Raw genomic sequence first — 283,881 nt, 5'->3', positions numbered from 1 at the left:
ATTTGAAAGAAAAATATAATTTAAAAGTTTAAAACCGCGTAATAGAATAATTTAATTAGTGAAATTACCTTAATAAAAAGTTAAAAATGGAACAAATAATGGAAGAGCTCAAAAAATTAAATGGAGCCATCAATGCTCAAATTGAACAAAGCAAACGGTTTGAAATTCGCCTAGCAAAACTAGAGGCTCAGTTCAATACACCACAACCGCAGGTAACAAATTTGGCAGCACCGAAAAGTGAAGACGACCTGAAACAAATATCGAGACTTCCGGACTGTGTCAAAGATTTACAAACCTTTGATGGCGATGCAGTGCAGTATGTATCATGGGTGCACAGCGTAGAATCAATTCTACGAGATTACGAAGTTGTCAGAAACAAACCCATATACAGAGCAATATTACAAGCTATTAGAGGAAAAATTAGAGGTAGAGCAGATGCAGCTCTAATATCGTACAACCTGTTCGACGAAGAATGGGCCGCAATCAAGCAGTGTTTGTCCCTGCATTATGCCGACAAACGGGACATACGCACATTGGAGCACCAAATGAGCACACTGACACAGGGAAGATCAACCATAGATGAATTCTACGCCAGAGTCAACCATCAATTCTCCCTCATAATCAATAAGATCAAGACCGAGAATTATACAAAAGAAACTATAGACGTACTGATAGAATCACAAAGAAACAGAGCACTGGACGTATTTATCCGAGGGCTCAATGGGGAATTGTCCAGGTACTTGATGCTTCAGAAACCGTCAACTCTGCCAGAAGCATATTCAACGTGTCTAGAGCTCCAGAACTATAGTTGCCGAAACTTCGCTATACACAACAGGAATGATAACAACAGAATCACTGTACCATTCAACAAAATGTCCATGAAACGACAACAACCAAGTGCTGGGAACCCAAGGTCGTATCAACCAGAACAGCCATTAACAGTGGAACAACGGAACTTGGCTTACAACATTCAACATCAGAGAGAATCGCAACCTCCACCTAGACCGCCAAAACCGTTAGAGAAGATGGACGTTGACCGATCCATACAAACACGTCAGGTTAATTATATGAACCGGCCAGACAACTACAGGGGAATATACAAGAGGCCACCATCAGTAGGCAACATGCCTAGCAATAAGCACCAAAGGCTATTCAATATGGAAACACTTGAAGACGACGTAGATGACCACCCAGAAGAATGCAGCGAATATGACGAAGAACCAGCATATGCAGATGATGAGGTTCAAGAAGTAAATTTTATGACGGACGCCTTTCAAGCGTTCCTTACTTAGAATTCAAGACAAAAAACAACCAGCTCCTAAAATTTCTAGTCGACACAGGAGCTAATAAAAATTTTGTAAGAGAAGAGATCGCGACAAATGCCAAACCAACAACAAAACCATTCAAGATACGTTCAGCTGGAGGAGATATAACAATCACCAAGAAGATCGGAGGAAGATTTTTTCAGAGTCTGGGAAACAACACCTTCATTGAATTTTTTGTTTTGCCAGGATTGAAGACCTTTGATGGTATAATTGGAGACGACACGCTTAAGAAGCTCGAAGCCATTATAGACAGAAAGAACAACACCTTAAGGATCAAGCCAGATATAAAAATTCCGTTAAAGGCAAAGGCATCAGCTCAAGTCAACACCATCGAAATCGGGGCAGACCATTTACCGAAGGCAATCCAAGAAAAAATTATGGGAATAATAAGGAAATACGAGAAAATATTTGGCCCAATAAACGACAGGGAAATAATAGACACACAAGTGAAAGCAGAAATTAAAACTACTACTGATGACCCCATATACACCAAGTCATATCCATACCCAGCCAATATGAGGAAGGAAGTAGAGGAACAAATCAAAAAGCTGCTAGAGGATGGAATTATCCGCCCTTCGAAAAGCCCTTACAACTCACCGATCTGGGTAGTAGCCAAGAAACCCGACTCATCAGGTGTGAAGAAGTATAGAATGGTTATCGACTTTAAACGACTTAACGCAGTAACGGTACCAGACACATATCCTATACCGGATATTACAAGCACACTAGCAAGCCTAGGCCAGGCCAAATTCTTTACAACATTAGATCTGACATCCGGATTCCACCAAATCATGATGCACAAAAAGGACATTCCCAAGACGGCTTTTTCAACAATGAATGGAAAGTACGAATTCCTAAGACTACCATTCGGGCTGAGGAATGCGCCTTCAATATTCCAACGCATGATAGATGATGTTCTAAAGGATCAGATAGGCAAAAGCTGCTACGTATACATCGACGACGTTATCATATATGGAAAAACGGAGGAGGAACATTTAAGGAACATTGAAACGATTTTTAGCATATTGGAAAAAGCTAACCTGAAGGTCAACCTGGAAAAAACAAAATTCTTCAACACCGAGACAGAATTTCTTGGATATATAGTCACAAGCGAAGGAATCAAACCCGATCCCAGAAAAGTGGCGGCCATTCAGAACATCATGCCACCGACAAATTTGAGGGACCTAAAATCATTCTTGGGACTCACATCATATTATCGCAGATTTATTCAAGATTTTGCAAAAGTGGCGAAACCACTAACGAGCTTAACAAGAGGCGAAAACGCACAAATAAAGGCCAATCAATCTAAGAAAGTTGGAATCAAATTGAATGCAGAAGAGTTAAAGGCATTTAACAGGCTGAAAGAATTACTTATATCTTCAGAAGTCCTAATATTTCCAAATTTCGAGAAGCCGTTCATCCTAACAACCGATGCTTCCGACACAGCTATTGGAGCGGTGTTATCACAAGGTTTCTTTTTAGACTAGCAGTCACTAGAATTACAGCATTTCCGAAAATCTTCGAATTCAAAGGCGCAATAGCAACCATTAAACAAGGACAAGGTCAAATCTTGGAAGGAAATTTCAATTTGGTGCACATCATTGATTTAAAGAGCTATGACGAGGTTATACAACAAATCATTCCTTTGGTTGATGGAATCAACTCGACCAGCATAATGAAACCACAGTTAGAACACCAACTGGCTCAAATAATGGAATTTCTGACTAAATTGAGAAGCAGCAAATCAAGAGTTCAACGGTCAATAAATTGGATTGGTACAGCATGGAAATGGCTGGCAGGAACACCAGACGCCACAGACTGGGACAACATCGTTACAAGCCAAGACAAGCTGATACAAAATAATAATCAACAGTACAAAATAAATCGTGAAGTTATGAGGATAACAAACCAAGTAGTAGAAAGATTTAACCACATTTTGGAACATGTAGGGAACTTAGATCATCGATCCGAACAAATAATATTTAACAAACTTGGAATCATAAAAGAAGCCTTGGGAGAAATCGTGTTAGCGACAGAATTAGCAAAAAATGGAATTGTCAACACAAATCTTCTTAGCAGGATTGAAATCCAAAAAATACTGAAGGAGATCGATACACTACCCTACGTCAACGAAATTGAGGCAATAGAATACGCAAAACCACAGGTAGTAACCAATGGACGAGAAATTCTCTACATATTATCAATACCGAAGACAGGCAACCAGTACTATGACCACATTATAGCGAGATCAACAATCCGAAACTCCCAACAAGTCTACCTCGAATATCAGGAACTTCTCGTGAAAGATGACGTATATGGCATATCGACAAAATGCGAGAATTTAAGAAACATCACCATATGCGAAAGAAGTAAAATTCGAAAACTGGACGAAGGACACTGTATGTATCAACTGCTAAAGGGAATAAACGCCGGTTGCAGCCTTCAATACAATAAGGAAGAAATCATAGAAACCATAAGTGAAAATATCATCTTTCTCAATAATTTCAATGGGGAGCTAACAAGTGGCAACACGAGCAAACACTTAACTGGAAGCTTTATGATACAGCATACCAACGAAACCGTTCACATAAAAGGTCAGAAATTTACAAGCGAATCTGCCACCACGTCGCAAGTTTTAACACCTGTTCTTCAAGAAAATATTAAAGAAGGAGATATCAAGCTAAGCCTCGACTACATTCACGATCTTCATATCAGCAACACAAAACAACTTCAGAAGCTAATACCAAGGAGCCAACTCTCTATAGCATCCGATATTACTATAGGACTCGTCATCATTGCAGTCATCATCATTTGGGTCATCAAGAAAAACATCAGCAAGGTTGTGAGAAAACGCACTCCAACAGTGGTTCCTACTATAGAGATTCCGCAAATTTCAGTCATAGAAGCACCAAAATTCCAGCTTGATCTACGGGACGCAGATCTTTGAAGGGGGAGGAGTTATCACCGTCTTTAGTTACATATTCAAGTGGTATCAAATTACATCTTCAGTACGATACTAATTTCTGTTCACATGAAAATTGCTGACACAGCGTCTGCAATCGAACATGTTTAAACATGAAGAAATTACGAAATTATCGTTCCCATCAAAAATGCTGACGAAACGTCTATAATTTTGCACGAGGCCGGAAATGAACTTAATTTTAATTACTATAAATACTGTTAGATTTTAAGATATGATTTAGTCTAAAATTGGTGTTAATAAGAATAGAATATTATAATTAAACTATCAATTCGAATTTAAGTAATTGTAAAATTTAATTTTTAAGTAATAGTTGTGACATTGTGTGAAATAAAATTATTTTTTTATAATCGAATCAAGATAGTTTAATAACTTGTATATAAAATATGGCATACATATAGTAGCTATAGATAAATATTTTTAAGTACAGTATTTTAATTTTTTGTAATTTTTCATCTGTTTTTCTTTAATTGGTACTTCTGAAAACATTTTATTTTTACTATGTAAATTTGTAGTGTTACTCAATACTTTGATCTCAATAATTGGAAATTATGATTGTTATTTTTATTTATAGAGCAATTAATGTTTGATCTGCATTATAGTAGTATGAGTTGCAAATAAGTGTCACTCTACTTCTGGGGGGCGTGCTTTAATTTAGTTTTGCTGATATTTATACAATATTAATTATCCAATCTTTTTATATTTTACTTTATTAATTTTAAAACTTTGTAAAATATCGAATTATATTTTTTATTCTATTATATTTTTTATTTAGCGTCTTATAGATTAATATTAATATATAGATATCGTTGTTGTTCGTGTTTGTGCGAAGTTACTTACAAATTACACGATAAATAATTGCATATATATAAAAACACTCTCATTCTTTTCTAATCGCCTAAAATTTAAAATGAATTCATCTTGTCTCCATCAAATACATGTATATGCAAATCAGACCCATGAAAGGCTGTAACTGACTTCTATGAAATGGTTAATAGTACTACTTATTATAATATTATTATTTATTCTTTTACATAACATTAAATTCAAATAGAATAACTACATAAAATGGCGTTCCTATACTAGAATCAAGGAATATACAACACTTTGAACCTATTTTTGTTATAATGGTGATAATTTTTGTCATAATATTATTATCTGTTGCCATTTATCGTATACTTAAATTGTCAAGATACATATTTAAAAAATATATATTATACTTATAGCTGAGTAATAATAAAGTGAGGAGAAAATAAGACGAAAACTCAAAGAGTAAATAAAGATTAAATTAATTTTAATGGTTCAATATTTAATAAAAATTTAATTAAGTTTAATAATTAATAATATTTAATATACATTAATAATGCAAATTTAACATTTCTCTTAATTTTTTGGTTATCTCTGCTCTCCTTCTTATTAATATTCTTATTAATAAAAATTTTAGAAATTTTGCATATTTTTAGGATTCATAAAGTTACGTGCACGTAACTTTTGAAGCTTTGCTTTATTGTTTTCCTGGTATTTAAATATTTAAAAGAGCTGCGTTTTGTAACGCAATTAAAAACAAAAAAAAAAACAATTATTTAATTTTACATTGAATTAAAAACGAAAGAGAATTTCTTTCATTTTATTTTTTTTTTAAATTGTTTTCCATAGAAAAAAAAATTTCTTTTCATTATATTGGTCGGCCGTTTTTTTTTTTAGGAATTGTGCTTTACAATAATATTCTTTTATATAATGCTGCTTCTTTTAACTATGTTAATTATCTATATATTATTCTTTGAAAATTTTACTACACCATATTCTTTGTTTACCATAACTTTGTACGTATGTCTGTGTGCATATAAAGACATTAAATATATATTGTAATAATATCTGAATATATATGTATGTATATAAAGGTAATGCATGTAAATATATATATATATATATATATATATATATATATGTTTTTAAATAGATTTTTATTTTAAAAGGATATTCTCTATATAATATGTGGAACGGGAATTTGATTTTCCAATTTTCTCTTCATTAACGTGATTTTTTATTTTCTTTTTCTCTTTTTTAATTGTTGTTGCTGTTGTTGTTGTTACTTATTCCGCTTCTCTTCAATTATATATTTTTATATAGGTTAGCGCTTTTGATTTTCAGTGTTTTTTTTTGGTTTATTTTTGAAAAAAAAAAATAAAAAACAAAAAAAAATTTATTTCATTTTCGAAAATGAAAAATTTTCCACAAAAAAATCAAAAAAAAAAAACGAAAAAACAAAAATAAAAAAAAAGATATAAGAACAACATCAACTTTCAAGCGATTTTTCCCATCAGAATACTTTAAGCATTGATACGAGTAACTCACTTTTATATTTAGTTCGTGCGTATCGTGAAAATTTAACACTAGACTAGACTATATTTTTATTTTAAAATCAAAAAAAAAAACAGAATACAATAATAAAAATTTATATATATACATATATATATATATATAAATATACATATATATATATAGTAATATATAAAACTTATAAAAGAAATTTACACTACTTTTGTTTTGTTTTTTTTTCTTTTGGTTCTTTTTTTTTGTTTGTTAATTTTTAAAGGATATTTTCTGGTCCTCTTTACTTTTTCTATTGGTTTTAAAAATATCTACTATATTCGTACTATAATTTTCCATATGGTTAAAATGTGCGTGTGTGTGTGCGTCATTTAATGTGTATAAATATTTTTAAAAACAAAAATTTATTTACATATATGTGTACATATTACGTGGAAATGAAATAAAAGTAAAAAAATATTTTTAAAATGCTTTTAAAACAAAATCAAATATTAAAATATAAGAATTTAGAGTTGTTGATAGTGTTGTAGTAATTTTGATTATATTTTTTTTTTTTGTAAAAATTTTATAAGTACATTAATAAAATTGATAAAGTTAAAAAAAACTCTCAAGCTTGCACATTTTAAGGTGCGGTGCAGTTCGCCTTTAAATTAAAAATTTCTTTTTTGTTATCTCATACAAGTAGAACTTTTGTCTTTAGAATACAATTTTTAATTTTTCTCAGTTGTTTTTGATCCTTCGATATTATATGTATGCAGATAAAAAAGCAAAAGGATAATGAAAAAATAAAAAATCAAAATGAAAAAAGTTCAAAAGTTCCACTTGAGTATAAAAATATTTATATAATCTACATTACATACAAAATACATATATCCATATAAAAGTATATGTGTATAAAATTAAGGGTATACAATAATGTATTTAATATTTGATGTATTAAAATAACGGTGCAAAAATTTTCTTTATAATTTATGTTGTGAATGATTGCAGTACCTGACTGCTTTATATAAGGAGACAAATTTATTTTAAAAATAATTGGATACAGAAAAGTAGAAGGTGAAAAAATAAAAAAAAAACAAAAACAAAATAAAAAACTGGAAAGAAAAAACGCGGAAAAATTACCGGATTTTATTTATTTTATTTTTACTTTAATCGTTCACTTATTCTCTTAGCATAAGTATATAGCGCCTATTTTTATGATCTTATATATACACGTAAAAATCAGAAAATCATTTAATTTTTTTTTCTTTTTACATTAGACTATATAAAAAGAACATGTCGTCCATTAGTCTATAAAATTTCAATTTATTTACATTTTATATGTGTGTTTTAATATTTCAAATGTTAAATTACGTTTGTCATACATATATAACCAGTGTGTGAGGGGTGATGTGTTTATTTAAATATTCAATTGAATTTTAAAAACAAATTAGTTTAAATCGAAAAAAAAAATAAAACAAAATGATTATAAAAAATTTATAGTATAGATGATTGGGAAATTAAGAAATTAATTACCTAATTAATTAGAAATAAATATAAAATAAAGAATTAAAGAATAAATAAAAAAAAAAAAATTTGCAAAAAATTAAATAAAATTAATTAATTTATGCATTATATATAAATAAAATTAAATATATTCTTATATAATTAAAATAAATATATACTTAAAAATAAATTATATAATATTAAACATAAAAATTTTATAATTATAATTAAAATTAGAAATATTTTCTCAAAATCTTATCATAAAAAATATATTAAGTGATTTTCTCTCTTTCATTTAATTATAAAAGTTTTAAGCGCGCATTTATAATAAAATTTTAAAATTAAAGTGCTTTTTTCTTGCCCAAAATTTTTATTCTTAACAACTTAAATAATATTAAAAAAAAAAATTTAGAGAAATATAAAAGAAAATATTATGAAAAATTATCTATAAAATAACAGAATTTTCAAATAAAAATTATAGAAATTAAATTATTAAATAACAAATTATGAATCCAACTTTCTCATATTTAATAATATCCTATAATATATAAAAAAAAAATATTTTTCAATTAAATTAAATTAAATAAAATTAAAAAATATTTCCATATTAAAAATCAACATAAATATTAATAAAATATTGTTTAATTCAAATATTAAACTGCAAGTAGTTGGAATTTTTAGAAGAGGTTGGTAAATTTATGCATAATTATATACTTTTTATATACACTATCAAATTACAATAACAAATATTATGAGGCTCATATAACACTTCTTTTTATAGTATTTTATTTGTTTACATTCAAAATAGCTGCGTTCCTTATATGGGAATAAAAACACTCTAAACAATAAAACGCCAAAATAAAACACTTTAAACTCAAATGCAATAGCCAGCTATCTGTATACATAGCAGTATATAGTTGGAACTTATTCCGGTAGACGATTTTATATCATTAATGTATCATACATATAAAAGCAATGTAAATTCAAAATTAATATTTAAATTTATAAGTTGATTTCAAAAAGTCCAGTGTTTCGTAGACGTTCTATTCCAAAAATTTTTATCTAATTTTTGGAATTAAAATTAAAAAGTTAAAATTAAGGGTTAGAATATCAGTTTCAAAATAACGAGTAAGTAACGTTTTCATTTTAATATTTCGAGTTTTAAGAGAGTCTCTGATTTAAGAGAGGCTACGTCAAGTTGGCAGTTATATACAGTGTGAATCAGAAACTATACAACTACATATACTATTAGTTAGAAGATCGAAAATGGGAAAAATTTTTGTTCCGGACTGGGTGCTGGATCTCAAGGGTTTCCGAGTTCCAGGGGTTTTAACGAATTTTAACAAAATTTTTACTTATTCAAGTTTTTTGGATTATAACTTTCATTTTGAAACTTCCAACAATAGTGTCTAAAAAGCCTAGTAAAGGACTCAAAATAAACATGCTGCTTGATTCTCTATTTTATGTATCTTCAGAATACCAAGCATTCGAACTTTAGGGAAAATCAAATTTTTCGAGTTTGATATTTTTCGAGTTATTAGAAAAAATGTGAGAATTTCAAAAATGTGAAAAAAGCAAAAATTCGCTTATTGTATTCGGTTTCGTATAAAATATATGGACATCTTGTATATTTAAGTATGTATATGCAAAACAAATGAATGACTAAGCAAAATACAGTTTTTATATTTTTCAAATTATACCTAATTTTTGAAAAATTAAAAATTTGCATTTATATGATTTCATAATTTTGGTAAAATAAATAGTCGCTGTCTGACATTGAAATCTACGAAATTTAAAGAAATTGTCCATAAATTGAAAGAATTCATGTATTTCGTTACAAAGGACGAGAGAAAATAAGGACGAAAATGAATACGTGTACTGTGTACACATATAAAAATAATTTTTATATTGACTCCATGTACAAAGTTGTATGTATACATTAATAAACATATATACAAAGTTAAAAATTGATTTAGTTTTTTATTTATTTTTAAATTTCACTATGCAAATATTTATATAGCCTGAACAAAAGTAAGGTGTGGCTCAGAAAGATTTTGTTTATTGATTTCTTTGAAAATATGCGAAACGATATCCTATGAGATCACATAAAGTTGTATAAATTGTTGTTTCTGAATATTTAAAGTATTTATGACAACATATTGACTAAAAATAGTTTTTTGAGTGAGTTCAAAAATTCACTTTATTTATTTCCAATGATGGAGAATAATACCCAGAATAACATTCGAATTAATTAAAGCAACTTGGAAAACCTTGTACCTTAAATGGTTTGAAGTCAAATTCCCTCAAATATCATTTGAATCGGACTCTGATGTTTGATTGTATTACGAGTATAAAGTCTTTCAAAAATTAAAAATTGTATTTGTTTCAGTTATATAAAAATATATTTAACAAAAAATTATAAAACATTTCAGTATAACTACGATATGAACTTCGAATATTAAAGGAACAATATAATTTAAATATAAATAAAAGTATTTAATAATAAATTTGTAGATTTATTAATATTAATATTGAGAAAATTAACATTAATTGGCCAACAGTGGTTAATCTAAATAATTTTGATATACAAACACATATACTAAATAACGCATAGGCGAATACTTGTTCTTAATACATGCGATTATATTGAAAAACAAAAATCTAATGCAGAGGGCGAAAAGTAAATGAATACGAAACATTTTTATTATAGTGATTTTTTTTTAAAGAAGGTTGAAAAAAGCCTTTTATAGTATATTCTTGTGTACCTAAATATTATGTATAATATATATATGTAAACTATAGTATGCTGTATAACATATGCTGTATACAATTATACAAAATTTATGTAAATGATCACGACCATTAACAGCTATATTATTTTTTTTTCTATATATGTTATATATTTTTATTTATATTATGTAGTTGGGAATAGATAAAAGTGTTATATGAAATATTGTTTCAATATATGGAAGTGTTATATAAAATACTGTATTGTTGGAAATTAAAGAAATGCTTTTAAATTTTCTGTTTAGAACTTTCACGTTAGTATGCAAACTAGAAATAGATAATGTATTACAGTCCCTGGTGCCCTAATTCTAATATTCTTGCTTAATTGAAATCAAATTGATAAAAATTTGTCTCATAAATTAAAAGATCTCCCGTCTTCTTAAAGTGTGTTGTTCACACACTGAGTAATGAGTTAGAGTTCCTTTTACCGGTGCCAGACGGTTATTTATATATTTATAAATTAATCTCTCAATATTCTTTAGTTATTAATTTTTAATTTTATTATTCTCGTGTTAATCTTTTGTTGTATAATATGCAACAAGCTTTTGTTGCATATTAATTTTTTCCTGATATCTAGATTAATTGGAAAGTTGTGGTCTTCTATTTTTTTAGGAAATGTTAAATAAAACTACCGCAGGGTACAATTTTTATGCTTTTGGTTCATAATATAATTTTTTACGCCGGCTTTTTAGGTGAATACGAGTACATATAGGAAAGCAATATTTATAAAATTATTCTACTCTTGATTGTTATGAAATTGTCAATGATTTCCAAGTATTTTGTAATCACAATGATTACTCATTCACATTATACATGTGTATATTTAAAATTTAGCAATTAGTTTTAATGCTCGATATTTTCGGATATTTAATTTTTGACCTAATTATAAAATATGTATAATGTAATTTTTAATTAACAAAGTATGAATGTTAATCAGAAAATATTTGGTATTTTCATTTTTGAAATTTGCGAGCTCGAACTATTTTTTGTTATTTGGTTATATAACAAAGAAAGATTGAATTTCTCAGTATAACTAAAATGTTTTCAAATTGTTAAAAAATTTCTTTGATTTTAAAAAGATTTACAATAAACTTAAAAATGTTCTATACAATTTATAACTTTGTTCATTGTTCAATTTTTCATTTAGGACTGTTTCATTCTCTTTTATGTTTTTTTTTGTTAAAAATATTTTAATAGAAGATGAACTTTTATTATACGAGATGAAAACATTTTCCTTATCTATGTTCTTATCTATGTATAGCAAAAAAATTGTAGCGTTTTGAAAATATTTCTTCTCCTTCTTCTATGGAAAATGTATTTTTCCAGTTTATTTTGGAAATTTATAGAAACAAAAACAATATTTTCCAAGAAAAATTTCCCTTTATTTACTTTTTATTTGTTCATCTTTAATAAAATGATGTGTTGTATATATTAGTACATGCTCAGAAAGAGACTAAGGATATTATGAAAAACAAACAAACATCAATATATAAAGAGTATGTTATATGAATTGTGCTGATTAATTATTATTTTATAAAATTTATTTATTATTATTACATATAAGGTAATACAATAAAATTAGAATTTAAATATTATAAATTTCAATTTATTATACGAAAAAGAAAGATTAAGTTTATTTTATTATAACAATTTGTTTTATACTCTTACATAATTTTTTCGATTTTTGGTTTTTGCGTGAATTTGGTTTGTTAAAATTGCTTGTTTTTCAAATGATTTCATAATCATATATATTAAATTAAATAAATATATTAGTATGTTTAACTTTCTTCCATAACTTTTTTTATAAATTCTGTACATAATATGCTTATGCATGTATCAATTTTCAAAGGTTTTTTATTTTGTTTGTCTCCTTGAACTTTTATTAAGAAGTGAAATTCATTCCATAAAATTGTCTTTTAACAGCGTAATAAAACCAATTTTGAATACGTGGACCAAGTGTATATATGCGGAGAGTATAAATGACTTTTATTCTTACTAATGTGTTTATATACTTATATCCGGTATATTTTTGCAAGGATATTTAGATTTTAGATGTTTTGATTCAATTCGTTTATTTGTTGATTAAGTAAATATTATAGAAATAAATTATATTATTTGAACTGTAGTTGATTTTTTGGTTTTTTAGTTTTTTATGATTTTATTTTTGACACTTCACGAGTTATTCGTTATGCAAGAGTAAATATCAAACAGAACCGCTTTGGATCATATTTCATCATGGAGAGACTGATACTTAAATAATGAATTCAAAATATTAAAAATTCGTATGACGCGATGACCACAAAAATCGAATTTTAAAAAAATTACAAACAAAAATGAAAACGTAATCGATTTTAAATGGTGCATTCTTTTTTGCCAATTTGAGTTCAAAACTAGCCCTTATACAGGTTTAAGTTTAAACAATGAAAACGAGGTTTTGTCGAAAAAAAAATATTTGCATACTTTTAGGACGAATCTATAATTATTAAATTTTGAAAATAGTTGACAAAATCATAATAATACTAGATTGCTGACCAATTTGCTGAAAAGAAAGAATATTTTGCATTACTTAAAAAATATTCTGTTTTTTTTTTGTGTATTAGCCATTATACAGGATGTTTCGTATAAGATAGGAAATAATTTCAGAAATGATTCAATAGTAAAAAATGCTATTGTTCTTCAATAGTGAAAAAGATGTTGTGAATAGTGATGAGCAATTGTTGCTGATTTCAGTTAAATGGATTTGACTAGAATATTATAACTGATATACAATGACATGTTGAGTCACATATCGCTAGTTATTCGTTTATTTGTAATACGAAATCAGGTCTGTATAGCTTGTTTGTTTTACATATTATTTGTAAATTTTCGTCACGTTTATTAAGTTGAAGGAAAGTTGAATATGATTAAGCTCTTAAAAACATTAATTTTGAAAACATGATTGTTTTGTATGGACCGTATGATAAGCCATGTCGGAATAATATTTATTGAATATAATTTAAATAACAGTTATGTGGTTAAAATAACAAATTTCGATTATTAATGAAAATTCCAAGTTTAGTGCGAGGTTTATTATTTTAATTTTTTTTTCATTTTGTTTTCTTCTTTGTCATTATGCAATTCTTTGTCTAATTCGAATAATTTTTTTCTTTAAAACTTTTATGCATTCATTTTAATTTAAAATGAATCTTCATGGAAAGAAATTGCTTTGGCTTTTTTTCATTCTTTGTATTAAGATGCTGTTAACAATATTTTAAAAAAACACGAGAAGGAGATCTAAGAACTGAAGAATTTCATTGTTGACATTGCTTTGAAAAATAATTACTGTTTTTTAAATAAGCCCATTAAAATTCATACACGTATGTACTTGAAGTCCATAGCGAATGAGAGGTGCATTAATGCATGCACATCATATCGATTTTTTTTTTAAACACACAAACAATAGGTGCTTGCATACATATGAAATATAGAAATTTTTTTAAGAAAACGCTATAATTTTTCTTGAGAATTTAAATATTTTCATGTATATACATTTACACCTATGTTAACTGTTATGACCATGTAGATAAATTTCTCAAATAACCATATTTAAAATTTTAGAAGAAAGTGGGGATGAACTGTAAGGATTATTATGTATATAGGAGAATGTTAAATAGCCATTCTTGGCTATATCATCTAAATTAAAATAATGATATTCCATATTTTATGAAAATAACAGATATATACCAAACAAAATCGGAGTCTATGTCCATAAAAAAAAACACAAGTCAACGGATTTAAAATACGATAATAACGGATGAAAGAGAAACGAAATTGTTGACGGTTTGCAATGAATAAGGCAGTTTTTGTTCCGTACTTTCTCTTCTGCGGAACCGAGCTTTGAATTATGAAATACGAAAGGGTATCGCAATGCAAAAATTTTTCGTTTATTATAAATGAAGAAGTTCTTCTCGGGGTTGTCGGGAATGGATATAGAATAAGATTCGCACTCTATTAGTCTCGATGAAAATTAGGATTAATTGTTTTATATTGCTGTTGTATTACTCTTTTTTCTTTTTGCATATACAATGTATTACATTATTGTTCGAATTTCAAAAGCTTCGAAGTCTTCACTAATATTTGTCAGATAAATTTTTTTTTCAATCTGATATTTCTCAACTTTTTGAAACTACTGTTAAATGTCCGAGTTTCCCCTTACCTCCTTTTCATATGAATAATCTTTTTCCTAAAAAACTCTAATGAATAAGTTGCCACGAGCTTTAACACCAGTTCTGAATCATCCAGTATTTCAGTTTCTTGTACAGATATGCTTTAAAAAGCATATACATACATGTATAAGTAGTTGTTATAATTCCATCACTTCTTAAGGTCAAATGATGTTTTGTCATAAATTTATAAGAATATCAAAATGCTATTGAAAAATATTTACTTTCATAAAATTTTCAAATTCCAAATATATGAGTTTATAAGACGTCATGAATATTTTTAATAATAATAAAATATTTGTTTTCATCAAAGTTTCAAGAGATTTATGACTTAATATGAGTCATTCCAGAATAGTGACATACATGTATCTACGTATACATATTTATATCTATAAATTTTCATAAGTTTTCTGCACAAATCAGCATATTTCGCATGTCAGCGCAATATAAATTTTGAAATTTGTATTTCATTATTTTATTGCTATATATTTTGCAATAAACTTAAGAAAATTGCTTAAATTCCTAATATACACCCCCATACAAAAAAAAAATACGAAATGTATAGATGTTAATATGAGAGTATGTGTAAAATGAAGACAGTTATTTAGTTTGAGATATGAAGAGTTCTGATCTGAAATTCTTTAAATTTTTAGTAAAATACATTCATATTGACATTTTCGTCTTGTTAAAATTTCCTAATTCTTGTTTTTCCAATAATATTCATAATAACTAATTTAGTTCCAGAAATAATAAAGAAGATGAATAGTTTTGTTATAATTTTGAAATTGCCACTCAGATCGAAAGGATAAAGTATTAACGTTTTACTTTAATTTTCTGAACTGAACATTTTGTCCTTTTCAGTTCCTTACTATTTAATTCCTGTTCAAAATATTGTCATTTAAAATCGACAAATTCATAAAAAAATTATTTTTAGCGTTGTTTTCACGCAACAAAGTAATATGAATACTTTATGAATATAATTATAAATTTATATTTGGATAGGTTTAATGATTTAGGACCTCATATACATGTAAGGTAGACAATAGTGATTTTAATCCGGACAATAAAAATCTGGACAATAGTGATTTTACACAATCGAGAAATTTAAAGAGAAAGGAATGACGGTTTCTACCAAGTCCGAAGGCCTATATAATTTTTTTTTATTAAACGAAAACTGTTGGTAGAAATGAATCAAATATGAATGTGTGTGTTTTCGATTCAACCCTTCTACAACTTTCTAGTCATTTCGGTTTTGTATAACATTCGAATGTTTTCGGTAAATAAACATTCTTGATTGGTTGATACTTTTGTATCAACCAATCTTACTAAATCTACTTAGAGAAAATTTTAAAAATTCATGGGTGATGTTAAAGTGACAAGAAGGATTTTCAAAGTTAAAATATTGAATTATTTTTAATCAGATTACTATACTGTACTATAGAGTTAATCCAAATCATAACTACGGTACTATTTTCAATACTTTGCAAATTATAAATGAAATTCGAACCATAAATTTAAGTTTGTTTCGACCTTAATGATATAAACGTCGATTATTAGTTTAAATTGATAATAAATTTTGATGCTTCTTGTGCAGTGCTTTCAGGGTACTTTCATTAATACAACAAAAGTTTCTTAAGCGTTCATAGAGGTCATATTGAAAAATTGAACTGCTCGAAAAGATTTTTGTTCCCGTAAAAAAACATTAATTATTTTTTATTCATTTTGGAGAAATTTCATTATGACCAATTACACATACAAACCAGAGAAAATTAATTTTTTTTGTATATGTACACCTTGTAAATTATGTATTCTCACGGTCATTAATTAATGATTAGAAGAAAAGCCTTGTAATAACTAAAATATTTTTTTTAATGTCTATAGGAGGCCAATTAAAAATAAACATCGAAAATTTAAATGATTGAAAACAATAATTTGATGATTTCGTGAGAATTATATAAAAATAATATAGTTATGTTATTGTGTTAACAGTTTAATATTAGACCCAGGTATCGGGTCTGATTTAAATTTAGCCATTTTAAAATGCCAAATTAAATTAAATTCAATTCAACATAAGGATAATGCAAAGAAAATTTTCTAATTCAGGGTATCATCATTATGTATATAGTTTGTAGTGTTATACAGAATAAAGTTTTTGTAATTACAAAACAAGCTACATTTTGAGAGGTGCTAGTAAGTATTAATGTCCCTAATTTAAAACAGAACCCACCCAAAAAAATCAGTGCTGTTGTGTAATTACAAAAAGTTATCTTCTGTATATCACAATGGTATTATTGAAATTTTCGTTTTTGAATATTTTTTTAATTTTTCTTTAGAAAAATTTTCGACGAGTCATTTGAATTCCCAAATTCAACACATTAATTAAACATTTTGTAAATTTTTGTTTCATCCAAAAAAAAAATCCAAAACTTTTAGTAATTAAAATGAAAACTGGAAGCATATTTTTCAAATTTTCATTTTGATGCGCATATTGTATAGATGACACTCTATTGTATAAATGATAGGGTGAATTTGTGTAAATAAGGCACACATTTCTATATTTACATACATATGTATATATACTTATGTATACTTATATATAATTGACAATATTTATGCAGATACATTAAAGTGTAAGTGTATGTGTAATTACACTATAATTTTTAACTGTGAATAATATGTATGAATTCATCACAATAAAATGTAAACATTGTATTTATAAAACCAGTGAGTGATACGCCAAAAAAGAAAAAAAAATAAGAAGAAAAATTATACAAAGAATAAAAAAAAAAGAATGACAATAATTGAAGAGGCAATGAATGGTATATATATATGTATGTGTGTATAAAGGAGAAAAAGGAAAAATTAAAAGAATAAGAAGTGGTTAAAGGATAAAGACGAAACAAAAGTGCTATTTCTTTTTGGTGGCGCTTAAATACTTGTGTATATAAAAGTAAAAATAAGAATGAAAGGAATTTTATTGTTTCTATCCTTGTATATGATAATTCGGTACACGCTTTACTGAATTTAAAAATTGTCTTTTTAAGCTGTAAACTTTGTTTGAACATTGTATTTAAAGATATAAAATCATAAGTATATAATTTTGTATTTTGCATATATAGAAATAGAATTTTATTACATAATCATGTGTACACACATATATGTATGTATATTAATTTTACACTGAATAAAATGAGTTTTGTATATTTGCGTATTCCAATTATACTTATTATAACTTTAAGTTTTATAATGTAAAAAACAAAAAAAAATCTGTATAACAAATTATGATAATGTTGACAGAAAATTTCCATATTTTTTTAAAGTGTTCAAGATTTTTATGCATAATAAGTAGATTTTAGTTTGAAGTACATTTTTTAAGACTTAAGTTAATTCTATAGTATGTGGATTTAAAAAAAAAATAATTTTATATTTAGAAATATCATGCGTAATAATGATTGCTTGAAGTGTTATATGAATGGCCAATTAAACAATGAATACAGATGTTTCCTGTAATAATGTCGCATGCAATAACTCGTAGTTTGCAACTTCCAAAATATTCAAAATACAGTGAATTCTGTTTAATCAAATATTGATGAAAAAAACCAAAACCATAGTTCAATTCATTTTAGTTTGCTTTTATAATATAAAGAAAAGAATTTAATACTTTAATACTTTCTATGGCATATGTGGAATTTAAGCGCTGTTTTACAGCTTTCTTTTATTTTTTATATATATACAGAGTTATGGCGTACTAGTGTGGTATTTTTAAAAGAAAAATAATTTAATATCCGATATTTCATCAATGTTGTACTATGTTTGTAACAGTGGCTACAGCAATTTTTTGATGTAAAAATATTGTTTCTGTCTCACAGATTTTGTATAACAAAATTTGAATTTTGATAAATGTTCTATAGATATATGGTATTGCATTGATATATGGTATTGCGCGAAGCATTATATTAATAAAAAAAATCTGAGAGATAAGCTGTGTATATATTTCATCAAGTTATATATCATGTATATATCAGAAATTGGGTTAATTTTTATTAGAACTTGAATTTATTTAAACATTTTAATTGTTAAATTTTATTAGCGAAAATTATATTTTATTAATCACGTACTTCAATTGTAAATAAAATATATAGTCATGATGTCATTAATTGGCATCATTTTGTTATTTTTACTTAGAAAAGAAATTTTTATTTAAAATAATTTTTACATCAAATCATAATAATAATTTAATTTACATCAAAAGTAAGTTTTACTTCAAATTGCAAAAGGAAAAGACATACATGCTAGAGCTAGACCAATGGCAAATTTTGCAAGTTTATTATAAAAATATTAATTCAAAACATTTGAACGATGAAGAATATTATTTCTAACATTGGTAATATAGAAAACAATCACATTTGTTTTGAAGACAACCTGTAATAAATAAGGGTTAATGAAGCGTCTTGCTAAAATTCACTTCAAAGTTATGAAAACGTGCGTTCTTCGTGTTTTTTAATTGATATAGATATTGAAAAAAGTACGATAAGCCCTTTGTGTTCTACGTCCTTATGAAAAGTGAAAAATTCTTTTATTTAGCGCATTTTAATAAAATTGAAAAGCTTGCCATCTTTATAGTTAAAATTGCAACTTTTTACAACTCCCAAATGAATTTGAAAAAAATATTTAATGAAATAAAGCATTAAAAAATATTGTTTATGTAAAAAAATATGAACAATTTCTTCTGCTAGAATTTTTTTCACCTAGCTATATTCTATTATTTAATTCATATATTTTGGTTACTCTCCTTGTGTCTCTTGTTTGCCTTATTTAAAAGTATGCAATTTTCAACATTTTTTGCGTAGGTTTCATGCAATTACGAAAAATCCCCAAATTATTCAATTTAAAAATATATATAAAATTGCATATTTCGGGGTGCCAGAATTAACACAAGTTCTACTTTAAATACTACATTTCACACCTACTTGTTGTAGATTAAGACGTTAGTGATGGAAAAATATTTTAATAGCAATGAAATACAAATTATATTATTAAATATTTTGAGTTTTTGTTTTATAATTTAAGTAACATTGAATGTAAACGTAACAATTATTGTAATCTTTATTTTATGTTAGTCAACTTACGATTTTTCCACATTTCATTATTTTATAATCGTAAAATAAACAATGTATTATTGTATATGTTTATGTGATTATTTCAATTTGTAATAATTTAATATAACCTTGTGGTGTTATTTTCTTATTAATTATTAGTTAATCCCTATTCGAAAGTTCAGATTAAAATATGCTTGTTTCTTTCATTATTTTGAAGGGATGTTTTATCTATACATACTAGTAAATATACCGTACTAGAACTACAGATCAGTGGATTTAGTGTACAGTACGTCAGTTTGTAATTACTTTCAAGTAATTTTATTGAACCAATGTACTTTTGTTAAACACAACTCATTTGAACCAAAATATTTGTAACTAAATTCAAAACAACAGTTTAAGGGATGAGAATTAGAAATCGCGGAATACAAAATAAAAGAAATCGCGGTCTTAATATTCAATATTTTGGTTCTAGCATATTAAAACTAAAAATAATAAGTTGTTTTTTACAAAATGATTTCTATGGAAAATAAATTTTGTATATACCCACATTTGTTGTAGTTGAATTATACCTTAAGTGTCTGTTTTCATATTATAGTTATAAAAATTTAAAAGTAATTCAGGAAAGGCTCATAATTTAAGTGCTGTTAATAAAATTTTACATTATGAAATTAAAAATCGATTTTATAATATTGTTGAAAGTTGAAAAAATTTTTTTTTTTATTTCGTAATAGTTTTTCTTTGTTCACATTTAAACTTGTTTTTTTGTTTTGTTCTCTATAAAATATCAACAAAACTTTAAATAAAAAAAAAACACAAGGGTAATAATTACAAAAAGAATTAAATAAAACAAAACAAAAATAAAAAAAAAAAAAACTTTAAAAAACTAAAAGTGAAAAATAATTTTTTCTTGTATGAAAAATAAATTATTAAAAAAGAAAGTTTTTTTAAATTAAAAATTGGTACATACAATGAAAACTACTGCTATTGAATGACGTCATTTGTGTCCTAAATTTGATTTCTATACAAAATCTCAATTGTATAAGTATATATTTTCTATGTGTGTTTGTTTGTGTATATTGCAAAATATTTACGCTTTATAATAACACTTTTTATAAAGAGGGGTGACATGTGAAATGAAACAAGCATTAGCAATAATATATTTCAATACATATATATATATATACATGCATATAACACATAAATACATATGTTTGAATGATTGTGTGAAAATATAAAAGTATCTATAACTATGATTATTCAATGCTTACAGCTTTTGTTTCAAATAAACAGAAAGTATTCAGTGAAAAAATTCAACTAAAAAAAAAAAATTGCATTTCTGTTATATAAAAACGTACATATGTGTGTAAATTATATTTTTTTACATTCTATTCTATATGTACATATATATATATAGTATTTGCAAACAGCAATTATGACCTCCATTTTATGTGTTTCACATGAATTGACTTAGGTTAAAGCGATCAAATTGTATTAAGTAAAATTAAAATAAATACAAAAAAAAAATACGTTTAGTGTAAACGTGTACCTACATACTTATATATACTATATATTTAATTATATGCGTACTAGCATACATACATATCATATTTTATTTAATGTATGTGCGAATTAACATATGTTTTTATTTTGCTTCAGGAAAAACTAAATGCAAAGTATTTTTTATTTTAAATTCAAATTTAAAATTCCTGGGTTAAATAAAATGTAGTTTAAAAATAAGAAGAAGATTTTCTTTTAATTATTATTAAAGTGAAAACTATTGAATAAAGTAGAGAACACATAAACGGATTGGAAGCTTTCTAAAGTGGAATACTAATATTAAATTGGAGATTTTTACGAAAATAAAAGGAAAATTTTATGAACAACTACAGTTTTAACAGTTGCAATTTTTTTTTAAATAAAGCGATTGAATTTATAAATTGTTGGTCTTGTTTATCTGACGTTGTTTAATTTAAGGAAATTGTTAGATATTTTGGGACTTGTTGAATTCCTTGGTAAGAGGAATGAACCAGTGTTGAAAATGTTAATTATGTTATGTTCTTTAAATTTTGATACTTCGTATTTTATTGTTAGGCTTACTAGAAATATGAGCATACCGTGAATTTATTTGTATCGTTTTACTAAATCCCTCTCAACCCAACTAATCTTAAATGTAACTATTAGAAGGTTATTACTTCTAGAAATATAGAAACTTATTGGATTCACTTAGTTTAATTACTTATTGCTTTCATTTAGCCCTCCTACTCTTTTATTTATGAGTGTACACAATAAAATATTAAACCAAATTATGTTCGAGAAAAATTCACAATTCAAAAAGTAATGTAGTCAATTTATTGTGGCAAAGTGTAAGCGCTTGATTTAAGAATAACTCATCAAATTAACTTTTATTTCGGTTCAGTTTCTTTCACATGTTTGTTTAATAATATTTTTCTTATACGAATCTTAAATTTTATTTGTTTTTAAAAAATGTTAAATATGTAATTCATTCCATTAAAATTCAATATGCTCAAAATCCCCTTTTTTTGCAAATTTTTTTCCATGTAGTACTTTTGTGACAACAAAATATTATATTTTGAGACGTCAGTTACTTGCAACACAGGGCTCGTTAAACTTTTTCTTAACAAACTATTTCAATTTAATATCACAGTCATTTTTCAACTGTTATACAGGTAGATCTTATTGTTTTGTTTCCCTAGAGATATGCAAGCGGAAAATATAAAAGACTAATTTTATTATTAATTGATGAAAAGAATGTGCACTTTTAAATAATTTTGTTTCGAATTTAGTTTTGAAAATAGAAGAAGAATAGAAGTCTTGTATAAATAGTGTCTTTAAGGTAAAAGTATAAAAGTAAACTAAACTTGTATTCCAGAATCGAAGTAACGAAAACGTTTTTAAATTAAAAACAAAGAAAATTTGAAAAAAAAGTGAATTTATGCAATTTAGAGTTAAAATTTAAAGAATTGAAAGTTTAATTTGATTAAAAAAGTATTAACTGAGCCTCATTACATCTACAACTTTTAACTTATTTTTAATAATTGATTAATTTGGCTATTAATTTTATTTGTTTATGAATTTTAAAATAGTGTTCACATTTATTTAGCATAATTTAATTTTTTTAATCAAATTATCAAAAGTTTTGTATGCTTAAAGAAACTTTAAAATATTGTTCTTAAATCTGTGGGGTAATGCAGGAATAACCGAGATGATTTTAAAATTTTCACTCTAAATAACGTCATAGTCTATTTTATGATATTGTAGAAATTTTTATTCTAAGTCTAATCGTAATTATTGCTATTAAGACCCTAAAAAGACTTTATTTAAAATTAGTTTTTGCAATACAATTTTGCAGTTTCGTTTGTTTGTCCCCTTTATATGGGGACGATATTTAACGTTCTATAAGCACTAGCTCAAAGACTGCGAAAACATAACTTAAATATGTATTCTTGGTTTTCTCTTTTTATAAAGAATGCAATTAACTTTTTCTATTGTATTGATATAGGCATAAAGATAGATGTCAATTTGAGATTTTGTCAATAGTTACTGATAACGTTGAAATTGTTTAAAACTTCATTTTTAGTACTTTTCCGAAAAAAAAGTATCTTCTCTTTCAAGTAATCACCTCTCGATATTAGTAAACTTCGGTATTTCCATTCGTTTTACCCAAAATTTGTACAAGATCTTTTTGTAATTTTTTAGTTAGTCAATTAGTTTTTATTGTTTAATCAAATACAAAAATTACAGGATATGTCCCAGACAACATACCGTTAAAAAATATAATTTTTTGCCAAAAATCATCGGGACTTCCTAGTTTATGTGATTTTTAAATTGATTTTATTTTTTTTTTCAATTTTTCATTAAAATTTAAATTGAGTGACAAGACTAAGGCCAAAAGTACAATATGATGAGTCTAAAGATATCGAAGAAAATTATACAATGTAAAAGAAAGTTGTATAATAAACGGTGACTGCTTCTTAAATGATGAAGATTCAAGAAAAGTTTATATTAAAAATCATATACATATTAGCTCTATTACTCTACATATACTGACTTTTATATTTATATTGGTAAGCATAAAATTGTAGTTCCATAAAAGTATTTTTTATATTTTATATATATTTGCTAACTTTGAATAAATTCATGGACATAAATGTTTCCTTCATATGAACGAGACGTACAAGGGTATAAAGAATCAACTCGTTTTTTTTTTTTCATATGTGCTTCTTAAAATTTAATGGTTATTGCATTTGAGTTGATGGTTTAGCAATGGATGGAAATGATAATAAAAACACAAGTATATATATATATATATGTAAAAGAAAAAAAAATGAAATTGAATGCATACATATACATACTTTGTAATGTAATGCATGTGATTTGGATATGCTGTGAGGGGAATTTTTTTTATAATAAAAAGATCGAATGATTACAAAACTCATGAAATTACTTTGTTTATTTGAGCATCGTCAAAGAAAAAAACAAAAATTGTAATCAGTTTATGAAACTGTTGATGATAAAAAAAAAGCAAAGTGTTAATGGTCAATAATAATTTACCATTGCATAAATTGGAATTTTAAAATTTTTAAGTTAAATGAAATATTAAATTGGATTTTGTAGTCTTTTAGTTATTATCGTTGAGTAAATCATTGAAAATTTCCATGAGTAAAGCATTACAGTATTACGAAAATTTTTTAGTTTTTAGTAATTTAAGAGTTGAGAATACTATGAAGCAAATATCTTGAAAAAAAAAAATGTTTTAATGGAGCCGATTGAATAATACAGAAATTCATGGTGTTCTTTTATTTTTTGACCGAATTAGTACAGCAGAGGGCTAACGGACTAACAGGTGGGCAGGACTAACGGACTAACAGTTAAAATTTCCACACTAAAGTTAATATACCCTTTACTATGGTGCAGTGAATGGATATCAACCACGGTGTAGGGCTGGCGAAGTCCTTAATTTAATCAAGGATCAACAAGGCTATACTATGACGTCATGTTATGGTTTTCTGAAAGAAAGTATTGAAAATTTTACTGGCGAATATTGAAACCAGAATATTAACGATTAATGCAATTTGGCTAGCGATTGAAGCTCACAAAAATTTTCTTTCTACATGTGACTAAATTTTTGAAGAAATAATAATAGTTGTATATTAGAGGAAATATTTATGCGCGACAGAGTTTTCTTTTTTAGATAGGGCATTGGATTGTTCAAAATACTTACTCCAGTTAGTTTAATTTTATTTTAATTTTAAATATCTCGTTGATCGAAATATCACGGTCGAAAAAATTTTCAGTCGAATTTTAATATTTCCAAATTTTATTCAAGGCATGTGAAAATATAAATATGTATTCAGTTTTTCATACTTTTTTATGTTATACAAATATATAAAAATTTTTAAAACTAAAATTATTTGGAATTTAAATGCACAATTTAAAATTCACTGTAGAAGTTCGAAAAAATTCAATATTTTTATTTTTAATGCAAATCTTAACAATAAAAGAAGTAACCAGAATATCTGAAAATTCATATTTTATAGGAAAAAAAAAACCTAAAAGAATCCTTTGTTGTCACAATTTTCTTTTATGTATTGACGGTATTGAATTAGAAAAACTTTATTCTCTTCGATTATAAAATAATTCAATAGATCTTTTAAGTGTCTATATTTCTATAATTTTTTCTTCTTCTATATCCTTTAATATAACAGAATATTTTATTTTATTAGCTTCTTTGTTTACTGGTATAGTCTTTTCAAATCTACCAGATTTTAAGAGAATGCATTTTATTTATAGATTTAAAGAATTCTCTATAAAATATTTATTGATCAAGACTAATGGAGAAATTCATGTGCATGTACCAGTATTAAAGTTAAGAATTCAATTTTAAGTTATTTTACTTTCTTTTCATTTTTGTGAAGATATAAGGTAAATGTTGTATACCTGTTGTTATATCTTAAGGTATATATTTGATATATTTAAATGAATGAAAAAAAAATTTAAATGAACTGAAGAATAGAAGTGATTGCTATTGTGGGATTGGATTCAATTTTTTAAATAGTTTTTCATTAAATTAAAGTGAAATAATAAAAATAAAATACAGATTTGGATTGAAATTATCTAAATCATTTCAAATTGAAAAGTTTATGTAGACCAAATATTGAAAATATAATAATTAGAATAAATAGACTTACCATTCAATATATGTAGTAGAAACACCATTTGAAATAAATTTGAATTAAACGAATGCTGTTCCTTGAATAAGTGGAAATATTGCTTTCAAAAACAATTACTTTCAAAAACAATATTTCGTAAATATGTATACCAAAATATTTCAAAATATTGCATACATTTGAGATGAGAAAAAAAATATATAAGAAGTGTTCGCTATGTTCGAATTCGACGTTTAAGTAAGTGAGTCAAAATAAATAATTATATTTTTTGTTATTTGCTTTCAAAGAAATTTAGAAAGGCTTGTTGTTTTCGAAACCAAAGGCGCGTAGAAAATTGAAAAATTATGAATTTCGAAAGATGATAATTTGGAAAGGATGGAGTTGAAAATAATGTTCTTCTAACGAAAGCGGACATTTAATAGACTATGAAAGAAGTTAAAATTTCAGGATATCAAAAATTAACCAAGATATTAAATATAAATTATTAAAAGGATTTTTTGGTTTAAATACAATAAACATTTCCATTTGTGTATAAAATTTAACTTTCTACTTTAAAGCTCTCTTTAAGTATTTTTCCATCTTTTTTTTGGAATGCTTTAAGATGAGTATATTAATTGTTATTAAAAAATGTAAAAAAATGTAAACAAAAAATACAATATACAAACAATCCAATAACTTTTATTCTGAAAAAGATAGGAACTTCAAACAAACATTTTCTGAAAGGCCTAGTGATGGATTTAAAATAGACATGCTGCTTGATTCTGTATTTTATGTACCTTCAGAATACTAAGCATTTAAACTTTAAAGAAAATAAAACTTTTTCCTTGATTTTTTCAGTCTTTTCTAACTAGATGATTTCGTGAGAAAGTTTTTAAAATCTTGAAATTTTTTTTATAAAATTTTTCCCAGCTGTTTAAACATTGATTTAAGTCCTCAAGCATTAAACACGTATTTATGTTACAGAAGATAATCCATTAAAATCAAACCAGATATAGATAAAACTAAAATTAAGTTAAACAATTTTTAAAATTTCTCAAAACGAACACGAAATTCTTCTATGAAATTCACCTAGTTTGGCAAAAAATTATTTTTTTTTTCAAACATATTTCTATTCAATCGCATATTATAAATTAATTGCTTTACTGGAGTACATCTTTAGGTGCATCAACCGTATACCAATTTTAGTTTTTGAAAAATTTACTGAAAATTTATTAATTCCTTTAAATTATTTATTAATTATTTATTAGCTTCATAATATTAATGCACTTTCATTTACAAACTCCATTTTGTGTAAAAAAATTAAATTTTCCTATTAAAAAAAAATTTTTTTCACTTAAAATAAATGTCAAAATTTGTATGGCATGTTTTTAAAAATTCGCTCCAGCTTGATAATTTTAATACCTTTAGATGCCAAATGGTGTCTGGATTTAGAAAAATTTTTTTCAAATTTTTAAATTGCACCCAATCTGAGAAAAATGCATTTAAAAATTTCAAACCATATAGGTACCATTTCTTATAAAAATTGGCAAAAATTAAAAACCTATCAATTTTCTTTACCAAGAAAAGTTTCGAAAAAATTTTTTTGATTACTAGATTTTTTTTTGTTTTTCCTAATACAAAATTCTAGTTTTTCTTTTCAAAAATTTAAAATTTTTCAATTTTTGTTTTTCTATTAAAAAGTTTGTATAAAATTTCGTTTTAATTTTGTTATTGTTGGTTTCAATAAAAACATTAAAATTCAGATTTTTTATCAAAATAACGGCTCTTAAAAATGTCAACTGTTTTTTCGAGTGACTATTGTCACCAAAATTTAATGATAGTTGATAATTATAAAGCTTAAAATCCTTGCCTTTAAAATCTTGACATGGAAATGGTTTTTGTGCTACATCTTCTGTAACATAAAAAAATGCTTTGATGTTTGAGGACTTAAATTTAAGCGTAAGCAGCTAGGCAAAATTCTTTAAAAAAATTTTAAGGTTTTAAAAAATTTCTTACGAAATTATCTAGTTAGAAAAAACTGAAAAAATCAAGGGAAAAATTTAATTTTCTTTAAAGTTCGAATACTTAGTATTTCGACAGAATGAAGCAGCATTTCTATTCTAAGCCCTTTGCTAGGCCTTTCAGAAACTGTTTGTTTGAAGTTCCTATCTTTTTCAGCACCAAAGTTATAATCAAAAAGACCTGAATAAATAAATATTTCGTGAAAATTCGTTAAAATCCGTGGAACTCGGAAACGCTTGAGATTTGGCACCCAGTCCGGAACAAAAGTTTTACAAATTTTTGATCTACTAACAAATTGTATATGTTATAGTATTACTTTCAGAATCACCATCAGGCCTCCAAGCTGAAAATATTTTCTGAAATTTTGAATTGGAAGAAAAGACAAAAACAATTCTTAATGTTTTCGAAATATGCCGCTTGAAATATTTTTTTATTTTTTTCTGTGAAATATTTGAGTATTCTTTATGTAGAATCAGTAGAGCCAAAAATATTGATCAATTTCCTTCACACAAATAAATTCCGCTACACCTTCCATTTAAACTCCATATAAATTTGGAATTTATTTTTGATTTGCTCTCCAAGCTTGATATTCAGATAGACATTTACACCATTATTTTGGCATTATTTACACCATCTGATTAGCTCTCTTAAAAAAAAATTTCTACTTTAAAAAAATTTCCGTTTGTAAAGGTGCTTTAATTTGAATTTGATAAACAAATTTTTGGAATATGTATGAAAATTTTGTCAATACTTTAAAACTATAAATTCATCTTCTTCTTACGACTTTCATGAGAAATTAGAGCTCTCTTAAGACTCTCACGAGATTCTTTTACCACTTTCCAAGAGCATTTACACACACACGAACAATTTTGTTACGAAATTAAAAATGAAAAGAGATTTTAAACTTCATATTGAAACTGACATTCGTTTTCATTTCGTTTCGTTTTGAGCACAGTACACGAGATATAAAAGAGAAATAATATGTAAAACATAAAAAAAGAGAAATATTTAAATTTAGTATTTTTATAATGGAAAAGTTTACCAGATAGCTGTCTTAAATTTTATTTCAGTTAAAACTTTTTTTTTTTATTTTAAATTCAAAAAAATTTATTTTGTTTTTTTTTGTTTTAAAATTCTGCTTGTAAAAATGAATTGAATTTACTGTGTTATACAAAGAAACAATTCAGTAGACTACAAGTTCTCTTAACTTAATCTGTATACGAGTATGTAACGCATTTGTATAGTAAAAACCATTTTACTTTCGAAAGAGAAGTAGAACAAAAAACTAGGAAAAAAAGGACTTTGTAATAAATTTTTGTAATTTCCTGTTCATGCACCTGATCATTTTTATTCTTTTTTGCAATGAGGTGTAATCAATTTTAGAATAAATTGCAAGATAAAATTTTTTTTTCCATTGTTTTTGTGTTTGAATATAGAAAGTGTTCAGTTTTTATTTGTGTTCTATAGAAAAAACAAAGAGGCAAAATGTTTTTGTAATGTTTTTTTAATAGAGCACAAAAAAAAACATTAAAATGATGCCTTAAAACAGTAAACTCTTCATTTCCGATCGAATCAGAATTAAGATTTTTTTTTTCGTTGGAAAACAAGAACACAGAGAAACTTCAAACATAAATTTGTTTAGACAAAAAGGAAACGATAACAGAATTAATTTCTTCTTTGTACATGTGAATGCGCTATACACAAAGTATTTTTAATTTAAGCAATTTCACATTATGATTTAATTTATTTCGATTAAATAATCAAAACTAACTTTTTTATAATTAAAAAGAAGAAGTAAAGGTAGAAGGGAGGACCATATATTTGTTGAGACAACTTTAATTTAAATTTAAAATTACTTATGAACTAATGTTAGATTTAATATTTTAATTATCAAGTTTAAAACAAAATTTCTTACCATAAATTAAGTTCTAAACAAGTAAAAACGTTTCAGTCGGTATAAACCGACCGAATTATACTCTGTACGTTAGAAATTCGAGTTTAAAATTTGTTCTTGAAATATCTAGAATCATTAAAATTTGCTTATGGGGTTGTATGGCATGGCAGCTACCCGAATCTGTCAGGTCATTCCAACAAAACTTCAAGAATATATGTGACCAATAATTGGACAACTGCCAAATTTCATTAATTCAGAATCCAGATTATTTCTTTAAATATTTAAAATTAGCTTTTGGAGTTATATGGCAGCTACCTGAACCAGTGTACCCATTCCGTCAAAACTTTCAAAATATATGTAGTGTATAATATTGGACACATCTTTGTAAAATTTAATATTGTTATATTAATTAGTTTTTGAAATATTTAAAAAAACGTCTTTGAGTTGTATGGTATAGCCAAACACGCTGTCCAAATTGGCTCAATTACAATAATAGCCGTCGTTTGCGCAAAAGAAACAACTTGTGAAAGTTTGGTGCCGATTGCTTTATTCGTTTTTGAGTTATCGTGCGATCGGACGGACGAACCGACGGACATTTCTAAATCAACGCACAATTTTACGCTGAGCAAGAATATATATATATGTCCATATCACAGATCACTCCTTCAAATAGTTACAAACTCCATACCCTTCACGAAGTGCAGGGTATAAATATAGCTAGTTGATTAATTCCATGTTTACCTTATCTAAACGCTACCTAGTTATGTTTAAAATTATCTTTTAAGTGAATCAATTATTAAAGCCCTTAATTTAATTTTGACTTATAAATCATTAAATATAAAAAGCTAATAAAAATGTCCCAATGAAATAATTCTTTTATTACCAAATAAGTTTGCATAAATTTAGGGGAATTCTTATAATGAAAAAATAATGTTCTCATTGGTAAATAACTGAGTAAAATATTCAATTTATCTATTTTGAACGTTGAGGTTAAAGAAGCTCAATAAAAAGACAATCCGTCTTTTTATCAATCCGTGTTACAGGTAGAGTAAAACTACAAAGTTCATTTTTATACCCTGCACTTCGTGAAGGGTATATTAACTTTGGTATGGAGTTTGTAACTACTTGAAGGAGTCATCTGGGGTATGGACATATATATATATTCTTGCTCAGCGTAAAATTCTGCGTTGATTTAGACATGTCCGTCCGTCCGTCCGTCCGTCCGTCCGTCCGTCCGTCCGTCCGTCCGTCCGTCCGTCCGTCCGTCCGTCCGTCCGTCCGTCCGTCCGTCCGTCCGTCCGATCGCACGATAACTCAAAAACGAATAATGCAATCGACACCAAACTTTCACAAGTTGCTTCTTTTGTGCCAAGGACGAACCCTATTGTTATTTGACCAATTCGGACAACGGGTTCGGGTAGCTGCCATACAACTCAAAGAGTTTATTTTAATTATTTCAAAAACTAATAAAGGTACAAATATAAAATTTTGTATACATGTGTCCAATTATATTCTACATATGCTCTAAAAATTTTAATGAGATAGCTGCACCGGTTCGGGTGGCTGCCATACAACTCCAAAAGCAAATTTTTTATATTCGGCAAAATAATAAAGTCAGATTCATGAAACTTGGCAGTCGTGTGTCCAATTATAGGTCAAATATATTTCTGAAGTTTTGATGGAATTGCTTGACAGGTTCGGGTACCTGCCATACAACTCCAGAAGCTAATTTTAAATATTCGGCAAAATAATAAAATCAGATTCATGAAACTTGGCAGTCGTGTGTCCAATTATAGGTCAAATATATTTCTGAAGTTTTGATGGAATTGCTTGACAGGTTCGAGTAGCTCCCATACAAGTCTAAAAGCTTATTTTAAATATTTGGAAGAATAATAAAGTCAGATTAATGAAACTTGGCAGTTGTGTGTCCAATTATAGGTCAAAGATATTTCTGAAGTTTTGGTGGAATTGTTTGACAGGTTCGAGTGGCTCCCATACAAGTCCAAAAGCTTATTTTAAATATTTGGAAAAGTAATAAAGACAGATTCATGAAACTTGGCAGTTGTGTGTCCAATTATAGGTCAAAAATATTTCTGAAGTTTTGGTGGAATTGCTTGACAGGTTCGAGTGGCTCCCATACAAATCCAAAAGCTTATTTTAAATATTTGGAAAAGTAATAAAGACAGATTCATGAAACTTGGCAGTTGTGTGTCCAATTATAGGTCAAAGATATTTCTGAAGTTTTGGTGGAATTGCTTGACAGGTTCGAGTGGCTCCCATACAAGTCCAAAAGCTTATTTTAAATATTTGGAAAAGTAATAAAGTTAGATTCATGAAACTTGGCAGTTGTGTGTCCAATTATAGATCAGATATATTAGCGAAGTTTTAGTGGAATTGCTTGGCAGGTTCGGGTACCTGCCGTACAACTCCAAAAGCTAATTTTAAATATTTGGAAAAATAATAAAGTCAGATTCACGAAACTTGGTAGTTGTGTGTTCAGTTATAGATCAGACATATCCGTGAAGTTTCTATAGAATAGTTTCACAGGTTTGAGTAATTGCTATACAACAATGAAAGGTGCAGGGTATAATTCAATCGGTTCATACCGACTGAAACGTTTTTACTTGTTTAAAAAATCTGTATGGAAATCTGCAAGAAAAACAAACAAAAATTCATTGAATTTTTGTTAAAATTTGAAATAAAAAGTTAGGAAATAGTTGCGTTATTTCAGTTTATTAGTCTAATCTTTTGATCTCTTTGTTTTAAGAGACTTTAAAAACAAAGAAACAAACCAGAAAACAAAACAAATTTGGCAAAAGTTTTTCTTCTTCATATTGGAATTGAATTAGTAATCTGTTGTTTTCTCTACCGGCTGCACTAAAAGTAAAAAGCATTTATTAAAATATTTTAAGTAAAAAGGAACCCCAGAATCAAAATGTACTAGTTAATAATAATTAATAAGAAATAAAGTTCATTACATAAATGCAAGCGAAGTGACATAGGTAAACTACGTTCAGGTAATATTTTTAATTAATTACTAATTTTATTTTAAATTTTGCATGAGGTCAAATAGAAATTTTTCAATTTTTTTATAAATTTAAAGCAATTGAATTGTAGATTTTGCATATATTGGCATTTTCCATAGAATTTTCTCAAATATTTATCACTTATAAATATTTTGTACTTGATAACAACACCAGAGTTAGCCTTAAAATAAATGTTTTTTGTATGTCCTTGAAAATGACTTTATATGAAAAGAAAATGAATTAAAAAGTAAGCGGAATGAAAAACCAAAAGAATAACCAAATTTTGAATTTTTTTTTCGCCAAAAAAATAACAATTTCTTAACAATTAAAAAAAAATATTTTTCATTTTGGTTAAAAACTTTTATAAATTTTAAAGAAAACTGTGAATATTAATGCGGAGAAAAGAGCCTTGAACAGAAAATTTTTTAAATATACAAAGCGTTAGAGTTAGAGAATGAAAACCGACAAAGAAATAATAAATGGAAACAAAGCAGGATAAAATAATAATTTGACTTGGTTTAGTTTGGGCAAATTTTTTAAATGATTTTAAATAGACGTCATAAGGTGAAAGTAGTGATCATAATATTAAACTGCTTTTTGTGTATTTGAAGTATTTTAATGGCTATTTAGTTTCTGTTTTGTTTTACGCGCATTTTCTCTTTTGTTATATTTCATTTATGCATGCATGGCGATTTAAAATCATAATCGTATCCTTGAAAACATAAGAAACAGAAATGTTATAATAATAGTAGTAAAATATTATTATATCTGTCAAGTTTGTAAATCAAGAGAGCTCCCAAATAGGAATAGGAAAAACGACTTATATGTTTAACAGAATAAAACACAAGTTGTGTACATTTTTTTAACAAAAATGTTATAATTTTCGACATTTTTTTCTGTATAAATATAAAAGGTTTTACGATTTAGGTGTTCTACTCTTATGTTTTTTAGCTTTTACGTTAAGCTTTTACAAAATGAAAAAACAAATTCATTTCCTACTAACTATCTTTCACTTAATAAATGAAGAGGATTTCTTTATTCGTATTTATAGAAAAGAATGTTCTGTGTGGGATAAGTTTTAATGATGTTTTAGTAACTTTTTACGAACTTTGGAGATTGAAATGTTAGTGAGTTAGTTATTTGTTGGCAACAAATGAGACCAATTAAAAATACTGCGGTACTAACTTTTGCAAGTCTCAAAATCCGAAAACTTAGAACGTTATTGTTTTTATATGCATAGGAAGTTATACAGAGTTAGATCTTGTACTCTGATTTTTTTTCAGTTAGAAAAAATAAATAAACACTTCTAAAAATTATATTTAAGAAAAAGAGAAAGACTAGAGAAATAGGATGAAAAATTTTTTAAATATATGAAGTATATCTGCACAATTCAACACTTATTTTAATACAATAAGAGTTCCTTTTAATAAGAATGAGATTTCCTTAATTTACAAGGGTTCATTGCATGTTAATATTTTCTACTACAAAGTTAATGTAAAATCAATAAAGTTGGGACATATTCGTAATGAAACTCATATTAATTCAATCAATATTATGTTCAAGTATTTTGAATTCTCCAACAAACTCTGCCACAAATCCCTAAAATTTATAAGACATAATAATTTTTTCAAAGTGATTTTTCATTGGTTTTAACTTTGTTTTATTTTGCTTAATTTAAATTTAAATGTGTATATCTTGTTGTTCTTCCTTAACATTATTATAGCTAAATTTTGTTGTGGGGGACACAATATAAACACAGAAGAATAGAAACATTTTTGCGCTTGTAACATAATCTGTAAGTGTAATAGAACTTTTTTGTTAAAATAATACATTTTTTTTTGTATGGAAAAAAAGCTTTATTAACCGTGGACATTATAGTTATCCTGATTGTTATTATATATATATATATAAGTGTGTATATGTCTATCTATGTTATAATGTAATAAAATGGGGATTTGTAAAATGAAATTCCAAAAAGATTGAAATCACAAAAGAAATTCAGTATTATGGTTTAAATCCAATTTATGAAATAAAAATAAATAAATTTGGGTTTTAACCAATGGTTTTTAAAATAGCACATTTCCTTTTATCAAGCTAAGACAATTGCATACTTTTAAGGGATGATAGAGAAGGAGTTGTGAAAAGCATTAACATAATAGGGGGGTTTCGGCTATTTACTAGGTCAATTATGTCAAATAATTACATTCTTTTATAATAAGACATTCACTGTTTTCTTTTTTGTTTACCAAAATTACCAAAAAATACTAAAAATTTTATTAAAAATAAAGTAATTGTTCTATTCTCCACTTCCTATCCTATTCTCCACTTGGAGTAGAGAATCCTATTTCTCCACTTGGAGTAGAGAAATAGGATTGTCGCAAGAATCCGTTTGTTTTCTGTCTTTAAGAATTTGGTGTTGTATAGTTAATAAAATCTTGACCGACGGATAGAACGGAACTAATAAGAACATTTTTTTCCAAATTTGTTGGAAATGTTCTAAATAGTAGACATTTATAGCAAAATAAAATAAAAAAAAACAAAAAAATTATTTTGTAGGTTCACGAAAAAATTATATTTTCCTATATAAAAGGTTACCTAACGATACAAAATTCAATTTTCTCTCTGCCTAAAATTGTGGAAATAAATATCAAGATTGCTGCTCTTTCTTAAATTACTCTAAAATTTATTAAATTACTCCTTTCCATTTGATTACATAGTGTAACAAATATACTTTTATTTAAAATGAAAGAAGCCTATGTCTAACACAAATAAAATCAAATAGATTTTACGGAAAATGAAGAAGCAGAACAAATTTTTTGTTTTAATTTCAACCGTTTCATGACAATGTCATTTACGAAAACCGTGTTAATTTAAAATAACCATTCATAAAATTCTATCTACTAACAGTCTATTTCAAAACCGCGCAAAATAGTTCTTGAAAGAATTTATTAATGAAAAAAAAATATATGATTATTATTGGAATTATGTTGTTCTCCGCATTATTAAGTGATAACTTAATCGAAATAACATAAAATATGAAGAATATAAAAAATAAAGGAAATGATTAAATTTTGAGAGTGCAGTTGGCAATCTTAATATCGAACGTAAACATATTATTCTATTAGATAATTTAATATTGTAAAAATATATACATTTACACATAAATTAATAATATGTTTTGACCACAAAAAAGAAAATTGTGAATAGCTATGCAGAATTTCGTAAATGTAACAAGATGAAGCAGTAGGACTTTAACAATATTAAGAATGATTAAAGTAGTTTTTAATTTTGGCTAACTAAGTTTAATAGTTATAATTATAATTTCATTTTTTTTTTTTAATAATTCCACTTCATTATTTTACTATTAGGACTGTGTAGCGGTTGCTATTGTTATACAAGGTGTACTTCTAATATATTTTTTGGTTTTGTTCGCTTTGTATGAGAATTTGTTGTTTTATTTGAAGACAAGGAACATTTTTAAGATTTTAAGTACATCTTTAAGACATTTTGTATAAAATTTTGTTTAGATTCAATAGCAAAAATTCCTAGTAATGTATCTTTATTCACAACTAATAAGAAAGTTACATTGGTAATGAAGATAATGGACATAAGAAAATTGAAATTTTGAAAATTCTCAAAATAAAAACCAAATTTTGTTAAGCAAATTTTGTTAACCTTCACTTGACTATGATTGATGAAAAAGAGAACTCATGATTGGATAAGTTTTAATAGCCCTTAATAATTCAAAAGTTTATCATGAAATAATTTTAACTATAGTTGTTTAATGTGTAAATTTTTATCCTCCATTTTATTATTTTGTTTATTTTATAACTTATTCTAAATTTCTGTTCTATGAATTAAAGAATTTTGTATTAGTTAAGAATTTAGATGGAAAACTATTTTTAGAGTAGGTTTTTTTTCAAAATGCTTTATACAAGTTCATAAAAGTGTTAGGTGTGACAAATGTAAGACAGACTGATATTAAAATTGATTCGAAAATTTAATTCAAAAATTCTGTTACTATAAAATTAAACTTAAAAAATTTAGTAGAACTTGTATATGATTAAAAATGCTATTTCTTAAAGAAGGTTCAATAAATTTGTTTCAACTTGAGACAAAAATATACAAAACAGCACAACAATTATTATGGTTTTGAAAGAATCAAATTCGACCATTGTCATTTATTCGACCACATCCTTAATATTTTATCGATTTCCAAATCTGAACATTTCCAGGTTTTAATAGTTAATCCAAATCTTTTATAAGCTTTTTTAGGCTTACGTTCAAAGATTTATATAAAGGCCAGCATGTATCTGACTTAAATAGTTAAAAGGAGAATTAGAGCTTTCCATATGCAGATTGTAAAATTATTATTCTATTCGATGTTCAATTTTATGAAATATTCGCGTTATGAAACTCATTAAATTTAATTGCCTTTTAATAAAATATAACAAAAACTAAGGCAAAAACAGTTCTGTTTTACAATTGCAAGAAAAGTTTTTTAAGCATCTCTCTCCAAATTACAATAAATTTTTTTAAATGTGTTAGTATTTCCATATTGACATTGAGGATACAAATTTGCATTCTGAACAATTTCGGCATATAAACAAAGGTTATTTGCTAGAAAGGTTAAAATGCTATATAAGAAATATTTCTTTTCAGAAAAAATTTTCAAAATAGTTGCAGGATATTTAGATTGACAAAGTTAAACTGGCATTTTTCAAAATAAAAGTTAGTTTTTTGAATGAAAAACGTGATCAGCGTAAAAGTAATCAATCATAAAACTTATTCTACCTGCATTCTGTGTTCACTATTAAGTTTCTGAGTTGACATTTTGTGCTTCAATACCGCATAATAAATAATGAATAAATAATTATTTAAAATAAATTTTACATTTTCATAAGTAATTGGTACATCACTCTGTCAATGGATTACAAAAAAATATTTTTAAATTAATATTATAAAATGAATATAAGAAATAATAAAGAAATACAAACCCGAATTTTGGATATAGGTTATGTTTTGTTATTTTTGCTGTCATAAGTTCTAAAGATACAAATCCTTATATAATATACACTTAGGTTCATTTTCATTTCTTTTCTTTTTCAAAATTTCCATATATGTACATGCCTAAAAATATATACCTATATATTTTGTTGTATACGTTATGCCAATTGTATATTTAAATTATTGTTATTTATATTAAAATTAGAAAGTATAAATTTGTAACTTATATCTATACATTTTTTTGCAAAACAGAAAAAAAAGAAATTATATAATGCACACATTTATAAATATTTTTATTTTTTTTTTCTCATTTCCAGATAAAGAAAAGAAAAAAAACACGAAAGGAGCAAAAAATCCTGAAAAGAAACAGAAATAAGTTTTTGTTTTCTTCTTTATTGCGAAAAAAAAATTTTTCTGAATAAATTTATTGAAATAAAGAAAACAAAAATATTTTTTTTAAATAAAATTCAGTTTTGGAACAGCCATCAAGACAACCACAATAATATTCTCTTACATATCAAAAGGACAAACGTATAGTAGAACCCAAGAAAGAAAGAAAGGAAACGAGAAAATTTACTCTAATACCAAAAAATAAAACAAAAATAAAAATTAACACAAGGAAATATAAAAATGTTTCGTCGTTTAATAAAGTTCCAAGCATAAAATTCATAAAATTCATAAAATGATGTTGTTTAGATAAAAAAAAAAATATTTTCCTTTTTTAAATTATTTTTCAATAATAAAAGTTTTAAAATTAAAATCATAATTATAATAATAAAAAAAATAATTATAATTAAAAGAAAAAAAACGCAAAAATATTAAAAATTTTATTCATTCAAAATTACAAAAAAAAAAAAAAACAAAATTCTATTAAAATTATAAAACCTTAATAATCCTTCAAATTTCTATAATATAAAATCGCATTATATAATACACTAATAAACACTATATACACACACACACGTTGTTAATATGTTATTATAAATATTAAAAATATACAACTATACTACTACTTTTTATTTATAAAATAAAAATCAAATAAAAATCAAATAAAAATCAAGGAATTTCTCGAAAAAAAAAAATTATATAAAAAAAATTTTTTTCTAAATAAAATTTAAAATCTAAATGTTAAATTTCGGTTCTGACTCGATTTCTCGGTATACTTTTCTTAAAATAATAAAATAGTATAAAATAAAATAAAAAAAACGCAAAAGAAAAAAATAATTATTAATTTCCTGAACGTTGGAATAAACAGATAACATCAGGATTCTTCCAAACCGGAGAAGTTCATCTTAGCATTGTAAGTTTTATTGACGTTATTTGTTTTTTTTTTTGTGTTATTTAGGTTATAACAAAAAGGATATTTAGCTTTAGGATTTTAGCTCTTTATTTTCTTTTTTGTTGTTATCTTTGATTAAAAAAGTTTAAGGACTATGTTTTTCTTATAAACCGCACAAAAAAAATAAAAGAGAACCTTCTTTTGTGCGAAGATCCATTGTGAATGCAAATATGACGTTGTAAATAATTGGTGAGAAATATGGTGAAAAATATTTTCTGCTTTTCCTTTGTTTGTTTTAATAACACACTGTGGTGTGTCTAGTTGGTGTTTCTTTTTATTACGATTGAAATTATTAAATAAACAAAAATTGTTAAATGAACAGTTTATTGGAGGGAATTCCACTTTAATGTCTTATTTGTAATATAAAACGTTGATAGGGAATTGTGCGATGAAAAGCTGGCCAAACTTCATATATGAGGGTCTTAAGTCTGTAAAGTAAAAACAAAAGAAAAGTGAAGGCTTTAAGTCTGTATTTTGTATGTATAGTTTTTAACAAAAGCGAGAACAATAAATAAAAGTGTAAGAATTAACATTTTTGAATAATTAAAATTTTTATTTGAATTAAGACTTTTTTATATTAGAATAATTTACATATCTTGTCAAAGCATATTTTATCGATGACATATTTATGCAGTTTAAGAATTACAACTTGATTAAATTAAGTTCTGTTTAAACATATTTCGAATTCATGCCGTTTTTATATGGTTTCATTGAAATATCGTAGTCAGCCTAATATTTCACCAAGGCACCTCTCTTTCAATCGCCTTCAATCTTTGATAGCACTAATATCTTCAAATAATTGGATATGTAAAAGCACAGATTATTGTAGATCTGGTTCAATCTTTAACTAAATTCTGTACTTCTATTATTCATCTTCTCCTTAGTTCCTGTTTCAGTCTCTTCTTATATTTAGACTAATTTTATAAACCGTACTAAAATCGGCATTCCTACCAGCTCAGGGAATTAAAAATAATAAGCATGCTATTCGAAAGGGATACCTTATCGGGCTCAAAGAAAATTATTGCTTTTGTGTATCGTCACTTATTATAAATGAGGTATTTTTGTTTACTATTGTTTTCCCTAATCAAACTAATTTCTTAATATTGTGTTAAATAAAAACAAACCTTACTTATTTACTAAATTTTTTTAGAGAAAATAAAACTTACTTCCAAGTCGTTAGATCAGGTATTATTCATTTTATGAAAAATTTTTGGGTTAATTATAGTCTTGTCAAAAGAAATGTTAAAACAGTTACATTTATTTTAAAATAAAGAATTTGTAGACGAAAAATGTAAAAACTTTTATTAAATTTTTTATTTCTTCAAAAACTCTATCTATTTCTTGAACCCTGTTGAACTTGGATTTTTTTTTCTAAAAATTTTTAAGACGGCAATTTAAAAAATGTCGTAATATGTATGAATGTACGAGTATATCAGTTATCACATTTTTAAAATTCCCAAGGGTGAATTTCGTTCCATTAAAATTTATTAAATATGACATCAATAAAAATTTTCGTAATAAATAAGTAATTTCTGGTCTGATTGATTGTCAATCGAAAATTTATTTTATAGCCAAAAATAATCAGTGCTATCTTATTTATTTTAGTACGATTGGCTCTTACTATGAGTATAACAAACATACTTAAATAGCTTTTACTTTATGGATGGTTTAGTTGAAAAAGTTTTTTATAAGATTTGCAGTAAGTGTAAAAATATGTAAAAAATATGTAGCAAATAATTAATAAATAAAATCAAAAGACAATTTTGAGAAACAGCAACTTGATTTGCCTTTATTAGCAAGACTTTAGTGAAATTTTTGTGTGATCTGAACGGCATAAGATTAAATAGTTTGCTTATATTGTTTACCTAGTCAAATAAGTGTATTAAATTTAGTTTGTATGATGCGAAGAGGGATATTTGATTGGATAAATCCAGTTTCTTAGCTTTCAGGCAAATATGCAATATTTAGTTTTGCAATTGCTTGATTGCCTGTTTGTATTCCATTTTGTTTAATAATTGTAATTTTCATAATTGTAATTTTTTTACAAACTCATTGTAATTTTTAGTTAACAGACGCGATTTGAATTAACACAATAGTTTAGTTGCTTAGATGCACGCGCAACAATTTTACAATCAACTAGTTATTGCAAATTTTAAAATTGCATGCATGAGTTCTTAAATGACAGTCAGCAAACTATGCAATTTAAATAGAAGCAAATTAACTTGATTTTCGTTTAAAAGTTTATAAAATCTTGCATATGAGTTTTATTTATTGGTTAGAAAAATAGTTTAAATAAACTTTTGAGAAAATTTATAACCCAAATCAATTTTGAAAATCAATTTAAAAAAATATAATCTATAGATTCTAGGCATTTTATACATACATACTTTATAAAAGAAAATTCAAAATTTTAAAATTGAGAAGCTTTAATTTCGTTTTTTGTCGTTTCTATGTATTTTTCGCTTATAAATTTATTTTTATATATTCTTGATGTAAGGCATTTAATATATTTTGGTTAGGATAATATGTAACTCGTTTTAATTCCCTTAGGGTATTCATAATGCTGGTGATTCGCTTAAGTTGCAAAAGAAAATGCTTATAAAATCATGTTTCATGGAGTTTCAAATTGCAAATATGAAAATATATAGAGTTTATCACTTGATCTCATCAACTACTTTGGAAGTTAACATGCTTAAAAAATTAATGAGAGCTATAAAAGGAATTGGTATCATACCATTTGGTTTAACTTTTATATTTAGAAATTTATTTTGAATCGTTCTTTCGACTTAAAATCGCTTAAAACCCAAAGCAATTTTATATGACTGCTGACAGAGGCGAATGTTTAAAGATTCAAATGACATACAATATCACCCGGCTCTATGTGCCTAATTATATTACTTAATTACCCAATAGACATTATTTTTGTGGGATCCATTTCAAAATTATCGAATAATGACCACGAAAATGAGACGATAGAGCGATATTTATAGACCAAATTGAGACGATATAGACGATATTTAACATAGTTGAACTTAATTAAAATTCATTATGATGAAAATATCCAAAATTGAAAGTTTATTGGTTAAAAATATGTTTTTATATAAATATGACTGGCTTAATTTGCATTTAAGACAACAACCTGAACCGAAAAGGTGAAGGCTTTTAAATATAAAACGTGTCATTTAAAATGTCAACTACATACAATAATCATAATTTTTCAAATTTTCTAATTAAGATTTCCATCTGTGACTCACAAATGAATTTGTATGTTCTATGGGTAAAATGCGTTTTCAGAAGCATAAATTTTCAGTTCGTTTTGATTAATTACTGTAATTTTACACTAGATATCGATCTGCGAATTTAAATTCTTGAAATTATTTAAAAAATTATATTTGCTCCCCCATCAGTTCCTTAGATAATGTTAGATCCTTCTTCAAACTTTAATATCAATATTGAAAACAAATACAAAAAATAAAAATAAAATAAGTTCCGAAACCAATAAAAAAAAACTCAAAGAAAAACAAAAAAGAAAATTATGAAAAATAACTGAATAACCGACCGTAATTACTTATTCATTTGAAAGAGGAATCCTCCAACATTCCCTGTTGGATTAAAAACAAAATATTCTTTCATTTTATTTTAAATTCTTTTCAATTTTTGTTCCAGAGAATCATTTTATTTTAAACTATGTAAACATTTATAATGAATTTTATATTTGGAAGAATATACATATATGTATACGTGCGTATTATATAATTGGGTATAGTTATATTATATAGTTGGGTAAATAATAGTGTAGCCAGAGTATAAAAAATTTAACAACAATACCATTAAAAATTTGAATATTCAAATTGTTGCAAATTTGTACAATTTGAGTTTATTTTTCGAACAATACAAGTGAAGTTGCTGAATGTAGATCGTAGATTATTTGGTAGAACAGCTAAAATAACACGGTCAGGATACGATAAAAAGAAATCGATTACTCACGAACCATGCAGTTAGCTTATGATTCTCTTTTAATTCGTCAGAGTTAACAATTTTCACGAATTTCTACATAAAGCCAGTTTATTCTCGTTTGAAGGGACAGACATGATTAAACTAGAGGAAAATTGGATGGAAATAAAGAGGTTGTTGGAAATGACGGATTCCTAAAAAATGGTGACCCTGATGCCTTGACTTAATTCTGAAATACAGTGATGAATGGTTAACGATCCAGATAGTGATAGAAAATCGTCACAATGGTGCTAATCGAAACGTCGGTTTGCAAATTGTAACGGTAACTTTAACCAAGCATAATCGTATAACGTGAACATGAAATGATGCACGTGACACTTGAGAATTTTTCTATTATGGTTTGTTTGTTGTTTTGTATTTGTCTGCGTATTTTACTCTTCATTGCTTTTATTTTTTGCTTACATTGCAAGACCGTTCCGAAAAGATTTTCTCATTTATCATGTTGGTTAAAAATTCTTTTTCATTTCTCTTTTTCTCCATTTTGTTTAATTTTTTCAAAGATTTTCTTTATTTTTTTTTTTTGGTTTTTTGTATATTGTGCTTTTTTTTTTTTTTGAATGATTTTAACAATTTTTAGTTGTTGTTTTGAGTTTTCATTGTATAAATTTGTTCTTTAACCTATGCTTCATTTTTCGTAACCAGAACTTTTTATTTACATTATTTTTGCTTTCTTATTTTTTTTTCTTGTTATTTTATTGTGATAAAATATTTTCATTGTTTATTTTCGTATGTGTACATGTGTGTATGCATTGGTAAGAAGGGATTTTTTTGTAACTAAGAATTTAGGAGTTGAGTAGGTTATATGATCCTTACATATATGGTACATGGTATGTATGCGTATAGGTGCTCTTTCTACAGAAAAAGTTTTACTAAAATAATAAAAAAAATAAAAATCATGAAGGTGAAAATTTTTTCTTTTATTTTTTCCAAAAACAATATTTTTTTTTCTAAAATGAAAATGTACGAATTAAACCATTTGTCTTAAATAGGCTTTGTATGTCTTGTCTTATTTGGTTATGTTTAAATATTTATGTACATACATGTGTGTGTTCTTTATACATATACTGTTGAAAATATCTTTTCTTTAGCTATTATGTTAATCTGATCTAAAATAGGCTTGACCGAAATGACTTATAGATTATATATATAGATATCTTGATGAAAAATCCAATAAGATTTTTTGAATTCTATTAAGTCTGTTTCTTTATCAACATGAACTTGATTGTTACTCTTTTTATTAGTTTTATTCCTGTGTGGATAACAGTTTAACTATGAAATGAAAATTTGTAAATTGTTATGGATCGATGATTTTCTATGTATGAAGCTAGTTGTTTTATAATTCTATGAATTATATGATAGCTCAATACTTGAATAAATATGCTATTATATTAGTTTTTTGACCGAAACAAGGAAATTTAGGACGGTATGAAAATTTATACTGGCATTTGTCAATGCTACCTATATAAATTTGAAAGAAATCTAAATATGTACATATTTCTTAATGACAAAGTAGCTATTTTGAAGTCATGTTGCATAAGTCAAGGAGTAAGAATACGTCTTCTGATTATAATGAACAATAATTTTTAAAGCGTTTTTACAAAATTAGTTTGTTAGAACAACTTTTTAAAATTTGAAATGTAAGCATTTATAAAAATAACAAAATTTTTGATTTGATAAATAAAAACTGCGAAATAAATCTTGGTTTTAATTTCTAAAAAAAAAAAATTAAAAAGTTGTCTTAAATTACTCAATTTCTCTGAAACATTAATAGCAACAATCGGATTTGCGTTTTGTACCAAAATTACCTTCGTTTTACAGTAGCCATTGGATCAAAATATTGATTATATTGTAAGACCGTGATTCTAAGGCACGAATATATTTCATTAGAAAAAAAACCCATCTGGTTTTTCATTTAAATTACAATAACTGGTATGCATACGTATTTGGTCAAGTCATCATCTATATTTATGGCATTAAAAACTCAATTAATATTTAAATTTCAAATTAAATATTTCCTTTCTGTTAATCACATTTCTTCAGAACAACAAAAGATTTATGATCAAAATAAAAATTTCCATTTTTAGAGATTATTAAAGAATTGGTGGCGTAACTTTTCTTAATTTTAAAAAAGTTTTTGCCTTATCGAATTCTTTAATTTTGAATATTTTCTTTTATTTTATTTTGTCCCTTTTAAATCGATTCCAGATGTGCAAAAATAAACAAAAACACATTAAATACAGAAAAAAAATAAAAGATCTTAGATTAAGTTACGGATTATAAATTTACTGGATTTTAAATGAAAAAAAAAGAAATGTTAAAATAAAGCAGGTGTTTAATGAGTTTTTTTAATGTGAAAAATCTTGCCTTGTTGTCTCCTTTGTTATATAGGTATACGATCTATAGGTTATTTTATTTTGTATATATAAGGTTTCTCTATTTCGCTACTACATTTCTAACTATATGTAGAAAAAATAATTAAAAAGAAATTTAACAAATTGAAAAAACTTTAAGAAACATTTTACACATTGGGCACTAAAAAGTCGCTATGTGTTACATGACAGATTTTTTGCTTTAAGTCCAGTGTACCACTATATCATGTTTGAATAAAATCAGCATTCGAGACCAGAAGAAAGAAATTATTGTGTCGTAGGTGACTCATTGGCTTACTTCAAGAAAAATTTTCCAATTTCCCTTGTGATCCACTAATATTCAATATGTTAAAAAAAATTAGAACATTATTGCAACAAATGAGATTAAGCTGGCAAAATAACCAAAACTCTTCTTTCTCAAAGAGATTAATTTAACTAATAAAACTAATTGATAAATTAATTGACTGACCAGCATTGTGTGACTAAGTTTTAAGTTCAAATAAGATGAATTTTGTCAAAACGAGGCGAAAATATTGAAAATTACAAAAATAAATGTAATAAGAGAATTTTATGGAAATATTTTTGCAGAATGGTACGTTTTTTATTTATTTTGGATAAAATTAAAAGAAACATTTTAAAAAATTTTCTATTACGGAACAAGCTCTCTTATACAGCTCTCTTCTCTTAAAGTTATATACAGGCTAATTACAAAATTTGTAAGTAGCTATGATTTTTACCTTGGAATGAATACTAAGGACATTCTGAATTAATTTCCAAACTACAATAAGAAAATCTAATAAATGTTCGGAAACTTAATAATTATCTGATTTTTTTTTTTGAAAATGAACTAACTTAGTATTTGAAAATTCCACAGCCATCGAAGAAATTGTGGCATCGTCAGTATTTGCAACCTGTACATATATGAAACTTAAGTATAGGCATACCTGAATTTATAATGGGTACATTAGTAATTTATTTAATTGGTCATCTCTTTTCTAAATTTTCCTCTTTTAAATGCTTTTATGTTGGAATATTAACAAAAAGAACATTTAAAAAAGATAATGTTAAAACTTAAAATACAAAATGACTTAAAAATTTACAACGATTATTTCCCACTTTTAATGTATATATTTTGTATAGGGTCAATATAGTTGTATATATACTTACATACTAGTGTTATATGAATAATAATATTACATGATCATCATTTTAATAGGGCACCTATACAAAAGAGAATAGTAAACCTTTTTTGTGCTTTTTGTTAGAAAATAGGAATGATATTTAAAGGTTAAATGGAAATTTAGGCAAATTAATTTAGAAGATGAATCGCAAATTTTTGTGAAGAATTTTCTCATTTAATGGAATTTTAAAGGATATTTTTCAGTTTTTCTAAAATAATTATTATATCATTAATACATACATACATACATAAATATAATTAGAAACATTAATTATTGTTTTAATTCTATATGTTATGTGGTGGAGCAAAATCATAAAAGGTTCTTACCCAATCAACAAATTTAGCTATAAATTATTTTTAGAAAAGATTTCTATATTATTCATACTAGAAGATCCGAATACGTCTGTGTACTGGAATTTAATAGAATATACTAATAAATATTTTGTTTAACATTCACTAACGAAACTACTTTATAAATCATTTTCTGTATTCAAAGCTTTCCACGAGAAATTTAAAGTTTTTCCCGAAGTCGATCACTATTATTTTTCCAGTTGAGAAAACACCTGTAACATCGGGCCGCTGTAAAATTCTGTAAAACCACAAAAATTTCAAAAAAAAAAAAATACAAGAGAATTAATTTAATATTCAAAGCACCTTTGTGTTTGTTTTCTCAATGCTCCTGAAATATTGAGTCTTTATAAAAATACAATAAGTTCGCGAATATTAAGTTCTATATCGCTGTTCGCAATTTAGTTTTATATAATTATTAAAATTCCTTTTTGATTTTTTATATACTTTTATTGTTTCTCATTTTCTACATAAAATAAATTTTCTTTCTCTTGCTAAATATATATATATATATTGGGTACTTATACCTAGCATATTTTTCAGATATAAACACGTGACAAAGATAAAAATTCTTTAGTAATAAAGAGATTTTAAAGGATTTTAAGGATAACAATGAAAAAAAAAAAAAGAAAAATATTTTATTATATTTTTTATACTAATTCCTTAAAGTGAAATTCATAAAATTTGATAGCTTCATTATGTTTTTTAATTTTTGAAATGGAAAATTAAAATATTTTACATGGTTATTTTACATTTTCTTTTCGAGTAATTATTAATATTAATAAAGATGACTTATTTTGTGTTTTATATTATAAAAGAAGAGATATAGGTTTTAGGGGTTTTATAAAATTTTAATATTGAAGTTAATATTTACCTACTTTATTTCCAAAAGGAATATTTTACTTTATCTAGAGTTAAACGAATGGTTTGAATAATCCTTTGAACACAGTAATTTTTCCTTTTCTGGGTTATATATGTTTTCTCATACAAGCAATACAGAAGATAATGCAGAAGGGAAGAATATAATTTGGGCATCATTATAGTGTTCTAAAAGATTAAAAAACAAAGTAAAAATAATATTTTTGTGCGGTCTTATGATATTTTCGTAGGAAGAAACAAAATAATTTCACATTATATTAATGGCTTGTAAATCAGCACATTTCGCTTGAGCAAGTGAATCTTTTTGAATTAATATATTAAAAATATATTAATTAATATTTGTATATAAGATATCGAAAATTGAAATTTAATTTTGAGAGGCGATAATTTGGAAGAGGAGACAAAATGAACTATTAAAGGTGAATTGATTTCCTGAAACTATTTTGAAAATGTTAGAGTTCGTGAAACTGTTTTAATTTTGTAGAAAACTCAATAAGGGTTAATTTCAACAATGAAGAAGTTATTTCATCTAATGTTGCATATTTAACAGTTAAAAAAGAGGGTCATTTTTCGTTTAGCATTATTGGAATTAATGAAATCTATAATTGAGGTGTTCAACACATTCAGTGACCTATACAACATTTTTTTAAAAATGTGTTATTATGTTCAATAGAGCTGTATTGGCCTAAAGAATTGTTCTGTATTTTCAAAATACTTAGTTTATTCCTCTTTTTACTCTATTTTAAAATAACTCCGTTTTTGCCTTATAAAAATTTCCTTAAAAATTTAATATTTAAATATTCCAATCGCAATAGACCATTAATATGCTGAGCGCCTCAATTATGTATGAGTACATCTTTCACTGTTTACAAAATTTAAGTCTTATATTAAATTCCGGAAAAAGGACGAACAAATTGCTGGAATGAGACAATTAAGCATATTATATTCCAATTTTATTGGAATTGTGTTAAAAAGAGGAGATTTAGTTTCTGCTATTTAACTTTACGCAAAATTTTTTTTTTAATTTTTCAATACAGAAAAGTCTATCGTTTAATGTTTTATGTATATGTAAAAAAAATTAATATATTAATTATTATTATTATAAAAGTTAGAAGGGTTTTTCTTTTTTCTTTTTTTTTAGATTATAAGTGATTAGGGTTTTAAATTATATTCTGATTATTCTGTCGCTATCAGTTTGATTAAAAAGGTTTTTTAAAAGTATATGGATTTCAAAGCTTAAAGAATAGGGGGAAAAATTACATCAAATTTGCGTAGCTTTTTTTGTCTATTATACATTTTGCAATAAATTTACCCTTAATGACTTGCTTAAACTACTATATGTATTCTTTGGTATACAAAAAATTTTTGTTGTATTTTGTATTTTTTAAGTTTATTAAGGGAAGTTGTTTTTAATGAAAACATTAAAGGTATGCAGATATGTGCGTGTATCTTGAAATTTTATAAATATGTAATCATGTTTATTTAAAATCCAATATCTATGCTATGTACGCGCCATAAATGAATGAATTGTAATTCCTTAAACAAATTTAGGTGAAGTATTCAATTTTACTTATTTGGTATATTTTTAGAAAAAAAAGGAAAATAATGTGCGTATTAGTTTCACTTTGTCGGCCCTCCTCTTCTATGTATAGAACTACTACAATGATCAAGATAGAAAAGTAATTTATTGTATATCCAAAAAGTTCTTGCAGTACAAGAATTATTTTTGTTTAATGAAAATTTTCTCTATCTTCTTCAAGTTATGGCTCTTTAAAGTCGTAAAAATGCAAATTCTTAGAACCAACTCGACTGCATCTCAAATACTGTATATAGTTATCAGATATTAATAAATATTTTATTTTAGAACAAGATTTTCTTATGATTCCTCCCGAATTATCCCGGAATATACCCTAACACCTTAAACAAATAAATAGACAATGCAAATTCTGCTTCATCTATATATTTGCCGAAAATTTTTTACCTACTCAAAGATTAACCTAAATTTATGCAAAATTACATACATATGTGGTAACAGAAAATTATTTTTTACAACTTAAGTTTTACAACTACAAGTCCTAAATTTAAATTAGTTTGTTAAACTATTTTTATTGTTTTTAGTTAAACTATATTTTTAAAAAGATGTTTATGCATATTGTCGTGCAATTGTGTATTAATTTTGGTTGAATCAATTTTGATGAAAATTTATATTTGATTCTATGTGCAGCAGTATGATGAGCCAGTTTTACTTTAACAAAACTAATCAGCAGAAATTTTATAAAGTTACAATACTTCGAGTCATGTAAAGGAATTAGAGATAACTGCAATTTTTCAAAATGCAATAAATTTGGATCATTGCTCACATATACACGAATAGGAAAATAATCAATCATTTCAACGTAATTTAATATTTAAATTGTGTTTCGTAATAGTAATTTTCATAATACCCGAATACCTGATTTTCTCTAGGGGCTGATTTTACATTTTTATGGAATTGCTAAACGGAATTCTTTGAAATTTATCTAATATTTGTTTGCGAGTTTGTCAGAAATAGCAGTGCACAAAAATTAAATATTTCCCAAATGAGTCTAATTTACAACTTTTCAAGTTAGATAGAACTGAAAGGTTAAATATGTCTTCTTTAAATTTGAAATAAATATTTGAAGAGGATTTTCATAATCTTGTAAAACATTTTAGTGAAACTAATAAGAATTATTAGTTTAAATTTAATTTTATTAGTTAAAATTTCTAAATATTATTTATGAGATATATGCACCTAGTTGGCGACTGTGTGCTGTTAACTTTAGCTTTTGTTTAAATTACGGCCGTGAAATTGACTACAATTTAGAACGGTAAAACGAAAGATCTGAAACGTCGTTTTTACAGAAAAAATAATTGTTCCATATTGCAGCCTAAAGAGTTTCATGGTAAAATTTAACTTAAGTTCAAATTTTAAATATAATTTCTGGTAAAACTGTAATTTTGGGCAGACAATTAAAGCAAAAATGCAACTCTAAGAGAAAAAAGTATATTAAGTGTAAGATGATTGAAAAATAAGAGCCCAAAATTAAAAAAAAAAAAAATTGAAAAGCTACATAACATTTCCTTTTATATTTGTAATTTCACCTCCTTTTTCCTCCTTTCTCGATTTTGTTGTTCATATTTCCTCCTTTGAAAAATTTTGTAATAACCCTAAAGAAAAACAAAATTATGTAGTTCATTTGTAAAGAATGAACACAAAAACTTGTTGTTTTGCCATATTGATTGTAAGTTTATGTTTTCATTTCCTGGAAATTAAATTTCCTTTTCTTTTTGTTTTTTATGAAACAACACGCAATTCGGATAAGACATTGCCGATTAAAAGAACTCAAAAATATTGTAACTTTATTGTTCAGGAATTTTTATTTTTATCTGCTGTTTCTTATTTATTTTAATATGCTTCAATTAATTTTTATGTAGTGTATTTGTTTAAACAACAAAAAAAAATTCTTATACGTTATAAGATTTAGACACCTAATGTATGTGTGTAAGTCTACAACGTTTGAGAACTTGTGTGTGTTATTCATAAGAAAATTAACGTGAAATTATACAATTATGTGTACTTATATTAATTAAAAAAGATTATTTGATGAAAGTCTGTGTTATCATATAAAGATTAAGTTAAATTTAAAATGTTTCTTGAAATTATTACTCACGTTTCTTTCCATAAAGTATGTATATATATGCAAGTGCGAATTTTATTTATATGTATAAGGGTATAATCTTTTTACTGAAAAATTAAAAATAAAATGTGAACATAATTTTAAATTGTAGTTTTTTTTTTAGTTTGTTCAAATTTACGCCTTCTTGTTGTCTAAAAAAATGGGGGACTGTTCTGCGTATTAAAATATAATCTTTACCATTATTTACGAGACAAAAATGTTTAAATTTAAGACTAAATCGAGTTCCAATGAGAGAAACTTAATTTAATAAGGTTGGGTCACAGCAACGGTTTGTAAAGTAGCACTTTTTCTTTCAACAAATGAAAATACTGCTTTTAAAAAACGATTTGCAATCTTAAAATTACTTTCATTCTTATACCAACATATTGCAAGATTGCATACGTTTGGGATGAAGCAAAAAAAAAACGAAAGAAGTGTTAACATAATGCTTGAATTTACGGGTTAATTCATGGCATAGCACATACCGTTAGCTTTCTGCACTTATAGAAATTAGGAAAAACTTGCAGTTTTGGAAAAACATGTTGTCCAAAATTCGAACTATATAAATTTCTAAAGGCAATTACTTGACAGGGGGTGGAGGTGGAAAAAAATTTTCTTCGAATGAAATATATTTTTTTTTATATCTGAAAGGTGCCTTAAATTTCAGGCTTTTACAAATTATTGGAAAGAAGAAAAACTATACAAAATATATGAAATTGGGTTTAAAATAAGAATTAATTTAATCAGCCATTTTGTCTCCTTAATATTCATTTATGCTGTGCCTCAGTAGAAGAGGCCAGTCGTAACTTTTTTGCGTTTGCAAAATTTAAAAAATATTTACGGCTTCTTTAAGATAGTTAAAAAATGGCATTTTTAGGTTTTCGAAGGCCTATAAGGGTAAGAATTTAATAAGGCTTTTTAAGGGTAAGAATTTTTTTCTACAGAAATAAGTTTCTAGAAAAGATTTATTTATATATGATATTATAGGTTTTTATCTTCAAGGACGTATAAGTTTTGTAAACATGCTCAAGTATGGGCAGACTCTTAGTTGCCTCTTAGTATATCATAAGACTTTTAAGTAATAATAATTTATAACAATAAATGTGAACTAATTATAGGGTCTAAAGCTAAAATTTCGATAAATTTTTTTAATGAAAGTCTTTTGCTTTCTGCGTTTTATTATTTAAATTAAATTTTTATGTCGCAACTTGAAACTATAGGTTTATCGTCGTCTGGATCTTATATAAAAATTTGGAAAAGTGCACAAATTCGGAAAAATAATGACCCTAAAATTTAGATTTTGGTAATTTTGTAAGACGATACAAACTGTCACAAACTTTTTTCGGCTCTAACTTCTACGATTTTAATTTTCAAATAGACAAATTACAAAAATGTTTCTTTTTGGGCTTTGAATTCGTTATCATCATTTTTGGAGGAATTACTATATGTAAAATTGATTTCTAAAGAAATAATAAAGCACAAATCGATGTGTGAATAAAATTTTAGCTGTATATAATGAAGAATGTGTGAAAGAAAAAGGATCGGATGAACTAAAAATAGCTACTATGATTGTTTAGTGGAAAAAAAATGCTGTGATAATAAAATGAGTTAAAAATGTAAATTGAAATTAGAGGTTCTTACTCAAAGTTACGACATGCTTTCTGTATGATCAAATGAAATGTAACCTTATTTTTAATTTATTCTTTTTCGAAGAAGTACAACAAATTTGTAAAATTAATGAACAATAATCATTTTCATTTAATAATTAATTTCATTTTCTTTTTTCATTTGTTTGAGAAGATAAGAATCTTGGGAGTTTTCCATATAATTTTTGTTTTTGTACAATTGAAATTCAAATCCCATGAAAAGAATTTTAATTTCTACTTGCTTATTTTTATGAATTTTTATTTCTACTTATTAATTTAATCCTTGTTGGTAAGCCAGTCGGTCGTCATGGGTAATAGAAAAGGTTTTTTTTTTTAATTTTTTACTTTTTTTTCGAATAATAATTTATTCATAAGTGAAAAATTCCATTAAACTTTTTTCTTTTCCATTTTTTTTTTCATTAATCGGAAAAAAATTGAATTTAAATTGAAAAATATTATATTTGTATAAAAAGAACAAGCAGAGAAAAAAATATATAATTATGTAATATGGAAATTAAAAGAAAAACTGCAGAAAATAATCTCAGATTGAATTTTATGTCTATTGGGGAAAATGAAAAATCAAGAGTCAAAAGAAAAATTTTGAAATCAAAGTCGAAAACTATAGTTGATTAAACAATTTGTTAAGATAATTCTTTTTTTTGCTATATGGAAATTGATTTAGGCATCGTATTTTTTTCGAAATGCATTTACCGAATAAAAAACGGAACAAACTGTTTTCTATGAGGGTCTAATAAAATCGAATCTTAGTGAAATTGCCATAAATTGAAAAATTCAAACTTGGTTCATGGTTTCACTTTTGCTCATATATAATTCTTTCAAACCCGATCGGAAAAATAGTTACAAGAAAATTATTCATCACTCTGAACTGTAGAATGTATCAGAATTTATTCGAGACGTAGGGCATATAGAGTATATGATGAAATGGCAATCGGAGTATTGGATCAACTGAAGTAGGTATCATATTTAAGTTCATATGTTAAGTGTTGAAAATAGTTGTGCATAAATTTAAAAAGTTTTTTATTAATATTTTTTAAACAATTAAATTGAATGTATAATGGTTGCTACTCTTGAAGCAATAGCTTCTTGTAAAAATTTGAAAACACCTCGTTATTCTAGATTTGAGTAAGGTTTTTCTTTGTAACAATTTTTGTGTAAAAAATTTCGAATATAATTAGTTTCGAATTTTTGAAATAGCAAATATATTCTCCATGCATTTAATCTTTTACAGATCAATTTGTAGACTTCCAATTTAATTCATACGGAAAGTTTTATAATTTGGTCTTCGCTTTCCATTGCAATATTTAAATAAAAACAAAAAGTGAAAATGAGTTGAAAATTAAATGTGTTCACCAATTCGTAATAAAATCTTCACCGTACTTACAATGAAAAATTAAAAACGTGCATGGGCATTGTTTTATATTGGATAAAGAAGGCATAAAATGTCAAGATTCATATTTTATGTTTCACATTTTCCTCACTACCTACTCTTAACCCTCTTTTAAAAAATGCGCATAAAACCATTCATAGTTTGCCGTTTTTTTGTGTAAATTATTTGAACGAGCCTCACTATTTTGAATTCTATAGTCCTAACAACTATTCAGAATTTTGCCCACGTATTCTTTTTCGAACAAAATAATAACTAATTATCTAAATTGAATGTTTTGAGTGAAAATGCTCCTGTTTGATATTATATTTATCTGTGTGTTACTATACATTCTAAAAATATTAATAATTATACTAAAGACACACACAACTTCATCTTTTCCTTTCTTTGATTTTTTGCTTTGAAAATAACTCTTTGACCCATAAAAGTCATCTATAGTCAATAGGATTAATTTTTAATGTTATGAAAATTCAAAATAAAATTTAAACAGTTATTTAAGTAACTGTTAAAATACTCTTTTATTTAATAGTCTGTTATTAAGCTGTAATGGCATTCTGTGTTAAAATGATAGTGGCATTTTTAGATGGTTTTCCTCCCAAAAAATCAATATTTTTCCAATACATTAAATTTTCCCTTCATTTATTTTCCTTTTATTTTATTTTTTTGAATGTTTGTGTTAGATAAAAGAAATTCAAAACAAAAAATTTTTTGACTTTGGTGTGGAATTTATTAATATTTTTTTCTTTTTTCTAAAAAAAAAGTGTGTGTGAAAGCAACTTGAGACTTGATTTATTTGCTTTAGGAGTGTAGTAATATAAATCGTTTCTTATGCACTTTTACATTTTATTTTCTTTGTGTTGTGTAGAAAATATCATTTATCAAGGCTTGATGGTAATTTTTTTTTTAGCTTGAAGATATTTTCAAAAATGCGTGTTTGGCGAATTTAAATTTAATACATAAAATTTTGAGGAATTCTTATGTTTAGTAAACGCTAATGTCCAAACTTAAATTTCTATAAAGAAAATCTCAAATATAATATGTACAAAGATTTGCCTTTTAATTGCTAATAATAATTGCTGCTACATCAACTCAAAATTGTTACATCAAAGCGAAATGTACGTACATATATCTAGTGTGAAATTTCATATTTGAATTTTTCAACACTGTTAACTTTATGGCTAGATTTTTACGTTTAACTATAACAAGTACAAATGGTGTACAAAATTGTGAATAAAAAAATTTAGAAGATTATTTTTACTATTTACAAAAATGTTTATACTATACTACACAAAATGGTAAAAGGTAATGTTAGAAAAGGGAAAAGAATTCATAATAAAAGCAATATCCTGTGGTATTTAAGAAATGTGTCTGCCTACCTTTTCTAGAAACCAACACAAATTTGATATCAAATGAAATTTTTATAAAATTCTAGATAATTTTTTTCTTTAAGTGAAATACCTGCTCAAGGATATATTTCAATCTCTTAGGATATTTTAATTTTAGTAGTTGCTATACATTTTATCATCAACATCATTATCATTCCTGATTCCTTAAGTGATTAAGTATGAGAAAAAATAAAAAATGAATGATAAATTAAAATGAATTTTCTGCTTTTTTCTTTTTTTGGAAAAATTGTTATTAACAGAGTTGGAATTTTAAAAAGTATTAAGATTATTCAGTCTGCTGATCTTCCTATTTATCTGTTGTATCAATGCATTCGACCGCAATACATCATCTTTTTCAATGCTACATTTAGGTAGATTGACTTGATTGAAAAACTATTGAGTGATAACGTTTGTAAATGTGCCGTATAAAAAAGTTATGTAACTGGTTCATATTACCAATTTTCGTGTCAAAATTTAACACTAAATATTTTTTGTCTGTAGGTAAAAATTTTTATAACAAAAGAATTGAAAAAAATTATACGTTTAAAATTTATTGCATTTTAAATAAATGCCTGTTATCGGAAATTAAGCAGATACTTTATAAAAATTTAACAAATAATTCTTAAAATGGGCGGTAGTACCTGATTTACATGTTCAACAATCAAACTGATAAATCATCAGATCTGTATTTTTGATTTTTGTTTAATGTAAATTTCAATTGATAAGTTTTACATAACTTCCGACAATATTAATTTGCATCTGTTGACAAGACCAACTCTTCGTATTCTCGATTTTGAAATTAATAATAAATGTGTTTAGACCGAAAGTAGAAAGACCAGAAATAATCTTCTTCCATCAAAGGAAATTGTAGACATAATGCTAAGGTGTCGAAGTGAATATTTAATTGTTACCCGGAATCAATTTTAAAATATAAAAATTACTAATTTTTAAAATAACACGTCAATACGGATTAATTTCAAATTCAATAATTTGTCGGTGACGATAAATATTTTACTTTACTGGAACAAAATTCCGTTTGATGTTTCCTAAAAGTATGCAAAATGTAAATTTTTCGTTTCCTATTCTTTCGAAGCTGAAAGCTTTATCGTACCCTTATAAAAGCAAGAACGAAAAATTACCGTTCTCTTACCAAATAGTGGAGAAAATCGTTTTTGTTATTTATACCTAAAGTTATATAAATAAAAGCTGAACATGTGGCCATTTTACAAACCTGGGGTTTGATTAATCACATTTTACATTATTTTGTCGGTGGAGTCTTTTTAAATAGATCTTACAATTTAAAGGGAAGATCAAGGTGAAATTTTCGTAGGAAAATAATTTTATAATTAATCTAATTAATTCTGCAATATTATTCTAATCATAATACGTTACAATAAATAGTAATTAGTCTAATAATTATTTTAATTATAAAATTATTTATAATTTAATTAAAATTTATTTCGGATTACAATTTAGTTTCAGATATTATTGTTTTTCTTAACATAATGGAATAACTTCCACATACATACTCTTAAACATATTGTTTATAAAAATTGAATAATAATAAATTTTAATTTTAAAATATTTTAAACATATTTTAGCATATTTTATTAAATGTACATTATAGTTAAATATAATTTGATTGTTATTGTATAAATATATGCCCATATACATATATTTATGTACAGTAATGTAATTATGTAAATATGTATAAATGATTTTATGGGGTATTTTTCTTTTTGTTGTCAATATAATTTTGTTTAAGCCCTTTTATTACTTTTCTATTTTGTTTTGTCTTAGGAAGAGTACGACAAAGAAAAAATTAAATGGCATTTTTCCAACATATTTTCTTTTAATATAATATATACATATATATATATATATTAATAGCTTATATTGAAATGATGAGAAAAACTTCACATTATAATGAAATTTTTATAATGATCATAAAATATTTATTAGTTTTTATATAAATCATAAAAAGGCACAAGTATCGTATAAAATGATGTTTTCTCGAAATCCCAAAAGAAAAACTCTGATCTCTTAAAGTCTTTCTAACTTCATTTTATAAATAAAAAATTATAAGTACATACGTACATTATATAATTATATTAAAATGCTAGAAAGAGATAATTTTTTAAATGGTGAACATTTTGGGATGGTATTCAAACAATTAGAAGTTTATCTGATAGACCTAATATAAAACTATTACCAATTCAAACAGAATCAGTTTAAGACTACACAGTAATCTAGAATTTAAAGAAGGTGTAAGATAAACTCGTGTAAATAAGTAAGTTGTAAAGTTCAGAGTTTGTCCTGATTTTGTTAAAATAAAGGATTAATAAAAAGAACCTGTGCATCGCCAAATTAGGGTATTAAAATAATCATGATATTCCTTTAAAAATAAAAAATTGCCATATAAATTTTATTGAAGGCAAATATTAATCACTAGTTTTATATGAAATACTAGTATGAACAAAAATAACAACACTGCAATCTTTCGAATCACATTCTCTTTCTCACCTTTTAATTGACTTCGGGTAAGAATAAAATAAATTTCTAATCATTTAATTGTCACAGGATCAATTTTGTTTTTATTATGTACCTCGCTTTTTCAAAAATTTTAAGTAATTAAAAATAAGAATGAGCTAATTTTTTTTTTGAAAAATCATATTGTTCGGTCCTTATTTTAAAACAGAGAAGATAAATAACGAAAATTAAATAAGTGATAAACTGAGAGAAAATAAAGAAACAACGCGATAGAGATAAATTGAGAGAGTTTATACCTCTCTTAGAAAGACTTGACAACAGCGTTCCCACTTGGATACAATTGTATCCATTTGGATACATTTTTGCTTTAAATTTGAGCTTGAATACAAAGATACTCAAATCTGCTAAAATGCCGAAATTGGCTACATTTTAAAATTTTGCTGGAATATGGATACATTTTTTTTCAAACACTAAATAAATATTACAAAACAGTGAAAATGCTGCTAATATTAAATCGCGAAGTTGCTTTATCATCAATAAATGTTATTTGCTGGCTATTCTAAGCAGGTTTCCGAATTTTTTACAAGAAAGTAAAAAAGATACTTTATTAACTGCCTCTTTCTGTATTCAAATTTAGAAAATTCATACAAGAACGTACCAAAAATATTTTAGTGTTAGCTAGATGTAATAGAAAATGCATTGGATGTACATATTTTTTAAAATTTGTCCGTTTTCATGGTCAATCGTCTTTACCGCATAGTTCAACAACTACAGAAGGCATATATGCATATGTTTTTTCTGACCTTAACTTTCACATTTAAAATATAATAGAAGTTGTATGTGATTTCTTAAAGAATTTAGTATAAATAACAAAACTCATATTGTGGAATAAAGCAAATTAATATTAATTATGGGTTAATTTGTACAAAATAAGACGACTTATTATAATAATGCTATTTTACGAGGTTGGATACATTTTGGATACATTTCTTTCTCGAAATTGGATACATTTTGTTTTTTCTGAGTGGGAACACTGCTTGACAAACTGAAATAACAAATTCAACTAAAAATTTAGTTTAAAAAAATTAACATTTAAATTGACTGAAGATGTGAGATAGAGAAATGAGTCAAAGCAAAAGTGAGATAAAAATTTGAATTACTCATAATTTCTTAATAGCCACTATCTGTGTACATCTAAATTGTTTTAGTTAACATTGCGCAATCATTGCCATCACTATTGGAAGTTAGCCGTCCCTGATAAAATTAAAAGAGTAATTTTTAATATTATTTTTAACTCATTTTTTTTTTCTCAGAGTGAATAGCATAAAAATTAAATTGATAATCCTATGTATATAAAAAGAGCGTCATTTTAAATTTTTGTTTTTATTTCATGCTTCTGTTATTGTGTTTGCTTGGCTTGATGAAAATGTTATAAAAATGTAAATAACTTTAATGTTAGTCGTTAAATGTGTTAATTGAAGTCAATATAGGGTATAATTTTGAAATCATAAAAGTCTGGAAAATTATTAACAGCAGTGTTTAATAGAGTTTTTAAATTAATAAAAATGTAGAAAAGTTATGATTTTTATTGAAGTAATTTTTTATTAAAGGGCTGTCACACATTGTATTAAAACGTCATAGCACAATAATATTTTAAGATTATGGTTATTATAACCGCTTAAAAGATAATTTAAAATTTTCAATGTAAATGTGTGTAGTAAAATTCCAGATTTTTCTAATTCATGTATTATGCATTAACTTGAATTAAATTAAATTTTTTTCAAGAAAAATTTTAAATATGTAGTATCAATTAACATAATACATACATATATATGATTACTGAATTATTATGCAACATTTTTTTTGTTGAAAGTTTTGAAGTTTACCACGAAATTAAGGCGAATTTTAAGAAAGTAGAATTATATTGTCATACCTTATGTCATTTAAGTTTCATCTAAGATGTTAAAAAACTTAGTTTAAGCAATTTTTTGAAAAGTAAATTGATTTTAATAGAACAAGTAAGTTTATATTGTCTTACATTATTTTGGAGATGTAATTATGGAAAATATTATGTTCTTTTAAAAACAAATAGTGTAGTACTTTATGAAATGTGGCTAGATAATAAATTAAATTCAAAATGTATCCAATTATTGCATACATTTTGGATAGGAAAAATAAAAAACTGAACTGAAAAACTGAATACAAATATGGCTGGAGATGGAGATGGAAAAAATATTCTCCGAGTTCTGGAAAAAAACGATTTTTAGGTGATGGTAAATTTCAAAAGTTATTTTGTTACTGTAATATTTGACTTGGCTGTGTCATACAAATAACCATTCGCTACTTTTTTGCGTTTTTGGAATAAGAAAAATGTTTGAGCTTCCAATACAATAAGAGCCTAAAAATGGCATTTTTCGGGCTTTGAGAGCATATAACATTAAAAAAATGGAAGATAGGTAAAATATTTTTCTTTTACAGATATAAGTTTAAAATAAAAATCTACTTTATAAGTATTTTAGCTTTCCGAAGCGTGTTAAAGTTTTGTAAACAGACATACGGCAAGAGTTAAAATAATAAGGATTTTTTTACAATTTATTTTAGGAAAGTTTTAAAAATTAGTTAGAAGAGATTTTTTTTCAATTAATGCGTTATACACTGCAATTGCAGTGTAAAAAATTTTGTTTGTACAGTTTTAACTTACATTTTAAATGTTAGGCATTTAAACCGGTTTATTTAGAACTTGAGCTAGTTCGCGTGATGGCGTGTATATGGAGATCCAACGAAATTACAACGAGGCTAATTTGGCTAAGTGTACCTTTGGATGGCCGCGTCAATCTAAATCTAAACCTAAAATTACATTTTATTTTTTCTCTACGATTTTCCCACTGCCATTTTAAAAAATATTTTGTTAGTAAATTACAGCAAATATAAAAAAATAAAAAATTTTATCTTATTTTTTTTTGTTATCAATTTGTCTTTCGGCGTTTTCGTTTAATCATATTTTACATATTTTAAATATTCCGAACGAGTCAAAATTTAGAATATTATTTTCTAACATTGTTTCTTGTATTGTTTTTATTCATGTTATTAAATATTTCAAGTGCATTCTTTTAATTCTATCTCAAGGATAGAATATTCAAATTGTATCGGGATATCAATTGCGGATTAAAATATCAAATCGTTTTTTTTAATTTTAAAAGAATTAAGATTTTTTTTTCCAATTAAATAACAGAAATAACAGAATCCAAAAATGGTACACACAAAATTCACAAATTAGTGCAAATTTGCTGTTCTTTTTATTTCTTATTATATTCGTGTGTTTCACTCCGTTCTGCCGACTTCATTAATCTGCCATTGAATATTTTCTTCTATTCTTTTATTTTTGGAATAAATAAACGAAATCGGTCTTAGAATTTGTTTTTTTTAGTTAAATCACATTACGTCTATAAATATTTTTGAGCGAGTATAAATTTTTAGACTTGAATTTCCTCCATATCTCATGTGCTTCAACTTTACTACCTTTTTTAGGGAAAAGTTTAAAATTTTATTCGCAAATCATGTCTAAGTCTGCGTCTGTGTCAGGTACATGCATGATTATATGATGTTATATACTATAGCTTTCAGTTTTATAGTTTGTATGTCAGTTGTCTATTACCTATTTCGGCTCCGAATAATAAGAGGGAAATTTACTTAGATAACTTTAAAAAACCAAATACTGTAAAAGGAGTGGAATTGTTGGCACGAAGTTGTAGATTGTTTTTGTTTTTTTTTGGTGGGCACGTTATATCAGTTCAGTCGAAAAAACCCTAGCAAAGGTCGTCAAAATTAAAAATTTAACCTTCGTTTTTCATTTTATTGAAATATTTATGATTTTTAAGAATATTAAAATGCTGAAAACAAAACACATTTATTTTTTTTAATTATGTTAAAAATAAAATTTTTCATTTTTTTTTCAGGTAAGTTTTTGCACAGCCTTGAAAGTTTATTGCACAAGGTAGAGTATAAAGGTATAATAATATTAAATTGATGCTTTTTTTTCATTTTAAGTAAGCTAGAGTCATAGAAATAAGGGAAGGGTATTTTTCTTTACAAAAAAATTCTTTTAATATTATAAAATTCTTGTTTATTTTAAAAACAAACTACTGTTTTTCTTTTTATGGTTGAATAGATTTTTAGTTTTTACTTTGAGTTATTGTGCAAAAAGCAAAAAAGAAGAAAAACGTGAAATCAAGTTCGTATTTGAAAAATGTTCAGATTCGTTAGGTTTCCTTGTTTTTTTTACGTTTTTTTCGCATTTGAACTTCTTTGACGTAACTCTTTTTTATTAACGTAACAAATCCTTCTGATTTTAACATCCATTTCGAGGATAACTAATGACTTTATGAATGCCAGTTGCAGATGCTTTGTAAATTTTTTTTATCTATTTTGCATAATTTCTTATACCTTACTTAATAGAGCTAATAAATATTTTTATTCGTTTGGTAAAAAGATCTGAGTTACATTCAAATAATATGCATAAAATGCCAATCCATGCATAAATGTACATTTTATTTGCATATTTTATTAAAAAGCTCAAAAAAGTTGATTAACGACCTACTCTTTGTGAGATTTCACTTTATTTTAAGTAATTTTCTATGAAAATTAGATTGCTTGGTACATGATAATTAGATAGACAATAATTAGGTTAGATTTGATTAGATTAGGTGTGCAATTAGACTTCTTAATTTATAATGCGAAATGAAACGTTTAAACGGGTTTTACTTAAAAGGAAGAGTTCTTTTTGAAGCCGGTGAAAAGTCGGGAATGTTTCTTTGATATGTCTTTTTAATGTTTGTTCACTAATTTATCTTTTTTTTTTTATTTCATTGATTCAAAAATTTGTTGAGACAATAATTGCTAGATAATAGAAAACTGGAAAAGTTTTGTTTGGGATATGGCCCTTTTATTGTATTTGTCATATGGTTGGAGGAATTTCAGTGAAGTATGAAATATGTAACATATGGGGAATGGGAAAATCCATCTACATGCTAGTGATGCGGCCACACCCAGGTGGTGAACTAATAAAACACTTAGAAAGGGGGAATTTTTGAAAACAAAATAAAATCAGTGTTCAATCTTAAATTTTTCAAATCTTAACACATTATTTAAAAAAAAAAGTTCAACATATTGTTTACGGATTTGTTCAAGATTGAGATTTTATATGACTCCACTAAATTTGGCGAATTAAATTTTTGTTGAAATACACTTCCCGACTGTTCTACGTATTTCAGCGTCGACTTATACCATTTGTATTAAAATTTATAGTTGTAACAGTGCATGTAATTAATTCTAACAGCTTTGGGAAATATTAGAACTCAGAACGCTTTCATTTTAATAAGATTACTTTAACATTTTTTGTTTAGCTGAAAAATGAATGAATGTTGTAAAAAATTTTAAAGGTTTCATTCCAAATTCATAATTCATTTGTTGAAAATTTTGTAGAATTTTGTATAATTCAGGGTTTTTTAAGTTATTTTAACATTTTCCAAGATTTTTATATGTAGACACTGCAATTTACTTTATTAAAATATTTTATATGAAACTGTTATTATTTTTCAATTGTCAGTTGCATTAATTATGTGTCGTTGTACTGCATCGCATTACAAATAATAAGTCGTTTTACTGTACGGCATACAAAAGGAGAGGTGATGTAATGGGACTAAATTTTGCATGTCGAGTTTTCGGTTGAAATGGATGGTAGCATATTTTTATGGTAGCAAAGCGTAAATAGGCTATTTTTAAAAAAAACTTCCAATGAAATTGGGTAACAGTAATTGATCTCTTTATCAAATGAACCAAATTTAATTCTTAGAGCTATGGAATACTTTGAAGGTTACTAGTATTACTTAATTTGAAATAAGTATTTAAAATGATTTTCAAAAATCTTGTGAAACGCGTACTGGAAATCGATAAGAACGAATCAATATGAATTTTTTGATATTATTCAGAAAATACACATTAGCAATCGGTTATTTGGCGTACATTCGATTTTTTTAGTTCAGTTCCGCTGTTGCAATTGAAAATATTCTTATTTTAAATCTGAGTATTTTACTTCCAATGTAACAGACGGGTATTTAAAATAAATACAATTTTATATTCTTAAAATTCTATTCTAAGAGCATCACATACTTAGTTTAAGTGTTTGAGACACTAGTACATGCTACATTGCAAGAATGGTCAAGTTAAAAACAATTTTAAGAAAAGAAGGCACTTAACATCGATTAATGCTAACCCATTTTGAAATTTTTTATTTCAGTACATAATCATATTATATACAAAGTATTATGTAATATAAATATCATCTTTTAATTCATTCTTATTGTGTCATCATTGTGTGTTAAAAAGGACAGCGATGATATAAATTGCGAACCTCTTTCACTGATTTTCTTTTAAGATATTTTTTTTTGTTTTGTTAAAAGAAAAGGAAAATTGCTTACTTGGCAAAATCATTTTTATGGTTTATCATTTTTGTTATATTCTTCTCTTGCTGCTTGACTATTTATTAAATCAACGAAGTCAAAACGTATACTGCCATATCATTTTTCTATAAACAACAAGAAGAAGAAGAACATTCCTTTGTAATAATGTATGAATGTACGTACGAATAAGAAGAAAATTTTCTCAGACTTTTCTTTTCATTTTCATTGGAATCCCCAATAGAAATGTGAAATCTTTTGCAGATCTTATTTCTTTATTTAATTTTTTTTTTCAGTATTTTAATACAAAATAATTTTTTTAAGGGAGAAAAAATGAAAATGATAAAGTTCTTATATAACAAGAATATAAAAAAAAAGGATATTGTGTAACTTTTCATCCTCACAAATACAAGTAGAGCACTTTATCATGAATTGCGGGAATATAATCTTATTTTTTTTTATTATTTTATATATTTAAGATAACTTGATATACACACGTATTTTATTGAAATTGACTTGAAAAAAATTGTGTCTTTGTATAGTTTTTAAGATAAAAATTTTAATTTAAAACTGGTTTTTCATTTTCCTTTTTTTTAAACTTCCATTCCAATGACAATCAACATTGTATCCCAACATAGTAGCTTTTTAGTCAAATTTTTTTTCCTTTTCTCCAATAAATAGGTCATTAACATGTTATAGCTCTATATGATGTATAAGTCACTGTTCAGTTGCTTGTTCACATTATTTATTTTAGAAAATCTCTAAAAATCCGGGTGAATCAAATTTTGACAATTTTATATTTATAATTTTATTTTCAGGCCTATATAGGAAAATATTACCTGAATCTACCTGAATATGCATAAGAATAAAGTCAGGGGCGGATAAAATATAAAAAATACTTATTTTTAGGTACCATAACATTTTGAAAATGAAATAAAATATGAATCACTAGGCCATGTGATAGCAGGCCATGTCAGGCTTTTCATGACAAAATTTTTCAAAAAAACTTTCCAAAATTTTTTCATCTGTTTCTGGAATAAATTGAGATGAAATAGATTTATGCTTCTTTTACTGTAAAACTAGCGTAGGCAAAAATTATTATGAAAAAATTCCACTTTAAATGAATACCTATTTTGAATCAATTTCTGTCTTAAATTCTGACAGCTGATGGCTATTAATAAATGATTTATTTATATAGTTATCACATCCGAAAATAATCAATATTTAAAATTTTTCAAAACAAATTCCTCTTAATTCTTCTTCCAATTTTCAGCAAATATAAAATAAACATGCATGTGGGCGGATATATGAATTCCGTGTATCATTTCGGTAACGGGTTAAAAATTAATAACTAGAGAAATGAAATTTTATGATAAAAGTCTCTTTATTGCAATACATACTTAGAATCAATCAACAATTTGAACCCAAATTTTTAGAATATTACTTAACAATAAATTATTTTTAGAAAATTTTTGGAAAACTACCACTAAATTATTTTGATCCTGTAAAAATTCATACCCCGTGTTTATTTCATACAAACAATTAGTCAAATATTTGTTATCCTTTTAAAAAACGTTCTGTTTTTCAATTTTTGAATTAAAATTCAATGGAATTTTATTTCTATTTAGAATTTTTTATTCATTGTGCTCCCTAATGCGGTAGTGTTATCTTAAAATTTAATTAAAACTCATACGTCAAAGCAAAAGCAAACTTAAAGTTCGCGTTATTATTATTTGTTTTAAAAAACCTGTGATAAATCGAAATTATTAAGCTCGCATACAAATGAATGCTCCAAAGATAATGAAAACTTACCTTCCCTTTTTTAATGCTAAGAAAAAGTTGTCCAAGATATAGACATTGTATAGTTTCAAGAATTCTGTCCATGCATCGGTCGTAGTAGCTCAAAAACACGAGAGTTAGGTTAACTAAATATCCATAAATTGCTTATTAAAAATATGTTAAGAATTCTATTCAATTTGAGTTCGATCGAAGTACCTGTTTAAATAGGTATGATAGCTATTACAAAAATAAGTACAAAAATAATTTAGTCATAACATAAAAAACGGAAAGTATATAGAGCTACTAAATTTTACATAAACAGTTTTGATAGCCAGGGTCAATAATTCGGCAAAATTTTGTTGTAGTTGTTTAAGTTTTTACAATAATGGGTTGTACCGGGTATAAGTTGTTACAATAGCTCATATACAACTTTGAAATAATTTTGATAATTTTGAAAACTACTGACAAATTTCGAATTTTTGACAAATGAGTTTAAAGGCTAAATTTTAAAGTCTACAACAAGTTTAATAACAGTACAAATATTCTACTAAAATGTTAATAGAAATCAAAGAAATCTTTTCTACGGGTATAACAGACTTGATACGATCCACTTTCTCTTCTCTCATTTTAAAATTAAATTAATAACCTATAGGAATGGTTTGAATTTATTAGATTTAATATCCTTTTATAAATGTATTCTAAATTTTCTATTAAAAAACATTTCTTAACCAACATTTTCAATTTAATTTTTTGTGTTTTTTGAATAAATTTAATTTTAATAAGATGCTAAAAAGATGTTCAGATATGAAAAAAATTAAATTAAACTTTACTAATTATTATTATTTACATATGCACATAATATACGCAAGTATATGTGTAGATTATATACGAAAAATTCGATATTTTCATAAACCGGCGTTTGCAAATAATTTATTTAAACATATAAATATATATATTTATGCATGTATATACAAATGAAAAAGTAGGAGAAATTTTAAATTAAAATGAATAAAATGTGCCTTAAAAACCTTGGCAAATATTTTTCCTTTTTATTTTTTCGAAAAGTAAATTGTTTTTCACGTTTCAAGGAACATAAACAATTACATATATGTGATGTATATATGTGTTTAGGTATTTCATTATAAAGAGGAGAATAAAATATGCTTTCAAAGAATAAATTCAGAGAAATATCAGAAATATCTTTGTTTTTATTCTCATACAATACTGGAAACCCATTTATATATATATAAACACAAATATTATTTATTTGTTTGTTATGTTTGTTTTTGTTTTTTTTTCGTACAAATTAAATTTGTAAAGGGATCATGAATACTTTAATTCTTTTTATCAAAACAAAAATTTTGTGATCTTAAAAGTGATTTAAGAGTTTTACGGGGCAAACTTTATTTACTCTTTATAAAATATATGGGAAGAAAATCGAATTAATATGTTACCATCACATATGTACATATGTATATGTACGTATGAATGTATGTTTCAAACTTTAATAAGAAAATACAAGAGAAATAAAGTTGGGTCAAACCAATGGTTTGTATTGTAGCACTTTTCCCTTCAACAAGTGAAAATTCTGCTTTTAAATACAGTCTATGTATAGCTATCACACTATTAAAATTATTTTCATTCAAATACAAACTATTTCTAGGATTGCATATATTTAGGATGACGCATATATGCAGTCTTTGAAATAAAGCAAAAATTAATATAAAAAGGGGTTAACATAATGCTCGATTTTAAGGGTTAATTGTGTGAGTTAAGAAAAATAATTATATTTTTTAATTTCATGGAATTTACCGTTAGCTTTTTGCGTTTATAAAAATTTGGAAAAGCTTGCGGTTTCGGAAATATAAGGTGTCAAAAATTCAAATTTTACGAATTTCAAGAGGTGATAACTTGAGAGGGGGTGGAGATGGAAAAAAATTTTCTTCTAACAAAATGAACTATTTATTAATATCTAAAAGCTCCTAAAATTTCAAGCTTCTAGAGTCTGGGGTGTAGAAGAAAACCGACATCAAAAATTTGGAAAAAAAAGACTTTAAATAACGGTAAATTTGAACGGCCATTTTGTTTTTTTTAAGTTGAACTATAGTATACCGCGCAAGGGGAAGCAAGCCATTGCCTTTCTGCGTTTGAAAAATTTCAAAAATGCTTATGGTTTCATTGCAACAAATATTTAAAAAAGGTCATTTTTAGGGTTTTGGGGGGGTATATCTTCTAGAGGGGGGGAGATAGGTAAAAATTTTGTTCTACGGAAATAAGTTTCTAGTGAAGATCTATGTACGTATTAAATTTCAGCTTTCTATCTTCAAAGATGTAGAAGTTTTGTAAACAGACACACGGACGGACGGACGGACGGACGGACGGACTGACGGACGGACGGACGGACGGACGGACAGAGTGAAACTAATAAGCACTTTTTTCAAAAATTTTTTTGGAAAAGTGCTAAAAAATAACAACAGCAAATATTATAAGATTAACAAACTTTAGACATTTACAGCTGTCATTTTTGACAATTTTGTTATTATGTTTTGACATTAAGTTTTGAGTATACATATGTATATGTAAGTATTTAGATTCTTTATAATCTTGTATTTTTCTTATTTTTGATGCGTGCAACTGATACGAGTACAAGAGGTTTAAGAATTTTTTTGTTTATTATAAAGTTTTGACTTGATAAGGGTGTTTTTGGGTAAATCAATTAAAAATATGAATTTATTAACATTAATTTCTCAATTTTGACAATATGTTATGCTTAGGTTTGTAAATTAAATTTATAGGTAAAATTTTTAAAAATTCAAAGTTTATTTTCTTATTAAGCCAAAGAACGTATACAAAGAAAAAGGATAAAACGAAAAAAAGACTCCATTTTGAAAATTTTAAAATTAACTTTTGTAATTTAAGAGAATCAGAACAAAAAGAAATAATATTTTTGAGTAATTTCTGGTTGCTGCAGAAACCAGTATGACACCACTTTCATTTTTACAAAAAGTTGGGCATTTAAAACAAATCTTAAAGATTTAGGCAAATGACACAAAAAAAATATTTTTTAAAATTTCAATGCAGAATCGCATATTTTTTAATAATTTTCTTTCTTTTAAAAAAAAACTCAGATTACCTTAATGCATACGAACCCTTTTTTTGTGACACAAATTTTCTGTTAACAAAAACTAGTTAAACATTTTCATATAAAATAAACAAGGAAATTAAAAGATCAGGTTCTTTAAATGTAATTTTGAAGGTCTTAAAAAGCATTATATTAAGTCAGCGATTGAAGATTGCCGTAATGGTAATTGTTATAGCATGTCTGTAAGTAGTTGTTTGTCTTTTATTTAATTTGAGTTCGAAAATTAATATCAGCAGTATTTTGAAAAAAAAATAAAGTCGGATGAACCCAATGGTTTGTAAAATAGCATGTTCCCCTCAACAAGTGAAAATACTAATTTTAAAAACAATCTGCATTATCAAAACTACTTTCATTCATATACTAATATTTCATACTAATATTTCAAAGTTTGCATACTTTTAGGGCGAGGAAAAAAAATTGAAAAAGGGGTTAACATAATGCTCTAATTCAAAAGACAATTACATGAGTCAGGAAAAAAAATAGTTTTTTTTTTATGGTGTGCACTTACCGTTGGCTTTTTCCAATTACAGAAATTTGGAAAACTTACACTTTCGGAAATATAATATGCGAAAAATTCAAATTTTACAAATTTCGAGAGGCGATAACTCACGAGAAGGTAGAGGTGGAAAAAATTTTCTTCTAACGGAATGAACTATTCATTACTGTATAAAAGATACTAAAATTTAGGCTCCTAAAATCTGCGGTCTGGAAGAAAAATTTTGAAACTTTGGCCATTTTGTTTCTTAAAAGTCCAAATATGGTAGCCGCTTTAAAAAAAATCAGGCATTACACTTTTCTTTAAAATAAATAATAAGAGCAATGCCAAGTTTTAGTGAGTTTTGTGTTGAAAATGGTTATTCTCTCGAACTGATAATGCCATTTTATTTGAAAATTTTTAGACAAAAAGAAACCAGTTACATTTATTTCAAGATGTGGATTGTTCTACGGTTTCTTCAAATTCTACAAAAATAAAAGTATGTACGACAAAATTTTGTTTTTATTTTATGAAATTCTCCTTCTTTGCGTTGCAAAAAAATCATGTCATTTAAATTCAAATGTTTCGAATCGTAAATTTTTAGCCATTTAATTCACGTGGCTTTCCAAAAGAAAATGAAGCAACGAAAAATGAAAAATTGTTTTTCTTTTAATTCAAGAAAACTACACATTATACATACAGTAGTTACTATTATTTATTTGTTTTATATATTCAGACTTACGCATTCCTAAATAAAGGAAAGAGAAAAACGGTTCTAAATTCAATTTATTTTTAATTAAAATATTGTAGTTTCATTAAATTTATTTATTTTAAATAACAAAATTTTAATTAAGTTTCACATTTTATTAGAATAATAAAACGTTTTTGTTTGCAAATAAAATACTAGAAAGCTTTGTTAAGTTGACTATAGCTCAATAGCTATTGAAAACCATTTTAGGAACTGTATTATATATTATGTTGAGATATGTATGTATTTAGTGTCATATCAAGTGATTTAATATAATATAATAAATTATATAGGACCAAACAAGGAAAGGAAATGTTTTGCATGTGTTTTTCAAAACATACGTTTATGACGAGTAAATTTAGCGAATGAATTTTTTTACATATTGTAAAAATTTCACAGCAGGCATTATCAATTTGCTTGAACAACAATTTTCTTAACATTCTTGCAGCAATAAATTTCCCTTGTATCACATGCAAATGACAATAGAAAGATATAAAACTGCTAAAAAAGCAGATATTGTTGATTCCTTAAATAGGTATAATAAAGAGGCAATTAGGCCATTAGGCTTCTTAAAGTGAAAAAATTTATTATTATAGCATACATTTTTTAAATTAGAATGTTTGATGGCAAGAGTGATTTATGATCTTGTTATTTATTTGTGTTACATGTGAGGAATAAGAGAAAAAGTAATTTATTTTCCAATATAATAGGCGTATAAGAGCGTCATTACAAGAATAGAGACTAAAATCATATGATTTTTGCTTTTCTTATAACATGCTTTAGTAATTATATGCAGCCAAATTTGGCGTAACAGTAAGCATAATTATTTTATTAAATATAATAAAGATATTGTTAAATTGAAGAAATAAGATTAATTATCGTTTAATAGTTTTCGTAAAGTATTTGTTATGATGATGAAAGAGTATGAGAGCGCAAAATGAAGTTTTACAATAACTTAATTAAAGCATGTACTTTCACGATTTTGAAGAGCTATAACATGACGGAGGGGATGGTATATTTAATAATGCGTAATTGAAGATTTGAACAGTGAATGTTTTACAATTTTTGATATATCAGAAAATCATTTTTCTTGCACAACGCTGCTTACGTGCTCGAAAATTCTGTATATATAAATAATGCATAAACGCACACACCATACATGAATATGTATAAAGGAGAGATGATGAATTAAAGGGTACGATACGATGTTATGAATAACTTACTTAATTCAACGTGATTAATGATATGCGAGTGAGTTTTTTTTGTTTTATTTTTTTAAATAGAAATCTGATAAGAACAACACATAAACGATGAAATTTTCTCTTTTATTTTCTTAAAAAATAAGAGCACAATTTAATTACGGCCTCATATTATGGAATTTTACTTTTTTACTCACCAGATGAGGAAAAAGTGAATGACTCTCAAAATATTATTCGTATACGATAAAATTTCTAGTTTCGATGTATTGGTTGAAGGTGATACGTTCGATTGATAATATTCAATAGAAATTCAGTAGAAAAAATGAAAATTCTTGTTTTTCTAAAAGAGGTGACTGAAAAACTAAGATCGGGGCAAGAATTTTAAACGAGTTCAAAATCATAAAAAAACTAAGAAAAGGCAAAGGAAATTGTATGCGATTGTAGAAAAACCTAAAAAACCTAAGACAATATTCATATTTAATAATGTCTGTGAGAGAAGCCTTCATTTTAATAAATTATAAGTGAATTTTTCTAAGTCAAAATTTCCAAAATCGTTTTCGCGTTGAACCTAGTTCTCTAATTAAAATTCAGTTTTATTTTTATCTCGTTTTAATATTTTGGTTGTCTAAATTTAGGGGCTTAGGCGATATTTCGAAAGACTGCAAAAGGACGAATGAATAAATTATGAATTAAAGTTCTGCAAAGGAAATTAATAAAATGGAACAAAGTATATAAATGGATATACAACTACAATATGTTATATTAGATTTATATAGAACGTGTATTTACAGAAGACTCTGATACACGTATAAAAAAACATTATGTATGTATGTACGTAAAATGAATGAATAAGAATTTTATTTTTGGAATTTTATTATCAAAAATGTAGTCCTTTTTTCCCTAAAATTATTTAAGTGTCAAAAAGGCAGTGAATTATGAGTTTTCTCTTTTATAAGAGTAAAGTGATTTTTCTTTTATTTGTTGTCTTAATATCCATATATAAGAACTTATATTCGACGGGTATTATAAATTTATCACTCCGTTTATAACTATGAGAAATGTAGACATCTGACATATAGAAATAATGATCTTAATCAGTGTTCGATTCTGGGTTGATTAAGCTACGGGTATTAATATGTTGCGGCGATTAATCAAAGACATTTTAAGATAGACTAATTAAATTTTTACAATCGTTTATAGTAGTAATTTTGATGCTAATCGAATTTAATTGAAGCAGCGGTCGTTAGTTTGTTAGTCGAATGTTAGCCATACAGTTTTCAAAACAATTAAGTCATATCTTAAAAGCTATATAAAAGCTATAGTTCTTAAGGTTTTTATAAAATAGTTTAGTTAATAGAGGCTGTATAAGTGCTTCTGTCAGGAGTTACTTTAATAAATATTCGTACGGGTATCACACAGTTGATAAAGTTAACTCTATCTTTTCTTCTCTTTCTTGTAATATTAATAAATAATTTTTTTGCTTTGTGTTTTTCTATACAATAAAAGATATCAATTTCAATGGGAAATTATAATGAGAATCACTGATGATGGTTTTATCTATAATTTGTATTAAATTTAAATGTATGTTGCTTTGATAAAAAATTTGTTGTCTTTAGAAATTTCTAAGAAGGGAGAGATGTAAAAAATTTTATTGTGAGAAAATTTTCTTTTAGGGAATATGTGAAAATTTTCTTTTTTTGTTTCTTTGATTTTAGAAATCAATTGCTGAAAGCCTGAAGTAGAATAGATAAAAGAAATTTTTATTTAACAAAAAATTTGTTTTCTTTCCTTTTTTATTGTGTAAATTTATATTTTGTATTAAATATAGATAAATTATATAGATAACATTGATATTTAAGTAAATAAAAAAGAAAATTTTATTGATAATATGAGCTTAAGAGTGATATAATGAGTGGCGTATGTTTTTAAGTGTGGAGAACAAAGGTATATACATATGGTTTGCTTAACCGAATTCTGTATCCGATAAATTTTCATTGTATTTATGAGCATTATCGTTGTAATTGAATTAATACTAGCCAAACTTTCAAAAATGGTTAATCAACTTTAAAATTGCTCTTCCTAGTTCTTACAATTTCATTGTTTCGCAATTACAGAGCTTCAAGCTCACTTAAAGCTAAAGATTTTTTTGATTTCTATATTTTTTAAAAATTTTCCATGTCAAATTCGAAATGAAAATGCTGGGGGGTTTTTGTTATTTTTGAAGTTGCACGATTTAAAGCGTTAATGTAAATTTAAGCTTTGATGCTATTACTAACAACAAGTGAAATTATTTAGTAAGCTTGTCATTTTTTTCTATAATTTATGAAGTAAATTAACATACCAAATTTTGTCAATAATTCAAGTTAGAATTTTCAAAACAGAAAAGTTTAAAACAGAATACCAAATAAGTTTAAAACCCAATATTCGGGGTTAAAAATTTTTGAATTAATAAGGGATTAAAAACACGTGATATTTGAACGTATATGTTTTTAATAAAGAATTCATTTTGCCACGTTTTGTCAACGAATAAAAAATAAATTGTGTAAACAAAGATTTTTCGTTAATTATTCCATGATTTGAATATCAAAATATTATTGGCAATAAACAATAAAAATTATAAAAAATTCAATTCCCAAAATAGAATATTTTTAATTTAAAATTCTATGAGAATTTGAAAAATTTATCGTTTTATTTATTAATCAAAGTTAATAATTTATTCATATGGTGATCTAATTTCCTGCCAATATTACAAAATCATCACAATTTTCCTAATATCAAATCGATTAAATAAAAAGAAACGACGAAACTAAAGAGAAAGCATTCCTGGAATATTTTGTAGCATCAACAAAACCTTTTAGAATAAAAAAAAAATTATTATTGATTAATTGCTGGAACATGAAAGAATATGAAAATTTTCACAACTGTTAAAAAAGAAATATTTATTCTACTGATAATTTTGAATTTCACGGAAAAGTTAGGAAAAAATTTGACTTTTCATAATAAAATTAAAAAATTCGTGATAGAAGCACGTAAACTTTTTTCGAATTGAATTTTTAAATCTTTTGAAAGAGAATGAATTGAAGTGAAAGTTTTAATGGTGAAATTTTTTTCCTGAAAAGATTCTTGCTTATTTTATTGGTTTCGATCAATATTTTTCATTGGCGATTCATGAAAATATTAAGTTCATTAAAAACATTATGAAATTCATGGATATTTTTGATTACTTACCAGCTTATTTGTAAAATATTTATTATATTTTGTACATAAATTTTGTCAATGTTACCACATCCAACAACATGGAGAACTAAACAGCAACACACTATTTGAAATATGAGAGCTTCCATTTTAATTTATGTAATCTTGTCTACTGTTATTCAAACTAATGATATTAATGATTAAATTTGATTAAAATGGCGACTACATTACTAGATTGCTTTGTGTAAGTTACATGATAGCTTCCCAAAGTTGTGCGGTTGTGAAAATTTGTTGAATTCATTTTAATTAGGATTTTACGTACCTCGGGGAGGACGGACAGACATGTGTTTCTAAATTTCACTTAAGACTCAAAATTCCACATTGAGTAGTAATCTATACATGTAGATAATGTACCTAAGACCATTATTTTTCATCAATAGACACGGAGTGACAAATATGTGTAACGTTATTAAAGAATTAAAAAAACAAATTTTTTCTTTATTTTTTCTAATTATCATTTTCGAGAAAAGATTTTTCTGAGCACTCACTAGTCACTAGATTACAAAAATTTACATAATTTTCATATTATGATCCCCTAACCACTACAATAACAAATTATTTATTTTGCAAAATTTGGAATGAGGAATAACTTTAATGTTAAATGGTACGCTTTCAACAACAGCAACTTAGGTTATAATAATTACGTGCATAATTTATAAATAATGATGATTAAAATATATTTTTTTTATAAATTCCTAGGCTAATTTTAAAATATGTATAAGAAAAAAAAATACAATTAATTAATCGCTTCAGAGTTGGTTACATTAATTTTTTTTTTTTAAAGTCCTTGAAGAAATTAAAAAACAGAAAACAATTTTACACTTTTTTTTATTTTTATTTTTTCGCAGAGAATTCTATGAAGCACACACTTCACTGAGTCTTTTTGATTTTACTTGAATATTCATATGTACACACATATTATTATAATTTATTATTATTTATATATATGTATATTTATATATATATATAAGGATGATATGATGGGTAGACCATAAGTTACTGGGTATTTTATGTAATTTTTTTTATTTTAGATTCACTGTACATCAAAACATATTCTGGATTTGCATTATATAAAATTAAAATAACATTCGATAGTTGTATTCAATTAGCCTTCTGGCGAACCTCTGATTCTTTTGTGCAATATTACGTGTTTGTGTTGATCTTGTGTACAATGTTTAATTGTGTATCCCCGGTGATTTAAATGTTTCCTTAAAATAAGTTCTCTAAATTGTCTTTGCGTTAAAATATTTAAATTTTGACTTAATTTTGATTTAATTTATTCTGATAACTGATTGCGAAAAGTGAACTTATACAGTGAAGTGTAACCCACCCTGCGTATTACTCAAAATTTACTCATACATGTGTTTTTTATTCAATTATATATATTAAAAACAAAAAGAGCACTGAATATGTGCTCATGTATGTATGTATATCAAAGAATTAATAAAAATAGAAAAAATACTTGATTGCTTTCATTTTGGTTTTTCACTTCTTCACTTTCATCGTTATTGTAAACTGATGTTCAAAAGCGTTTTCAATTGAGTGCGCATTATTGTTTTTTTTTTGTTTTTGCTGTATTTCTATAAAAAGGAGTTTGAAAAATAATTTTGTTTTTCCTAATAAACCGGAGATTCCTTGAAACTTTAATGATTTTTGTCTTTAGTTGACAAAGATTGATTGAATATTATACTGACAAAGTGCATGATTCTTAAATAATCAACAAAAAAAAAATAATAAGAAACAGATAGAAAAATAATTACATAAATTTTCTATAAAAAAAAAATAGACGGAAAAGGAAAGAACTAAATTATTTTAGCATTGGTACGGAATGAAAACAAAATAGGAATGAAGCCTCTATCTAACTCCACAAAATATTTTCCACCCACACATAATATTTCCTTTATACCAACAAAATTTTATTCTACTATTTTACTTTATTTCATTTTGTGCACACTGTATGCGAATTAGTATTCAACTGTATAAAATTATACAATGTCAGCGATGAATATGATGCTGGATACATGGTAATTAATGAGACATTTTCGGAATTATAGATCTATTAAAAGCTACTAATTTTTTAAGGGTTTGATTAGAAACCTTCAAAACTATAACCTGGACAAATATTGAAACTATCAAAATATTTGTCTACTTTCTTCAAAGGCTTTTAATTTGTTGAAACCACAATTTGAAATTCTGCGAATCACGTTAATTAAGTGTTACATACGCCGGTTACTTACCATTCTTCGAAAATAACATAACTTTTGTGTAATCTTCAAAAAATATAAAATGTCTTGTCGGAAGTGAATAATAGTGTAAATAAGGAAAACTGCTTACAGATACAGTGACTTAACACGAAAACAAAATATTATAAATGTCAAGTCTTTTGTATTTCAATCTATAATCCAGTAAAGTTACAATAACATTCGATTCAATTTTGATAATATTAAGGTGATTAAATCGAAATGAAAAAAAAAAACCTTTAAAAATGTCATAAAATTATTAGGATAAAATTAATGTGCATGTTAAAAAAAATACTAGCAGAATTTGACAAAATCCGGAGCTTACATGTTAAGCGAGCAAAAACTCAAATTTAAAATAAAAATGAAGCAATTATTTCTTTTTGAACATTTTTGTTAGTAAAATTAAAACAAAATTAACTAAATTAAAAAATTATCGATTGCCTGTTCTACTACCGAGACGTCGCTGCCAAATCCGTTGCATATGTTAACATCCTTTGAAGAAGTGTTTAAAAAATTCAGTGAAAAATTTTGTATCAAAATTATTTTTAATTTAATAATAATGAAAGTAATTTTCTTAATGATTTAAATAATCTAATATAATACAGGTCTTTGGATTTAGAGTGTAAAAAGTAGTTTAAATTAAATTTATTTGCTTTCTCACGTTCCTACCTTTAACGAAGTCTTTGCTAAATAGTTTTAGCATTTATCAAATTGACGGTAAAATTTAGAATTTGTTTTTTTTTTTATTAATTTTTAGAATTATGTGACAATTTCACTGATATTCTTGTATGTATTTATAATTTACCACTTATTTCAAACATTTTGAAATAAACACTAAGTTGGTAAGTCTGTGGTCATTAACAATTTCTAAACTTTGCTATTTAGTAATTATAATAAAAACTTATTTGTTTTGCAATACTATTTCAAAGTTTGTTTCTTGCAATATTAAATTATGAATTTTAACTTCTAGTTTATTTACATTTTCGCTAAAATCTAAGCTTTTTAATATAACTTTAAAATACTTAATTAAAAAATGTTTTGACTAAAAGAAAAAGTTTTTAATTATTCAGAAACATTTTAATGCTCCCACAAAGAGTAAAAACCTCAAAAGCAATTTCAACTTCTTAAAAATCCTGAAATTTTTTCAAATAAAAAATAAAAATCTGATGTGGTCAGCACAAAACCGATCACAATGTATGTTGTTTAGTTTAGTAAAAGCGTTACAGAAGATTATGAAAATGCGTTTTAAACACTTCGTTATAAACTTTAAAGAAATTAATAAGTTTTTAATTGAAACACCTAGAAAAAAGTGAATTTGGCTCTTAGTAGAGATTCGGTTTTTGTCATCCGAATTCCGCAGAAAGCGCACCAAGTTTGTTTCGGTTATAAATAAAGGTTAAATAAAGTTTCAGTTCCCGAGTTCTGACACATGGAGAAGTGCGTTCCCACTGAAAATTCGACATTCGAAATTTGATGCCAACACTTAACCTCCCTTATTTTATGAAATACGGTCGTTAAAAATGAATGAAATTTTTATAATATAAGCACCGAACAGAATTACATTTTTTTTTCTAAAATTACTTGCACAAAAAATTTCAAGTAGTAAAGCATTTTAAGAATCAAACTTAAGATGGGTTGGAATCAAAGACCTACTTTAGAAAACGTTATTGAAATTCAATAAATGTTTTTGTATACTGAATAATGTGGAATCAAAATGGAATTCATTTTTCTGTTTTGGTTTTAAAAAAAGCGGTACAAGAAATCTTTATCTTGGAACAACAAAGTTCAAGGAGAATCGATGCTTTACAATCAAATTTACGAAAAACTATTGGTTTGTAAAATTGCAAATTTCCAAATGAAATTGTTATTAATTAAAAACCGATAATTTATTCATGTATCACTATAGCTCCACTAAATTCATGTATCACTATTGCTCTCTGAATCGAAGACTTACTTCAGTATTATTTTCATAAAAGTATGGAATTAATTGGGTTTATTAAAGCAATTTTCTGATGGGGATGTCGAAAATTTAATAAATTAAATATGCATATTGAATTTTTGCTACACGCTGTATGTATTTGACATTCTAAAATTTTCAAGAGAGCTACAGTTATTATAGATTGTGCTACTTAAATTTTTCTGGCAAGGCTTCATCTATTCGCACTTGAATTCGAAAAATGCGGATTTATTTCGGTCTATTATCACAGTATCTCTGTTGTAAAGCTAAATGTGTAACAACAATGCTTCCGAGATATAATGAACGGTAGTTATTTCAATTTTACACGACTTACATTTATCTAACCATAAAGAACTGACTTTTTTTCTTAAGAATGACTTATTTTATAAGTCATTCTTATGATCAAATTAAATGGAAAAATGCTTAATGGAAAAATGGTTCAAAATATATTTTTACATATGGAAAGCTCAAAAATCATAATTTGAAAAGTGAAATATCAAGAGAATATCCGGCGTTAATTAGCCAGTTTTATGCAATTCAGTTACATTTAAGTTATTATTTTAACAAACAATCAGAATGTGTGCGTGAAAATGTTTGCAAAAATATCAAATTAGATATTACGGACCTTAGAACATGTTAAATTAATTCAATTTTATTTTTTCTTCTTTATCAATAAATTACTAATTCGCGTTTATAATTTGATTACTCATTCCAAGAACAAGAAGGAATGGTTGGTAAGAGTGGAAACAAAATTATCAATAATGAAATCATAAATTCTGTATATTTATAAAAAAATAACTACGATTCATTTTTTTAATTTCTATCCTTGTTCTTGAGAGTAAGCTCATAACAATATTTATTTTCGCAAAATTGTAGAATTGTGTGGGTGAAGAGACAAAATGATTTGTAAAATAAGCGAATGTATTGAGAAAAATCATAAAATTTTAATAATATTTTGTTCTTTAGTTCCATAAACTTTGAAGTTTTTCTTTGAAAAGTAATCTTTCTTAAAATTTGATTTAAAGTTATTTTTGTATTTAAAGTACATTATTTAAATAGGTACCAGTTTTTAAATTAATAATTGCATTCAAATGTTACAAAGTGCGTCATCTGCAAAAATTCTATTAGAAAAGTAATTAACGTAATTTATGATATAACACTTATACAGTACCACTTATACGAGTTTTTAGGGGGTCTTCTGTACATTGAAGAACCAGCAGATATTTTCTCAGTACGAGACCTAGCGTGTTATTTTTAGTAATTATTATTTATCCAAACCCTGCATCTACACAGTTGACTCACTTTACCAATAATGTTATTGGGCTTAGAACTCAAATTTTAAAGCATCAAGACGCATCTCTGTGAAGCATGTCACATATACATATTTAATGCTAATGATTTTCGTTTTAATGTACTTAATATTATTATTTGTGAAAACTGGAAGAGGGAAGGAACTTTCAAATAATTATTTCAATGAGTTGTGGACTATAATTGAAACTAAGATTATTTGGTAAGATTTCTTTTTAATTGATTCTAAGATATTCCCACATTTTAGTTAACACATGTGTAGCTGTCTTCTATAAGATCCAGGTTCTTATTAGCTTTCAAAAATTGTGAATAATGTACAATTAATAATTCATATAAAGTTAAGATCGTCGATTATTGATTCAGAAATCAAAATCCGAGGCAGAATAAAGATATAAATATTATGCCTGCATCTCTGTCAAATACTTGTTACCGTTACAAACGGATTCCTTCAGACGTTTTATAAATTTATAAAATCTTATTCGTCTAGATCGTGATAACCTAAAATTTTCATTTTGGTGAAAAAATATTTTTAATAATAATTTGCAGATGTGATGATTTTTAGCAAATTGTTGGATTAAAGAACTCTTAACACTAGAATCATAAGTATTATAGCGAGTATCTGTAACTTATACCTGCAAAGTACCAATTAAATACAGCTATTAAATAGAAGAACAAAAGAAAAATTCTGTCAAAACTTAATTATTAAGCCCAAAACGGTAGGAAATTATAAGGAATGAGGATAATGTGAAAAAAACTTTCCATCACCCTTTTTCCATTTATATTTTTATATCGTGTAAAAGGTTACATTTAGTTTAAATTTTAGAAACATTCAATTTTACAAAGGTAAAATTTCGTAATAAAATTTTTTTTACAGGATGTGCAAAGCTTGGTGGTAGTAGATTGATTAGGGTTAACCTAGATAGACAAAAAACAATGCGGCTTCTTATTAAGAGACAATTCTTTTTTGAGTTGTTGGATTTCAGATTTTTGAACTTTGATCCTTTCTGAAAAGAGTCCTTTACTTTTTCTGAACTTTTTGAATAGCGTAAGCTATAGCTATTTGGTTTATTTTTTTAAACATTTTATTTAAAGGCTAAATTTTAGTCAAAGGTTAGAATAATAGTTTTTACTCCTTATAGAGAACGGATAAGTCAATAACAATTAAAGAAAAAATTATTGGAAAATAATTTTCTATGTGTTATTTTCTTTTTTCGTAAACTAAAAAAATTGAATTTCGCTTAGGACAAAAAGAAGATGTGTAACATTTTGTGTTCGTCAGGATTTGCTTTATAACCATACTTCGGAAGCACGATTGATTCGCGGACACTCTGTGAATTTGTATGTATGTATATAAATATTGTGTAAATAATGTGCGTACAGATATATTGAAAAGGTTGAAGAAAAACTAAAAATTTTTGACCTCTCTTTATTTTCACTTTTCTCCAATATTTTAAAATGTAACCTTTTTTCTTTTGGCACAATTTTAAGGTAAGAAAAGAGAAATAAATGTTTACTAACTCTTCTACCATGGGATGTCGATTTTGTATAGAATGAATGACATGGGTGCATGACATAAATATAACGGTGAAAAGAATTGTAGTCACGTATGTATTAAGCGTTTAAAGCCAATATTCTATTGTAAATTTGACAATTTGACTTTAACAAAAAAAAGGTTAAGGAAAGTTTTTATTTATTGTTACGAAATTTCGTTATTTAAAAAAATTAGAAAAGTTTTTGAAAATTTGGAAAATGACTGAAATTTTTAAATTAAAGGTTTATAAACATTTTTAATTTGAAATTTCAAAAGTTTTTGTTTGCAGGAAGTTTTTTTGGAGTTTTTTTTAGGAAATTTGTAAAATAAACTGGGGAAAAATTATAAACAAGAAGTTTTTCATTTAAAACTTTCTAAAATGTTGAAACTAATAAATATGTGAGAACTTTTGTAAACCACACGAATCTTCGAACGGCAATAATGTGATTTAAGAATTTGTTTTTTTTTTATTATGTTTTGCAATATCAACACCAAAGTCACCAATTTAATCATTATTCTATTTAAATGACATCAACCGTAATTGATATTATTGAAAATCCTAAAATTATGTTATTCTCAATTATTAAAATAACAATTACTATAAGGGCTCTATTATAAATTTAGAAAATCATGAGACTGGAAAGTTTTTGATTGAGGTCATCTTACTAATTTAATTATCGAAATCTTGAGAAATAATTTTGAAATTTTCAGGAGTAGGAGCAAAAATTTTAAAATGAAAAAGGATGATTTACCAGCATTTTTTTAAAAGTCTAGTATAAAATAATAAAGTGAAGGTAAATTGAAAATATTTTTCTTGTTATTCTTACGAATGTCAAAAGTTTAGCTCATTTCATTTTTAGAAAAGTAGACAAAGAAAAACAAAATATAGTATAAATGTAGATGTAAAAGATTTGACACTTTTTTGAATAAGGTTTTTAGCAATTTTCTAAGAAAATTGCACATAAAATTTGATTGCTTATTTGTTTTAATTTTTTCGTTCGTTCGCCCGTACTGTTTACCAAACTCTAAAAGCCCTTAATTTAGAAAATTAGACTAAAATTTAATGTAGAGAAAATCAACAGATTACTAGAAACTTATTTTTTCAGAAAAAATTTTTATTCACTTCCCTCTCTTAAAGTTGTAGTCCCTGAAAATTATTGCACAAACACAAGCATCGAAATCCCAAACATTTTTCAAAACTCCACAAATGAAGAAAAGTAGTGACTTGTTCTACAGCGAAAAAGAAGTTTTATATTCTAATAGCCTCTAGGAATTTATAAATAATTTTTTTGTTTGAAGAAAATTGTTTTCATCGCCCTCCCACTTCAAGATAAAAAAAATTTAAGTTTTCGATTGATTGTCTTTCCGAAACAGCAAACTGTTTAAATTGTTCCAAATTACTATATATAAAAACTAACAGTAAATGCCTTTTCATCAAACACTCTAATTATTTATTTTAATTCACTTAATTAATCAATGAGTTTTCGACCATTATGTTAACACTTCTTTTGATTTTTGCCCATTCCCCTAAAACTATGCAATTTTTTTTATTGAACAATATATTATGGCGAATGTCAAGAGTTCAAGTGGAAGATTGCTTTATAAGAAAAGTATTTTTGTTTAATCATGGGAAAAGTGCTCTTTACACACTACTCGTTTGATCCGAATTTATTAATTTAAATTTTATATTAAATATTTTTCTTGCAAATTTAAACATTAAAGTTTTACCAGTATAGCAGAAAAAAAATGTGCGTCTTTATTAAAGGAGAGGACTTTTCATTTTTAATATTCATGTAAAATTTTATCAAATGTCTTATAAATAATTTAATAACCATGCTGGAGAACAGAATTGCTGCATACATTGTTTTTAATTTGGTGCTGAGATCAATGATTGAATGCAGATTTGGCGTCTGTAAAATATTCTTAAGGTAATGGGGTAAATGGAAATATACGAAAAAACTGCAACTAAGACTGTTTAAATTATGAACTTGTCTACTTAAAACCTGGCTTAATCGACAAATATTTTATGTCAATAGGAAGATTTATGTTTATGGTATAAATTTTCCTTATTCTTAATTATTTTCTACTCTCAATAATTTTATGAATATTGCTATCAAATTATTTATAAACTTAACAATTGTAGATGAAGTTGTTCTCCTATCAAGTTTTTCCTTTTAACTGGATATTTGTTTGAATAAAATCGAAAACCCCATTACCTACTTTGATCCCAGATTCCCAGGTACTTTATTCCATTTTTTTTTAAAAATATAATATTGAACTTCTTAGAAAAATTAATTTAAAAAGAAAATAAATCTCAAATTCTTAGCGCATGGCATCTTTTTTAGTCTTTCAAATGGATGTAATTCCAAATTATAGAGAAAAAGTTTTTTATTTAATCTTATATCCATATTTCTGTGACTTTTGATCCGAATTCAACCATACCCAGATATTTTTTCAGAAATAAAATGAAAATTCATTACAATCAGTATGTGACTGAATTTGAAATTCATAGAGCTAAGTAGTAAGCATACAACTAAGCATGATTATAAGCATAACTATTAACTTTATTTAAGGGTATAGAGCGCTAAAAAATCTGTATGCTGAACTACCGTAAGAATTATACGAAATTCTTCTTTGAATATTTATGAAAGATAAGTTATTCATTTTAATGCTCCTATTTTTGATTTTACTTAAAAAATTGGAACTTCATGACATGCATAAGTGTTTATTTCCACACATTGTACTGACTTAAAGTAATTGAAGAAATTTTCAAGGATATCTGGAAATACAACAGCTGTTAGTAATAAAAAAAAGACTAATATTCTCTAGCAGTATTTTTAGTTTCCTCTTTATATTATTACTGGTTTTAAATAATTTAAAAAAAAATGAAAACTTTGAAATTTTTATTCAATTACTGGGCTTTATGCCAATTTCAATAAAAAATGTGTGGATATTAAAAATAAGTTGTAATAGTTGAAATTTAGATTTACATATTGGCCACATTGTGTTGGCACGAGTTTCAGAAAAGAATTTGAAATTCTGGCATCTTATTAGGGTTTGCATTTATATTGGAAAATTAATTTTTATGTAATTTTGAAATGTTATGCATGTGCTGTTTATATTTAGGTGTTATTCATGCCAAATTATATATTTTGAAATACGAAATTAAATTTTATTGAAGATCATTTAAAATTTTTCATACTTTGATTTTATAATATAATAAATTTCAATAAAATAATTGTACATTCAAAAAAATGATTTCCAACAGGTGATGATTTTTAAGGATAATTTAATTTGAATAAAATTTTAAATGTGATAACTAGATTCATACCGGCTTTATATATGTATTATAATTAGCCAAATTCAATACGTCAAATTCAACTTGAATAGCTCTTAACAATAATATTGTTAAATTTTAATTTGGAAACTTTTAAAGATTATTCTTCGGGTTCTTATGATAAGATTAAAGGAAGGTATATATTGCAAAAAGTTTCGGAGAGTCTTCCATAAAATTTAGCCCTACTAAAAAAATGTAAGATAACTTTGTAAGAATATTATATATTGAACTACTACAAATAATTTTCAAAGAAATCTGCACTTTACAAGGTTATGTAGATAGGTAAATTCGGATTAAATTATACAACATAAAAAAATTTCAATACCCACTATAATTTTCCACCAAAAAAATGACGATATTTTTTGCTTTTTAGCAAATCACAAAAGATTGATGCGGATATGACGAAAATTTGTATATATAGACTTCTATTGCCTTTTTAAAACTAGGAAGTCATCTACAAAGTCACACATTATAAGTGTCAATGATTGTTTTGATGATTATCGTAAACTAAATTCAATAAAAATATAATATTATTCGCTAGTCTTTGGAAAGGTTTCAAAATTCTTAAGTGCTCGTATACTCGCATATGTTTTTTCTTCTGTGTATCTACGCAAATGCGAAGTAGACAATTTAAATTGTAGACTTTAATTCATAATTAATAGTCTAAATATCATAAATGATAGAGATTTCTCCTTAAAAGTTTGACTACCTTTGAACGTCAGCATTTTCAAAATAAAAAATTTATTTATTTTAATATGTAGTATATTTAGATCTAGAATATTTTTTTTTAGCATTTTTATTTCTACAGTAGGAGCAATTTAATTTGAGCTCCAGAAATATTCGAAATACACAATTATTGCTCAATTAAATGAACTAAACGTACTGAAAATTAGTAACGTAAGCGACTCGCAAAGGCGGGGTTTGATTACTTTAGATCATCTATTTCACCCTACTTCTCATTTCGTATAACAAAAAAAAAAAGCTACAGTACTAATTAGGGTGTTTAGAAGGCGTATATATAAATATACGCCTATTTTAAAATTTATCCAAAAATTAAAAGAAATAAATCCATTTTAGAAATAAGCCTATTTTTCATAAAATTACCATTCTTATCTTAAGAATGGTATTTAAAATACCATAAACATAAAAACAATATCAAAGGATATTTACTTTTAAAGGAAATTTTCATTTTTATTCAAGCACGCAAAACGTATCTAAAAAAAATAAAATTTCAAAAGCAAAAATCTTTTAAGGGTTTACGAAGAAAAGTTAAACGATTATCAATGAACCAAAATTTGAATATTCTTTTTTTTTGTAATGGTCCCAAATTATTTACAACTAAAGCATCATTATTTAAAATTAAAAATTTACCTTAAAAAATTTTCTAAAAAATTTATTCAAAGTTTTTGTATATAGGTTCGTTCTTTCCCAATTTTTCTTTTTATCATGATAAGTGAATAAAATAAAAAAAGGGAAATTTTAAACTTTTAAGTCATTATGATGGTCATTTCCTAAGAAATATATTTTTTCTCAAATGAATCCATTCATTGTGAAAAAGGTAAAAATGTATATCTTAACACCTGTTCCTTTTACTCTTCTTAAATTTAAATGCTTTGATATCAACCTATTACTATACGTTTTATATATTTAGATTGCATATACATAAATGTATAACATTATGTATGCATTGGTTAAAAGATTATACTCGTAAAAAATTTTAAATAAATAATATTTAACAATATATAATTTTAGTTTAACCATGTAGTTACATACTCATGAAAAATTAAATTTTATATTTTTAATCGTGCTTTAGAATACAAGTAAAACGTCAGAGTTAATTTAAACACTCCTGGCAGTGATAATCAAGTTTAACTGAATGAACAAGCATTCAGATTTATCCAAATTAAAGCATTTTTAATGAAACAGTATTAGAACAAATATTCTCTGAACACAATACTCCGAGAGCCAATTTAACTTCCTAGTGGTGTAGGGTTAAATTGGCCTACAATTATCTATATAAAATATCTACTGATCCGAAATTTCGGGATATTTTTTAGTGTTTTTTTTCACATCTATAAAATTTACTCTTCCTCAGCGACAAGTTTTGAGTCTATTTAGATTTTTTGTTCATTCATTCGTTTATCTCTTTCAGTGCTAACTTTTAAATGCGTTGATCTGTTCTAACAAAAAGTACTATATTAATATGCTACTGTAAAAAGTATTAAATTTATGATTAACTAATATTATAATAATTAAAATATAATGTAATAATCTTACTATAATCTAATAATAGCACTAATTAAAGAGTTACTGCAATAAATCTTTTTAGTTTGAAGTCAATTAAAACAACGGTTTGAATATAGTTGCGATACAGTAATATAAATCATGCAGTAGTAAAATTTATTCAAATAAGATTTGGTTTTTGTTGTATACTTTCAACAATACGATCTTTACAATTCGACAAATTTTTCAAAAACTATAAATGTCATGGCTATACAAATAAATTACATTAACAATCTTGATAACAAGGCTATCACTTGTCGATTGCAAAATGTTAGTATAGATTCTACATATTAATTTGTCATGTAAATTCTAGAAATCTTTCGTGCAAGTGTCAAAAAATTGAAATAGTCAATTTTGTCTTTTCTCATTAAAATTTGAAAATAGAATCGATTAGTTTTGCTCTCGGATTCTCGCAACACATAAGTGTTGTAGTATTTTTGTTGCAATTTTATTTTACTTATTAAGAAATTCATATATCTCAAAGTTATGCGGATTAATCATACATATCTATTTTCTTCTCAATGTTATTCGACCCTCATTTTATCGGGTCACCTTATCTTTATTACACTCTTTGAAATTTATTCTTTTTTCTAATATTTTAAAGGGCTAAATTAGTTTTTTTTTGTTATGCCTTTAAAATTTTCGGTTGTAAGATTTACTTTAGAATAAATATGACATGAATAAAATATATGGTTATAATACTTGTGCCAACACTTTATTTTTCGTAAAAGTTGATATATTATACACAATATTACTTTGATAGCCTTGTTACAAATATACATTTATATAGCAGCTACTATATATAAAAAATTATACGGAAGTAATGAAAAATATACAATTGATATTAGAAAATTATTGATTTTAGAAAGTTTTGACACGATGAGAAATTTGAAAGTTTTTATAATAAATTGCCAACCCTTATATATTGGATTACAAAGGTTTTTTTTTTTAAAATGCGTAAACTCTTAAATTCAAATAATTAAGTTCAAAGCTTTCAACTATGGGATACGTTACTGTCGAATTTAAAATTTTGACACAAAATTTAGTTTTCGAGGATTTTTTTTTATAACATTATATCACAGAAGAATAAGTTTACAACAACAAGAAATTTAGAAAAATATGACAGAGGTGACATGAAATATGCACATATCTAGCTTAGTTTGAGTTAGAAGGGGTAAAATTTTTGAAATTTCGTTAATAAAATTGTTTGTCCCACATTCCTCAATAATTTTAAAATTCATCTCATTTCGTATATGCCAAGTAATTTTTTAAGCAGATTTGTCTGAACTATAAATATTTTATTGTACATAATTCCTTTTTGGACAGTTTCACGACCTTCGAAACTATACGTTTCTGATACAAGATTCAGTCCATATGGAACATATAAAAAGCAATAACTTGTTTCAATAGGAAAAATTTTACAGAAATTTATCGAGCAGTTTCATCTTTATTCAATTAAATTTTGAGCTTTAAAGTTTTTTGTAAAGAAAAATTGGTTTTTGTAGCTTAACAAGCTTTTAATAAATGGCATTTCATGAAAATTCGTATTTGATTTTCATTCGGTTATGCCATAGTTTTATAAACTTTTAAGGCATGTCAGATTTCGGAAATTAGATTTTTACTATAGAAATATGGACCAGATTTTCTTGAGATTTCATATACAAGCATTGTCTGATAGTACGAGAAGGAACCAGATGTCGACAATAGGACTTTTAATACGGGTCAAGTTTACATTTTTGCACATATAAAGAGAAATAATCATTAAATTTCCGGAAATTTAAAGTTTACATACAGGGGGTTAACACCATGAACTTATAAATTTTTTTGGGAAGGAAAGTAAAATTTAATCATAATCCGTTTTGTCTTTGGTACATATAATTGGTAACTTACTCTATATATTGAATTGTAGGTCTTAAAAATAATTTGAATTCATATATTAAATTGAGCTTCATTTTCAGAATACCCCGCTTCTAATCTTTGTTCTCTATTAGGATAAAGATTTATATTTTAGTTTAATTTCATTGTGATGCACGCCATTATCATTATTTCCTATATACGATAAATAAATAAATATATGCGCATAAATATAAAAAAGGGATCATCCTTTGAATATTGTTATTTGATTAATGTCCTATTTTAGTACATTTTCAATAAAATTGAAAGCAAAAAATGCTTATTAGTTTCGCTCTGTCAGTCAAATTTTCCCAAAACGTTTAAATGATGGTAATTTGTTTTTTACGATAAATAATTTTATATATTAATTGAATTAGTTTAGTTTTTCCGCCTAAAAATATGCAATAAGAAAATATTTCACGACATTTTTTAAAAGACAATATTTCTTGGCGAAAATGTGCTATTTAAAAATCATTGCTTTGATCCGAATTTGTTTTTGTATATAAATTGGAATTTCTAACTACTTACTGTTTGAAAACAAGTTGCAAAAACTTTTCAAATTAAATCGCGGAAAAATGATTATGTTTGTGAACAGCGATTGAAGATGAAATTTTCATGGGGCAACAATTTGCATTTCACGGGTCAATTGGTTTAGCTTTTAGGTTGAGATATGCAGAATAATAACTGATTCGATTACTTTTAATAATCTTTTTCTTAAGTGAGTATCTAATTCTGTTAGAATTTAGGAAAAGTACAACTTGCATATTATTGTGTTCAAATATTTCAAATTTTCATCCTAACACCATTATTATCTATTTGAACTAAAAATTTAAGATTAAAACAGTGATTCACGTAGTCCAACTTATTTTATTAAAAAAAAAAATGCCAAGATTCTGAAGGTTTTCCTCCATTTTTGATATAAGTTTTTTTTATCACCATACACACAAAACGGTTGAGATATAGCATCTCTTGATTTTAACGATTCTGCTATTTACTAGTTACTATGTTTTGTTTTTTTACTTACGTATATTGTTAGCTAGCCGCGTGAGGTGGTGAATCACATTCTTATTCAAGGATAAAATCATATTTGTCTTGTTAAATGTCTGTATACGAGTAGTTGAGAAAATCAATTTCATATGTTGTTTTTTTTCCTCTTTTGATTTCTTTAATTTAATTTTAAGGGCAAATTGCTAGAAACATAAAATAAAATCTTATATTCACTTAAAATTGATGTGAGTTTGAAAAAAGAATAATAACATTTTGCAGTTTATTTCTTTTTATGTTAAAAATAGATATCCGAACAGTATATGGTACTGTGATTTGCAACCTTTTCTAGATTACACCATTTCGTGTCATTTCTAGCATAATTTCTTCCATGATATAAGGTTTTCAAATATAAAAGATGCTTAAGAAAGCATTGTTTTTCAGCCGGTGAATTGTATAAATTCTCACTAAGTTACAATTCGGCTTATAAATTGCATATCAACGATGTGCGAACCGAGATTTTTGAATTTTTTAAAAACTCATCTTAAATGATTACAAACTAATAACATAAAATTTGTTTCTTCTGCCAATTATATACCTAATTTTGGTTCAGAATATTCCAGTTCAATTGTTGTGAGATTTTCATAATTTTATCCGAAAACTTAACGCGGATTCTATTAATGTTCCTACAAAAGAATCATTGTGTTAAATTTAAGCAAAATACGCGCCAACACCAAGAGTAATTTTGTGATTAAAATAAATGAAATGGGAAAATTAAATATGCGCCAAAACTTAAATGCACGGTCGCACGTAGATATTTGATACGCTCACAGAACCCTGGAAGAGAAAAATCATAGTATGAGTATTACGTACCGAGAACTCTCTGCCGTATTTGCTATTGGAATAAATTTTCTTCCAATACCATTAAATTGTTTTTGTATTTGATAGTCTTGTTCTTATACAATTTCGTTTGTTGTTGCCTTTTGATTTTGGTTTTCTTCGATTATTTTCTTATTATGTGCTTATTTTGTATAACATTTTGATTTTAATAAACAAAAATATTTAATTTTTATATGAACATCTAAGCTAAATATAATTTACAAGAACAGATTTTCTTTTTGTAGAAAAACAAGAGGAAATTTGATGAAAATTAAAATTTAATACTTAGTTTTAGAATTTAGACACACCTACATACTCGCGTACATAAGTACATATTAAAACAAAATTAAAATATTGTAAATTTTTTTTGAGGGTTTTTCTTGTATTTTTAGAAATTTCATAAAATTTGTAAGTATTTGTGTAAGAATTTTTTATAAAAATATTAATCAAAATTGAGCCTTTGAAATTTCAATTTGGAAAAATTTTTAGCTGCTCATTTATTTTTGTGTTTCTCTTTGATTACCTTCTAATGTAAAGAAAAAGTTGAATGTGTGGTCTGGCAGGTAATTATTTTAATTCTTTTTGTTATTACGCAAGTGATTGAATAAATTGTTAATTTATTTATTAGTTATTAATAATTAATAATTAGCTAAACTCCAAAATAATACAAGTAAAATAAATATTTTGCCGGTTCTCTGTGATAAAATTTTAATTATTTATAATTAAGGCTAAAAATTAAATCAAAAAGAAAATCATAGCTGTGGTTTTAAGGGAAACAATTTAATATGAACAAAATGTATTTCGAGTAATTAAAATTCAAAGATGAGAGTAAAAGATGAAGAGAAAGCAAAGATGAAAAGAAAATTTTTTATGCGTTTTAAGAAAGAATTAAGAAATAATTTTTTTTCGCCAAAAACATCTTATCAAAGAAAATTAACTATGAAAATTTATAGTTTTTCAAAAGAAGAGTTAATTTTTATAATTAATGTTTCAGGTATGAGTTGAGTGATAGTTACTTAGTTAAAAGGGGTTGTTTTACTACAACATTTAGTCAACAAAACATAGTTGCGTCAAACTAATAGTTTGTAATGTAGCACTTTTTCTTTCAACAAGTAAAAACACTGCTTTCATTCATATACGAATATATTTCAAAGATTGCATATCTTTAGGGTGCGCAATGTAAGCATCTTTGAAATGAAACAAAAAAAATTGAGAGAGGTGTTAACATAATGCTCGAATTTAAGGGTTAATTGTGTGAGTTAAGAAAATAATTAGATTTTTTTATGGTATTGTAAAAATTTTCTTGTAACAAAAGAAGCAATTTACTAATTATATATTAGCAGCCATTTTGCTTTTTTAATATTTAATTACGTTATGTCGCGGTAAAAAGAGTCCGGCACTACTGTTCTACGTTAACAAAATAAGTAAACTTCCTTAAAATAGGTAGTCAAAAAATTGCATTTTTAGGTCTTTGAGGGGCTCTAACTTCTTTAAAGACTGATTTTTCCAGAGAAATGTCTTTGTATAGTTCAAAAGTAACATTCTTAACAAACGGCGTGTCATTAAAGAAATTCATCCTTTTTTGTTTATGAAAAGTATGAAAATTTTTTTAGATACCCCCCGGTTAAAACCACTGCTAAGAGAAATGAATGCAAGCGAGATTCAGGCCTAATTTTTACATAAGAAATTTACTTTTAGGTACTTAATAAAAAAAATTGCTTTTAGCCGGGTTTATTTGACTTAAAATGGTGAAAAATTATTAAAAATTTTATAGACTTTCGATTTTTTTTTGGATATCGAGATGAATTTATGCTAGGGATTACTGTATAAGATTTATTAATTTCACCCTATTCGTCTCTGCTTGAATTTTTTAATTAGGTGTGTTGTTTGCTTTACTTTTCAGAAAAATTCATTTGAGACTCTAAAAAAAGAAACATTCACATTATTCATCATGTTTTATTAAGTTCTTTGTACTGCCTCAATTTCTTACTTAATTTGGATTGTTTTAACAACTTGTAGAAATTAAAACTTTGTAGAAATTAAACCAGAAGCAGTGAAAAATTGCAATGAGAACATGTACATCCTGTTTTCCTAATTAATTTAAAATGGTAAAAAATATTACCTTTATCGTATGAAAAAAAGAAAAAGGAAATTGTGATTTTCATTGCTTTTTATTAATTATAAAATTTTTTGAATGTATTTAGGTATAAGATCAAAATATTTATTATTATTAGGATTTATATATAAGATTTTAAAACTATTCTCCTTATCGTAGAACAATTTTGTTCTTATTATTCTGTAATGGTTTTAGAAATTAGATTTGCGTTAATTTTCAAAGTATACAAATGTATAAATGTTTTCATAAGACATCTTATAGTCTCAAGGAATAGTTGTGAACAATCACATACTTCATCTGAAATTCAGTAATTATTAGGATTTTTAATATTAAGTAAAATTTTATACTTAAGTGTCTTCCCACCCATTTAGAGTGGGTTTTTAGAATAGAGCATTTTGTTAGAGCATTAAGTTTCTTACCACATTAAAATCTAACATATTCACCTGGTTTGCTTTTTAAGTCTTTTTGCTATAAAATAATCGATATTTACTCGCTCCTTGCCAGGATGAAAGCAGTTGTCATGTGATAATTTAAAAGTAATCTGCATTCTCAGCCATGCAATATTGTTCAAAACAGTTAATTTTCTACTTGGCAAGCTGTACTGAGCTCAAATTCTATAAAAGCTAGATGTACATCTATGTACATCTAAATAATATGTAATTCGGTTAAAATTGAAAGATTTTTTATAACCCCAAGTTATTCATTCGGTTTTATTTCACCCTATTTTTTCTTTGAAATAAAACAAAATAAAATTTTACATGTTCAATAATTAATTAATTATACACACCTGTGAAGAATTTTTCATTTTTTATAATGAAAATGTCTATATTAATTTATTTTTCAAAGTATGTTAATTAACGTGTTTTTCACTTTTAGCAGCACTTTGCATTGAGTTCAGTTTTACGCATATTCTTCCGATATTATTAATCGATGCTTTCAATTGAAATCTCTACCTATTCAATTTATTTTCCCTTTAAAATAAAATAAAACTAAAGTAGGTAGAGTTGAGCTTGCCAACTCTGTGATATTCAGGAGAATGATCGGAAATAAGGGTTGTTTGATAATTACAACACAGCTTAACCATATAGTTCGTGCAAGCTTTATGATTAACAACCTAAAAGACGAAAATAATGGCCACGTTATTACAATTAATGTTCGGGCGAAAATTCAATATTGTGGTTTAAGTAAAGTTTCTCAGATCTGGCTAAACAATATTCTAAATTTTATGGCAACTATCAAAATCACTGTCTTGATTAGTTTGGGATTTTTTTAAAATTCTGTGAGATTAACTCAACTAGTTTTTAAATTATCTTTAGGGCGAACGGACAAGCAGACCGATAGACATAAATGGTTAAATCAACTCGACGATGAGTATAAATGTATACATGCGTTTATAATTTAGTAAATCTTTACTTTACAGTTTTACAAGCAGAATGGTAAATTTATGATACTCTTCCAAAATACTTTCCTACGACTATAAACATTAGTTAAATTAAAATATTTTAATATAAGTATTAAATTTCAATCACTTTTTTTTCAAAAGGAAATCATTTCTTTTAAAGTGATTGAGGAGAAAATCTTTTTCAAAGGAATTTCAGTATTGAATCAGCAGAAAATCTTGCGTCTACCTTTTAATTTATTTTTATAATCTTTGATGTTAGGTACCTTTGGCTTTCTGATTGTAAAATAAAAGAAAAAAGAAAATCTAAGAAAACGAAAAATCTAACAATTGAAAAAAATAAATTTGAAAAGAGATTTTTTTCGTAATAAAAATTACATTTTACATTTATCAAAGAATTTTAATAACTGGAATGAGTTTAAGGCTTTAAGGCTTCATAATGAATTTTCAAATGTTATTGCATTTCCTGCTTTATATTTCGTTCATCTGTGCTGAGAACCAGCACTTTATGTTATTAAGAGACGAAAATAATATTAACATGGAAAGTAAAGTAAATAATTTTCGTAAAAAAATTTGATACACTGTCATATTAATCTGCTTCATGTGATGTGAAATGGTAGATGAATTCCAATAATCCAACACTACCGTTTACATGGTAGCGATATCAAACATCTTGACAATATCAAACGTCTACATGGCAAGTCTCTTCTGCAAATAATCTTATCGACATTTGTCTTCCAAAATTAGATTGTGAGATGTTTTCCCTCTCCGTGGCAAGAATATAACGCCCCAAAAAATAGATTACAAGCGCTTTGCATCAAGTACTGTCCTTACGTATTTTAACTTTGCCATTCTGTCTATGTCTTCTCCATGTCTGGGTATCACTGGGTATGCTCATATTTCTCTTTGACGGGAAATTCTACTTCATGTTTTATTAATAAGAAGAAAACGTCTTACATTTTAATAAAATTTGCAGAAATTACGATTTAAAAATGTTAAATTATCTGACCGAAACCAAGTATTTTGAAATCTTGGGAGTGCTAGCTTAAGTTTTGGAAAAAGAATAATTTTGGTCAATGTTCAACGTCTTTCTTAATTGTCAAAATAATTTTTTATCTGAGTCAGTTTAGAAATTTTCAAGTAACGTTCGAAAAAAAGCGCTTTGAAAATTTATAAAGTTTATAAGAAATGGTGGTATTGTTAAAATGCATGCATAAGGTTTTTGTTGGAATTTTCGTAACTTATAGTATGACCAAATTTTTGCTAATTTAAAAATCAAATAAAATTAATTTTACCACAAGAACTAAGAATTAATCGTTAAGAGCTGAACTGTTCATAAAGCATAAATATTAAAAATGCATAATTCGCCTAAAATTGCCTTTAAGCTTCTTATTTTACGCACATACTTGCTTTAAATCTGCATTTATTAAATTTTCCAAACAAAAAGCTTAGTTTTAATTTAGAAAACATTTCAAAAGCATGGAGTCGCGGTAACGTTTTTGTTTTATTATAGCCAAAGAAGCTTATCAGTTTTTATCATTCCTTACTTAAATAACAAACATTTATTTTCTCTTACCTTTATTGAATTCAATTAGGTATTATCTTTTTAAAATTTAAAAACGATATTGAAGATTTAATTTTTTTTGCAGTTTTACTAATAATATGTTCTCACAGTGTTGCAAAATGTAATTGATGAACGCGTATCACAACTCTTTAAAATTCAAAATTCGTTGGAAGAATACTGTTACTCCAGCTTCTATAATTAATTGCATTACAATTGCATCTCGTGCGTAAAATATTAACAAGCTTCGCATTAAGAAAGATCTGATCGTGAAAACAATTTATTTAAAAAATAATTTTCATTAAACATACGATACTTTTATGCAATAAAAATTGCATACATAGGGGGGGGGGGGGGGGGGGAATTAAAAGCATGGCTAGTTATTAATTGAACGAAAAATGAATTGATCAAATTCTACGAATAATTAGGTGGAATACAATTTTATTTTTGTTTATGACAAATGTTTTAGATTTTTACTTTTATTACCAGAGAAGCTTACAGTTTCGAAAAATTGAGAATTCATAATTTTGAAAATTTGTTTCCACAAAATGAACTATAGAAACTATTGAAATCTTAAAAACTTACGGAACTTATCATCAAGAAAAAAGTAACGTAAATTCTTTAAAAAAAAAACACTTTTATTAGAGCTGCTAACACATAGGACGTTTTAATGCTTAACGTACATATGCTGTTTTGCTGTAAAATAAGGAAGCCGCTATTGACGGGAACAATAAAATGTTTGTGATTTTTATTTAAAAGAGACTGTCTGTTAAGAAAATTTTTTGGAATTTTAAATATGATAATTTTTGGGGAGTTAGGGAAAGGGATTGCAGATTTTATGCAAAAATCCATTTGTATGAAAAATTTCAGTATTTCGTTCTCATGTTATAGAAATTTTTTAAAGATTTTTTTCCAAAGTTTTATTGGAAATGCTCTATAAACACCTCATAATCAGAGATCTATTTCGGTTTTTTGTTTGTAGAATGTTTTGACCAAATTTTGATATTTGTGTGATTGTATTTTCATGTAATGTCAAAAACATAGAAGAAAATTAATGTGTTAGATAATAGTTGTTGTTATTTTGACGTTTGATATGTATGGGTGTCATTTTGACATTAAATAATTAATTGCTCGTTCATAATAATTTTTTTTTTCATTGTTTATATCAGCGTTTTGCAACATTGTAAACATACCGGTATTGGAACTTTTGTATTTGAGAAAATTTAAAAAAATAAATAAATTTTAAAATTAAGGAAGTTATTTTAAGAAAATTACTCTGAAAAATAACATTGACGTTACAAAAATAAGTGTTGAACTTGTGAGTTTTGCAAACATTTATATTTTTTTTTTGTATAACGTATTTAATATTCATTTTTCATCAGAGTAGGTTTACGAAATTTTTTCATGTAATAGTAGTAAAAACCGAATAATGTTCAAGTAATTTTTCGTGGTTAAATATCATTAAAAGCATTAAAATAATTTGTAAGAAAAAACATTTTTCAGTGTAATTTTTTTATTTTGAAAATATTTTTTTAATTGTATTTACATAATTGCATTATTTCCAGTTATTAATTTGTAAATGAACCGTTTTTAAGTTAATGTCAAATTTAGTGAAATGTCAAAATATTACCGTACGACTCATAATTATGTATCTGAAATTTCAATAAAAATTCATTTGAATGAAGAAGAAAAAAAAATGCATATTATTTCATTTAAAATTAATAACATGGGGAGAATCAATTTAAAATATATACATAAATAATTATATATATATACATATATATGTTGATAAGCATATGTATGTGTACATATATTATCATTACATAAACATTTAAATACATTTATGCAATTGGTAATCAAAAAAAAATATTTTTTTTTTTTTTTATTTAATCAACTTTTATTTTTTTTTTGTTCCTTTTTGTTTTGGTTTTTGGTTTTTATCGTTACATTTACAGAAAGCCCTGTAGGGCATTCCAAACTGGCCCATCAATTTTGGTTTTCATTTCCGCCACCAGGCTCTGGTGGAGGCTCATCAAGTAAGTACTATTAAGCCATCTAACTTAATAATAAAAAAAACAAATAAGAAAAATTCAATATAAAAATTAAATTTTACTTTATTGTCACTCTGAGTTTATCAGTGTTGTAAATCTATTTAGAATTTGCATTATATACTAACAAATTATTGATATACTTACTATATAATTATTAAGTAGATAATCGCGCTTAATATTCTCATGTTTTGGCAATTGAATGTCCACATAACTTTTTTCTTTTTGCATTTTATCAAATTTTGTTTTTTTTTAATGGTTTTAGTTTTTATTTATTTATTTTTTATTAATCTCTCTTAATAATATTGAAACATCATTAATTCATTAAACAATACATAACACTAAATAACACATAATTTGTATAAATTAAATGGTTTTGTATATAGAAATTACAATTAAAATCATGCCAATTATTGTCTGTTAAGTATTTGTTTTGAAAAAGCGACAAAGACCGCCAGGAGAAGAACTTGTGAAAAACTGTGCTCTGTAGATTTCGAGGAAATTTTGCACGAAAAATATATCTTTAAATATTTAAAAAAATGGAGTTTTACGAATTCATTTGATCGAAATAAAATTATTATAAAATATTTAAATATTCGGACGAATTCCCGTTAAATTGTCTGAAACGGCATGTGGAGTCATACGGCGAAATAAAAAATATGGCGCTTGTCCGAAGCGAGCCCTAACATGATGTTATAAAATTGGTCAATAAAACTATGTACCATTTTTGACTTGACATTTTAACCTGACAGTGCAATTTTTATTTTTACAATCTCACTTTGACGAGAAATAGTTTTCTCTGCAATCTTATTGACACAGTGCAATCGGAAAGGCATACATAAATTTTGTTGGTGTGGTGCAGATTTCAAGTAATATTAATGTTACCTTATATTTTGTGAAACAAATTAACACTTTTGTCCAAGAAAAGGAATTTTCTTTACTATTTTTTTATATTTTTTATTGCTGTTTTTTATTATTCATATTTTTTTGTATATTTAAAACATTATTTTAATGCTTTTTTAAAAACAGCTTGCACAATTACAGAACTCGCTTTGATAAATTTTCGCAATCAAATATTGGCTAAACTTATTGTTGCATGAACAGCTTTATTGTAAAATATTTAACTTAAAATTAATTAAAATGCTTATGGATTATTAAACTGGAAAATGCAAAGCATGAAAATAATTATAAAATTTAAATTGTGAATTTTTTTAATAAAATAAAAAAAAATTTAATATGTTTTTGTGACCACTAATATGATTGATATTTGTAATTAGATAATTTTCGATGTTCGAATAAATTTTGATTGAGGAATGTTTCTCTCTTGTATCTTCAATAGTATTCGGTTCGAACTATTTATCTTTATTTGGTTTTGTGTGCAAACTCTTCTTACACGTTCAGAATTTTTATTTTAAAATAATATTAAAATGTTGCCAGTTGTTGTTTTTCTATGGTATGTGTTCTACTTCATTTAATAAGATCAGGAATAAAATAAATCACAGCGAACAGCCTTCCACTATGATAATACATAATTTATTAAATTTTAATTGTTCATTGTTTTGTTTATTTAAGAATGTATGTATGTATATTGCACTTTATTATTAAAATGTTACTGAAATACTTACGCTCTAAGTTTCTTTGTCTATTGTACGAAATGCCTTCAATCAATTACAAGAAATGACAGCTATCCCCTTTTAATGGTCTACTATAGTTCCTTTACGACATGCGACATTATGACAATAACTTTGCTCGTTGTGTTGATTTTGTGAAAAACTTGTGTTCTCTGCTCCTCCTTTAGCATTTTGGCTCCGATTTTATTTTTTCCCTCAGTCAGACCCAAAAACAATATTGATAATAAATTATTCTTGAACAAATTTTTCAGTTAAAATATATAATTTGTAAATAAAAAAAAAATTTTTTTTGCAATATTTAAAAATTTGTTGACAAAGCCTTGGCTAACAAAGTTATGCACATATACCTTTTTCTGCTTATTCAAAAGCCGCCACCTATCTTTTTGTAGTCAAGTTAATCAATTAGTCAGTTAAAGTGTGAAATAACTAAACTTAGCAAATTCGTTGACGTCAGCAGATGAAATTTGTTTGTATAAAATTTTTTTAATAGACGATAATATTGATTTTTGACATTTTAACTGAAATCGATCGAGTTTGTTGTTGAAAACATGAAAAATTTATTCAAAGCTCCCTTAGTTAAGAGCATTGTGCGGCACCTGCGATGGTGTTTTCTTCTGTTAATTTGATTAAAACTAAATTGAGAAGTTCCTTTTGTGTTGAAATGGTAAGCAGCGTTTTAAATTCAAAAGAATTATTTGAAAATTTTGATGCGAAAAGCTAGGAACCAAGTTGTGATCTTATTTAAACTTACAGGTAGAAAATTTGAAGTATTGTAAATTATGTTTTTATGAAATATAGGAATTGGCTAACCTTTTCTGAAAATTGCTCCCCTTTTTGAATATTTCTGCTCCCCATCCAAAAAAATCAAATGACAGCCGTGGTTAGTTTGTCATCTTAAAAAACAAATTAAGTAAATTGTAACTCAATTTACGGATACTTAACATCAAAAAATTCTTTTCAAGTTGCATTACACGAATATACGCAATACTTTCATTTTCATTGGAGATACGCGATCAGGTTATAAATAAAGCATAAAGTTATTATTTGTCAAAAATGTCAAAATTTTTAAATGTTATCAAAAATATGTAAATCAAACACATAAAAACTGTTCTTTTTTTATTATGATCAGATTGTTAAATTGTAACGGAAATAATTCAAATATACATGAGAATTGGCTTAAATTTTGGAAATTTAAACATCATTAATGGAATTGTATTTTATGCGAAAATATTATTTTGTATTGAAATTTATTGCTTTCATTTCCATAAAACAGTTTCCACATTGTAAAATTTAATAAAATATTCAAACATCGTTTTAAAATAAAAATTTTAATAAAATTTATTTCAATCTATTAAACAGTTACATTCAGACGCAAAACGTGTGTGCAATAAGGGTATAGAGATTTCGTTTGCATATTCTATTTGGAGGAACACACATAATAAACATGTAATAAAAATTTTGTTAGGACATTTTTGTTTTGCAAAAGAAGAAAATATTTTTTTTATAAAAAATTGTTTTTGCTTATGTTTGAAAAGGAATATTGCCCTTTTCCACTTTGCCAAACTATAGTGTTTAATGCCACCTATTGAAAAATTCTTTTATGACGAATTGCTCAAAACAAATTTTAGAAAGATTCCGAGATTTTGGAAATTGTTTGGGTTTACAATTACCATAATTTCAGAAAAGATCTTCATTGTCGAAATAAGAAAAGGAAAGTGTATGATTTCGAGTTTGGGAATTGAGGCGGTATTTGAAAAACGGTGCACTTTAGCCGATATTGAGGCTATTCCTGATGAAATCATAAGGGCTTAACATAATTTAAATGAGTAGAATGTCTGCAGCATTCTTATATAATAATACGAAAAATTAAAGCAAACAAAATTATAGAATTATTGTTAGAAAGCCGTAGTTGATTAGAATGCGGGTTTCGAAATTTAGCTTCTTAATATGGTAGAATTTTGATACATAAATGTGCATCGAATAATAAAATGCGCGGACACGAAAGTCCTATATTTAATTTTTATACTAAAAATATATACATACATACATGTATGCATATACATACATGTATGCATATGTATGCATGTATGTATATAAAGCTGTGGCCAATTGTAAGCAGTGATTGAACGTTTTCAGTAACTACGTAGTTCTGTAAATTTTTATAACATTTTCATAAATGACATAAAAATTTTTTCATTTTTACTTGGTTGCTTTGCCTTTTAAACTGACGTTGAGTAACACATCATATATGTATGTACATACGTACACACTTATATATGAATGTGAATACTTATTTGGACTACCATATTATATAGTTTTTGGTTTTTCGGTTTTAAGTTTTTACGATTTCCTTGATATTTTAAACTACAGGGTGTTACACAAAGGTTGAAAAGATTTTTACTATTGGTTTTTTGGATAACATTTAGTAATCAATTATGTGGAGAGGGTACATGTCATTATTTTTAGGCTTTGTTACTTTTATTCTTGGCTTCGATTTTCTATAAAAAGCTCGTTAAAATGAAAACTTTTGTTTTTAATTTTTTAAAAAAAAACATAAAATTTCCCCAAAAATTTTCGCTACATATGCAATAATTTCGTTAGTTCCGCAAATAGTTATCAAACCCTGTTAAATTTATTGGCAACTCTCAAATTTTATCTTATAAATAAAAACCACCTAATCAGATAAGGTCTGAATTTGAATAGTTTTATTGCGATGTGCAGTTTTTTAATTTGTAATTGGAAAATCATATTTATTTGTTATTGTTGGATGCAAATATTCTCGAAATGTTTTTGTACGCTTTTATAAACGTTATGCCTCAGACAATATTGTGCTAAATTTCTTCTGTAAATTCGGCACTGTTTGTAATGCTAATTTGCATTTATTTCCATTGATAAAATTAATGAAAGAACCATATCTAAAATTAAATGGAACTTTAAACGAAGCACCCTGTATTATATATATGTTAAACATGTAGACGATATTGTTTAAAATATATAAATATTTGGTTAATTCACCGTTCACATATTTATAAAAACGTGCACGGTATACTTATACATATTTTTATATACTAAAAAACTTATAGGGATATTATTATACCTTACGTTTTAAAGAATTTTTAAATGTACAGCTCCAATATAGTGTTATTTTCATTGTGATGTGACACGCAATTTTCACCAGCTGGTGAACTTGTTTCCTAACCAAAATAAATGATATAGATTTTTTTTAAATTGCTTTTATACTATAATTTCAGCTTTGTTTTTCTGGTTAATATTGTGTAGTTATATAGTAGGAAATGGAAAGAAATGGTGATAAAAGCATTAACAGTTAGTGACGTGCAACGAACTATATTTATTCAAGAACTGAAAGGTTTCGATTTTTGTCAACCGTATTTTTTTAATATTCCGTTATGTAGGTATTCGTTTTGTTAAATTTTTTTTTCTCTTTCTTTCTGAATAAATTATTCTTTGCTTTAGAAGAGAGTTATGGGACTATAAATACCTATACGCGCTGATGATAATTTTATTGATTTGAAATAAAAAAAATCTGATGTGGTCAGCACATAACCGACCGCATTGTGTATTGTCTAGTTAAATGGAAGTGTTACAAAATATTATAAAAATGTCTGTTAAATAGTTCTTTCCAATTTTTAGGACATTAGTAAGCTTATAGTTAACATTCCTAGAAAAATGTAAATTTGGCTCTTAGTAGAGTTTCGGTTTGTGCTACCCGAATTCCCTGAAATGTCAGTTAGTTTTGGTAACAACCAGAACCCAAATATCAAATTTCAAGAAATTCCATCAATTCGTTCCGTAGATATGGTGAAAAATGTAAAATCGGCCCGCAAATCAGTTTTCGAGCCCTGATCTTTCCAAAAAATTTACACGTTCATTGTTTTAATACGAGGAATTCAAATATTAAATTTCAATGAAATCGGTCGATTATTTTTCTTTATATACACAAAAATGTATATTTGGCCCGTAGTAAACGTCCAGTTGCTGATGCCTGATTTGTTCCAAAAGTTAGGAATTTTTGCGGACGGTCTAACAAAGCTCATATATGAAATTTCAAGTAAATCGGTTGAATGTTTTCTCCAAAATAGTGAAAAATGTAAAATCGGCCCGCAAATCAGTTTTCGAGCCCTGGTCTTTCCAAAAAATTTATATGTTCATTGTTTTAATACGAGGAATTTATATATCAAATTTCAATGAAATCGGTTGATTATTTCTCTTTATATACACGAAAATGTATATTTGGCCCGTAGTAAACGTCTAGTTGCCGATGCCTGATTTCCTCCAAAACATAGGAATTTTCGCAGACGGTCGAGCTGAGCTTATATATAAAATTTCAAGTAAATCGGTTGAATATTTTCTTCAAAATGTTCAAAAATGTAAAACAGGCCAGCTAAAAAGTGCAGTTCCCGAGGCCTGATATATTCCAAAAGTTGATCAATCCGCGCCATGATGGAAATAAATTTACATATAAAATTTCATCAAAATCGGTTCAGCCGAACTTGAGATACACGCGTGCACAGACTGACCGACAGACCGACAGGTTGCTAAAAATAGTTTATTTACACTTCCCTACTATGGAGAAGTACGTTCCCACCGAAAACTCGATATGCAAAATTTGTTGCCATCACATAACCTACCGTACGGTAATACGGTCGGTAAAAAGAAGAACAACAACAAAGCAAAAAAAAATTAAAAAAATAAACTGAATATTATTTTTGAGGATATTTTGTATTTATGGTCTTTAAATTGTTGCAAGAGCTTTTAAAATAGAATTTTCAATGTAGGAAAAACATATAAAATGCTCATTTTTGTATAGCGGAAAAATTAAAAAAAAAAAACAGGCAATAAAATAGCAATCAGTCATTATGTAAAATTGTCCAAATGAGTATTTAATATAAAGCTATTATAATAGGGAAAGATAATCGAGTTTTTATGGCACTTATTACAAGAGAATTTAATTTAGAGAATTTTTAAATAGCTTATTTCATGTAAAAATAGAAAAGATAAAGAAACCTAAATATATAAAATAAGACTGCATACATATATGTATATGTACACAAAATTAAAAATTAATAAATAAAAAATTTCGAAGATATTCAAGAGTATCATTTACATTTTCTCTTTGATGATACCAAATGATGAAATAATCATGTATAAATGTATGTGTTTCAATTTTTAAATAATCCTAGAAAATAATTTTTCGCGAGGAAAATTTGCCCAAATCGAATTCAGCGATTCGTAATTTCTTTAAAAATTCAAATCGGTTTGTTCCTGAAGCTTAATTTAGTGCCATTGTTAGAGACACAAGAGCAACAACCCGTAATTAGAATTTGTAAAACATTCTTAGCTAGGGTTAAGGAAAATTAAAATCGGTGTTATCGTAATTAATTTGGTTCTACTCCTCTTGATCATTCATATCACCTAAATTCTTTGAAATGATACTTCTTCCTATTTCTCTTTATATATATCTATTTTTACTTATATTTAATTTATATATTATAACTTTAGAGCGATATTCGGCGCTATCCTCCTCTCTTGGGCTATAGAATACTCCGACTTATTTTAAATTTTTGATATTTTAGCGATATTGTATGAGATTCACTTGGATGTGCGTTTACATCATTGTTCATTAAGTAAATTTATGTATATAATGTAATTTGCTAAGCCAATTTTTGGTGTGAATACATAAATACGTATACCAAATACCAAATACATATAGGTTAATATAGAAAATACATAGAACTGAATTAAATTGAATTGAACAACCTACAATTTTTTTTAATATTAAATCTATGTATATTTTCAATTTATTTGGAGAATAAGTTTAAATGCTTTCTAAAGTATTAAATTTTGCGCTTATTTTTCCTGGTGTAGCAATGCTTTTCCAAATTTTTCGAAAAACCATACGCACAATATTCTGGTTAATATTGAATATATTTCAATATTATGCACATTTTTCCCCATTTTATGTTGAGAAAATTATTAACATGACCTTATAATGTAATCACTTTTACCTATTTATTGTTTAACATACTTTCTATTGATTATTGATTTTATAGCTGATTCTTTGATGAAAAGAGTGTGTCATATATAAAATTTGCAATTTCTTTTCTTCACCCTTAAGTATATTATTTATATATACATATGTATGTATATATAAAATATTTATTTTCTGCTAATATGTTCTTTATAAAGAATCAATCGCATTTGTTTAAAAAAAAAAATATTTTTGAAAGAAAATTAGCATAAGAAGATTGTAAAAATAGCTACTTAAGTTTAAATCTTTTAACAAAATACCTAAAGACCTGCTAACCTTATTATGTTAATGGGTAAATAGAATGTTTTCCTTTGATAATTTGTTTGTTTTCAAAAATGTTTTATAAAATGTTTTAGTACGGTGTTAATACCGTCCTGCTATCGTTTTAAAGTATGATAAAGCCTTTGCTACGTTTTTGAACATAATCTTTAAACTACAAGGTATTTCTGAAAATGCTGACCTTAAGGTTGAAACAGCACATTTTTAAAAGCTCCATGTGCAAATTTTATGTAATGCAAACATTACATTTATTAAAAATTGTTAATAATTAATAATTAACAGTTAGCATTTTAATGCTAGAAATTATATACCATATTTATTAATTGTTTATTCTTAGTTACGTTTACATATGAGGCGCGTTCAGTACATTACTTGAAAAAATGACATTTCAGGTAAATTTCGATTGAAATGTTAAATATTTAATTTTTAGAAAAATTTTTAAAAAAGATGGATTTCGAGCAATTGCATTTTTAAAAATGAACATCCTTTAGCGTCAAGCGGACTAATTTTGAAATTACTTAAGCAACTGATTTTAGATTTTACTATTGAACAACTCAAATTGACGTTATACCTATGTACTCGTATACGTAAAAGTAAAATTACCTTACGGAAGTTGTTAAATTCAATTGAAAAAATGTTAGTAAACTTTGACTCAGAAATTTTTTTTTTAGTGGGGCATTATTATTCCGTAGGTGAAATTTGTAGAATATGAAAAACTTTTCACTTAAATATTTTTTAAGTAAATAAAAATTTTAAAGTTTAAGTTCAAGAATTGAAGAGTTTGTGTAAATAAAAACTTATAAAAGTTTTTATAAGAAAAATTCAAGTATAAGTGTATGTATGTAAAATAGAGTAATGTAAATAAAGTTAATTTCAATTTAAGTCGTTTTAAATCGTCACATAGTTATTCATGCTATTATAATTTCTGCAATATTTTCTTTTCAACATTAGCTCAGTTGAAAAATATGAAGGTTTTGAATGGAAATTTTTGTTTTTTTTCACTTTTTATATAAACATAATCTATACATCAGTTCTGAAAATTGAATTCTTTTATAATTTATTCATGCTTAAAATACAGGAAAATTCTCAAATTAAATAATTTAGAAAATCACAACTTGCTTCTAGCAAAAAAATTATTAGCCAGATTGTCAGTGTATCGACTTTATCTTGATACAATTAAGCTACTTTTTTTTGTTTCCCAAATTTATGGCGGTAGGTTTTTGTTCGCACGCATGTTCCCTTTTGGCTATTATATAGTATTCAGTTACTAATTACATAATCAATGTATATTAGCTCTTGTGTCAAATATAGTCAGGGCAAATAAATTCACTCTAAGTAAATTTAGTCAAACAGAAATTTCTATTTTTTTTTTCATTAACTATAAACATTATTTGCATTACAGTACTATTATTACGTATGAATTATTAATATTTCTTGCTATTATGTGCAAACAAGAAAATCATGCAACAAAATTGTAGAAAGTGATTTATTTAAAATTATTTAAAAACGCTTACTATTCGGGCCTACTAAAATATTTTTTAATTTTACCCGTACGAATTTATTATCCTATGTGTGAATAATATGCAAAATTTCATTACTGTGTTTTCAGTATGTTCTAAGATATGGCCAAATTACGATTCAAGTTGTATGGCAGCTACCAGAAAGAGCAAAGCAATTTTAACGAATTTTATCAAACACATTGGCCATACTAATATATTCGCTTCTGTGAAATTTAAATATCACAGCTTTTATAGTTCCTGAGTTAATGCCAAATAACTTTAGGAGTTGTATGGCAGCTACCAAAAGAAACCAAGAAATTTCAACAATTGTTATTAAACATATCGGCCCTACTAATATATTCACTTGTGTACAATTTCAACATTATAGCTTTTATATGTAGTTTCTGAAATATACTCAAACAAATTTTGAAGTTGTATAGCAGCTACCCGAACCAGTGCCCCGATCATGCCCAATTTAAATAGGATTCTGGCATATACTATAATAAATCATTTGTGTAAATTTGGTGAACTCAGCTCAATTAGTTTTTAAATTGTCATTGGGACGGACGGACACACGGGCAGACAAAGCTAGATCGACACAGAATGCGACGCTGATCAAAAACACACACTTGAGTCAATATCTCAGACCAATATTTCTTAACGTTGAAAACGGTAACGCAATTTAGTATACCCTTCGAACATACGTTCGTACGGGTATAATAATCCGCATACAATGTAGTTTCATAAATAAATATATTTAGAACGCCTTTTTTAGTTTTTAACCTATTGTGCTCCAGCCTGATCAGTCTTGTGATAATCTAAAAATTTCAGTACTTCATTCACTGCAAATATACATTTATAAAAAACAAAAATATGTGTACAAAAAAATACATGTACTTGCAATATTTAATTTGCAACTCTATTATGCAAAATATTTTCAGATCTATGCACATAATACAATAAACTCTCTCGGCAATTTATAAAGAGTGCTTCAGTTGAAAATTGTACAATGGCAGCGTTGTAGCAGCGTCAGTGGTTTTAATTGGTGCAATATATGCGACAACAGACTGCTAACGGTTAATAAATTTATGTAAAATATCGATTGAATATAATATTTAACGCATAATGCGAAAATGAATTACATACATATTTAGTTGCTTTCAACTTGTTTTACAGTTACAATTTTTATTTTACAAGGAATTAACGAAAAATTGTTGTTGCGTTTAAAAAAAAGAATCTAAAAATAAATTGCTTACAGGGTGAACTTTATTTAATGAAGAAAAAAAATTTAAAGCTGTATTAAAAATTTTAATTAATTCTTATTTCATAAAATAAAAATGACAATTTTATGACTCTCAGAATTTCTTTAACAATTTACATTGTGAAATATTTTCTAAATAAACAATTTCAAAAAATAATGCACAAATTTTAATGAAGATTTTGTAATTTAATAATCATTATGCAATTGAGAATTAATGGGTTAATATTGGATAGATTTTAAAGTAAAAACAAAAAGGTGTAGAAGAAATTTAGTGTCTTGCTGTGTGTGATACTTTTAGAACTTTTGAAAGTAAAACGTACGAACGAGTTTTTGTTATAAATTTTGTTGTACTGATATTGAACAGATTTCATGTTTTTGTTATACGCCCATACGTATGAATATTACAGGAAGTTATTTGTTCATATTATTTGCATACCACATATCACTATGTGCGTGTATACGTATAATAGTTTTATATTACATAATAAAGAAAATTATTAAAATTCTTCTACTCCAATTGTACACATTCGGGTGCTTTTCGTTATTAAAATTACATCGACTATAATTTCACTTAAATTTTTATTCAACTTATATCAAATTTTTGTTGCCACAGTCATTCATACCTAATTATGTTTGTATGATTATAATGTCGTAGAAATTCTTTTTAAATCTATTTTCAATAAAACGATAATTTCATACTTAAATGCAATTGTTATTTTTTGTCACTTATGTTTTATATATGGAATTGTGATTACTAAAAAGTTTCAATGAAAGCTCAAGCACGCAAGACCATTTTATCAATATGTTCTCATATTACACGCAAAAAGGATTTGGGTGTAGGAGAAATTATAAGTACCATCGGCATAGAAAATTTCTTTTACGAATTGAACTTGTTATCAATTAAGTAGTTATTATAGAAATGTATAGAACTAAATTTTCGAAAAAATCGGCCTTAAATGACAAAATATTTGAAACTTAGGCCTTCTGTCACCAATAATATTTTTTGCGAATTTATGAGTACATTACAATACAAATTTAAAGTAATTGATATTTGGCAAAAAAAATTTACTCAAAGTTAATAAGGATTAAAAGCTAATCTGTGTAATCGTTATAAGTACTAACAAGAAATGCTCACCACAAAATACAAATTGACGTATGGAACCAAAAATGAACATTATTTTTTTTTGTGCTATATTTAGATTGCAATATACATGCATATGTACATATTATAAAAATATTATGTAAACAGAGTGTTTCCCTTATGAGTACCCTTTGCATGAACCATCTTTGCGAAGTTTTTGTGATACTGAGAGTCTGAGAACATGTTGGAATTATAACAATTTCTTTCTTTTGATGATTTAAAAATATTCACTAAAAGTTAAACTACTGAAAAGCTGAAATTTTTAAAAATTGCATGTATTGAAGACTATTGCGCTCTTAATTGATAGGGTTATATAGCTTAGATTCAGAAGAAGAACAATTTTTTATTAAATTCTTATGTAATTTTTTTTATAACTCGTAGAGTATAGATGTTTCGCGTACCGAATTCAAGCTCAGTTTACAGAAATTTACAGAATTCTGAGCAAGCCGTTGTGCTGCATTACTTGATGTATGCTTTTACTTAATTTATTAAAAAATTACTAAAAAAGTTTAAAAAGTAGTTTTATAATGATGTGATCCCGAAGTTTATTCGGTGTCGAACAGATTATAACGTTGAGATTATGACACTGAGATTATTAACGTTGAGGTGTTCACGGAAAAATTGCTCGTGCAAGGGTAACACACTGTTTATATTATATTTTTTACCCAAATCACTTTATGTATAATATCTATTGTTATACACTCATGTCTTATTTTACACTCTAAATAAACTCTAGGAATGGTGCCAGAAAATTAAATATTAAAAATTTAATTTAATGCAAAGATATTTCAGCGTATTTAGTACGCTTGAACATATATTTTTTTCATTTTGGAAATCCTCAAATAAAAAACGAATGAAAATTGCTACATTAATAAGTTTAAATTAAAAAGTAAATTTTATTGCAAATTGAATTAATATATATTTTAGAAATTTACCTCTCTTTACCAGTCTGCTAAGGAACTAGAAATTATAGCAATCATTAGGCTTTGTTCCCTTCGCTTTTTTTAAATATTTAAAGATTAATAATTTGTAGAAGTCTTTAGATTGCAATAATAACATATCAAAATTTCTCCTAATCCATTGTAACTTACAGACAGTATAAAAAAATTGACAAAAACTGAAATTAAGCGATAATTGTGAAAGCCATTGAACAAAACTTTCATTCTTGTTTACTTCACACTCATGATAACTTATTGACTTATGACTTACTTATTGCTTGCCTCGCAAGCTTCGAAAAGCACTAGGGTGAATCATTTGCAAATACATATTTTTAATATTTTATTTTTCTTATTCCGCAAAACTTTGTTATTTTTTGCCGCATAACAAGATGTAGGTGTATTAGAAATAAAATGCACAAGTAAATTTATATGTTAAAAATAAATAATATAAGAAAAACGTGTTCATTATTTACCTAATTTTATTAAAGTAAAACTAGAAATTTGCATATTTTTGTTATAATTTTAGATTTGACATTAAAAGAAGTATAACACGATTGTCAATCAAACATAAAATTGTGAAGTTGTCATAAAAAAATTATATCAAACAAATGTTTGAAACGCCAAAGATTTTAACGTTTGATTTGCAGAAAGTTTAGTCTCTGAATACAATCGCGTTATTAAACACTCATGATTTACTTGTATTAAATCTTTGTTTCCGGTGCCTTTTACTATTTATAACAAACGAGCTAAAAGTAAAATTTCAAAATACAGTGTTTTGTCATGTACCCAATATGAGTTTTAAAGAATAATAAAAAAATTTCAATAAGAAACAATATTTTAAAGTAATTTCTGTCAAATTAATTTTTTTTCATATTTAAAAAAATTCAAATAAAATCATTCATAATTTTTTATTAAATTGGATTTCGTCAAATGAATGTATACCAAATTAAATTTATGGAAATGGAAATTAAATTCATTAAAAAAATTTTATGGAATTTTAAAGAATAATTCAGAATTAAAGATCCAGTTTAACGCAAAAATTGGGAATACTGCATATGGTGGAAGTAATTAATAATTGAAATTTTCCTATAAATGCGTGTACATACATACATTTAATACATAAATATTTATCTATGAACGTACATACAAGCTTATGTACATATCCGGTAGAATGGAAGTGTACAACATTAAAAATTAGTTTTCACACAAAATATAATTGTTTTTGCGGGTCGAATGTAAAATAATAATATTTCAAAAATGCCAGCACGAAATCTTCAAAAATATTTATTTACCGTTAAACCTATGAAAAAGAAGCAGCCTCAGCCTGGAGCGAAATGTAAGTAAAATTGTTGAAAAGTTTTATTTTGAAAAGTGATTGAAATGAATTGTACAAGTATAAACTTTTGGTATCGCCTCTTAAGAAAAAATATTTAACAAATTATTCTTTCGATCAAGCATTTTCGCTCTAAATGTTGTTCATACATCCACACGCCGTTTCTTGACGAGTCGGTCTCAGATTTTTTCTTTGATATGGAGGCACTAACACAATCTACCAAAATGAAAGACTATCAACTACATTTTTTAAATTTTATTGGAAATGTGATAAAAATATGGCACTTACGCTTATTTCGTTGTTCCCATTTGACTCACAAACTTTCAACTCGTTTATTGAAGTAAAGTATATTTACATAAATTTTCCGAAATTTTCCATGCTAGTGGTAGCATTTTTTTAATTAACTTCTTAAATACCGGATTGTACAGGGTCTTTAATGTTAGTTAATGTTTGATTTACAAACAAACACACATTAATGATTAAAATACAAAAAAAATAGAATAAAATAAAAAAGGTGTAGTAAATTTCAAGGCACTTAAAGATTTCATGGTTTTAAATATATACATACATCGTAACATGATACATAAAGTTTATAGGTTTACTTTTCACCAATATTGCGAAAATAATTTCAATAAAACAACAGTATAAAAATCATAATGAAGTAGTCAGGTAGATAAATAAAATAAAATACAATGGTTATACTCGTATTATACAAAAAAAGTGAATTACTTCCCGCCTCCCTGTGAAAAGAAACAACGCGGAATATTGTGTGACTTTTATCGGAAAAAATATTTTATTTAGTGCACGTAACATCCATTTGTTTTTGTTTGAGTTCTTTTTTAAACCCCTTACTTAATTTCTTTCTATAAATAATATTACTAACGTACTATTAAATTAGAGCTCTTCATTTGAGGTGGTTTAATATAGATTACAACAAAAATTTTGTATAGAATTATTAGGTTCTTAAGAGTAGGCAATAAAATGTTTCTTGTCATAATATTTTTCTTGTGTCAATTTTCTTTATTTTTTCAATGAATGCCTATAATATGTGAGATAAAAATATAATAAATATATTGGAAAAAATAATAAGTCAGTAAAATATAAAAATAAAAAGAAATTAAAAAGAAATTGGAGCAAAAAAATAAAATTCGAAAATGATTGGTTGGAAGTCAGTTTCCAACAAAATTTGTATTGAAAATTAATTTGGGAAATTCAAACTGCCAAATCGACAACATTTCATTTTTGCTGAAATTCTACTAGTCATAAAACGTAATGTAAGTTGCAAACGGCTTGTAGATTATATTATTCAATCTGTTCGTGAAAATATCGGTTTGAAATCCTATTAAATTTTGCTAACTTGAATTAGATAATTGCAATTATCATTTAATATTTAGAAAATCCAAAAATTTTAAGTAGAGACTTAAAAGACATACAAAGGTTTTGAATATATTCGAAATAAAGCGCCAAATACTTCCAGCCTATTGAACCTATTCAGTTGCAGGCTGAGAAGTATGCCATCAATGTGCAAACCTTAAAGTTTTAGGTTTATATTCGGCACTCTCGAATTGCTGTTTAGCTGTTTTAGTGTTAGTATAAGTTGACGTGAAAAGAGATGAGGTTGCAGACACCAAACGTATTGTCTAATAAATCGTTTATGGGAATTCTACGTGAACTAAGACAAAAAAGTTAAAATGGCAGACGTCATAGCGATAGAGGGTCTTTTCAGGCTTCCGATAGGCATAAAACTCTTTAAGCTTTTAGACAGCTATGTGGGCAAAAATATTAAGGAAAATAAAAAAAAGCAAGTAGACATCATCTTGTAAAGAAAGTGTGACTGACTTTTAAAATGAAAAATTCTAATAAAATAACGAAGAATTCTTTGTTAGGTATAGGAAATAGAACTTTTTACTTTAAATTCATACCAACGTTAAACATTTTCACAATATTACAAAACTGTTATAAATATTAATATTTATGACAATTGGTTTGTAGAGTGGCACATTTCATAAGGAATTCTACTTAAAAAATTATTCTCAGAAATGTGTCAAAATATTTCAAAAATGTTGCATACTTTCCGGTGGGAATTTATTCAACGTTTTGGAGAAAATAAAGGGGTGGAAATTAAAAATTTTGCTAACTTTGAGAAAGAGAAAACGTATTTTATTCGAAAAAATAAAATTTATTTGTTAATTTCTATAAACTGTGAAAAACCAAGAAGAAAAATTTGAAAAAAAAACCGTAATGTTTGCAAATCTTATTCTTTACAAAAAATTTTGAAACTTTTAAGAACAATCGGTTTCTATCAAGGATCAATTAGTGGAAAAAATTCAGCTTATTATCTGAACGGATGTAGAAATTTTGTAGACAGACAGATGGACGAGCGTAGAGAGACTGATAAGATAAGTTTCAAATTTCGTTGGAAATACAAAAGTAAAGTTTGTCAATGAAAATGAAAATTAAATATAATAATAAAAAACAAATAACTAAAATTGAAAGTTTATAAAAGGTTGACAATTATGTGTCGTTACCAATAATTAACCCGTGATATTATTTTTATTTTGTCCAAGAACAACATGACACTTGAAATTTGTAATGAAAAAAAAATCGACGTCGGCCAAATTCAGTGTTCATAGAAGAGCACATTTCCTTTAACAATTTAAGTTTACAGATGTTATATTTAGGAGTGTAACTTTAGGTATAAATAATGAAAACTATGTTCTGATGAAATATTTTTTTTATTAGCATACACTTTTTGAATCATAAGTTAATAATTTTCAAAAAATGTAATACTCGCATACAAATATTGAATTGTGGTTTATTTATTAATTTTCTTTAGACATAACGGCATAATTTTTAAAATTTTTAATAAGTGGATGTTTTTTCGTTAAAGAAATAGATGATCCAAAAATTAAATTTTGTCAAATTTTAACAAATGACCATTCGCCCTTGTCATTTGGATTTTCACAAATTTAAAGAATTTATTATAACTGAAGGGGTGGACATATGTATGCATATATACAAAAATTTTGATCTTACTACTGAGAACTAATGTTTTTACTAATATTTACTCGGCTATAAAATTTTAACTTTGAATAACTTGAAAAGTAGAAAGTTGAAATATTTATGTTGAATTTCGACGGACAATTCTTATTTAATTTAGTTTTTTTTTATTAATGCGTTCATATAAATTTAAGTAAATTCGTTTTGCTTCGTTTATTTCAAAATTATTTCACTTTCACATTTTCTTTTATTATAAAACTCCGTTCTATATTTTTTCTCACTATTATCATCCACATAAAATTACAATGAGTTTCATACAGCCCTATAAGGATATCAAAATGTCATTTAATGAAAATGTTTGAAAAAAAAAATGGAAATTTGGTTCTTAGCAGAGAATAACTTAAGCCACTTGGATTCTCTGAGAATTTCGTAAGGTATTTGAGTTCGGAAGGAGAACCCAAACATTAAATTTCAAAAAATTCAGTTCAATTTTTGACACGTGATTGACACCTGATTTCTCCTAAAATTAAAATGGGTTTTTGTTTATATATAAGTTTTAAAGAAAATCTCTTGAATATTTTTTTAAAAATTATAAAAAATTTAAAATCGTCCAGTTTTCGAAACTTGACATATCCTAAAAATCACCAATCTGTGATATAGCAAGAGTAAACTCATATAATCGAAAAACTCGGTTCAGCCAAAATTAAGATTTACAAACGAACAGATAGACAAGTTAAGTTATCTACAAAAATATATGTATTATTTTTTTATATTTCCTTAAAAAGCAAAAAAGCATTTTCGCTGAAAATGTGACTTGTGAGTATGACATAGCTTTCTTTATATTGTATTAAATGCGGTTGGTAAATAGTTTAAACGTGTAAAATAGCGCTGTATTTACAATATGCTGCATTTCCAAGCTTTAGTTTCTTATATCGTTTCCACAACGGCAAATCCATGAATTAGCGGAATTCTGTTTTTGACATATTGTAAAAAGAAATTTTAATCTGTTTCAAATGGCTTTATTTTTGGTTTGGGTCTGTAGATACATGAAAGAGCCTTTGTCAGCATGAAGGGCTTATGTATACAAATATTGTCATAATATTAGAAAAATTTAACTAATTTTTAATGTTGGAACGATATTTCACTATGTCAAAAAGTTTTTGTACTAAAATGTGCTTATTTAGAAATCATTAATTTGGTCTAAAACTTGTTTTTTTTTCTTTTTTTGTATTTCCATTTTAATATTTACATTTATTTCATTTTTTTTTAAATATATTTATTACTATTATTATAATTTATTATTCACGCACAAAATTTTAAGCACACCTTTCCATTATACCCAAATATAGATAAAAATGTATGTATAAACAATACATACATAAATACATTCATACATGCATTAAAATTTCAAAGTTTTTCCATTAGACAATTTTCCAAATTAACCACCACTTGAAAACTAAATTAAGTACAAAACTTTCTGAGAAAAAATAAAAAAGTATAAAAAAAAACAAAAAAAAAAACAAAATACAAAATGATTCTATAACAAAAAAATTTAGTTGATTACAAGAAGTCTTACGTCGCGTTTTATTTTCTTACACACACTAAAAATAAATACAAAAAAAAAAGAAAAGAAAAGAAAAACCGAAAGCAAAACGAAAATTTTTATGTGAACTGGGAAAAAAAAAATGTTGTCCTTTGTTTTTGTTTTCTGAAATATTTGTGTGTTTTTTTTTTATTTTACTTTTTCATTTTCGTTATTTTTTCACGCGGGTCATAACATAAAAAAGTAAAGCACATAAAAAAATGAGCAATTAATAAAATTTTTAGTATTATTTCTCGTTTATGAATACAAAATGTTTGGCTTGAGACGAAAATTTTTTTTTCTTAATTAAAAAAATATTTATTTTTTATTGAAGTTTTAAATTTGAAAAAAAAAATCAAATAATGAAAAAATGTGCTTTCGAAAATTATTCAAATTCATTCAAAATTATAATGAAGTAATTAAAAAATATAAATATGAAAATTGTGTTGGGTCAAAAATATTCCAAAAGTCAGGATTTTCCAATGCCTTGTATTTCAAATTAATTATTTGAAGAAAAAAAAAAACAAAGTAGTCTTTAATAATTTAAAAAAAAAATTAAAAAGTATTTGTGCAGTAACAAAGTAAAAATAAAAAAAAATTTCATATAACAAAATAGAAAAAATAAAAAAATAAGAAAAAAAAATAAAAGAGAATAAATGAGAAAAAGAGAAAAATAATGGCACCGCCACCAAATTTACGAAAATATTTATTTGTGGTACGTGCCACATCTCGTCCAACTCAAAAAAAATTTCCCCGTAAGTTTTTAATGAAAAATCGGTGAAAAATACCTCAATGCAACAAAAAAAAAATAATTTAAAAGAATAGAAAATAATTAAAAAAAAAAAAGTTGAAAATTACTAAAAAATTAAAAAAAAATTCACATAAATTAATTAATTTTTTTTGTTCTCAAGTTTCATATTATTTTTACATAGATAAACTTGTAACATACGAGTACAATAAAACTCGGGTTTTAAATTACATTTAATTTGTATATATAGAAAATTATATACGATTGTGTTTTTATCATCAAATCACCAATATGCTTGTAATTTTTAATCTGTAAATATTTTAAAAAGTAAAAGAGTATATAAAAAATTTTAATTAATTAAAAAAAAAGTAATTATAGAAGAAAATTTTGTACATATATATATGTATGTATGTAAAAGTTACATTAAAATTTTTCATTATTTTAATTTAATTTTAAATTTGAAGTGTGAGGTTAAAATTTTCATTAAAAATAATATATTAAAGCCATCTATCGGGATAAATGTTAATAACTATGAATATTTTTAAATTTATTTTTTTAATTTTGTAAAATTTATAAATTTAGTTAATATTTTTATGAAGAATAATATTGATTTGCTAAGAAAAAAGTGTTGGAATACAATATTTTGGAGTAGTAGACCTTTGTAAAAATTGAAGTACATAAAAATTTTAGTACATTTGCTATAACTATATTTAAATATGCGCAAAATTTGCTTTTGATTATAAATTTAAACTGTTTTCTGCTGGTAAATGCATGTTATATACTATGAAACAAGGAATTTTTGCAAGTCTTTGATAGTTAGTCTAATAATTTTGATAGTCTAAATGGTATAATTGAAAATTAAACAAAAGTTTAATAAATTCTTATAAAATATGTGAAATTAAAAACAAACTGAGGATAAAGTAACACATTTTCTCTTATTCAATATAGGAAATTTGAGTGTCATCGGAAAAATTTAATCATTTCTTATAATAATTGTGTTAAATAATGCTGAAATAAACAAATTCGGGATTTGACGTTGGATAATGTTGTTTGCACTTTTAAAAAAGCCCAACAAACTCATTTGTTTACACTTTTAGGTATATAGAAAGAACGAGTCCTAATCTTTACGGAATTGTTTGTGAAATGAATTTTTGATATTTATTTGTTTATGATATTCGTATGATTAAGAAATTTTAACTTTATATCACAAAAGTTATTTTTACAGATTTGTGAATAAACGGGTGGATAAATTTAAAGACAATCAAGTAAAAATAAAAAATGAAACGAGGGTTGAAAGAAACAAGTATTTTTGTTAATCGTTTTCAAAAATATCAATCGAATTTTCAGAAATTTAAAATTAAATATGAAAAATTTACAATTAGAGTAAAGCAATTTAACACAAACTAAGTAATGCGCTTATGCTGTATTTGATTTTCCTATTACACTTTTTACTGCCATTTATCTGCAAATTTTCCCATTTGAGTAACTTTGATCGGATAATTGAAATTCGAAATTGTAATATGGGGTCTTAGTAATATATTTGATGAGTTATTGAGTTTAAGTCAACCATATGTAGTTATATAGAACAAAAAATTACAATTTTATTGCAAAACTATTTATTGACAAAAATATGAAAATTATTGTATCGAAATTAATTGAAAAATAATTAACTTGCATTTTAAACAGTATCCTCAATACTGTTATTTTTTGGATGGTGAATTTAATAGAGTCCCTCTCATAATCAGATTAAAATTAATGTATTCATTATATGTGCTTTCTTAATTAAGTTTAACTCTTATTTCCCAAAATTTAACTTTTTCCAAAGTTTAACTCTTATTATCAAATTTGTTACTTTTAATACAACGAAATTATTGGTGCCCTGTACTAGCTTTTAGTGACTTTAGGTAGCAAAAATTAATTGTTAGAAATCATTTCCTCTTTCTTTTTAACTTCAAATAAGCGATTTAATAATAAGTTTTATTAATAGTAATAATAATATTATATAAAATACAAAATCATAATTTCCTTGAAATAGAACGTTATATAAATTAGAAATCAATATATTTACAAAACCGGGTATACAATTCTAATAGTTTTGACCTCCCCTCTATATATACATGGATATTCTAATATGATATCTTATATAATATATTGACAATTAATATATATACTGTTATTTTAGTATATTTATGTATAAGACCATAAGTTTCCTTTCCTTTATTAATCATTTTACATTAAAACATTTTAATAATAATCAATAAATATTTATTACGCGTGCTTAAAATCTATACTTTGTTCTATATGTTGGTTTTTATATTAAAAATTGTGACAAATTTGTCTATAAAAACTACATATTTTTTTTAATATTTTTAATATTTTTTATATATTAATAAAAAATATTATATTTATCATAATGCAGTACAATTGGTATACTGACATGACAAAAATCATTCGCACATTTTTTTTTATTATTGCTGAATGTAGTCAAATTATTATACAAAGTTTTTATTCATTTTCATAATGCAAAATAACTTACATGATATTATATAAAATAATTATTAAATAAATTTTTGTAATTTTTCAAGACAACTATAAGATATCCTGCTATACAATATGTAATGGGTATTGTTATTGTGTATATAGCTCATAGTGCTATGCAGAATACGATTTTTGTAATTTTGAGAGTATTAAGTTTCTTAATTTAAAACAGGAGCACTCAAAAAAAGTAGTTCCATTGTGTAATTAGAAAAATTGCCTGTCATATCACTATAAATTATGTACACAATGGTGTTATGAAAATTATATTTTACTTTGTTGACTGCAGGAGTGACAATTTTGATGTGGTGGAGAAAGATTGAAGAATATTTGAAATTTCAAACAAATTTCTATTTCTGTCTAGTCCTCAAATGTGTAGAAGAGTAATTTTCAAAATTAAAAAAAGTGCTCTCAATCCCTACAAGAGGCCAAAATTTATTGATTGCAGATAGGTTTCGAGGTAGTGCTTCAAGATCAAATTTTGGTACGCAAATTGAACGCACTGATTGTATTATTGGCTTTAGGTTAGAGTTATGTTGCAACCCCGAATTCAATAAAATTCTATTTAGCATTTCATAGATTATACAACATATGTAACAGAGTTTCATTTGATAAAACTTATGCTATGTAAAAACATTATTCCTCTATAGTGCAAACATTAATTTTTAATTCGTATAATAGTGTTGTTTATTTTTGTTATATTGTCTGAATGCTATGGACTATTTTTTTTTTTTTGAGTTCTGACATTAGAAGTCAAGTTGAATGTAGTCGGAATGATACGATCTCCACGCATGTTACATGTATGCATACGTACATACATAACGTACATATATATTATGCGTCTTTAGTTGAGTTTGTAACAAACTTCAAATTGTCATTTTCATGAAATATTAAATTTAGTTTTGAAAAATGGAAAAGAAAAGATTACATCATACTTATTTACTTATAAATATAAAAATATTTCTATTTTATAAGTTTTATTTATGTAAATATATAAAAAAAATTATAGATTGTAAAACACGATATTAAAGTAAGATAGTAAAATTCTACACAATATAAAAAAATATATTTAATAATAAAACCCATATGATGTGGCCAATACATTACCGACCGCTTTTCTACAGTATTGCACAAAATCATGAAATTGTCCTTATTAAACAGTTATTTAAAATTATATTAAAGGTATATAAGGTAGTTAGTTAATTGATCTAGAAGTAAGTTAGTTAATCGATCTAGAAAATTATAAATTTGGTTCTTAGTAGGGGCTCGTTTTCAGTAATCTAATTTCCCTGGAAAGTTTCCCAGTTCATTTCGTTGACAATTACAAGTAAAACATTAAATTAAACGAAAATTTATTGATTAATTCTCTGTATTTAAGAAAAAATGTAAAATTGGTTCGTATAGAAACAGTTTAGTTTCTGACACCTTATTTCCTTGAAAAATTGGAAAATTTATTCCTTGCCGTAGTGCCAATAGAAGCTTGTATGTAAAATTTTAAGAATATGTGTTTAATATTTTATTAATAATCGAAAGTGCCAAATCGGAAAAATATGTACAAAGCTAAACAAATCTTTTACTACTTCCAAAGTAAACTCAGATATAAATTTCCGTGAAAATTGATTGAACCCAATTTCAGATACAAGAATTCAAAAACAGATACACAAACGAAAAGACAGAAATGTAACATGAAGAAAAGCATTTCCGCCGAAATTTCGACATGCTAAATTTGGTACCATCACATAACCTCTGTTATTGTATGCAATGCGGTCGGAAAAACGAAACATATTTAAAGAAATACGCACATACACGCATAAATATATATATAAAATTTATGAAACTAAAGTTATTAAGCATTAACTGATCAAAACTTTGGAAATTGTTTTAGAAAGCACATAAGTAATAAATTACTTTATTACTTACATGCTTGTCTGACAGCTGCTGATTTAACTGGTTTGCGCCATATATTGCTGCCTTTGAAATCTCCTGTACTTCTAGTTTTATCGACAGTTGACCGTAATTATAATCAAGACAGAAACTTGACCGTAATTATAATCAAGCGATTGAGTTTTTGATAATAAATATTTTTAGAAACGCAACCCAGGAAGTGCCAAATATCATTAGATCTAAATTTCCGGCGGGTTTTTTATTTAACCTCATTAACTAATAGAAATAAACAAAATTGACGTATATAATACATACAGTTATACGTTATTTTATTTTATTAATAACTGCTACCTATTTTTAGCTTAAAAGTTTTAAAAATGTACGTTTAACCTACATAATATGGAAATAAATAACCAAAGAAACATCCATATTACGTATTGATCTTTAAAGCAGTAATAATAAATTTTTATTTTATTATTACTATTGAGTCAACTCGATTTGATTTAAATTTAGAGTAATTCAAAAGCAATTAAAGTCATTTAATTCACAAATACATTTGTGAAACTCAGATATTTGTCAGCTATATTTGTGTTATGTACAAATTTAGCATGCATAATTTTATACTACCGCATGTAATGAACATACTGTTACTATACACTAGTAATGAAGTTTATTACAAAACTTAAAAATTATCGCTTCACGGGAATTACAGTTAAGTTTTTGATCGTAAATAAAATTAATCGAAAATAAATAAAGGCGCAGACAATTTTAAATGAAAAAATAAGCGTCAACTCTAATAAAATACTGCCAACTTAGTCCTACATCTACAAGTGTGACAACCTTGAGTTCGATTATTGAGTTTTCGCCGGTAAATCACCGCCGATTTCTAGGATAAAATTTTTCTAAATTTTTTGTCTTGGGAATAGTTTTTCATTCTACGCTACTGTAGTATGAGGAAATTATATTTTGTTTTTATGTCAAGTTTTAAGTTTCGTTCGTCTATGTTCGTTATGTTTCGCTAATTATATTTTGGGTTGAAATTTAATTCTTCGGGACTTTTAAAGCTATAAGCATGTCATATTCAATTTTTTATTTTTAAAATAAACTAATGAAAAGAAGTTGACCCAGATTTCATTACTTTTGATTCATTGTTTATTTATTCATTTTCTTTTTTCAGTAAATATTATTATATATACTTCATAATAGTTATTCGTAATATTTGTATATATATACACAAGTAGTATATATGACATGTATAGAAACAAATATAAATATGTATATGTACATCTGCGCATAATAAAGATATACATACATGTGAAACTATTATTACACAAACAATAACTGTCATCTGGACATTCGCTGTTTTATATAAACAATGATTATGAATTCTTGACAACGCAACATACCTTTTCACGAAATTTTCTTTTTAGATGTCTCTTCGTATGTTAACGTTATCCTTTTTATACAAGTTAAAAATTTGAACAATATTATAAAGTTGGGACTCCGTTTGTAGAATTGGCAATTAGGGCTCTGAAATGCTGTGATTACTTTTTTAACTCAAAAGTAAAGATTAACACGTTTTCATTTAGGCAATCCAAGTTCTTAAAAAAAGAAATATGGGCAATAAATAACAAAAATATAAAAGAATTAAAAGATAATCTTTTTTAAAAATCGATTCACTAAATTTACAGAATTTAAACTTTGCAGTTGTATCGTAATTCTAGGTGAAATTGGAATACGAATTAAATTTTTTCTTTCTGTTCAGTTTTCTCTTTAATTTAAGGCAGACCCATTAATTGGGAACAACTTCAATAAGCCTTGTTAAAAAATTTTCGCTTTGTAAGTTAACTAGGTGTGAGCACTCAAGTGTAAGACAGAAGCTTGATTCATATTATGATTTAAAAGTAAATAACGATGGTTTCACATAGCAGTCTTACTTTCTTAAATTTTTGTCGAATTGTCAATATAGCTGATTTATTCCGAAAAAAAAAAAAACTTTCATTTTTCTGCGTCGGCAGATAAATTTTAGTTTAGAAATATCAAATTTGGGATTTTTTTTTGCAAGTTATGAGGTTCGAATTAAGGATACAAAGTTAAGGTTCGAATAAGCGTAGTATATTTAACACAAGGAATGTTGGTCACTGCATTACATACTGATTGTATATATTTCTTGATTTTTTGATAATTTTCCTAGCAAACAATTTTCTATTCTTATAGATTCTAATTAGACAACGAAATTTTTAATTTTTTACTTTCTAAAATAATTTTAATATTTTTTGTTTCGTTCTTAAAGTGCCATATAAAAATGATATTCTTGCTTCGAGACACAAACCTTGTTAACTTAATTTCAACAATTGCAGTTCCATTTTAATCTAATCATATTTTATGATTAACCTTTAACTCGTTTGGATCGCATATTGAATCAGAAATGATTTTCAACTAAAAATGTTTGCTATTACTGTATTTTCATAACCTCGATTTTTATAATATTTTTATGTTTGATATTATTCATATATATATACGTACATATGTAAAAATATGTCTATATTATATAGGAATAGTAAATATATAAAAAAAATGGTTTCTTGAAGGTCAGATTTAATTAAGTTTTATTAACTGTTCTTCAGACTACCATACACGTACTTATCTTTGCACTTTAAATTATTATTTTGTTTAAATATGTATGTGTGTTATGTATTGTGTACATTATCTAATAAAAGAGTACACAATACATGTGTAAATTTGTGCGAAAGTATGTATAAATTTGATACATATACTTAAGTATATTCATAAGTACAATATTAAAAAGTTCAGTAATTTTGTCATTACTCAAGGACATAAAATTGAATGAAAATGAAATATAAGGATAATAAGTGCTCCTATATACATAAGTAATAGAAAAGGAAATATTTTCTTTATAAATAAATTATAAAAAAATAAAAGAAAAAAAAAATTAGAATTGTTGTATTTTATAAACAAAAGAGGTTTACTATTGAGCGGGTGTTTATTTCTCAATGATTTTTATTAATGAAATCTAAAATTATTACCGGTTTAAATTAGCCACAAATGTATATAGGAATAAAATACTTACGTACTAACAGAAGTAGAGCATTTTAATTGATGAAAATTTATTAAGTTTAAATTTCAATTTGTGTGTACGTAAATAAGTCTTTTATCTGCGCGATTTTAATTGCTTAATAATAATATACAAGGTGTGCTTTATTTAAGTGAATTAATTTCTAAAGTGATTTTTTTAATAAAATATTTCACAAGTTACAATAAAACAAATAAAAAAATTGAATTAAACTTAACAATTTTTAAAGATAAAATCTAATTGCTATTGAAATTTTTATTATTATTATTTTAAATGTCATTGTTATTTATTTACACCTACATATATATACATATATATATATAAAATTCGTTATATTGATTTATATAATGTATTTATTGTGAATAGTGTACAAATATATACGGGTTATTAAAAAACGCTTACGTGTGAAATATCAATTAGGAATAATAGGTAAACAAACATCAAATAAAATATTAATAAAATATTATTAAAAACATCCTTAACATACACGTTCAAAATTTAATAATCTATTTATGACCATGACAAACTTTATTTTATTATAAACATTAATAATTATTTAGATATCGTGTACAATTTACTGCCATTTCATCAAATTTAAAGAAAAACGAGAAAAGATTAGAGTTGCGGTTGTCAACTCGTAGGTAGTTTTACGAATGTTAGGAGTTATGTGACACAAGACGAAATAATTAATGCAGCCCTCTATTTAGAAATCAAATTTTTGTTTTCGGATGGTTGCTTTCGGAGACGATTGGAGTTACATTTAAAAAAATTGTAATAAATTGGAGTTAGTTCATCTACTGATAACAGGTTTGCTTAATAATAATATACAAGGTGTGCTTTATTTAAGTGAATTAATTTCTAAAGTGATTTTTTTAATAAAATATTTCACAAGTTACAATAAAACAAATAAAAAAATTGAATTAAACTTAACAATTTTTAATTTTAATTAGTACCCTAATATGGAAATAAAATCGCTTTCTATTAAAATTTGTTGAAAAAATAAATTAATTTCAGATTTTTATAGCAGTTTTTTTAATTGTATTCATTAAATTCAAGCTTGGTCATACAGTAATACCCGTTAACATGCTTCTTGCTTAACTGAGCTTGTGGTCGTCGTGGGCACCTATAATTTTTATTTTATTTTATTGAAACACAGATTATTGAGAATCAATTCTCGAATAAATGCATTTCATATTTATGAAGTGACGAACGTACGTACATAAATTCAAACCATAATACAAATAAATGTAGCATGACTTTACAGACCGATAATTACATACAGGGTTTTACCCGGCTTAATTTTTTTTTTTGCGTCGCTACACTCTGCCCGTTTAAGTGCCTCAACTTTTTTAGAATCGTTTAAAAGCATTCATTTTTTATCACATTTTTCTCAATTTGTTTTAAAATTAATTGCTTTACTGTCCCGCTTAATTGAAAACCCGCTTAATTTCTTTTATTTACGCAGTTAAATGGGTTCGGATATGTACTTAAAAAATTGGATTTTTTTGAAACGCACTTAAGGATGTTTTACTGTATGCGATTTAAATAATGTTCTTGCAGCAATAAATCTTAGTGGGCTGTGAAAATATTGCTAGTTTAGCTCAATATATTATTACTGAAAAAGACGAAGGACGAACAAAGAAAGTTAAATCGATTTTGAATTCCAACGCATCCGAAATGAAATGATAAATTTATAATACCCTTTCAATATTTGTAGAAGTGCTGTTCATAACCTGAAATAATGATAGACTAAAATGGAAAGCAAATACAAAGCTCTAAATTTGAAAAGTAAAATGGAGTTTAAAAACAATGAAAAGAATGACAAACGGTGTTTAAGATTTTTGGCATGTGTACAAATCCTTTAATTCACTATGAATTATTATAAAATTATTGTATAAATTTGCTAGTTTAATTTTTCAAAATTGGGAACCTTTCCAAGTACTTTCAATTTTTGTTTCTAAACATTTGTTAATTTCAATTTTTTTGAAAAGCAAAAAAGAGGAAAATAATCATTTTTAAAACTTGGAAACGTTTGCTTAAATAATGATAATTTTAAACTTTATTATCACTTTAAAATCCCTAGTCTTGTACACTGAGATGAGAAATTTTTTGTTTATTGAGTGACCGTTTTTCAATTTATGGCTATATACAGCAAAACTTCCGTTTGTCGGAATGCGTAAGAAATGGTTTTTATTGCTGTTAAAAATTGCCTGTTAAAGAGATACAGAGTACACCCTATATACATTGGAATTTTGTTTTACCAGAGGTTGTCATGTAAGCGACTCCATTATGGAACTCCATTATGGAACTCACACTATAATTTATTAATATTAGTTTAAATTTTTATTGCAAAAATGGCCCATATGCATTTCTCGAATATTGTTGCATTTTATATTTACTCTTAGGTTTTAATATTCCATACTTTCATTTGGATTAGAGTTTACCGCTGATGATCTTTAAGACCTAGAATAACGAAATCTATTGAGTTTTAATAATTGCACTTAGTTTTTGTTTTCATCGCTGTTCATTAGTTTTTTTAAGAATTATTTAAGTACTCAATTATCAAAAATAATAATTATAGTTTTTTCTCGTTTTTGTATACACTAAGGAAATATTTTTTCCCATTCTTAAATTTCATTCCAACTGTTAGCTCTTGCAAGCAATAATTTTATAATTTCATTTAATTTTAATTTAGAATTGCTTAGTTGAAGACTGAAATTAACTGTTTAGTATAACAATTTTAGGTTTTTTTTTTACAGTGTTTTAGAACGGAAAGAAAATATGAAGTAAAACACTAAAACCAAAATTTTTGTGTTTTCAAAATGGTAAATTAATTTCTTAGTTCTTAATATACCAATATAATCTTTAAGTTAAAGTATTATGAAAATATATATTCTTAATTATTATTTTAATTAAATTGGGAAATATTGAATTATTGTTATTCATTATGTTTTAATTTTTTGAATTTATTTTATTGATACTAAAACTAATTTTCTTCAAGAAACCCACACCTCTCTAATTCTTTTTTATTTTCGATAGTATAAAAATTCATTACTGCATAATATTTTTAATGAATTAATGAAGAGTACGACGTTCCACGTTTCCGCTTTTAATGAATAAAATTTATTTAATGTTGCCATTTCAATTAAAATTAAGGAGCGATAGAAGAAAATAAAAAGTTTTTTAATTTTAACAACTAAAAACCATTAGGTAGCAAATTGGAATTATTTTCCGTATAAAATATCTTTGTATGTATATGGAGAATTTATAAGACTTTTATTCGATTTCCTTTCAGGTGTTAAAATAAATGACATTATCATCAAAATGAGACTTGAATTCTTAAAAAGGATTCGTTACACGTCGGCAATATTTTTTGTATTATTTTGATTTTGCTAATTTGATTTTTATCGTCTTCTTGTTTGTTTTCATATTAAAATAGAAAATTAAAGTTCTTATCACATACATATATGCAATATTGTGAGATTGATTTGTTAACCATTCTTGTTAATAGATATTAAGAAAATCTTCCAGTTAAATTAGAAGTATGAATGAAAATGTACGCAAATCAATTGTTTTTCTAAGTGGAAATATGCAAAAAACTTTCCACTATTAATATTTTAGCTTTCCAATTTATTCACGTGAAATTCTTATTATAAAAATGTTAAGAAAAATTTCTTACACGAAAATGTGCTTGTGCATAAATTACTTTACTTTAATAAATTTTTAATAATTAAAAATTAGTTTATTCCAAACTTGTTCATTGTAGTTGTGTAAATTACTTTCTGTTTCTATACGTTGACTTTATATAAGGTAAATGTCCTTGTTAAGGGCGATACAGTATTTAAGTTGTATATACATTCTTAATATTGTTGTTTTATATCTTCATCTATGTATATATATTTCTGTATGTATATACGATTATTAGTATATTAAGCAATAAATATAATAAGGAGGTAAAATATGCTACGAAAGAATAATGGAAAAAAAATTATCGTGACCGGTAAACCATTAACTATTGTGATTGTAAATTATATTTGCGTAGGCTTATTTACATATACAATAATTGTTATAAGTATACAATTTCTTATTTGAAATAATTAATAAAAATTAAACTATATTAGTGATTGAAATATTAGGTAATAATATTTCGGAATAAGACTGGTTTCTTAATAATTTTTCTACCAAATGTAATTTAAATACTTATTAACTTGTTATGTAGCGACTGAATTATTAGAAAACGTTCATTATTGCATGTGTGGCATTAATTGGTGTTTTCTATTTTTAAAATTTTACTAAACGTATTAATTGACATCTGTTATTTAGGAAAGTTTCTCAACTAAATTTTGAACCTGATAACTAAACTTTTGCCTCCTTTTATTTAATCATTTATTTAATTTTTGTCAGTATAAATTGCGTCTGTTTGTATAAAATTTTTAAATTTTTCGAAGTAATTTTCTTCTCCTCTCAGTCAGTCACTAAACCAAGCTGTTTGTAAAAAGACAAATTTGACAAAACGCAATGTTTATTTGTTTTCTTTTATTTATTCATTTTGTAATTTTACAAATGATTGCACTAAATTAAAAAATGTTTCTTTCTGCTAAAATTGCTTTTCAAATTTTTTTCTAGTTTTTATTATTGATAAGACGATCTTGTAGAAATTGTAGTTTATTTATATTTTTTCTCTGTAATGGAAAAATACATTTATGTTGTGCAATTTTGTGTTATCTTGAATTCATTGTTTACCTCATTTGGTGTTTGTAACTCTGACAGTAAAAGATGCCAATTAAAACCACAAATATTTTTACAAATCAGCATTAACGATGCAAAAGTCAATTTGGAAAAAAGAAGTTGGTGTTGTATTGTGTTAGTTTTCAAACCCCCCCTCCTCTCCTTTTCACTTATGTCGCTAATAATTCTGAACTAAGACTTACAAAACAATACAAAAATTGCATACTTTAAGGGTAATTATTTTGAAATTATTGTATTTATTCACAATAATTGTTTAATATGGGCGTATTTGTGTATATTAAAAAATTACATGCATATGAATGATGTAGAAGTTTTTTGAAGAGAACTTTTATTTTTGAGTTTTTCCAGTTACAACCAGTTAATTTGCAATAAGATGCAAATTTAAGTATATTATATTTGGATCAATTAACATAATTTTCTTGAAATTTTAACCATTATATAAAAATAATTTACTTGTTTGGTATTTTTTATAATAAGGGTAGTACTATTGCAGTCCTTTCAAATATTCAATTTAATCTATATCATTTTAAAACTTTAAATTTAAATGAAATTAAATTATACTGTTCTCCCAAGTACAGTTCTGATACTAAATATTATGCCTCTAATTACTGTTTGACTAATAAAAAAAAAATTCTAAGTGTTTTTACCACCTTAACGCTCTTTTTCAAAAATACAATGGCCAACACTAAAACAACATTAAATAAATGACAAAAAATAGCTGTCATGCAGACAATATTTCATTTTCAATCATTATAAAGTAATTTCAAATGTCAAGTTTGTATTATATTTAAAAAAAATCTGATGTGGTCAGCACATAACCGACCGCAATGTGTATTGTCTAGTTAAGTGTTACAGAATATTATAAAAATGTCTGTTAAATACTTCTTTCCAATTTTTTCAAATTCTCGCCAGTTAGTTTCGGTAACAACCAGAACCCAAATATCAAATTTCAAGAAATTCCATCAATTCGTTACGTAGATATGGTGAAAAACGTAAAATCGGCCCGCAGATCAGTTTTCGAGCCCTGATATTTCCAAAAAATTTACATGTTCATTGTTTTAATACGAGGAATTCAAATATTAAATTTCAATGAAATCGGTTGATTATTTCTCTTTATATACACAAAAATGTATATTTGGCCCGTAGTAAACGTCCAGTTGCTGATGCCTGATTTGTTCCAAAAGCTAGGAGGTTTCGCGGACGGTCGAGCAAAGCTCATATATGAAATTTCAAGTAAATCGGTTGAATGTTTTCTTCGAAATGGTGAAAAATGTAAAATCGGCCCGCAAATCAGTTTTCGAGCCCTGATCTTTCCAAAAAAATTATATGTTCATTGTTTTAATACGAGGAATTCAAATATTAAATTTCAATGAAATCGGTTAATTATTTCTCTTTATATACACAAAAATGTATATTTGGCCCGTAGTAAACGTCTAGTTGCCGATGCCTGATTTCTTCCAAAACATAGCAATTTTCGCGGGCGGTCGAGCAAAGCTTATATATGAAATTTCAAGTAAATCGGTTCAATACTTTCTTCAAAATGTTCAAAAATGTAAAACAGGCCCGCTAAAAAGTACAGTTCCCGAGGCCTGATATATACCAAAAGTTGATCAATCCGTGCCATGGTGGAAATAAACTTACATATAAAATTTCATCAAAATCGGTTCAGCAGAACTTGAGATACACGCGTGCACACACAGACCGGCAGACCGACAGACCGACAGACCGACAGGTTGCTAAAAATAGTTTATTTACACTTCCCTACTATGGAGAAGTACGTTCCCACCGAAAACTCGATATGCAAAATTTGTTGCCATCACATAACCTACCTATTGTTTACACAATACGGTCGGTAATAAATGATATTGAAAATCAATTATTCTTTTTATCAAAACAAAAAAAATTTATATGAAATTTTATTATTAAATGAACAGTATTTTTAATGTGTAAAGATTTCTTTTGAATGAATATACAATAATTTTCTGGACAATCTATTTAACCCTTACGATACCATAAGGATAATACGGTTCCAACAATATTTGATATTTCGATTATTTTTACAATATTTCTGATTAACAGTTTGACGTGAAGTTAGCCATAATGGAACTTCAATTTAAAAGTTTTCCTTAGAGAAAAAAAGACTCGTTAGTGAAAGGGTTAAGCCTTTTATAACACGTGCTATTCATATGAAATATGATTTTAATGATTTTTTTTAAATAAATAACCATGATAATCGCATTTCAAATTGATTATTTCATTATAGTGTACATTGACTTTTTAATTAACTGTAGAAATAAAATAAAATAGTTTTATTAAATATAATTGAATAAAATATGAAAAAATATAAAATCAAATAATAAATTAAAAAAAATTGTAGCATTGTTGAGTTTTTTTAATAAAAATAATTTCATTATTGTTATTTTTTAATATTAAGAGAGATCGTTATAAACTCTTCAATTTAATTAAGGTGTAAAATACGATAAAACATTTTTTTGTTTTTTTTTTTTTCTTTTTCTTATTTTTTGTTGAGCATTTCGTTGTACAAAAACATTATTATTGTTTCATTTCCTTTTTATTTTCAAATTATTTTTGTGAAAATTTGTGTAAAAATGTACATAAAAGAAAAACAATGCATATATTTACATACGTATGCATTTAATTCATATTATTCTATATGTGTTATATAAGAGTGTGAATATATAAAAAATATTTAAAAAAAAAAGAGCATTTATTATGGACAGAAGTAAACGTTTCGATGTATTTCAATGGGGTGTACCACAGGGAAAGCTTGCTAAAAGAAAACCAGTCAAATTACAAATATTGAAATCGACTAAAAAAGGCGAGTTCTGGATAATCCAAGATATTAACGATTAATTAAAAAAATTAATGTTAAAGAAAATTTAATTAATATTTTAAAAAAATTAAAATATATTAATAAAAATTTTTTTTTTCTGAAAAGCACCGTCTATACATATATATAATGAAAAGTGCACAATCATAATAATGTTCAGCAAAAAAAAAAATGGAACTCTTAAGAAATGAAAAGTATATACAAGTCACTTGATATTTTTTTTGTGTACTTATTTAATATTTTTAAAAAGCACATTTTTTAAAATTGAAAAAAAAAATTGTATGGCTTTAATTTTTGTTGAATTTAGTCAGGCGTAGCTTTATTTTTGTTTTATAAATGTTTTTTTTTTGAAATACTTTAGAAATTTTTCAAATATTTCAGTTCAAAAAATTTAACACTAAGCAAATTTAATTTATTTTTTTGTTTTTAGCACATTTCCAACAAATTTAAAAAAAAAAAGTGTTTATTAGTTTCACTCTGTCCGTCCGTCCGTCTGTCCGTGGACTTGTTTGCAAACATTCTACTAAAAACTATCTTTACTAAAAACATATTTCTGTAGAACAAAATTTTTATCTATCTCCCCCCCCCTATTAAAGTTATACCCCCCTAAAACACTAAAAACGGCATTTTTTAACTATTTATTGCAGTGAAAATATAAGTATTTTTCAAATTGTGCAAGTGCAGATATATAGTGGCTGGCTTCTTCAACAGAATGGCCGTTCATATTAACCGTTATCTAAAATCCGTTTTTTTCCAAATTTTTGATTTCGTTTTTTTTCTAGATCACAGATTGAGGGAGCCTGAAACTTTAGCAGCTCTTAGACACTAACAAATAGTTCATTTCATTAGAAGAAAATTTTTTCCCATTTCCACCCCCTCTCAAGTTATCGCCTCTCGAAATTTTTAAAATTTGAATATTTGGGACCATATATTTCCGAAACTGCAAGCTTTTTCAATTTTTTATAAATTCAGAAAGCTAACAGTAAACTCCATGCCATTAAAAACTATAATTATTTTTCTTAACTCACACAATTAACTCTTAAAATCGAGCATTATGTTAATCCCTTTTTAAATTTATTTTTCCATTATTTCAAAGGGTGCATAAATCGTTTATCCTAAATATATGCAATCCTAGAAATAGTTTCGTTTATGAATAAAAATTATTTTAATAGTGTAGTATAGGTTATACATAGATATACATAGATTGATTTTAAAAGCAGTATTTTCTCTTGTTGAAAGGAAAAGTGCTACTATACAAACCATTGGTTTGACCCAACCTTATCAATTTAAATTTTGCCTGAGTTAAATGTTAAGTGTTTAAGTGTGTGCAATTTAAAATTTACAATTCTATAATATTTTTTTCTTATTTCTAATTCACACATTAACAATTACACGGACACAAACTTAGGTATTGCTATTTTTTTCTTTTGGGCTTTTTCGAGAACACCTTTCTGAAAAATGTTCTTTCCTATAGTAATTGGAAAATGGCAGCTTCCTGTTTTTGTTTCCGCCAATCTTATGGATAACATTGTTGGCATTACAAAAAAAAATCTTAAATTGTACTATAATTGGTTTATGCAAAACAATTTTTAGTTTTTTTAATGTAACGTGCATTTATGAAAATTAAGCAAAATTGATCAGTTTGAAGGTCGAAAGCGTTTCGATATTCTTTTCACTCTTTTAAAGTTAACCGATTCAAAGTTCCGAGTGAAGGTACTTAGTGGCTAGTTTGAGTAGCCAGGGGAAGGAAAGGGATAAATATCGAATCAAAATATTTTTGTAAATAAAAAATTTTTTCCATTCAAAAACATTGTGGTGGTAAGTTCCGTTCCCAACAGTTCTGTAAAATTTTTGAGTAACAAGAATTTAATAATAGCAATTGTTGTTATAAAGAAGAGGGCAAAGAAAAATAATAATCTACTCAGGTTTTTATCAAATGAAAAATAATACTTTTACAATTTTGGAATCAAATTAAGGAACTGATTTAAATAATAAATTGTAAATAATAACAATAAATAACAAAAATAAATAACAAACAAAAAACATACTTTGACTGGTTTATCCATTCGATTAATAATATTCATTCGTAAAAATTAAAAAAGTCTGAAAAAAAATTTTATATTCATATACATATATATATAAACACTCAAAGTTAAGTAGTGCTTAGTAAATAACACCACTAAATAATGTTCATGTGGTATATTGAAAGCTAAGGCACATGTTTCGACTATTATTTTGTGTGATATCTATTAAACCCGTACTGTGTGAAATGCATTTGCGTTGCATGTACTGCGTATTTAGCTTGCATCTCAAAAATTAATTCCCATATGTTTCACCTAGTGTTTTATATAGTACATTATATCACAATTCACTTGAAATTTAAACATAATTGCGGAATGCATTTTCTTAACACGCAACAACCTTTCCTGAATTTGAAATAACTATTGCATTTAATTGGGATTTAAAATTTGTAGAGATTTTAAATATTTTAATTTGCACTAACATGGCAATATCATTGAAATATTTGACTCAGCATCATTTTCATGGCAATATCCTTTCCGTTTTTCCATTCCATTATTTAATTGCAAAATAATTCTTAAGTGAGAGTTTTTTGTTTTTTTAAATGTGCGTAAGTTTTGTTTAAATCAAATACGAAACTTCTATCTCATTACATTTTCTGCATTGACCGTAACACGGTGTTGCTTTTTATTTATAATATTTTTTAACTGTTTATTTCGTTTTCATTACACTTTCATAATATAATTTAAATTTTTATTGATTAGGAAATCATGTTGTACATAAAAATATTTTTTATCATGCTAAACTTTTAATAATTTCATAATTAAATCATTTTTTTTTATTTTTAATTTAGATAACCAGAAAAACTATAATGAATAAAATCGAAATGATTTTGCTTGGCTTGCACTTTACGGTCTCAGTATTTTTGTAATTTTAATGAAGAATGAATATGAACATACGTAAATATATTGCTTACGATATGTGTGTATGTGTATTTTAATTAATGTTCTATTTTTAATCTAAACTATATTTTAATATATGTATGTATGTGTAATTTTAATAATATTATTAATGAAATTCATAATTTAAATTTAAATTTTAATGAAATTTATTAAATTTTTACAGATAGTAAAACTGCTCAAACTGACGAAGAAAAGCAACGCGAAAGGCAGCGTAGCGAAAACGAACATAAAAAACTTGAACAAGAAGCCATAAATTATAAGGTAAAAAAAAATTTATTTTACATTAAGTGACTTATTAATTTGTTTTAGAGACTTTAGGTTTTGCGAACTCGTGAAAATTATGTACTCAAAATTTATATTTAAATTGAATAATATGCTTGTCCGAGAATATAAAGGTGGTCGTTCGAATTAGTTTTACCGCATTTTTAAAAAATATTAAAAAAATCTTCTTGTCAGTTATATTGCTTGTCATCTGCGTGTTCGTTGGTTCATATGTCTGTTTGGCAAACTTGTACAGATTTCTCTCTTTTACTTTTCAAATTGTGACCTTCCAAAGTCATTAAAATATTAAAACTTTTGCAAATAGTCTTTCTTCTATTAGTAGATTCAAAGTAATTAGGAATAAGAGGCGATTTGAAAAGTTTAATTTAAAAAATTGTATGGAACTACTATACTTCACAGTGGACTGGTCGTGCCGTATAATGCTTATTTTCATTCTTAATATTAATTTTAATATCAAACTCTTGTTAAATTAAAAATCTTTAATTTTAGTAAAAGTTGTATCGCGTTATTAACTTTTTCCAAAACATGCATATGCGCCAATCCCACGTACGGAGCAATATTTAATCTGCAATTTATTTATAATCTTTCTTAATAATTGATTGTTTGAAATGTAGTCAGGCTATTTAATTAATTAGGTGCTACTTTTTTATGTCAAATAAGTGTCGTCCCATCATCGAAGATAAACACCATTTTACATTCATTCAAAAGTAGTTAATTTTTAATTTTTTGTTCTGTAATTTATTTTTAACCTTTAAAATTTTCTTTTTATGAATTTCAAATGCTTTTAAAATTTTAAGCAAAGAAAATATGGCATAAAAACACAAAGCTCTTTTTGTTAACGTTTTTAACCCAATCTTTTGAATATTATTTTTATTAAAATGAAGAAGAACAATAAAAAAAAGGATGAAGCAAGAAAATAAAACAAATTTAAATCATTATGTTAAATAATTAAAAAGCCCCTCTAATGTAACATAACCTCTTTAATTACACAAGCCCTGACCCTAAAAATTTGGTTTTACGCCTTTCTTTCTAATTGTTATTCTTATTATTCTTTTTATTTGTATTTGTGTACTCATTCATACAAAATTCGTTCTATTGTCAAATTTAAACACAAAACCAAAATATTTTCAAAGGATAAATTGTTATATAGACCTTCATTATATGTAGTATGTTGGTATATTTATAATGAGTACTTACACACATAAAAAAATGTATAAATCCTTTTTGTTTACAAAAACTTTTTTATTTTCATTTACTCTGAACTCTTTTTAATTATTTATTTTTACTTTTCTTTCTCTTTATTATTTGTGATTTTTTATTTCTTTTATACCTTTTCTATTTTTAGCGTGATAAAGAAAGTCGTGAAGCACGACTCCTTGATTTAGAAATACGAAGAGCAAATGAAAAGGATCGACGATTAAAACAACAGCAACAACAATATCAATTACAGCAACAACAGTTGGCACAATCACAACAACATTCAATAGATTCACAACAAGGTACTTCAACACAATCTAATCAGTATCATCAACAAATATTAGGGCAACCATCACAACACTATCAACAACAGCACCCACAAACACATTTAACACATCACCAGTTAACTCAAAGTGAAAAGAGTACTCCTACGTCTGGTGTTACATACGTTAGTGAAATAAAATCACCGTACGCCGATAGTAGTACATACGATAGGAGTATACCACGTGCTTTTCGTAGTAGATCATCTGAAAAAGAAAAAGAAGCGCTTGAATTAAGGCGACGTGAAATAGCAGAGGCGGGCGGAAGTAAGGTAATTAAAAAGAGCAATTCTTAAGATGTTTTTTCTTCATTTTTTTTGTCTCATATAAGGATTCTACTAGAGATATTTGTGTCAGATTATTTGTGTTTACTGGCATTCATTAGCAAATTTAGGAGATTTGGGTTTGACTTAAAATAGTTATAAATTCACAAAGAATATTTATGCATAAATTGAAGCTGTTTGAAAAATTGTTACAGCTTTTTACTTGGCATTCAAATATTTCGTAATCATGTCTCCTGAATAAGCTATAAGCAAGAATAAAATATTTTTATGGAAATTTTAAGACTAATAGCCCGAGAAAAAGTAAGAGTTGGACACTTGGTGTATTGTTTACAACACACAAACGCACACGTGATATATGACATGAAATTGACAAATGGTCTGCAACTTAAACCTATTGTGTTATACTTATCACATTAAGGGATAACTTTGAGCTCAATGGAGCAAATTTAGATAAACAACAGACAGTTCGTAGAGCCATTGTTGTTTTCGAAACCCCTTTAAAACCGTTCTATTTGTACACGTTTTGAAAACTATGTTCGCCAAAGGAATATGCTATTTTCCATAACATTTTACAAACGACCGTAAGCTTCTTTATCAACACTTTGATCTTTTATTAGTAATTAACGATTTAAACCTTGAGATGTTTCTGAATTTTTACTATTTTTAACAAAATTTTAAAGGTAAAACATAAAAATGTAAGAACCATTAGATAGAATAGATTTTTCGTTAAATTTTATCTAAACACTACACATCTGCCTTGACACTTCTTCAAATCTTTGGAACATTTTTGAACATTTTACATGAACACTTTTACGATGATTAGAAGACAAAATTATATTTTGCGTAATTTTAGCGGCATTTTACTTTTATATTAACCTATATTTATTGCTGCAGGAAGATTTATTTTAATGAATTTATTATTTGACAAAAATTTCCACCTGCAATGCTCAGATAATTTCTTCAATTAAACTGAAAGCTTTCTTGTAAAAAGTTTATTTTGTAAAATTTATATTGTAAAAGTAGTTACAGGAACTGGTTTTCTTTTGAATCTTCATCCCTATTGTTTTAATTTAACAAAATCATATAGGGATCTTATAGCCTTCTACCCTAAAGCTCAACAAAAACCGGTTTAAATTTATGTTTTATGGGGTTTCCAGTAAGAATAATTATTAATTCGTACTTTGTCGAAGAAAATATAAATTGAGTTTTTGACATGTTTCTATGCTTTTGGAGAAATTCATATCGGTTGGCCGTCCAAAACAAGCTAATAAAAAATGTTTTTATGCCATGAATTATTGATGCTATCAAGGAATAAGTTAAAAATCGAATATAAGTACACAATACAATAATAATGGCAGTTTTTGGAGAAGTACCGTTAATAAAACATAAGTATATGAAAACATTATAGTTCTAATATATATGCTCCCCCTCCCTAGTTATAGATCATAAATTCATAATGAATCAATTAACTTCTTCAAATTTTTACCACAATCAAAAACGTTAAGGAATATAATGAATTTTACAATTTTCTATTTATTTTCTATTAGGCTGTAATAAGCACGACACCATCACCGCAGACTGCAACAGGGCCACCTCCATCTCGTTCGGTGGTGGCGGGCCCACCAGCAACAGCGGCAGCTGCCACAGCTGCTATTATACCAATACTACCATTAGGTGTCGCAACATTACGCGATGATTCCACTGAAAGTGATCAGTCCCTGACGTATCCACCACCGGCTCACCCACAGCCGGATGCATATCACCGAATTATGTAAGTACTTTTTTATTTATTATAAAATTTCAATAAATAATATTCTATAATTAATTAAATGAATAAATGAGCAGACAAAATATAAAAGATATTAAAATATTAGTAACAGTCAAATTATATAAGTTATCATATAAGTATGCTTCTTGATGAAGTACTTTGTAAGAAAGAATGTACTCGCGATCAAACAGGGTTGGCACCACTGTTGTGCTGTATTGGTAAAGAAAACTCGAAATCTTGTCGATGAATACTTATCTGAAATTTTAATTGATTTTATTGATGTGAATCTACAATTTTAGGTTGATAATGAAATTGTTAAGTCCTTTTAATTCTTGAATACCAAAATGACCTTCAAATTTGTTATGCAGCAGAAAACTAAAAGGATTAATAAAGAAATTCGTGTTTTTTCCATATCTTTTATATATTTTTAGTAATTATTAATTTCACAGAATTGTTACATAAATATGAATGAATATACAGATGTGTGTGTGTGATTTAAAAATACATGTGTGTCCATATTATATTTTTAATGAATTACGTAGCAAAAATAAGCTATCAGTGAAACCATTTTAATCGTTATTAAGGTCATTTGACCATCCTTTTTTAATTTCCATGTTAAGTTTTCATTTTTTGTCATTATGGTTTTCTCTTCCTTACACAATCCAATGTATGCTGTGATGATGTTATTTTTTCTCCGGCTTTTAATAATATTTGTGTCCTTTCGAGCATATAGAATAAATTAGTTAGAATAAAACTAATTGAAAAAAGAGAAATCAAAATATGAGGACGAAAAATGTGCAAAGAAATTAAAATAACAAAATTTTTAAAAGGAAATATGCTAAGAAAGAGGAGAAACTAAACCTTTTGAGTGTATTTTGGTTTGAAATTTCTTTTACTTTATTTTTGGGGCGGTTTTTAAATAAAAAAAAAATCTTAAGAATCAAATCTTACACTTTGCTAATTTGATAATTTATTGATTATTAAACAGAATTAAATATTCCAACATGGTTGTTTCCAATGTAGGAAAGTTTGTTGATTTCAAGTTCATTTATAGCATGATTTCTCTTAAAATGAACTTCTGATTTTGAAAATTATTCGTGATTATCATGACAGTCGCTAAACAATTTATGCAATTTTAAAAATACTGTGAATTCAATATTAGAGCGTCAAAAATTTCAAGGGAAAGTCTTAATTTATTTTTAAAGTCGAATGAAGATTCTATTATAGAGGCGGTCTATATAAAATATGTAATATTCTTTGCATGAATAAAATAGTTGCAATATTTGTTTAAAGTGCTTCAATTGCTGAATGCGGACTAACTAAAACATTAATGCTCGAATGAGTGTTACTTATAGTTATTTAAAATAATTTGGTGGGTTCATTTATAGGCGAGGTAGGAGTGGTATAATATTTTACGATTACAGTTCATATGGGCACAATAACTACTTTGTTGTTTGGAACAACGATTTTCTATTTTGTTTTTTTTTTTACGAAATAATTATTCTTTTGGTTGACTTCATATCACAACGAATAATAGTAAATTTGTAATATTAAATTGTTAAAACTTTCTACGTATACCTTGGGGGGGGGGAGTGGGGCTCTAAGTCAAAATTGAAATTCCTTAGAATTAAAAATAGTTTTTTGGCAACTCTAATTCTTTACTCAAATTCACGTTTACATTGAAAAACAAAAAATTTTTTTTAAGAACCCAATTTTAAGTCTTTTATTAATAACAAAATTTTCAAAACTGCAATAAATTTTGTCATTTGTTCCCAACTGCATTGCGATATAAATATAATTTTATTATGATTAATGGTTTTTAAAGTATTTTATATTAAAGAAGAAAATATGTTGCCATTTAAATTAGAGAAATACAATATTTAAGTTATGAATACGAATATAGTGATTTGCTACATTGCAGGATTTTAATGCACATGAAAAAATTTGTGTCTTCGAGTCGTCTTTAACATAATTTTTGGTAATTTTACCAAAGAATACAATAACATTAGTATTTTAATAAAAAATGTGATTAATATTGTGGAATCAAACAATGCTTCAAATTAATTGAGATTTAAGTAGAATTTTTCAAATGCAATTACCAATTACACGAGATTTTAAACCAAAATCTCAAAAACTTTGTTCGATCAAGCCGCCAAATCTTTGAATAAACAACCTGATTTAATTAATAATTTTAAAATGCAGTAAAGATATGTTCAGTAACGCTTTCCCTATGGAAACTGCAGTCGTCCGCATAATTGAATCATTTGTAGTATTCTCAGATGTCTTTTTCCACCACGTAACGGATGCTATACGATTAGAGACTACGCTTTTCAATATTCATTAACTGAATAAGTGTTCTGCATCGAACACTTAACGAATATTGAAAATCAATCACGCAGTCGAACGTGCACAATATATAATCGAATATATTCTGGGACTGTCAAATTGAGCTGCTTTAACCTAATCGTACGTGACTAACCAAAATCATGTTATTGCTGTAACACAATAACTGTAAACAATTAATTTGTTTTAGAGTTTTGGAAATAATTTTTAAAGTTATCACAGAAAATGAGTGACAAGTGATAAAATTATTACATACATATGTACATTATATACTTCGACTTCAATAGGTGCTTTATATTTCTATATCTGTATTTCTATAATTTAATATTCAAGAAATTTAAGTGATTTTTAAAAATTTAAGTAATTTTAAAAAACAAAATTTATCAATAGTTTTAAAATTAAAATATTGGTAATTTCATGCGAATATCCTTTCAGTTACAATGAATACGAAAAACAAAAAAAGCAGCTTAGTGTCATCATCTAGTGGATAGTAGAAGAATTCAAATTTTTCAAATTACACACATATAAAATATTGAAAGCTTTTAACTTGCACCTAATTAGCGTATATTTTCCCCTTCAAACAATGATTCTTTTTTGAATTTAAAAAGCTTTTCAAGAAATTTTTTGAAGTGTATGTAAAATTTTCACAAAAAAAAAAACAAAACTTTTGTTTAGAGAACAAAACACTTGTTTTTAACTTATGTATTTGTAAAGCTTTCAAGTTTTTGTCAAGTATATTAATTTATTTTTTGATTTGTTTTCTTCTTAACATAAAGCAGCCTTATACTTGCCAATAGGACCCTCTAAACATTATTGTTGAAGCTTTTATTGAACACTGTTTTTTTTAATTTTTTTTTTTTTGTGAATAAAATATTTGAATTTGAAATCAAATTCAGATTATGAATAAATATTCATTAAACAATGTAATATTATCCTTATTTGAGGAGGAAGATGGAAATGAAAATATAGGGGTATGTATGTCGTCTTCCGTAGTGAATGATTCACTCAATATTATAAAGCTATGCGACGTAAAAAATTTTATATCAAAAATTTTGTTTTTAAGGAGCAATTTTAACACTTGAAATTCATTTGCATCTATGAATTTTTTAATTAATTGCGCCGTAAGTTTATGCATTTTAGTCTGAACAATTTTGCACCCATAAGTTTAATGGAATAGACAAGTAAAAGAATCGGTCAAAATCCAAAAAAAAAATTTTATTTGGAACCAGGTTTTTATTACCGTCTATGTATTAAAACCTATGTATTCATGACTGCCGAAACCAAAGGTTCTCTTACGATGTCAAGCAACTGCTCCATACTCCACTTGCAGTTGATTGAGTTGGCATTAAAGTGATTAAAAACTATGGAAGTAGTTCGTAACTTTTTGTTTGAATTTGATTAATTTTTACTTTGATATTTTTATCAAATAAGTTTTGTAAGTAAAGCATTCATTTAGCGAGCATAGATCACTAATTTAAATCCAGTTTGACGGGAACACATTTTTTAATTAAAATGTTTCTGCTTTAAGTCGTTTTTTCATCTACGACTCCCACCTGTTCGGCCAGTTTTATGAAGAAATATTCTTTATTATTTCCCTAAGAAATTTTTTATATAACTTTATATAAATAAGTAAATAAATTAGTTCTTAATAGTGGATTAGTCGTCAATAGTGGGTCGTTGTTTACAAATGGGCATTTAACGATTAAGCTCATATTCTAGTCTTGTTAAGAACAGCGATGGTCAATCTTATTCCTGGAGCAATTTTCAAATTTTAATGTCATGAATAATAAAAAAATTAATTATAAAATGACGTTGTAAGTGGTGTTATTTTTAGAATTTCACCTTTTCTATCTAATATGGGAAATTCTTATTTATTTAGGAATAGAAATTAAGTTGACACTCTCTGTACCCAATTAATTTATTTCTAGTTATTCTAATTGTTGATTTCATTACGAAAATCGAAAATATTTTTGAGTGACTCTGTAAAAAATTTTTTTGTCCTTTTTCAATTGTAATAGTAGAATTGCACTTTTTTTCTTTTTGCATTTTAATTTGTTTTTATTTTTTAATTTTATTTGATTTGTTTTTAATTGTTTTTCCTTTTTTTTTTTATTACAATAACAATAACTTTAAATATCTGTAAAAGAATCTGATACTTTTTACAAATAAACAGCAGAAAAACAGAAAAAAAAAACAAAAATCAAAAACAAGAGCTTTTCCATTTTTTTTTTCAATTACCTTTCTTAAGCCTTAGAATACACACACACACAAAAATACAACGCAGAATTTTGTTTTTATTAAAAATATTTTTATAAGTGTGTATTAAAATAAACATTCTAGCTAACGTGTACGTGCACGTGTATGTAGGACTGTAAAATGTGTGTATGTTTGTTCATACGTAATTTTCATCTATTTTAAAAGGAAGAAAAAAAAGCTATAAAACTTTTGAATTTGTTGTTATTTTTGTTGATTTTTAATTTTTGTTTCTTTTTTTTTGTTGTAAATACGTGGTATTTTTTTCCTATGTTTTATTTTTGGCTTTAATAATTCTTCCTCTTTTTCTCGTTTTTTTTTTTTGTCTTGTTTTGTTTTTTTTTTTCTTCGTCATCTTTTCTAATATTATTTCCTATATGTATGTATGTTTGTATACACGTATGTTACACATTTATGTTTATATTTTTATGATACACATATGTTTGTTTGTCTGTATGACAAATAAGCAAAAATAGCCTTAGGGTGTTAAAAATTCACAAAAATTGGATTAAAATAATACCGAAAAAAAAACAATAACAACAAAAACAAAAATAACAGCGCGACTATAGAAAGCAAACATGAAAAAAAAAATGTATTTAAAAGTTAAGCAAAAAAAAAATAAAAGAAAAAAACATAAATATAAAATAAAAACGAAAAAAAAAGCAAAAACGAGTAAAAAAGGATGCTGCCGGCGTGAAAATATCTGAGTATCCTCTTAGGTGTTAGTCAGTCGAAATCATTCATTTTTGTGTGCGCTACGCTATACACTGTGTGTGTTACACAATTTTTCGAAAACCAAAAAATAAAGAAAAATTAAATTTTTTTTTTCAATATAAAAAGTAAAAATAACAAAAAAAAAAAAATCATCTTGAGTTTTTCTATTTTTTTTCTTCTTTTCTTTTTGCTGCTTGTTTTTTGTTCTTGATTTATTTGAATTCTTTTATTCTATATCCTGTTACCGTTACTATTCATAGATCAAAAAATACCGTAGAATACAAAAGAAGGAAAGTTAATAAAATTAATAATAGAAACGTGAGAACAATAATTGAATAGTACTACAGTGTGTGTACGTGTGTGTGCATAGAAAAAAAAATAAAAATTATTAAACACAAAAAATAGAGTTTTTTAGGGCACATGTATAAAATGTGATTGAAATATTTCACGTTTTTCTTTAAAAAAAAAAAAAACAATTATAATTTAATATTTTAAATTTAATTCAGAATTATTAAAAAATTAAACGGTATAAGTAAAATATTAAAGCTGAAGCAGAAAACAATTATAATAAAAATAAAAGTGCCTGTCGCCACTCAATTTGAGAGATCAAAAAATTTTTCTTTTCTCTTTTTTTTCATTCTTAATTTTTTTTTTTTGATTTTTTCTGTTTTCTCATATAATAATGTTATATTAAATTTCTCTTATCCTTTCAAATTACGCTAATAATAAAAAAACAAAAATTAAAAACAACAAAAAAAAAGGAAAATTACAAATACAAGTACAAAAAGTATAAGAAAAAATATGAGGATCAGCTGAAAATTGTGACAATATTAAATCAAATATCAAAAATTTTTTGACATTTTTATATATACAAACATACATATATATATATTTATATATGTTATAAAAAATTTATTAGCTTTATTTTTTCTGGGTAAGTGTAAAATATTACAATTTTTTTTTTACATATTAAAAATAAGAAGAAAAAAAAACACAATTTTTTTCGATTCTAAATTTATATTTTTCATACACATTATACTTATATACTCAAGTATCTATCTGTACTACATATTATATGATAAAGTATCCTTGAATTACAAAAATATAAAAATTTTAAGTTAAAATTTTTTACTATTTAACAATATGATACAAAAAACAGAAACGAAATAGTAGTAAACTCATAAAATTTTGAATTATGAGAATATGAAGTGAAAAATGAATTTGATGTCATTTTGAATACAAGACATGGCAAATATAATTTTTAAAATGTTTTTGTAGATGCAAGAATTTTTGAGTTGAGTCTCTTTCAATTTATTTATTTTATAATGAATTTTTATTATTGAGCTATTAACACTGATAGAGCCTCTTTTAATTTTATTAACATGAAATTTGTAATGATTATAATTTTGATTTACTCTTCCTTATTAATAGGAGATTAATATTTGAATTAATAGTTAAACAAAAAAAAGAAATATTGAAAATCAAAAAAATTTTACAAAAATAGATATAGAAAAAATTTCAATGGTCATAATAGAAGTGTTTTTAGTTTAACATTCGAGCAAAATGGACCTAAGTATTTCAAAATAATTGTTTCGGTGTACTTGCCTCCTATTTCCTAACAATTACAAAGGAAACATACGATTATCACAAATATTAAACCGTTTGGAAAATTTTTCGGAAGAATACCAGAAAAATTACCAAAAAAAAAATCTACATTTCGTAAAACACATATAACTATAATTTGGATTTAATTTGTCAATATAAAAAATTTAAAATAAAAATTACAAGTCTTCCAAATCGATTGATTCAGTGAGAAAAATTTTATTAAACAGAAATTTTTTACTTAAACATGATTTTAATAAATTTGCTGATTTGATCATTTTTAGTGCCATACCGTCATAATATGCAGTAATCCTGTTATGATCATTTGATTTATTTTTAAATGAATGCCAAATTTTGTAAAAAAAATTTAATAAACTTAATTTTATTCTTCAGGTTTTGTACCAGATTGAAAGAGAAACGCCTTTCCAATGAATATTTTGTGTACCGAAGTTTTCTTTTCTTATTTATACATATTTCAATTTTCTATTAGCGTTTTTTGTATAAAGAAAGTAGAATAATTTTAGGATTTCCTATAATAAGAGCATACTATTAAATATCGGAAAATTTTTGTATAGATTTCTGGAAAATGGTTTTTTGTTGTTCCCTGTTTGAAAACATTTAAGCAAATTTATCTTTTTTAAAATTTCCATAAGTGTGATTATTATATTATGTTTGATATGAATTTGAATTTGGAAATCCGATACTAATTGAATAAGTTAGAAGAATAGTTGTAATTTGAAGCAAATTTATTATACTTGTCAAATTATTCTGCCGATTTTATTAATAAATTTTAAAATAATAAATTTTTAGGGCGTTTTAGATGATTACTAACACTTACTGTCGGATATTTTTCTACTAATACTGATAATAAAAATAGAAGATATCTTTGTGATTGTTTTATTTTAACTTAAGAAATGTATAAGCAAAATAGATTTAATTAGGGCCCATGAATTAAAAATTTTAACTCCATGCAATTTAAACTCATTCAAAATGTTACAAAAACTCATATTAAATAAGTTTTATAATTATTGTTTTATAATGGTTAAATATTTTAAAATTTTGTTTTTTTGCTGATAACTATTGAGTTTATATTTGAATTTTGATTTTAGTTTAAAATTTTGAACCCTATATGAAATTGGGTTAATTTGTGCAAAATTATAATGGTTTAATATTTAAGCTGTCTTTTTCACCATTTATACCACTTTCAAGATATAAGTCCATTTTTTCATATATTAAGATATTTAAGGTTTTGCATTTGAATTTATTTAAAAATATTAACCATTATAACATATGTTGTTTATTTTATGTTTAAGATGAACTCTATTGAAATTGTTATTGTAACTGTGGAGATAAGGTGTCTATAGCTCACCAAAATCACCATTAACTTAGTCATTTAATTAAAAAGTGGACTTATACCACTTTAAAAAAAAACCGGCTCATTTATAAATTTAATAAAAACTATTAATAATAAAGACTTGGAAAGTAATTGAAAAAGGTACACAAATAAATTTCTGCCATCATGTCTAAATTGAAGATTTTATAATTTTAGAACATATGAATTAAATAAAGAGTGTTAATTAAAAACTGCTTGGGAAACTAAATATTTTTCGTTTTTCATCTCTTTACACTACCATATAAGTATTGCATTTCTATCTTCTATCTCTTGTGCTCCAATTTTTAATTATTCAATTACTTAAGATTCAATATTTATGATTCTAGTATATTTTTGTATTCGGCAATATAAATCGAGAATTTACTGTAATATTTTCATCTCTAAATATATATTTTTTTTTTCACTTTTTTTTTTCTTTGTTTTTACTATGGATATCTAAATAAATTATGTTTTGTATATAAAAGTGACTTATTGTTTTTTGTTTCTATATTCTTTTGATTTATTATAAAGTGGTGTCTTTTGTTCGTTTTTGAATGAGGACCGTGGGTGCATAACAAATTGATATGTCATGTAATAATTTAATTTCAAATATGGAAAATCTATTTGTTTTTTAAAAGTATAATATGTACTTGAATAAACTTACATACGTATGTACATAAATGGTAAATATTTTATTCAAAATTTTAAAATTTTTCTCAAAATTAAAATATAACTATATTAAATACTATGGAGAATAATATTAAAATTTTTATGAGATTCAATTAATTTTTAATTTATTATTTAATAAAATTTTATAATTGTAAATTTGGAAGTGCATTAAAAAGATGAGAATTGTATAAAATTTAGGAAACTGCAAAAAATAATGAAAAATATTATAAAATGAATAATTTTTGTTTTAAATTAATTTAATAAGGGTGGAAAAAGCAGTTAGTACTCGATTCTTTATTATATACTTATTATCAAAATAAAATTAATATTATCCTAAAAATATGCAATTTTTTTAAAAATATAAATTTAAGCGATATTCGAAATTTTTATTCAAAAAAGAATGAAAAGGATATTAAAAACAGTTTGTTCTTATAAACCAAATTAAATTTCTTATTTTAAAAAGAACAATAAAAACAACAGAACAAAAACCAAAACTATTTTTAGTATAGTTCTTTGGTTTTTGTTGTTGAACCACTCTGGAGCCATAAAAATTTCTCGTAAAAGATGAAAGAGTATATTCTAGTAAAATTGTAATAGCGTATAACCTTCTATTTGTCTGTGTACAACCTTCTGTTTACAAGATTTTTGGAAATGAATTATTTTTGCAGCTCTTTTTTTAAATACATACAAATGTATGTTTTTTGGCAATTTGCCTCCAAAAAACGAAAAAAAAAAATAAAAAATATTTAGAGCGAAAAAGTATAACAACAATTTTTTTTTTTTTTTAGAACAGCAATTAATATTATGAAAAGTCCTTCTTAATAACGAAAAATTCAATAAAATTTTGTGTGTTATATTTTGCGAAAAAAAAATGAATTTTCGCAATAATTTGGTTTTCTTTTTTTTGGAAAATTCTTGTCATGGTCAGGATAACAGTTTTATTATTATTGTATTTTTTTTCTACAAAGGAAATTAAGGACATTATTTTATGTTAAACATTAATATTGTTACATTTTTTGTTTATTTTTCTTGTTATTGCAACATAGTTTTTGCGTAGAAAGTATGGTTGATTATACTATCAATTATACGCATAGTATGTGCATATATAATACATTTTGGATGATAGTTGATTTTATATTAAATATGATAGCTTATATTAAAGAAATGACAAAGAAAAAGAGGAACTAAAGTTTTCAGTGTAAATGATTAAACAGATCTATGTTTTTAAACAGAAATCTATGTTTTGCAGATTGTAGATTTGTATAAAAACAAGGGATATAGGAAGAGTTTCCGCTCTAATCATCGATATTTTGTATGGTATATAGTAGCTTAGTCCGTATCCCCCCTATCTGTGCCTTAAGTTTAAAAGTGAATATATCCCTTAGTGAAGTGAATGAGAGTACTCTAAAATCAGAAAAGATCTAATCTATTTGAGCCTTTTTGAGGCCAAATCAGAACAGTAAGAAAAAAAATTTGTGTTGTAGAACCATCACAAAAGAAAATCAGATGTTTTTTGCAAAAAACCCCGACTTCGATCATCTTGAGTAAGAAATAATTTCATTGTGTCATAATGTTATCCCTCTTTAGCACCCCAACAAAGATTTCATTTACTATTATGCTCAGTTGGGTCTACACTCAATGTGACATATTGGCCGCCCTCTGAAAGGGACAGAGCTATGTTGCAGGCATTGTAAGCTAAAGTTGCACAGATATTGTGCTAAAGACATTGCAGGACAAGGTGAAAATAACAATAATCTTAAATAAAGGAACGCTAAATTTTTACGATAACTTTTATTTGATGGAATGCAAATGTATTTGCTAACTTTTAATTTTTAAAAAGACTCAGATATTTTAAGTTTATCATATCAGATATCTTTGGTTTGATTTCTGATTAGCTTATGGTAATATAGAAATTTTCCTTTACTATTCAAAAAATACCTTTTTTGAATAGGGGTGATCAAGACCAAGACAACGTGTTAAATATCAAACCTCATTGTGTCTAATTGTAGCAATCTATACCAGTCAATACCATAACTTTGATAAATCTCGTCAATCGACTGAATCAATCCGAATACTACGGAAATAAGGACAAACTCAATAATGTTCTTACTTCTATGATATTTGTGTCCTTATTTTTATTATTGGAAAACTTTTTCAATAAATAGTACAAACAACTCTCATTCCTGCAGACAGTTTCAAATACTGAGCTAGTTTTGTTATATTAGATCTCAATGGAATATTTTCCCAAAGAATAGTAAAACTTGCTCGCACTTTTGCTTTTTATGCCCTTTAATTATAACTGAAAATACGTTGCTGCTCTATTAGAAAGCTTAGTTGTAATTGGAAATAAAACAAAAAAAAAAGTTTTTTATATGTATTCAAAACCAAATATAAATTGTAATAAACTCACAAAAATTAAGATCGTGAAAAGGGATATGTAATAGATTCGGCTTAAAGGTTATTAACCAATTTGGCTTAAAAGTAGGAGTGGCTATGATGTAAGTTCCAGATCACGCCAAAATATCAGACGTGACGCTGCATACTCTTGCGATCCATTAACGTATAATTCAATATTATAAAATTTTATCTTATTACCTACGGTGTGATTATACAAAGCCCTGATAAAAATAACAGCTAGATTTTAGAGTAAAAGACAGTAATATATTTTTCTTCCTCCTGTGATAAAAGAAATCTCGCCCCAATGTATTCATTAGTCTTTGATTCGTGTTTGAAAACATTATTTTGTATTCTGTTGTTTCTCAAATTTGTTGATCTACGTTTTTTTTATTAATGTTTTACTTAGCGTGTGAGAGCCTTATGACTCGCTGGCACAAGTCTATATAATACGATATTGAAAATTGTCACCGTTTCAATTCTACATATTAATAAATTCTAACCCCTACAGACGTCTTAAATGATTTGTAGATGCGAAAATTGGTAAACCATTTATTTTCGTTAATATTTAACAAGCCGTAAGAAAATATACAACCCGAGCTACTGTACAACTTTACCAGTCATACTTCTTCTTTATGCTATGAAGTAGGATCAGTCGTTTAATTTCGAATCAGGCGACTGACAGCCCCGTTTTTCAGAAGGCAAACTATTTTTTCCTGTCAAAATTCTTTCGATAATATGTGGAACAAAAGACCTTCTCACTGCACAGAGTTACACGAAAATTTATAAGAGTAAAAGTTCTATTTTCATCCCTTACTACATTGCATAGCAATCTCCATGTCCCTGGTTATTTATTTTTGTTTTGTCTTGAAATGATATAAGTTATACCAATAAAAAACTACATCAACCTAAACATTTTTGATTCACCAATTTGAAATTTTCGTAAGCCGTATAATATTATCAAAAACACAATAATCATACAATAAAATAAATCACAAAACACATTCATTATAAACAAGTGACTTTTGATATTATTTTGCTGTAATATGCAAATCAGAAACTTAGTTATTATCCCAACTAATATTTATGTAACAAGAATAAACAAATTTGTAATTTAGATAAAGAATAATATCTGAAAAATTTTTAATACACTTTTATAGTATTTCAACATTATATTTTATTTTTTAACTCTTATTATCAGGTCTACTGATTTTTATACGTTTGTGACACGACATATCTAAGAACCGTTTAGTGCTTTCAAGCGCTTGTGCTACCCGAATTCCTTGAAATGCTCGGCAGTTAGTTTCGCTAACAACCAGAACTTAAATATCAAATTTCAAGAAATTCCATCAATTCGTTCCGTAGATATGGTAAAAAATGTAAAATCGGCCCTCAGATCAGTTTTCGAGCCCTGATCTTTCCAAAAAATTTATATATTCATTGCTTTAATATGAGGAATTCATATATTAAATTTCAATGAAATCGATTGATTATTTCTCTTTATATACACAAAAATGTATATTTGGTCCGTAGTAAACGTCTAGTTGCCGATGCCTGATTTCTTCCAAAACATACGAATTTTCGCGGATGGTTGAGCTGAGCTTATATATAAAATTTCAAGTAAATCGGTTGAATATTTTCCTCAAAATGTTCAAAAATGTAAAACAGGCCCACTAAAAAGTGCAGTTCCCGAGGCCTGATATATACCAAAAGTTGATCAATCCGTGCCATGGTCGAAATAAACTTACATATAAAATTACATCAAAATCGGTTCAGCCAAACTTGAGATACACGCGAGCACACACAGACCGACAGACCGACAGCCCGACAGGTTTCGCGCTTCCACCGAAAACTCCATATGCAAAATTTGTTGCCATCACACAACCTACCCATTGTTTACACAATACGGTCGGTAAAAATGGGCTTTAAATATGACCGTTATCTTAAACCAGTATTTTTCAAATTATTCATATCGCTTTTCTTCTAGACGGTAAGAAGTAGAAGCCTGAAATTTCAGAAACTTCTAGGAACTAAAAACCTTTTTTTCTACCTCAATACCTTCTATAGTAATTGCATCTCGCAATTTGAAAAATTAAAATTTTTGCCGCCTTGTATTTCTAAAACTGCAAGCTTCTCCAAATTTCTATAGAAGCAATAAACTCTGTCTGTTGTAACTCCTTATTTAACCATCGAATTTGACAATTGTGTAAAGCTTCTTTAAATTTGTTTTTTTTTCACTCATCCTAAATGTATACAATCAGTTCATATATTTTGATATGAATGAGAGTAATGTAAATAATGTAGTAGACTGTTTTTGAAAGCAATATTTTCACTTGTTCATGAGAAAAGTATGTTTAAAGTACTGCTTCCGTACTTCTTCTTTGCGTATAACGTAAAAACTAGTTAATGCAATAGGACCCAGAAATATTTGCCAATTTTTATCTATGACACAAGTTTTGTACCCTATGTTTTTTGTTGGTCTTTAATATATATTTGGTAAAGAGATCGTGTAAGTCGCCAAGAAATTATAATTTAATTATATTAATATTTTACTAATATCAAATTTTTATATGATTTTTTCAAAATTTTCTTTAAAATATAATTTAAAACAAAAAAAGGAAGAAAAAGAAAAAAAATTCTTCATATTATGTGAAAAGAATTTGTTTTTTCGTTCAAAACCGCAGATTTATTTAAAAAAATGTATCTAAATACATACATGCATGCATACATGTTTTGCAAATAATTAAATCTACCATGCATTAACCGGTGTACACAGAATGTAAAGAAATTCACTTTTCAATTCACAGCACTCTGAATTAGAACAAAAATCTTTAATTCCCTTAAGTAAATATACCAAAAAAAAAAGAAAAAGAAAAGAGAAACATAAACGAACAGAAAAATTATTAAACCTGCTTGCTACTTTAATCTTGAAACTATTCAAGTTTAAGGGTATAAAAATTTTGTTTAACATTCAAAGATTTGAGTTGTTTATGTGCATAGTTTCTGTACATGGAACATAAGTATATAAAATAACTACATGTAAATTTTTTGTATATATAACATAAAAAAAAGAAAAAAAATCCTTATAGTTTGCGCAAAAATATTGTTTTTTTTTTTCCATTCTGTATGACCACGTTGGAGTAAACTTTTTTATTCGTTTTTATGATTCAGAACCAAAAAAAAAAAGCTTTCAATGACAAAAAATTCATTTAAAACACTAACAATAAATTTTATGAAAATTTATGAGAACCAAAAATTTCCAAATATGAAAGCGATTTTGTAATTCAATTTTATAATAAATGGTTTGTTTTCATTAATGTTAATAATAAATTGTAATCTATTAGGATATTTAATTATTAAAAGGATTATTTCATTAAAAGGATATTCCACTGAATTACACTCAAAATATATAATATCAAAATAAAATACTTATAAAGCTTATTTAATCCATTAATTAAATCAAAATAATGCACGTATTGTATTTATTGTAATACTTGGGGTAGTTTTCAAAGATTTTCCAACCATATCCTTTCCACACAATATTTGGTTGTTTCCATTAAACATATTATGATTGTTATATAATAAATTTATTACGATATTTTCTCTACAAATATAAATAGAATCTCTTCCCTTTATTCAATTTCTTCATACAAGACCTCTTCTCTCTTATACTACTTAAAAGTTTATTATAAATTGATTATGATTGTATATTATTCTAAGTGAAGGTTGCAGATATGCAACTTTGACCTCTATAAATAAAAGAGCTTTTCTAATATTTTCTCTTGAAAGTTTTTTTTTTTGATGAATAAATATTTTATTAATGCTTGCTCTTAAAATTCAAATAAGAGAAATTAATTAAAGAATAGATAATTTGTTATACTGATGCTCTTAAATTTCTAAATCATCGTTCTCTTTATTCTAAAAGAATAAAGAGAACAATGACTTTGCAATAAAATTCACTGATATACTCTTCAAGTGGTGGGGATATGGTTATTGTCTGATAAGTACATAAGAGAGAGATGGTCCTTCACGTTCTTAAATCCCTAAAAAAATACCATTAAGAGTAATATGTACGTTTTGCTTACGTTTTAGAATGGGATTTTTATTTTAGTTAATACTTATGATTTGAAATTTTCATAAATTTCATGTTTCGCGAAAAGGAAATTGTAAATTAAAATTTGTCATAGATACCAAGACTAAAATTTATTTCTTTTTATTGTTTGGATCCCATTTACTGGGCTTTGGAAAGCTTTATTATTTGTTTAAAAAAAAAAATTCTAATGAAAAAAAGTTGTACGATTGAAAGGATTCAAATGAGAAAAGCATTCTAGTTGTACTTGTTTTTATTAAAATTAGAAAAAGTTTTGATAAACTGACAATAGATGTCGCCATTCAAAAAAAAATCGTAAAAATAACTACTTCAAAGCTGCCGCACACTGTTTTTACAATTTTGCTGTCAAATTATAGCTTTTCTTTCTTAAACATATGAATTGCAATATAGGATAGTTTTGTGAATTTATTTTATAATATTTTTTTATTACAAAAATACCTGCAAAAAAAAAAAAACAACATAAATTTCACAAGTTGAATGGAAATGGAAAGCTCGCTCTCTTTAAATTGTCTAAACATTTTCAATTAACAAAACCTTCAATTATTGCTTTTTAAATAGAAAAAATAATAATTAATATAATATAAAATTAAATTTACTAAAAATAACAAGTACTATAATAAACTTGTACTTATGATTAAGAGAAAAGGTCCCATTTTATTCTGAATGGAATGAGAATGACTCAAAGGATATTTTTATTTTGTTTACAACTTTTGTTTTCAACAAAATAGATAATGTGAATGAAAGGGAATTCTTATAAATTGAAAACTTTTAGCTTTAACAGTCTTTAAAACTGTTATGAAGGTCACTTTAAAAAAAAAATCTCATAATTTTCGCATTGATGATTTGTGACTCATATTATTAGACTTTTCATGTGTTCAATATGATTAGCTTTTATAATTATTTTCAGTATTTGAATTCAATACAGTTAAGAAGTTTCTTTTATCATGGACAAAAAATTAAATTACGATATGAAAATAATCAATTATCGTTTTTCAACAAGTATGTCGGAATTAAGAGGAATGCATGTTAAGACAATAAAAAATTGTCAAGATCTACTTAAAAAATCAAATTTTGTTAGGCTTAAGTAATTGAATATTGGATACATATATACACATATACAGATTTATATATACATTACACATATACACATATTAAAATTGAGCTCAGATTTCTACGATATTAAAATGTTAAACTTAGATTTCATACAACCCATATGTTGTAAGTTATTTTTGGTTCCTACAACCCATATTCACCCTATACAAATTCTTAGAATATAAGGTCAACCCATATTGACCCTATTTTCTAAAGCCTATATTGCATTTTACAAATCTTACAAAAATAACTTATGCGTTTCGTTCATAAAATTATTAGTAGGTTAAATTAATAGTAAGGGTCAAATTTTATTTTACTAATAAAATTATCAGTAAAATTATTAGAAAGGTTTCAGAAAAAGTGTTTGCTAAATATGCCAAATTTTCATTGTTGACTTATAATTACTTTCAGCGCTTACATGCTTAAGTAAGTAATAATTATTAACTGACATATTTATAGTAGTGCTAAAAATTTACTAATTTAAATTTTCTTGCGTTATGTCGGCCGCCATTTGAATTTTCATAGGTTTTTTTTTTATTTTCGTACAATCCGTGCAGTTACTTCAAGAATTGTCAAAAAATATAAAATGTATTTGAAATTTAACACGTCAATTAAACTAGATCCTTTTCGAAAATCTCTATTTTCCTATTAGATTATTTAATATTTTAACTTACTTAGTCGAACCCACAAATAAAATATTATTGTTTATTTTGAGTCAAACTTAATTTGATATTTTGTGTTTAGCATGGCTGCCATTATAAAAACACATAAACGAAATTCTTAATGGGAATCGTATGAAAGTTAACAAAGGGGAAATTTAAAACAGTTTCTACATAGCTTAGCATATTGTACGGCTGATGAATGAAATCAAGTTTTTAGAAATAAATCCCATTAAATCAACTTAAAAAAGTAAGCATAAATGCATTGTAGAATTAAAAAATTTTAATTTAATATTATTGAATACAAAATCTAAAATAAAAGTTTAATCTTCTGGATCCGTTATTAAATATTGTGATTATTAACAGAAACCCATTAACCATTTCGAACCCAGCAATCTATAAAAAAAAGTTTTAATTCCAATCTGGTATTATAATAAAGCCTATGTGGGATTAAATGTATACAAAAATCTATAATAGGTTTTGTTATATAAATAACCTACATATTCTGTAAGCTTCTAATTTGTTCCACTTTTTGTTTTGCACGGTTTTTCTTTTAAATTTTCCAGTTGCATAATATGACAATGTTACGTCATACTAATTCAGCTATTCAGCTCTTATATTGTAAATTTTTGAAAAAACTCTTAAATTTCTCAATAAAGCTTCTTTATTTACAAAAATAATAATCTCTTTTATTTTAGGGTAGTTGATTTTGTACTCGTATGTTATATAACCCAATATATATAAGAGTATACATTTTATATATTATACTCTGTCGTGATTAGAACCATAATATACTATTATTATATCATAGCTATTAAGCTCTTAAATTATTATATGTATTAAATAATAGTATATGTATCCAAGTTATAAATTTACATACATATATACGTACATATGGAAACTTTTTAGTCTGGCTGCAGTAAAATTATTTTTCGCGCTTTATATAAAACGAACACTATTTTCATTTTTAACATGATAAGGATACGTAAAAAGTAAATTTTTTCAATTGTATCATGGTTGTTAGCAAGCACGTGCAATATATTTGAAAATTTATTTAAGACGTTATATATGTATCTCCTATATACATACATATATTCTTTATGTAATTGATTTGTTTTATACATATATATATATGTATATATATAAGTATATATATAATACATATACATACACATAATTAAAATCATTGCTGAAAAATTCGTCATAAAAATATATAGAGAATTTCAATGTACAGAAAAATTGGATTGTCGATTTAACTAGTGTGGATTAAATCGGAAAATTTCTATTTATAGTAAAGATTAAAATTAAAAATAAAATTTATTTACTCTTATGTCTATTCTAGTTCCGCAATGGTCTTTAAATGAAATTCAATTTTTTTTTCTTTCCACATTTCTTTCCACATTCATTCAAATTTTGCATTATTTTGGAGTTTTTACATCGCAATTTAAAATTGTGTTGTAAAAAATCTGTAATAAAAGTTAAACGTTTCTAAATTTTGCTTTACAGAAATTCAATGGGGCAATTCCGAAAAAAAAATTTATCTAATATTTTTAAAAAATTTACTAGTTCATTGTTTTAACACTCTGAGTTGAAATATTAATATTCAAGGAAATCGGTAAATTATTTCCCTATATACATCCATATGTTTTGCGCAAAAATACAGCAATATCGGCTCTTAGTAAAGATCCAATTACAGAAACCTAATTTCTTTAAAAAAATTTGGTGGCTCGTATAAAACGTATTGCAATGCGGCACTAAATGTCAAGTAAGTCTGTTGAAAATTTTCTTAAAAATGATAAAAAATGTAAAATGGGCCTATTAGAAGAGTCCACTTCGTGAAACTTAATATAATAATTATGTCACAAGTTCATGAATTCTTGGCATAATCACAGCTAGTTCGTAATTATGTAAGTTTTCATTATTACATATGTAATTTACATATGTTTCCTCTGAATTCAAGATTTAACATTGTAAAACAAATCTCTAGACCGAAACTTCGCTAAAAATGGACATTTTCTGATACAATGGGAAGGTGCATTTTCACCGAAAGCTTTGAATTTGATGTCATCAATAATTTTTACATTTTTTATAAATGAATAGAATTTGATATTCAAGAATGCCTTCTTAAGTATATGACAGGTGTATGTAAAAGTTTTTGCTCAGAGTTTATCTAGGAATCATCTTGATCAATTGCCATATTTATAAAAATTCAGAATTCACTCCAACCTACAAAATTTCATAAATATTCATTTAATGGATTTTAAAATACAGAAGTATTAAAAAACAAAAAAAAAAAAGAAAAATATAAAAGACGAACATTATTAAGAAAGAGAAAAAAATATACCTGAAAAGAACAAAATGAAATCAAAGTGAGTGCGAATGAGATAGAAAGGGAAATAAAAGAAAAATTATACTTTTTTCACTCCTTTTCATTGTTATTTAATTATTTTTCTTTCTTTTCTTATTTTTTTTTTTAAATATAATATGAAATGAACATGATTTCTGTAAAAAAGGATACAATCCATATTTTTATGTACGATATTCACATGTATGTATGTATGTATATGTCAGTCACATATATACTTCTTCATATAAATGTTACATATAGTCACATATTATTAGTACATAATATTAAATATATATAATAATAAAAGTACATAAGTACATACACACAGGCATGTATGCGAATTCTGACGTTTGTTCGTTCGTTATAATTTCACTTCGTTTCTTTATTTCGTTTTTCGTAGGTAATATATTTGTAACAGTATTTTTTTTGTTTTGTCATTTCTCTCTTTATTTTTTTTTTCTGTGTATTTTTTTTTTTAAAGAAATTTCACTTCATTGCGGTGTTACATCTGTTACGTATAAGTCACATGATTTTGTTATTAAACGGTAAAGCGGAAAAACATAAATAACGGCATATAGTAAAATATTAAGCAAAAAACAAAAAAAATAATAATCATAAAAAAATAAAATAAAAGACAAATAAACAAAATAAAAACAAACAAAAAGAAAATGAAAAAAAGTGTTATTTTTTAGTTTTTTTTTTTTGTTTTCATTCTTGTTTTTTTTTTTTTATTTTGGTTTGTTCTTTTGTATAGTTTTTAAAAGAACTACAACAAAGAAATTTTTTCTTTTCTTGTTATTATTATTAACATTTATTATTATTATTATATTTTTATTACTGTCATCATTATTATTATTATTATTGTTATTATTACTGTTGGTGGTGAAGAAGAAGAATAAGCTATGTGTAACAGTTTATTATTGTGTACACATAAATTATTTTTCAAAATATTTTTATTGCATATTTCTTGGGTGAAAAACAAAATTGAAAATTTTTCTTTTTGAAATTTTAATTGAAAAATGTTTACTAAAATAGCTAATACTCACAAGAGTTAAGATCTAGACGAGTACATTTTTTTTGTGTACCTATATATGCTAATACTTATAATATTGCTTTATACTAAAACTTTATAATAAATATTGTATTTTAAAATTTGGTTACTTTTAAAATTCTTCAATGTAAAAATTTAAATTTTATTGTTTAAAAAAAATTTTTCTATTATAAAATTTTAAATAGAATTTTCATTTAATTTCAATAACAATAATGCTAGTACCTAATATGAGCGACTGAGACACAGAGAGAGAGAGAGAAAGAAAACAATAGCAGGACACTTGTATGAAATATTTTTTTTTATTTTTCGAAGTAAAAAATTCCATATATTTTTTGAAAAGTTTGAATCATCATTGTTTTTTTGCCCCCATTAAAACCAAGTGTTTTTATTTAATTATTAAATAATTGCTAGTTATTTTAAATATACAATACTATTTACATATATATATATATATATATACAATGTATATAAAAATAAATAGAGAGAAAATAATTCTCTTTACTTCTCTTAAATAATAATAACATGTATACATGTAATTGCCATTTAGCCTAGTGTAATACACGTGTATGTATTCATTGTGCCTGCATAAATTTTTACTTTATGTATATATAAAATATTTTCAAATATACATACATAATAGCCATAATATATATACACTTTAATTTTCAAAAAATATTTTCAATTTGATTTTGGATATCATCAAAAACAAACTGAAAAACTAAAGCTCAGTTTTTAAATTCATTTTAAATTTATTTTAATATTTTTATTTTAAAAAAAAATTTTGTGTTCGAAATTCATTATATTGTTATACTTTTTTGTGAAATTACATTTGAATTTTTAAAATATTATATTTGTTGTTTGTTTGTTCTAAATAATATGACGAAACAAATGTTAATGTATAATGTAAAATGTTATATAAAACAATTTTATAACAAATAGAAATTTCCATTAATTTTTTTATAAAAGAACACAAGTGAATTTATGATTTACTCTAAATATTTAATAAAAAATAAATTAATTTAATTAATTAACATAAATTATTAATTAAAAAAATATATTTTTATATAAGGCCAAATTACGAAAAATAAATTTTGTTTTAGGAAAATAAAGCAATGTGGCAAAAAAAGACAAAAAATAAACTCACAATTAATAAAAATTCATTAATTTTATTTAATTTAATAAAAAATAAAGGATAAAAAACTGAAAAAAAGGAAAACAAAAATTTTTAATTATTAAAAATTTTCTTAGTTTTTAAGGATTTATTTTGTCAATATATTTCAGGGTATAAGATTAATTTTTAATATATTATCTATATACATATATATAAATTTCATTATATAAAGTATAATATCAATTAAAATATTATATTTAGAATTACGAAAAAAAATTAAAGCTTAATTAACTTAACAACAAAGGTAATTTTGAAAAATTTATAATCAGAAATTTTTTCAGAGCAATAAAAAGCAATTTAATATCAAACTATTTCTATAAAGGCCTATAATAAAACATTAAGTAAATTTATATTTACATACATATACATACGTACATATTAAATTATATATACGAGTATAAAAGATGACAAAAGATAAAACTTTTTTAGTGTAATATTTTATTATACAAACTTACATAAATAAATATATATATAAAAAACAATATAACAATAAAAATTTAAATGAATAAAATTATAAAAATTTTTTTTTACACCTTTATTGTATATTTATAAATGATTTTGTTTCAAAGTTATTTAAACTATTTTATAAGGAAAACTATGTATGTATAGTTAAAGATTATTGTATATGCAAGAAATTATATAGTTAGGCATAAACTCCAACAGAAAACAACAAAAAAAAAACCGAAGTTTTCAATAGTGTATCTATTGTATATAAATTGTATAAAGTTCAAATCGGAAAGCTACTAAATATAATAAGAGTCAAAAATGGAAGTCAATTTTGTTCTCGTAATTTTTATATTAATGTAGGAATTCAGTAAATTTTTATTAAATTTATTAGAAATTTAATAATTGTTAATATTAGAAATGCAATTTGCTTTCAGTCATATAAAAAATGTGTTTATGCATGTGTTTATATAAATTATTATTTATCTTCCTATATGGGGCTATATTTTAATAATTCAACTGTATTTGAGGCAGCCTCATCTTAGAACAATTATGGGTTGATTCACAATTACAAAATAAACGAACCTCTAGGTTTAAATGCTAAGGTACTGTTTGCAAATACAACAAAATCTAAGATTTAATCGGAATTTGATGAAAGATTTAATCTGAGTCTGTAAACATTATTTGAGTTCATAAAATGGCATATGTGATGGCAAATAATTGTAATTATGCTATTCCGATTTCTGATTTACTATAAGATATTTTTAAAAGTAACAATTTTTTTGTAAGGAATTTGAACGGCCGTCAGGTGATTTTTTAGTCTTGGTTATAATTTTTCTGAATTTAAATTTTTAAATAATTTCAGTCTGATATGTATGTAAAGAGACATCAGACTTTGTCGCGTATATTTAATCTTAGATTTTGGCTTGTATAATATCGGGAGGTAATTGCTATACAACTAGATAATTCGCAATTATTACGAGTAGTTAAGAGATATTGAACTTTAAAGATTTAGCAATAACAAATAATTTATCATGAAGTTATCTGGTTTTGGTATTACCATTTTCAGATATTTAAAGACACTTTTAAGCTTAGATATTTGTCGCAGATGAAAAAGCATTCGATTTTATGACGCCTAGGTTAAAATATGTTTATCTAAAAATATAAATTTTCGAGTCATCTAGTTGTAGCATTAACCTCACGATATTTAAACTGTTTGAAATTACTTTGATAATTTAGCTCCATAATATGTCTCAATTCTATTAACTTGTAATTTTTGTGTGTATATAGTGAACAGTATATAAACCGAATACACGATTCCGTAATATTTAATATTTCTAAAATATGATTATAAATATTTTAAACTAATTTTAGTTCAAATCAGCAAATTCACAAATAAAATTGGTTTTACATTAAATCGATATTTCGAATGCTTAATTTTTATACTTTTTATATCTCTTTCAAGTAAAAATGAAAAATTTTATACATACATCCGCACCATAATATTATAGATTTTTTTTTATACAATGAACAAAAATTACTATTCATTCTTATTTATGCAGACAATGAAAAATATATAGGACATGGTTGATTGGTTCTAGTTAATTCTTTTTTAATATTTCTTTAATTAAATTTCTAGAGAAATTATGCAATTTACTTTTAAATTCAGTAGAAGTATATATGTGTATATACACTGTATAATAAAGTTGGGTCAAACCAATGGTTTGTAATGTAGAACTTTTCCCTTCAACATGTAAAAATATTGCTTTTATAAACAATCTAGCATTGTACTACATCACTAAAATTACTTTTATTCGCATTTGAGAATATATTCCAAAAATTGCATACATTTAGGATAGGCAATGTATTGAATCTTTGAAATAAACCAAAAAAAATTCAAAGAAGCGTTAAAATAATGATGAAATTTAAATTGTTAATTAGTTGAGTTATGAAAAATAATTTTAATTTTTAATAGCACGAATTTACTGTTAGCTTTCTGTATTTACAGAAATTTGAAAAAGCTTACGGTTTCAGAAGTATGAGGTGCCAAAAATTCAAATTTTATAAATTTCGAGTGGCGATAACTTGAGAGGAGGTAGAAATGGAAAAAAAATTCTTTTAACGAAATGAACTAGTTGTTAGTGTCTAAAACCTGGTAAAATTTCAGACTTCTAAACCTTTCAGTCTAGAAGAAAAACGATAGCAAAAATTTGGAAACCACGGGTTTTAGGTAACGGTAAATTTTAACGGCCATTTTGTTTTTTTGTTTTTAAAGTTCAAGTATAGTATGGCACGGTAGAAGAAGCAAGCCACTATTTTTCTGGGTTTGCAAAATTTGGAAAATGCTTATGGTTCAGTTGTAATAAATAGTTGAAAAATGGCATTTTTAAGGGTTTGAGGGATATAAAATTTAAAGGGGGGAAAATAGGGAAAAATTTTCTTCTACGGAAATAAGTTTCTAGCAAAGATCTACGTATTTATGAAATTTCAGCTTTCTATCTTCAAGGGTATGAAAGTGTTGTAAACTTGTCCACGGACGGGCGGACGGACGGACAGGGTGAAGCTAATAAGCAGTTTTTTTGAAAAATAACCGAAAAATTTGTAAAGAAAATTAAAATTTGTTAAAAAAAGTTAAAAATAGGTTCCTGTCCAAAACTAATGTTTGAAAATCTCTCATTAGAGAGTTATTACATCAAAATACTCTAAATTTTTGTTAAAATTTAATATTTGCTTCTAGCTCTTATAATAGTGTATAGTCGGCTTTGTTAATCGCTAAATGACTTATCGTCATTCATTCTTATATACGTGTTCAGTTCTACATAGATTTTTGCAAAGATTTGAGTTATACTCGTAAAAATTTTTATGCCAAAAATTACAAAAATTTTCAAATATATTTGTTCACCTGCGAAATTAATGAATTTTCGGATTGCAAAAGTTCGAAATATAGAAATGTCACTGTTTTAAGCTCTTCATTTCACTTTTAATCAGTTTGTAAAACTAAAATAAAACATTCCTTTAATAATTCACTTTCTCTCTCAAAGTATATTTTTCTATATTCACTAAATTTTTACGATTTGTCGTTTATTTTAACTCAGGTGAATATTATGCGTTTGACACTGTTTAGTATCTAGTCAATGAGTGCGAAATTATATGAAATTTGTTTACATCACACTTGGTTGTTTGTGTATTCATTTACTCAATTGTTAACGTAGGGTTTCATTCCGCATCTCACTTATTTACTCACGGGTAAGAAAAATGTGATCATCATAATTTTTGAAATATAATTTTCAAATGAGAAAATTTTTTTTCATAATATTTGCATGTAATTAAATTAAAATGTCCAAAAATTTTCACCGTATAGTAAAAATTTTAAAATATTGAAAATATTTGAACTATTGTTGATTGAAATATTCAACACATAAAAAAAATCATTGTTTAAATGTAATATTTATTTAATTATTGATTTTTGTTTGAGTAGAAAAAAAGGCTTTTAATTTTTTTTTTGTAAATAATTTATTATGCAAATAAATAGTTCAATAATCGTTACTTTAATCTTACATTTACTCAGAGCCCACAACAAAAATAATTGATTTTTAATCTAATTTACACAATATTGCAGTAGTCACTAACTTTCTTGTTTTACCAAATCTATACATATACCACACAAGCTTACCTATGAACGAAAAAATTGAAAGGAAATCCAAATAAATACAAAAAAAAAACAATGGGAACAAAATGAAAACGGTAAAGCAAATAATAGTTAAAAAAAAAAGGTGTTCAATAAGTTTTCAGTCAGTTGATTTAATGTTAGTTATGACCCTTCTTGTATAGCCTATATTCGTACACACACACACACAAGCCCGAATACGTTTAATACCACAAATAATTTTTTATTAGTAATTTTTATGTGACCCTGAATTTCATTATCCTTGTATTCACATTTGTAAATGCATATTTATATTAATCATGCATGAATGTGTGTGTGCATGAATTCTTGTCAATATTGTTAAAAAATATAATATATATATATATATATACATATATATTTTTTTGGTGGTTTCTTTGTTTGTTTATAAAAAAAGAATAAAAATATTTTGTAACATTCAGGAAGAGCCGAAAACAAAAGTAAATCTATTGGGCGAAAATTGTTTTTTCTTTTATTTACTTTTACAGTTATTTTATTGTTTTACATTGTTTTTTGTTTTTTACATTGTATTCATTTTGTTGTCTAACCATAATATTTGGTCGGTCGATCTTTTACCAAAGGCATCACATTTATCGTTCGATAAAATAATGTATATACATTTTTTATTAGATTTCATTATAAAGGACACAAATATGTAGGTAACCATTATATAAAATCCAATTAATATGTCGCTAGGTTAAGCAATAAAATAAAAACAGAAGTTTTTGTTTATATGATTTCATATTATATAATAAATACTTTGTAGTCTTACACACAATAACAAATCAAGGTAAACTTGAATGAGAAAAAATAGAGTTGGAACAGACCAATCGTTTGTAAATTAACACAATTTCCCTAAGCAAATTGGCGATTCAAATTACCTGATTTTCTTAATTTTGTACGAGTATTATGAAAAATTTCTGAAATCTGTTCGGATAACATATTTGCTTGTAATTCTTTGATTTCATGGAAATTTAATAATGGTAAAATTAATGTTAACTTAATGTTCTTTTCCAATGCATCCAACATTGGAAAAGAAGACCAAACTAACAGTTAATTTTAATAACTATTTTTCCGCTGCCAGATTCTGGAGGTGTTTTTCGGTAGAAGAGAAAATTATAAATGAATCTACCCTTCCAGAGGTAACCAATTCTTTATGGTTTCGGTGCAAAAATCTTTCAAAAAAAAAAATGGCATTTCTAAGACTTTTCGTATTTATAACTTCCTGGGAAAGAAAAAGGAAGTAGGTACTCGTAATAATTTTCTTCTACAAACGAAAATTTCTAATAAAATTCCATTCGTGTATAAGAGCAGAGCTATTTGGATTAACAGACAGAATTATAAAACTGACAACCAAATTTTTATCCAAAATTTGTTGAAAATGCACTTAAAAGAAGAAGAAAAGGGGGTAAAAAGTATTTTTTTTTTTAAACAGAAAACAACCTCAATAAAATTTAATTGTAATTTATGAAAAGCACGGCAATTAAAATATTACAGGATAAAAGCTTAACTTTGTATGTCATGCCATCAGCATAAAAATAAATTACATTGTACCTATAGTTATACTTGAGTCATTTAAATACAATTACATTTATATTATGTATGTCTGTATATATGGGAAAATATATTAGAAATTCTAGTAACATTTTACTCTAAATTACAAAAAAAAAATCATTTTGAAAACGAAAATTTAATATTAAATTAAAAATCTCTACACTAGTTAATTAAAATTTCTAATTAGATTTTGTTGTACGTAACACAACACATGAGAAAAAATGGCAAGGATTCAGGATTTTGTTTTCTTTGCAAAATGTTAAATGATCTGAAAATTTTTATGATGATGTTGTAATTTTTCTTCTTAATCTTATTTAACAATCAAATTTCATCATAAATTTCATCAAATCAAAAATCTATTTCAACTGATAATTTGAAAATTTTTGGTTCTTTTTTGGGTTTTGCATTTTAATGATCTTATTAATTACTGTGATTTTAATAGCAGTTTTTCAATAGTTTTGCTATTTTATAGAAAAGTTGAGATTGTAGTTTAAAATAGCAAGAAATTTTTGTTCTAGCATTTGTGATAATGGCCACACTAAAAAGACGTTAGAACGATTTAAAAGTGTCGGTAGGAATTCAAGATCAATTGAAGTTCATATAAAATATGTTATTATTCGCATCTTGTAGGGCTTGTTAAATGTACAATGAAAAATTTTGAAAAGCAAATTAGTTTTAGAAATTTGAAGTCGATTTTAAAGTTATTGGGAGAAAATTATTCTCTATTACAACTTAAATCCCCCATTTATTTCTAGATTTTCCTATAGCTTAGGTTTTATTTTTTAAATTTTGTAATTAAATTATGACTTCGGATAAAAAGGATAATAATATTACATAACACGCAAATAAATTTTGGAAGATTAATAATTTTTATTAAAAAAGCAATTTTAATTATCAAGTGCTAAGCAGTAACTCTATAGACTTCTAAATATTTCCATTAGTTAAATATAGAATTTAGACATTTTAAGATTTACTGGTTATTTACGAAAGTACAAAATGAATAAGTAAATTCATTCAAATCATACGCTTTCAATAATAAGGCGCTTAAGTTTTAGTGACGAACTGTTGTGTAAGTTTTAGTGAAGACTGATTAAAATTGAAGAGTTATTCAAAATTTCTTTAAAAATTCGTTTACAATACAAAGCAGCAAAGTCGTATAATATTGTTAAATTTGTTCCGTGTCTAAAAAATATTGAAATTGTTTTTTATTCTTTGCATTCTTCTAGGACAAATCTTATATAGAAATATGCCTTTAGGGGTTTTTTTAAATTATGTTACAATTCTGCCAGTTGCGTTAACGAATTTAATAAACTAATCTGATGAGACGATATGTCTTTTTAGAGTTCTAGGCTTTAAATCCATATTAATAAGATTTATTTTAAAATTTTGTATAGATAAGCAATCGCAAATTGCACAATAAATTCGAAAAAGAACCATAACTATCTAATAGTTGTAAAACATTAAAGTTTTAATTTTTTGATTTATCATTTGGAAAAATAAATTCGCAAGCACTCACAGAATTCTATTTTGTCCCATGCAGGATGGTCTGGTGCCTTGTCATATATAAGTTGAAATTAAAATTTTCCACGTGGAGTTTGATATTTTGCAAATTTCTGTACAACCCAATTTGCTTTTCGTTAAAAATTGGTTCAGTTTTAACATTAATTCCAGTTAGTGTTAAAAATTCTTCAAAAATTATGTACTGAAGATATTTCAATAGTTCTAGAAGCGCGTTAAATTTTGTCCAAACAATACATTTAAAAATTCAGTTTTTTAGCAAATACTTGTGGAGAAAATTAGATTGAATTTAAATATGGCCTTATATATGACGATAATCGCAATGAGTCCGAGCTTGACTTAATAATAAGTTAGTAATAAAAGCGGAGTGTCTATAACATTTTAAAAATCATTAGTTACCCTATTACGATTAAAAGGATTTCTGTTACATAATCCGCCTTCATAATACAAAAACAATTTAATGGAAAGTCCTTTTTTCTTCCGATTTTTTAAAAAACATTTTTGTGATCTTAATTATTTTAATAAAATTTTCAAGTTTCTCAAATATCTAGCCATAAATTTATAAATAAATATAAGAAACACGTAATTTACAATAAGAAAACGAGGGCAACAGAAAAACAACTGCCCTCGCAAATTTTCAAAATAAGAAAAAAAATTATTGAAAAATTTTATTATATTTTTTTTTCTTGTACCCTTTATTTTCTTTGGCAGAAGCTTTGACGTTTAGTTTCTTAAAATCAATAACAATTTCTTATTAGCTAATTAAAAAAAAAGCAATTCAATAACGGTAACTGCTTTTTTTGTGAGTCTTTTTTTTAACAATAGTTGTGTGTTCCTTTTTCGTTATAAAAACTTCTCTCTTGACCTTTTACTTGAAAAAATCATAAAAATTTATACTTTGACAATAAAAATTTTATTCATTTTATTCTGGGTAAGCAGTAAATAGAAAGGAGAAAGAAAATTGTTTTCGATTAAGTGCACTTGGATTATAGTTGAAATTTGGATATTTTGATGGTAGTGCTATAAATATAACGAGGACTGATAAAACTTGACCATAATTCAACTTTGTGAATGACTTGTACATTTAAATATTTCGACTGTTATGTAGTGGGTATATGCGTTTACAAAGGCTAATAAAATCTTAAAAACAAACTAAGAATGTATTGGAATGGATTTGCTAAAAAATCAGATTTAGTATAAGCTCTTGATTCATAAATTTACAAATGGTATTATAAATTTATAATACTTGGCAATTTATAGCTGTATAGGAATAACAAATTTATAACATTGTTAAAAAAGGATTTTCAATTCATGCTGCATTTTATTCGACTTAAATTAAACTATAAGCAAATTTCGGATCCATTAATTTGCTTAACATCAATTTGGTAGTAAAATTTTTTAATTTTATAAAATCGGGAATGTAAAATTATTGGAAAACCGATATTCTAAAAATTTTTTTGAACAAAGTAGAGATTAAGGAACCTTTTTCAATTTCTAATCAGTTGCATAGTAGAGGTTACCAGTTTCAGTGGGTCAATCTCGCTCAATACCGATCTACACGAAAAGTAAAGGAATATGCGAAATTTTAAAACTCTAGCTTTTTGCGTTCTCAAATGTGCGTTTCAACAACAAAACGGGCAAACGGGTGGACAAACATATCTAGATTGAATTAGAATTTGATTCTGTCGCAAATTCATCCAACTCAGTTGTACATACATACGTCGCGACAAATTGAATATAGCCTATCCCTATAAGTATATGTAATATGTAGGTGAGTGTAAAAATCAAAATATTATTTTTTTGTAGAGGGCTGTGTAAAACGTTCTGAATAAAAAGAGAATACCCAGAAATTGGAATAAAAATCTTAAATTATTGGAATGTCCTCGTATAAAACACTTCGTATTGTTTCTTTAAAAGTTATTGCTTCGGAACATTATTTTAGCTGGTGACTTGACGGAGCACATTTGGCATCATTGCAATCATCTCGAATAATAATTGTTTTTCCATACAAATAATAATTATTTATGTATTAAGTATTTTGTATATATATGCGTGTATGTATGTATATACATATGTTTTGATGAAAAATGATTAAATAATTTTAAAAAATCATTCAGACTCCTACATAAAATTTTCAATTCAGATTTTTTAAATAATTTTTATCAAATTTTTATTAAAAACTTGAATATCAATAAAAAAAAATTTCATAATTTTCAATTAAAAATACTTTTAAAATTTTAATTAATTTTTCGAAATTTATAAGTATTGAAATTTAGTGCTCAGGTTAAGTATTTTTTTTGTTTTTGAATCCTTGAAAAGATATTCTGTTTTTAGATTATTATTTTATTTATCTCTCGATCTGATCTTGTGACTTAAGGAAGGTATTGATTTCACATCTGATTTAAATGAATCATAACAAACGGTATTTGCTATAAATGACAGATACCGAACTACTCAGAATTTTAAAAGAAAAATTTTTACTACTCTATATAGGAAAAATCTTTTAGAAATAGGAGCCGTTATACCTCTAACAGATAATATTGCTTTTCGCTAAAAACAAAACCTTACAAGTTGTCCGATCATAGTACGAATTATCTTAATAAGTGTTGTCGTTCTTATACCATAAATCTTCAAGAGTCTCGATAGAAGTAGACGTATTAATTAAATTTATGTATCAATTTTTTTCAAAATACAATGTAAGATAGATTGAGTAACTTTATATGGGATTAAATCTGGTACCAGAAATTGAAGTTTTACAAGGATGCAAACAAATTTAAGTTTTAGTACTAGAATTAAGAAGCTTAGACTGTGAATATAAGTTGCTAATCAGTTAAATTAATTAGTCTTTCTCCAAATATAATTTAGAATATGCATATGACATTCGTTCATGATGCTGTTCACATCCAATTTTATTAAAAAACTCAACATAATTACTTACACATAAGCGTTTACATGCATGTTACACATATGAAATACTGATTGAAGATAAATCAGGTGTTAATAATTTTTGTGTACCTTCGCATATTGATTATTAGCATTATAAAAGGGTTAAATTTTTTTTTGCATTTTTTCTTTTTTTTATAATATGTTAGCAGATTTTCATAAATTATTCAAGTGGTAAAATATCGGAGTACTAAAATAATGCGAATATATTAAATAATTAATTTTCAACTTTTAATCTATAAAAGTTTTAAGATTTTTTTTATCACCAAGTACCTTTTGACTTTTACATTATATTTTTTATGATGTGAGATAAAATTAAGAAAATTCTAAACATGATAATGAAGACTCAACGTTTCTGATTTTAACATATTAAATTTTTTTTTTTGATCGTGCGCGGGTAATTTAATAATCTTTGCGTAGTTTGAGTTCCATAATAACATATTTCCATAAATAACAGTAATTTACTATCTGTTCAAGTGACGCAACCATTATAATTGGTTAAGCCAAATACATTAATTTTGCTAATCAGAATTTGGCATCATAATAATTGTTTTCCCCTAATGGGAAATGCTAAGGGAAATTGATTAGAAATTGACTGTATGTTACTATTTTTTGTGTTTCCCAAAAAAATTCGGCAAATTAAAATGATCGGTAATTAAATTTATTACACTTTTAGAATTTTTAAAGGAATATTTTTCTTATATTGTACATTGCAAAATGAGGAGATGATGCATCACGACTTAAAAGATCTAATGTGCCCTCCAATATGAATGTCCAGTGTTCTACTTAGAGTACTGCTCGAGGCCTACATTTTTAATGAATTCGACCAATTTAACCGAGGAAATATTCTACAACGGCTTGTCCACTAAAGAGGATCCGCTTAAGTTGCCGGTTCTCTTATTGATCAACGCTCCACTCTCATTGAGAATATTTCTCTTAAAGGACTAAGAAGAATTAATTATTATCCTTAATTTTCAAAAAACTTTTGTGCTAAATTCTTATAGTTTGGGGTGAAAGCATGGTCTAATAAATTTATACGTAATTGTGCCAGGCTGACAAAATGTCATTATAATTTTGACGATTTCATAATGGAAATGTGCTTTTGTTATTGTGCCGACTAACCATTTTTAAAAATATTCGAAGAGAAAAGGAATTGCTATTTCAGAATTTGAATCAGGATTAGTTCAAAAATTCTAAAATGTGATATTATTTTAAATCAATCTAAAAAACAGGAATGCAATAACAATAATTGGAGTAACATCGACCGTGCCATTGTTTAAAAGATTTGTGCATAATACTTTAATAAATTTAACAGAATTTTGGGTATCTTTTTATCATGTTTTCAACAAAATTGAAGAAAAGTATTGTCTTATTATTTGCACTATGTGAATCCGCCACCTACTACTGCCTTTGAGATAGAGATATGAAATTTAATACACAAATAATTTTAGGTGAGTTTCTGATTTCTCGAGAAGAAAGTATTGTCCTACGTCTCTAATCCGATAATTTTCTACACTATTTTCTATTTTATTGGGTCGAAACCGCGAAAATTGTTTAAATTTCACGAACACAGAAAAATAGGAACTTGTTTCTTCTACACAGGCAAATAAATTGACGGTTGATTTGGAACGGTATCTTAATTTTCTATCTAAAATACAATACGAACTCCATTTTCATCTAATAGTAAGATTGATAAAGGAAAAAATACACAATTGGTGTTCGTTTTTTTAAAATAAGTAGGTATATCAAATTTAGCTAAAAGCAATGATTTATTTTTCTTTCCGAATTCCCTCTTATTCACAGAAGGAGATTATTTATAAGAGGATATCAAATATTGTTTGAGTTTTCGATGTTTTTTTTTATAAAAAAAAGATAATATTTTTCTTCTTTAATAAATTTTATAATTTTAAAGGTTGACTAGTAGTGCAAAAAACCGAATCACATTAAATAAAACTTTAGAAAAGAAAACCTAATAAATTACAATATGAAATGGAATTGCAAAAATGTTTAACCAATCTTAGATATTGCTCCATTACTCATGCTATTTATTATAGTACATGTGAATATTATGTATGTACACCAAAAAGTATATTATGATGAACAAATTTATGTTCAATAGAAAATTTTCTAAACATATAAACATACATACATACCCACCATTATATACAAAGCTAGAGATACTGCATCAAAAATTGGTTTCTTGTCAATTTACTCAGAATACCAATATTTTATGAATAGATGATTAAAATTATGTGATTTATCGTTAAAATAAGCTTTCGTTTTTTGAAACGTGTCAAATGATTAACATTGTGGAACAAAAATTTTTTTCATGCTGTAAAATAAAATAGATAATCTAAGTGTAATTTGCGGTTCGCATGATTCTTATGACTAAGACACCCATGAAAACTAAAAATAAATAAAGAATTTGTGTTGGACTTAAAAGTTTTAAACCAGGGCAGTGGAATAGAAGTCGAAATCTTATTCTTCAATTCTTACTGTAAGCATTCTGCAATTCCAATTGAAGCTGGATGATGAAGAACTTCAGTAAGAGAATGCAAAGAAGCAAAGTTTTTTTACGACTTCTGCAAATTTTGCGAGATGAATAAGTTTTGTTAAAAATTAAAACTAAAAATTTTCTCCGGCTTTTTCGGAATTTTGTGAATACCGAAAATTAAGAATACTGTATTTTTCCCCATGATTTAATATTAAATCATTTTTCAGGGCTATTTCTTTGCAATATTGCCAGACTTTCTCCTTTCATCGTGTTCAGATTTACTGTATATAGAAGAATAGGACCATAGGTTCAGCAAAGAAATTTCAAAAAATCATTTGAAAAAATTTTAACCCAAATAATTATAAAATATACGAACTTTATTTTAATCCACCGTAACGATTTGTCTGTTTGATTGTTTACAAAATTTAATGTAGCAGACTACTTTGGTTATAAACTCTTCATCCTGTTTCAGTTCTCAGTTGTTACCTCAAATAATAAAAATGCCAACTACAAGTTGTCGCAGTTAAGAATTTTGTAAAATCTGTTACTTAATTTTACTTTTCTTTCAATAAAATTTAAATAAATTTCAAATTTCTGCAGTCATGGATGGGGCAGAGTGGAAAATTATTGATTTTTTATACTTTTCAAAATTACTTAAAACAAAATGATTTTTCATTATTTTGAGCTAGAAACGCATGCAACTTTATTTTAGTATAAGGTGAGCAATTACAGTAACAAAATGCTAAATAATGACAATGATAATTGAAATGAGTTGCCATCTCGTTCTAGTATTCCCATTGTTGTTCAGGCCAATTAAATCTTAAAACATTAACATTCCGCATAAGTTTAAACCTAATCACGATTCTCAAATAATAGACTATAATAGAATGTTGTAAATATTAGGGAGTTTTTATGTCAACTTCATGAATGTGTTCAGGAACTCTACTTATTCTAATTAAATTAAGTTCAAATTCTTTACATATTTTCATGTTATTTAAATTCATTATTGGTGTTGTTATAAAACAAAAAGCACAATTGAAAATTAAATGCAATTCAAAATAAAATTATTAATTCTAAATGTAACTTAGAAATCTTTTAAGTTTCCCTCTATTCATGAAGCAAAATTCTTATAGAATTTAAAATAATGAAAATATGTTTGCATTCTTTAACATTTTTACATTATTATACTTATGTTCATAGTGTATATATTTAGATTAGCATTTGAAGGTTTAAAAAAAAAACGTTGCTAGTTAATTCAAACAAGAGCTATGACAATAAAATTAAATTGAAAATCAGTGTATTTTTACAAACAAATGCAAGAATTAACTAGCATATGCAGTGTTGCCATTTTTGTTGCAATAACGTAATTCTACTGAAATTTAACATGTTTTATTGCAGCAATGCAATTTTTAAATTAAAACAAATAACAAAAATCTGCTGCATTATAACGGAATGTGTACGATTTTATAAAACGACAGCACTCTTAACAAATGTATTGATTTACATAATCCACATACCTATTTACATACATATATGTATGTAGATATAGCTAAATTAATATATAATGGAAAAATACAAGCAAACGAAAGTAAACAACAATGTTCTCAAAGGTACCTACATATTATACAATTTCTGTGTTAAAGTTGAAAAGAATAACAGAAAGATCATGTGTACCAACACGTTCCCTGTAAAATTAACTATGTAAATTTTTTTTTCCTTATGTTTTTCTTTTACAAAAAATATGTACATATGTAAGTGCATATTATACACAATTTACAAATGAAATAAAATATTTAATTGTGATATAAGACTAAAATGCTTATTTGTTATTCAAGTACACAATACACACAGGTTTCACTGCAAATAATGCAAAAATTTAAACATTTTAGTTTTTGAAGTTCACCATTACAAAATTCATTTATTACTTCTTTGGATATGGTAAAGGGTAGAACTGTGTAACTTAACACTTTGTTTCATTTATGTAATGATGGGTATATAATAATTATATTATGTATGTGAATTGTAATTAAGGAAAATGTAGCCGATGATATCTTATATGTACACATAATATATTTATATTTACATATAACAATAAAATTTCAAGGACTGCATTTTCATTATGCGAAAGAGGTTACACAATATTCTCCTTGCATACACATTACTTAAATAGAATACATTTACATTAGTAAACAGTTACAAGCAAGTTAAAATGAATTAGTCTTTGTATGACAATTCCTGAATTATTTATTTTAGTGGTTTATGTATGTACAGGTTTTAATGAATAATCTATGGAATAATAACTTAAACTGTATAAAATCAATTAATTACCTTAGAAAGACAATCATTAACTTAAAAACAATTAAAAAAAACATTTGATTAAATTATTAAAAAAGAGTTTTTGTATTATTTTTAGTTTTAGGATTATTTTGGATTTGTTTCGAAAATCTTGATATTTCTTTCAGTTACCCAAGTTTAAAATTACCTCTGCCTACTCAAATTGTTTACGGTAGGCTAGTCACCTACCTAGCTAACTCTCTATGACTATAGAAACTAGGGCATGATAGATATCATGCACTAGCCCTATACTTCTCCTAGGAGTGAAGAAGGAAAAAAAAAAAAAAAAAAACTCAAATTGTACCAAATACAGTTTCCCTCAGAAATTTTTGATAAATTTCTTTGTATACTTTAATATTTACCTTGTTCCTTGTTCCAAAATTTCAAAATAATTTCATTTAAAATATTTATACCTACATACTAAAAGTATCTGAGTTCAATTAAGAATTTTATCAAGATGAAAAAGAGGGTTCAAGTTCCGATAATCTAGAAAATTTTAAAGTTGAATTAATTAGTAAATCCAAAATTTTTTATTTCCCTTTTGCATTGATAATTTTATTAAAACGTTTTTTTTTATTTTTCAAATTCCCGAAATGAAAACGTCATTATTAGAAAATTAATGTTTTCGGGAAATTAAGCAAAATTAGAAACTGGTTATTTTTTCAAAATTTTTTTAAATCATAATCAATGTTTTCTCTTTTCGTGAAATTTTAATTCACTAAAATATTGTCTTATAAGATTTTGCAAAAGCTTTCTGTGCTTCTTTCAGCCTTCGATTAAAATAAAAACTCCAAAAAACTGAAAAAACTTTTCTAAATCATAACTGTTTTTCACAAAGCTTCTGCAATAAACTCGATTAGAAGCCATTCTTTTTACTTCTGCGCATATCAAGTTATCTCCTAACTGTTCTCTGCCATACGAGTATATTCTTGAATCATCTAAAATTTCTAATATCCCGTGGATTTTACTCTTATGCCTGCTTTGCAATTGTTTCAGGTGTGAATCAGCAGGGAGATGTCTGAATCCGCGTATTCCAAATACTTTAGGCGGCTTGTTAATTTTCATTGCATTTCTCTTGGAGTGGCTGTTTACTAACACAATGCGAATCTTGGGATAACACTACATATTGTTTGCAATTATTTATTTAAATTTGAAAACTATTTTTTGTTACAATTTACAACAAATTTTATGAAAACGAAATACAATTATTGCGTTTCGGGGTCTTTAATTCCTCATTCAAATGCGAAAGTCTGTTAAAATAAATATCGAAATAAATAAAAAGGTAACCAAATAATCGATTTATAATCTCAGTTCAACTTTGTTTATTTCATCAAATAATGTGTTTTTATTTAAGGCATCCTGCTTCTATGTTTTCTGTACCACTTTCATACAAAAAATTCAAAGAAATTGCACGAACCAGGAGTCAAAAAAAATAAAGTTGGGTCAAACCAATGGTTTGTATTGTAGCACTTTTCCCTTAAACAAGTGAAAATACTGCTTTTAAAAACAGTCTATGTATATCCACCACACTATTAAAATTATTTTCATTTATAAACGAAACTATTTCTAGGATTGCATATATTTAGGATGAACCATTTATGCAGTCTTTGAAATAAAGCAAAATTTAATATAAACAGGGGTTATATTAAATAATAATGCTCGATTTTAAGGGTTAATTGTGTGAGTGAAGAAAAATAATTATATTTTTTAATTTCATGGAATTTACTGTTAACTTTTTGCGTTTATAGAAATTTGAAAAAACTTGCGGTTTCAGAAATATAAGGTGTCAAAAATGCATATTTCACAAATTTCAAGAGGCCATAACTTGAGAGGGGGTGGAGATGGAAAAAAATTTTCTTCTAACGAAATGAACTACTTGTTAATGTCTAAAAGCTCCTAAAATTTCAAGCTTCTACAGGCTGGGGTCTAGAAGAAAAACGACATGAAAAATTTGGAAAAAAAGGACTTTAGATAACGGTAAATTTGAACGGCCATTTTGTTTTTCTAAAGTTTAACTATAGTATACCGCTGTAGGGGAAGCAAGTCACTGCCCTTCTGCGTTTGCAAAATTTCAAAAATGCTTATGGTTTCATTGCAACAAATAGTTAAAATAGGCCATTTTTAGTGCTTTGGGGGGGTATAACTTCTAGAGGGGAGGAGATAGGTAAAAATTTTGTTCTACGAAAATAAGTTTCTAGTAAAGGTCTATGTACGTATTAAATTTCAGCTTTCTATCTTTAAGAATGTAGAAGTTTTGTAAACAGACACACGGACAGACGGACGGACGGACGGACGGACGGACAGAGTGAAACTAATAAGCACTTTTTTTCAAAAAATTTTTGGAAAAGTGCTAAAAACAAAGAACATAAGGAAAACCAATATAAATTAATTTAATGATTTGAATTTGAAGGTATAAAAGCTTTTCATATCCTTTCTATGTAATTCAAAATCCACGGTACATACCTACATGCATATTATATTGTACATACTTATTATCTAAATAGGATTTTGTATATTTAAATTCTCATTAAGAATATTATCCTTACTGATATCAATTGATACAACACACATATGATCAAACAATTGTACGCACAAACACACATGAATGACAACTTTTTTTTTTATTTTCTTAGAAATAAAGGATATTCAATCAATTTGTTCTACGGCAATATTGAAAATTTTTTTACTTTTTATTTTTTTTTATAAAAAATTTAATTATATTTTCACAAGTTTTTCCACTTTGTTTAAATATAGTACATATTTTTAACGTTATACAGGTACCAACATAAGTATAATTTATGTGATTGTGTGTAGGTAATGTAAGCTCAATTTTTTTTCCTAATATATACAGTAGTGTAATGAAAATGTGATTCACGAATGAAAAGAACAACGAGAATAAATTAGAATTTATTTTCATTAAAGTCCTACTTTGAAACCAATCTGGCGTTTCATATTTTTTCAGTAATAATTGCGTAAGAATTAATTTATATTAGTCAAATAAACTAGAGCAATATAACAGAAATAAAATTTGGTTGTAATTTGTATTAATTTGTTTAATTAGATTGGCATGCCGTTTATCTGGGCATACAATCAAATTTGGAATAGGTTAAAAATTGAGTTCATTTTTTTTTAAAGTAATTAATATTACAGCACTAGTTTATCAAAAATCGCACAGAATAATTATTAATATTCGCGGTAGAGCATTTATTTAATAACCCTCCTTAGCAATTTAGAGTTAAGTTTTAATTGATTAAATTCCTTAATAGTTTATAATGGATAATTGGTAATTGCTGTTAGTTATATGAGGACGATGTAAGTATGCCAACTGAGAATACCTTGGTTAATAAAAAATGTAACCTCATAGGTGGAAACACAGAAAATAATAATAATAGTAAAGCGGTTGGTTTTGACATATTTTTAACAGAAAGTATCCTTGGAAATGTGAAATCCGACCATACAGTATCTTGTAAAGAAAACTACCTTGTAGATTTGGTAAGGTTTCGTCATATTAACAAAATTACTCCATATTGTGATAAACATGCCGAAAATAGAGAATTATAGATTTTGTTCTAATACGTATATATTTTTCCAATTCAATCTTTTTTCGCTTTTCACCACTGTATACAAATTTAAAATGAAAATAAATATTATTTTATTTAATGCTCTTGTTTGTATATTTCATTAAGGATTTCGTGAAGATATCCTTTAATTCAATAACATTAACTTGGTTCAATTTTTCTTTACATTATTTCCCATTTTTTTCATTTCCTTGTTCATTTTATTCTCTCCCGTGGAGAAGAGTGAGAGAGCGTATAGGGTAAGAATACAAATTGAGAAATGTGCCAAATTTTTTTTAATATGAATGAGGATGGATTCGCTTATATACAATGAACTTCTTACTTTTGATTGAAATTACTTTTAAATAAAGTTTTAATTTCACACATAAAATTAAAAAAAAAAAAAGAAATACAGAGGAAAATAAAAACATTAATAAAACGACCAAAGTTGAAAATTTTATTGAATTTTTTCTTTTTCGTTTTTTTTTTTTTGGATTTTCCTCTTTAATGCCAAACTTTTTTAATGTCATTTAAAATTTAATTAAATATATTGTTTTATTTTCACAAAACTTTAGCAATTTTATTTTATAGGAGAATGGCTAAATATAGTTTTTATTGTGTGAAAAATGTTCGCTTAAAATTATTGGGACTCGGATTGAATTGGTTGAATTTGTAAAAATTTTAAATTCTAATTTTGAAATTGTGATTGCTTTTCTGTAGTAAGTAATATTCCCAGAAATGTACTGAAAGAATAATGAAATGCTAAAATTATCAATACGATTCTCGCAAATGGCTGCACAAAGAGGAGAAACTTAATATTTACTAACTTGATCAACGGCTCAACGTTTGGCGTAAAAGGCGTTAAAATTTTTATAATTACAACATTTTAACACGTTGATCACCATATCATTCATATGTGTCTGACGCTAAGAATTTCTACATGAACCATGTCAGACATATATATCTGACTTATGCGATTTGTTACATCAGTCACAAATGTCCAACGCAAACGTTTCATTTGCATTATGTTTTGAAAGCTTCGTCTATCAGAAACAAGACATTTTAAAATTTTTATAAAAATGCGAAAGTTTTATGGTAAATGTTTTTGCTCAAAAATATAATTATAAATCTAAACTTATCTAATAACCCATCAAATTTAATCTGACCATTATATCTACATTTCATTTAAATTTTTTCTTATCCTGAAAATATGCAATGCAAATGTACACATAATTTTAAAAAGATGTTTTTACTTGTTTGTGTTTTCGCTTTCAAGTGTGCTTACTTTACAATTTACGATTTATTCGACACAAAATGAAATTATGGTAAAAACCTTTTTCTTTAATATATTGTTTCCGAACCAATTATTAAAGCAGTCTATCATTTAGCTTCAGTGTTTGCTAACTTAAATTTTAATGCTACTTACTCTTTTTTCATTCAAATCAATTTTTTTATAAAAATTCATTTTCTTAAGCATAATTTTATATTCAGTATAATTTGATAGAAAGCAATTAAATGCACAATTTATTAAAATTTTATAAAAATATTGCATTTTTAAGATCACCACCACGATTTCTAAAATATAAACTTTACCATTTTGAATAAATAATTTTCCATAATTTTCAAAATGAATAGAGAATTCAAGTTTTCTCACATAATTTCCATATCCAATTATCATCATACCAATTTACATTATAATTTTTTTATACAACTAAACCGACATTTTGAAAATTGGAATAGATTTTTATGCCAAAAATAAAAAGATAAAAAGTACAACAATCTATTCAAATAATAATTTCAAGTATAACGTTTAATTCAAAGAAGAAAAATTTAATTAAATAAAAGCAAGAGTGGATAAGAGTGGATTTTAGCTACTAGAAATATAAATTTTGGTAATAACCTTTGTCGACGAATAAATAAACAACTTTTTTTTTTATATTTATTTCTAACCATTTTTAATCAAGATTAATATTCAAACAATTTTTTTTTTTAGTGTTTTCATAATGCAATGCCGAAGGTTATTATAAATTTTTGAATGCGATTGTAACTACACCGAAAGGTTTTAACGAAGTATGTGGTCTCTTAGACATACAAGTATAATTTATTAAGCGATAAGTTTTGTTTCTTTGGTTTCACAAAAATAAGGCTTTGGATCTATAATTTCATCACTTCGATACTAACTCCTTACTGCTCGGGTATTAAAAACGCACATTTATCCCGACTTCTAAATACCAACATCAGGTCATGACCTCTCAAATAAGAGCCTGGTTTTGATTTTTTGATTTCGTGTTTTAAACCACTCGAGCTAAAAGTTCTATTGACCACTACCTCAGTTTTATCAACTAGTTTTTACCAATTACATATAGTATATATATACGCCTACGGCAACTATTTTATTAAAACGAAGTAAGAGTTATAGAATATTTATCCTAAAGCTATGTCAGCTCTTTGTTTTATAATACTGATATTCGAAAAGTAATGCAAATTGCCATCGCGTTTCTAACGCTTAAATGTAGACCGAAGCACAGGATTTTGATTAGTGTCAAAAAATGACTCAATTTAACTATGTCTATCCGTTGCAACAACAACGCGAAAACCTATTAAATTAAGCTAAGAAAAATTTCAACTGGTACTAAAAATTGTTACCTCAAGAATCTTATTTACTTTGAGTTCAATTAAAATAGTGTCAATTTGTATGGCAGTTTTACTATACTCGTATGTTCGGCAAGTGTAAAATTAACAGTATTCAAATTTCGCATTAATGAATGGAGTAACAGGACAATTTTGGTTGTATAATTACTTATAATAAAAATTCAATAATAATTTGCGTTAGACTCATAAACAAATTAAAATTTTTACTCAAAAGGAGTATGGCCAAGTTGTGAAAAAATCAGAATGGTCCTATTACCATTTAGTAGTAAATCTTTTTATTAAAACTGTCACATAGCTTTTGAAAAACATTCGTACGGGTATCATAGAGTTGACACTGTTACGCTTTTATTTATTTTCTTATTTATTGAGCGGGGAAATGCTATTAATTTTTGTTTTCAAAAAAAAAAAATATAAATAAAAAAAGAGAAATGGAAAATTCGTCACTTATTTTTATTTTGCATAAAGCAATTTCATTTTTTATATTTCCCCCTCTCATTTTATGTCGTTCTCTCTTTGCTCAGATAAAGATTTGAAATAAATTTATTGCTCAAAAAAATAACAAGAATAACAAGAGTGTCAAAGAAAGTTACATAAATAAGAAAGTAGACTGTGTGTACTTTTTGCTCTAGCAATTCTTCTTATTTTCTAACAAAATCAAATTGAAGCAATTCGCATCTACATTAAAATATTTTAAGTATCAAATAAACTTAAAATTTTAGATAAAAGTTAGAAAATATTTTTTTTAGGTAGGTACATTAAATTTTTAATATTTTTGTCTTTAATAAAATTTTTGTATAATTTTTTGTAATTCTATATAAAAATCATAAAAATATTTATTTTAGTGAATTCTTGATTTTAAAAAACCGAACACCCAGAGCAATTTACGCCTAATAGATCTTTTTTGTAAAAAATGTTATAAAAGTAGCCTTTCCATAGAAAATTTTCTCTTTTTTAAAAAATTAATTTACATAAGATTTCCGACAAGGATTGAATTTGTAAATACATTTTGGTATCCACACCCATAATTTTGTTTCACAAAAAAATCAGCATTGCAGATTACCTTTCAAACATTTTAATTGTAGACAAATACTATATTATATATATTTATATATAAATATAAATACATACATGTATTATGTACATTTCATATACATATGAATAAAATTATGTTAAAAACTGTAAACACACCTACATTTTTCCTTTTGTTTTGTATAATCTTAAATTTTAAAATAAAACGAGAAAAAAATAGAGTAGACCTTGTCAACACTGTGATACCCGTACGAATTTGTTATCCTATGTGCGAATAGAGATGCCGTAACTGACTATGGGACAGACTATGACCTTATTGGCTCTTTCTAGTAGCTGCCATACAACTTATTGAAGTTGTATGGCAACTACTAGAAAGAGCCAAGAAATTTTAGCGAATTTTATCAAGCACATTGCCCCCCTTATATATTTGCTTGTGTGAAATTTCAATGCCATAGCTTTTATAGTTTCTGCGATATAGCAAAATAATTTTTGAAGTTGTATGGCAGGTACCAGAAGGAGCCAAGTAATTTCAACTACTTTTATTAGACATATTGGCCCTACTAATATATTCGTTTGTGTGAAATTTCAATACCACAGCTTTTATAGTTTCTGAGATATAGCCAAATAACTTTTGAAGTTGTATGGCAGGTACCAGAAGGAGCCAAGTAATTTCAACTACTTTTATTAGACATATTGGCCCTACTAATATATTCGTTTGTGTGAAATTTCAATACCACAGATTTTATAGTTTCTGAGATATAGCCAAACAAATTTTGAAGTTGTATGGCAGCTACCTGAATCGGTACCCCGGTCATATCCAATTTAAATAGGGTTCTGGCACTTACTATCATTATCATTTAAATGATAATTTTTAATGTAAATCATTTGTGAAAATTTGGTGAACTTAGCTCAATTAGTTTTTGAGTTCAGAATTTGACGCTGATAAAAAACATACACTTGAGTCTATATCTAAGACCGTTATTTCTTAGCGTTACAAACGGTAAGGCAAATTTTATATACCCTTCGAACATACGTTCGTACGGGTATAAAAATTAAAGTTGTGTTAACAAAGTGAAAATTATAAAGCATGAAGACAAAGTAATTTTTATCATCTGACAAGAAGTGAAAATTTTGTCCTTTATAACAATATTTTGCGTGATATTTAATCTAAAAATAAAAATATGTAAGGAATATTTTTTTTTGCTCCAAGATTGTATTTCGGGAATTCCATGAAAAAGAAAGCTAGAAATTTTTTTAAATATAATTTAATTTATCATTTCCAGTGAGAAACATTTTGTGTCCAAATAACTATAGGGCAATATTGTTTGCTTAATAAAATTATGTTAATAAGATTTTAAGGTTTTAAATAATATGAACAAAGTTAAGATTAAGGCCCTTATTATGATCGGCGAAGCGAATGGAATTTTTGGCGAATATGAATTTTTGGTATTATGATTAACGAATTCGCCTAAATTTGAGGCGAATGAGCTGTCACATCTGTCGAATGAAAATGCTGTGTGACCAACTTGGCGTATGAAGCTAAAAATTAAAATAATACATAAATCTTTTTTTTTGATTTGATATTATAGCATTTATAGTCACATAATTGAAAAAACCTAAACTAAAAACAATTCGAGCATTTAAATATATTAATGGACAATAACCCCGTAATTGTCAAAGTATAGAAAAAGCAAAAACAATGTATACATATGTGTGGTGTTAACCTTATTATTTTCGATAGGTTTTCTAATGTCTTGCGGTAGCAACATTTTTTCATGCGATATCATGCGATTCGCCTAGTCAAATTTATACTCTTATTATGCCGAGCATAATAAGAGTATAAATTTGAATCTATCGCAACAAATTTCTCAAACAAGAATGTAAGAGTTTTCAAAAATAGTAAAACATACGAACGCAATGATCGTTTAACAGAAAATTATTCTTTTTATTTCTAAGTAAAGTATTTGTTTTATAAAAGGATGAGAATACTCAAAATATTGGTTTACAAAAATCTATAACAGATGATCAAATATTTATTTACTAGATTTGAATAAATACGACTAACATGGAAATATAATGATGACTGACATGGAACTCCCATTTAACATACAACTTATAAAAAATATTTTTAGGTACACACATATATACGTCGTAACTCAAAATACAAATTTATTATATTAAACTAATGAGAATGTCATGATTTTTATTGCACGAGTTTAAGATTCAGTTTATGAGATTTTTATTATACTCTCTCTTATTCATTTTCTTTCCCTTTCACACATCGATTGTAGCATTTTGAAAATAAAAATTTTTAATTTTAATTTTAACAAATTAAAAACTGTTAAAAATTTCGACTTAATTTTGTATAAAAAATTAATATTGAAATTAAGCTCGGGTCAGAAGTTTCTAAAATCTTGACTTTGTGCAAAGAGCACTTTTCACAGTACACAGGAGTTTTTAAAGAATAATATTTTTCTCTTTTATGGAGTCACTAAAAATTTTCAACTAGTTTTCGGAATGGATATACTCTTTACAATTTCCTCCTAAATTAAATAAATTCATATATTTTGCTATATCAATGAAGATAATCTAAATAATATAAGTTCGTTTTTAATAACAGCATTTTCATTTGTTCAAGGGAAATGTGCTACTTTACAAACCATTGGTTTAACCATACTTTATTTTTATAAATGTACGTATAATTATTTTAATATTATGCAATTAGTTGCAAAAAGTAGCACATATTTTTCATCGTATTTCATATTAAGGAAGTGTTACAATATTTCTAGTATAGTTTCAGTACTATTGTAATTAGTAACCTATTGTGTCTAAATGTTATTGTGGTTGAATTTAAGTTTTTAAATGATTTTACTTTTTAAATTTAGAAAACCCAGTTTGTATGATTATTAAATTAATTGTTCTGTTTTATTGCATTGCCTTTCCTTAATTCATGATTAAGTTAGTGTTAAAATTTCCTATTCTTACAAAAATTGTATGAAATTGTATAAAAATTTTGACATTCGCATAACATTTTGTGTGGTTATCATGTTAGCGTAGAAAAAAATTTATGAGTGGAAAAATATTTAAGAGAATAAAATAATTAAATTATTATTAAAATTCTAATTTCTTCAAAAAGTTGTCATTGTAATCTAAAATAATTGAAAGCAATGGGGCACGCACAGCGTATACACTTTATCTCCTTTTCAGTCTTAAGTTGTGCGTTTAGTAAAAACAATATTTGTGGATCTTCTTATCACTTAAAATTTTATTATTTTATTCATCAGCTAATATTAAAATTTTAATTTTGAAAAAATACCACTTAAAAAAAAATGAAAAATTAAAAGTATATTGTTTCAAAAATTTTATAGAAAATAAAAACCCCAAGTTGAAGTTCTTAAGTATTTTCACATAATTTTCAAGAATTGACATTGAAAGTTTAATTTTTTTTTCCTCTCTCTTTCTTACTTTCCTGTTTATAAACATTTTCTTTTTTCTTGACATTTTTTCTTTCTTTATAATATTCTAAAACTTTTCAAAATTTATTCCATATTGTACACATACATACTTAATGCATATTTTTCCCACTAATTCACCAACAACTCTCATAAAACATTTCAAATAGAGAAGTGTTGTGTTATTTTCAGGTTTTTTTTTTCATTTTACTCCTATTCGTTCTCTAGTGGTTTAAATTTAAATATAACATTTCCTACTTAAGAATAAAATAAAAATTGTAAAAATAATTTTAATGTGAACAACACATGATCGATCACATTTATAACTGTAAATGTGCGAAATTACTCCTTTCAACTATTCTCTCCAGTGTCCGATGAGGCCGGTGTAGTTGGGAGTTTTATACCCTAAAATATTGTACTTTTAGAATTTTATATTCTTACAAAAGAAACGCACTAAATATATTGAAAATATCAGAAATTCTATTTTATACGGTAGTTATACGTTCTTTTGTAAAACAAGGGACACTAAAGCCGGTGTATAATTCAATAGCATACAAATGTTGAGCTGCTGCAAGTTGATACGTGTACCTTTCTTAGCAAGCTGATGCATCCGTTTAAATAATTGCGACTTTTAATCTCATATATATTACGAAAATGCGATAAGTACTCATATTTTACTATAAAACATTTGACACGTGTTACGTAGCATTTATGTATTTTCTTAAGTTTATGTTATGTTTCAAAACTGCTATACATGAGCCCGGTACTCATGTTACTTTTATGTGCATTTCTCTACTACTATTACCTATATTCGAATTATTTTCTAATATGTTTTAAAATTTAACACTAAAACAATACTCATTCCTTTAAAATATTGTTGTTAATAACAAGAACCTTCAACAGAAATTACATCTTAAAGTGAAAAAATTGTTAAGAGTCTGAGCTAAAAAGTATTTAAAAGAAGAGAGAGAAAGAGAAATAATCATAACATAATAAAAACGTTGAAAAAGAAAAGAAAAAAAGAAAAGGAAAAGCCAACAATGAATTTTTCATTGGATCGTAAAAAGCAATTGACCTACTCAGGAAAGCACATATATTGGGGGTAAAAAGAAAATGCCAACAACGAAAAGAACTCAAAAAATGTTCTATTTTGCAAAAAAATATAAAAATGTTAAAAATAGGTACAAGAAAATGAAAAAATAAAAAACACAACCAAAGAAGGAACTTGAAATTCAAAAAAAAAAAAATATAATGGAAACATATTATTATACAACTTTACATGAACAAGTTTCAGTGAGTGTATGTGGGTGTATATGAACAATATTACACATTTTTTCAAAATTTAAAATGTTTAGTAAAATTTCAATGATCACAAATAAAGAAGATTTGTAATACAAACTTAAAAGTATAGGTACACTCATTTCAACATTACTTCCATAAATACGCATAAGAGCTTGAATCTGTCGGAAAATGTATAATAATTATTTGTGTAGAAAACTTAGATTATGTTTGTCCATATACATATATACCTATTCTAAGCATAATATTCTTACCCGTATATCATTCAGAAAATACTGATTAATTGCCCAATAAAATTTCAAAACAAAAAATAATTAAAGACTACGCTTCTTAATTTTCAAATCATTTTCCAAAGATATTATGCAAATCAACAATAATTTTTGCTAAATTAAATTTTCGTAAAAAAAAAGAAATTCTAGCAAAAAGTTCCTTCTCATTGAAACTAATTTTTATTAACAATTTCGCATATATACGAGAAACTTTATCAATTACTTGGAGGGAATGAAAGCAGCCTATGTTAAATTACAATAAAAGTATGTAATTGGCATTAAAAGTATGTAATTTAAGTTTGCAAATAATTAATTGAGAGAGCACGATGGAGCTGGAGACACTCTCAAATATTTCTGAGAGAAAGATTTTAATCGGAACCATATATTTTTCGCTTAAGTATCGTGTGTTGTACCCTAAAATTCGTATTTGCTTATGGAATTCGACCTAACCTAAAAAACGCCGCTTCAGCAAATTTTTAAAATATTGAACAGTCATTATGTCCCAATTAGTACTAATCAAGGCGGTGTTTGAATAAATATTTTTAACAGAAACTAAAAAATATTTTTAACAGAACTATTGCTTATACATGCTTTTGTTAAAAATTTAATTTAGTTGAGAATTCCAAAAAAATATTTGCATAAATTTTGTTTAAAATTGTTGAGATTAGTGACTTAATAATAGATTAACTTTGAGAAATTGAACAAATTGTGTACTATAACAAATTAAAACAAGTAAAATGTTCAAAATCGCTTAATACACAAAATTATTTCGTCCGAATTCAATAGTTTCATATATTTACAAGTTTTACACTTCCAGAATAAGATATCGGCTGTTTTGTCTTAAAGCACATAAATGAGAACACATAATATAGGGATGAGCAAACTAAAATTAATTCTTAAAGATCAATTCTATAACAATGTTCACGTATGCCAGATCAGATTCTATTTTTGAGTTCTTGTAATTTAGAATGCGATACTAAAAGAAAATCTGAGTCCATTTTAATTTTATAATATCCTTAATAAAATTTTAATAAAGTTCTTCATATTTCTCTCTTTTTTTCCTTCGTGTTGGTTTTTATCACATTTTCTTTATTTTACATTCAAAAGAGAACTTATACGCCATCCTATACGCGTTTACATAACATAGAAATATACATACATATAACTGTTAAATTAACTTATATAACTGTAAAATTTGAAAAATTTTCTCTTATTTATTTCAAATTAAATAACAAGCTATTTATCTTTTTACATTTTCCGTTTCAGTAGGTATGGAGCTACTGTAAAAAGTTTTAAACGAAAGAAAAAATATTTGAATAAAAATTAAGGTGTTCGTAATAAGCACATAATTTTAATGTTACCATCTTTCACAAGATTTTTTTTTTGCAAATAAATATTAAAGTGCAAAGTCTTTATGAAATTTAGTTAAAAAAAAAATTTAACATTTTAGTCCTTAAGATCTTATTTGTCTTATGAAAGCAAGAAATAAACAAATTTAAAAGAGTTCTTTGATTCTTATTTTCGTTTCTCATACAATTAATTAACGAAAATCTTAAGTTTTGTACTTTATAAAGGGCAAATATTTTTTCTTTTATTGACAAATGAAAACAATTTGCAAAAAAAACACACCTAAAATATTTTACCTTTTTCTTTCTTTTTTTCTTATTTTACCTGAAGTCAAATAAGTGAGATGTAATTAAAATTTTGTATGTAAACGTAAACTTTGTATATTAAAATATAAATTGAATACACACATTTTTACCACATATTTGCACACAATAATTGTGGTATATCAAATAATTATTAATTGCTAAACAATAAATTTAAGATAAATATACGCGAAATTTACTGTTAACATTATACACTCGCACACAAATAAACATTTTAATCAAAATTTGGAAAAGAGCTCGTTTCATAGAGCATACAACGTCGCATAGCAATGTAAAAAATAATGGAACTCAATGGAATATTTGGCATATTTTAATTAATTTTAAGAGGTTCATTTGAAATACCTACTCAAATTGTTTTAATTTTAAAATTATAAATAATACAAATATTTTTTTTAGAGAGCATTTTTTATGGGTTCCATAGACATTTTTACGTGGGTATTGTACAAATTTTTTAACAGAAAAACGGAATAATGTTAGAGGATCAGCTTTAAATTTATAAGAATTTATTATGAAAAATTTTGGGTCGTAACAAGTTTAATATTTAGATCTATGTATGTATGAGAACTAAGAGCCAAATATTTAGGTATGAACAATAAATTAAGAAAGCAAAAATATTTAAGAATTTGTTCTTAGTATTTCAAATTTGTATCAAAATCTAAATCGTACATATGTATTGCATGTAAAATTGTGTTGTTAAACTACATTAATAATATCCAATCGAAAAGATGCCCAACCACAGTTGGTATGTGTAAGTCGTTTATAATAATCCGAATGAATGGCATTTGATTAGTTTAATAAAATTAGTATGGATCCTGCAATGTAAGCTTTAGGGCAATCCGCATTTTATTTGTCTTTATGTTGCAGCTTCAAAATAAGTCTGTATTATTTGATCGTCATGTGAGTTAGGCGAGATAAATTTAATTACCTTCTTTTTTACAGCCGACTAAACAAATGAGTGCAACATTTAAAAATATATAGTATAACACTTAAAAATTATAGTGTGAAGTAAGCGAATTACGAGTGGAATATACGAAAAAAAAAAGAAAAACGAAAAAAAAGAGAGTTGATCATGTGAAAAATGTAAAAGTCGTACGAACTTATTGTGCAACGGACGAACAAGTATGCCATAGCTATGACTATATGACAGACAATGACTTTAATTACACTGGTTTTGTTTTATAAACGGCTACAAACACAGTAGGGAATTTGTAATACATTTCCAACATACGTTCGTACGGAAATAATTAAAGCTCTTATTCAATATAGTATTTTGCAAGCATCAAGTTGTAAGATTTTCATTTAACGCTAATTTTTAACTTGTTTTACCAATATAAAATAATTTTTTTCGTATAGAGATCTCAGAATTCAATCGCTGTATGTCACATTCAAAATGAAAACCAATTTTTTTATGTAAGTGATGCGTTATTTAAGTCCTTCTATTGAAAAAAGAAGGTACTGAGTTTAATACTAGAAGTGTTGTGATTTTACGAGGCAAATTTTTTTTATCAGGAAAAATTGATTCGTAAATAACATTTTTTTAATTTATTTGAAAACTAGCTATAGTAATTAACTTCTGAGCCCTCCATTTTTTTTGGTGAAAACGGAAAAATTACAAAGATTTAAGGCAATAGCGCGCGAATAACTCTCGATTGTTAATGTTCGCCTAATCAACATCAATTAAAAAGCATGGAATATTTTCATAAGTTACGTAACACATTCAATTGTCATCCACCAAAATTAATATTTTATATAATTTTCTTATTTATAAATAATTGGCTTGTTTATAAAAAAAAATCCTTTGATATCCCATTTCGCTATGATTTCAATTTTTTATATATTATACATAGATTTTATTAATTACATGATTGGCGTCAAAATACGTACTTGAGAGTTTATCTAACCTTATGCATAATTCAAAAAACTTCAAACGAATAATTTGATTTTTAATTTTTTCTTTTTTTCGACGTACATATGAATTTGTATATCATGTGTAGGTATACGATATCATGAACAACATATTTATTTATATAGGAATTCAATATACAACTGTACATTTATGTATATTTATGTATATGTATATAGTGCATGTAATTATGATCCTTATTACCTACGGCATATTTTAATTTTTCAGTATAAGCAAATTTATTTGTTTTACAATGTCCTTGACATATTATCGCTGTTCTGACTATATACCGTTTTTTATACCCGAAAGAACATCATTATTATTATTATTTTTATTATATGTATATGTATATATGTATTTCACAAGGGTATATTAATTATGTCACTTCATTCGTAACACTGAAAATATACTACCTACATTTGATTTATTGGCATTGTGTTTAAATATTTAAAGTTGTTAATTATTATAGTTTCCTTAAATCTATTTATAAGAAAATTAAGTATTCTTAGAGAAATTAGCTACAGGGGTTTTTTTTAATAAATAAGTTCAAATATTGCAAAAATTTTGTTTTACAAAATTTATTACAAGTGTAAATCGGGCTTTAGTGAGTTTATTCAAATTCTGTTAAAATTACTGTTAATGTATACTTCAATTAGTCTAATCGTTAGTCATCAACAATTTACTTCAATATTAATGCTGATCTGAACTTATGGATAAAAACTTAAAGAGTCATAATTTTCCAAATCGAATCTGAAATTAATGAACCCGGAAAAAGTGTTCTTTTCGTTCGAGTGTTTTGCTTCAGATTTATTTAGAGAGTTTTTCTTTAACCATTGTTCGTATAATTTAGAAAGTATCCAGAAGCTTTTCCAAGAAACAAAGTCTTTTTTAAATTTTTCGTTTTTTGTATCAATTGCACATTCTTTATCTTGTAAGAAGTTCCAAATAAATATCGTATATATTTTTACAAAACATCTTCATGCTTTAAGACAAAAAGAAGAATTTTGTGTACAAAAGATCTTCATTTATTCCTGTGAAAGAAAATTTTTTATTTACCCGTCGCATATAAAATTTACAGCTGTTAACAAACGCAAAAGTTTCTACGGTTTCTATAATACAGTAAACTGAAGCACTACAATAACAAGATGGCTATTAATATTAAGCGTTATCTAAACCTTGTTTTTTCAAATTTTTGGAATCGCGTTTCTTCTAGACGTTAAGTCTTAGAAGTCTGAAATTTTAATTGCATTATAGACCCTAAAAAATAGTTTATCGTTTCTCCTGATAGTAGTTGCTCCAATATTTTTCTTAAATATTCCTTTAATCAAAACTTTCCAAGAAACTAAATACTTATGTATGGCTATATTGGCAAATATATGTATTTATTGAAAGTAGGACCTAATTCTTCGCTGATTTCTAACATTTTCATATTTTAATTTTGAAAACTATAATTAAATTGCTTTATAATAAAAAATTTGTAAATAAATTAAATTTAATTTTTAAATAATTTTACTTACAAATTAAACTATTCTGTATTACTCTTATATACAGCTATGGTCAAAATAATAGAAACACTTAATATACGTTTTTAATTTCTTTCATATCTTTTGTAAATTATATTCGAATTAAGTGCCATCTTTTGCAAAATTATTTTGCTATATTATGCTCTATTGTTAATATATTTATTATCACTAAAAAACTGTAATCTGCGGGAATTCACCATTTGAAAGTAAAAATACCGTATTTCATCTGGTCAAAATAATAGAAACACCCGACGGATGTAGCTTTATTTATGAATAAAACTAATTTTTTTTAAATTAATTAAGCAAATATTGAACAATATTTAAATTATGATACTCAAATAATTTAATTTTTTGAAAAATTGGAAAAATATTGCAGAATTATGGGTAGATCGAATCCTTTTATTTTTAAGGAAAAATAAATAATTAAAAACTTAAGAAACCAAGGAAAAAGTGTAAAAGAAATTGCCACAATTATTGAACATTCAGTACATTTAGTTTTTAACGCTTTAAAAAGTAATAAAAGTCCTGAAACACGAGGAAGAAAGCAGTATACAAGTGAAAAACAAAACAGAAAAATTGTAATGATATGTAAAAAAGACCCATTCAAATCTTCAAAAGCAATTTTAAAAGAGTGTCAAGCTAATGTGAGTTGTAGAACCATACGCAGAATATTAAACAAAAATAATTTATTTGGTCGCGAAGCTAGAAAAGAAACATAGAAAAACTTTTGCTAAAACTCATTCGGAGTGCAGTGGGCCAGAGGGTGTAAAGAAGTGGCGCAATATCCTTTGATCGGACGAAACAAAAATTAATTTATTTGGGTCAGATGTTCCTACCTTCGTTTAACGTCCACCAAATACTGAATTAAACCCCAGGTTCACGCGCAAGACCGTACAACATGGTTGGCTGCAATATAATGATTTGGGTTTGTTTTTTTTGATACGGTGTAGGGCCTATATTTTTGATATAAGAAAAGATGACTCAATATCATTATCTAGAACTTTCAGAGAATATTATCCTTCCTTATACTGAAGATAATATGCTTTTAATTTGGCACTATATCAACAAGATAATGACCCCAAGCATATTGCGCGAAACGTACAACAATAGTTTCATGAAGTCAATATTTTGCTAGTAGAATGGCCAGCGCAGTCGTCGGATCTTAATACAATAGAAAATTTATGGAAGGATCTACAAGAAGCCGTTTCTAAAAAAAAAGTTACAAACAAGGACTGTTTATGGGCAGAAGTTAAGGCTGCATGGTTCAACATTCCCGTGGGAAGGTGTCAAGCTCTAATTAACTCAATGCCAAGAAGATGTAGGCAAGTTATACAAAACCAAGGTTTTCCGACCAAGTATTAACTAAGTAAAAATGAAATAAATTGAAAAAAAATCTTTTAGACATAAAAATTTGTAGATTTTAAGCTTAAAATTAGGTGTTTCTATTTTTTTGTCCAAGACAAAAATGCAAACTTTGAAAGGCAAGAAGTAAAAATTCTTTTATGTTTTTATTCATATGAATTTTTAAATCTTTTGTTAAAAAAATAAATTAAAAAGACTTTATTTAACACTTTACTTTCAATAAATAAACATATTCAACTTGCAAGAAAAAATTTTTTTACTTTAATTAATTTTATGAACAAAAATATTAGGTGTTTCTATTATTTTGACCATAGCTGTATGTAGTCTTAATATGTTCTTAATAATGAAATTTCAATGTAACACAAATTAGTGCAATTTCGATTACTTTTCCTTGAACAAATACTCAGTTACGTATAATGAAAGAATCAACAATGTTTGTTTAAATGTTAGCATTGTAACATTTAAGGAATCATTTATTATGTTCATTCATTAATAATTGTCAAAGATAAATTTTATTTATGAATTAAATTTTAATAATATTGTGTTTTGGGCTCTTTCATATGACAGCCTCGCTTCTGTTTAAGTTTATTTAATTTTGTAAAATTTCATTTAATAAAAATATGCAATGCGGACAATAATGACTGCATTGAAATTTTTATTTTATTATCACTATACACATACATGATTTATTTGGAAAATGTCCTTGTCCATCGTTCTACTTGATTTTTGTTCAATTCTCCTTTAAAGTAAGTGTAAATATATTTATATATTATTGTCTTTCTTCCAATTTATAGTGTAATTTTTATATTTAAAAGGAAAAATTTTTGATGGAAGACAACAACAATCAATTACTTTTATTCGGAATTTGATTTTCTTATTTACATACAACGATTTTTTAAGATACCAACCAACTGAACCAACTGATAATAAAATATATAATGATTTATGTGTGTGTGTGTGTGTAAACTCACTTAATCACTTAAATAAATCTTTATATAATAATTATTATTGGAATATAGAAATTATTTCCTAGTATTTGTGTATAAAATAAGCTTATGAAAATTTCTATATTTTGTCTATTATTTAATAATCCTTTTAGACAGTATATCAGAATAAAATACATTTATACAAACATCTATACATTGGTAGGTCGAATAATATTATTTAACATATAGTAAAGAAAAAATTAATAAATTACATTCATTAATTAATTATAAATTTGAGATTATAAAGACTTAATCAGCATAAATAAAATATTTTATCATTAATTTTTATGTTTGTATGTATATTCTATCTATATGTACTCATAAGGATATACATGACTTTGAACTATAATATTTCATTGTTATTATTTGGTAATGCCATCAATTAGACATATTTAAGATCTGTCAATTAAAAATAGAATATATGAAAGAGAAAGTGTTTTATTTCAATTTTCTTCCAACTAAGAACTGTAAATAATCCATTAGACCATCAGCATTGCATAGCCAAACAATTATTATAAAATATTAAATAATATTTTCTTTTGTGAATAGATTGCAAATAAGGCGGCTAGTTCTTTCTCTTGAATAAGTAATTTCAAAATGAATTTGATTTCCAACAAGAATTTGTTCGAATTTGTTAGAAAAGAGGAGTATTTTGCCAGACAGAAGGTCTTTCATGGTTTCGTTTACAGTAGTGAATTCATTGAGACCGAATCAACGTCAGTTTATGCAATATCTCAGGAATACAATGAAATCTTAGAGAAATTCGTATCACTTGAAGGCTTATGAATTGATTTTAAAAATTCAAAATTCCAGTCAGTTTCTCACTTATATTATGCAAATAATTTATTCACAAAATTCTTTATAGTCATTGTTATTGTCGTGTCAAATCAAATTTCTTACTACAAGACCTTAATTGAACAAACTTAAATAAAGACGGATAAAAATTTCAATACAATTCTTCATAAGTTTTAAGAAAAAGAAGGTAATGTTGATTTGGAATTGAACGTAAACCTACTGATGATGAACTAATCGATTTTTTTATTATAACGATTTTTTAAAATTTGACACAGTGATTTGACACAGTAATTTCATATTGAACTTCATAATAAACTGTTATTTAACATGGATAATAAAGGAAGCTCTTACTAAACAGCATGAATTCAACCCAATTTAATTGGTCTTTTAAATTTTATTGTGTTAATATAAGTAAGTTTTTAAAATAAATTATTCGAATTAGGTTAAATTCAAGCAAAAACTTTAAGTTATTATGACTAGGACCAAAAAAATTGCAAAGTTTTTGTCACACTACTATCACCAAAAAACTACAGAGCAATACTGACGAAAAAGTATTTTTTTTTTAAAGTGCAGTACGGGTCCTGATGTCAATTTTTTTTATGAGTTAATGAAGAAAAAAATTCTTTCGACATATGTATCATTAATTGATACTTAACCTTAACAAATTTAACTTGAACCTAAAACCTACTCCCTTACAGATATAGTAAAGATTTTCCTTTTAAAATTATTTTAAATATGTAGATATTTTACCAAATAAAACCTACGTAAAATGCAAGTTTTTTTTACTGTTTAACTATATTCACATATATATGTATGTATTCCTATATTTACATACGCAAATATATTTATTTATTTTGAATTATGAATATTAATAAACAATCAAAAAAATAATACATTGTTAACCCACACAGAATCATGTATACGAGCCCTACTTAACGCCTATTTTAAATTCAATTATAAAAGTGTGTGGCACAGAGTAAAACGCCATAAATCAACAAACTCACGAATGCTTTAAACTCAAAACAAATGATAAATTCAGTTATTTTTTAGAAAAAGAAAAAGCAGCCTATGTGGTCAGTATATAGTCAATTTCGATTTCAAGAAAATTAATTTAATATTTTTTATAAGCGATCGAAGAAGTAAAACCGATCCGTTTCAAAGATATCTCGCTAAAATAATAGTTTATTTATGGTTCTCTATTATGGAGAAATGCATTTCCATTTAAAACTCCCATGTGAATTATGTTATTATATTAGCCTCCATTATAGTGTTATAGTGTGTAATGGCAAAAATATTAATAATATAGCTACAAAAGCTTCAACAGCAAGTTCTCTTAATTGCTCTTAAATTAAGTGTACACTTAATTTTGTATTGCGTACTAAATATAATTATCCGGGCTCGTATAACTCAAAATTTACATATTAAGTATGATATCATAACAATGTTCTGGATCTATTAAATTTATATTTGTTTTTGGAAGTGGAAAGGATTACAGAGAGCATAAATTTTGATAACAAATAATATTTTATTCTAATATTGAATTAAAAATGACAATAATTATTTTTTTTATTCCAAAATAAAATTCAAATATAGTCAATCCTTTTGGAAATCAAATAAATATTTATTTTAACGTTTTAAAAATAATATAGGTATTTGTTCATTTTCCTAAATATTAAATTTACTAAAAAATTCACATTTAACGTGAACTTGACTTATTCAGGAATGCAAGTTTCAATTTTTCATCGCAAGTCAATTTAAAATTTACGATTTAATCTAATTATTTGATTTTTGGAGTAGTTGAGCATTATGATTTTTTGTGTATTCTTGGATTTTAAAATGTCATGTTTTCACCAAAATAGTAAAATAGTCAAAGTACTGCTAAAAGTATTATAAATAACACAATACCAATGTGTTTTGCAATGTGCTCAATATTGTTCAAAAATTTTATGACAAGATTCTAAAGTTTTATTTGCTTCGAATAATTAGAATAATTTTCAATTACTTAGAACTAAATTTGCAATGTTAAAATACACAAGCTCTCCCTAAAGTGAATTACTTTGACTTTTCTTGAACCATAAATGTTCATTATGAACTAGAATTTTATTCGTATACTAGAATTTCTGAGTAAATCATAGATCCGGAATTGTGAAATTGCTATTCTTTAGTTCTGTCTCTGAGGTTTTATATAGCCACTTTGGAAATTATAAAATTTTAGAAAATGTAACAACTTATAGAATTTCATATTATAGTCACGAAATTTGTTCTAATGCAATTACATCTAATCAAGAACCGATTCTTTCTATTCAAATTAAATTTTTGAATAATTAGTTTAGTTCACAAATTGTTAAAGAAAAAATTTGGACACATTTTTCTTGAATCTTTAAAAGTTTCGAAGTAATTTAACACTATTCCTTAAGAAGCAAAAAAAAAAAACGAACAAATATCGCGGAATGAAAAAATTTTTGAAATAAAGTAAAATATTTCAGGAGCGATTTGTAATCAGAAATTTATGTAGAAAATTTTCGAGATTCGGAAATCAAATTTGCTATCGTTGTAAACTTTTCCTTTTATTAGCAAAAACTAAAACTTATTTTTTAAAAATTGAACAAGAAATGAAATTTTTACATTCTTTAATTCTAAAAGATATTTGGAACAAAAATACAAAAAAAAGGAATTGAATCCTTGAAAACTTTCATTGCTTTCTCTTTTTCCCTATATAAAGCTTATAATAGTATAAAAATATAAATATACATTATGTATACATGTATATATGTTATATTTTATCTGCATTATATGAGAAAAATTTCGATGATGTACGAATACTTATTTTAACATTAATACATACACACGTTTATAAAAATGCAGTGAACGTGCTTATGGTTACTATTGCTGCGACAATAGAAACCAATTAATTATACTGGATTTCCGGAAACCATGCAAATCCAATAATTTCAAGTTTAAAAATTGTCTCTTAAATATCATTGTATTCAGTAACTTGTTTTCCTTCTTTTTTCAATTTTATATGGGTAGAAATTTCCTCTAAATAAACTTCATTAAAAGAAATCACATATAGGCAATTTGGTTTCCGGTTGAAAGTGGTTGAATATTTTGTTCCTTACACTTCTTCTTGTAGAATATTCTATGACTACCATTATGATTTAAAAATGGAATCGTTCTTGCAAACCATTTAATATTAATCAAACTCATGTAGATTTAAAGGAACACGCTCAATAGTATCAAAAAACAATGAACAGAGAATATAGATCAAGGAAATGCAATTAAGAGAACTAGAAATAAACTTAAATAAAACTAATCGAGGCAGTTTTTCTTATCTCAATATAACAAGTCTGAAATATAAATCCAATAATTCCAGTTTTCAACGTTTGTTTGGTTGTGTATAATGAATTGGTGAATATCCATCACAAGAAATTTGATGGAAAAAGACTGGTTCCATTAAAACTTTATTTTCAATTCAATATTCTCCACAATTTCAACACGCATTTGCTCTTAAAAGTTTCCTATATTTCTTCGAAAAGTTTCTTAAGTTCTACTTAGTGTCATAGGAAATTTTGTTTTTAGCACATTTAAAACAAGACTAAATCAGTGCTTATTACTTTCATTCTGTACGTTCATTCTCGCATTTGTTGATAAATCTTTTACAATTTTATTTTCAAATGGATTTCTTTAAGAAATTTAATTCTTCCTAACAAAATTAAAAATCATCTTAGTAAGCTCTGAAAGTGGCATTTTAGGTAAATTATTGTGTCAGAACTGTAAACATTTTTAAAACTTCCTCAATATATTATAAAACAGTCTTTTCATTATTCCTTGACATAAAACATGGCAAATATCAGCATAATTAATAGTGATTTTGACTCTCTTTGTTTTTCTTCTCTTGGATAGAAATTTTGGAATTCGGAAAGTTTAATAATTTATAGACATTGACAAATAATTAATTTCGTTTTCTTTCCTGAGAACAGCAACATTTTACATATGTTTAGATAAGTTTCGATAGAAAATAAAATTAAGGATAGATGCCGTCTTGTCAAAAAACCTTACCATAAGTTATATATTTCATATGACTTAATTAACTGTCTAGTAATTTGTTATGCGATTGACTATTTAATAATGATTCTTCTCCCACATATATGCAATACGAACGAAAATTGAAATATCAAAAAAATGACAACTACTAGAAATTAATCAATTGTAATACCAAATTTCTTAAAAGGCGGATTCTAATTTTATGATTTAGAATACCTTAGAAGCAATTGATTTGGTCGCATTCCTGTATATTAACTATTGATTTGTTCATGAATTTTTTTATATTGCAACGAATAATTTATTTGATTAATAGAAACTGATCAACAGGATTAGTAATTTAAGCATTAATCTTCCATCTTTTTCCTATTCAAGTACTCCGATATTTAATTTTCTCAATATTTACTCATAAAATCTTCCCTTACCCTTATATTAGCTTACTATAGAGTTGGTACAACATACTAATTTTTTTTCAGCAAATTTCTTATGAATTATTTAGAGAAAATTTATTCATACTAACCATATTATTTAAAAATATGAAAAACTAAGTCCAATTTTTCTTCAGCAACTATTCTTTACCATATTAATATTTTAAACTTTCTCAGATTATGTAAAATACGTTAAAGATTTAAAGTTTTTACGAAAACATAATCTAAGTGTAAAAGTATTGGGGTGAAAAGGGAAAAGCAAGAATTATCGTATGTTAAAATCTCCTAAATTAATATTTAGTTTCTTATAACAAAAAAGATTTTGTATAAAATAAAGTAAAAACTTTTCCTTCTCCTTGTTATTTATTTCGCGGCATATATTTAAGAATCTTTCGATCCAGCTTTAAAATTGAAGTAATAAATAAGTAATTACATATGTAGAAAATAAAGCAGAAAATTTCATCAATTTTTATTAAATAGTTGTTTGGATAACATACTTTGTTTGGGCAGATTATTCTATGAAATTGCTTAAAATGGAAACCAATGATTAAAAAAACAATAAATTTAATTAAGATAGGTTTCTTAATCATTGAAATTGACACATCGATTACAAATCTTTGGCACTATTATTGAATTTAAATTCTAGAAAAAATGCTTGCAAACACTTTGAATATGTTTGTAAAACAAAATATTGTTATACTGTGTATTACTATTTTCAGATGAGCTATTTTAAAACAGATTATTTATACCAAACGAATGTACGATTATTTAAAATATACAAAACAACCCCCAATATAGATGAAACACCAACAAAAAAATAGTCAAGTTATTAAAAGTCTATCATACAGGCAGACAATTTGTTGAAATGCTATTTGTAATAAAGTTCTCTCTTTATATTGTACGATTAATTCGATTAATTGGTCGTTGTTGTAAATAATACCCGGTTTTGGTCAGATATAATTAATAATAATCTTGCCAAACTCTTGCTGGAACTCTTTCTTTTTTAATTATTCAATGTTTTTTAATAATTTAAAATTGAAAAAAAAGGAAGAAATTTAGAAGATTAATTTTTAGTCTTATACAGGGTAATTTACCAACAAGTTTGGAGTCATATATCACCGTGTAGAGAATTGAAAATGAATAAAATTTTTTGTTCTGAACATAGTGTTAAATCAGAACTGCTTCCAAGCTACAGGGACAGCCATTTTAAAAAAGATAGAAGTTTCAAACAAATAGTTTTCAAAAGAGTTTTAAGAGCGCTTTAAATAAAGAAATGCCGATTATTTGTCTTTTCATGTTCTTTTGTAAATACAAACATTCAAACTTCGGGAAAATTTCAATTTTCCTCATCTTTTATCTTGTCACTTTTGTTGTCCCGACAATTTCTCATGAATTTTTTTGTAACTTCCAAAGCTCACTTAATAGAATTTTGCCCAGCTGTTTAAGCTTTAATTTAGGCCATTAAACGTTAAAATATATATTAGAATTTTTGCCTCTTAAATTGTTTAGTTTTTTATCTTTTATGATCCTTACGATTTAAGTTATTTTACATTTGATCAAAAAATCATATTATCCCATAGCAACTTAAAAAAATTTTAATAAATTTTTATTTTATTAATTTCCAATAGTTAGCTACCCAGTAAAAAATGCTGCTGTTACTGACATTTCTCCAAATAAAATAATGTTGATTTGTTATGGCAGTAATAAGAATGAATTTTAATCGGGCTTAAATTTTGTAATTATTATTGACTTTATCCTATATAACATAAAATTTAAAATCGATTGAGCAAAATAAATCGAATATAAAATCAATAAAAAATGTTCTTTACAAATTTACATATCGTACCTAGCTACTAGCAACATGGACATTTATTCATTACATAATTGTCATGATTGCATACTTTTCGGGATATCATATTAAATAACTGATTGCATACATTCAGGGACGAAATAAATCAAATTTCATCTCTGTTTTAAAAAAAACAACAATTTAAAGAAAAAATCATTATACAGTAAGAGCTAGGCTACAATACGAATGCGTCTTTTCAACTTGGGAAAATAAAAAACATAAAATTTAATTTTTTTGTTTTTTTTTTGAAAATTTAAATGGAAAATTTTTTTATTTATTTTCTTTGATGTTTTTTCCTCTCTTTTCTCATCTTCATTGCCATTGCGACAATTTGCATTATTGATAACAATTTTAATTTTTTTTTTGTTTTTCATCCATGCTTTAAAATATACTTGAAATTTTTCTCTTCTTTTAATCCTTATTGTATTTAGGATAATTTTTTTTTTTTGTTTTATAATAATATTATAAGTAAATTTTAAAATATTCTATGTATAATATTAAAATATTTATAAGAAAAGTAATGAAATACGATATTTCCCAAATGATCTGCTATAAATTTAGTTTTCTAAATCAATTCTAAATTTTTCTCTTTATCATGTTTTCTATAATATAAATTTTTTGTAAAAAAAAAAAATGTTATGCTTAGTTAAAACTTCTAAGGTGAATCACTTAGAATCATACGAGCATATGAGCACTAAAAATTTTCAAAATGTTTCTTGCTGTGTTTTATTGCTATTGAAGTCATAATTGATTTGTTTCGTATATATACTCTCTTTATGAAGGACAATAATAGAAAATTGTGATAGAAAGAGAGCGATAGATATATACGTTATAATATGATGTGTTCATAAATTATTCATAACATCAGCTATGATTCTTTTTGAGATTATTTTCTGATACACTTGATTCACTTGATTTTTGTTTCAACTTATTTAAATTTAATTTAGAAATATTTTAAATGTGTTTCTCGTTTAAATGATGCTTATTAGAGTTTTTGTTCTTATGCCATGCACTTGATTCTTTTATGTATTTATTATAAGGACTTTGATTTTGGAGAGATTTTCTAACGGTTGAACAGAAAAACTGTATATTTCATAATTTGATTGGCAACCATTTTTCTTTTTTCAAATTTTGGCACTCAATTTTGGTGTACTTTTGTTGTAGTCTCCATATCTACCCATTGTTATTTGAGATTTATATGAAAAATGAAAAATTGGTAGTTCAATCGAAAGCAGTTTATTTTCTCTCTTCACATATTTTCTATTCCATGTGAAATTTTGGTTGCCTTCCCAATTGGAAGTTTACTAGAAGTCTGGAGCTTTCTAGTAAATTGCAAATTTTAAAAATGAACAAAATTAAATGAGAAAAGCAAAATTCTCAAATCATAGTTAAAAATTCTAAAATATTTTTAAACGTAGGTTCGATTGAAATTCTTAACAAATTATAAAAAAAAGTTATAGGAAAATGCAAGAAATGATAAAATTTTTACTCAAATTTAATTGGAAATTTGAAATTTTCGATATTGTAGAACTGAATAAAAAAAAAATTTAATGTAGAAGATCACAATTTGCCCCAGTCACCAATATTTTAATACACATTTTTGTCATATTCCAAAAAAAAAACAGGTTTAAAAATGCTTTCTATAAAAAATTTTTAAATGTTTTTATTTGAATCCATACTTTTAACTACAATTATTTTCTTTATCCTTACATAGAAAAGGTATGACAGGCAATCAAATATTTGAAATGATTTAGGTACTTTTTTTTGTTTTTAGTAAATCTTGGGAAAGCTATTGAAGCTTAACATAAATGATAATAAAATATTTTAAATGTCAATATAGTTAAGACATCTGCATGATTGCAGATAGAAATGTCATCTTTTGTCATTTTATGTAATTTGCTTTTATTATTGTGTATTTTTTGGAATGTAAATTCTTTTCTCCATTTTCAGAGATAACACTAATTCTTATGGAATAATAGAAATAATTTTCGGAAATTAGAATTAACAACATTATTAGGAGAAGGAAATTTTAATTAAACATGTGAATTAGAAAATGCAAACATTTTGTGCGTATCAGTTATTTTCTACAGGAAACTACGTACTTTCGCAAATACATTTTAAAGCATCTTTCTTAATATTTAAAAAATTTTAAAATGCACAAAAACCTTCCACATATTTTTCTTATTAACAAGGTTTTGCTTAAAAATTCTGTGGTTATAAGCATTAAACTGTCTAAATTAGATCTAAATCAGTGTTCTTTATTAAATTTTTCAAATTCGAATTCGATGTAGTCTTAAACAAATTTCATCATAACTTGTCTGGTATAGTAAACGCAATCTCGATCCCAAGTAAATGACCAAGTAAAGACTAAAAATTTTAATGAAACAAATTTTGATATACTTTAATGTTTTATTCGAAAAGCTACACAAGATTGGCAATAAAATGTAAATATAAAAAAAATATTCTGAGTGATTTTCAGCCAGTGTTTCGTGAATAAAATTTTGAAATTTGTATCCTGTGAAATGGAAAATTACAAGACAAGTTTAGTTTTAATATTTTGAGATAAATTTGGGTATCCCTATCGGGAAAAAATATTGAGATTTTGCCGAAAATTTTTTACAATAAACTCATATGTATAAAAAAAATAACTAAATATATAACAATTACATAATATATAGGTATTCGTTCTTAAAATTAGAAAATATTGTAGAAATTAAATAAGCAAGCTTCAAAGAAATCGGTGAAATATTTCTAAAGGATGGTATTTACTTAATTTTCACGTCAAATTCATTGATTAGTTTAGAATTTTGTTTAGGATAACATCCATGGGGCTAATTAAGCTGAACTACTTTAAAATTCTAAAATATTCTGAATGGCTCCATACCAAATTATTTTCAATATAATAAATTTAGAATATCTGATTTGAAAGCTTTACGCCAAACTAACTGATTCCATATTTACTCTAAAATGATTTGTCCAATATACTATTGCACTCTTTAGTTGATTTTATATTACAATAGAGAACAATTTATAGGATCTGAAATTTTTAAAATTAACGAAAGAAGGTAAAAATAGAAAAAAAGATCTTTTCAGTCAGTACTATAAGACCCTTTAAACCTCCAGCTTATTAAACACCAATTCTCGAAAGTTATGAAAATTGAAAATATTTTTTTGATATTTGTTTTATAAAATATTTGAAAAGAAATTTGTATCAAATATAAAGAGAGCTAAAATTATGACACATCAAAGTTAAATTTTAAATTTTTTGCATGTTTACCCTATTTCTCACCTTTTTCTTGTATAAACAAATAGATCAATGACAACTTGTCATAAAAGAACAAAAAAGCAAGGATATTTTTCTAATTTTTTTTTTGTATGTTTTGAATAAGAAAGAAAAAAAAACAAAATTGAAATTTTCCATATTTTGTTTTTTATCTAATGCACAACATGACCTTTTCGGAAGACCTCTATATTTTTTAATGTATTATAATTCTACGGGAAAATTATGTGGTCAACACATAACCGACTTTTTCTGATTAATATAAATTAAAAATTCTAAGTCGAAAGTTAGTAAATTTCGAAAAAAATAATAGGTTCAAAAATACAATATTGGGATTCGATTTTCCTAAAGTTTTTCTGAAAATTTCTTTAAAAAATTTAAAATGAAATACGTTTAAAAGTCTTTAGACTTATTGGCTTCTTATTGAAATTATCGATTCCTGATATTCTCCAAAAACTTATCAGTTGATCATTTTAAAAATTACAATTGAAATACTGAAAAGACTGAAATGAAAAACTTGATTTTTCGTCATTTTATCAAATACAACTTATATAATAAAAATTTTAAGAAAATCTAATCAATATTTTCACGGTGATATAAAATTGACCCGTTCGAAAGTTCCACTTGCTGAAGATCTTGCATACACTAAACGTATTTGTGCCAAAATTCAATTTAACAAAATTTTTAATACATATAAGAAAATACGTAAATAGATCGACATCTCAACTCAAAATATATTTTATTTGTGTTTCTTTGTCATAAAAAATCCATTTCTGACGAAAACTCAACGAATTGTAGAATTTTGATACTATAACAATACATTGCTTATTGTATGGAGTGCGGCGGATAACAAGAAATGTATACGTGAAAATCGCACCCCCACAATTTTCTCACATTTGGAAAGCGAACGTTAATAATTTCAAATATGGGATTAAATATTTTATTCTAAAACATTTAAAGTTCAGCCATTTTATTTTGTAGGTCGATTTGTAAATCACAAGTTTCTCTCAAGTAACAAAATTTTTTTCAAATTCCTTCTAAATTTCTGTTTTATTGAAATAAATCAATTTTGTTGTTGGGGTACAAATGCAATCATCTAACAGCCTATAAAAATATATTCGCATTCCCATATATTATAAATATTTCATATATGTATTTAGAAAAATTTATATAATAATAATGTTTGGTATTTTGTTTATCTCTGTATTTATTCCTTCCCTCCAACCGTATATGTAATAAGAAGATAACAATAATAACAATTGAGTTTTAACAATGTAATATGTCAGCAACCATAAGATAACAACCAAAAATAAAAACAAATAAAAAATAAAATATGAGAAAGGACATTTTATATAACAAAAGAAATTACAAAATAGTCTAACAAATTTTTTTTTTTAAATTTTTGGATTCATTCCAAGAGTAGATCTTTAACATGAAAAATTTAATTGAAATGTATATATATATATATAAAAGTTTTTTTTTTCTATTCTCTTTTCTATTCTTGTTGTTTTTGCCTGTATGAATTAGAAGAAATCATTGAAAATATTGTTCTTTTTTAAATATAAATTTCATATGTGTGTATAAATATGTATATTAATATCGTATATATATATAATAGATTATAATCTATTTGAAATGTGTTATATCCTTCTTCAAATAATTTTGTGTACTTGATTGTGTATAAAAAGAAAAACACAAAATATCATACACAAAGGCAAACACAATTATTATATTGCATACATATAGGATCATATTGCTTTACATTTGTGTAAACGTATATGTATAACTATATATTTAAAAAATATACATTTGCGGCTATATATTTGGTAAATAGGTGGTTTTTCACAGTACATGCATGTAATTATACATATGTATGTATGTATGCACATAATTATTTCACATACATATATAAATACATTTATTATAAAAATAATAATGTTTAATTTGTTCAATCATTCTTTTGTATTTCTCTTTCTGTTTTTTTTAATTCTCTGCGACTGTTTTTTTAATTAATGTTTCATGACAATTTCATAAAAAAAAATATTAAAAATAAAATATAATAAAATATAATGTGGTATACTTATTTGTTTTGCTGTTCTTTATAGTTTCTTTGGTTTTTTTTTTGGAAAAAAATATTTTACCACATCTGATCACGCAAAAAACATAAGTAAAGTTAAAAAAACAAAGGAAATAAATTTAATATTCGAAATTGTTCGAAAGTGTTTTCCTGTCAAAAAAATGTTACATTACAATTATAAGAATAAAATATGAAAAATATTCATATATAAATTTAGAAAATGTTATACTCATATTATATAGCATATTGTATAACTTTTATTGATTATACGAGTATAACAGATTGTATAAAATTTATACAGCGAGTTATGATTTTTAATATGATTTATGATTAGTAAAGTGTGTCTTTAAATTGTGTGTAATTAAATATAGTAACATATTGTTATAATATCAGAGAGGTAAGAAAATCTTGTTAATAATTAACTTACCACACTGTACTAGTTCATACAAAATGTATTACAAGTAACATGTATAAAGAAAAATTAACAAAAAATAATTAATCAAAGTATTACAATTTATATAAGAAATAGTACAGGAAAACTTCCTTAAGGAAAAAATTATTAATATTACAGAAAAATTTAGGAAGAAGGGAGACCTAAATATTATACATTACATTTAATTTTACAGGCATATTACAGGTTATACAATAATTATGTTTTAAAAATATCAAGTGACATTCAAGATTTCATACTGTGTTAATTCCGAATTTTGAACATAAAATTCAAGTTAGTTCTGGCTAACTGTTGAACTGGAAAAAAGGGTATGATATATTTGCTCTTCTTCAAGTTTTATGTGATGTACATTAATTTTTATTTGCATCAGAAGGCATTTTTTTTTTTTAAAAAATTGATTGGTTATACACGATTGGCAATTCCAATAACACTAATTTTTAGTACTTTTCCAAAAATTTTTTGAAAAAAAGTGCTTATTAGTTTCACTCTGTCCGTCCGTCCGTCCATCAGTCCGTCCGTCCGTCCGTCCGTGGACACTTTTTTTGTTTACAAACTTCTACACCCTTGAAGATAGAAAGCTGAAATTTAAAACGTATATAGATCTTTACTAGAAACTTATTTCTGTAGAACAAAATTTTTACCTATCTCCCCCCCTCTAGAAGTTATACCCCCCCCCCCCCCGCCCAAAAAAAACGCTAAAAATTCCATTTTTTTAACTATTTAGTGTAGTGAAACCATAAGCATTTTTGAAATTTTGCCAACGCAGAAAGGCAGTGGCTTGCTACCCGCGCGGTATATTACTGTTAAACTTTAGAAAAACAAAATGGCCGTTCAAATTTACCGATATCTAAAGTCCGTTTTTTCCAAATTTTTGATATTGTTTTTCTTCTAGACCCCAGCCTGTAGAAGGTTGAAATTTTAGCGGCTTTTAGACACTAATATATGCTTCATTTCGTTTGAAGAAAATTTTTTTCCATGTCCTCCCCCTCTCAAATTATCGCCTCTTGAAATTTGTAAAATTTGAATTTTTGACACCTTATATTTCCGAAACCGTAAGATTTTTAAAATTTCTATAAGCGCAAAAACCTAACGGTAAATCCCATGACATTAAAAAATATAATTATTTTTCTTAACTCACACAATTAAACCTTAAAATCGAGCATTATGTTAACCCCTCTTTATATTAATTTTCACTTTATTTAAAAGACTGCATAAATCGTTCATCCTAAATATATGCAATCCTAGAAATAATTTCGTTTATGAATGAAAATAATTTTAATAGTGTGGTAGATATGCATAGACTGTATTTAAAAGCAGTATTTTCACTTGTTGAAGGGAAAAGTGCTAAAATACAAACCATTGGTTTGACCCAACTTTATTTGTCACAATTTTTGATAAGAGTGATTGAATTTTAATAAATCTTTTGAAACGAATTTATTTTACACAACAAATTTTAAATTTGTCGCACTTTTTGTTTAAATTATAATTGGTTTTTCTATTGTCCAGTACAACTAGTATCAACGAAAAAGGAGTCTATCTTAAAGAAAGCAGTTAATAAACTTAAAACAAAAGCTGTTATTCTTCTGAGTAAATAATGAATTGAAAAATTGAAAAATCTAAACAATTTCATATATACTAGATTTTCTGGCTTGACGTGTTGTGGCGATATATTATCATCTCAAATGCCTAACTTACAATCTAACAAAACTAATTGTATACGCATTAAAAACACACTAATATTTCTTGGTACAGAGATAATAAAGTAATTTGTAGATTGTATATAAAAAAAAAATATCACATTTTTTTGCTCTCCTATTACAATAAACCTTAAATAAATCTTAAAAATTAATATTTTATATCTTATTTTTAATATGAATACCATTAACCATATCAAGGATATTTTGTTAACAACATTCAATTCTTTATAATATATAGAAGATTATTATTGTCAATTATTTTAATATGAAAAATCTAATAAACGCTAGTGGCTGTTTTAGTACTCTTGTTGATATTTTAATGATACTTGAATAAATTTTAATACATGTATGTATATATATGTATATCACTACGTAGTATAGAAATTCTCTACAAATATCACTATGTGGTATAAGAATAAAAATTTTTTAATTTAATTTAATACTTCTACATTTATGCCTTAAGGGTTCAAATGAAGCATATAAGGAAACGATTTCCCTTCATGTTCTTCAGCAAATCGTTTCAATTTCAAAAACAACAAAAATAATAATTCTGAAGTGTGGAATTTTAAATGGCTATTTATCGTAGAATTTAAGTTGGAATGACAATTTTATATTTTAGATAATTGTGGGATTTAGAAAAGTCCTGAATTATTTTTTTTTTAAATTTCATAGATAAGATAATCTTTATACTAAAATTTTGTGCTAAATAAAATTTCAAGAGAAAAATATTGTATAAATTTCTATGGATTCGCACATAGAGTACGAAAATAATAATTTTGTTTATTATTAAAATATCCTTTTATTCCTTTATATTGTGTAGCCTTAAATTAATACTAATGAAAAATATTGACTATATTTTTTTTTGTTATAAGTTAGTTCTTATGAATTTTTTGAGTTTATAATAAAAGTTGGACAAACTTTTATGCATAATAAATTAATCATATTTTTTGGTACATATTAGTCATCAAACAAAAGCAATATTTGCAAATTTAAAAAATTCTAATAAATTACCTAGAATAATTGGTTGTACTCTTGGAGTTATTCAAGAAAATGTAAATTTTAGTAAAATATTTTATAAAGCATGATGTGAATAAGATAAATAACATGTAATTACAGGGTTAAAATGTAATGGTAGGGTTGAATTCTGAGTCGATTTAGCTTTATCTGTCCATCCGTTCGTTCTTCCCAACGATAACACAAAAACTAATTGAGCTAAGTTCACCAAATGTTCACAAATTCTTTATTATAGTATATGCCAGAACCGTATTTAAATTTGATATGATCGGGGTACTGGTTGGGGAAGCTATTCAACTTCAAAAATTATTTGGCATTATCTCAAAAATTATTTGAATTATAATATGGAAATCTCATGAAAACAAGTGTATTATTAGGGCTGTTATGTGTGATAAAAATCGTTGAAATTTCTTATCTCCTTGTTGTAGCTCCCGTACAACTTCAATAGTAGTTTGGAAATATCTTAAATAATATTGAAAAGTACTAAAATTTTCTACAAAAAAATTAAATTAATATGGCAATATAGCTATTGGATATTTATAATTCGCACATAGGATAACAAATTCGTACTAGTATCACAGAGTTGACACGGTCAACTTTTTCTCGTTTTTTACAATATTTGCAATTCAAAATCATAGTTACAATTCGTTTTGTTAACAGTAATAGTTTCAATTCGAATTGTAAACATAATTTGTTTACAATTCAAAATAGCAGCACTTATTCATTATATACATATTGCATGGTAGCACTTATAGCAGGTTTTGCTGTAATAAAGGGCATGTACCAAAAGATTTCATCGCTATATTTGAAATATTAACTATATAAAACAGAAATAAGCCACACTATTAGCTAAAAGTAAATATAAATTATATTAAGAATTACAATTCTTTGACGATCAATTCTTTGTAGCCCCTCGCTTCCTAATTTGTACTGCATAATAGGGAATAATTTTACATCCATTCCACTCAATTACAATTTAGTATTGCTTCCATCCAAAATTACAAAATTATACAAATTATCTAAATTTTACTCTTCTATAGCATATCAGCCTTACTCCTCAATTCTCTTCAAAGATTACCCTTCAACTCTCTGCAAAGGAGCAAAAAAAATAATAATAATGCCATGTAAAAATAAATTCTATCCTCATATACGTATTTTACAATTCTATACTTTAATTTAAAATTTTTATTTTACATAAAAATGAATTATTAAAAATATCATGTAATTTCTCTGTGACATGTTTAAACAGATACCGCATATAGTTATAGTTAGTTATAGTTAGTAAACTAGCAAGCATATTTTAAATATTAGCTTTAAAATTTAAAATAATTTTGTCGCATTCATGGTGAGAAATTTGTTTTTTATATGTGTACTTTTTTTCTCTTTTAATTTTAGTTTTATGTTACTTTTTATCACAATTACTAATAACACTATATATACATACATATGCATAATTTGGTATGTAAAATCTATAGCCGGCGGAGCTTTGTTGGCTCGAATAGGGTTTTCTTTTCAACTGGTTCTTTATTTATTTGATTCCTGATCGTAATCAGTATTGTGAAATATGAAATTGTTTATATTGAGAGTTCTTAACAAGTCTTTGATTTTTCAGATTAAGAAAATCAATTTCAAAAAAATTAAATATGGGGGCACTTTATTTATCCGTCAATTTTCATTTTTGAAATTCTTCATAACTTTGAAAGAAGTTGTGAAAATGCAAATTTCTCACGAGTAATTGTGGTAAAGTCGAAAGCTATTTAGTCATTTCTGCTAATCCAGAAATATAAGGTCTTATTAATTTTATCACGAAAAAACCAATAAGCAAATGTCAAGTTATCAATTTGACTCTTTAAATTACTGGTTTTTCAAAGCCAGTATTTCGCTAAATTTTGTTTCATTTCGTTAAATTTTGTTTCAAAATTATAGTTTACAAAGCAGATAGCCTCAAATTTTTATTTAAATAATTTAAAGTTTGAAAAATGTCAATTTTCGATTCTTTATTTCTTCACCACTGTAAGTGTACCTCAGCTATCAGTAATTGTACTCTTATCGAAAAGTGCAACCTTATGTCTGAAGTAATGTAATAGTTTTACCTTTTATGAAAATGGTTTCTCCAAGATTCGTCCTAAGCATATGCAATATTATATTTTTACAAGTGTCAATTATTTTAATATGAAAAAATAATATACGTATTTAAATAGATCATAATTTACACCTTTTTACACGGGAAAGTATAAAAGATCTAGACTCAAATTGTTAAAGGAAAATGTACTATGTTTACAAACCATTAATTTGATCAACTAAAATTCTTATTTTCATGCATAAATACCCTTGCTTAGTCAAGTTTCAATTTATTTCTTTTAAACTTGCAAATATAAGAAAATATGGGCTTCTTTAACTCACCAAAAATCAGTCTATTAGGAAGCCGAGTTTTCTCTCTTCTTTTCCTTAATAAATTTTTGAATGAGCAGTTCTTAACCATTTTAAATTATTCACATAATGAACTTGTTCAGGTTATTCCTATATTGTTGCAATACTTTTTAATAATATAAGATTTTTGGCCCTAATTTTTAAAATATTTACACACGTCTGATAAAACATTCTATACCATTTTCCGTACTTATACACACGTAAACAATACATATACATGCATATAGTTAACTTATGAATACAAAAATGTAAAATAGAAATTTTCATATCCTTTTGCAAGCTGTCCTTTCATTTCTTTTATATATATATATATAAAAACTGCAATATTTATGTTCATGTTGAAAACTCATTTTATCTGCATAGTATATAAAGTTTAAATTTGGTTAGAATAAGATGAATTTTTATTTTAATTTTGTGTTTTTCCAGTAAAATAGACAAACCATATAATAAAGAGTGGTAAGAAGAAAAGTAGGTTATATCGGGGCCGGGAAAAGGAATTTCTCATTCATTTTAATTTTATAAATGGGCATATAAAAACAGTCAGATATATTCAACCATTCATATAATTAATTTACTTAACATATTCATAATGTTAAATAAAAATCTGCATAAAACACAAATTATTTTACATAACGATGAATGCAATTCTACTTATACACATATAATTGAATATATGTGTATGTATATATAACATTAAACATATGTACATATATCAAATATCCTTTATAATAAAATAAATTTAAAATATGACCTTTGAAATTAAATAATATTATGCAATTATAAATTACACACTATGCAAATAACAGGAATTACTTGTTAACCAACTATTTTTTTTATAATTATTACGGCTATAAAAATTTCATTAATTCTTTCGAAATATTCATTGCTGCGCTAGTGTGGTAGGACGATGTACAATTTGTGTCTTAGTCTAATTTTAATTATAATTTATTGTTAATATTTAAGATTATTTTGTTTACTGATTAGAAATAAGGTAATAAATTAAAAGATTATGTTCAAAATATGTAAATGATGAGAACGTACAGTAAATCAAATCAACAATTTGTTAAACGAATGTTTATTTTTATTACCCTATAATATTGCATATATTTAGGCGGGGTACAGAGCAAATATTTCTTAAAAAAGCTCTAAAGTATTTATTTGATCAATGAAAATGCATTATACCAGAAGAATTTTACACCAGCTAAACTTGTATGTTTTCTCAATTTGTTTAATTAATTTTTGTTAAAATACGCCTGAGTTGAAATATTTCACATTATTGTGATTGGAGTCTTATAATATTTGAATTCTAGTTATGCAATAATTTTCAAAAACTTCTGAATTAAGTTTATTTAAGTGAATAATACATTTTCAATTACTGCTAAATTCAAAATTTTTAGTAAACTAAAAGTAACTTGCTTACTAGAAATTTAGATAATTCGAACTTCAGACACATACAGCACACTTATGTAACAATAAAATCTAAAATATTCAGAAAATGAGTCATACACTAGTTTCGGGAAAATTAATTATTCTTTTAGACATTGAATTTGACATTATTGAGATAATATTGCATATCATTTGAAAGTTTCTATATCAGTTATTGGTTTCGTATGAAAGTATTCGTACTTGTTTTAATATTGAACGACTATTTATATTTTTAGCCCATTTCTAACAAAATTGTGGAAAATTGACTTTGTTTGTTTCATTACTTCCCTTCGTTTTCCTTCGGTTCTGTTTACAAAACTTCTTCTGATTATAGCTTCTGTTTACATTCTTTACAATAGGTGAATACATAGGTGAAATTTGCACGAAAATGAATGTTTCCGAGAATAATATTTCTCTTATTAAAAAAATTACTCTTATTTGTTCAAGGAGGGGCTATTTTATAGAACTTTTTGGCTATATTGTATTTATTAAGCCTTATTTCATTATTAAATTTTTCACAAGTTATACTTAATTATTTTATTGTTAATTTTAATTTTCACATTTTTTAAGGAAGTAAGTACTGGTTGCCCTATGCAGGTGTCAGTCCCATTTTACATTTCTACCCTTTTTTTTTTGGTAAAATGTCTGAATTAAATTTAGGTTTGGAACAAAATAGACTTGCATTCAAAATAGACTTTGAATTGAAAAAATTCAAAAATTTTTTTGAATAAAAAGATTCTTTTCATAGGATATAGAAGAAAAAATATAATTACTGGTATCTAAACAATTTAAACAAATACGGGCAAATGTATATATAATTACAGTTACATAATTAAAACAAACATTTATTGAAATTTCTCCCAAACCTCATCTCATTAGGATTACACAATTAAAAAAATATTTCTCTGCCAAATAGATTTAAAGACACAAGTAAAAAAATATAATGAGAAAAAAACTGATGTGGGCTACAGTGACTTCAATGTTTTACTTTAGTTTATCATAAGTAAATCAGTAAAAAATAATAGAAATTATAATATATTGAATGATAAGTCAAAGAGAATCCCAACATAAAACTTTTGGTAATAAAGTGAAAATTTCAGAATTCCAAAACAAAAAATTTAATTTGCTCTTAAAACAAACAATGGAGCAATATAAAATAATTCAAAAAAAACTTGAATCTCCTTTAAGATTCACCACTTATATCATTTCATTAACATCCTATACATACATACATTATGCCTCTGTTGTATGAATGAGAAGCAGAATTCTTTGTTTAATATTTTTGATTATAGCAAAATGGACACATCTTATTCTTACCCAATATGAAAATCTCAAAAAATTAAACAATAACGATCAGAAATTCCTTAAGGAAACCACTAAACTTAATAATTCTGAATAAGTGATTTTTTTTTGGTTTGTTTTTCAGAGAAAATAAAAAGCCGTTATATAAGAGGAAATCAAAAACATTTATACGTCAATGTCATTTACATTCGTGTGTACCTAATCATATGAATGACTTTTATTGATAAAATGTACTCACATCTCATATATATCTATGCGTTGGTAAATTCCAAATACTTTTGTTTGAAATACCCACATATTATAGAAAATTTGAAAAGAACTTCTTGTTTTGTATAGTGATCATCTACATATATAGATATATATGTATATGAGCATGTTATTATGAAAATTGATGTGGTTATACATGACATTTGAATAAATAACGACAAGAGCATATATATATATACATGGTGTTTCGAATTAGTAGACAAATCTCTTGTATGGAGACAATGTTCACAGTTCAACACTTTCCGGGTTATAGAGAGTTAAATTCAAAGTAATAACTGATTTTTCTTTAATTTTTTGAAATTCTCAGTATAATTTAAACGTTTCTGTGTCAGATAGCACGCAGTATTTAATATGATTTAGAAATCTTAAAGCAAGGGCCATCATACAAAATACTTCTACTTCTAGGGCTTTCTCACATAACTGTAACAATCAGAAAATTGGAATTTTTAAATATTTAAAACACGTTCATTAGTTGACGAAACATATAGTGTTTCATATAGGAATAGTATATGGAAACAAGACACCCTGCATATGACCCTGAATACTTGTATAACATACAATGTACTTATTATAGAAAAGGTTCTTAAAATGAATTAGTATATAGGCTCATACTTACTGTAAATATAATTTTATAAGACAAAACCCAATATTATTGTAGTGCAAAATTTCTAAGGCAAAACAACGAAAATTGAATCAAAATATCCAAAAATAAAACAGGACATAAAATGGAAATTATTGTAGAGCCGACAGATTTTGTTTGTAAAAAAAATGTTTTTTTTTTTTTATTGCTGTGTTCGTTTTTCTCCCAATAGATTTCTTTTAAGTTTTTATACATACTCTTGCATGTATGCAGATTATTTTGGATATAGATTACTATCAAGTATCTTATATAACTGGAATTGTAATAAAATAAAATAGAGAAATAAACTAGAAAAAATAAAATTATATTTTCTCACCATATGCTGGGGAATACATAGAAAAAAATTAAAATAAGAAAAACAATCAAAGAAACTCTGCATTTTGTGTCTATGAGCTTGTTAAGTTTTTATTCTCCCTGACTACATACATAAACACTCCATCTGCATATTAACATTGAAAAAAAATAATTTTTAATTTAGTTTTATAACATTTTCATCATTAATTTTTAAAATTTAGTGTTTCACCCTTGAAGAAAGGATAAGTTATCGTTTCTTACGTGAAGCAAAAAAAATCAGTAAAACAATTTTTAATATAGAACTAAAACTTATCACTTTTATCTCGTCTAAGTACAAATACAAAAGTAATTTGTATAAATGAAATTTGTATAACATTAAAAGCATCCATATAAAGTCGGGGTCGGGGTAATTTTTGAGATCACATCGGATTTTTCCTTGTTTTCAAGCTCCTTTAGAAGTAGTCGAAGTTGGTTGCCATGTTCAGATAACAGTCCAGATTTCTAATAGGGAACGGAAATTTTTTTGAAAAAGGTTGCTGAATATAGGTGAAATTAAATCATAAATTTCGTAGCTTTTATTTGTTGATTACTCTGAGATGTCCATGGCTAGTTAGCGAAATTCTAACGTATTATGATTTATTAGAATTGAATGGAATCATTAAAAATAATTTATACATTTAAGGTCATAAATGTTTTTATTATTAAGCTACAAGAACACTGTACAACTGAAAGCATTTAATAAAATAATTCTGCAGTGTGACAATAATCAACCTATGTGTACGTCTGAAAATATGTTTAAAAACATAGGATAAGGTTCAATCCTTTTATAATATTCTTTGTGGACATTTCTTTTTTAGTTTTGTATCATTTTTACCAATATTCTATTTGTATATGGTCTGAGTTGCCATAGTGAATTATTTGTTCATACTGGACTAAAAGCATATCACAGAAAACACAGTTTAGACGAGCTGGGATTCAGATTATCTTAACCATAATAGAGAAATAATTAATCAATTTAATATTTTGAATTTGATAATTGTATAACAAAAAAAATGCACCAACAAAAACATGAATCTAATATCTGATTTTATTTATAAAATATTACGAATTTACGATTGATCTACTCTCTTATAATATGCGCCCATGCTCTTCTAATATTGTAATCTAATATTCTAATTGAATACAATGACATCAATTTAAGAAAAAAATCAATTTAGTATTGTGTATAACAGATGATAAATACAATTAATTTTCACGCTTTAGTAAACTTTATGACAAATTAATTTGAATTAAAATCAATGTTCTGTAAATTATCACTTTTTCTTGAACAAATGAAAATAGGTAATAACTATTGCCTAAAAAGAAGCTGTTATAACTTTACGATGAAGACGAAAATTAAAAGAGCCATTGAGATAATAGTCGAAATCGTAACGAGAGTTTCGAAGCCGGATAAGCATACGATACTTAAATGTGTAAAAATTTTATAAACAGACGAACAATTAGGCGAATGAAAGGATGGACATACGAGCTGAAATAAATAAACATATTTTTGAAAAGGTGATGAAAATAAACTTTTAATCCATTTAACAGTAAATGACCTAGCAGTTTTCTTATTACATTAATGCAAAATATTATGCTCTGTTCCTTAGAAACGATTTCATCTCTTAAAAATAGAAACAAAAATTTTTTATAATGAAAATTTATTTTGCTTCCATTTCAGTTTTGAAAAATTCAAATTTAATTTTAAAAATAAAATTTTATTAAATTTTTAACTAAATTTTCAGAAATTCATTAAATATTTTATTGTAAAGCTTGCATTGCCTACTGTTCTTAAACTACATTTAAATTAAATTGGGTTTCAACATGTTGTATTCGATTTCATTATATTTTTCAGGCAATGCCATAAATTATTTATAATTATGCATTTTAAAGGTTCAAAAAATTTCAAATTGTTCCGTTTAATTTCAATTATTTTTAGAATTCTTGCTAAAAATTTGTTTTACTATCTGTTTCCGTTTCTTTATCATGGTATTATATTCAAAAAATCCAATTAATCAAAGATGATTTTCAAATTTCCATAAACAGTTCCACCCCAAAATGCATAGTCGCATTTCAATTTTACATCTGATGTTTTGCAATATTTTTCATGATAAATTTTAGCAGATTAAATAACATATTTTTAAAATTGTGATACGTTATACTATACATTGTAGTCATATTTGAATTCATGTGAATTTGCATAATATAAATTTGGAATATAATCAGATATACTTCTAAATTCAATATAACAACAGACAATAAACTATTTTGGAGCAAAAATTCTAATTTAAGGCAACATAATTGCTAACTCCTTACTAAAGCTGTATGACTGTGAATAGTGAACAAAGGAAGAAATACAATTAATGGTACAAATTTTTTAACGCGTATTCATCAGTGTTTCTTTCTGACTAGCTATAATTTTTCAAAATTCATTCAATATTTAATTTATCCCCATAATTCATTCTGTTATTATTATACTTTTGTACTATAATTTTTATTTATTACATTTGTTTTTTTTTTAAGAATAAATAGAATTCTTGATAAGAAAATATTATGATTTCAAATAAAAATGAAAAAGGATACACGAATATTTTCGTGTATTCTTTGTGTCCTTTTATGGAAAATTTTTATATGGTGTTGAAATGAAATTTGTACGTTTGTTTCTTTTCGAAAATAAATAAATGCAATTATGTTTGTTCTGTTCTCAGCCCTTTTCTGTTCCTTTCAGCCCTTATCAATTCGGATCAAACCATTGGTTTTGTAAAGTAGCACATTTCTTTTTGATAAATGGAAAGAAAACTGGACTTCAAAATGAAAAGCTATTTAGCTTTTTAGATTATTCTTCCGAAGATTATTATCTAATAAATAGTATTGAAAATATTGCATACTTGCAGGATAAGAACAAAAATTAAAAGGTCAAATTTTTGATCATTATGTCAATGGTTCTTGCTAATTACGGTCAGTTCAGATAAATTATTGCTATTTAAGGTGATTAGACACTTAATTACCCTTATTTTTTTGACTTTAATAGACATTTTATGAAAAATTTTACCGTTCGGAAAAAATTAGGCGAAAAAAATTAAATTTATTTTGACTGGCGATAATGTCAGGGGGGAAAGGGATTGAAATTAATTTCAACTCTGTAATTTGTCGAAGACAATTAAGAAGCTCATTAAATGTGAGTGTTTTTTGAGTAAAGCTTATGAATTATTAGAGGCATAACCATGCTCTCTAGAAACTCTTATAGAGTTCTAAAACTTTTTAATATGAAGTGAATCTCCCTAATCAGTAAAAAAATCAATTATTGATGCTAACATACGTTATAGTATTTTGCGTGAAACATGTGCATTTTTTCCAGCTCACTTTTTACAGAAGCGTATATAAAATGCCTTTTTCGAATTAAAGGAAATTTTTCCTCAATTTAACAATTTTTGAGAGATTCGACATTCGGAAAATTATCAATTAATTTTGCGAAATTTCTTTCAGATCTTCTCAAAACAATTTGGGTAGGCGGATCGTTTCTTCACAGATTATTGTGCGGAACATTATGGGACTCTACAACTTTTCGAAATTGATTGGCTAATAATAACAAAAATCTTCGCTGTGTAGACTTCGCAACAAAATCTATTTGTGTATGTATGAAATTATTAGATTTCTATCTTAAAAGCACGTTTTAAAAATTTTGTTGAAATTGTGCTTAAAATCAGAAAGAAAAACGAAATATAAAATTAATAATAACATTATAAATCAGTATTTAGCTGACATTATTGATAATTTTTTTTTTTTTCAATAATAACTGAGAATATTTTTTGAATAAATTCTGTTTCTATATGTTTTTTTTTTATAAAAGAATTATAGAAGTATTAAATATGCAATGAACAATTTGTAAGCTTTTAAAGAATATTTCATGTTACACTTGAGATGTAATAACAATAAATAAATAACAATTATTTGACTTAAATATTACATTAGCAAATATGTTGATAACATTATATGGTAGTAATACTTAGTAACTTACGAAATTCTAAAATTCGAAAGTATTCAACATAATTTAACATTTAGTGTATTCATTTGGAATAAAAGGGGGTACTCATTACGATCAATGGAGAAACTATAATGAAAAATGTAAATTAAAAGACAACAATCATGATAATTGATTACAGCGAGCATTGCAATAGGTTGTGACGGCGCCAAGTTATACCTGTCAAGATTTTGGTAAAAATTCATTATTTCTTTGTGCTATAGCGAAAAATATATAAACTATTTTCGAAAATATATTCATAGAATCGGATCTCCGTCTGTTAATGAGAGTGTTTTCCTAAGGGAAAACATTGTCTTTTTATTGCAGTTTTGGAAGGCTAAAGAAAATCCTATTGAAAACAATTTGCCTGATAAATATTTATAATAGCTTCGAAGGTGTTGAAGTTTAAGAACTACATGTTGCTCTCAATTAATAGATCTTTATAGCAACGTATATGACCCGTCATAATAAATAAGTTAAGAATATTGGATTTTCTAGTATCTTTTAAATTTTATGGATTTTTAGAAAATGAAATATTGTTTCAATTCTTTATAATTCCTTATAACACGTATTTTGGTTTTGCTTTTCGGCGAAAAATTCATTATCTATGCAATATTTATTTTTTTAATATTCCAAATATTTCACGACTTTTGCTCACGATCGAAAACTTTCATATTATAAATATATAAATTTTACAGTGTTTTATTAAATGACATAAACACAAAACACGGCAAGTATCATAAATCGATAATTTATTACTTAAAGCTTAAAATAAATTTTTCAGTAATAAATGATTAATTGTTATTATGGGAAAAATTTGAAAAATTATATTATTATTTATGGTATTTTAAGAAAATTTACAGTAAAAAAACATAAAAGTTTAAATAAGATTCTTATTTCATTCAATTAAATTGAAGAAGCCCACAGAAATAATTGAAAATTAAGCATAGGGGATCACAGGAATCGTTTTTTTATCCATTAAAATTGCTATACAAAGGTGTTTCTTTTATCATACTCAAAAAGCTCGATGCTATTGCAAACTTCCTTACTAGAAAATCATCAACATAAACTAGAATATCATCTGAAGAAACTCAATAGATCTGACTCCGTCCTGTGTTGATTTTAAGGCAATAGTGGCGAGACACCCATACATTTCATAAGACTACGGGCTGCGGTTGCCAGAAAACACAATTGTTTTATATAAGAATTTCTCCATATTAAGGAACTCACACCTAATTTCTTACAGGATATTTCCGGGTATTTATTTGTAACTGATAAGTGCTTTAAGCTTAAAATTGTAGAGTTACGATGTTTAATATTTAAATACATTCTTTCTCGTGCACCTAACTATACGGAAAACATATCTTACATCTAACAGTATAAATATTGAAAATTATTTTAAATTTGTATAATAACTGAAAAAGTGCTTCTTCTGCCACCTAGAATTCTTTCCTATTTACTCAACCGAATATATCAGATATTATGGAAAATATTAAAGTTTCGATCGAAACCGGCTTCATACATTATATTTTATTTTATATTACTTTAAACTAGTAAACTGTCTTATACAAATTTGTATACACATTTAACTAAACTTCTAAAGTACCTGTATAAAGTTATTACGAGTATGATGATTCAAAATTTAGAATATAAATATGGAAATAAAAATCCTCTTTAATGCTAACACACAAATTTGAACTCATTTTTGAACAGTATGCTATCTCCAACGTAAAATTTTTAGCGTTTACCCTATAATTGGAGCATTACCTTATAATTATAATCACAAATTTTAAATTATCAAAACTCTATCTCATTATAAATCGAATATTTTACAGAAAAATGTGATATTTAAATTTTAATTCAATCTTATTTATAAATTTTGTTCAGAATTTATTTTAATTAAGATTTTCTAAATAATTTCTATGCATTAAGACTTCTAAGTGGTTTAGTAAAAAATGAACAGCTATGAAATATAAATATCTACCTACATATATATGTGAAGATACTTTCAAAAACATTTTTTGGTTTCTTAAATCCTCAAAATAAAATCTGTAAAACCTAGAATTAATATTAATTTTTTGTACTTTTTGTTCCTTAATAATTCAAAATAATAATTTCATATTCATTATTAAATACTACTATTATACACAATATGTTATATATATATATATTTTTTATACGTAAATGTGTCTTATATAGTAGCTATATAAAATTATTAATGAGATTAGTAACATGAGTTAATAATCTCATTTACTTTAATATATTAGGACTACATTAATTTAATCCTTCGCATATAATCATAATGTTTATGGAATAATAAAGAAAAAATCCACAAAAAAATTGTTACTTTAATAAACTTTTTTTTTTTTGTCTTTAATGAGAAAACAAATTTCTTTTTATGGGAAGACACAAATTTAAAAGTGATTTCGATGAAATGGTTAAATTCAGTTCTCGTATATGATTTTTGTTTAAAGAAATTATAGGATACAAAACTTAATAAAATATGAGGGAATAAAACGTTAAGCAATGCCTTAAAAAAACAAACAGCTTACATTACACAAATATTTTTGATTCTACTTAACAGTAAAACATTGCCCCGTTCTTCAGAATTGGTGCGTGTGTGTGTTCAAATGCTTACAAAAACTTAAATAAAAGAAAATTGTGCTTAGCTTTCGCTTTTATTTTAAGAAGAAGAAAAAGAAAATATTTCACATAAAATATTCTAGGAATTCAAAACTTTTATTACAAAAACGAAAGCAATAAAACAAAGAGAAAAAAAATCAAAAACATAAAGAGTTATAAATAAAAACACAAAATAGAAAAAAAAGGATATTTTTCACACAAAATAGATTTTAATGTGGTTTTCATGGGGGAAAAAAAAAATTGTTGATGATTGTGGGAAATGGTGCGCTACTGCCTCTTATACACACAATTTTTTTTTCTTGTTTTTTTTTTTTTTGTTACATAATTATTATTAAAAAGACATAAAGAAAAATGTGAATTCAAGTCCATATGATTAAAATCCTGTAACGTTTATGGGATCATTAAAAATTTGATGTTATTTATGTATGTTTGTAGTGACCGAATAAAAGAAAAATAAAAAATTTTTAAATTCTATTTTAACCTTGAGCTATTCTACGTTTCATATTTTGAGATACTTTAATTATTTTTCTGAAAAATTTACAACTTAATTTTCTTCTTATTATTTTAAATTAAAATTTTAATTGATCTACACATACTTAATATTATAAGTTAGGTCAAGCATCGGGAAACAATATTTTTCAACGAAATGAACTATTGCAAAATGCGTTTGCAAAATTTGAAAAATGCTTATCATTTCGCTGCAATAAATAGTTTATTTCTCTTCCCCTCTAAAACCTAAAAATTTCATTTTTAGGTAAACAATTTGTTCGACGAAAATAACTTTTTAATAAAGATCTATATGTACATATAAAACTTCAGCTTTCTATCTTCAAGGGTGTAGAAGTTTTGTAAACTTGTCTACGGGCAGACGGATGGACGGACGGACAGAGTGTAACTAATAAGCACTTTTTTTTAAAAATTTTTGGAAATATGCTAAAAATTTAATTTAAATAATCGAGCAAAATTGGTCTTTCTTGGATCCTAAGTAAAATTTATTTAAAATACAAATTTTTTTTCTTCCCTTTTCACTCCTAGGAGGAGCATAGAGCTAGTGCATGACATCATAGATAATCATGCCCCAGTTTCATTGAGTCATAGGTTTTAACTAGATACAATACAAATACTATTTGTATAATTACTATTAATATTTCCTTTTCGTAATTTGTTTAATGTTAAATAATTTCTAAGTGTAATTCTGTTATGATTTCAAAAATTTTTTCCCAAAATTTTCTTTGACCAATGTTGAAAAATATGTTCAATCTTTCATAAAATTAGTAAATAAAATTATTGCCAGAAAATTAGTTAATTAATTGAATTTTCAAATTTTAATTTTAATAAAACTCACTTAATTGCAATCGATGACCAATAAAGATATGATACTGAAATAAACAGGATAAATGATGTTGCAAATTTTAATGAATTTTCCAGCTCTTGCTATGTATTTAGCTGCATTACCTTATTTATCTAGTCATCGGGAAAAATTGCTATAATAAACAAGCTTAAAGTACCCTTGATCCCCTTAAAAACGCTTTAAATAAAATATTAGAAGAATATTTAGGAGCATAAGTTTTAGGTGAAAAAATTTGTTTCCGTATATAAGTATAGTAATTTCTTCATAATTTGCATATTTGGAAACTAACAAAAAAAGATAATAAATATAACGGAAATTGATATAAAAATTAAGGCAAGTTAGAACCTTTTTCGATTTAGTTTTGAAAACATTTAAAAATAATTTCCTTTTTCATATATTTTACATACTCGAGTATACACATTTTCAACATTCTAACGAAAAATGCATTTACAAAAAATTTTATTGCAAATAGCCATATTTTCCAAAAATAACAAGCATAACATCTATTTAACTTTAATTATAAAACTAATAAATAAGAATGTAGTTGGTGCTGTCAAGTCTGAGATATTTATATAAATAATTGGAAGAGTTATATGGCACAACATTTAGGGTTCATTTAATACTCTCAGTTAAGTTCAATTAAAAAGCCTATGTGTATCAATGTAAAATTTTAGCGCTATGATTCTAATAACTTCCGAAATAGATATACATACGAGTATAATTTAACATATTTATTTTGGAAGTAATATAGCAAATACAAAGAACATTAGCAATCGAACCAAATGAAGAGACACAATGCTTACCCTGTTAATAAATTCCTTTATGTAGAATTTGTGAATCATTATCTGACTATAAGTCCCAAAATACAATTAAACAAACCCTGACGATTGTTTGAATGTAATTCCCACCAGTTATGCGACTTTTATTCCTCTCATAGAGTTCGATATGCATCAATAAAAAATCATACATCAAATTCATTCATAATTTTATGTTTAGCTCTAATTTAAATAAATTATATATTTTTGTTGAAATTTTCTTTGCATTTATATAGTAAAATTTAATTAATAACAGAAATTTACTGTAATTTATCAAATTCCTATTGTGTTAAAACCCATTCAGACTATCGTCTTATCGAAACTTCCTATAGAAAAAACAGAATGAAACAATGCTCAAAGAAATGGAAGACCAAATTTTTACAATTTTCAGATTACCATATTGAAAAATACTGAATTTTTAGACGGATTACAAAAATTTCAGTATAATTTAAAAACTTCATAAGAATAAGAAGACAAAAAAAGCTTAAATTAGTTTTCGATTTGAATGGCATAGCCATTCAAACTGTTCCTTATATAACATTCAAATTAAATAGGGTTCAACGTTCAAGCGCAAGCATTCTAAATAATTCGTTTGAATAGTCTTCTCCAAATACAGTTCTACATAAGAATATGGCTAACATTTTTATGTTCTACTCCTTACTCTTATATTCCAGCATTATAAATGAATATGTAAATTAAACACAAAATTTTAGTAATATAGGTCGTGCGGGCAAAAAAATCAATAAAATGAAAAAAGAAGTAGAAAATAAAAATATTTATATTTTTCAGGATAATGCTTGAATCACACACAACTCATGGAATCGAAAATTTAAAATTCTAAGCTTTGGAAGCTAAAATTGAAAGAGTGATTTTGTTTCTTTTTCAATATTGAATTTTTGTATTCTTGCCCATGTTATATTCATGTTTTCTCTTCATTTCTCGTAGGATACTTGGTTTATCGTTCACACAAAAATATTTGTTAATACATTTATAATGCCGCCAAACTTTAATACTAAAAAAACAAAAACAAAATTACACAATTTTAAAGGTATATTTTTTAATAATAACTGTACAATTCAGAAAAGAAAAATCAAAATTCCAATTATATTCAAATTTTATTGTTCTTTTTCATTTTTGTTTTTTGATCTCTCTTTAAAGATTTTTTTTAAAGAGTCGGAAAATTTGTTGTATATACGCGCGCCTTACATAAAGCATGTAGAATTAATTATATACCAATAATATAGTGCATACAATTCCACATACATATACACTATATTCATATGCACATTTAGCTACACTTTTTTATACATATTTTGTAAACATCCTTTTCCTTTTCTTTCGTTTTAGTTTCTCTTGGAAAAAAAAAACACAATATCCTTGAAACGCTTTCTACATTTTGTGTGTGTGCGTTTTTTTTTTTTAAACAATAACTTTAAAATGTACAAAAACGTTTATTATATATTTGAATATATATATTCATATATACATATATATTTATATATATATTTTCTGTGTAACCATCCACTCTGAATTATAACATATTAAAAAAAAATAAATAAAGAAAAAAATTATAATAATTTCTAACATTCAGTAGGTGTAATACGAACTATAAAAATGAAAATCTGTTATATTTGTATATAAATTAACTAAGAAAAAACATATTCTCTTACATATACTTTAATAAAATTGACTAAAGTTGAATTTTTTTCATAAAAATTCTGATTAATATAATTATATTTGTATATGGACATGAATACTGTTATACATATGTAATAAATATGTACATTATACTCTTATACGTGATATATTTAACATCACTGCTGTTATACGTGATATATTTAACTATCATTTGTAGTTGAGAACCAAAATCAAACTACTTCACTTTTAGTCTAAAAATTGAAATAACAGTCTTTTAATAGTCTCCATAAAATTTTATACACAACTTGTCCGTGCCAACCAAATGAAAAATTTTGTGAAAATTGACAAAACACAATGTTAATTGGGAAACTATAAATTTTAAGCGTAAATTGCAATAAAAAATTTTTAAAATAGAGTCTTGCCTATTTTATCCAGCATACTCTTACCATACTGCATCTACTATTTCTCTCTTTATCAACTAAAATTAATTCGAAATATTAGAATATGGCAAGCAACACAAAAACGCCCAAAGTGTGAAGGCAAATAATGTTACCATAAGAGCATTGCAAGTAAGAAGTTGATTCTCTTACGTAATATGCGGATTTGCTTATGTAGTTAAGCTTGTCAGAGAATAATATCTGTGAATGAAATGCAAAAAAAAAATATAAAGACTTTTATTAAACTAATTTTGACAGATGACTTCTTATTATGCGCTATTTACTTTTAAATTTTATGTTGTTTGTATGCATAGAATTTTTATTAAGGCTATCACGACAGATGCGAAATACGTACGTAACTATTCAAAATGAAAATAGTAAATCTAACTATTTTTAACAACTATTATTAAAATATAAAATGTTTATATTTTATAAAAGTAAAGCTTGTACAGTCGTGTTACACGCAATACTTCATAACTCGCAATTTCTAAAATATTCAGGAGGCAATAAAACTTGTAAAATTATATTACAACATTGTATTTCAACACGATTATACGAACTTGGTAATAGTGATAACAATAAATTTTTGCGTAGAATACGTTCCTATTATCCGTTTCAATCAAGAAATGGATTTCAAAAATTATGCTACTCTATGCACTATACCATATGATTCAACAATATATTTTTTGTTATTTTCTTACAATAAAATTATAATAAAATGCCTAATTTTGTTATTTGTCTGATAATAACAAAGACCTAAACAAAGGAAGAGCTTTAATTATAACAAACGATACAAATATGCAATATAGTTTTTGTACATATGTATGTACATTATATATGAATATTACACAATAGTAATTATTGTTATACAAAAATTAATTCTTTATATCATAAAGTACATACATATTATATAATATATTAAAATTTTACATTATAATGAACAATATTTAAGGATATAATAATGTCCTTTATTGGCTAACATATAACAAAAAAAATATTTAAAATCATTTTTAATTTCATATATAAAAATTTCATATAAAAAACAATTCAAAAAAAAAATATACTATTTATATAATCAGAAAATAAAGAGTGTACATAATGGGCTTATAGACACAACATATACATATAAATAATATGTATAATTATATATAAATATTCAAAAGCCCCCTATAATATGCTTTTTATACTTCTATATATTTCGTTATAATGTGCATACATTTTTATATTATACATAACAAATGCGAAAACTTTAAAGTAAATTTTAATTTTTCTGCGATGTGAACATATTCAGTGAGCTTTCAAGGCAAAAAAAAAATTTTTATATAACGGAATTTTTATGTATATGTATAGGTTGATTTATATATACATAATATAAGAACCATTAAAGCTTTTTTGCGAATGAAAATCATTAAAAAAAATATAAATTTTTTTATATTTTAGCACATAATATATACAATAATATTACAGTATGATACGTATAACTATATAACAATTATTCTTAAATATAAAAGTGAATATATTCAAAGAAAAGATACGTCAAAAACCGGAACTAAATTGAGCTGAATTGAATTGCGAATTCTAGTAAAATTTTGATGTTTTACTTTTGTTTTTTTTTTTTCGGAAGGCAGGATATGAGTAATAGTGAGAAGAGAGGAGAGAAAAAAACCTTAAAGTTGCGCATACTCATAATTTGTCGTTGTTTTTTTTTTATTTTATTTTCGCTCTTTTTTTTTTGTTATACTTTGCGTTTTTCGGTCAGTTGGTTTTTCTTTGTTAGTATTTTTTTCTCCGAATATTATTTTTATATTATATTATATTTTCTTATATATATTAATATGTAGTACACAAATATATAGAAAATTTTTGTGTATTTTAATCTGTTCATAAAGTTTGTTTTTTGTTTCATAAAAACGCGTGCATTTCATTTAAGCGGAAAAGAAAAGTAAAAAGAAAAAACGAAAGACAAATTTCAATTCTATTGTTTTCTCTTTTTTGTTTTTTTTTTCTTTTTCTTTTCAATTTAGTGTGTTGATAGTATGACAGTTGACAAAACCGGTAATAACAATCAATATACAATTAAATAATAAATTTAATATTTTGACTGATTTATTAGCCAAAAAAAAAAATAACGATAAACTTATATATATAAATATATATATACACACGTTACATAATAAATGTATATCTAAGCATTATTATTAGAAATTTATGTAATTATGTACAGATATATCTACATAAATAATCGTATATTGTTTGATCATATTTATGTGAGCCAAGAGAATTCTTATAGGGGAAGTGCCATTAATTTTTTTTTTTTATTTAAAAATAAGGGTCTAAAATTTTCTTCAAAAATAAGGGCAACAAATTTCAAATAACTAACAAAATTAAATTTAAAAAACAAATTGCATATATTTAGGCGCACGTGTTAAAATTGTTTGAAATGGTTTGAAAATTGTCAACAAATTTTATTATGTTATATGTGTTGTAATTCATATGACGTATATTAGAGAAAATAATGACTTAGGCTATTAACAAACAAGAATATAATCATAACACGTTTTGTTATTTTCAGTAGCATCTTTTCTGAGAATTATACAACTTTCTTGAAAATTATACAAGTAGATAAAGAAAATCAATTAGAATATGTCAATGAATTTAAGATAAATTTGATAAAATGATAAAAATTCGAAAATTTATTTAATTCTATAATTAATTAAATATAATTAAATAAAGAGAATTACATTTTATGTTTCGAGTGTTAAACACAGTGTCCAAAAATGCTTAAAGAATTAAGAAAAAACTTTCAAATACTAACAATTAGATTCGAATATAGATTCGAACTGAACAAAATTTTATTTAACTTATCTTCTATTAATTTATATTTTATAATTAATTTTGAAATTATTCACATATCACTTAAGACAAGGTGGTATATAGAAAAAATATAATTAATTTTTATAGGTAAAAATGTTATAGCTCGTTTACATCCCCATTCTTTGCCGGTCAAATTAGATAACATGAAACTACTCCATATTATTCAAATTCTGATTGTATTAGTTGAACTTCTCTTTCATTCGGAACTATTTTTATTTAGATTTAAAACTCTTAAGTACTTGAGTGTCTTTCTTATATTTTAATTATTTCTTTTTTTCCCTAATATAATTGGAAATGGGCTAAATATAGTTTTCTGGATGATTTCAAAAATTTAATGTCACTAACTTTTAGGAATACAAAACTTAAATAACTATTTAAATTTACTTTGAAATAGAAAAGAAATAAACAGGTTTTTAGGAATTTTGTGGCATAATTACAAGAAATTTGCAAGAAGGAAGTAATTTTTAAAAAAAAAGACTCAAAGTTCTTATGCGATTATTCGCTAATTCATTCTACATTCTATTTGAAGAATGAATGAGTAAAAATTATTCTACTTTTACAAAATTTGTAAAAATAATTGTAATTTGAACGAAATAAATTACTAAAAAAAGTAATTATTTTCAAAACTAAGAGAGGCTCTAATAACTTAAAAGAATACGTAATATAACAGATGTACATACTCACATATACTCACATTCATTTAAAGTTTTCCCTACTTTTTAGCAGTATATACCGCAGCAACCTTTACCTAAATTTTCTTTTTGTTTTTCAAAAACGTTTGCATTAACCACAACACCACTATCTACTCTTACCCTGATTACGTTCGTTTGTGTTCTATTTTTGTATTCAATGTCACGAATATAATTTTAATGAACTATTATATTACTTTTTTTTTTTAAATTTATTATTTTTAATGAAGCAAAAAATAATTTTGATAAAATAAATCTCTGTTTTAATTTTAGATTAAATTTTTTTTTAATTTTTTGGTCTTATGTTGGACAGTTTTTAAATGATTTTCATTTCAAGTTTATATAACATAATAATTATAATGTTTGGAGTTTTGCAATTACGAGTATACGAAGAACGTGTAAAATGTTAAACTATATGTGATCAAAAGATTTTTCATCTTTTCTGAAGATTTTATTAAAAAAAAAATAGTTGAGAACTTGAAAGAGTTTTTTTTTCTTAATTTAAATAATTCATTAGAAATTTCAAACTGGTATATTAATTTCAGTACCTTACTAATTCGGAGAAACTTATTAATAAAAGGAACAAAAATTTAATATGCGAAATTAGAAGGTAGAAAATAAGAAGGTAGCTCAGTTGTCTGACTTTGCATATAAATGAAATGAAATTTTTTGTATTTTATTATAAGAGATAAGAATATAATGGTATTCCAAAAAAAGAGGAATCACCAGCGAATTGTGAGTTGAGATTTGTGAGATACTCGAGTTCCCACTTTAGCTTTAATATAGACTAACACTAGCTATATTGAATAATTCTTTTATTGCCATAATATTTTGCATAAATTTATGAAAAATTTTAAAGAAAAAATTCTCGAAAATTCGTACGTTCATAAGGCTTAAATTTCATTCATTATCAATATAATTAAAGCATAACGGTATACAATTACGTAATATCTGCTCTTAAAGAAGTTCGATCTGCGTGGAAGAAATGCGTAGCTTATTGCGTGGAAAAAATGCGAAATCAAGAATTGACATTTTGAAAAATTTGAGGAATTACAGCTCGAATTGGGTTACAAAGAAATTCTGTTATGGTAAAATAAAATATTTATCAATATAAATTTTACAGTGCGGAAATCCGGATTGCCGTGTAGGAGAAAAATCTCTTAAAAAGTTGACTAAAAAACAATAATGGGTAATTTGAAGAGTCACTTTAACAGACTGATATTTGTTTTTTTATAGTTTCTTATAATAGAAAATTTACAGTTACCCACCTACCTGCGTCTTCATTACTGCCATTAAATTACTTTTGACTCAAAGCTTTGAAGAGCAATGTCATTTCAACTGCTTTTTCAAAATTCTTTTGCTCCATGTGTTTGGAATTGTTTTGCGACATCTTATTTTTCCTTAACATCTTTACTGTAGAAATATAAAGAAATCAATTATTAATTTAGTTAGCCCACAATTTTTGATTATACTTAATAATTAAATCTTAAAATTTTCCAAAAATATTTTTTAAAAAGTGATTTTTATAAAATTCAATTAAGATTCTTCAAATTTGAATTAAAATTATCCGAAAGCCATTATTTTAATTTAAAAATCACAAATTAAATTACATTTATAATATCTAAAATGTTAGTAAGAAATTACATAAAAATATTTACTGCTCTAGGGTAGGCACATAAAATGAATAAGCAAAGTGAAAATATGAAGCATAGGGGGTAAATATGTATCTCAAAATATATATATATATATATACATAGTACAGTTAAAACAAAATATCCAAACAAAGTTAATAAATAAACCAAGATAATTGCTAACTGGCCTGCCATACTATGGGATATTTAATTTTAACCAACATATTTTAGATTTGTGCTGAAGAACAATTTAATAGTAATTTTCAGTGCAACAAAAATGAAGAGAGAAATTTGTAATACTCTTCAAGAAACATCTGAGTATACCTACACAAAATGTATTTGTATAAACAAATTTTTAATTTTGCAATGTTTTGAATTAAGAACCTAAATTTTAAAATAGAAACTTATCGATTTTCTATTATACCGGTTTTCCTCATATTTTCCTCATACCTTCAAAAAACTTGGAAAATTTCATTAAGTTTTAGTTTTTTGACTTGGTTTCGAAATATACATATGCATACATATACATGTACACGCTGTTCCTTATGCCATACATTATTTTAAGAATACAAGCCTATCATAGTTACGTAAATATATAATGTTTACATTAATATGTATATATTATATTGTTTACATCTGTTATACAAAATCAAAGTATGTAGCATAATACAAAGCATAATGTATACTTATAACCATTTAAAATACACATACGTACCTATATAATATGAAAGAATAATGTATCCATTACCGTTTCGTACATCGTCATATCTATGGTATAAGAGATCTTTATCTTTTAAAGCTAAATTATATGAGCCCCTTTATTATATTAGTTATTATAATTTAAAAGCTTATGGATCTTATCTAAAATTAGAAAATATGACGTTTATGTCTACTAACATTAAAGAAAATAGTAGTAAGGATCTTTAAGACTGCTTGAAAATTAATTCACAAAAGCCAAAAATTAAACGGTTAATATTAAACCTAAATGGAATATAAGAGGTTGTTCAAAATCTTCTTTTATGTTTTAATCGACAAAAATAATAATAGCTGTATAACAAATACCCTAATGTATGAAATGTTGGTACGTTGAACTGAATTTTAATATAATTTTATAGGCATTTTATAAGAACATTATTAAAGTTATATAAACATAGCATGGTATACTCGTATAAAAGTAATTCATTTAAGTTGTTTTCTTAATTTAATTCTTAATATCATTTTGACTTGTTATACGATTAAAGATGTCATCATAATTTGCTCTTATATTTAATGAGATGAGATAACAAATATTTGTTGAGAAATAAACAAAAAAATTTATGTGATAAAATCATAGCCGACTGCAATTTCTATTTTATAGGGTATATTTTCATATCTCAAATAATCTATTCTAATTATTTTAACTAAAAGATTGCACAAGGAAACAAAAATAGAAGTACACGCATTTTCTTGAATATTCAAAAAAAAATCAGGTGCAATTTTCGTTTCGAACCAAATATTGAAGTTCACCAAAATTATGTTGATTCTTTAAATATAAAATCAGTTTCGAAAATCTTATTTCCTTACAAAATTTCGTAAACTTCAAAAGAAAATTTCAAGAGAACGCTTTTGCAAATCGTGTGGAACAAAGGAACTTACAATGAAATTAAAAATTTATTTTATTTTCATAAAAGGTATTGTACATAATTATGTGAAAATTTAAGCAAATCTTTTCTAATATTTTTTTAAAAATGATAAAAAGAAATGTAAAACCGACCCGACCAGTAGGATAAAGTTATTTAGATCACCTGGAGTACAAGCTGATTGCAAGCACTCACAGATCGACATGCATTTAGGTAAAAGATGTTTTATTGTAATTCTTTATCACAGTTGAAAACTCAATATGTGAAATTTAGTACGAAAATAATACCTTCCTTATTATATGAAATGCGGTGGGCAATAAATTAAAAAATACTTAGGAATATTACGTCAAAGAATTATTAAATAAAAAATTATTAACAATTTTTAATAAATTTTTCTGTTATCCTTTGTTTCATTGTATAAAATGCTTTGAATATGCCAAGTGTAATTGCACTTCTTATACGCTTCATATCATGAATGAATCCCTATATAAATTCCTAATTACCTTATTGAGTAAATTTCTAAATTAAAGAAGATTAAGGTGAATATTACTTCATATTCTTCATTAATCTTTGTATGCACTTTAAAAATAAAATATATTAAAATTTTTATACACACACTATAATTTACTCTTAAACTTATTAAGTGTAAACAAACCCGTTTAATGCAAATCTGTTTCTTAAAGTTCTTACTTAAATTATTCCTTTAACAAGAAAAACATACACAAATGTACATTAATGTAAAATTTTAACATTTGCCTGTTAAACATAATCTTACTCGCATCTTTAAATATTTAAACTATTAATATTTTCCCAGTATAATTGAAAGAAAACGTCTCTTACATTTTCCTAATATTATTGATAAGCATTACATTTAAAAAAATCGAATTACTTACTGCTACATATCGATTATCAAATTCTGTGGTGCTAAGTGAAATTTATATGATGTTAATTTATTATAAAATAAAGATTAACAATTTAACAAATTTTCATAATTAAATTTCTTATGTAATAAAGAAAATCTAATTTTATCTCTGACTATTCAAAAATTATAATAAAAATGATAATTTGAATCGATTTGATCAAGTCATATTTTTTTTAAAAATCTCAAATATTAAGACACGATCTCATGGGCACTATAATAATTTCATAAGACCGATTTTAAAATGAAATTTGTAAAACACTTTCAGACGGTGTGCCGCATAATTACAGGTTGAATTTTTTTAAATTTTTTTCAAGGTCTAAAGTTTTGGAAAATCGATTTCCTAATAGCCCTCGGACTATTCAATGCATTACGAAAAAGTTGAAAAACTTTTTCGATGATGTCCTTGAACACATTTTATTGTATTGCTTATTTTAAGACCACTTTCAAAACCTCTGTCAGGTCATGAAATTGTTTATTATTTTCAAAAAATTTTTCAATGGTGCGATAAAATTGGGGGATTTTTAATTTTTATATTAGAGATACCAGTTCCATTTGACTGATTTACCTCATTTGCATAGATTTTGTCCAGCAACAAGAAGTATACTGCTAGTTTTATTTTACGTGTAGAATAATCTAATTTAAATAGAATAATCTGCGCACCCGATATCTTTAATTAGAATAATAAATTTCTACTAAAAATCAATTAAAATTATTCGATTCATGTTTTTTAAACCTTATTAAATTTCCTGAAATAGTCCTCTTTTCTTAATTCCACAGAATATAATTTCTTATAAAATTTATCAATTTCAGTTTTCTGAAAAAGAACAAAACCAACATTTAGATTCTAAATTACATTTTTGACAAATACTTATGTACATGGTAAAGAGTACGTTTAGTGCCAATATAATTCTTGCACATAATAAATGTACATATAAATATAAATTTATAACCTTGAAATAATGTACAATATTAAATATAAAATTCCATTATTTATTTAAAAAATGAATTTTAACCTTTTTAACCAAAAAAAAAAACATAAAATGAAGATAACCTTTGCAAAAATAAAATAAATTGCAGTAAAACCAATGGTTTGCAAAGCAGCACATTTCCTTTAAACAATACTAATGCATTTTTGAAAAATAATCGCCCAAGTAAGTAATTATTATTTTCATTCATATACCAAAATGATATACAATAAATAACTATGGAATACTTTTTGGTAGAGGAAAAATAAAAAATAATAAGGCTGTTGTTCATAATGCTCAAATTCGAACATAATGCTCGAATTTGCTATTTGAACATAATGTTTAAATTTGTCAACTAATTAGGTAATTTAAAATGATAATTGCAAAAAAGGAATTTTTAGTTTCTTCAAGCTGATAATTTGACACTTCTACAAGTTATCATTTAAGAAAAAAAATTATGTCAAAAATTCGAAAAATATGTCAATAATATAATGGTTAATATGAACGTCAATATTTTCATTGTAACGATTACATGTATATCGATTCGAAATATATTCAAACAATTCCCGCGTTAATGGACTTTAAAAAAGTGTTCATTGTTTCAACATAATAAATTTTCAAAATATTGTATTTAAAAGTTTTCCGGAACCATTCAGAGAGAAGAGATTGTGGAAAAATACAGACCTCACTTCAAGATCGATTACTATATAAAATTTTAGTTATCTATCTTAAACGGTGCAAAAATTTTATAAATAGGCGCATAGACGGACGAAGTGAAACTAATATGCTCAATTTTTTTAACAAACCTCGTTGAAAGTGTGCTAAAAAAAAAACCATATAAAGGGTATAAAAAAATTGATGCAATTTATATTATCACTTCAGTCACGTTACGTACATAAATTTATTTACAAAAGAAATTCACCTAACGATTACGGTAACAACATTATTTTTTTTTTTTGTATATTTAAATAACAATACTATAAAACTTGCCCCAAATTCGATAAATAATAGAATTGTGTACATATATACATATTATATGTACATATAAAAGAATAACAGTAAAAGATTGTAGAAGATAGAAAAAAATAACTTTGAAATTTTTACATTTGATTATATTTTAAACAGAGAAGACAATTAAACTAGCTAAATAACGCGATAGAAAACCGGAAATTCTTCAGTACATAATTTGTAGCTTGTTTAACTGAATCTCGGTATTTAATTATGTATACACATAATATATGTATATATCAATCAAAATATTGCACAACACATTATTTAAAAAAAATTTTATCCGCCTGCTTGTGATTATAGTGAAACATAACAAGTGAGAATTATGCCAATTATTCTTTAAATATTTTCTAGAATAGAAAAAATTTTTTCAAAAATGTAAAAGAAAAATATTGAAAATGTTGACCAGAGATTGTACCAGCAGATAGATCGAATATACTAAATAATATTTTATATTTTGACATGGAAAATTCAATTTGTTGTTGCATTTTAATGTTTTGCCTTCTTGAATAAAAACCCCTCTTAAATAAAAAATCTCTTAACGTTCACAGAATTTCTATGAAAATCATTTGCTTATGCAAACATGTTTACGTACCTTTCGATTTTTTCATCTGTTTTCAGAATTTCTATATTCTTCTAGAAGGTCAACCGAAATATCAATTACTAATAAATCTTAGTGTAAAATTTAATATTCTTGTGGAAATATTATGAGTTATGCTTATGCAATTATGAAAGATTCAAAAACGCAATTTTCGTATCACAATTATAAATGGTTTTGTTTTTTAGATGCTCTTTTGTAACAAACAATCATATGCAATGCAATTATGACAAATCAAGTCCTTTAAGATTTAAGCTAATACCTTTTCAAATCAAGTCAACAACTACTACAACTTTTGATAACAAATTTGTAGTACTACTCTTCTAATTACAAAACTAGTTGAAAATATGTCAAAAAAGGATTTCATATATCTTCCTTTGGGCGCTAAGTTGCAAGTTAAAATAAAACATAAGCAAATTACAAAATCTCAACCAAAGGTTTTTTTTCTACACTTATAAATCCCGTCAAAAATTTATGAAAGCGAACACAGCCAATTGTTAACATGTTGTCATATTCATAATATTTTGTGTGAAAACATCCTAAGTTACGTTTCTACTAAATTCTTGGTTTTATTAGAAATTCTAATTTTCTGTAGTTTGTGATCAATTAAATAAAAATTGGAAATTGTAAGTTTGTACTACAATTACCGCATAGATGCATTTATTTTAACTCATTGATTGTTGTTTTTAATTCAGTTATTGTATTAGATATAATTTTTTTCTATATATTTTTTTCATACTCCCAAAAGTATGCAATATGAATACAATTTATTTTAGAACATATGTACATCCATAATCTCCTCTTGATTTCGAATAAAAATAAAAAAAAAATTTAATACCCGTACTTGTAGATTAATTAAATGTAAAGCTGAAAATAATTCAATTATAAAATACAAAAATATAAAACATATTTTTCATACCCTGGCTTATTTTTATAAAAATAGTACCAATATCAATTTCTATTTATAAAACAAAAACAAATCCTATGGTAAAATTAAATTCATACCAATTTATTTACATAAATATAATTTAATGCCACCAATTGACTTCCCATGTACAACCTTAATTGCTCATAATGAATATTTAAACACCATTTTATTATTATACATTGTATGTAATTTTTCATTTATAATTTCTTTTAAAATAATTTTGTACCACAATAAATTTTCTTAGTTTCTATTCTGATGATAATTTTACCTACTGGCTTTGTAACAAATTCAAGGTGTTTTATATACGAGTAGAATACATAAGGTTATGTTTAACAAAAATTAATGCAATCTTTTATTAATCTGACACATTACCAGTTCTTTTAAATATCTAGAAAATTTCTTTTCATATTCAACTTTTTTAAAAAATATTTTGCAAATAACATATTTGTATAAATTTTACAGGCTCGAGAATAATAAAATATATTATAAACGAAATACTAAAGGTGCCACTGGATCTTTTAATGTAAAATTTTTAACTTCATAAATGGTATTGTGGCCAAGCTTATGTGATAACTTTTGCGTTTGAAATAATATAATAAATTGATCATACTTTAATGAAACTCTGTATATAGAAATATTCTTATACTCCGGTATTAAAACTTACCTATGAATTTAAATATCAAGAATTTGGCACCTATTTTCTATAATAAAAATATTAATGGCAAATTTCGAAATGAATATAAGCAACTATTTGCTTTCCCCAGCTGTTCCATTTAAGTTGAAAAGAACTGAAAATATGCGACTCTTTTAGAAATCATAAAGGTCATGCAAGTTGCTATCTTTTACAAATTACAATACAAAATATTCTTTGTCCGCATTTAAGTAACAAATTCTTTATTAGTAATTTTATGTCTTTAATTAATTGATTGCCTCTATTTGTAAATATTTGCTACGAAATAAAGCATTTGTCATAATCATTAAAATAATTCAAGAAGATTTGTTTAGAATTACAATAATTGTTTAAAGGCACTGATTTGAACAAAAATTTTTTTTTTCCTTATTCACTCCTAGAAGGAGCATAGGGCTAGTGCATGATTTCTCATGCACTAGTTTCATAGCGTCATAGGGTTTAACTAGGTAGGTGACTAGCCTGCCGTAGTTTTATTTATATTAATTATTTGAGGTTATTAATATTTACTGTTTATTTTTCTTAGTTTTTTAATATCGAATATTACGAATATTTGAAAATTACTTGTATAATATTTATTAGTATTGTATATTAAGTTATAATAATATTGAATATAATTTTTATAGTGACCTGACCGGGGTTTGAACCCGAGACCCTTCGGTTAAAGGACCGGTGCCATAACCACTGCACCAATGGTCAGATGGTAATTTGAACAAAAATGGTATATTTTAATTATGGACTACTCAATTGCTTTTTCTAAATTAGAAAAATCTCGATAAAACTGAAAAATATTCACATTAAATCTTTTTCTTTTCGTTTTTGTACCGAAATAAAAGAAATATTGAATATTTTACCTCAATAAATGTTTATTATTGGAAAAGATGTAAACAAACCTTGGAAAAATAACACGTACACAGAAACATTTTAAAAACAGAATAGACAGGTGTGTTTATATAAAGATATGCAGCATTTTGTACAGAGCCTGTATTTCCTATTTTTCATTATTATTTTTATGTAGGTTATAAAATATTTTGCCATAGAAGTAGTCATGTACATCAGTTCTACGCTTATCTTAAATACATATTCCACATACATACATATATATATACATATATATATATATATATATATATATATATATATATACACATATATATTATAAGAGTTTCTGTTTATTTCTTTAAATAATTATTCGAGGAGAGAAAATAATTCTGAAAAAAAAACAAAATCTTTTAAATAAAGGGATTCCCCGCGGGTCTTATATTTTTTGTGGATTTTTAGGTTTTTTTTTGCTTTATTTACGCTCCTATGTATATACATAATATTGAAATATGTATGATTGTATATAAATGCAATGCACATAACTTTTAAAGGACATATGCATTATATTTCTTTACTTTAAAAAAGAGCTAAATGTGTTCTAACACATATAAAAATGAATCATTTTTTATTTTATTACAAAAACCAAAATGAGTACAATCCAAATGTGTCATACTGAATTCAAAAGTATCTATATGCACATACTAAAAATATGAGATTCCAGTAAGCAAATTATAAATAAATTTCACAGTAAACTTACGATTTTATATTTATTTGAACAATTTCATTTCTGATGATAATGAAAACGAAACCCTTATAAAATATGCAATTTTTTGGGTAGTTTTATTGTATTCACTTTCATTTAAAAACATATCCAAAACTATTTTTAAAAATCCATTTATGTTTGATTATAATTAAAAATCCAAATTTAACTTCATGTAGAATTTGTGAGAAATAATAAATATGATGTGACTAAAACATGATAGTTGGTATGTGTTGGCTTCGTACACATATTTTCCAAATCGTTAAAAATTTGCAGAAAAATTATTTCAAATTTCCACAATTGTACTCAAAATACCTTTAAAATATGAAATTATAACACCTATAGTCAGTTTTGAAACACTATTCTCTAAAAAATTTGTCTTGAATTACAAAATTTGAAAAAAATTCTAGAAGTCTGAGTTCCAATTAAAAGGAAATTAGTCAATTCATATTTAAGGTACTTTTTCCAAACTTAAACAAACGTAACTAAAAGGAGATCATGTTCTTTGATTAGAATAAGTAAATAGGCACTAAACCTTATTACGGTAGCCGCTATAAAACAAAAAAATTATGAAAAATACATTCTCATTACTATTAAGTTCCCAGAAATTATTGAATTCAAACATTTATTGAAATTTGCGGAAAATGCATTCTTTCTTTTTTTTGCAACCATGCCATCATATGGCGACAAATTGATGCTCTTTCGATCTACATAGATTTCTTGTGTTCATCAAGGGTGTTGGGACTGTCTTGTATTTTCTAGCTTTCCTGGGTGTTGGGAACAAATGTCTTGTATTTTTTAGCTTTCATCACATCAAATGAATCCATTACATTATTAGATCACTACAGATATTAAATTTGAAACTTTTACTATAAGTCTTCCAGTTTTCAATTCCCGATCAATTTCATTACTAGAAATTTAGTATTTTTAGAAAAAAATGCATAGTAAAATGATACCAAGCAATATGCATTTTACAAATGCCCAAAAATATAGAAAAATAATGGAAGAAATCAAAAGTTAAAAATAAAAATTTGAAGGCGAAAAACCATTGTAAGAATTGTTAAGGATATAAAAGCTGATTTATTTCTGGCTATATGCCAAAAATTTTATTTATACTGGAAGCAAAAAAATGAAAGCAAACACTTCATTTCTCTGCAGAAAAGAAAATTTCATTCAATGTTTTATTGATCTGATTAGGTTTGAGGTTGCCAAAAAAACAAAAAGTATCATTCTTTTCCGGATCAAAATTTACTGATAATTATGTAAGAACTTGCTATACTAATTGCATTCAATTTATATACAAAATATGTGTATATGTATGTATGTTTATTAATACAAACATGTAACATAAAAATTCCTTATATTTTCTGAGTGCCATAAATTGTTTTTTTTTTTCATATCAAAGGACAGATTTCAACTACTATAGTTGCTGTATTTTTAAGTTTTAGCATGTTTTAGTTTCCTCTTCTCCGACTCCATTTTAAAAATGGTAATAACAAAAGAGTTTCTAACTTAACATATAACAGAAATTTGATTAACTCAAAACTCCTACTTCTGACTTAGAAGTTTCCCCTTGTTCTCACAGATATACCAGATATTTATACATCTATAACACTAAATTATCAATAGCATATAGGCTGCAGTTATTTACCAAATTTTCAACAACCTTAATGGCTTGCTTTAGCTTTTTAATTTCATTATGATTGTCTATGAATTTATTTCATATATCAACCATAAACTATGAATCTAAACTTTAATTAATTAAAATATTGGAAATGGGACAAATATTATTGTATCACTTTTCTAAAAACAGGTTTCTAACCAGACCAATGCTTGGTAAAGAAGATTAACAAGTTTATGTTATTTTTTTATAATCTAAATTCTAGAATGATAATCAAATGCATATACGTATAACAAAAAAGTATTCTATATGATGAAAATTCTATTACAAAGGAAACCTTGAACTGAAAATTTTAGTAAATTATGAGTTATTGTGAAAATTTACAAATGAATTCGGTGCATTGAAGTGAAAAACACAGATATGCGAGCATACATTCGCTTGTACAAATCACATATAACCCATAACCTTTGCATTTGTGGGTTTTATTTCAAAAAATTTTTATATAGTTCTTTTCTTTTCTTGTTCAGTATAATAACGAAACGGTTCAGAATTTCATCTGTTTTTTTTATTAATGAAAAATCAATTAAGGTCAAAACAATAGATTTTAAAAAATATTGTTTTATTTTTTCTGTAGAAAAAATATATAGCTATATTTGAAAGTACATACATGTATACTATAACGTTTCGTCATTTAAAACCTTTAAATAGTTCCAATGAAAAAAGTACGTAATGATTATACCGTTTTGAAACCTTTTATCAACTTATGTTACATAGCTTATGCATAAAACAGGAAACACTAAGTACGTTTTTTATAAATTTGGATTTTGCGTGTAAAATAAGTTAAAAAAAATTACTAATATTCTTTTGTTGTATAAGGTCCGTTTATATGACGTGAGTTTCAATGCACATAAGTCGATTTCAATTGTAGAATTCAAATCTTTTTTGAGGTCAGTAACTCAAAATAATTTTATTCCATTCGCCTATTTAAAAGTACTGGAGTATGTTTTTTGAATTATAAAGTTCCGATTACATTTATCCTAATTTACTAAGTTTTAGGGTTACATATTCAAAACTTAGTTATGCTTTTAGGTTATCAGTGGTAAATGGTTCAAAATACATATTAAAGTTAAACACATTTCCTTTGATAAAGGATTCTCTGGGTTTGCGGATAACATTGTGATTTGCGAATATGTGATGGTTATTCATCGGCGTTTCCCATCTCTGGTTTTGTATATATGTACTGCTAATTTTGCATGTTCATTTTGTTCCTTATTTAATTTCTTGCTTGTTTCTCGTTCCCAAAATTTAGAAGTTTTTTGCTGACTGAAAAGAATGAACTGACATGCATAAGCTAAACTACTACAATTCCTAAATCAATCGAGAAGATTTTGTTTCGTTACTTTTACTCATGTTGTCAACCTTTTATTTGTGTATAAATAAGAATGGTTTTCAAACGGGTAGGTCCACAAACACCAGCGGAGTGATTGCTGTTAATAAAGCTTTTAATGGAATTCCTCATCATATATTGTTGAAATTAAAAAATTTAAGTTTAGACTTTCATAGTTTGAAGTGGCTTTAGTTGTATTTGCCATATAGAGAATATTGAGTGTCTTTTTGATTTTTCTCTGTCCGAAGTTTCACCGCTACTTCTGGTAGCGTAAACACTCAAAACTGAGTGCTTTTGAAGAAGACACGATGCTGAGGGTGATTATTAGGCGAATTCTAAAGCCTGACTTCCTTAGAGAATGTCTTAGATGATCAAGAATGTTTTATTAGTAACATTATAGTATTGAAATATAAAATTTATATGAGCAAAAATCTAAAATCGGGTATATTAAAATTTCAGTTTCCTATGTCAAAAGTAACCTAAATTATTCTAATCATGTTCTAATATCCTAAACTAAACTGAAATATAAATAAAAATTTTTTAGTTAAACTTGAAATGCAGCATTATACAGACAAATAAACTCTTATAGTTCAAAAATGATTAAATATATTCCTCATATTTTTTTGGAATGTCCCACCTCATGGGAATAATAAAATTTATTTTCGTAACTATAAATTTATAAATATCGTTGAATAAATAGTAAATATATAGAAGCCTGCATCTTAATAAAAATAATCAAAATTCAGTAGAATTTATTGATTTATTTATAAAAATAAAAAAAATTGACATTTATATATATAAATTTTATGACATACTTGCATAACAATAGAAATATATAAAAAAAAACCTTTTTAATGTATTTTAATTTTAATGAAAATTTTCTATAAATAAGCCCAATATTAAGTGAATATTAGAAATGAATTTTTCGGAAAAAAATGTTGTTTATATCAAATTAATAATTGATATAGAAAACAAGAATGGTCATACGTGGTTTTGAAAACTTTCAAAATTTTTTAAATAATATCTCTAAAAATCTAAAATTATCAGTTCTAATACAACAATTTCTAAAATAGTAAAGAAATTTTAATAAATTTTCATTATTTTTAAAAGAGAAAATGAGAAAGAAAAACAAAATATCTGATGTGGTCAACACATAACCGACCGTAGTTTATTGAAAGAATTTTATTAGAATATTGTGAGTAGCTTAGTGAAAGTGTTACAGAAGATTATGAAAATTGGTTTTAATCACTTGTTCACAATTTTAAAAAAATCAGTTTCGTTTTGTGCCATTCGAACTCCCTGAAAAGTTCGTCAGCAATTTCAGAAAATTGCATCAGGTAGAAAAATTCTTCAAAAAAATTTATGGGTTTATTGTTTATTGTTTTAACACCCCAAATTTAAACATTAAATTTCAAGGAAATTAGTTGATCATCCGCAACGAAATGTGAAATCGGCCTGAAAAAAGGTGCAGCTTCCGACATCTGACCAATCGCAAGAGTTGATCAATCTGTGACATAGTCGAAATAAATTGACATAGAATTACTAGGTTTCCACGAAATATAAAATCGTAAACTAACATTCGAACCTTTAAATCAACTTTTCGGAAAAACCTGTTCTTATCATAAATCAATAACTTTATTGGTATAAACAAAAAATATTAGAAAATTTATTGACGTTCGTTTAAAATTCCATTGATCGTCATTAGACGATCTTAATAAGATCTTAATTTTTTGTAAAATTTTTTTAAAATGTACTTAATATATTATGTATAGCATCTAAGAATTTTCAATTTATTAATTTTTTGCAAAAAACACATAAGAACTTTATTAACATGTGCACATTTAGTCTTCTCAACACATAAGTGCTGAGAAGACTAAATGGCTTTTTTTTAATGTATAAAACTTTAAACTCAAATGATTGTTATAATTTTCTTAAAATTTTATTAAATTTTTAAAAAATTAATTTTTGCGATTAATTCAATTTTTGCCCAACTGTGTTAAAAATTTAAGGGTCAGAAATTTTGAAGCAAATTATTTAAAAATTATTCGAAAACACTATTTAGAACACCAAATTTTACAAATGTTCATTTGTATTTTTAAAAAAGGGAAAAGAAAACTAGCCTTACCAAAGGCTCAGAAGATCATTTTTGAATAAATTTCAGTCATAACTTTTTTTGCAACAAAAACCTTTTTTTTCATGAGTATATCTTATAAAATGCTTGATTACTAAAGTGGTTAGAAAATTACCGTTTATGTAAAAAATTTTTCGGCTTTTGTATCGGTCCCTTGTGAAATTTCAGTTCGCAGACAATGATTTTCTTAAAAGAATTCTTTAATTTTTTTTTATCTGAATCATCTAATCGCTACAAATATCCATTTCTCCATATTTCTCCAAAAATATATGACACTCTAAATTATCAAGGATTCGACATTTATTTTTATATAAAACAATACAATCAACAATTGGAATAAGTAATATGTGTTACTACTCATTGAAACTACACTCATAAAAACTGTTGTCATTAAGAGTGACTTAAGGGTATGTTTAAAACTCTGATTTACCAGAAATAGTCAGAATTGTTTTCGGCGAACATGCAAGGAGAATGGGCAGTCCCGGAAACGATCTTTGTAAGAGTTGCCTTGACGAGGGGGAGGAGGAAACGGTGACCCACCTTCTATGCTCATGTCCGGCACTAGCGAACTCCAGGCAGAGATTCCTTGGGTTTTACTTCTTCGGGCACGCTACGGACTTGGCGGATGTAAGCGTTAGGAATTTGAACCGATTTTTAAAGGGTTCGGGCTGGTTCAGATGAGGAGCGGGAGGGAAGAGATCCAGCGGTACCAAAACGGGCCAAGTTGGCCTATATGTACCCTTCGGGGAGCCCCGACAACCTAACCTAACCTAAAAACCAGTCTGTAAATATAAAGAATTTCATGGTACTTCTCAAAGACTTTCTTTTGTAATTGGGAATTTTAAAAACTTTTATACGTTGGAGTTCAATATGTTCTAAAAAGAAACCCAAGTAAAATTTCAAAGGATGACCAGACATCTCATCATACGAGACATTTCATCATTAATTAAATGAAATATCATATATATAAAATAAATTTATATAAGTAGTTGCGTTGGTATTCTCTTCAATGCAATTTTTATCTAGCCAAAATTAAATAAAACAAAACTTTTAGAAAATCATATACAAAATATAAATTTTTGTAATTAAAATTTCTGAAATTTATCTCTAATTCTATTACAATTTTTAACCCCCTTTTTCCAAGTGTAATACGTATATTAAGTAAAAAGAAATTAAGAGTAATAAAATCAAGTATATATTACCAATATAATGCATTTGAAATACAAAAGGTGAAGCCAAATAACAAAATATTTCAAGACTATAATTGAAAATTTTTATTATCCCATTTAGTTTTTTTCTTAAAAGATTTTAAATTATTTGTTATTAAACACTTAACAAAATATAAACCAACTGTATACGAATATTATGTAACATAAACCATATAATACACATGCATTTATACATACATATATAATTGTTCTCATTTATATATTACAAATATGTATGCTATGTATGTATGGGTGGACGTGTGCAATATAATATTGATTTAAAATATTTTCATTCTACCGTAACATTAAACAAAAAATAATAAAAGAAAAAAGAAAAAAAAAAAGAAAAAAACAACAAGAATACTTTGTGTTTTCTGACTCTGAAATGTTTCTAATACGACCTCCAGAAATTTTACTGTATTCCAATTTTTTGTATTATATTTAAGTATATATGTATGTAAATGTATGGCAGGGATGGTATAAAAACTGTTTTTTAAATTTTAAATTTAAAAACTCTGATATTAAACTAAATAATTTTTTGAAGTACCTTATGACAAAATTCGAGCAAGTACTTTTTGCGAAATTTTAAATTCTGCAATTAAATTTCAGTAAATTTCAAAGTAAAATTAATTAGCTTCAATATACCAACGTTTTGCAAAGTTTGACTTTTTCCCCAAACAAGTGAAAATACTTTGCTTCTAAAAAAAACTATACCGTTATTAAAATTTAAACTGTTATTAAACTTTTATTCGTACAGCAAAATATGTATATAAAAATATTGCATATATTTAGGATGATCAATAGAAAAACAAAAGAAAAGGTTTAAAAGAAACGAATTCGACGGTTAAGTGAGCTAAGATAAATAAATGTATTTTTCGTTGGCGTGACTTTTCACACTTCTATTCGATTTACCGTGTGCAAAAAAACGGTACTTTTTATTTTATTTCTTCTTTTATAATTTGTTTTAACAAAGAGTACTTACGAAAGTTATAATAACAAAGAAAATCTTATTTGAAATTTTTGATTTCTGTAAACTCGGTAACATTTAAATTTCCGATAAATTTCGAGTACCTTATGCATTCCATACTCTGCTCCAAGCTAAATAAAATTTGTTGGTATTCTCTTTTTTTTTCTATTACCTATTACCTTCACAAATAGTAAGTGTTAAAAGAGTTACATATAACACTCTAATCATATAACAGTTTACTGTCAGGATTTAAAATAGCCCTAGGCCTAGTTACACCAACCTGTTCAAAGGAGCATGTCTTTGAGAGAAGTGGTTACACAAATTTGTTCTGGTAGATGGCTTAACACATGTACATTTATGGAAAGTAAATTTAAAATCTACAATATTAATTATAAATCTTTTAGTTTTTTTCGCCCACATAACAAGATTTCCATACCAAATCGCGTTTCGTTTATACTGTAGTTCGAACTGCTCTGAAATAATTTAGATTGTTTTATTGAGTAGTTACGCACTTTATATTTTTGATTTCATATTTTTATATAAAAATAAATAGTCGAACAAACGTTTGAGTTAATAGATTTTGTTATGACTCACTAACTTAACTTAATTTTGACATTTGTTTTTTAACCGAATCTTTATACGAATTTTTATACAGATTTGCATTTAACAAACTGGCAAACAAATACTCATGACTATAAATGTACTAGTTTTTCGCACAGTAAAATTATTAAATTTTAGTATTACATTTCGTTTTCCTAATATTAAGAGTATTAATTTTTCAAATTTTAGACTATGGTGAACCATAGTTTATTTCAGAAAAGTTTAGATAGCATAATAAAATTTTAGTACAATTGTAATAATAATTTCATATCTGTCCTAAGTAAATATATATTTACATATTTGTATACATATAAAAATATACACTATACATATTACATTCAAGGAAAAAAAAGGCCTCTAGGTTAATTCATAATTTTATGTCTGCTTTCAATTTCTGTTCTACAATATTAATTCAAAATTATGTTCTAAGGATATTGTTATACTAACGTAAAATGTACATATTATAGTATAATATAAATTTACACAAGATAAAATATATGCTTACCTATATAATTACACCTTTGTATGGCTGTAAGTATAAAATTAAAATATTTTGTTATTTATTTCTTTGTGCTATCCACACTGCCAGTTATTATAAGCTTTATATTATAAAAATAAGAATGTTGAATATCTGCATATTGCTCTGTAGTTTTGCCATATAGTACTTTTATTTTCTTCTATACTGTATACATGTGCGAAATAAAATAATAAAATTGTATAGGTACACACAAGGCAAAGAGATAAAATACTCGTATTATTTAAAAGAGAAGTTTTTCGCATCAGGGAAAATGATACTCATATGTTTACAATGAATGTGATAATTTAGCAATTGAGAGAAATTAGTAGCTTTCAGTAAATATTAAACCAAAAGGGAATTTTTGTAAAAGAAGGTCATCTTTTATACAACAGATGTCTTATAATTATACTCGTACATGTATAAAATATACACACATGGTTATTATTTTACAGATTTTATATTTAGAAAATGAATAATTATTTGCTTTTATACATGAAATGAAAGAATGATTTTAATTTAAATATTTTTTTTTTAATTATTTATTATTTTATTTAGAAAAATGCAAGGTCATGAGTCAAAACTTTGGGATTATCTATAAACAAATTTTAAGAAATATAGTTGATATAATTAATAAAAATTGATTTTATGAAATAAATTGCATTATTTAGTCCCAGCTATATGCAGAAGTTGTAGTAAAATTATAGACTTTGTAAGTTCTTCATAATTTCTATAAAGTAATAATTCTACTACCAGTAACAATTCTTTAGGACCAGTTGACCATATTATCTAGTAATCTACTTTTGTATTCAAAAATTCTAATTAAATAAATAATCTTTGTCTTTATGAAATATCCCATACAAAAACAATGCGTGATATTTATAAATTTATAGCATGTTGCGATGTAATTTTAAGCTTAGCAGTCACATGCAATATTTAATTTAACAAAGAGTGCTGGATTGTAAATTTATAAGAAAGCACAAATTGTTTGATTGCTTGATTAGTTGTTACTACTCAGACAATTGCGGAATTAAAAATTGTATGTTTATTCCAGGTCTTATTTTGGAAGTATTGCAACAATTTTTATTTGGTTTTAAATTTCAACTATCAAAAAGTGATTCGAAACTTGAAATACTAAATTGTTCTACAAAAAAAGCGTGCATAAGTAGTGACCTAATGGGATAATACGTTATAAGCATAAATGACTAAAGAATACATATTAGAATTTACCAGAGTCGAATATTTTGGTGTAGTATGTGAATGTGGAATGTAGTTCTGTACCGAATTGCTACAGTAGAGATATAAAATCAACCTATAAATTATTTATAAATAAGAAATTACCTCGCCCGTTGCACCTTCCTGCTATCTTAAAAGAAAGGAAGCTGTATTTTTATTTATTTATTTGTTTTATTGCTTTATCCAACTTCTCTTATACATATTAAGATCTTTCTCTTGATATGCCACATGATTATATTAAAAATTTTTTCATGCTTCATATTTCCATTAAGAAGCTTTTAAGATCTCCACCGTAATCACGAGTGGACTCTTGATAAATTTTTATTTTAACTTACTAAAATCCTAAATGTTAATGCTAAATGATTTTATCTGAATTCTTTTATAGAGATATCACGCCTTATAAAACTGATTTTCTAAAATCTCTTGGAGCAGTTGGATTATCTGCAATTTTTTATTCTGTAGTTATTATTAAATATTTTCTCTTTAAATACATATAACATATTTACATTATTATGTATATAGAGAAGCACAGGCGTAAAATTTGTATTAGATTAAATTAAATTATTTTCGGATTGACTTACTAAAAATTGAGCTGTAATGTAATGTAATTTTAAATTAACACAGCGTTATTAAACAGATACTTAACTGTTTTCACATAAAAACATATTACATACTTATGCAACATAGTTATTTTTTTGTATCTTTTGAAATTTAAATTTATTTTATACAAAGTTAAGCATTCCTGTAATACTCTTGTATGATTGTTAGACGCGCACAAACATAGAATAATGTGTCATGCTGTTTTTAATCTCAAAGAGGAGTTTATTTGTTATAAAAATATCCAGCCTTTTAAACAAAATCAAAATAATTATAAACGTTTTGAAAATAGCAATTATTTTAAAAGGGCCTAGTTTTAAAAATCTTGTTGAAAATTTTTGTATTCAAAAATTAAATATTTATGTAAGGTTTCCCTTTAAAGAAGCATTTGTCATTATTTCGTACTCATTTTAATTAACAAATTTTATTAATTTTAATGTATATATTTATTTTATATGTATATAAATTCGGTTTTTTTCCCTAAAGTTTTTTAACTAAATTAAATCTCAAATAAATAGTTCTGTAAGACTTACAATTTTTAACAAAAAAAAATTCAATATACCGCGTACCTTTTTTATACCAATTTGAAAACATAATACAATATTTATAATAATTGATGGCTTTATCCTTCATCAAAATGGATTTTTGTCTATATGTATATACAAGCATATATATATAGTAAGAAAACACTATAATAATTTAGATATTAAATTTTAATACTAATTTAATATTTTCCCTACAGAAACAATATTTTATATAGAAGCGTACACACAATAACGCTCACTCAACTGAAATGCATATTGTCCCATCATTTTAATATCCAATTTAATATTTAATTTTATCAATACTAATGATAAATATATCTATGTATATAACATTATATAATATGGATATAATAACAAAAAAGTTCATAATTTTATCTAAGAGATTAGATTGCTTTTAACTAATTTAAAAATTATAACATTATTTTAATAAAATGATGAGGGTTACAAAAAATTTTTTGAAACATTAAAATTTTTATAAAATTAAGTATTTTTAGGGTAAAATGTATGGTATACCGGTATACGTACATAAATATATGTATATTTAAATACACAACAACTTTAAATATCAAAAAAATATTTGAAATTAAAGAGGAGACAACTTCTATGGAAATTTCAAGCTACTGAATTTTAATATATACTCGTAACGTTCAGTATTACAAAAATTTTAATGAAATTATAAAATACAGAATTAATAATTTACAAAATCTAAAAACTTATTATTTAGAAGGAATCGCGCATTATTCCAGCAGAGACCAACAAGTTGAATTTTTTTTTTTTAGTTCACTCATTAAAAGTAAAATGCCAATATCATCAAAATCTTATAATCCATATAAATAGCAACTAAGAAAGAGGTTGTTAATATAAAAATTGTTTATTTTGTTAATGCTAAATCTCAGCCATAGTTTAGAAGAGTTTTTTTTGTAAAACAAACTATCAATCCTCACTTAACCTTCGACTTAGTTTCAATTACGCGAGAGATGATAATTGCAAAATTTTAAAAATAACTTTGAAGAAGCAGTAACTGCTTCTTCAAAGTTCAGAACACACCGCAGTTTTCTAGACAATTTACAAAATATGAATCGAGTTTCAAGATCAACCTATACCATCTAAAATACCAGTACCTTTATTCTACTTTTTGTTTAGCTAGAAATTTTAATATTTTATAACATCGTGCTATTGTTTTCACTGAAAATACTCTAACAGAATATTAAAAAATATAAAATTTACCCGAATTCAATCCTTTATTAGATCCCTACTATAAAATTTTAAAAAGAAGAAAATTTTTCTTTTAATAAATAAACATTTAATATAAATAAATTTGCCGAAAAGTTAATGGATTCTTACGAAAATATTTTTCAATTGATGTTAAATGTCGTATTCAATGTAAAAAGTTTTCCCTTTCTCATTGAGCCTTGCAAAATTATATGAAATATAAAATATATTATTAACATATAGAAACGAATGTATATGACAGAATCCATAACTTAAATGTATGTATATGTGAATATGACATTATTTATTGCAAATAATTTTTAATTTAAATAAAATTAATTTTTATTTACATTTGAGTTTTTCAAGCTTAAAATTTAATTAATTTTTTCAAAGAAACGAAATGTATTGAAAAAAAAAATATTAAAAGTTAAAACTTGAATCTTTAAGTTTTTTAAATTTTTAAACAAAAACAATCATAATAACAATTATTATCTAACATAGGTTGATACAATTACGTAACGTTAGATTTTAAGGTTACAATTTCATACTAGAAATTATTCAATTTTGTTACTGTCGTGTACTTAAAAATTTTTTCCATTGAATCTTGTATCTCTTTACCATGATTCTTATAAAAGTCTCAAATTAAATATTAAAAATTGTTTGGTCCGTGTTTGATTTGTTATCGAATATGGGCATTCATCATATGTAATTTACAGTATTCCGACCAAAGTGAGGCATAAAATGACTTGTAACCTTATAAATCCTAATCGTGCGAAATTAAGGAAAGTCAATTACCATTGTTATATATTGCGTTTTTTTCCCAATTTTCGTCAAACGAAATTTAAAATATTACAAACTTTTATAACATCTATAAAAATTAAAATATTTTTAAATGATATACTAAAATCTCTAATTTAATTATGTCGCAAACAAAATGGAGGCTAATATGTCAGTTTTGCTATATTATTATTTTTCTATACACCCAGTTATATCATGGGTTTGTTGTGTAAAGCATATATAGGCTCTGCCAGAGGTGGAGACAAGAAGGGCATTTGTCTTAGGACTCACTATCTGCTGGGCCTCAAATTAACAACTCAATATTTAAAGCAAAATATTTTAATTTAAGAATATGTTTTCAATGAAGAGAATGTTAAATATTTTGATTTGTGCGTAATTCCCAATTAAATAATTTACCATGAAAAAAGTTGAATTACAATAAAACCATTTGTCTACAATTCTTTAGGACCGACTAAATGGACTAGCCAGTATAAACCTTGAAAAAGTGTGTTCGGTTAGGTTATTCAGACATAATTATTAAATTTGTTGATATGAAAGCGCGAAGTTCAATAATATGAAATATTATTTTTATTCTGATTTTCTATACATTGCATTTGAAAATTTCAGGTCATTTTCTCTGAAAGCCTCTTATTATAAATTTTATGTCATTGCATATTACACCTACAAGCAGGTCTAATTATACTTGTATTGATAGTTAGGATTACAATTTCTATATAAAACGTATGTAATGTAATGTATATAAAGGCTAGTCAAATTTATTTTTGTATTATACAAAATAACTTGTATAAACATTTACCTTACTATAATGTAAAAGTTAACCTGTAAACATAGCTTTAAATACCCGGCGTTTTACAAAAGTACAGAAAGCCAATAGAGAAATAATTCGTAACATTTACAACTCCTCTCAATGGCTCCTTTTATAAAAACTGGTATATGTATTTTACGTGCGTTTTTAATTGCTATTCTATATCCTTAAAAGGAATGCGCGTTGAATAAAATATTTAAAATATACAAAAGATAAAGATTATAATTGTTTTTCTTTCATAAGAAGAAGAGCAATGAAATTAATTTTAAATTTTATTAATGACTTAAAAATGATTTAATAAAAATGGAAATCTCTTGTTCTAACTTTCATCAAATCAATCATAACTTTTACTGAAATGAGCCAAATTGACATGTAAAGAAGAACTTTATAAATTTTTTAATATTCAAAATTACAAATGCAATTATCCTTTATATGAACTGTAAATTCAGCTTTTGCGATATACGTAATTATATTTTTGTACATATGTGATACCTACATAAATGAAGAAATATAATATAGACTGTATGTTATAATATAATATGTATTTTAATGTTAATGTATACACATATAAGATTTGGGGGCATGTGATATTCTGCAATTATTTTTATTATTTCTCAGTTAATGTTATAGGTTATATAGGCATATGTATGGGCATGAAAAAGCAAAAATCTAATAAAACCCGATTTAACCTTAATAAAAAATTAATTTTACAAAATCTGGTGTGTAAAATAAACAAAAGTTTTATTATAACAAAACTTAAGGAAAATAATAATTACATTACTTTAATGGTAAAATAATAAGACCTCAAAATAAAATTCTAATTTATTTTATATTGATTTCTATTATATTATGTGGGTAACTTTGGTTTCATATAAGTATATATAGACTTCAATAATTTATTACATGCGAACTGAACCCTTTTCACCTGAATAAACTTTTTTTTATAAATACATATTATGTACATATATTAATGTATATAAGATAAATTTATTATTCACTATGGTAATTAAAAACCAATTTTAAATACATACAAAAATATTGCAATTATAAAATTAAAAATTTCTTTATAATTTTGGCTCTGTTTAAATGTTTAATGTATTTTTAATTTTAAATTTTAATTTCTCGATAATTTCAAGAAATTTCATATACAAGCATCTATAACTTTCGTCTTGTTTAACTTATATGAAAGATGGCAAATAATTTTCGTTAAATTATTTTCGACATTCTTGTATAAAATAAAAATTTTATTAATAATTTAAAATTATGGATAATTGAATTATTACTAAAGATTATGTAATTACTTACATACGGGTGGTTTGCTAGCATTGTACGAACAAAAGCAATGACAAAATTCACATAATTAATTTTCAACCAACAAGTTGTAAAAATAACACATTCCATTTAAATATGTTAGTTAAAAACTGTGAAGTTAGTAACTATGTAGTACTTTTGATAAATCTTTTATTGAAATTATTTTATTTTTCTCTTATTTTTGCATACTTCTGGGGAGTAGAGTGATATCACATTAAATTAAATTGAAATATTATGTATGTTGTATATTACGGCATCTGAAGTTTTTTGTTGCTCTTATTTATTTAAAAGTTTTATGCGAAAAATTTTAAAGAATAAACTGCCGAACACCAGTATTTAGTTACTTTAGTGACTTAATCAATCAGGCAGTCAATTTACTTTTAATTGCTCAGCTTATAAAATATTTATTGTAAACTATTAAAATTTTAAATTTGTAAAATCTTGAAGCATTTTGGTTTAAGACTTCTTTACTTAATGATAGGTGGGTTAACCAAAAACGTTGGTTTATAAAACAAAATAGATAATTTCTCAATTAATTTAATTTTGTATGGTGTACGACAAACGTATTTACTCTTAAGTTACTCGATTTCTTAAATTAGTTACGTAACTTTAATTTTTAAACGATTTTTTTTAGTTAGAACAATTACAAAAAAATAATTTGTAAGTGAGTAATTTGAAATCAATTTACAAAACTAAAGTATTAATGTTTGTCTCAATATTTAATATTTATTTAGAGCGTAATGTAACTTTATTTAGAGCGTATAAAATGTTTAACTTTTATTTAAGCGTACTCCATATTTTATGTGATTACATGCTCCATTTTTTACAGTACTTTGAAAGTTCTTATGGAACAATTTAGTTAGGGTATATTACGAGTATATGTTTAGTTTTTGATTTTTCTAAAATTTTTAAATTTTAGTGCACTTTCACAATAACATTTAAATTTTTATGAATACTCTAATGCTGCCTTAAAAATTAAATACATTTTTGTTATACGAGTAGTCATACAATATTCGCAATATAGAGGGTTTGTAACCTAGGCTAAACTAATTAAATAAAATTTATTAATTTTAAACGCTTTTTATTGCTCTGAGTTATAAAACAATTATAACAGACACCTATACAAGTAAACAAATTTTAAAATAAATATTTTTTCATAGATCAATTTTTTAAATCAACGCACACATCACCACGTATACAATACAAAGAAATATTTCATTTTGTTTTAAAACAAAAAAAGTATTTTTCTTAATATAACACAAAAAATTTAAAAGCAAATACCTGCCTATATAAAATCTAAGTGAATTATTTAACATTTTGTTAACAAACCTATAAAAATATTTTTAAATGAAATCCGAAATTTTCTTTTTATCAATATTTGCACCAATTAAAAAATAAAAACTTTTGCAAATTATATAAAAAACAAAAAAAAGAAAGAAACTTTTTTTTTTCGTAAATAATTAATAAATAAAGTCGCAAAAATTGACGTCAAAACGGTTCAAAAAAGTAAAAGCAGTAGTTGTTTGACAGCGGGTGTAAAAATTTGCGCCCGCAAGATGTCGCTTGTATTATGTAACATGACAACAACAACAAAAGTTACATCATCGTCAACAGTCACGAATACGCAACATAATACAAATACAACTGCAACAACTGTATTTAATGGCGTTAATCAAACAACAGCAACTACTGGTATCATACAAAATAATTCAATTGCCAATTCGAATACAAATATTACAAATTTAAATACAAGTAATATTACAAATATATTAACAAATTCGAATACAATTCATAATTTAAATACTACGAACGACAATAATAATAATATGGACAATACAAGTGAAGATTCAAATAACGTGACTATTTACAGGTAACGTAATAATTAAAAAAAATTATTTAATTTTTAATTATAATTTTTATTTAAAAATTTCAAACAAAAAAAAATGGCTTCAGGCGAATAAAATTTGAAACATACACAAATATTGTATGTTACATAATCGCATTTTCTAGATAGAATCGAGCTCGATTGGGAAAAACTTGGGCATAACTTGTTCAACTTTTACGACCAAAAATATAAATTGATATTCAAATCTGTATACTTAGATTTTTAACGTAAAGATGGCTTAACTGCTTGGTCATTTTTAATTCGACCAAAAATTTTATATAGTTATTCAAATTTTATACGATTATGGTTTGCAAACGTGAGCTTTTACAACGAGGTATGTTATTCCTTTCATATATGAAATATCTATATATGATATATCCATTTACATGTCTCAAATAATTCTGCTCCTTTCTTGGGACTTTACAATTACGTTGAAGTTTAAATATGAAAACTATGCAATATTTAAGCAAAATTGTTTCTACAATCAATTTCTATGACTTGTTGTAAAATCTCTGTTGGGTTTTTAAAATAATCCCTAATTTTAAAAGTACCTTATTATTTTCAAATGTAGCAATAATAACTCGTGAATTATACTGTCTTTGAATTTCGTATTATTGCCATTTCTAAAACAACAAATGTGCAAAAATCGCAATTCAACGTCACCACCAAATGATATTTGTACAAAAATAAACATTTAAAAAAAAATTTTATATAATATTATATTTTATTATTCTAAAAATTTTATTATTGCATTATAATAAAAGTAGTATTGTTTTCAATAATAAAATTTAGTACATTATCAGCACTAGAGCTTTAAATAATAACATCATCTTTAATGTCCACCAATGAAAAATTAAATTTTAATAAAAACTTTAAACCTGCGACGAAATACTCGAATTAAATATAAAATTTTCTCTAAAATTTAATGTTCTTTTTTAAATTCATAAATGCACATTTTTTGTGAACATTTTAAACTATTTAAAGAGTCATAAAAACGAGCAAGAGTTTTAGTAAACCATGTGAACAATACTGTAAAAATGCAATATTAATTTTCACTATAAATAAAACGTAAAAGCTAAAAGCTCTTAACAACTTTTATTTAAAATAGTAAAAAAATTTTCAATGGGTAAAGTTTTTGATATTTTTGAAAATTAGTGTGGCAAACAATAGGGTACTGTACAAAATATGTTGCACATACATATATAAATAACAATTAAAAATAAGAAATTAGAGATCAAATAGAAACATTAAGAGAGTCCGTTCTGCGGAATATGACTCTGTTCTCTCATAATATTTAAAATACCTGCTTATGTGATCAAATTCAATAAGATGAAAATATAAAATCGTTAAGCAAGAACTTGGATTGTTTTACTTGAACAAATGAATACCCGCATTCACATAGAATTATTAACAGAATAAATTATTTACGATACCTTCTAGATGAATTCACTAATTTGAAAAGAAAATTTTTAATTCAAATTAAAAAACAAAACTAAAAGGATGGATGAATTCATTAGAAAAATCGCTTTTCAAACAAGCACTTTTATAAATTTTTTAATATCCTCAATTTATAGAATTTATAAAACTAGTTTGTTAATGTTGTTTATCTATGGGGCTAGCACGCGTCCAAATATCGAATAGCACTATTGTGCCGTTTTCCAAACAGTTTTAACCACCCCTTTTTTTAAAAGAATCTAACTAATATTCAACCATTTAATAGCGCAACTACTTTAGTCGAAGTCGAATTTAAAATTAAAACAAAATGTCTTCGGGTTCATTTTTTAGATAAACAACTTTATCAGAATTTTTTCTTGAGAGACTCGCAAGATTCCAATTTGCTGCTTTGTATTTGTTCCCTGCCATACAATATTCGTTGAAAATTATTATCTATTTTGTTTCTAAAATGACCATTTTTGACACAGACGTGTTAAAATAATAAGATATGCGGAATGAAAAATAAAATTCAAATTTTTAAAAATTTCACTCCAACCCTAAAAATATAAAAATTTTAAAGTGCTCACACAATTTTATTCATATTTAAAGAAAGCAAGTTTTTTATATTCCTTCTTACCGTACTTAAAAGAAAAATTATTTAAAATATTAATAAAAAAAATTTATCTATGTACTTAAAACAACATATAAAATATATGTAAACATGTAAATATGTACTTGGATATTAGTGCACATAAGCGCACATATTTCAATTTTTAGTTTATATTTATTTCCATTTTGTTTAGAAAAAAAATTATTTTAAAACTATAAATGAGCATAGTTTTTTAACGATAGTGTACAAAATAAGAGCCAATAGTTTAGAATTATTAAAAAAAATAGGAAAATAATTTAATTTTAATTGTTATTTATAATAATAAATTAAAAATGAATTCAAAATATTAGAATAGATTATTAATATTTAAAAGCAGAGAGAATATTATCGAAAAAAAAGATTGGAAATTAATTTCATTGAATATTGAATGAAAATTATGAATAAAAATGTTACTGATATTGAAGACGAAAAAGAACCAGCAGCCATTGATGATGATGATGATGAAAATTTCACATCAGATACACCAGTCTATATTGAATCACTGCCATTAATGAGGTAATATAAAACAAAAAATTAAGTTGAAATACTAAAGAACATGAAAAGGGAGAACTAAATTTCACTAATTTTAATTTAACAATTTAAATTTTAAATCAAATATTTGTTATTTCAAAATATATAAGGCAGAAATAATTAATATCGTAATAAAATTTTGCAACTATCCGAAAATATTAAATTTCCGCTCTTATTTATTGGATTTTTAACTTTTTTATGTTATTTCTAAAATGTTAAATTTAAAACGTGGAACTATGTTAATCACCCTTGCTGTGAATCTCACTCGTAGAATTCTACGAATTTCAAACTAAGTTACGCACGTAGAATTTAAGTATTTATAAATCTCACTCGTTTGAAAATTTCATTAGTAAACTTTTGAGATTTATTTGCATTACGAGCGTGATTCGTAATTACTCTAATACGCGTTTCGGAACTCAATTCTACTTCTTCGGAATTCAGAATATGAAATTCGTAATTTCTCCGATTTTCAGTGCTACGAGTGAGATTTACAATAAGAGTGAATATCTCGTTTATACTGATTTACTTTTCAACGTACACACTCTGATAAAACATGGTAACACTTTTCTTGTGAACCATAATATGTAATTGTTTTTCATTTATGAAAAACATCTAATATCTACATATATTAAACTTCAAAAAATTCATACATCAAATGGACGTGGATTACGTGCAAATACATGTTATTTAGGCTTTAAATTTTTATTAAGATGTATCTGGAAAATTTCATAAAAAGTGACTCTTTTAGTTAGTTCACTTAATAGTATGCTTCCATCTCTATCGTATGACTTTCTATGTATTTATTGCAATATTATGGAGTTTTTGAATCCGATTCAACTATTAAAAAATTTAGCTGGGAATTAATTTTAAAAATCATATCACTTGAGCTTTATTATAATTCTTTATTAAAAATATATTATGCCATTATTTTAAATTGACTCCGAATTACTTTACAATTATTAATCAATTAAAATATTTCTAAACTAAATTTTGTAGTAATATGTATGTTGTAATAGAATTGCTGCAATTGCAGTAAAGGGTCTATATTATTTAAACACCCATTTAAATTCATATGTGAATATACCATATGATGATGCTAACACATACCAGTACGTGTTATGTGTGATGCCGGGAAATCATGCCGTATATATCATCACTTTTAATTTACACTACTTAGTTTTTTATTTAAAATTACTTCCTGTCATTCAGTTTATACCAGCCGAAAAACTACACTTAAAATTTATACATTCATATACTTACGTATAATAATTATAATTATTTAATCAATACATTTTTATCTTTACATTTCATTAGCCGTATGTTCAGTAAATATTGCAAACGAATTAATTAAATTTTTCAAATGGTATACCAAAACATTTCATACGAAAGCAAAATAATCGGCATTCTTATAAAATGAAACCATAGAAAACCATCTATGTATGTGTACCGCATTTCAGTCTTCAAAAAAAAAAATTATATATGTGCTTTTTTCAAAAGTCAAAATCAATGTAAATAGTTTCAACTCTTGTACAAAACAAAAGCCATATCTAAGACTATAAATAAATACATATGTAAATGCAATCAAGCATAAAATTACATTCATTTTATATATATACATACACAAGTAAAAATTTATATGAAAAAGTCAATTTGTTGAACTGCAACGGGTTTGAATTATATTGTAAAATTAATTTCCACTCTATTTAATATGGTTCCTTTTATAATTCATAAATATGATTATAAAAATTAGTACTTTAATTATTTACCGGATTATTGAATGACAAGAACAAAGCAGTTAACAAGATGACGTCAAAAGATTGATTGGCTTTATAAGTTTTGGAAAAAACAGTTTGACTTAATATTTACTACTCTACTCATATTAATCGTTTTCAATTAAAAAGAAATCTAGGAGGCTTAATTGAAAACCGTGACTTTAAAATTGTAGTAATGCTAATTACTACACAATTCAGCAATTACAACTCATAAGATGAATAATTGTTTGTTAATACCACATTTTGGCAATTTTAAAATCAAGAAAAATAAATAATGTTTAATTTAAATGACTTGTATGAATTTCGATAACAATATTTTATTTAAACTATCTTGATTAGCGCTAAAACCACTATTAATAAAAATATTACAAATATTACAAAAAATATTACTTTTACGTACACACAAAAACTAGAAATTATTTGCAAGAATTAATTAATCAATATCAAGAATAAATCAACAGCACTCAAAGATCATCGAATATCTCTAGAGAATCCCTGACATCGGAAATGTATTTGCAACATGGGGAACACAATGTCGTTTGATAGAAAATGCAATACTAAAAATAGCATTTGGAACAGAATTAATTTTAAAATGTTGTATGCAAAAATTTATTCACACCTTAATATATTGTATGTGTTTTATGCTATTAATTTAAAAAACATGTGATCTAACAACTAGAACTAAAGTAAATCCAAGAATAGCACTATCATATAGCTGTTAGCATAAACAAAAAACTACCCACATACACATGAGTTATAAAAATTTAAATAATCTAAGTTATTTATCAAATCTTTGGTTAAATAAATTAAATTCGTGATTTCATTCCAGCTCTGCTTAACGATGTTCCAAAGTTCCCTAAATTGTTAGTTGGCTTTGTTTTTGTTTGAAAGGTAACTTTTTCATTATAGTTTCTATTATTAGCAGAGACTTTTTGTTAGATATGGTTGAAGCTGTGGAAATAAAAATGTTGTGTTATTAGTCATAACGTCAGTGATTAAAAAAATTTTTGCATTGCTTTTTTCTCCGTATTGTCCCAGATTTTCGATGATTTCGAAAAAAACTTTCTTGTTTGTTATTTGAATAGTGCTCCACACGACGTTATCTAAATTATACAGGACACATCAATCCGATATAAAACTGATTCATTTGTGAATTTTTACGCCTCATTATATTTATAAACACAAGGTTCGGTTTTTTAAGAAAAACCGTTACTGAATTGAAAAATTGAATTGATTGTAAAACTTGATTCAAATTGATTTGAAAACTTGAATTAAATTGACTGATTTGTAAAACGTTCTTCGAAGCTCATTTATTCATTTTATATTTTTCAGATTTGATTCAAACTTTCAATTATTTTTTAAATTTTCAAAGTTTGATTTTAATAATAATAATAATGAAATAACATTTATAATTATATTTTTATTTTTTTAAGGTGTCGTGCTCCAATTGCATCACTTGATTGCATGGAGGAGTTTAGCGGTACTGGAGGACATCTTGATTTCGGTAAATTCTAAAATATTTATGAGAGCTCTTTTCATTGTGGTAACATATTACATACAAACATATAAAATTATTGACTCTTAGTGTTATATAACTGCATGCGAGCATTTTTTGTACATTTCTAATACATACATCTACTTTATTAATATTATAAAAATTAAAAATAAAAACAATCTTTAGGACGATCGATAAGTTTGGGATCAAATCCAGCACTACCCTTACGACATGGATCTACACCAACACCAGGTCTTCGTTACAAAAATTTAGGGAAAAGTGGTCTACGAGTTTCAAATGTGGGCTTAGGAACATGGCCAGTATTTTCACCTGGAGTTACGGAAGAACAATCGGAAGCAATATTAAAATTGGCCATCGAAAGCGGCATCAATTTTTTTGATATATCTGAAGCACATTCTGAAACTGAGATTGGTAAACATTTGCGAAGATTAGGTTGGAAACGAACCACATATGCCATTACAACTAAAATATATTGGAGCACGAAGTAACGGAACAAAATTTTTTAAAAATATTTAAAAAAATATGACTATTTTTTGTACAGATCGGAAGAAAAGGGATTATCACGGAAACATATAATTGAATCAGTTAAAGCTAGTTTAGAACGCTTACAGTTGCCTTATATTGATGTTGTTATAATTCATAAAGCGGATCCAATGTGCCCTATGGAAGGTGTGTTTCAGCTTTTAATTTTACATTAAATATTCAAGTTGTAATTAAATAACTGATAGAGAGTATGACTTATATTTTGCTTGTAGCACTCGCTTTCACCTTACTCAAGGTGAAAGAAAGCTCTGTGTTTTGTATTTTGCTACTTTTCAAATTATTAATTGAAGAATAACGGAAAATGGTCAAAATAAGGATAAATATCCAAAACTGCTATGGCACCTCAGTAAATCTAGTCCATCTCATTTACGAAGATTGAATTGGTCTTATAAATTAAACTGAAATTATTCTAATATATCTCTATACCTTATGTCATTAAAACTGTGCAACGAATCGAATATCGATAGTTGTTTGTTTTTTTCAAAAAGATTTTATATTTTTACACGTTTATACGAAACGTAAATATGATAAACACATCTAAGTTTTAACAGCGAAATAACACAAAAAAGCCATAAATTATCTTATGATTTACGTTTTATACTATAATTCATCTCTTGTTTCTATCATTACAGAGGTTGTTCGCGCTATGACTTATTGTATACAACAAGGCTGGGCCATGTATTGGGGTACGGCGCGTTGGACTCCAGTGGAAATAATGGAAGCATATACAAATTGTCGACAATTCAATTGTATAACGCCAATCGTTGAACAATCAGAATATCATATGTTTTGTCGTGAAAAATGTGAACTATATTTGCCTGAAATGTATAATAAAATAGGTGTGGGTTTGATGGTCTGGGGTCCGTTATCAATGGCATTAGGTGATACTCAAAATGGTGATAAAATTCTTTTTCCAAAAGGTTCATTTAAAACAAAAAGCCATAGTTATTCGTGGACAGAAGATGAAGTCAATAAGAATGTAAAAAAAACTTTTTTGTTTTTAATTTAAAATATATGTACATTTATGTATTTATAAAGTATATAAACAATAGGACTTTTAATACTATTAATATTTTATTTTTCTTGATTGAATTTTTAGTTATCTTCAGAAAAAGTTTATGGTTGGAAATCTGATGTTGTAGATGGTGGGGATCCACCACGTCGACATTCAGATCGATTAAGGGACTTAGCATCTTTAGCAGAAAAACTCGGTTGTAGTCCTGTTCAATTGTCAATTGCATGGTCATTAAAGCACGAGCCAGTACATTGTTTATTATTGGGTGCAACATCAGCTGACCAATTACATCAAAGTTTACAAGCATTACAGGTACAAAAACTTACATTTTTTATGTAATTAATATGAAACGCTTTTAATATAAAAAATTCATTATTCGTATGATCGACCTCTACCAAAAGATGACTGTCATTCATTACTAGGTAGTTGAACTTTCATTAAAGATAATCTCTCTTGAAATCTTTTGCCGCTTGGCGAAAGGTTTGAAGAAAGATTATCTGGTGGCTTCATTGTCGTTTCAAAAGTTAAGCGCATTTCGATAATGCAAACATGTAGTTTTCTTATTATGTTGCTTACTAAATTTGGAACAAAATTTATATGCTATTAGTTAGTACAATTAATTATTTAATTGTATTTAATACTAACCAAATCTTTGAAAGTTGAAATATTTTAATTAAATTTATTATTTTAATGTTTTAGCTTTTACCACGTTTGTCAACAGGAGTAATGCTTGAACTTGAAAGGATTTTAGAAAATAAACCGGTACGGCCACCAATGATATCAACACTGGCACTTCGGTGACAATCAGCCGGCCCTCAGGGGCCGTCATCAATTAGTGGCGGCGCCTGTGGGCCAGATTCACCAAAAGATGATTTATTCAGCGAAGATGGTGGTGATTCTAAAGATGCCTCCAAACAAGGATTCTGTTCTATTCAGTGACATAAGGAGTCTTTAGATAATAATAATAAATTTTTGAAACCGGTTAGTAGTAAAAATAGCTTTAGTAGTCAAACAACAATAACGAATGTTAGTCATAGACAACAGCAACAAGTTGGAGACACTTATCAACAACCACAACAACAGTCAAATCAAGATTATCAAAAACAACAACAGTATTCTACTTCAAATTTAAAACCTTCAAATTCTTCTGGCAATTTAAACAAATTTTCAAATAATAATGAACGCTTAGATAGTATACCCCTTCAAATAGATTCTTTTAATAATAATAACAATAATAATAACAATGGTAACAATAATAATAACAGTAATAATAATAATATTAACAACAATAATCCAAGTAATTTACCAATTAATCGTTCAACATTTGATGCTAATAAACAGCAAATTGAAAAATTTGATTTTGATCAAGCCGAAAATGATGATATTGAACTAAAATTAAATAAAAATCAATTAAATAAAAAATCTAAAAAATCCTCAATGAAACGTAATATTAGCTTGATTAATTTTCGATCATTTGATTTCCATATTAAATCAATTTACTCAGGTTTAAGAAGAAAAAGCACTAGCAGTCAACGTAATTCGCCATCAGATCCTGAAAAAGGGATTATTTGTGATAGTGGTGTTGGTACTAGTGAAGCCATAACAAAAACATCATCGTCTGGTACATCAACATCTAAATCAAATAAAAATGCTGAATCAAAATCAATAACAGATAGTCAGACATCGATTGTGAATATGAAACAATATCCTCGTAAGATGCCATATGTTAAAGTTGAAACCGTTGATCAAGATGAAACTGAAACATTATTATTAACCTATCCGCAATCTCCATACCAAACCAGACGTAGTAGCTATGATAATTATATAAGATCAAGCTCTCAACTGCTCAATATACATACTTTTGAATCATCTAGATCACAGGCTAGCTCACCATTTCTTTGTCCAAGTCCAATACCGGGCACTGTTCGTAGATCGTCAACGTCGGATATTATGACCGGCCCAAATCGGAGACCTGGTACTCATTCCGCTAGCAGCAGTCGAAGGCCTTCCACATCCGATTTATTAAGAAGAGCTAGGGAAAGAAAAGGTAGTGAAACTGGTAGTATGATGAGCGGACGCAGCATGTCCCACAGTGGTTTATCCAGAGGTGCTTATCGTGGTGGCAGGCGAACTAGCATGGCTTTCTAGAAACGATAAATATGATGAAGTAAATAATGAATTCATTTAGGTACATAATTTTTTTAAAACGTCTGTTCATTAAAGCAACTAAAACAGATATGGTGAATAATAATATAAATATGCGATTTACAAAATTTCATCTTCATTATTACTTAAGATTGTCACAAAATATATATTAATATATTGACAATTATTAACTAAGTTGCATAAAATTCAGTAAAATTACAATTTGGTAATAAAATACTCTTTATGAACAAACTTCAAATTTTGAACAATGGATTTTTAAACATCTATGAGATGTATTGTATAAAAATGGATTTTTTCTATAACAGTGAAATAGTGCAATGTAAACCTGGCCTCTTAACAAACTTAATAATTAATGTTCAACTAAACGTGACTTTACAATTCAAATTTTATATTAAAAAATGTAAACAAAACTAAAGGAACAGCCTTGTAAGTCTCTCTGCTTCTCTGTTAAATATTTTCTTAAATGTTTTTTGTAATAGAAATTATTAAAAATCAGGGAAATCTTCTTTAGTTAATTGTTAGCAAACCACGATCAACAAAACTTCGGTTCTAGTGGTATTGCTACCACAACAAGATAATATTGAAAATTATTTAATATAATACTAAAGAAATTTGTAAACTTACTTTTTGGTATCCTACCAAATTTTCTTGTAACAAACTACATATATGTATAATATACTTATAAAAAAGTCTATTATACTTTCTTTAACTGTATTTTAAATAATATAGAAACGAAAAATTATGTGCGTAAAATATGAATTTTTCTATCTTATTTCAAGAGAAGAACAAAATCATTAACTACTTCATCTATCAATATTTTAATATAGTCTTCAATATATTCATAAAATAAAATGGTTATACTCCACAGTCGACATAATAAAATAAAAACCCATCACAGCTTTCGAAAAGTTCCAAATTTTTCAATTTAGTACTTTAGATTTGCAGTAATCATTATTTCTAATAAAATTTTAATTTAGGAAGTTTTCTCATAAATAGTTGTGAAAGTATGGCAATTCTTATACTTCTTATTTATTAATTAAGTTTATTAAATTCTAAAATTTTATTTATAATCAGATTTACTATTTTACATATTAGTAAAGTTAATGGGATATCCGTAAATGTAAAATGACTGACATCCGAAAACCTTATAGCGAAATCACAAAATAATTACTACGAAATTCAATTAAATTAGTGCTATTCGTTAAATCGTATTATAATATACAATTTTATTGAAATGTGGATATCAAAGACAGTATAAGAATTTTAAGAAGATTATTGGTCCATCAAATTGTGGCCAAGTTAAATAAAGGATCCACAAATATGATATTACGAATTTTTCATTGATTTTATTATTAATTATTAAGAAATTTCTAATTAATTATTCAATATTTTAAATACAATTAAAAAGGGTTTTACAATTAATTTTATTTTATTACAATTACCAACTTATAATTTATTTCAAAATTAAATAACCATTAATATTGTGAAAAAATTTTGTCTTAATTATGTTCTTCGAATTACGTTACATTGCAAATTTTTTTTACGATTCGTTTTATGAATATTCTCGCCTCACCAAGCTATGTCCTCTATCAAACTATAAAAGGAAACTTACATATTCTTTATGTAAAATATTGTGTATTGCATCAAATATTTTAAATTTTTTTTAATGAAAATAAATTATTGCGTCCGCTACTAACTTTTATAGTTAATTGAAATTGCTCTTGGAATATTTTTAATATTGTAAAATACTTGATTAAGTTTAAACTCCTACACTTTAACAATTATAATCATAACATAACATTTTTGTTTTTAAATTGGATTTAAATTATGTATATATATATTTTTAAGACAATTACATATACACTACTTGAAATCGACTTCAGTTTGACATTAACGACTATTTGAAGAAAATGAGATTTAAGAAGAATTTCCACTTCTATTTTTAGTTTTCTTTTTTTATTCTCATGTTGGGTTATAAAGTTTTACGAGTACATTCCTTTCTCCAAATGAATTCCGTTCCAAAGAATTTTTAAAGTTTTTATACGAGTTTCTATTTGCTTTAATTTCTTGAATTTATTCCGTCTACTTTTTTTTAAATATAGAGTTCATTAAAAACATTTAACATCGCTTTTGTTTCCGCTTTTTCAATCTGCTAATGTTGATTTTTAAGCCCAACCAATATCTTATAAGATATTTATATAAGCTCGAAATAAACTTGAAGTCGCAAAACTCAATTCTTAAAGAAGTTATGAAAACAAACAAGAATATTATATAAAATTTTCGAACAAAACAAATCGCTCTTTTTTGCTTTTTATAAATCAAATATTTTAAATTAGAACATTTTACAGCTTTTGTTTTCATAAAAATGGCTTATCTTTATATTTCTATGGTATAACTACTCCTTGAATTTTACTTCAAAAGATCTTACATTTCATTCAAAGTCCTATTTTGAATATAATTTTAATACAAGTTTAATTTTTAATATAATAAAAACCAAACAAAATTATTACAATAATATTCTGCCAATTTTTTTTATTAATCAAAAATGCCTTAATTCTGTTTATTAAACTTTTAGAATTGTACTACGTTATATACTTCCGGTTTTTTATTGTACTGCTTTAAATAATCCACAGTTACTTTAAAAAAAAAACACTTAATATGGTATAACAGTAAAAACATACAAATTAAAAAAACACAACGGAAAATTACATTAAAAAATTCTTTAAAAAACAAAAAAAAAAGAAAACAAAAATAGTTCCCAACCGGAATCGAAAATCAATCAAGACCAAAATGTATTTAAATAAAAAGAAAAAAAAATTTCTAAAAATCATTTTATCATTAAATTAAAATAAACGTACCTTAAAATAAAAAATAATATTAATTAAAAAAAAATTACAAAATATTTAAAAAGAAAATCAAATCTTAAAAATTTGCTTTGTTTTATCAAATTCAATGCGATTAATTTAGAAAAAAAATTATAAAATATTAAAATAGAAAATTTGTTTATATATAAATAGAAAATATTATATAATTATATAATAATCATGAAATAAAAATAAGAAAAAGTTAATAAAGATAATAAAACGTAAAAAAAAAAATTTTAAATTAAAATTTTCTTAAAACATACAGCAACAAACAAAAAAAAAAAATTCTCAATAAATAACGCTTTAATTTTTTTTATAATTAAATTATTATTACTATTAATAGTGGAATTAAATTAAAAATTATTAAAAAAAAAATAAAACGAAATATACAATATAGAAACTTAGAACAATATCTAAATTAATTTAATAATAAATGAAAAATTATTTAATATTCGAGTAATTTAAAAAGTATTTGAGGCATTCTTAAAACAAAGTAAAACAAAAAAATGTTAAAATAATCTATAAATCATTTTATTTACACAATAATTAAAATTATAAAAATTAAAAGTATTAATTATTATGAAAATTTTTAATTGAAAGATTAAAAAATTAAAATGTAAAGAGATAAACTTATTGGTTTCTATAAAGTGTCGCAAATTTAGAAATAAAATTTTTAATTCAAAGCTGACAAAAATTATTATATAACTAATATTTCAAAATCAATCAAGTTTTTGATAATTTTATTATAATACTAATTGTAATATGTATGTACTTAATTAAAATTTTAATCTAAATTAGTTCAAATTTAAAATGCCAATACTTTTTTCCTTTTTTTTTTATCATCATATTTACATTTCTTTTATAATTTTGATAACGTTAAAAAAATATAAAAAAAAAATTAAAAATTTTGAATATATATTTATAAAAATTTTATAATAATTATTGAGCTATAGTGAATTGATGTACTATTTTAAAATTTCATTCTACTCGTATATTATGTAAGCTCGCATTAGTAACTTGCTCTCACCTAATTTACTTTTTTAAACATGCTGTTGCTAATTTCAATCAAGCTTGAACTTTAGACGTAAACTTAAATGTTCACAGCAAATATGAGGCGAATATCTTAGCTTTTAAGCATTGACACTTTTTGAAATGTGTCTTGGACTAAAGGTTTTGGTATATATACTATTTTTAGCATGCTGACATCTTTTTACTTAATTCCATCTTCTCTAAAAATACAAGAAAAAAATTTAAGAGCTTGAAAAAAAAAAATAAATACATTGTAATATGTAAAACGAAGAATGAAAAAAGCAATTTAAAAAAGTTCTGAAACAATCTGAAAAGTGCTTATTAGCTTCACTCTTTTAAGGTTTCGTCCGTCAATCAAGGCTTTTGTTTACATAAGTCCTATACACACCAAAATAGATGACTAAATTTTATATATAAATAAATCTTTGCCACAAAATTATTTCTTTAGAAGAAAATGGTTAACAACTTCCCCGTCTCTAAATGCATTGACCGTTTAATGTCATAATTTGGTAAAGTTTTTTAACACTTAATTAAAAAATATTGCTTTTAGTTTTACTTTATAAAGTGTTAATTTGACTTGGATTTATTTAATAATCTGTTGTTTAATAATAGCCCTAAATATTGTTTGATTACTAAACGACAATTTGTTTTTCAAAAAAAGTGGAGAAGAGTATTTTATAAATGAACTGTTTTTAATAAAGAACAACAATATGAAATATAAATATCAAGTTTATGAGATAGTTTCTTAAATTTTTACCTATTTTCTTTTCTTTAGAAAACAATTTTCAGCCTTTAGTACAAATTAATTAAAATAAGACTATTTACTAAATACATACATATTTCATTTTCTTCTTTAATTTATAGTAAAATTATTTTTAAAAATATTTATGAAAAAACTTTGTAATTAATTATCTTTTGATTATTATAATAAATTAAATAAATAGAAATCATAAAAAGCCGAGTGATAAAAAAGTAGTTAAACAATTAATTATAATATTTATTATAGCTAAATTATAAATTAAATTTCCTTATAGAAGAGAAAAATAATTGAAAATAAATAAATAAATAAAAATATTAAATATTAAAAACTTTAAAAATTTTAAATTATTTTAGATTACATTATAAAAATTATTATAATTATTACCATAGTTTATTACTTAAGAATTGATCGTATTTAATTTTTTTGGATTCAATATAAATTAAAATAAATGGAAATAATATACTTTTCAAACTTAATTAAAAAAAAAAATTTAACTTGAAAATAAAGAATACGAAAAAAATCAACAAAGTCAATAAATATAAAATAAAGGCCGAAAGTGCATCTTTTCAATTAAATGAGGAATGAATTTTTTGTTTGTAAAAAATAAATATTTGACAAATTATAAAAAATAAATGAAAAATTATTAAAAATTAATACATAATTAGATTCCCTATGAAAGTCCTGTAAATGCAGATTAAAATTTAGCATTAATAAAAAAAAAATAGTTGCATACTTATACTAAAAATTTGATTCAAATCATTTCAAAAGTAAAGTAAATGCTTCAAATATTGAAAAACGGAAAATTACATGTAACATGAATTTTGTGAAAATTCACAAAAGAACAAAACGAGTATTAAAGTATAAAATTTAAAAGAACTTGATGTTAACCAAACTTATGAAGAAAAAAGCATAAATTTTGTCCATTGAGTTATTAAACCTGGATGATCTCACTGCCATAATTCACTTTTTACCATATTTGGAGTTCTACATATAAAAATTCTATTAAATTAGAGCTATTCAACTCCAAAATTTTTCTTGGGATTAATTTCAGCTGTCTATCCTTCTCATCAAGCAATATGTATCTTATATACGTTCTATTTATGAATTATCACATGAGAAATGTATCACAATATTAATTCTGAACCATATAGTTAAACTCGTAACGATTTGTTTCACGACATAAAAACGATCTTGAATAATTGTTGATTAGGCCAGTATTGCTCTCGTCCGTTCAAATATCATTGGGTATTGCATTTATAAAAATTTCAACCTTATAAATAAACACATTATATATTTATCTCTTGTTATATTGTAGCTTTTGACTGATTTCAAGAAAATTCTTCTCCATTAAATTTTCTTGAAGTGAATAATAAATTTTGTATATTATTTTAAAATTGCCATAACACAGTGAATCTTCCAGATCAAATATACGCAAATTTCTTTAACTTTTGTCAATTATTGCAATATAATGTACGTTACATAAGTATAATTGACATATTTGAGGTTGCCCTTCTGCTTTTTATCGTATTATTTCTTTATTTGCTTAAAATACAAATTCCAATAAAGAGTTGCTCTAATATATTTTATCATCAAAGGCATTTATTTTCTTTAATTTGGCTTTTATTAATTAATCTAGCATTGTTTTTTTCTGATCCTTTTTATGGTTCATTTCGAAATTGCAGTTTTAAAATAATTTTTCGCTTATCGTCCTATTACGGCAAAAAAATTTAAGGTTTCTGAGTTTTCTAAACGCTTTCTAAGTGATGAGAAGAATCAAATTCCATATTCAAAAAAAATTTTGGTTCCACTTGAATTTAATTTTTAAATGTTTGTATACTTGATTGATTTCAACATTTTTTTTTTAATAGCAAAATTTAGTCCTGTTATTTTAAATTGATATATGTACATATTAAAATTTATGCTTTAAATTTGTAATTTTTATATAATTAAAAATCATTTCTAATTATTAAACATTTGACATATAATTAACGTATGTATATACATATCCTGCTAGTATAAAATAAGAGCTTATACCTATATTTATACGTGCAGAAATCTTAAGACAACTATAATGTTATAAGATATAAAGATGACTAAGCTTTAATTTGTACAAAATAAAAAGCGATTGTTGAAATTATTTCTATTATATTTCTTATATTAAATGTGTACTTAAATAATATTGTGAATCGTCACTTTTATAATTACCAATACGTTACTATAAATTATAATGGGTTTTTACTAATTAGTGCAAAATTTATCAAAGCAAATACGTGCCGTCATATACTTGCATTTTATTTTACTTCTGATTATTTTATTTTCTTACAAACTTTTATTTATTAACTAATTCTTTTAAAGATTCTAAATAAATTTGTGTCAAAGAATTTTCGTTTTATATGTCGAACATCGTTTATGTTTTCAACAAATACGATATTAAAATTTTTACATCGGACAAAGTTTTACGAAAGATAAAACAAAATTAATAAAATTATTCTTTCTCATTTTAAATAAAGTTAAAAAAAAACTGGTTGATTTATAATTTCATAAATTCTGTAAGACATACATATAATATGTACACTGCCTAGAGCAAATAAACGATATGTCTGTCCTCTTAGTCTATATTTTATTTTACTTTATATTGCAAATTCTTATTTTCATTTCTTATAATTAAAAATATCGTTAAAACTTTTAACTTTCCGTCCTTTTATCTAAAATAAAATTTTAGCACTAGTAATATAATAGTTTTATAAATTATAAGCTTACAATGTTTATCATATAGATTCAAAGTTCTCAAGTTATATATACATATAAAATTTGTTACTTACTTATACAGTTAACTTACAATCAGTATAACAAAAACAAATATAATAATATTAAAAAATTTAGCTTAGTTAATTGTACATTAAAACACAAATTTTACTAATGAATAAAAATAAATAAAAAATAAAATATTTTTATTAAAATTTAATTTTCAATTCAAAATTTCAAGGCTATGAACTCTTATATATATTTGTGGTTCCATTTCAAATTTTTATTTAACAACTTCATAAAATTCAAATGAAGAACATGTCTGCCTTTTATAATGGTTTAAAATTACTTATACCATATTATTCGCAAGTATTGAAAACAACAAATAAACAAATAATAGTCAGCTTTTCAGTGTTAAACAAGTTACAACGGTAATGGACCGCAACTGCGGTAATCAATAAAATTTTAAACGGTTCGACTCGAAAGTCGTGAAAAGTCACAATATCGTAGAAATCGAAAATTTGCAATCGACTTAAGTTATAAAGATCATAATGTAAAAAAAAATCTTTACTGAGAAAGTGCCGATTAGCTGTTAAATTAGAAATATTTTTTAGTTTTTTAGTTTTTCATATACACAATATGATATATTGCATCGTAAATATTATCATATTTTTACGACATTTAAAGTGAATACAAATTTTTTATCGCCCCAATAACTCTTTTCGATTTCAAAGTACTTTTATCTAAGCTCATTTATCATATTGCCAATTGAATTTCGAATTGGTGACAAATTCTCTTCGCTATTTTTACATTACTTTTAAAGAAATAATTTTCTTTATAACTGCGATTTATATTATTGATTATTTTTCTCGAAATATATACATATAATTGTTTTGTATATAAAGCTGTTTTGAAATTTTAAACCAAACATTTAAAACATTTTACTTAATTTTTTTTTTTTAAAACTTTTTGTGTTTTGAAAACTTTAATCGAGTTGCAAATCACAAATAACAGTAGAACAAAAATTAAGGATTTCAAATTTAAATCAATTCATATTGGATCTTCTTGAGTTCAAAATACAAATTTCAAATTCAAAATGTGATACGCAGTGTTGCGTACTAAAAATTCTAAGAGTAGAACGTACAAATTCCAATATTATCCGCTATATTAATATACATATAGCAAATTTTATTGTATTTATCTATTATATTTTTTATATTTAGTTATTCGCTAAGTTACTATATTTACTAATATTAGTTTATATTGTATTCATTTTCGTTTTAAAATGCTATTTACGTACATGAAATTTATTCAGAAAAATATAAAATATTTAAAATATGTGTTGTTTATGAATTACTTTATAAATCTCATTTTGGATTTTACTAGGAACAGTCTGCAGAATACGATCGCAATGGGATTTAAACTCTTCACATCAAACCATCAAATTTTTATTATATTAATCATATTGGAAAATAACCTATTAAATTTTTTTCTTAACTTATTTAATTCGTATTTTCGTTTGAACTTTTTTAAATGCTTTCAATAAAAAAAACTTTCAATTTCAAACCTTTTTCAAATAATTTTAAGTCTCAAAAAGAACGTATAACATTTGAAATTTATAACCTATTATGTATTTTTATGTTTCACTGTCTTCCAATTATTATCGAAATATTCTATATTAACTAAAATATTGTTAAAAAAGGTAAACTTATGAAATCAAATCATATAAAATGAAATTCATTTAAACTGTTGTCTGCTTAATTTTAATAAAATTAAAAAAAAAAAAACAAATAAATGCGCTTTAGAACTGTTTGTATCCTAAATATTGTTTTATTATATACAAAAATTTTATGTTAAACTACGAAGCTATTTTCAAAAATATCTACTAACATTAAAAACAAAAAAGAAGTATTTGACAAAAAAAATAATAATATAAAATACACATAATAATATAAAAAGAACAAAAAAAATTGTAAAATATAAAAATACAAAAAAATTATTATGAAATTTATAGTTTTGCTAAATTAACATTCATAAATTTAGAAGAAAAAATGTTAAAAAGTATTTAATATAAATTACCTATTAAAAAATTTAAAACGTAAAATCGAAAAAAAAGCAAAAAAAAAACAATTTTAATTAAATTTCAATGAAATTATAATAATAAAATATAAATTCAAAAATAAACTACAAAATAAACTCGAAATTAATATTATAAATTAGAAAAAAAAACGTAATTATTTCATTTACATTTCAAAAATAATTTTTTGATTTTGAATTTCGAAAACTTAAATTAATAATGAAAAGCAAATGAATTATAACTATGAGTTTGGATTCTAACATCTCCAACACATACATATATACATAATTAGAAGATAAAAAATATATAAGTACATTATATAAATCAAGTAAAAAATGTTGAAAAATTTATTATAAAAAAAAAATCTTTGAATTAAAAAATATACATAAAATATACACAAAATATTGCTAAATAAGAAAAAAATATATATATGTATACATATATGTATATATATATATGTAAAATATCTTGTAAACATTATAACGAACGTTTTCAAAAATTTAAAAATGCAATAAAAACTTATATCTTTCACTTTGAAAAATAAAAACTGAAAAAAAGTATAATTTAAAAGTAGTTTTATTTCAAGAGTCAATTGCGTATTTTAAGAATATAATTAGCTTTTAGGATTGTATGACAGTGCAACCATTATTAAAGTTTTTATTATAAGAATTTATTTAAAATGTAATTTAATACACCTATACAAAATATATTAATATTTTTATTATGTTTTGAAATCTTTAAAATAATCAATTTGAGCTGTATCGCAGCTACCCAAACCCGTTTTTCCAATTGGTCCAATTAAAATTGTCAAAAAAGAAACAATTCGTGAAAGTCTAGTGGTACTTGCTTTATTCGTTTTTGAACGTCGGACGAGCACAAGGGCTCCATACAGGGTATGAAAAATTATTATTACTTGTTACAAAACTGCTGGGCCCTAAACTTTATAGGATCTAGTGAGAGTGTAATTAAGTAACAATTTGTAGGTGCAATCGCTTTTGAGGACATAACTTAATTGTACAATTTTCATTGTTTATATCCCTTCTTCTTATAGTCCTACTGACAATATAAGCAAATATGCAACAATGAAATTTTTAGAACATATTAGGACCATTAATTTATGTTTTTTTTTTAATTTTTAAAAAAAATAATTTTTACATCAATTTTTTGCGTATTTGAACAAAGTAATATTAAATTTTAAAAAATTTCTGACAGTTTTTTCGTTATAAAACATTACGTTCCTTTATTCAGACAACAAATTTATAGGAAATAATAATATGTACATTCATATTTATTTTTTAAAAATTATTTTGTAGGAAAATAATAGAAAGACACCAAAAATATATGGAAATTGCTTTACCAGCGTCCTTTGAAAAATCAAAAATGGCTTAATTTCCATAATATAAGCCAGAAAGTAAAATGGTACTCCAATTACCAATTTGTACGACAAAATTCGTAGTAAACCGAAAGAAGGTAGTCTAGATAACTAAAATAGGTATATTGTTATAATAAAGACAAGATGAAAAAAAGCCGACTGGCTTTTAGCGAAATTTGGCTTCACATAAAAAAAGAACTTTTGGACGTGTTTGACAAAAAGAGAAAAACGCCATTTAAAATAGGCCAAGGGAAAAATGTATTATGCAATTTTAAGCGACACAGCATGTAACAGGTCATAATGCTTAAGCTTTAAGTAAGTCTTTATTACAAGGAGATATAATAGAAATTGGTTCAACGATGGTAGAGGATTATTAGATAAAGGAAAATAATTAGACAGACATATTTAGCTAACTAACTAGATCTTTTGACGGGGATGAAATGCTTTTATGTTTTTTGGTTATTTTTAATAAAAATCCGATCTAAAAGATCCAGAAGGTCGAATGTAAACAGCTCAGGCTTGTTATGGGATCAATCCCGCCAATAGTTAACAATAGAGCAAAATGGAGATTTCAAATGGAATCCTTGTTTTTTCATTGTAGATTAAAAAAAAAATATATATGATTATTAAAAGACTTTCAACGCCTAAAATAATGATCAAAGAAAATTTTCGTCAACTTTTGAAGCGTGATTAAGGTGATAATGATCGGACAGAACTAGTCAGAAATATCTTCAAAAAAAGTGGTTTGTATCCTTTCAAACCTGGTGCTGCAGAATTTTCTATATATATTAAGGAACCCCTCGGAAAACATTTCAAGACCAGCTGGTGTAAGTGCTGAAAAGTTTCAAATAGCAAAAACAGTTTTAAATTTAATAAAATATAAACTCTTTTTGTGTTTAATACTTTTCATTAAAAAAAAAACTTCAAGTGAATACATAATGCAATTTGCATCGATTCTTGCGGAAGTTAATTCAAATTTTCCAAGTTTTGTTTAACACCCTACTTAAATATATTTGTATTACTTGCTACAATATACTATTTACCACACTTTAAATGGACATGTCCCAATTGAAAAATAACTTCAGTTTGCTATTTGATGATTTCATACGTTCCATATTATTATTTTTCAAATTATTAATTTGAAAATCAATTAATAGCTTAACAAAATAAAAATCTTAATCACTAAATAGTCCCGAATCTAGTATAGTTTAAGTTTCGAAATTGTTTACATATAGTTAATTTTCCTGATTTACTAAACCGCAATTTCAATTCTGGGCTATTTCTGTTCTTTACATATTTTCTACACTAGTTCTTTTTAGTCTTTGAAAATTTAGGAAAATTTTTTTGTAACATGCACCAGATCATATTACACCAACTCTTTTGTTTTAAAGCTCATACCAAACAATTTAAAATTAACTTACGTAGGTACTTTTAAAAACCTTTCTGTAACCACATATTATTACACCTGCAAACAAATGAAGTAAAGTAACTATTTTTTATATTATGCTTAAGATAACATTAACAGAATTTTTTTTATTAAAAATAAAGAATTGAACTTCTTTTAATTCAAATTAGAATAGATTTGACTTAAATTAGAACAGAAAATTTGAATTTCATTCCACTTTTTCAATATTTTATGTACAGAAATTAACTTTATTCTAAATCTTATTGTATAATCATTAGTTAGTAGCAGTCTACATTAGACTTCATGTGTAATGATTGTATAATTTTAATAAACTTTCTTTATATGAAATATGATATGGGTATATAGCAAACAAAAATCCATTTTACAATATTGTGCCTTATATCCATATGTATACGTACTTACATTAATTTTTTTGCCATCTCTAATTATGTAACTCATTACTCCACTTGATTGATTTCTTCGGTTATATGTTTTAAATAAATTCGATCAGTTTTATAAGACTTATTACAAATTGGGCAGCTGAGGACATAACCAAATTCATATGTATGATTTTTCCTTCCATGTTTAGTAAGTGCGGTTTTTGAATAAAACTTCTTTTTACAGCAATGACACTCATATAACTTACAATCAGTATGCATATTAATATGATAAAATAAAGTCTCACATTTGACAAGATGCTTGTTGCAAATTAAACATAAATATTTTCTGGGTCCACACTTTTGCCAAAATCTTCCGTACATTGCACAATACCAGTTTTTAAATAAATCCTTAGATTGCTTACAAGGCATATCATCCACATAAGTTATAGAAATTGAGCTAATTCCACTAAAATTTTCAACTTCAATTTCAAGTCCGACTTCGTTAAGAGAAGTACTGTTTTGTTGGTTGACTAAATTCAATTTATCACTTTTCTCCTGCATTTTTTGGTTTCTATGACATTAAATCTAATAAGTGTTTTAAATTTAAAAAAAAATTAAATAACTCCAAGTATTTTATCAAATTTTTAACAATCGTTGTTCAACACTTTAAGTAGTAACAAAAACATGCGCCAAAGCGTTATCACTTATTGTATTCTGAATTTTATTTCCTATGCATATAGCATAAAAAGCTCTTCTTGGGGTTACGTTCCACAAAATAATAAAAACCACAAAGTTAGAATTGCCACTTAGCTTAAATATTTTGAGCACATCTTTCTAATTGAG

The 283,881-nt window shown here is 25.4% G+C and overlaps 2 protein-coding genes and 1 long non-coding RNA gene across 5 annotated transcripts; all 3 read left to right on the top strand.

Moving 5' to 3' along the window:
• The first annotated feature begins 8,442 nt into the window (after nucleotides 1-8,442).
• LOC129613833 (uncharacterized) lies at nucleotides 8,443-64,456 on the top strand. Its single transcript, XR_008697343.1, has 3 exons — nucleotides 8,443-8,807; nucleotides 38,643-39,625; nucleotides 63,035-64,456. It is a non-coding gene; the product is annotated as an uncharacterized LOC129613833 (long non-coding RNA).
• A 49,229-nt stretch (nucleotides 64,457-113,685) lies between these two features.
• LOC129613675 (putative cyclin-dependent serine/threonine-protein kinase DDB_G0272797/DDB_G0274007) lies at nucleotides 113,686-142,635 on the top strand. Of its 3 annotated transcripts, none has more exons than XM_055527954.1 (4): nucleotides 113,686-113,801; nucleotides 137,386-137,483; nucleotides 138,850-139,293; nucleotides 140,853-142,635. In XM_055527954.1, the coding sequence occupies exons 1-4, from the start codon at nucleotides 113,723-113,725 to the stop codon at nucleotides 141,078-141,080; spliced, it is 849 nt and encodes a 282-aa protein (XP_055383929.1). In that variant the 5' UTR covers nucleotides 113,686-113,722; the 3' UTR covers nucleotides 141,081-142,635. The 3 variants fall into 3 exon arrangements, with proteins under 3 accessions (XP_055383929.1, XP_055383856.1, XP_055384014.1); XM_055527881.1 differs by lacking the exon at nucleotides 113,686-113,801 and adding an exon at nucleotides 118,870-119,135; XM_055528039.1 differs by lacking the exon at nucleotides 113,686-113,801 and adding an exon at nucleotides 134,414-134,435.
• Nucleotides 142,636-161,137: 18,502 nt separating this feature from the next.
• On the top strand, nucleotides 161,138-280,345 carry LOC129618568 (voltage-gated potassium channel subunit beta-2). The gene is made up of 9 exons (XM_055533394.1): nucleotides 161,138-161,174; nucleotides 162,781-163,095; nucleotides 260,056-260,765; nucleotides 266,600-266,670; nucleotides 266,848-267,166; nucleotides 267,224-267,351; nucleotides 267,858-268,204; nucleotides 268,325-268,552; nucleotides 268,940-280,345. Exons 3-9 carry the CDS (start codon nucleotides 260,452-260,454, stop codon nucleotides 269,039-269,041), a joined length of 1,509 nt encoding a protein of 502 aa, XP_055389369.1. The 5' UTR covers nucleotides 161,138-161,174; nucleotides 162,781-163,095; nucleotides 260,056-260,451; the 3' UTR covers nucleotides 269,042-280,345.
• Nucleotides 280,346-283,881: the final 3,536 nt, after the last annotated feature.

This window comes from Condylostylus longicornis, unplaced genomic scaffold (assembly GCF_029603195.1).
Source record: "Condylostylus longicornis isolate FDR11 unplaced genomic scaffold, ASM2960319v2 ptg000001l, whole genome shotgun sequence".
Classification (NCBI taxonomy): Eukaryota; Metazoa; Arthropoda; class Insecta; order Diptera; family Dolichopodidae; genus Condylostylus; species Condylostylus longicornis.
The sequence above is the reverse complement of the archived record's forward strand: the minus strand, read 5'-3'. Positions and strand labels throughout refer to the sequence as shown.

Coding starts and splice junctions, on each gene's coding strand:
- LOC129618568 (XM_055533394.1), top strand. CDS start 260,452: ATGTCGCTTGTATTATGTAACATGACAACAACAACAAAAGTTACATCA. Junction 267,167..267,223: donor AAAATATATTGGAGCACGAA/GTAACGGAACAA, acceptor TTTTTTGTACAG/ATCGGAAGAAAAGGGATTAT. Junction 267,352..267,857: donor TCCAATGTGCCCTATGGAAG/GTGTGTTTCAGC, acceptor CTATCATTACAG/AGGTTGTTCGCGCTATGACT.
- LOC129613675 (XM_055527954.1), top strand. CDS start 113,723: ATGCCAGCACGAAATCTTCAAAAATATTTATTTACCGTTAAACCTATG. Junction 113,802..137,385: donor GCCTCAGCCTGGAGCGAAAT/GTAAGTAAAATT, acceptor AAATTTTTACAG/ATAGTAAAACTGCTCAAACT. Junction 137,484..138,849: donor AAGAAGCCATAAATTATAAG/GTAAAAAAAAAT, acceptor TTCTATTTTTAG/CGTGATAAAGAAAGTCGTGA.